This window comes from Semicossyphus pulcher, unplaced genomic scaffold (genome assembly GCF_022749685.1).
Source record: "Semicossyphus pulcher isolate SPU_LCO1_2020_fin unplaced genomic scaffold, fSemPul1.0.p SCAF_20, whole genome shotgun sequence".
NCBI classification, from domain to species: Eukaryota; Metazoa; Chordata; class Actinopteri; order Labriformes; family Labridae; genus Semicossyphus; species Semicossyphus pulcher.
The window spans coordinates 6,680,349-6,911,571 of NW_027211694.1; the positions used below are offsets into that span (position 1 = coordinate 6,680,349).

The 231,223-nt window shown below is 40.3% G+C and overlaps 23 protein-coding genes and 3 non-coding genes across 38 annotated transcripts; 19 read left to right on the forward strand and 7 right to left on the reverse strand.

Moving 5' to 3' along the window:
- The first annotated feature begins 11,575 nt into the window (after positions 1–11,575).
- Positions 11,576–15,480, forward strand: rad51ap1 (RAD51 associated protein 1). 2 transcript variants are annotated; one of them, XM_069670887.1, is made up of 9 exons: positions 11,576–11,819; positions 11,925–11,971; positions 12,570–12,705; positions 13,277–13,383; positions 13,471–13,554; positions 14,246–14,371; positions 14,448–14,636; positions 14,722–14,862; positions 14,946–15,480. In XM_069670887.1, the coding sequence occupies exons 1-9, from the start codon at positions 11,803–11,805 to the stop codon at positions 15,071–15,073; spliced, it is 975 nt and encodes a 324-aa protein (XP_069526988.1). In that variant the 5' UTR covers positions 11,576–11,802; the 3' UTR covers positions 15,074–15,480. The 2 variants fall into 2 exon arrangements, with proteins under 2 accessions (XP_069526988.1, XP_069526989.1); XM_069670888.1 differs by having other exon boundaries at positions 14,725–14,862.
- A 2,356-nt stretch (positions 15,481–17,836) lies between these two features.
- Positions 17,837–25,477, forward strand: LOC138599811 (probable polypeptide N-acetylgalactosaminyltransferase 8). Its single transcript, XM_069671568.1, has 11 exons — positions 17,837–18,029; positions 18,710–18,956; positions 20,776–20,942; positions 21,221–21,404; positions 21,513–21,710; positions 23,112–23,226; positions 23,936–24,121; positions 24,296–24,433; positions 24,900–24,995; positions 25,076–25,237; positions 25,316–25,477. The coding sequence occupies exons 1-11, from the start codon at positions 17,837–17,839 to the stop codon at positions 25,475–25,477; spliced, it is 1,848 nt and encodes a 615-aa protein (XP_069527669.1).
- ada2b (adenosine deaminase 2b) lies at positions 25,271–49,338 on the reverse strand. Its single transcript, XM_069670886.1, has 9 exons — positions 49,038–49,338; positions 29,748–29,967; positions 29,430–29,640; positions 29,144–29,271; positions 27,662–27,752; positions 27,438–27,546; positions 27,202–27,359; positions 26,430–26,632; positions 25,271–26,079 (listed from the first exon to the last, which is right to left on the reverse strand). Exons 1-9 carry the CDS (start codon positions 49,336–49,338, stop codon positions 25,992–25,994), a joined length of 1,509 nt encoding a protein of 502 aa, XP_069526987.1. The 3' UTR covers positions 25,271–25,991.
- Positions 49,339–49,953: 615 nt separating this feature from the next.
- Positions 49,954–55,624, reverse strand: atp6v1e1b (ATPase H+ transporting V1 subunit E1b). Its single transcript, XM_069670937.1, has 10 exons — positions 55,549–55,624; positions 55,367–55,428; positions 54,554–54,619; positions 53,234–53,343; positions 52,946–53,012; positions 52,763–52,852; positions 52,280–52,348; positions 52,001–52,095; positions 51,825–51,912; positions 49,954–50,738 (listed from the first exon to the last, which is right to left on the reverse strand). Exons 2-10 carry the CDS (start codon positions 55,397–55,399, stop codon positions 50,676–50,678), a joined length of 681 nt encoding a protein of 226 aa, XP_069527038.1. The 5' UTR covers positions 55,400–55,428; positions 55,549–55,624; the 3' UTR covers positions 49,954–50,675.
- Positions 55,625–57,118: 1,494 nt separating this feature from the next.
- Positions 57,119–61,784, forward strand: LOC138599732 (bcl-2-like protein 13). The gene is made up of 2 exons (XM_069671487.1): positions 57,119–57,199; positions 60,519–61,784. Exon 2 carries the CDS (start codon positions 60,690–60,692, stop codon positions 61,416–61,418), a length of 729 nt encoding a protein of 242 aa, XP_069527588.1. The 5' UTR covers positions 57,119–57,199; positions 60,519–60,689; the 3' UTR covers positions 61,419–61,784.
- Positions 61,785–65,178: 3,394 nt separating this feature from the next.
- Positions 65,179–69,543, forward strand: spic (Spi-C transcription factor (Spi-1/PU.1 related)). The gene is made up of 6 exons (XM_069671569.1): positions 65,179–65,209; positions 66,017–66,225; positions 68,241–68,328; positions 68,505–68,626; positions 68,804–68,909; positions 68,989–69,543. Exons 1-6 carry the CDS (start codon positions 65,179–65,181, stop codon positions 69,477–69,479), a joined length of 1,047 nt encoding a protein of 348 aa, XP_069527670.1. The 3' UTR covers positions 69,480–69,543.
- A 1,865-nt stretch (positions 69,544–71,408) lies between these two features.
- Positions 71,409–73,006, forward strand: spi2 (Spi-2 proto-oncogene). The gene is made up of 5 exons (XM_069671570.1): positions 71,409–71,426; positions 71,678–71,762; positions 71,838–71,893; positions 72,034–72,163; positions 72,520–73,006. The coding sequence occupies exons 1-5, from the start codon at positions 71,409–71,411 to the stop codon at positions 72,825–72,827; spliced, it is 597 nt and encodes a 198-aa protein (XP_069527671.1). The 3' UTR covers positions 72,828–73,006.
- Positions 73,007–76,944: 3,938 nt separating this feature from the next.
- mybpc1 (myosin binding protein C1) lies at positions 76,945–104,784 on the forward strand. Of its 10 annotated transcripts, XM_069670870.1 has the most exons (34): positions 76,945–77,202; positions 81,522–81,548; positions 83,841–83,912; positions 84,949–85,164; positions 86,158–86,205; positions 87,808–87,849; positions 88,370–88,411; positions 88,842–88,952; positions 89,739–89,887; positions 89,997–90,114; positions 90,197–90,248; positions 90,827–90,883; positions 93,638–93,804; positions 93,907–94,039; positions 95,233–95,241; positions 95,557–95,681; positions 95,773–95,878; positions 96,134–96,300; positions 96,421–96,586; positions 96,666–96,772; positions 96,875–97,011; positions 97,213–97,372; positions 97,454–97,558; positions 97,641–97,829; positions 98,435–98,569; positions 98,689–98,856; positions 99,008–99,096; positions 99,172–99,367; positions 99,472–99,611; positions 99,705–99,864; positions 100,276–100,412; positions 100,821–101,007; positions 102,333–102,371; positions 103,932–104,019. In XM_069670870.1, exons 1-33 carry the CDS (start codon positions 77,181–77,183, stop codon positions 102,350–102,352), a joined length of 3,759 nt encoding a protein of 1,252 aa, XP_069526971.1. In that variant the 5' UTR covers positions 76,945–77,180; the 3' UTR covers positions 102,353–102,371; positions 103,932–104,019. The 10 variants fall into 10 exon arrangements, with proteins under 10 accessions (XP_069526971.1, XP_069526967.1, XP_069526968.1 ...); XM_069670866.1 differs by lacking the exon at positions 102,333–102,371 and having other exon boundaries at positions 103,932–104,784; XM_069670867.1 differs by lacking the exons at positions 95,233–95,241; positions 102,333–102,371 and having other exon boundaries at positions 103,932–104,784.
- Positions 104,785–105,668: 884 nt separating this feature from the next.
- chpt1 (choline phosphotransferase 1) lies at positions 105,669–114,585 on the forward strand. Its single transcript, XM_069670876.1, has 8 exons — positions 105,669–106,093; positions 108,061–108,208; positions 108,304–108,445; positions 108,560–108,644; positions 109,081–109,212; positions 109,305–109,463; positions 111,138–111,263; positions 112,961–114,585. The coding sequence occupies exons 1-8, from the start codon at positions 105,854–105,856 to the stop codon at positions 113,075–113,077; spliced, it is 1,149 nt and encodes a 382-aa protein (XP_069526977.1). The 5' UTR covers positions 105,669–105,853; the 3' UTR covers positions 113,078–114,585.
- Positions 114,586–115,546: 961 nt separating this feature from the next.
- gnptab (N-acetylglucosamine-1-phosphate transferase subunits alpha and beta) lies at positions 115,547–139,489 on the reverse strand. Of its 2 annotated transcripts, none has more exons than XM_069671064.1 (21): positions 139,251–139,489; positions 138,560–138,645; positions 138,116–138,235; positions 137,555–137,605; positions 135,846–136,048; positions 133,411–133,475; positions 133,083–133,217; positions 125,471–125,632; positions 124,599–124,778; positions 124,181–124,351; positions 123,900–124,023; positions 123,602–123,817; positions 122,471–123,501; positions 122,191–122,390; positions 121,893–122,112; positions 121,661–121,774; positions 121,462–121,541; positions 121,274–121,372; positions 121,017–121,184; positions 119,679–119,769; positions 115,547–117,215 (listed from the first exon to the last, which is right to left on the reverse strand). In XM_069671064.1, exons 1-21 carry the CDS (start codon positions 139,410–139,412, stop codon positions 117,150–117,152), a joined length of 3,744 nt encoding a protein of 1,247 aa, XP_069527165.1. In that variant the 5' UTR covers positions 139,413–139,489; the 3' UTR covers positions 115,547–117,149. The 2 variants fall into 2 exon arrangements, with proteins under 2 accessions (XP_069527165.1, XP_069527164.1); XM_069671063.1 differs by having other exon boundaries at positions 121,456–121,541.
- A 2,989-nt stretch (positions 139,490–142,478) lies between these two features.
- dram1 (DNA-damage regulated autophagy modulator 1) lies at positions 142,479–146,837 on the forward strand. The gene is made up of 7 exons (XM_069671304.1): positions 142,479–142,869; positions 143,273–143,340; positions 143,582–143,724; positions 143,819–143,996; positions 144,189–144,247; positions 145,334–145,426; positions 145,511–146,837. Exons 1-7 carry the CDS (start codon positions 142,739–142,741, stop codon positions 145,553–145,555), a joined length of 717 nt encoding a protein of 238 aa, XP_069527405.1. The 5' UTR covers positions 142,479–142,738; the 3' UTR covers positions 145,556–146,837.
- A 60-nt stretch (positions 146,838–146,897) lies between these two features.
- On the reverse strand, positions 146,898–152,360 carry washc3 (WASH complex subunit 3). The gene is made up of 7 exons (XM_069671258.1): positions 152,194–152,360; positions 151,207–151,305; positions 151,052–151,117; positions 150,815–150,952; positions 149,758–149,874; positions 149,085–149,149; positions 146,898–148,975 (listed from the first exon to the last, which is right to left on the reverse strand). Exons 1-7 carry the CDS (start codon positions 152,242–152,244, stop codon positions 148,876–148,878), a joined length of 636 nt encoding a protein of 211 aa, XP_069527359.1. The 5' UTR covers positions 152,245–152,360; the 3' UTR covers positions 146,898–148,875.
- Positions 152,361–152,814: 454 nt separating this feature from the next.
- Positions 152,815–157,805, forward strand: LOC138599814 (zinc finger protein 432). The gene is made up of 9 exons (XM_069671571.1): positions 152,815–152,848; positions 153,357–153,559; positions 153,640–153,741; positions 153,826–153,921; positions 154,007–154,117; positions 154,217–154,334; positions 154,461–155,241; positions 155,948–155,997; positions 156,090–157,805. Exons 1-9 carry the CDS (start codon positions 152,815–152,817, stop codon positions 157,607–157,609), a joined length of 3,015 nt encoding a protein of 1,004 aa, XP_069527672.1. The 3' UTR covers positions 157,610–157,805.
- Positions 157,806–160,163: 2,358 nt separating this feature from the next.
- LOC138599204 (tetraspanin-7-like) lies at positions 160,164–161,255 on the forward strand. The gene has a single exon (XM_069670706.1). The coding sequence runs from the start codon at positions 160,164–160,166 to the stop codon at positions 161,253–161,255; it is 1,092 nt and encodes a 363-aa protein (XP_069526807.1).
- Positions 161,256–164,732: 3,477 nt separating this feature from the next.
- Positions 164,733–171,627, forward strand: def6c (DEF6 guanine nucleotide exchange factor c). The gene is made up of 12 exons (XM_069671014.1): positions 164,733–165,218; positions 165,910–166,050; positions 166,782–166,964; positions 167,558–167,788; positions 167,865–168,011; positions 168,218–168,326; positions 169,278–169,507; positions 169,587–169,694; positions 169,935–170,101; positions 170,490–170,688; positions 170,791–170,881; positions 171,098–171,627. Exons 1-12 carry the CDS (start codon positions 165,123–165,125, stop codon positions 171,319–171,321), a joined length of 1,926 nt encoding a protein of 641 aa, XP_069527115.1. The 5' UTR covers positions 164,733–165,122; the 3' UTR covers positions 171,322–171,627.
- A 724-nt stretch (positions 171,628–172,351) lies between these two features.
- Positions 172,352–174,916, forward strand: mcat (malonyl CoA:ACP acyltransferase (mitochondrial)). The gene is made up of 5 exons (XM_069671471.1): positions 172,352–172,908; positions 173,104–173,191; positions 173,282–173,499; positions 173,669–173,806; positions 174,591–174,916. Exons 1-5 carry the CDS (start codon positions 172,483–172,485, stop codon positions 174,861–174,863), a joined length of 1,143 nt encoding a protein of 380 aa, XP_069527572.1. The 5' UTR covers positions 172,352–172,482; the 3' UTR covers positions 174,864–174,916.
- A 60-nt stretch (positions 174,917–174,976) lies between these two features.
- bik (BCL2 interacting killer) lies at positions 174,977–178,001 on the reverse strand. Its single transcript, XM_069671502.1, has 6 exons — positions 177,965–178,001; positions 177,849–177,877; positions 176,659–176,761; positions 175,985–176,137; positions 175,794–175,899; positions 174,977–175,547 (listed from the first exon to the last, which is right to left on the reverse strand). Exons 3-6 carry the CDS (start codon positions 176,751–176,753, stop codon positions 175,428–175,430), a joined length of 474 nt encoding a protein of 157 aa, XP_069527603.1. The 5' UTR covers positions 176,754–176,761; positions 177,849–177,877; positions 177,965–178,001; the 3' UTR covers positions 174,977–175,427.
- A 1,356-nt stretch (positions 178,002–179,357) lies between these two features.
- Positions 179,358–190,242, forward strand: ttll1 (tubulin tyrosine ligase-like family, member 1). Its single transcript, XM_069671093.1, has 10 exons — positions 179,358–179,444; positions 179,579–179,702; positions 180,245–180,453; positions 180,543–180,723; positions 180,840–180,977; positions 181,127–181,235; positions 181,506–181,649; positions 183,330–183,416; positions 184,139–184,302; positions 188,035–190,242. Exons 2-10 carry the CDS (start codon positions 179,590–179,592, stop codon positions 188,162–188,164), a joined length of 1,275 nt encoding a protein of 424 aa, XP_069527194.1. The 5' UTR covers positions 179,358–179,444; positions 179,579–179,589; the 3' UTR covers positions 188,165–190,242.
- trnay-gua (transfer RNA tyrosine (anticodon GUA)) lies at positions 182,171–182,257 on the forward strand. The gene is given in 2 exon segments: positions 182,171–182,207; positions 182,222–182,257. It is a non-coding gene; the product is annotated as a tRNA-Tyr (tRNA).
- On the forward strand, positions 187,337–187,438 carry trnay-gua (transfer RNA tyrosine (anticodon GUA)). Its single transcript has 2 exons — positions 187,337–187,373; positions 187,403–187,438. It is a non-coding gene; the product is annotated as a tRNA-Tyr (tRNA).
- trnay-gua (transfer RNA tyrosine (anticodon GUA)) lies at positions 187,745–187,831 on the reverse strand. The gene is given in 2 exon segments: positions 187,745–187,780; positions 187,795–187,831. It is a non-coding gene; the product is annotated as a tRNA-Tyr (tRNA).
- Positions 190,243–191,139: 897 nt separating the features above from the next.
- On the forward strand, positions 191,140–209,785 carry pacsin2 (protein kinase C and casein kinase substrate in neurons 2). 2 transcript variants are annotated; one of them, XM_069671123.1, is made up of 11 exons: positions 191,140–191,283; positions 199,398–199,489; positions 199,680–199,836; positions 200,003–200,238; positions 201,727–201,882; positions 202,098–202,273; positions 202,394–202,514; positions 204,915–205,045; positions 207,538–207,690; positions 208,801–208,982; positions 209,493–209,785. In XM_069671123.1, exons 2-11 carry the CDS (start codon positions 199,433–199,435, stop codon positions 209,603–209,605), a joined length of 1,482 nt encoding a protein of 493 aa, XP_069527224.1. In that variant the 5' UTR covers positions 191,140–191,283; positions 199,398–199,432; the 3' UTR covers positions 209,606–209,785. The 2 variants fall into 2 exon arrangements, with proteins under 2 accessions (XP_069527224.1, XP_069527225.1); XM_069671124.1 differs by lacking the exon at positions 207,538–207,690.
- Positions 209,786–211,791: 2,006 nt separating this feature from the next.
- On the forward strand, positions 211,792–220,058 carry arfgap3 (ADP-ribosylation factor GTPase activating protein 3). The gene is made up of 16 exons (XM_069671483.1): positions 211,792–211,927; positions 212,615–212,733; positions 213,798–213,870; positions 213,992–214,123; positions 214,237–214,317; positions 214,424–214,517; positions 214,618–214,677; positions 214,757–214,803; positions 214,915–215,066; positions 215,167–215,298; positions 215,408–215,533; positions 215,866–216,018; positions 216,539–216,659; positions 217,119–217,206; positions 217,348–217,472; positions 217,561–220,058. Exons 1-16 carry the CDS (start codon positions 211,859–211,861, stop codon positions 217,576–217,578), a joined length of 1,590 nt encoding a protein of 529 aa, XP_069527584.1. The 5' UTR covers positions 211,792–211,858; the 3' UTR covers positions 217,579–220,058.
- A 633-nt stretch (positions 220,059–220,691) lies between these two features.
- Positions 220,692–224,228, forward strand: LOC138599632 (inhibitor of nuclear factor kappa-B kinase-interacting protein-like). The gene is made up of 3 exons (XM_069671383.1): positions 220,692–221,136; positions 221,226–221,343; positions 222,824–224,228. Exons 1-3 carry the CDS (start codon positions 220,931–220,933, stop codon positions 223,712–223,714), a joined length of 1,215 nt encoding a protein of 404 aa, XP_069527484.1. The 5' UTR covers positions 220,692–220,930; the 3' UTR covers positions 223,715–224,228.
- A 393-nt stretch (positions 224,229–224,621) lies between these two features.
- LOC138599816 (inhibitor of nuclear factor kappa-B kinase-interacting protein-like) lies at positions 224,622–225,485 on the forward strand. The gene is made up of 2 exons (XM_069671572.1): positions 224,622–224,825; positions 224,937–225,485. Exons 1-2 carry the CDS (start codon positions 224,622–224,624, stop codon positions 225,483–225,485), a joined length of 753 nt encoding a protein of 250 aa, XP_069527673.1.
- Positions 225,486–226,445: 960 nt separating this feature from the next.
- ckap4 (cytoskeleton associated protein 4) lies at positions 226,446–230,880 on the reverse strand. The gene is made up of 2 exons (XM_069671386.1): positions 230,496–230,880; positions 226,446–228,755 (listed from the first exon to the last, which is right to left on the reverse strand). Exons 1-2 carry the CDS (start codon positions 230,817–230,819, stop codon positions 227,532–227,534), a joined length of 1,548 nt encoding a protein of 515 aa, XP_069527487.1. The 5' UTR covers positions 230,820–230,880; the 3' UTR covers positions 226,446–227,531.
- Positions 230,881–231,223: the final 343 nt, after the last annotated feature.

Sequence of the window (231,223 nt, forward strand, 5' to 3'; positions counted from 1 at the left end):
ATTTAACAAAATGAACGGGCCCTTGAATCAAATTATCTTTAAAATAATAGGTTAAGTTACGTGACGTTAGTTATGCTGGCTAGTTAGCCTGCTAGCTACTTGTTGCTAGTTGACAAGAGCGGCGTTTGGTGACGCAAGGGTAAGGGCGGGAACAGCCGGTGACGCAAACAATCGTCTCATTACAGTTCAGCTTTAGCGGTCTATGCAAGGTACAAATTACTCATCCTTCATAGACCGCGTCCTTCAAAGGCTGCAGCCTCTGAATTAAGACTCAGCGTAAGGTTGGCCGACATGCTAACAAGGACGATGCTAACATCCAAATGTTTAGCAGGGACAAAGTCTTTACCATTTAGTGTTGCCGGTTAATGTGCTTACTGGGTAAAGATGCGACCACAGCTGAGAAGAGGATGCATTAAGTTCTTTAAGGGTCATTAGGATTCATCCTCCAGAAACCATGAACATCAGTGCAAAATCTGATGCTAATCCTTTTAACTTATGAGTGAAGATTCTGACCTGCTGGTGGCGCTACAGAAAGTCAGGAGATTAGCAAAACCAGTAGTCATCCTCTGGGGACATGATTTCATGGCAATCCATCCGATTGTTTTCAAGATGTTTCAGTTAAGATAAAAGTTGCGGACCAACGAACTTTGACATCGATGTAGCCACGATGCTAGCCTTGCTAATGTGCACATCATATTTGCATTACAGGACACATCCCTGATTATTCACTGCTGATCCTCGGCTTTGTGAGACACCATTCATCTCCAAGCCTCTGCACAGTTCTAAGATCTTTTGCTGAAATCAGAAAACTTTAGATTATTGAGCCGATGGCAGTAATGTGGCAATCAATGGAAAGTGGATTTTATTCGAAGGGAGCGTGGGCTTGTAAAATAGTAACAGTGCCATCCTGAATGGAGCTTGGAGTTCAGATTTTTGCTGAGCCAGCTCATGTATAATTCAACAGCCCCAAACTGCACTGGGTTCTGCTCTTTTCCACTGCTGCCTTGTAAAATCGTGACACAGAGCGTAGCAGCGAGTCATCTGGGAGCCTGATACAAACCAACGTGCCTTGTTACTAGAACATATGCGGAAGCTGAACGATATTAGGAGATCTGCTCTACTTCTTGCGTCATTATCGTGTCGAGTTGTGAGCTGACAAAGTGCAGCCTGTCAGAAGGGAGTGTTCCCAGTAAAAATATCTTTTCAAGGGTAAAGAGTGTGCACCTTGCACAGAAAGATGTGTGTGTTGCTAAATTGGGCGTAGAGTGACTAAGGGGAAAACAGTGAGGCAGAGGTGACTTCAATGCTAGTTACATATCACAACCAGTGACACAGCAAATTTGAATTTCTTGTCTGTAAGATATACTGTTCTTACACAAAAAAGAGCCGTCCATCATTCGGAAGGCTATCAGCAAGGCATTCAGTTAACACTCAGAGTAGTTAAAGTAAGGAAATACAGCAGCTACCACAGCATCCAAACTGTTACTGCATTATTTAATCCACAACTCCATGCAGGACAGAGAGTTCCTTTCCTGCAGGACCAATAGAGTTTGATCTCGTCAGAAAGGAGCTCTGAGCTCGAACAAAACAGACAATATCACCGTCATGTTTGAAGACCCAATGGATACAGAAGTACGTACTAAAACTTGCAGCGGAAAGAGAAGAAGTCGTAAAACCAGCGTGCACTCTGGATGATGGCGAAAGCCTCACATCAGGGCCATTGATCTCCATTTAAGCCCAGTAATCACATTGCATCCCAAGAGGGCTGAAAGATGTGGAAAGAAGCGTCTGTTTAACAAGATGTGATCAAACAGCTGTCTGAGCCTCACACGGTCAGGTCTGTTGCCTTTAAATGTGCTAACTAAGCAGGGCTGTCGATTCTTACCATGAGGTCCTAAAAACTAGTCAGCAGAGCTGCAGACGAGGCCACGGAACGGAGACCAAGTCATGACCGAGAATAGAGTATACCAAGGCCGGGTCAAGACCAAGTCCAGTCCAACCTTGAGTCCTGTTTTGGTGTTCGGGACACTCTTAGAATAAAATGTGGAACATGGAAACCCTAGGCACTCCTCATATGGATTGGAAAGATCCACGGTCTCATAAAAACACTCAGAAAACAAAGATTCCCCTTCATTCACTTTTTTCAGATTGGCTTAAGAGTACTATTTTCGGTTGCATTTGACATTTTGCATCCAATCCAAGCAATGATGTTATAAATAAGACAATGAACATGCTACTTAGAGTTGTAATCTCGAAGATCCCAGCTTCGTTGTCTTTGGCGGCACGATAAACGGTAATTGCGGGAGCACACTTCCCAGATATCCAGACAGTGTCGCATGTGTCACGTCCACGGTTGGCTCCGGTTGTAACTCTTGATATTGTCCTGGTACTTCGGTTTCGACATCAACACCATCTCCTGTACTTCAACACCACTGGTCAGGGTGCGATTTGCTGAGCAGTTAACTGCTTTTATCTTGTTTATTTGTCATCTGAATCCTGAGGATCATATTTAAGGCCTGTTGCTTCTCGGTCCATTTAGACCATTAATGGAATAAAACTTGCCAACAAACCCATTATATCAATGATGTTTCTAATCCTGTAAAGAAGTAGACCGAAGATTGATTGGATATTTTATTAAATATGAGATTCATGGCTTTAAGCGTGCTACCTTCAGGAAAGATCCAATGAAGTTATTTTCTTGGAAGACTTCCAGACTTCGACAAACAAATTTGTCGTCTTTTCCCCTCCACTTAACCTCATATTAGTTATGGGAACATTGCGGCAAACGTCTTTTTCAGTGCTTTCTAGTCATCGCAAACTTCTCTTTCGAGGCAAAAACTGGCAGTCTTACTGGAGGCCACGAGGAAAGCTTTGTTTACGTGGCTGCCGTGCTGAAGAGTCAGGCAGTTTGGTTTATGGCTGCAGGAAGAGATAGAGATCAGAGGAGGTGTCAGCTGCTGAGTCGGCTGCCGATTCCCCCTGGCTCCTCTTCCCTCTCTCCCAGGAACCCAACACCGGGCCAGGCCACCAGGACCCGAGCAGGAGAATGTGAGGAATTCTCTCAACACATTTGCTCACTGCTTTGCACGTTCTCACCCCTACGGGATGTGAGGAGTGCCGCCGGCCATGAGGATGCGACCACCTTGCTCCGAAGTGTCTGAGCGCGAGGGTGGGCGTGAGGCGGCAATGAGCAGAGGATCAATGCAATTTGGCTGATGGGAAGAGGAGAGCGTCAGGAATGGCACACCGCTGAGAGAGTGAGTCATCCTGGACGGAGCTGCTGTCATTCGGCCAGCACAACAAAGATCCGATCGTTTATTTTCGTCACGGCCCCTGCTGGATGAAATCTAAACCCGCAAGGAGTTGATCAAAGGTTCTGGCATGTTGCCGGTCCTGGAGAGCAACTTATGAAACAATGATATTCAAGAATTATCCAGGAGAGGCAGAGGCAGGTTGTGGTTTATCTAGATTAGTCAGCAAATTCTGCCTAACCAGTTGAGCCACTGTAAAAGAAAAAGTACAAATACAGATTTTTTTTATCAAGGCCCTGGGAAAGCAAATATTTTCTTAATCAAATAATTGATTGATAATTCCAATAAGCAGATTGGTCAGTAGATGATTGGATTACAGTGACAAATGCCCATCATCCAATGTCTTCTTAAAAAGCACATTTTGGCTATTCTGGGCGTCCGTTTTAACGTCTGTAACACTCCGAAACCGAAAAGCAGACATTTTTAATGTTGAATATTTTGACTGTCGTAGCACAAAAAGCAGTTCCATCTCGCTGCTTCACTTTCAGGGTCCTTGTTTTGTTTGCTCACAGCGTGTTTACATCCACATTTTTTTATGCAGCTTTTCTGAGCAACATGTTGTCATCCTGGATGACAGCCTGAGCGACAAAATAAAAAATCATTCAACGCTGTATAAGTGCTTCTGCTGCACCCCTCTCACATGAGGACACCGCCCTCTGCTGTCCAACAGACGTCAAGACAACCCTTCCATGCCTGTCCGAGGGATGACAACTCACTGCATTGCAGCAGTGGGATGCTGGCATGTGGGTTCGACTAAGATTGATGTCGCTGAACTTTTTATAACTTGGAGAAGTGTATCTGTATTTTAAAAGGAATCCACTGTGTAACTTGGGAGCACAAAGCTTAACAGAACGAGTGTTTACAAAACCACATCTGAAGCTTCGTGTGCTGCCAAGATTCTCAGCTAAACATAGTAAAGAAAACTGTGTCATCCCCTGCATTGCAGCTAGTGTGTCTCTAGAGTATCAAAATAAGATACAGTAAGGTCAGAGCATTATATTATGACTAAAGGACCACTGAGCCTCGGCCATAGATTACAACAAGTCTCCTCAGTTGTTTGGCTCATGTCTTAATTTTTCAGTGAAAGTTGTGACTATTTTCTACTGACCGACACAGGCTACATGTTAATCAAGCAGCACAGCTCCTCAAGAGGAAACCAGAGTCCCTGCTGCTGTCAAGTGTGTGCACGCTTGTTGGTTATCAAACTGGGCCCTACGTTCTGTGCAGAGTACTCCCAACAGAGAATCTGATACAGCGGATCCATCAACAAATGAGGCAGCAGTGAGCGCAGTGCATCCCAGGCACGACGAGTCATGAGTCACCGAGGTCTCATGTGCCCGCGTCCTTCTGCCCGTGACCTCCCCGTTGAAAGGTCACACTAATGAGACTGCTCCCCGTGTGCCCTTCAAGTGCCACGCCGGAGCGCAGGAAACAATGCTGCGTTACAGATGCTATTTTGAATGGTGTCACGGTGTAAAACTGGCAGCCTTGAATTATTGTCGGCCCCTTTGATGCTGTTTATATCCCTGCAGTCTTGTCAACACACAAAATCATTGTGCAGATTCCTGATCCAGGGCCTGATATTGACAATAATGCTGCAAAAAACACAAGCAGCATCGCCGTGTCATGATGAGTCAGCACAAAGGAATTTGTTACAGTCTTTGCTTTACTCTTGCAAAGTGTCTTTTGCTGTAGCCAGGCAGTTGTCAAATTGGGGTCAGGTCCCTACAGGGGTCCCTAGACAAATCTGGAGGATCACCAAATGATTAAAAAAACTAATTTTGATGCAGTAGAAGCAGAGATGTCGTCATTTTTTAATCCCCTGCAGTTTCCTTTGCTTTAAAACCTGGTGCCTACATTACCCATAGTGCAACTCAGCCTCTGAAAGTTCATTTAGAGATAGCAGAATGTTATGCTAGTATCGGACGATGTAATAAGTACCACACATCTAAAAATTAAACACGACTTTTTACGACTCCTGCACATAAGACTTTATGCAACTTTTTTTCACGTATGTAATAATTCTCAGGACCTACAAAACAAACTTGATGTGTAAAAAAATAAAAAAGTTTCTAAAGTGTTTTGAAAATATTTATTTTTATCTTGAATTAATAATCTGGAAGATTTTCATGTAAATAAATGTCTGTTAAGTCTCTATCTATCGCCGAATGAGGTAACACAATGGTGACTGAGCCTGTGGCCCGCTGATGAAAGCCTTTGCATTTGCAGTATTACAGACTGGGTGTCTGTGGCCACTTTAGCAGAAAAAATCACAAGCGGCGCCCAGTTAGTGACGCGTTTTCCATCAGCCAGCAGTGGTTGGTCTGCCAGAGAGGGTAGGCGGAGCTAAGCGGCTGCCTTTCCGGTCTTTGCAAGTGTTGCGAGTAAACAGTAATCTACTATGGCTGAACAAACAAAGAAAAGATCGATGACTACAGATACAACTTCAAAAATAAGTGACAATCCAAAGAAAAAGAAACAAATTGGACGCTCAGATGAAGCAAACAGTCTAAAAAGGAAAGCGACCGTCAGCAAAGAAAATCAGGAGCCAACCGTGGACGTCACACATGCAACACTGTCTGGATATCTGGGAAGTGTGCTCCCGCAATTACTGTTAATCGCCATAGATGCCGCCAGAGAGAACGAAACTGAGATCTTCGAGATTACATCTTTAAAAACGTTGAAAATACAGGAAATTTCACCACTTTAGACCTCAAAATCATTCAAATGGACAACTTGCAATGGATGTAACTTGTAATTACGACTTCCGTATGTCCAACAAGCCAATTAATAGTACAGAAGTGCCTGAAAATCAAACAAATATGGACGCCTTATATCAGCCCCAAATCCTTGTTAAGTGTAGTAAAGCTAGAATTCGGTAAGTAATGTTAAATTGCCACTACGTAGCATTTAAAGTCTAACATGACTATGTCTTAACCATGTGAACTCTCACAACATTCAACATGACATGAACGCAGCATTAGGCCATCACCTGTGACAAGGGGTCACAAGCCAGAGACCTCGCAAACAACTGTTTGAGCATGCTCGGAATAGAACACTCCCTTTGATTGTCAGTCACCTGAAAGCTGTTAAACAATCCCCATTAATGATGCGAAAGTTAGATGTTTGACTAAATATCAATGTTTGTTCGACTGTCTTCCTCATAAGCATGTCAACAGAAGTTTGTGCAGTCACAAGCCCACACTTCCCTAAATCTCTTTGTGATTGTTCCTCTCTCCGGTCTCTCATCTCCCTTGCAATTAGCTTTGCGGCTGCCGCGTGTGTACTCCAAAAAAAAAAAAAGACAGTCAGTGAAAGCATGCACTTAAGAAGACGAGGTCTCAGAAAACAAACTCCGGAAGCCACTGATTGACAGATCTGTCTGCCCACTCTGGTTCCCTGGCTGAGGCCGCGGCTGCTGTGGCTGTGCTGTGGTTGCCACTGGTCCATGTCTGAAGACTTCTGAGGCAGGGCCATTTCTAGGTTACAATAACACCACCGCAGTGACACTGCAACGCCGGATATCCGAAACACTTAGGAACTCATCGAGACATATTTAGTTTGAGGCTGGTATATAACTGGTGCCCCCTACAGAACGACGATGCATCTTCTCACTGACAGAGCGTTTTGTCTTTGCGAGGAGCTAAAAATACTTCACAAAACTCAAAGTTTAAGAGCAGCAAATTGCAACAAATATTCTCTACTGGGCTTTATTTATAATTACAGCATTCTTGCGAATATTTTAGTCATCTTACCTAAAATATGTCAATAGTAAAAGAAGCGGTCTATTTTTTCTTTGCTCTGCGTGGAATGTAAATAACAACACTGCAGCGTCCGCCTGCGGAACAACCATACAAGGTCAACGGCGTCTGACTGAGAGAGCCCCACACAAAGTACCACTCTGAGAGGCTGTACCGTACATAATGATGGCATTCACATCAGTGGTTGAGGGGGAAAACTGCCTCCTGACCACTTCCAACTAACAAACTCAAATTAAGACCGATGATGACCTCACGGCTGCCGACTAGGCGAGTAAATCCAGCTGGATGTTTAACTCCAAAATACGGCCTGCTGGTGCGATGGTTTGACAGTTATGGGTTTGTTAATATCTTGAAATACAACAGGTGTATATACTCTATTTTTTTATCTAACAGTGCAGTAAAAATGTTTAAAAACGACTAAACCTTCGTTGTGTATTTTGTTAGGGTTGTGCAGTTAAATTAACCGAAATGTGTGACCTTTTGACCTTTTGAAGATTTGCCCTTTTTTAACATTATAATGTTTTCAGCTATTTCTTTAGAAAGAAGTGGTTTAATACTGCTAAACTACATATTTAAAAATCATACGTGTACTTAGACTAAGTCAGATTTCTATGGTATACTTCTCATTATACTACAGTTAGTTCTGACCAAGTATTCTGATTGGACAAGAGGCATTCCATGAGTTGGCCATACATACATACATACAACATCACCGAGACTTTTCACTTTGTGTATCACTCCGCATCAGCCAGGTGTTCTGAATACTGCATTTAACATTATAGCAGGACGTGTGTGTCTGCAGTGATCAGGCTGGTACCTCTGAATCACACAGCAGACTCTTCTCACTGGTATAATAAAATAAAACCTACAGATGAATGTACATGATAAAAAAAACAGCTGATGTGTAACCTGTAGACACAAGCTGTGTCCCAATCCAGGGCCTGCAGCTTTTGAAGGAGGCGGTCTACAGAGAACGCGTAATTCGTAGCCTGTGTAGACCGTAAAAGCCGAACTGAAATGAGACGGTCTGATCTATGGAGGACTTCCTGTTTGCGTCACCAGCTGTTCTTACCCTTACCCTTGCGTCACAAAACGCAGCTCCTGTCGCGTAGCAACAGGTAGCTAGTGGGCTAACTAGCTAGCAAAACTAACGTCTAGTAAGTTAACCTATTATTTTAAATATAATTTGTTTCAAGGGCCCTTTCGTTCTTTTTAACATCTGTAATGCTAGCTTTTCGATTGAGTAGAAACCAAAACCTTTCACATTTAAAGTGTATTTGTCGGCGTAGAAGAGTCCGCCATCTCGTTGAATTGGCAAGGAATGCATCTCGGGATAGGTTGGGCAGTGAAGGATGCACCCGATGGATTGTTTGAGGCGCATTTTTTCGTCCGCATCTGAAGGAGCAAATTGGGACGGCCTGTGACGCAATCGGCCTAAAAACACGTCCTTCGAAGGCTGCAGCCCCTGGACTGGGACACAGAGTGCAGGAGAATGCTTGGGTTGCTTGGCAACAAAACAAAATCTGTTGCTGCCATTATAACTGCTGTATAAAAGCAATATCACACTTGAGGTCGTGATGTACTGAATATCATCATGGCTGTGATTATCCGCACCACAAGGTCAACGACCAAATCACAGCCGGCATAGCCAGCATAACATTTGCTTGATTTGTTGTTGCTCATTGTAATTTATCACCTTTTTGTTAGTTATTCTATTTTTAAGAACATAGATTAATATTGTATGCTATGTATTTATGTTATGTTATGTTATAATGTGCTTAAAGTAAGATTGAAGACAATTCAAATCTTGTTTTATTGCTCGTTATATGACGATTTAAGTGCTACTCTATAAATTGAAGTTTATTTAAGAGTTTTGTTTTAGTTTTGTTGCAGTTTGACTAATCAGGCTGAGGACAGAAGAAGAAAATCTTTGTTCGCAATGTATATTATATGTTAGAAGTTCTGGTCTTTTGGTATTTTTGGTGTAAGCATGGGCTGTTCACCTGTGCTCGCATGATGCAGTCAGCTAACCAGCTAGTTCTTTAAGTTTAACAAAATTAAATTTAAATTAAATTCAGTTAAAGTGTAGTAAAAAAAAAAGTTCAGTATGTTTTATATGAGATTTAAAAGGAGGTAAAACATATAGAAAGTGCCTCATTATTTTCTTACTAAACTGATTTTATGCATCCAGAGTACCACAGTACAAGTTACTTGATCCAAATGTAAAATAAAATATACTTTCCTAAATAATTTTAACTCAGGATCATTTTCAGTATGTGCTACCTAATCTAGCAGGATATTTCTACTTTTAGTTAAGGGAAGCATATATATAATCCACTCTGTTCTCCACCAGCAGTCACGTGCATTTGTTTGGGAACATGCAGTGAAGTATAGGAGTGGAGGCAGCGCAATTTTCACTCCAACATAAATCTAAATCACTTCCTGTGCTGAGTTAAAATGAAATGTGTACATGGAGGAGAGCCAGATGAACTGGATTGTCATCTCATGGTAAAGTTTAGGATTCCTCAGGTGTTTCACAAGTCACCTTTGCTACCACAGCTGTTGTAATGTTGTCTGGAACACAACATAAACATCTATATGTGTGGCTGGAAGCGTGATGTTGTGACCGCAGTGTTTGCATGGCTGGATCTGATATTTTGGTCACGGCTGTAGGCAGTGCTGGAGGAGTTCAGGAATGTGTGACCACAAGGCCCCACGGCTGCACGTCTTCCTCCCTTGTCTGGGAGCGAAGACATGGACCATCACACTCCTGAACGTCTCCTCCAGGTCCACTGTGTGACAAACCGCAGCCGACTGCCACCCACTCACAAGCTGGAAAATGACAACCCTCAACTCCAGACGGCTGCTGCTGCCTTAGAAGTGCAGTAAAAACGGAGCAATTTCCCTTTTTGCTGCACTTCAGAGGGAGTCGTGATTGTTTCCGCCCCGAGTGTGGGCGACTGCGCGGCTGAGGACATGTCATGTTCATGTCAATCAACAGGTCGGACTCTGTACCTCTGTGATCGGAGGCCCTGAAGCATCAGACTCCTGCTGCCATCTGCAGGACTGCTTGGCTGAACTCACGCACTTAAGTCACTCACATGGCTTGCAGATAGAGGAACAGAAATGTCCTCATAAAGTCAGCAAAATACACTGATGTTATTTATTACTTTTCTGTTTGACTTATCTGAAATACTCATGATTAGATGATAAGTAAAATGTTAATTCAACGTTCAGTTCAATGATTAAATCTGTATAAGATTCAATCACATTTTTGAGATTTTCTTAGAAACATATTTTTAAGAACTTGATGTTTACTTTTCTACACACCTACATGTCTGGCAGCCTGTTACTGTAGGTGTAGGATGATTAGTAATTACATTAAACTCTTTGGCATGAACTGTCTCAAAATGTCTTGCAAAAGGAAATATTTACTCAGAAGAACAGGAAGCACAGGGACACCACATGGCAGGGGGCATATGTTGTCCTCAACACTAATTTCCTGAAATAAATCAGATGAATCATGTATAAAAAATATAACTTGTGTGGGCTCTCTGCTGGACAAATTGTGCAATGAAAACACATAAAATGTAAAGTAAGTTTTAATCATGCAAATTCTTCAAAATATGCTACGGAATGTCTAAGAAGACTTTCAACTGCTACGCCAACATTTTTTAACTGAGAGCTTAACTTTTTAATGATTATTCACTTCACCAACAACATTTATTTAAAAACTGAAGGTAAATAATAAAATTTTTGTTACATAATCAATGTAAAAGTGCTGTACAACGGCAGGTGAAATAATGCATACGAAAGAGGTGATAATAAATTCTTTAGAAGTAAAATATTTTATACATAATAAATATATTTCAGTAAGGTATTTTTTGTGATTGTATTGGTATATTTGATTTATGAATCACTGTTCTGTAGCTGCTGTTTTCCTATGTTGCTAATTTGTTTTAAACTGTTAGGATGTTTGAGGGCAAATTAAAGTGTTTGCTAGCTTAACAATCTGTATTCTTGCCCTGCTAGCTGTTAACAGTCAGACTCAGAACACCGGAACATTAATGATATTATTTTATATGTACTATTTGAAGTCTGTTTACCTATATATCTTGTATTTATTTGAAAAATACAAGTTACCAGATTTGAGCACAGTTTGTCACTTATTTATCCGTTAATATGACAAGACCTGGCAAGAACTTGGAGACCGGAAGCAGATTCGACACATTTTCTTTTCTGTAAAAATAAAATAGATGCCACTTGAGTAACATAATTCTCTAGAAACAAAAAGTGAAAATTGATTCTGCTTCGGTCTTTATTATTTTAATCTACTTTTTCCTGAATTACCGATAAGATGTATAAGATGTTTTTAACAAACGAATCAGCTTCCGTTGTTTGTCAAATTCGTCAACAAAACGTAACGTCCGGTTACGTTTCCTCGGTTCTGGCGGGCTGCTTGAAAGCACAGCAAGTTCTTCAGTTGTTCAGTTGTCCAACAAAAGTAACATTATTACATAGTTTTGTCGTATCAATAGGCTAAAGAAAACATTTCATTCCGCGACTGATCGGATACGATCTGTAACTATTGTTGATTTAAGCTAGGTTAGCTAAATTTTGCTTGAGTTTTTGTCCTTGTCGGTCATCTGTCTGACGCTAGCTACCTGCTAGCTACCTGAACGTTAATGCTGTTTATGTTAGCTGGCTGAATGAAAAGCGCTTCATAAGCAATGGACAGACCAGCAAGGTTTGTAAAGCGCTTTTTGAACCCCAAGTATGATTTTAAGTCCCACTTTGCCTGATTTTGTTGAAGTTTGCTGTGAAGCTAACACGTTGTCTACTGTTGACACAGGAAGTCAAAGGTTGTGAATTACTGTGAAGCGAAGGACTTTGATGATGGTAAGTTCTCACTTTCGCTCCCTAAACAGCAGTATTTCTGTAGTCTGAGACAATGTATATCTGCTGCAAAACGCAGACAAGGTAACACAGACACTGAAAACTACTATATATTTATATATAATTTAAATAATTAAAAAACACAACAACACTTATAGACAGGAGACAATTGTGCAAAGGTGCAGAGATAAATATTGTTATGAATCAGGTTGTTATATACAAGAGGTAGATGGTTGTAGTATTTTCAGTACATACAGAGAATGTGAATTGACACTAAGTTAACTGTTCATCAGAGTGACAGCCTGGGGGGATGTTTTGGCGTACAGTGTTCTGTAACGCCCGCTGGGGGGAAGAAGTTTGAATTGTTTGTGTCTGGGGTGTGATGGGTCAGCAGTGATGTTAGAAGCAGTATACTAAACTGCAATTTTAAATGATTGATCTTAGTTTAGGCAGTATTGGTTTGTGTTGTTTTGACTAGAAACCCAATCATTACAGTATTCTTGTCTTTTTATTATCTTAGCTGGACTAGTCTGAATCTATCCTGACTAGTCTAGCCCACCTTTATCAGCACTAACCATGTCCTGTCTCCATGTTGTGTCAGATGAAGATTTTTCCTGTGCGAAGGCTCCACCCAGCAAAAAGGCCAGGGAGGATGTGAGTCAAGAGCACAAGAAATCATCTAGCAAGACCTCCAGTCAAGAGTCAAACTCCCAATCCTCAGTGAGCCAGAAAAGCAGGTAATTGACAAGATGATGTGACACAGCATACCATGTACACAACAAGATGAGGATAGTGAAGATCTTTAACGTGTAAGAGAAAAGATGTACAACAAAATCAGTCTGTTTTGTGAACATGTGAGTCTGGAATTAGAGTTGGCTGATTGTCAGCTTGTCAACTTTGCTGTTCACAAAGAACAACATACCCTACAAATAATGGGAAAGAAATTCTTAGTACTTATTATATGGAACAAAGAAATACAAACAGTCAATATTTGAGATCAGTTAGGGCAGCTTAATGGATGTGTGTTGGTTTTTGGATTAAAGCCTCGCCCTTGTAGATAAACAGTATTGCATCGCCGTTCATTATCTGACTGCCTTGAATCGACTACAAACAAGGCTACATTAATCTTGTATCTTGTAATCTTGTATATATGACTTACACGATCCTTAATAAACAATCACATTTAAAAGAGTAACATGATTCATTCTTGAGACATAAAAATGTCCATAAAGTCATTAGTGTTTGGTTGTTTTTAAGGTGTCTTAATTATTGCTTGAATCTTCTCAACACTGATTCTATTCTTCACAGAAGACCATTGGATGAACGGTTGCAAGAGAGAGATCTAGAAGCAGCAATTACGCTATCCTTACTCAATAACGCCGATGGGGGAAAAGACCAGACTCCCATCAGTAGAGGTAGTCCTTTCGCTTTTGGAAATCTAAATGTATTAGTCTGTTGTTAAAGAGTTGCATACTTATTAAATTCCTGTTTAATTTCTCCAGGAGTTCACAAAGTTCTAGTAGATGAAAACACGGATCCAACTTCTCTGATCCTGTCCAACTGCAGTGTGGACGTTACAGTTTTGGGTATGTTTCCTTTCTTTCACCTTCTTTGCACACTTACTTTCAACATTTTTGTTGAAGAGCCGATTTTCAACCTCAGTCCTATCATGCTATGATGGGGAGCTAATGCCATTATGGTAGAAACATTTTTTTGCTCTGTGCGTTTGGAGGACGCTATCCACTTCTCCAATGGGCCCTGGAAAACCTCCGCCAGACTATGTAAAACGTGTCATCTGGCGGAGGCCAGGGAGCTCGCTAAACTACACTTCCTCAATCTAGGACACCCGCCTCCGATGTCATGTCTCATTCAAAATTTTCAGGTTTGAAACGTGACTGCAGACCTGAAGATTTTTTAGACGATCCACCAGTATATTCTTGTTGTATTTCGAATTCTGTCCCACTCTGAGCCATTGCCTGCAGCGAAAACGGTCATATTTCACTCCAGCGTCTCTCACTGGGCCGTTCCTTTCAGAGGGAGGGGCGCAATGCACGCTGGGTGTTGCAGGAATGTAGAATGGGCGAAACCACGAACTGTTTGTACAACTTTCTCCACAGCTATGGCGCCAGTTTCAAATATTTTTGCAACACCAGCTTTGACTGACGGTGGCTTTTTCCAGGGGCAAATTGCTCCTTTAAATAAAATGCACTGAATTAAACTGTATTGAGGATAGAAATGGTATGAAAATGTTCTGTATGTAATATGTTGTTTTTTTAGGCCTGGATGGAATAACATCAGAAAAAGCGTCACATGTAACTCCGAAACAGAGGAAGGCTCCCACTGAGGAACCGAGGAAAAAGCCAAATGATGAGGATGAAGACTATGAGCCTAAACTGACACCAGGTTGTCCCCCTGTCGTCCTTCCTTAAATATTTTGTCTGTTTTTCACCAGTAAAATAGAAAAAAAATGTTTTTTCAGATTCAGAAAGTGATGAAGACTTCAGTGAACCAGCTGAGAGTGAGGATGAGGAATTCAAAGTAAAGAAAGACAGCAAAGCAAGAAAGAAAGAGAAAGTAAGAAAGAGCGAGAAGATCAAACAGCCTCGTCCCGCCATGAAAAAAGAAAAGGAACCTTTGAAACCATCAAAGTCCAAATCACAGGCAGCAGGTACGTTCTTCAAGTTCACCTGAGCGATTCAAGCTGTAATATTATGTAATGATACCATTGTAATGAGAAGTACTTTGTCTCTCAGCAGCTTCCACACCCGTGAGAAGTCCCCCAAAAGCCAAACCTGCAATCAAAACAACGGCTTTAGCACCTGTGGTTCCCAAGTCTAAACCTTCAGTGTCTCTCAGTCCAGCAGGGGGCAGAGTTCCTAAGTGGAACCCACCAGGTGCAGTGAAAGGATAATTTTAGAGATGTTTAAAGTACAATTCACAGAATTGAATGCTCATGTTATTATGTTTTCTTCCCTAGGTCAAATTGGTAGAAGTCCCAATTCATCTCAGAGTCCAGCGGGGAGGTCTCCAGGTCAGGGTCTGCGGCTGGGACTGTCACGTCGGGTTCGAGTCAAACCGCTGCACCCAAGCGTTACGAGCCACTGACTGAGTGATCACCTGACTGTGGCTTCACCTGTATGCGTCACCGAAGGCATGTTCTTTTTGTCCTTTCAGCGTTATCTCTTTTTTTTAAAAAGGGTTATTGTGAATTCCCTTCTTCACTACTTTACACAAAAAGAGATTCCCAGGATGCATCTTCACATGCTGCTCTTTAAGCACATATCAACCTTCAGCTTTTATCTGGCCATACATGATAAAAAGGTAAAACAACAGTCAGGTGTGCTCTGCTGACCCTTGTGATTTAAATCACTTCCTTAGTCAGTATCAGTATTGTAATAGTGTCTGTGGCTTTTCTTTGCTGCTCCTCATCTGAGTTCACATCTCAGATTCATGAACACTGTTGTCTGTTGTCCCTTTTTAAAAAAACAAATCTCTTATTTTTTTTCCTTATTTTGTGCAAATCTTTATATTATGTACATATTTATATATAAAAAATAAAATTTAAAAGCAGTTTAATGTATCTTTGTTTTTCTACGAGGTTTAACTTTAATTGTCAAACTTGCAGAGAGCGGAAAAGCAGCCGCTCAGCTCCGCCTACCCTCTCTGGCAGACCAACCACTGCTGGCTGATGGAACCTTGGTTGATCTCATGGTAGGAGGAGCTTCTGGGTAATTTATTTTTAATGACAGGAATTTATTGGCCTTCTTCCAAACATGCTGTAGATACTGTGGACACATTGCATGTGACACAAATGTCACTGGTGTCGGAACATTTGAATCCTGCCCATATGTATGGTGATTACCTGTTTACATATTTGTCCCTTCTGACATGCAGACAGATGGTTGACGTAGCTTCAGATAGCAGGAGGATGCAGGTTCCTGTAAGTGCTCTCGATAAGAGAAAAACCATGAGGCCACAGCTTTAATTAAAGTTTATAATGGCAATAAACACGTCTGTGTCCATGTGCTACATTATGATGTTATAACGCAATTGAATCATCATAAAAAGGGTACGTCTTCACTAAAATATAAAGTACAATCGCATCGTTTATTCTCTTTCATGAAAGACAATGGATGTCCCAAATTCTACAAGACATATTTCCTTATATTTGGTGTTTGGATGATGTAAATGTTCATCAATAAATGTTCTTTATTTATACAGCCCTTTACAACAACCCTTTCGGTGGACCAAAGTGCTTTACAATAGATAGTAAATAAAAAGGAATAAATAAAAACACAATAAAAACAATAAAATAGAATAAAATACAATACGATACAATAAAATAAAAATAACAGTAAAAGTGTCACCACACTACTGGGTATTAAAAGCCATCCTAAATAAATAGGTTTTCAGTCTAGATTTGAAGAGGCCCAGGTCAGAAATAAGACGCATTTCGGCGGGGAGCTTATTCCAGAGCCTGGGAGCAGCAACAGAAAAGGCTTGTTCACCCCAGTGTTTCTATTTTGACCTGGGCACTTCCAACAAGTTGGTTAGACGACCTCAAAGCTCTACCAGGCTCACGAACAGTTAAAAGCTCAGATAAATAAGATGGAGCAAGGCCATTAAGAGCCTTAAAGACAAACATTAAAAGTTTAAAATAAATTCTATAATGGACAGGAAGGGAGTTAAGAACAGGAGTGATGTGCTCTCGTCTGTTAGTGTTGGTTAAGAGACGAGCAGCAGCGTTTTGCACAAGTTGAAGGTGACTAAGAGAAGACTGATTAGAGCATGGATGGCTTTCTCAAGGTCGTGACGGCTTAAAAACATTTTTACTTTGGCTAGGAGACGTAGCTGGAAAAACTAGTCCTGACAACATTGTCGATTTTTTTGTTAAGCTTCAGATGTCTGTCGAAAACCACTCCCAGATTTCTGATGGTTGGACTGAGCTTGGAAACCAAGGTGCCAAAGCCAGCTGTCACAGTATCCCCAAACATAATACATTCCGTCTTATCATCGTTTAAACGAAGACAATTTTGGTGGTGATGATGGTTTTTGAATTACGGTCATGCTCAAATCGTTCATTGACTCATAATTGTGTTATTTTTTCCCACCTTAGTGGGAAATTAATGTGCATGATTATTCAGCCGACGTTCCAGATATTTCTATTAGTGAGTATCTGCCATGCAGAGTTTTACGATTGATTTTGGTGCAAATATTTGGAAATTATGATTGTGATACGATCAATATTTATCTCTTGATTAACTGTTTGCTTAGACTAAGAACAGTAGTAATAGGGACGATACCAGAGCTGCATACATTTAAGATGATAAAAATGTAATATACTTAAGTTTTATATATTATCTAAAAGCAACAATCTGCATGTGCCTTATTCAGATGTAGAATGAGAAACTCCATGTTATTTTCTTTCTCTTGTCCTTTTTTACTTCTATCTCAGAATGAGGTAACACAATGGTGACTGAGCATATGGCCCACTGATGAAAGCCTTTGCATTTGCAGTATTACAGACTGGGTGTCTGTGGTGACTTTCACGGAAAAAACCGTTAAATTACCGTTCAACCCCATAGGTGGCGCCAAAGAGAACAAACTGAGGTCTTTGAGATTATTCTTATTCTTTAATAATGGTGCACACCTTCCCGCCCCAGGTGGAATACAATGAAACTGGAAAATATGTGTCAAACAAATCTGAACTGAACGTCAGGATATCAGATAACACCGATAGAGTGCATCAGTGTGTGGGTGGGTGGAGTGGGTTGGGAGAGAGAGAGAGAGAGAGAGAGGGAGGGAGAGCACCTGAATCAGGAGGATGCTTCCTCCTCTTGCTTTCAAGGCATGCACCGGAGCAGCAGGATGAGATCTGGCTGGGTTAAAGGATCACTTCTCGTCTTAGCCGGGATCGCTGGTCTGTCATACCTCAGCTCCATCAAGAGAGAGGTCCACACCCACTCCGAGAGACTCCAGAGGGCCCACCACAATGACTCCATCAGGGGTCAGGGGATGCTCAAGAGGATGGAGAAGATGGAAGAAGACATCAACAGGCTGCGTGAGTGCAACAGATGATTCTTTTCGCTTTTATTTTGAAATCACAAAATAGGTTTGAATTGGATTTTAAGTTACTGACAAGCCAGAGAGCCCTCATCTGTTGATTCAAATGTCAAAGTACCCAGATGGTGGAAAGCAGCTACATCAACTCAAGTATCGCACTTCAGTGCAATTTTGATGTACTTGCAAGTACTTTACCTGATTATTTCCATTTTGTGCTGATAAATACCTCTACTCTACTACATTAGGGGGGTAAATATATATGTATATATGTTTTCTTTTATTCTGCCAGCTTTATTTTGTTTATTCACACTTTAAAGTAAAAAATATAGTCGACTAATTATTAGCTGGCTATAGGAATAAGAACATTTGCACCACCTGTCCTAGCTGTAATCCAATGATATGATATATTCTAAAATAAACACTTTCACATATTACAGTAACTAAAATGCTGGCTAGTCTTTTGATTGCTTGTTTATAAAAATCAGATTCAAGCAACAGTTCAAAACCCCAGTTAACCAGCTGGTGTCGTGGCTTTCAATAATGACCACACCAAAAACAACACTTAATAAGATGCGCTTCAAACATCAGGGAGGAGTCAATGTTTGCTCAGGCATCTGTCGTTCCCCGGCTTAAGAAAACCAAGTAACTACAAACACTAAAACTCTCCTGTGTCAACAGTGTCTCTGATGAATAAGATTGAAAAGAAGGAACTGGTTGCAGAAAAGGACACAGAGGTGAAGGAGGAGGAGAAGAAGGTGGTGAGGAAGCTGTACCCCAACTCGCCTCTGTTCAGAAAGTGGGGTGACGGGCTGTCGGAGGAGGAGCAGAAGGAGGCTGAGAAGTTGTTTCAGAGCTACGGCTACAACGCCTTCCTCAGCGACAGGCTGCCCCTCAACAGACAGATCCCCGACACCAGGCCAAAAAGGTGATTCTAGCTTCCGGTAATAACTGGAAAGACAGATCTCCACCTCCACGATGTTACTCATACAAACTGCAAGGCATAGTTTGGTGGGGGTTCACTGAACCTCCTAGTTGCTGTAGACCCAATCTCTATTTACAGATTCTAAATAGAAATGTAGAATCTGTAGGTAGGGACGTGGATTTTCACGAAGGCAAGTGTTCTGTTTGAACTACGCTTGTAGTCCGAGTAATATTGACCAATCAGGTATCAGCAGGCTGCTGCGTATGCAGGAAAAAAAGTGCGTGTGGAGAGAGAAAGCAGGCGGAAGGTAATCGGCCATAACGACATCCTGGCTCCCATCAGCGTGATCTGACGACAATTTAGCTTCTTATTAATCTCGATAAACAGACATCTGCGTGCTAACGGCTAACAATCTGTTCTAGATATAAAATGGGGCTCAGTTGCTAATTTGAACCACTCCCACACTCACCTGTACGCTGTGATTGGCTCAGGGAACCACAACAGCGCCCCTCCTGAAAACGTTCTGTGCAAAGCAAAACAACAGAACAGATGCAGAGGGAAGGGTCTCACAAGGGTCTGCACACACACTCACCAACACACACGTATAGAGGCCCGTAAGTGATGATTTATATTAGATTATATTTGTAAAAGTGTATATTTTATTTAGCTAGTTAGCCCGCTAGCCACCTGTTGCTAGGCGACTGGAGCAATGTTTGGTGACCCAAGAGTAAGCCAGACCGTCTCACTTCAGTTCGGCTTTAACTGTGAATGAATGTGTGTAATATATGTTTTATATATATGTCATTTTTTACAATATGTTTAACGATAAAAAAAGATGTTAAATGTTAATTCTAAATATTAAATCTAAACGTAGCTCCTGTAAGGAACTTTCATTTTGGTTCAGTTTTCAGTTCAGTTTGCCCCCTGTGGACAAAGCCGTACGTCTTATCTCTTTGTTGATTTTGTCCTGTACATGCTTAAGTGGTGGTTTTCATCAGTCATATGTACCACACACTGAAAATGTTTCCCCTTGAAAGTGTAAACAAAGGCAGCGTGCAGTTTAGCGCTTCATCTGACACCTCCCCCCCGCCAGTGGTTTCAGGCATTAAAAATAACTATACTGAAATAATCAATCTTGTCGCTGATGGTCTGGTTTGCTTTTGTAGCTCATATAGAGAATTAATTTGAGTCTGTTTCATAACCAGCTAAAAACTCCTCACAGGAGCTTTAAGTGTATGTGTTAAGTCGAAATCTAAATGTTAAAGGTTAAAGGTTAAAGCTAAATCTAAAGGTAAATGTCGAACAGTTGTGCATGGGCGCGGCTTATGAGTCAATTGTACACAGACGTTATGCTGGTCTTTATTATTGAGACTGCTGTTCCAGCATGAACGCTGTTCTTTATTTTTCCTTCTTATCATTCTTCTTTTTGGACCGCTACTACTTCTGCATACTTTCAGCTACAGAAACCGTTAAACTATTAAACTGTTCATCATCTTCAGCACATGATGGCTTATGATTTTAACATTTCTACTCTTTATACTTTCTAAAATATTAAAGAAAACAGGTCAGGACAATCTTCAACTTCAACTCCTTCAACTTGGAAAAGCTACTGCTTCACTCACAGACACATTTTTAACATAAGTGTGTATAGCGCAGAATGTTTTCGGGGCTAGAGTGGATGATTAAAAATACGTTTTAAAAATTTTCAGAGAAACATCTGCAACCTAAGTTTCCCTCTGAAAATTGATTTCCTCTTTTGATGTAGAAAAAATGCCACAACTCTTTTAAAATCACTCAAGTACTTTGTTTTTCCTCCTGACAGGTGTGCCGAGAAAAAGTACCCAGAGGATCTGCCCAGCATCAGCGTTGTCTTAATCTACCTGAACGAGGCTCTGTCAATTATCAAAAGAGCGATCCGCAGTATCATAGACAAGACACCAGCGCGGCTGCTGAAAGAAATCATACTGGTGGATGATCACAGCAGTGATGGTGGGTCCATTCATGAGAGTTCAATGAGATAATAACACTTATATTTCATTACGTTAAAGGAGACAGTTAGCCTAGCCTAGCATAACGACCAGTGACAGAAAGACAGATCTATAATGGCGCTTATGAGCACATATAAAGCTCTCTAAGTAATACGTTCAAAAACTAAAGTCTTCCATTTATGCTAGGCTACGCTAAAATTCTCCTACAACATTCATACGAGGAGAGTCTTGTTTTAATACTTTTAAAACTGACTTCAGTTCATAAAATCTTCCCTCCAGAGGATTTAAAGGACAAACTAGATGAATACATAAACTCCATCCACGAGGAGCATCCAGGCCTGGTGAAGAGGGTCCGACACCAGGAGCAGCTCGGCCTAACCCAGGCCAGACTGTCCGGATGGAAGGTTGCTGTCGGGGACGTGGTGGCTATCCTGGATGCTCACATAGAAGTCCATGAGCAATGGTTGGTTTAAGTTGTCTGAGTTGCCACAGCTCCGTTTTCTTTGATGGTTGCTGTGTGACAGCGGCGATACACCTGCGATTACCCTTTTTGTTTTGTTTGTGTTTCCAGGGCAGAGCCATTGTTAGCTCGCATTAAGGAGGATCGCACTGTAATACTGACACCAGTGTTTGACAAGGTCAGCTATGATGACCTGACACTGACGCCATACAAGACATATGCTCATGCCTTCGATTGGGGTCTGTGGTGCATGTACGAGTCCTTCAAACCCGAGTGGTATGCTTTGAAAGACGAGTCACAACCTGGCAAGTAAGTTCCTGCACAACCTGTGAATTTTAGAGGTGCTGGTAGGCAGGTTTGGTTTCAACCTTCTGAGAAAGCTTGGCCAGCTGTTTCCCTGTTGCAGCCTTGCTAATGCTAATTTGGGCTATGGGACTCTTGTACATACATTTTTAACTGACATATAAGAATTGGATTGATTTTTTTTTTACCTAAGTAAGCTAGAAAGCAAATCAGCACATTATTATCTATTCATCAAATATTTTTTTGAAATAATGTTTTGGTTTACATCATTTAAGCCACAGAAGTCCAGTTTCATTGTGAATAATATGTGACTGAAGGTAAAAAATCTCCAAAATATTTCTCTTTAGTAGAGTTTGTTTTAGCTTTCAGCCTCCACTTAGGGACTTTAGTATTTACAGATGTCGCAATGGTGGATGTTTGCATAATATAGCGGTGTAATAGGATAATTTATGACTTGGGAGTTGGCAGCTTGTGGTGCGGTAAAAAGAACAAACAAAGTGCTTGATATAATAATATATTGTCACAGTCAAATTCTCTTTAATAGGGATGCACGAAATTATTGGCACGTTATCGGTCTCGGCCAATATTGGCTTAAAAATGATATCGGCCAACACGCTGATATCCGCCGATATAATTAACCGATTAAAATAATGGGTTGCTGCATACTTGATTAAATGCCCGACCTCGGTGCAATGTCCCCGGCGCGAAGACGAGCATGAGAGAGTTAGGAGCCAAAATGTCCGTGGTGTGGAAGTTTTTCAAAGTGTCCGAAATAGATAGCAAAACTGCTATTTGCAATGACTGCTCAGCTTCGGTGATGAGAGGAGGAGCCGAGGCAAAGTCTTTCAACACTACAAACTTGATTAACCATCTCAAGACCCGTCACCCCGACCGTTGTAACAAATGTGATAAGAGTATCACCATTATACTGTACGCTAATTCCAATACAGAAGAGAGTTGATGATCTCTGCAATGAGGTGTGCGGGAACAAAATATCGGTATCGGTATGAGTTGTAAAATATCGGCATATCGGATATCGGCAAAAAATCCAATATCGTGCATCCCTACTCTTTAAGTGTTTGGTTTTTACAACACCACTGATCGGCATAAAACAATATTGTAAGTGTGTACCACTTTGTTTATCCATAATCGTAGCTCTTATTTTGAAAGTCTGTTATTACCAGCATGTAAGGGATCTCTTTTATGCTTTAAAAAAAGAATTCCTAACCCCTTACTTTCAGTATTTATAAGGCCATAAAATCAGGAAATTCAGGCTTTTCATGTCCTCTGCAACTGAAAACACATCTATACAGTATGTAAGATTTTTTTAGGCTTTTGTGATTAATTATTCTCTCAAAAGTTTTTCATTCATTGTAAATTCTCTGACGAGTCCTACCCTGTCCTCAGGAGCCCCTCCGTCATGGGGATTCTTGTAGCTGATCGCAAGTTCTTCGGAGAGATCGGAAGTCTTGATGGTGGAATGAAAATATATGGTGGGGAAAATGTGGAGCTGGGCATACGGGTAAGGTTAAATATTTCATAGTGACTAAAACATAGTTCTTAAAGTCTAAAAACAACACTCTGAAATGAGCTGTAGATGTGGAAGTTCAGAAGTAACCTGTTTCTATCCAGTATATACACGTACTGTATAAACATAGCATGTAATAGTTGTGTGTGTTCTCCATGTGTTTAAACTGGTTTCTTTACAGAGTATGTTGCTGCAGGATCTTAAATAGCAGTGTACTCACCTGTTTTTGATGTAGATTTGTTTAGGATGTTTATCTGCCCTTTTTTTATTAGGCACCTCCTGTTTCTCTGGTAATCCACAACAGGCTCTTTGATCTCGCTAATATTGAACTTACGCTGATGATGATTGCATCATGTGTCAAAGCTCTGTATCAGTACTCCCTCCTCCTCTGGAAAAATAGTCTCTGAGTGAGGGCAGCATATTTCTCACTGGAATCAAACATGTCGCGATAGTATTAACTTCCATTTCGCCAAAACATACACTTAACACCTTTTGTTTAATAACTCCAACATCTAGAGTCTACACAGACAGAAATGTAACTTCACCTTGACTAGTTGGCAGAGACATACAACGGCAAGACGGCAATTCTAGTTCCTTTTAAATACCTGTGCTAGAAATAGTCTAATTGCATAAATCATGTGTATGTGTGTGTGTCCCTTAAAAAATGCTCTTTATATATTTCCAACCGTTTGTGTTTTGGCAGGTGTGGCTATGTGGCGGAAGCATAGAAGTTATACCTTGCTCTAAAATTGCACACATTGAACGTGCAAGGAAGCCTTACCTCCCTAACTTTAGTTCAATGGTAAGACGCAATGCACTGAGGGTGGCAGAGGTTTGGCTGGATGAATATAAACATAATGTGAACCTTTACTGGGGCATTCCCCTAGAGGTAAGGAAGACACTTTATTACTCATATAAATTAAAACTTCTTCCATCCAGTTACACACCTATGGCCTTGTAAAAGAGTGTTCTGAAGGTTGTGACTGACAGTTCGAACACTCTAGTTCCTCCTCCTGATCAAAATCTTTTCTTTATTACCTTTTTACCCTGCGGTTTCCCACAGAATCATGGGATAGACATCGGGGATGTGTCCGAGAGGAAAAAGCTGAGAGAGAAGCTGAACTGCAAACCCTTTAAGTGGTATATGGATAATGTCTACCCTGCGCTGGAGCCTCTGCAGGACCTCCTAGCTTATGGAGTGGTGAGTAGAAGTAATACCAGACATGACTGCATTTAAAATCTGAATCTACAGTTGTCTTTGGGACACTTTTCTCTAGAAACATAGCCTTTATGAAGTCAAAGAAAAGCAAGTCAGTTGGTTCAGGATAATCAGTAAAAGCTACAGTGCCACGCTTTTTGGGGAAATACCTTAACCATTATTTTATAACAAGACTTTGTATGTTAGAGCTGAAAGATTTACGTGTTCATAAGAAACAAATAACCTAAATTTATGAAGAACATTTTGTCACCTGTCTGTGTCTGCAAAGATCAACAATGAACCCTTGTTGACTTTGGCTTTATAAAGACATTTCATGACAACAACAACAAAAATCGTGTTGGAGCCGCTCAAGTTACATCATTAGATTTCTTTGTATGTTATGTATGTAGTGCCATAATTTACAATGGATGCTTTTAATGCATGCCTTTTCTTCTGCTTCCCTTTGCAGCTGATAAATGGACTGACACCGAATTACTGTGTTGACCAAGGCCCAGTGCCCGGGAACACGCCCGTTTTATACCAATGCCATACATACACCCCTCAGGTTTGTTCAGAGATTCAAGAGCATGCAAAGAGTGGCTTTTTCTTTTCTTTTTTTATTATAAATACTGTGCTTCTGTGCAGCATTGTTTCTATCGCACTGATGGACAACTCTTCATTGGTGGAATCAAATCTCACAAGTACAACACTAACCGCTGTCTGGTGGATCTCGACACTGGAGTCGACCCGGGACTGTACGAGTGCATACTGCAGAAGAAGCTACACCTGCTGTGGGATTTTAAACAGGTACGTAAAACAGTTTTAAATTAAAGCGGACAGACAGGAGGAGAAGGAATGTTTTAGTGTTGTGTTTTTTATTCCCAGGGTGGACAAATCCAGAACAAAGAAACAAAGAGATGTCTTGAAGTCGCGAAGGGTGATGATGGCTATTACAAACTAGTTGTTCAGCAGTGCACGGGTCAAAGCTGGAAGATTCAACATGTCATTAAAAAATCCTGGGAGACTGGCGGGGAAAAGATGAGATAGTAAATGAGCCACAGATGTAGAATGACTGCTTGCCTTTGGGGCGAGTTCACTTTCTGCTCTGGACAACTTGGAGCCACAAGACTCGAAATGTGAAAGAGCAAAGTTGTGAACCGGATCACTGTGACGGAAAGTAATTACGTTGGAAAACAAACGTGTCCTTCAGAACATTTTCTCTTACAGTTTTTTGTGTGAAACTTCTGTTTTTATGATGACGAAAGATTGAAAAATTGACAACTTTGAATACTCCGCAGAGGCAACTAAAAGAAAAGTTAATTGCTTTTCTCAATGGCAGCCTTATTTATTGTTCTTGTGTTTATTTTACAGTAGTTGATCAGAAAGTCAAATGTCTGACCAGGAGATCGTCTGAAAAGTACCTGACAGCTTGTTAAGCTGTTTTCTCCCATGTTTTCCAAAGAGGAGTTCAAATAAAGACTGCTAACCACCTCTAGATGTTTGCTTTAGATTAAACCTTTAAACACGTGTCAAGGTCAACAGGATCCAAAGGATTTGCTCATCAAGGATGATCAGTGATGAAGGCGTCCCATTTTTTCTGCCACATGGTGAGACCTGTGTCCTTCAGATGAGCTGGCAGGGAGCTGAACCTGCAATTAGAATAATCATTAATAATTAATGCAAATAATTTAAAAGCTTAATTGCCATTTTAACACTGACTACCCATGTTTTACACGTTTTTTGTTGTTTGCTCAAAACTGTCTGTCTCTCCTCTCTCTGTAACCAAATGATTTAATTTTTATTAAATGATATCGATCAGTAAATTGTCTCCTGAATCTCCTGGGGACTATTTTCAGCTTTGAATGATTACACAAGTGGCTATAGTTATTTACAGCACCAGTGACTGTGCCCATGCTTATCATAAATAATGAATCAACATCAGAGAACCAATCCAAGAACAAACTCTTAGTAAATATGGAAAAGAAAAAAGCTGACTCACCTGATGGAGTTCGCAGCCAGCTCTTTCAGAGTGCCCAGGTTTGCTTTTAACCCTCCAATGCCAACAAAGGCTTCATAAAAGTCGTAGGAGAGGCCTGTGGTGCCAAACATTGACGGGTCGTCAGAGCTGATCACCAGTGGGTGGCCCTCTGACATCAGCACAGCTGCAGGGTGGTTCCTGAGGTCTGACACCAGCTTCAACACCTGGAGGTAAAACACAGCAAGGTAATTGATATATGAAGACAATCAGACAGGGTAAATGCAAATTTCCAGGCTTTAAAACTTCTTAAATGCTTAAGTCCATCCAAATCAACTAGAGACCTCAAGCATTGACTTCACTAGACCTAATGCAACAGAATATGAAAAGGCTATTTGCAGGATTTGATTGTGTTTATTCTGATGAGCTTTAAATGCAAACGTTTTGTCCCTCTAAGGTCGGAGGGTCCTCGTTTGGCGCTTGCACCTTCTGACCATGTGACTGCAATTCAACAGATGCCTGCAGGTAAAAGTTGTCAATAACAAAAAGTAAATATACTTTGCAATAACTTGGGTTGGGAATTTCAATTTATCTCACATCAGCTCAAGAGATTCATCTCATCGCACATCTATACCCGTCGTCTTCCAGCACCCTTGCAGCCTCGATGCGGTGACGGTTAACACGGAACAAAACGTATGAAAAATGTCTATGAGAGTTCAATCTGCAAGTCCAGATGATTGGCAATTGGATGCAGCCATATAGCTTTTATTGTTTGAATCCTAATAGGTTATCTGACCTGGTTTGAGATGGGGCACAGCTCCACAGCCACGTTTCTTTTCCTAGAAAGTTCTTTGGCGAGTGGATGGTGCGCCAAAGAATAGCCGTGCCCGATGCGTGTGGTGTTGAAGAGTAGGGCGTCAAGAATGTTTTGATCTACGTCAGTGCCTTCATCATCTACAAACAGACAAAGAAGTAGGAGTTAAAGTATTTCTTTAAAAGTTATAACGTATTTTGCAGTTTTCATCCACCCACCAGTCTCCCCTGCGTGAAAGAAGTACGGCAGCGTGACACCCAGTTCAGCCGGCAGAGAAAGAGCCTCCCTGAAGTACCAAAGAGTCCTCCCACTGTCCTCCCTACCAACCTGCAAACCATAACGACATCAAACTCTCATAAGGGACTAGACAAAACATTACCACTTAACAAGAGCTTATTGTTATCATCAAATAAGAGCTTCAACAAGACTGATCACTTCCGACCATGTCAAATCCTGCCACAAGATCCGGGAATTCCTTTTGGAGCTGAATGGCCTCTTTCACTGCTGCTTTGACCTCAGATACACCCAGAGCCCTAAAGAAAAAAGCAGTGATGACACAAAGTTAAACGAGCAAACAAGGCACAGCAAGACTCGCAAACAAGGCATCTAATGTGCAGTTTTACATGTCACATTTACAGAATGAGATGCTTAGCTTATGTGAAAGTCCTTCAGATAATACAATGACAACTTTGGTGTTTTTTTTCATTTATAGCTGTTGGCCTTTGTTTAAGTGTAGCTGTTGTATCAATTGCAAACACATTAAAAGCAACATACAGTATGCTACGCTCTTCTAAAGTACAATTTTTAATACTTTCAACATAAGTATTTCAGTTTTCTTCTACTTTTACGGCCTTTCTTTAGAGCGCCGACAAATTTGGAGCGATGTTCGAGCGTGCTTGGACGGAGAAGGGCAGAATTTGTAGCTGAGATGACATGAGTCGCAGAAGTTACTGACGGAGCATAGCATCGCGCCGGAAAGGGGGTGGAGATTAGTGTGTCGACATGGGTTTTGTTTTCCCATCATTGCCGATCGGAGCCGATGCGATAATTACCCGGGTCTACTGCAGAGCCATTTGACCAGGGTCTGAATGCTGATTGTAATCTTTCCCACGAAGCAAAAGCAAAGCCGAGTGTCAGCAGTTGTTAGCGGGTTTTTTGACCAGTGGGAAAGAGGCTATACTGACTAAAGTATGCCTCAATACATCGATTTGATACCTTAAATTTTTTGGCGGTTAAAAAACAGTAACAAAAATATATAATGAGGCTGCCAGTGGCACCTACTGATTTAGAGCAGCAAGAGGAACAGGGCTGTGCTAGTGGCGAGTGTAACGTTAAAGCTAATGTCAAAGCTAGCACATTGTAGGCAATCACTGTTTTCACACACTTAGTTTTTTTTTATTTTGAGTTTCTTTAAATCTAAAGTGAAGATCAAGAATTAAAATTAATGAAAAAAATTTAACAGTTTTATGTTAAAATCAGGGTTTCTCCAACAATCTTTAGCTGACACGGGATGTTAGAACATAGCCACTAGCCAAGGGGCTGCTAGCTTGTCTCTAGGTGTTTAGCTTGTTTTTAGCATAGTCTATACAGAGTTAGTAGGGTTACTAGTGTGACCTATGACTTAAATAATAATAATGTATTTAGTTATAGAAGTGGTATTTGAAGGGTACTTGGTAATGGCCAAGCTTAAGTATGAGAATCACTTTCTGGAAGTAAACAAGGCTATTGGAACATCTCGTACAAGTACATTTAGCTGTTTTTGAATTCAGGACCTCAACTTGAAATTAATAATTATTCAATTGTGTTAATGATAATTTCTCTCAAATTTAACAAATAATAAGGAATTAAGCATTCATATAAGAGGGAACATGTCTTATTGAAGTGTCTTTCCTGTGGAATTTTTTTGAACCAATAGATACAGTACCTGTGTACAGAGATTATGATACGCGCCCCAAAAAAGTCTGGATGATCTGCTCTAAATTTCTTTGTGACTTCTTGAAACATTTTGACAGTCCAGACTTTGTCGTGAATTGTTCCATCAAGCTCATAGGTCTGAAACAAATACAAAGGTTTGGTTGGGTTACACAAATCTAACATTTGCACTACGCTATCACAGTCAACAAATGCTGAAATATCAGATCTACCACTATTACTGATGCTGCTGCTATGACTCTTACAGTGCTGGGAATCAGGTGTGAACAACCGCATACCCTTGAGAGGCCGCTCCTAAGTTCCAGATACATGATGTTGTCATGCTGAAGCTCTCCTAGGCCCTTGTAGAGGTAGTCCCTCAGCACAGGGGAATGTGTGATTAGCCCAGCAGCTGCAATAAAGGCTTTCTCAAACTTCTCCCAAACAACATCCTGGTTTGGATACTCCCCATCTGGATCCTCGGTAAACAGTGTAAGGTGTTGCATTAAACTGAAAAGCACCCAAAAAAATATTGTGGGTCATTTTTCCCCATTATATATATATATATATATATATTCTTGATTTAAAATGTGAAACAAGAAGGTGGCTTACTCCACCTGTTATCAAAGCCTGTAGGGTCTCCTATTTTAGTTCTCAAGGTCTCTAGAAGCTGCCAAAAGAAGCAGTCCCATCGTGGGAAGGGCTGGCGGTCAGAGAACAAGAAGCGTACGGAGTTGTCCCATGTGAAGCAAATGTAGCAGTTTGGCCTGTAAGTGACATTTTTTACCAGCCATTCAACACCGACCAGAGTAGAGCTGTGGATGTGGAGGGCTGCACCTGACAGTAAAACAGCAGGATATAAACTCAAATTCAGGCTGATGTATGAACCTAAACAGTAACATTAAGATAAAGATTTTGTTTGATAATGTATGCTAAAGTACATAGTGAAGTAACATTTATACTGACTTTTTTATGACATGCTAAACTGACGTTTCTTTTAACATGCTTTACTATGATTTTTTTAAGACATCCTATACTATGACTTTTTTATGATATGCTATACTATGACTTTTTTTGACATGCTATACTATGACTTTTTTTATGACATCCTATACTATGACTTTATGACATACTAAACTGACATTTTTCATGACATGCTACACTGTGACTTTTGTTGACATGCTATACTATTACTGTTTAATGACATGCTATACTACAACTTTTGTATGACATGCTATACTATGACTTTTTTTATGACATGCTGTACTATGACTTCTTCATGATATGCTATACTGTGACGTTTCTTTCGACATGCTATACTATGACTTTTTTTATGACATGCTATACTATGACTTCTTCATGATATGCTATACTGTGACGTTTTTTATTACATGCTATACTATGACTTTTTTTATGACATACTATACTATGACTGTTTTATGACATGCTATACTATGACTTTTTCATGACATGCTTTACTATGATTTTTTTTTACATGCTATACTATGACTTTTTTTATGACATGCTATACTATGACTTTTTTATGACATGCTATACTATGACTTTTTATGATATGCTATACTATGAGTTTTTAATGACATGCTATACCATGACTTTTTTTGACATGCTATACTATGACTTTTTTGACATGCTATACTATGACTTTTTTATGGCATGCAATATTATGACTTTTTTATGACATACTAAACTGACATTTTTTATGATATGCTATACTATGATTTTTTTATGATATCCTATACTATGACTTTATGACATACTAAACTGACATTTTTTATGATATGCTATACTATGATTTTTTTATGACATCCTATACTATGACTTTATTACATACTAAAATGACATTTTTCATGACATCCTATACTATGACTTTATGACATACTAAACTGACATTTTCCATGATATACTATGATTTTTTTTATGACAAGCTATACTATGACTTTTTATGACATTCTATACTATGACTTCTTCATGATATGCTATACTGTGACGTTTTTTATTACATGCTATACTATGACTTTTTTTATGACATACTATACTATGACTGTTTTATGACATGCTATACTATGACTTTTTCATGACATGCTTTACTATGATTTTTTTTTTACATGCTATACTATGACTTTTTTTATGACATGCTATACTATGACTTTTTTTGACATGCTATACTATGACTTTTTTATGACATGCTATACTATGACTTTTTATGATATGCTATACTATGAGTTTTTAATGACATGCTATACCATGACTTTTTTTGACATGCTATACTATGACTTTTTTGACATGCTATACTATGACTTTTTTATGGCATGCAATATTATGACTTTTTTATGACATACTAAACTGACATTTTTTATGATATGCTATACTATGATTTTTTTATGATATCCTATACTATGACTTTATGACACACTAAACTGACATTTCTTATGATATGCTATACTATGATTTTTTTATGACATCCTATACTATGACTTTATTACATACTAAAATGACATTTTTCATGACATCCTATACTATGACTTTATGACATACTAAACTGACATTTTCCATGATATACTATGATTTTTTTTATGACAAGCTATACTATGACTTTTTATGACATTCTATACCATGACTTTTTTATAACATGCTATACTATGACTTTTTATGATATGCTATACTATGAGTTTTTAATGACATGCTATACCATGACTTTTTTTGACATGCTATACTATGACTTTTTTGACATGCTATACTATGACTTTTTTATGGCATGCAATATTATGACTTTTTTATGACATACTAAACTGACATTTTTTATGATATGCTATACTATGATTTTTTTATGATATCCTATACTATGACTTTATGACATACTAAACTGACATTTTTTATGATATGCTATGCTATGATTTTTTTATGACATCCTATACTATGACTTTATTACATACTAAAATGACATTTTTCATGACATCCTATACTATGACATTATGACATACTGAACTGACATTTTCCATGATATACTATGATTTTTTTTATGACAAGCTACACTATGACTTTTTATGACATTCTATGACATGACTTTTTTATAACATGCTATACTATGACTTTTTATGATATGCTATACTATGAGTTTTTAATGACATGCTATACCATGACTTTTTTTGACATGCTATACTATGACTTTTTTGACATGCTATACTATGACTTTTTTATGGCATGCAATATTATGACTTTTTTATGACATACTAAACTGACATTTTTTATGATATGCTATACTATGATTTTTTTATGATATCCTATACTATGACTTTATGACATACTAAACTGACATTTTTCATGACATGCTATACTATGACTTTTTATGACATACTATACTATGACTTTTTATGACATACTATACTATGCCTTTTTAATTACATGCTTTACTATGACTTTTTTATGACATGCTATACTATGAATTTTTATGATATGCTATACTATGACTTTTTCATGACATGCTATACTATGACTTTTTATGACATGCTATACTGTGACCTTTTTTATGACATGCTATTCTATGACTTTTTTATGAAATGCCATATTATGACATGCTATACTATGACTTTTTATGACATGCTATACTATGACTTTTTTATGACATGTTGTACTATGTCTTTTTATGACATGTTATACTATGACTTTTTTATGACATACTAAACTGATATTTTTTATGATATGCTATGATTTTTTTATGACATCCTATACTATGACTTTATGACATACTAAACTGACATTTTTCATGAAATGCTATACTATGACTTTTTTATGACATGCTATACTATTACTTTTTCATGACATGCTATGCCATTACTTTTTTTTGAAATGCTGTACCATGATTTTTTTGACATGCTATACTATTACTTTTTTATGACATGCTATATTATGATTTTTTTATGAAATGCCATATTGTGACATGCTATAGTATGACTTTTTATGACATTCTATACCATGACTTTTTTATGACATGCTATACTATGACTTTTTTTGACATGCTATACAATGACTTTTTTATGACATGCTATAGTATGACTTTTTTATGACATGCTAAAACTATTTAAGTAAATACATAGGTAAGCACATACACAGTTACGTAGATCTATTGTATGTAAGTATGTATGACAGTAAGTATATAACGAAATATGCACCTGTGTATGTACTTAACTAAGTGTGTACCTGAGAATGTATGCTCATAAAATACTTAACTATGTGTGTACAAACATGTTTTTTGTATAACGTACCGATGTATGACCTATATGTACTTATCTATGTTTGTATAAAATGTCTATGAACATAACTATATATTTACTTAACCATGTATTAAGTATGAACTTAATTATGTACCTATGTATGTACTTCAAGATGTACCTATGTGACTATGCATGTACCTAACTATGTATGTACCTAACTTTGTATGAACTATGTATTGGTTAACTATGTAACTCAGTATGTACCTGGTATGTATGTATTAAAATATCTATGTCCTTAACTATGTTTCATAGAATATGTACCCTAGTATGTACTATATGCACTTAACTACTGATATATTTGGACTCAACGTTGTATGTATTTAACTACGTATTATGTATGTATGCATGTCCAGAACTATATTTGTACTCAACCATAAATGTACTTAACCATGAATTAAGTGTGTACTAAATTATGTCTGTACTGTCTGTCATGAAAAAAAAGCATTAGGATAGCATGTCAAAAAATATGCCATAGTACAGCATGTCGAAAAATATGCCATAAAAAGTCATACTATAGCATGTTGAAAAATATGCCCTAAAATACGCCATGTATAGCATGTCGAAAAATATGCCCTAAAAAGTCATACTATAGCATGTCGAAAAATATGTCCTAAAATATGTCATAGTATAGCATGTCGAAAAATATGCCATAAAATATGCCATAAAAAGTCATACTATAGCATGTCGAAAAATATGCCCTAAAATATGCCATAAAAAGTCATACTATAGCATGTCGAAAAAAGTGCCCTAAAACATGTCATAGTATATAGCATGTCGAAAAATATGCCTTAAAATATGCCATAAAAACTCTTACTGTAGCACGTCGAAAAAGTGCCCTAAAATATACCATAGTATAGCATCTCGAAAAATATGCCATAAAAAGTCATACTATAGCATGTCGAAAAATATGCCCTAAAATATGTCATAGTATAGCATGTCGAAAAATATGCCCCAAAATATGTCATAGTATAGGATGTCGAAAAATATGCCCTAAAAAGTCATACTATAGCATGTCGAATAATATGGCCTAAAATATGTCATAGCATAGCATGTCGAAAAATATGCCATAAAAAGTCATACTATAGCATGTCGAAAAATATGCCCTAAAATATGTCATAGTATAGGATGTTGAAAAATATGCCATAAAATATGCCATAAAAAGTCATACTATAGCATGTCGAAAAATATGCCCTAAAATATGTCATAGTATAGGATGTCGAAAAATATGCCCTAAAATATGTCATAGTATAGCATGTCGAAAAATATGCCAATAAAAGTTATACTATAGCATGTCGAAAAATATGCCCTTAAATATGTCATAGTATAGCATGTTGAAAAATATGCCCCAAAATATGTCATAGTATAGCATGTCGAAAAATATGCCATAAAATATGGCATAAAAAGTCATAGTATAGCATGTCGAAAAAAATGCCCTAAAATATTTCATAGTATAGCATGTTGAAAAATATGCCATAAAAAGTCATACTATAGCATGTCGAAAAATATGCCCTTAAATATGTCATAGTATAGCATGTCGAAAAATATGCCCGAAAATATGTCATAGTATAGCATGTCGAAAAATATGCCATAAAATATGGCATAAAAAGTCATACTATAGCATGTCGAAAAATATGCCCTAAAATATTTCATAGTATAGCATGTCGAAAAATATACCCGAAAATATGTCATAGTATAGCATGTCGCAAAAATATGCCATAAAAAGTCATACTTTAGCATGTCGAAAAATATGCCCTAAAATATGTCATAGTATAGCATGTCGAAAAATATGCCATAAAAAGTCATACTATAGCATGTCGAAAAATATGCCCCAAAATATGTCATAGTATAGCATGTCGAAAAATATGCCATAAAAAGTCATACTATAGCATGTCGAAAAATATGCCCCAAAATATGTCATAGTATAGCATGTCGAAAAATATGCCCCAAAATATGTCATAGTATAGCATGTCGAAAAATATGCCATAAACTATGGCATAAAAAGTCATACTATAGCATGTCGAAAAATATGCCCCAAAATATGTCATAGTATAGCATGTTGAAAAATATGCACTAAAATATGTCATAGTATAGCATGTCGAAAAATATGCCATAAAAAGTCATACTATAGCATGTCAAATAATATGCACTAAAATAGGTTATAGTATAGCATGTCGAAAAATATGCCATAAAAAGTCATACTATAGCATGTTGAAAAATATGCCCTAAAATATGTCATAGTATAGCATGTCGAAAAATATGCCCTAAAATATGTCAAAGTATAGCATGTCGAAAAATATGCCATAAATTATGTCATAGTGTAGCATGTCGAAAAATATGCCATAAAAAGTCATACTATAGCATGTCGAAAAATATGCCCTAAAATATGTCATAGTATAGCATGTTGAAAAATATGCCCTTAAATATGTCATAGTATAGCATGTCGAAAAATATGCCCGAAAATATGTCATAATATAGCATGTCGAAAAATATGCCATAAAATATGGCATAAAAAGTCATACTATAGCATGTCGAAAAATATGCCCTAAAATATGTCATAGTATAGCATGTCGAAAAATATGCCATAAAAAGTCATACTATAGCATGTCGAAAAATATGCCCCAAAATATGTCATAGTATAGCATGTCGAAAAATATGCCATAAAAAGTCATACTATAGCATGTCGAAAAATATGCCCCAAAATATGTCATAGTATAGCATGTCGAAAAATATGCCCCAAAATATGTCATAGTATAGCATGTCGAAAAATATGCCATAAACTATGGCATAAAAAGTCATACTATAGCATGTCGAAAAATATGCCCCAAAATATGTCATAGTATAGCATGTTGAAAAATATGCACTAAAATATGTCATAGTATAGCATGTCGAAAAATATGCCATAAAAAGTCATACTATAGCATGTCAAATAATATGCACTAAAATAGGTTATAGTATAGCATGTCGAAAAATATGCCATAAAAAGTCATACTATAGCATGTTGAAAAATATGCCCTAAAATATGTCATAGTATAGCATGTCGAAAAATATGCCCTAAAATATGTCAAAGTATAGCATGTCGAAAAATATGCCATAAATTATGTCATAGTGTAGCATGTCGAAAAATATGCCATAAAAAGTCATACTATAGCATGTCGAAAAATATGCCCTAAAATATGTCATAGTATAGCATGTTGAAAAATATGCCCTTAAATATGTCATAGTATAGCATGTCGAAAAATATGCCCGAAAATATGTCATAATATAGCATGTCGAAAAATATGCCATAAAATATGGCATAAAAAGTCATATTATAGCATGTCGAAAAATATGCTAAAATATTTCATAGTATAGCATGTCGAAAAATATACCCGAAAATATGTCATAGTATAGCATGTCGAAAAAAATGCCCTAAAATATTTCTTAGTATAGCATGTCGAAAAATATACCCGAAAATATGTCATAGTATAGCATGTCGAAAAATATACCCGAAAATATGTCATAGTATAGCATGTCGAAAAATATGCCATAAAATATGGCATAAAAAGTCATAGTATAGCATGTCGAAAAAAATGCCCTAAAATATTTCATAGTATAGCATGTTGAAAAATATACCCGAAAATATGTCATAGTATATCATGTCGAAAAATATGCCATAAAAAGTCATACTATAGCATGTCGAAAAATATGCCCTAAAATATGTCATAGTATAGCATGTCGCAAAAATTTACCATAAAAAGTCATACTTTAGCATGTCGAAAAATATGCCCTAAAATATGTCATAGTATAGCATGTCGAAAAATATGCCATAAAAAGTCATACTATAGCATGTCGAAAAATATGCCCTAAAATATGTCATAGTATAGCATGTCGAAAAATATGCCCTAAAATATGCCATAAAAAGTCATACTATAGCATGTCGAAAAATATGCCCTAAAATATGTCATAGTATAGCATGTTGAAAAATATGCCATAAAAAGTCATACTATAGCATGTCGAAAAATATGCCCTTAAATATGTCATAGTATAGCATGTCGAAAAATATGCCCGAAAATATGTCATAGTATAGCATGTCGAAAAATATGCCATAAAATATGGCATAAAAAGTCATACTATAGCATGTCGAAAAATATGCCCTAAAATATTTCATAGTATAGCATGTCGAAAAATATACCCGAAAATATGTCATGGTATAGCATGTCGAAAAAAATGCACTAAAATATTTCATAGTATAGCATGTCGAAAAATATACCCGAAAATATGTCATAGTATAGCATGTCGCAAAAATATGCCATAAAAAGTCATACTTTAGCATGTCGAAAAATATGCCCTAAAATATGTCATAGTATAGCATGTCGAAAAATATGCCATAAAAAGTCATACTATAGCATGTCGAAAAATATGCCCCAAAATATGTCATAGTATAGCATGTCGAAAAATATGCACTTAAATATGTCATAGTATAGCATGTTGAAAAATATGCCATAAATTATGTCATAGTGTAGCATGTCGAAAAATACGCCATAAAAAGTCATACTATAGCATGTCGAAAAATATGCCCTAAAATATGTCATAGTATAGCATGTCGTAAAATATGCCATAAAAAGTCATACTATAGCATGTCGAAAAATATGCCCTAAAATATGTCATAGTATAGCATGTCGAAAAATATGCCCTAAAATATGTCAAAGTATAGCATGTCGAAAAATATGCCATAAATTATGTCATAGTGTAGCATGTCGAAAAATACGCCATAAAAAGTCATACTATAGCATGTCGAAAAATATGCTAAAATATTTCATAGTATAGCATGTCGAAAAATATACCCGAAAATATGTCATAGTATAGCATGTCGAAAAAAATGCCCTAAAATATTTCTTAGTATAGCATGTCGAAAAATATACCCGAAAATATGTCATAGTATAGCATGTCGAAAAATATGCCATAAAAAGTCATACTGTAGCATGTCGAATAATATGCCCTAAAATATGTCATAGTATACCATGTCGCAAAAATATGCCATAAAAAGTCATACTTTAGCATGTCGAAAAATATGCCCTAAAATATGTCATAGTATAGCATGTCGAAAAATATGCCCGAAAATATGTCATAGTATAGCATGTCGAAAAATATGCCATAAACTATGGCATAAAAAGTCATACTATAGCATGTCGAAAAATATGCCCCAAAATATGTCATAGTATAGGATGTCGAAAAATATGCCCTAAAATATGTCATAGTATAGCATGTCGAAAAATATGCCCCAAAATATGTCATAGTATAGGATGTCGAAAAATATGCCCTAAAATATGTCATAGTATAGCATGTCGAAAAATATGCCCCAAAATATGTCATAGTATAGGATGTCGAAAAATATGCCCCAAAATATGTCATAGTATAGGATGTCGAAAAATATGCCATAAAGTATGTCATACTATAGCATGTCGAAAAATATGCCCTAAAATATGTCATAGTATAGCATGTCGAAAATATGCCATAAAAAGTCATACTATAGCATGTCGAAAAATATGCACTAAAATATGTCATAGTATAGCATGTCGAAAAATATGCCATAAAAAGTCATACTATAGCATGTTGAAAAATATGCCCTAAAATATGTCATAGCATAGCATGTCGAAAAATATGCCGAAAATATGTCATAGTATAGCATGTCGAAAAATATGCCCTAAAATATGTCATAGTGTAGCATGTCGAAAAATATGCCATAAAAAGTCATACTATAGCATGTCGAAAAATATGCCCTAAAATATGTCATAGTATAGCATGTCGAAAAATATGCCATAAAAAGTCATACCATAGCATGTCAAATAATATGCACTAAAATAGGTTATAGTATAGCATGTCGAAAAATATGCCATAAAAAGTCATACTATAGCATGTCGAAAAACATGCCCCAAAATATGTCATAGTATAGCATGTCGAAAAATATGCCCGAAAATATGTCATAGTATAGCATGTCGAAAAATATGCCCTAAAATATGTCAAAGTATAGCATGTCGAAAAATATGCCCTTAAATATGTCAAAGTATAGCATGTCGAAAAATATGCCCTAAAATATGTCATAGTATAGCATGTCGAAAAATATGCCATAAAGTATGTCATACTATAGCATGTCGAATAATATGCCCTCAAATATGTCATAGTATAGCATGTTGAAAAATATGCCCTTAAATATGTCATAGTATAGCATGTCGAAAAATATGCCTGAAAATATGTCATAATATAGCATGTCGAAAAATATGCCATAAAATATGGCATAAAAAGTCATACTATAGCATGTCGAAAAATATGCCCTAAAATATTTCATAGTATAGCATGTCGAAAAATATACCCGAAAATATGTCATAGTATAGCATGTCGAAAAAAATGCCCTAAAATATTTCTTAGTATAGAATGTCGAAAAATATACCCGAAAATATGTCATAGTATAGCATGTCGAAAAATATGCCCTAAAATATGTCATAGTATAGGATGTCGAAAAATATGCCATAAAGTATGTCATACTATAGCATGTCGAATAATATGCCCTAAAATATGTCATAGTATAGCATGTCGAAAAATATGCCCTAAAATATGTCATAGTATAGCATGTCGAAAAATATGCCATAAAAAGTCATACTATAGCATGTCGAAAAATATGCCCTAAAATATGTCATAGTGTAGCATGTTGAAAAATATGCCCTAAAATATGTCATAGCATAGCATGTCGAAAAATATGCCCGAAAATATGTCATAGTATAGCATGTCGAAAAATATGCCCTAAAATATGTCATAGTGTAGCATGTCGAAAAATATGCCATAAAAAGTCATACCATAGCATGTCAAATAATATGCACTAAAATAGGTTATAGTATAGCATGTCGAAAAATATGCCCAAAAATATGTCATAGTATAGCATGTCGAAAAATATGCCATAAAAAGTCATACTATAGCATGTCAAAAAACATGCCCCAAAATATGTCATAGTATAGCATGTCGAAAAATATGCCCCAAAATATGTCATAGTATAGCATGTCGAAAAATATGCCATAAACTATGGCATAAAAAGTCATACTATAGCATGTCGAAAAATATGCCCTAAAATATGTCATAGTATAGCATGTTGAAAAATATGCCCTAAAATATGTCATAGTATAGCATGTCGAAAAATATGCCATAAAAAGTCATACTATAGCATGTCGAAAAATATGCCCTAAAATATGTCATAGTATAGCATGTCGAAAAATATGCCCTAAAATATGTCATAGTGTAGCATGTCGAAAAATATGCCATAAAATATGCCATAAAAAGTCATACTATAGTATGTCGAAAAATATGCCCTAAAATATGTCATAGTATAGCATGTCGAAAAATATACCCGAAAATATGTCATAGTATAGCATGTCGAAAAATATGCCATAAAAAGTCATACTATAGCATGTTGAAAAATATGCCCTAAAATATGTCATAGTATAGCATGTTGAAAAATATGCCCTAAAATATGTCATAGTATAGCATGTCGAAAAATATGCCTTAAAATATGTCATAGTATAGCATGTCGAAAAATATGCCATAAAAAGTCATACTATAGCATGTCAAATAATATGCACTAAAATAGGTTATAGTATAGCATGTCGAAAAATATGCTCTAAAATATGTCCTAGTATAGCATGTCGAAAATATGCCATAAAAAGTCATACCATAGCATGTCGAAAAATATGCCATAAAAAAAGTCATAGTGAAGCAAGTCGAAAAATATGCCATAAAAAGTCATACTATAGTATGTCGAAAAATATGTCCTAAAATATGTCATAGTATAGCATGTCGAAAAATATGCCCGAAAGTATGTCATAGTATAGCATGTTGAATAATATGCCATAAAAAGTCATAGTATAGCATGTCGAAAAACATGCCGAAAAATATGTCATAGTATAGCATGTTGAAAAATATGCCCTAAAATATGTCATACTATAGCATGTCGAAATATATGCCCTAAAATATGTCAAAGTATAGCATGTCGAAAAATATGCCATAAATTATGTCATAGTATAGCATGTCGAAAAATATGCCCTAAAATATGTCATAGTATAGCATGTCGAAAATATGCCATAAAAAGTCATACTATAGCATGTCGAAAAATATGCACTAAAATATGTCATAGTATAGCATGTTGAAAAATATGCCCTAAAATATGTCATAGCATAGCATGTCGAAAAATATGCCCGAAAATATGTCATAGTATAGCATGTCGAAAAATATGCCCTAAAATATGTCATAGTGTAGCATGTCGAAAAATATGCCATAAAAAGTCATACTATAGCATGTCGAAATATATGCCCTAAAATATGTCAAAGTATAGCATGTCGAAAAATATGCCATAAAGTATGTCATAGTATAGCATGTCGAAAAATATGCCCTAAAATATGTCATAGTATAGCATGTCGAAAATATGCCATAAAAAGTCATACTATAGCATGTCGAAAAATATGCACTAAAATATGTCATAGTATAGCATGTCGAAAAATATGCCCGAAAATATGTCATAGCATAGCATGTCGAAAAATATGCCCGAAAATATGTCATAGTATAGCATGTCGAAAAATATGCCCGAAAATATGTCATAGTATAGCATGTCGAAAAATATGCCCTAAAATATGTCATAGTATAGCATGTCAAATAATATGCACTAAAATAGGTTATAGTATAGCATGTCGAAAAATATGCCCAAAAATATGTCATAGTATAGCATGTCGAAAAATATGCCATAAAAAGTCATACTATAGCATGTCAAAAAACATGCCCCAAAATATGTCATAGTATAGCATGTCGAAAAATATGCCCCAAAATATGTCATAGTATAGCATGTCGAAAAATATGCCATAAACTATGGCATAAAAAGTCATACTATAGCATGTCGAAAAATATGCCCTAAAATATGTCATAGTATAGCATGTTGAAAAATATGCCCTAAAATATGTCATAGTATAGCATGTCGAAAAATATGCCATAAAAAGTCATACTATAGCATGTCGAAAAATATGCCCTAAAATATGTCATAGTATAGCATGTCGAAAAATATGCCCTAAAATATGTCATAGTGTAGCATGTCGAAAAATATGCCATAAAATATGCCATAAAAAGTCATACTATAGTATGTCGAAAAATATGCCCTAAAATATGTCATAGTATAGCATGTCGAAAAATATACCCGAAAATATGTCATAGTATAGCATGTCGAAAAATATGCCATAAAAAGTCATACTATAGCATGTTGAAAAATATGCCCTAAAATATGTCATAGTATAGCATGTTGAAAAATATGCCCTAAAATATGTCATAGTATAGCATGTCGAAAAATATGCCTTAAAATATGTCATAGTATAGCATGTCGAAAAATATGCCATAAAAAGTCATACTATAGCATGTCAAATAATATGCACTAAAATAGGTTATAGTATAGCATGTCGAAAAATATGCTCTAAAATATGTCCTAGTATAGCATGTCGAAAATATGCCATAAAAAGTCATACCATAGCATGTCGAAAAATATGCCATAAAAAAAGTCATAGTATAGCATGTCAAAAAATATGTCCTAAAATATGTCATACTATAGCATGTCGAAAAATATGCCATAAAGTATGTCATAGTGAAGCAAGTCGAAAAATATGCCATAAAAAGTCATACTATAGTATGTCGAAAAATATGTCCTAAAATATGTCGTAGTATAGCATGTCGAAAAATATGCCCGAAAGTATGTCATAGTATAGCATGTTGAATAATATGCCATAAAAAGTCATAGTATAGCATGTCGAAAAACATGCCGAAAAATATGTCATAGTATAGCATGTTGAAAAATATGCCCTAAAATATGTCATACTATAGCATGTTGAAATATATGCCCTAAAATATGTCAAAGTATAGCATGTCGAAAAATATGCCATAAATTATGTCATAGTATAGCATGTCGAAAAATATACCCGAAAATATGTCATAGTATAGCATGTCGAAAAATATGCCATAAAAAGTCATACTATAGCATGTTGAAAAATATGCCCTAAAATATGTCATAGTATAGCATGTTGAAAAATATGCCCTAAAATATGTCATAGTATAGCATGTCGAAAAATATGCCTTAAAATATGTCATAGTATAGCATGTCGAAAAATATGCCATAAAAAGTCATACTATAGCATGTCAAATAATATGCACTAAAATAGGTTATAGTATAGCATGTCGAAAAATATGCTCTAAAATATGTCCTAGTATAGCATGTCGAAAATATGCCATAAAAAGTCATACTATAGCATGTCGAAAAATATGCACTAAAATATGTCATAGTATAGCATGTTGAAAAATATGCCCTAAAATATGTCATAGCATAGCATGTCGAAAAATATGCCCGAAAATATGTCATAGTATAGCATGTCGAAAAATATGCCCTAAAATATGTCATAGTGTAGCATGTCGAAAAATATGCCATAAAAAGTCATACCATAGCATGTCAAATAATATGCACTAAAATAGGTTATAGTATAGCATGTCGAAAAATATGCCCAAAAATATGTCATAGTATAGCATGTCGAAAAATATGCCATAAAAAGTCATACTATAGCATGTCAAAAAACATGCCCCAAAATATGTCATAGTATAGCATGTCGAAAAATATGCCCCAAAATATGTCATAGTATAGCATGTCGAAAAATATGCCATAAACTATGGCATAAAAAGTCATACTATAGCATGTCGAAAAATATGCCCTAAAATATGTCATAGTATAGCATGTTGAAAAATATGCCCTAAAATATGTCATAGTATAGCATGTCGAAAAATATGCCATAAAAAGTCATACTATAGCATGTCGAAAAATATGCCCTAAAATATGTCATAGTATAGCATGTCGAAAAATATGCCCTAAAATATGTCATAGTGTAGCATGTCGAAAAATATGCCATAAAATATGCCATAAAAAGTCATACTATAGTATGTCGAAAAATATGCCCTAAAATATGTCATAGTATAGCATGTCGAAAAATATACCCGAAAATATGTCATAGTATAGCATGTCGAAAAATATGCCATAAAAAGTCATACTATAGCATGTTGAAAAATATGCCCTAAAATATGTCATAGTATAGCATGTTGAAAAATATGCCCTAAAATATGTCATAGTATAGCATGTCGAAAAATATGCCTTAAAATATGTCATAGTATAGCATGTCGAAAAATATGCCATAAAAAGTCATACTATAGCATGTCAAATAATATGCACTAAAATAGGTTATAGTATAGCATGTCGAAAAATATGCTCTAAAATATGTCCTAGTATAGCATGTCGAAAATATGCCATAAAAAGTCATACCATAGCATGTCGAAAAATATGCCATAAAAAAAGTCATAGTATAGCATGTCAAAAAATATGTCCTAAAATATGTCATACTATAGCATGTCGAAAAATATGCCATAAAGTATGTCATAGTGAAGCAAGTCGAAAAATATGCCATAAAAAGTCATACTATAGTATGTCGAAAAATATGTCCTAAAATATGTCATAGTATAGCATGTCGAAAAATATGCCCGAAAGTATGTCATAGTATAGCATGTTGAATAATATGCCATAAAAAGTCATAGTATAGCATGTTGAAAAATATGCCCTAAAATATGTCATACTATAGCATGTCGAAATATATGCCCTAAAATATGTCAAAGTATAGCATGTCGAAAAATATGCCATAAATTATGTCATAGTATAGCATGTCGAAAAATATACCCGAAAATATGTCATAGTATAGCATGTCGAAAAATATGCCATAAAAAGTCATACTATAGCATGTTGAAAAATATGCCCTAAAATATGTCATAGTATAGCATGTTGAAAAATATGCCCTAAAATATGTCATAGTATAGCATGTCGAAAAATATGCCTTAAAATATGTCATAGTATAGCATGTCGAAAAATATGCCATAAAAAGTCATACTATAGCATGTCAAATAATATGCACTAAAATAGGTTATAGTATAGCATGTCGAAAAATATGCTCTAAAATATGTCCTAGTATAGCATGTCGAAAATATGCCATAAAAAGTCATACCATAGCATGTCGAAAAATATGCCATAAAAAAAGTCATAGTATAGCATGTCAAAAAATATGTCCTAAAATATGTCATACTATAGCATGTCGAAAAATATGCCATAAAGTATGTCATAGTGAAGCAAGTCGAAAAATATGCCATAAAAAGTCATACTATAGTATGTCGAAAAATATGTCCTAAAATATGTCATAGTATAGCATGTCGAAAAATATGCCCGAAAGTATGTCATAGTATAGCATGTTGAATAATATGCCATAAAAAGTCATAGTATAGCATGTCGAAAAACATGCCGAAAAATATGTCATAGTATAGCATGTTGAAAAATATGCCCTAAAATATGTCATACTATAGCATGTCGAAATATATGCCCTAAAATATGTCATAGTATACCATGTCGAAATATATGCCCTAAAATATGTCATAGAATAGCATGTCGAAAAATATGCCCGAAAGTATGTCATAGTATAGCATGTCGAAAAATATGCACTAAAATATGCCATAGTATAGCATGTCGAAAAATATGCCATAAAAAGTCATACTATAGCATGTCAAAAAATATGCTCTAAAATATGTCCTAGTATAGCATGTCGAAAATATGCCATAAAATATGTCATAGTATAGCATGTCGAATAATATGCCCTAAAATATGTCATTGTATAGCATGTCGAAAAATATGCCATAAAAAGTCATACTATAGCATGTCGAAAAATATGCACTAAAATATGTCATAGTATAGCATGTCGAAAAATATGCACTAAAATATGTCATAGTATAGCAGGTCGAAAAATATGCAATAAAGTATGCCATAGTATAGCATGTCGAAAAATATGCCATAAAAAGTCATACTATAGCATGTCGAAAAATATACCCTCAAATATGTCATAGTATAGTATGTTGAAAAATATGCCATAAAAAGTCATACTATAGCATGTCGAAAAATATGCCCTAAAATATGTCATAGTATAGCATGTTGAAAAATATGCCGTGAAATATGTCATAGTATATAGCATGTCGAATAATATGCCCTAAAATATGTCATAGTTTAGCATGTCGAAAATATGCCATAAAAAGTCATACTATAGAAGGTCGAATAATATGCCCAAAAATATGTCATACTATAGCATGTCGAAAAATATGCCATAAAAAGTCATACTATAGCATGTCGAAAAATATGCCAAAAAATATGTCACGGTATAGCATGTCGAAAAATATGCCCCAGAATATGCCACTGTATAGCATGTCGAAAAATATGCCATAAAAAGTCATACTATAGCATGTCGAAAAATATGCCCTAAGATATGTCATAGTATAGCATGTCGAAAAATATGCCATAAAATATGCCATAGTATAGCATGTTGAAAAATATGCCATAAAGAGTCATACTATAGCATGTCGATTAATATTTACTAAAATATGTCATAGTATATTATAGCATGTCGAAAAATATGCCCGATAATATGTCATACTATAGCATGTCGAAAAATATGCACTAAAATATGTCATAGTATAGCAGGTCGAAAAATATGCAATAAAGTATGCCATAGTATAGCATGTCGAAAAATATGCCATAAAAAGTCATACTATAGCATGTCGAAAAATATGCCCTAAAATATGTCATAGTATAGCATGTTGAAAAATATGCCATAAAAAGTCATACTACAGCAGTCGAAAAATATGCCCTAAAATATGTCATAGTATAGCATGTTGAAAAATATGCCGTGAAATATGTCATAGTATATAGCATGTCGAATAATATGCCCTAAAATATGTCATAGTATAGCATGTCGAAAATATGCCATAAAATATGCCATAGTATAGCATGTTGAATAATATGCCCTAAAATATGTCATAGTATAGCATGTCGAAAAATATGCCATAAAAAGTCATAGTATAGCATGTCGAAAAATATGGCATTAAATATGCCATAGTATAGCATGTCGAAAAATATGCCATAAAAAGTCATAGTATAGCATGTCGAAAAATATGCACTAAAATATGTCATAGTATAGCATGTCGAAAAATATGCCCGAAAATATGTCATACTATAGCATGTCGAAAAATATGCCCTAAAATATGTCATAGTATAGCATGTCGAAAAATATGCCATAAAAAGTCATACTATAGCATGTCGAAAAATATGTCCTAAAATATGTCATTGTAAAGCATGTCGAAAAATATGCCGTGAAATATGTCATAGTATATAGCATGTTGAATAATATGCCCTAAAATATGTCATAGTATAGCATGTCGAAAATATGCCATAAAAAGTCATACTATAGCATGTCGAAAAATATGCACTAAAATATGTCATAGTATAGCATGTTGAAAAATATGCCATAAAATATGCCATAGTATAGCATGTCGAAAAATATGCCATAAAAAGTCATACTATAGCATGTCGAAAAATATGCTCTCAAATATGTCATAGTATAGCATGTCGAAAATATGCCATAAAAAGTCATACTATAGCATGTCGAAAAATATGCCATAAAAAGTCATAGTATAGCATGTCGAAAAATATGGCATTAAATATGCCATAGTATAGCATGTCGAAAAATATGCCATAAAAAGTCATAGTATAGCATGTCGAAAAATATGCACTAAAATATGTCATAGTATAGCATGTCGAAAAATATGCCCGAAAATATGTCATACTATAGCATGTCGAAAAATATGCCATAAAAAGTCATACTATAGCATGTCAAAAATATGCCATAAAAAGTCATACTATAGCATGTCGAAAAATATGCACTAAAATATGTCATAGTATAGCATGTCGAAAAATATGCCATAAAATATGCCATAGTATAGCATGTCGAAAAATATGCCATAAAAAGTCATACTATAGCATGTCGAAAAATATGCTCTCAAATATGTCCTAGTATAGCATGTTGAAAAATATGCCCTAAAATATGTCATAGTATAGCATGTCGAAAAATATGCCATAAAAAAAGTCATAGTATAGCATGTCGAAAAAAGACAGTATCGCATGTCAAAAAAGTCATGGTATAGCATGTCCAAAATAATCAGTATATGTAAAAAAAGAGTTCATAGTATAGCCTGACAGAAAATGTCATAGTATAGCATGGCAAAAAAGACATAGTTTAGCATGGCAAAAAGTGATAGTATAGCATGTTAAAAAAAGTGATAGTATAGCATGTCATAAAAAGTCATAGTGTCTGACGCTGTTCACAGAAAAAAGTTTGTAAATATTCACAAATACTAACATCCTTAAATACCGTATGTATAAACATTTATACATACATACATACTAAGATACATACTGTACATGAGTACAAACTTACTTATATACTTCAGTCATACTAACATACGTACATACCATTGTACAAACTTTCATACTAACACAATAGCATGCATCCTTAAGTACAGAACAACATTCATACATGCGAACACACTTACTTACATGGATACATCCATCACACATACATTGTTAGTATTTTATCAAATCTTAATGTGTAGCTGTTATGCGAGACAAAAATAAAGAGGAACTTTGGATTTGATTTCTACCTTTAGGCATCTTCTGCAGCAGTTTGAATATGGAGCTCTTCTCAATGAGAGGCTTTGCTTTGAAGAAATGGATAGCAGGTGGGAACTGTGCAGCAGACATCTCCTGCTCCTTTAATCGATGGAGGTAAGCATCCAGTTTCTGTTCCGCCGGCGTCAGGGTCACTTGTCCTCCTGTCTGTCTGGACGCCTCCTGACGTATAAGCAGGTCCCTCTGAGTGGGGTCAGGCATCCCATCAGTCACTCTAACAAACCACAGGAGGGGCACATAAGTGACCACAGCCTGGGGGAGTGAGAGCACCATGTCCCTATGCGCCACAGGAGGGTGCTAGAACATGATCAGACAGCCTCCACAAGAGCAGACTTACTGTATATGAATCTGCAAAGAATAAATTCCATGTGTTAGACATAAAGTCTTTCTGCCTCAGAGTAAATGTTGCTTTAGTTTTTTGGTGGGTGAATACATTTAACAAACTTGTTTCAAGGTCATCAACATGATAACTTGCTTCTCAGCTTGCATTCCGGTTTTTACAGAGCCCATTCAGACGTTTAACCATGACTGCTTTGCTTTCTTGGTCAAAATTAGCCACGAGATAAGTGAATAAAGTGATAAACAACCCTAAAGTCTTTACGGAAACTGAACAAGGACAGGAAATCTCAAAGCTAAATCTAAGTACTTTAAATCCAAAAATACTTACAAGAAGAAGGAGCTCCGGGTGCCCTGTCTCACAGTCTCCAAAGACTCTGCTTGTTTTCCTCAAAAACTTCCACTTTCAGTCTGGCATGTCAGCAAAATACTCAGAGGAACTGGATAATTGGGGCATTTTTGTCTGACAAATACCATGTGATAAACTAATGAATAAAGCATGAATGGCCAGTGTAAACCGGACATGTCTTGGCAAAAGAAAAGGGCGGAAAATGATACTAATGATTTATATTTTATTAGGTTTTACATTTCCACAATATTACATTTTCAGTTTGAAACACAATCAACAAAAGAAAAGAACAGAAAACAAACAACAACCACACATACGTATAATTTAATCTGGAAACCTCATATACATACAGTGCACCCTTTGGAATGATATCGCCCACTTGTTTAATACATGACAGAACGATGTAACATCAATAAATTAACTCTGTGAGGTCACGTTCGGTCTGCAGTTTTCTAGGATGCCGGGTTTTTTTCTCTGTGATTGGTTGGAGCAGACACCCATTAGCAACACAATGCCCCATACAACTTATAATGCGGGGTAGAGGTTATTGAAACTGGGAAAACCGTGACAAAGACGCTGTGCTTGTAATAAAAACTGATCCAATTAGAGGACAACGTGTTAAACATCCAGCCAATCACGTTGCTCCTGAGTAATCGATGTAAACCGAGACCCTCAAAATGGGAAGCAGCAGAGTAAACCATTATAACAACAGTGCAGAACGCATGACGCACATCTGCAGTGTTGAGTTGCAACCTCTTTGATGTCCCTTGATGCACAGAAAAATACAGCAAATACATCACACAACAACAATGCGGCTCTTTCGCATCGGGAATTCATTTCACAGACAGAGGAATGACGCCTTTCATATGACAAAATAAAAAAGAAAAAGGTGGAGTTTTTTTTTTCTCTAATACAGCGGAGATACTCAGTCCATAAACTTGCGGTTCGGGTTGGCACCGAAGAGAGCCACTCGGATTTCAGGCATCATCTGCAAACACAGAAATACGTGGCTTAGAAGTGGGGCTGTATCTAATGATTTATCTGATCAGCTTATAATTTTCTCCATTAATCAATTGGTCTATAAATGTTAAAAAAAATGTGAAACTGTAGCAGTATTTTTGTGGACAAAAGAGAAGCAAAGACGTTAAAAAAATAGGACAATTACTAAAATCAATTATCAAAAAAGTGGCTTATTTTTCTGTCAATTAATTTATAAAACCATCGTTCAGCTGTATTTATTTTTACAATTCTGCGGAAATACAAAGAAAGCCTAGATATAGACACATTTAGAATATGGCCTACGGTCAGAATTTCACTGAAGTTAATTGTAAAGTAATAATGTAAATGAATGCGACACGTTAAATATCAAACATTTAAGAGTTCAGGTAACATGAGAGCAAATGTATCTTTTATTATACATATATGTCATTATACATATTTAAAAAGACCAACAGTTGTTTGTTCTTAAAGCAATTCTTGTATTTGTACGACCTTAATAAATGAGGAAAGACAAAATTTTGTACGAACGGCCTTTTCAATACGTATCTATCATATGCTTCAATATGTTGGACAAAAGCAAGACATATGTATTGGTCAGTTGCATCCCTGGAATACGAAGGAGCACATGAGCTTCAACAATCTTATTACCGTCATGTATAGTTTATTAAATTGAAAGAAGACTGCACTGCTCATTAAACAGGGAATTCTGTTATGGAGAGCATTGACATCAAACAATGACCGTACAACTTTCTGTGCAGAAAAATAACCCCTGTGAATCTTTCAACAAGGAGAAATGTGTACATAGTGTGAATGGTTTTAATTATTTTGTTTCATCTTTACTTGAGTACTTTATTTCATTTGCCTGTTTTGTGAGCTGCTGTAACGAGTACATTTCAATAAAGCTTATCTTATTATATTTTATCTGATCAAAACCTTTTTAAAAAGCATTGAGATAAAAAAGGGAGATTAAAAATAGATAAAGACAATATACAAAAGGCTAAAAAGTACACTATGAGGATTGTTTATGAAACATATTTCAAATAATCTGATAACATGACATGTTTCTGTCTCCTACCTGCTGAGCCATCAGGTCCAGTCTGCTCTCCAGGGTGTTGGCCACCTTGATCTTCCCGTCAGCGTTGTAGATCTCAACACCTCCAGACCTAACGGGAGACAAAACACCAAAACATGAGGACTCAAATTCAAGTCATTGTGGAGTTTGATTCATGTTACAAATGTGAAGCTGCTTACACATCCGCGGGGATGAAGTTGTCCTGGTCGATGCGGACCTCCAGGTTAGTCTTTACAGCTGCTTTATAGATGGGAATATTCCTCTGGATGGATGCCTGAAAGTCAGAAGTAGATTTTAACAAGGGTTCTAGCCCGCAGAATCCACCTTCTTTCTCTTAAAACACTAAATAAGTAGTGGTTCGGATAAGAAAAATAGCTTTGAAGCTTGATTTTTCCTCATTTGTACATCTCTTTGGACCAAAGAACCTGCCATGAGCATGCTCTTGCGAATTTACTCACCTGTACCACTTGCATGTCCTGTTTACGGCAGCGAATGGTCACTTTTTGCTCCAGAAGCTGATAGAATCCCTGTTAGAATAAGAGATATGGAAAGATTATGGTTATCAAACCTATTACAATACAGCCCTTCTCGTACACAACCTGTTTCCAGTTTATTAAATACACTAAGCTAATACTAACACAGTCTAATACAAAATGTAATTAATCTTCATACTGTTGGAATAATGCTTCCCTAAAACAACAAATATTTTACATTATAACCTTCTTGAAGGTAGGATTCATTTCAGTGCTGCTGTATTAGAAGTATGAAATTGTTGTATTAGTACAGGCGAGAGACTTATTGAAGACCTCATTAAGAAAAGCGCCTGGTTTAACAGTGACAAATGGTCTCTTTTTTATTAAAAGCAAATCAGAATACATTAAGACAGCATTATTTTATTCTTGGTTTACCTGATGAATCAGCAACTGAGGTCACAAACTAACCTGTAAGATCAATCCGTCCAGCAGAGCTGGATACCTGGCTGGATCTTTTGAGACGTTAGCGAGCCGCTGGCGGGCCTCGTTCAGCATTTCCTGGGGGCGCAAACACACACAGGCTTTCTGTAACAATCCAGCTTTCATATGAACATCCAGGATAATATGACAAAAGGGTTCATTGCTGCTCACCGAGATCATGTCATCACGAGCCTTCAGCACCTTCAGTCGAGCCTGGTTCATCAGGTTTGACATTTGACTGTTAAGCAGATAAATCACAAACACATTGGTTCAATTACGAGTTTGTTTGTGCGGAAACACTGGAGACTGTTTGGCACCAGGTTACAATAAGAGTCATTGTGAGACGAATCAACTAAATAAAATTAGGGAAACTGTGTCACACACACAGATTTGTTTGTTCTTAAAGGGGCACAATTCAGGAAAGGAAGGACTGTCCTGTGATTTCTCGCCATGACTCACATTTTCTTCTGCTGCTCGATCTGCTTCTCTTTCTTCTCGTAGTACTCCATTATCTTCAGCCTCTGAGTCTGCACCAGACGGCCCTTCTCGATGTTGAACTCTTCCTCAGCCTGCAGGAGGAGACACAGTTCACTCAAGAGACAAATCCTCAGCCCCCAATGTGTCAGAAAGTTTAAAGGTCACTTCAAAGGTTCAATTCAAGATATTAAATACTTTTTTTTTTTATGTGAAAAGAGAAGAGATTTTGTAACAGTGTTATGTGTTGTTCAACGATTACACTGCTTGGTCTTATTGTAGTGATGTGCGTGAAAGTAAACATTTGAAAGGCCTTAAACTTACTACAACACTACACCAATACTGCTACATAGCATATAACTAGGGCTGCAAAAGAGGACTCTTTTTCTATTGATGTGGGAATACAGAAAAATGCTCACACTTCCCAACCACAGGGGTGATGACATAGGCATTTTAATCCAACAGTCATAAGAGATTCAATTTCAAAAGTCCCATATTAAAAAAGAGGGGTTATAATTTGACATTTCATGGAGAGGCTAGTTATTACTTTCTCTCAAATTACTAATCACTTGATAAACTCATCATTTCAGCCTCATAAGTATCGTATACTGATGTAGTGGGACCGCTTGAATCGAGATTCTCATCAAAACCTTCCCTGGTAATCTCCTTTGGCTCAGCTTTTAGCGACTAATAATGAAAAGTTTGTACTACTAATACATTTAACTGATAGTGAACACTCATTGAGATTTTAAATATCTTATTTATGGATCCGTTTAAAGTTAAAAAGAACTTCAATCATTTGGAATGTGTATAAAACTTTTACATTTCATAATCAAATAAATAAAACCTATTCTAGTAGAGAAGGTTGAATAAAAAAATATATAACCTTAAATACCATATGATGTAGTCTACTATGACGCTATAGTCCTCTTTTTGTTTCATCAAAATAAGGCCAATCAGCCATGTTCATATTTTTATTTATTGATGTTTTAGTGCCCCCAAGTGGTTAGCCTCACACAGAAAACTCTCAGAAATCTCATGAACACGTCTCTTTTGTGTGGAATCAGTGTCTGTAATGTATGTAAATTGTGTTTATAATTTGATGTTTATTGTTTTGCACAGGCCTCAGGGATTGTAGTATAAATGAATCCTGTTAAAATAAAGGATTACATAAATACATACATATAAGTCTCTTCATGTCCTAAGGAATGATCCTGATTGAATCTTGAGCAAAGACATGAGATTATTTTTTCACCCATACTTGAAACTCTTTCAAACACTACTGAATTCACAACATGTTTATACCTTTGCATCAATTTCTTCTGCTTTCTCATTGGCCTCCTGTTCAATGAAGGCCATCATGTGCTTGATCTGCAAACAGGAAGAAGAAACATCAAACACAAGTGTAAGATTTAAATTCCCTCATAGCATTTTAAGGGCTTAGTGTGCGCAGAACTTCCTCCTCCTGGAACCTTATTCCTTCTTAAGTGTGAGCTTGTCATCTCTGTCATAACGAAACCCTGAAATGTTTCCTCACCCTGCTGTGAACTCATTCTCTCACCATGGTGAGGAATGTTTATGACTATTTAGCCTAAGAACACGAGCCACAAACTTATAACATACACATCTTTCACTTCTGCAGCTTTAATGAGCCCTTTTTTTGGGAAGTTATTTCCAGTGTTTGCTAAGATGATCCTTTAACTGAAGTGTCCAGACAGTGGCTCACACTAGTTCCTCATCTGGCCCTGGCATGTGTTCATCATGTGATCATTTGGAAATATGACCCTATCCATCACAGCCATAAGTCCCACACAGCACTAGCTCCAAAATGGCTGCTTATATTGCTAAAAGTAGCATTCTTACGTACAAAATCCCCAATCAAAAACGCCCTGAATTAGGTATTTTAGCTTGTGTTTGTGTCACATTTCATGCTAACCTACTGCAGCTCTTTCAATGTCATTCTCCTCGACACACACACACTTCAAGGAGATATTACAGCCACTGGAGGCGTTTCCAAAAAATTTAATAAGACAATCAGCCACGTTAAAAGTCCTTCTACAATTATATATGAAAAACAGATGAATGGTTTCATTTTTGAAGGTTAAAGCGGTTCATTACCTGCTTCTGAACATCGGCATCGCTGAGCGCCATGGTTGCAGCTGTCAAAGATCCGCTCGGGCCTTCGAGGAACAAATAACGAAAAACACAATTATTTAAAATTCAGAAGAAAAAACATACTGTCGTTAACAACATGGAGGTTTGAGTTATGCAATTAGAGCTTAAAGTGGATGATTATTTACCCGAAAATCAAAGACGAAGAGGTATGAATTAATCGCCGCAGTCGTGACTCGTAAAGATGTCTACGGAGGATCAGCTGATTTGCAACGTCACATGATGTTTACTTCCGGTCGAGCAGCCAGTCAGGTGCGAGAATGAGAGACGAGCTTATCCTGCTGTAGAAAAGAGGAAAATAGGGAAATTGTGGTTTATTTAGTGTACTAGTTATTATTTTTATGGCTCGTTAACATGTATACATAATATATGTATGAATACCACTTCCGTATTAATATAAAATTTAGATTAAAAAAACAACTATAACTATAAACCGAACTTCCGTATTTATAATCGTGTTCCTCTTTTTGCGTTTGCAAGTTTTTATGTTTTCTGTCGTTTCCCAGTTGATCATTTTGCAACTATGATCGGAAAAGTGCTATACAATAAAAAAAATAATGTTTGTTTGTTTTTTACTATTCATACATTCACAACTGTTATATATAATTCAGTAAAATATTGGTTTTTATAGAGGAGTATGAAAAAAAAAAAAAAGTTATATTTTATATACTGAACAAACTAGGTTTCATTTAAAGTGTAGTTTTTACAATCAAAACAACAAATAAAATACATTATCAATAAAAACGCTATAACATTTTATTTGGTGTAAAATGTTCCTGTAGGGATGTAGCAATGGTTCATTAGGATTTTCAACAATCAGCTTACAGCAACCATTTTTCTTTATTTATATTTAACAACTTCTCATTTATTAAAATTATATTCTTTGTTTAGCAATAATAGGAGTATAAGTATAACATTGCACACACTATTATCAGTCACCTGAAAATACTTTGAGATTTGATAACTAGCTCCAGAAAATGGCAGAGTGAACCGTAGAATAATTGATCAGAGACTTGGCATGAACTTTTGCATCTTATATGTAATATGTTTTTTTATTTGCTTGCATAGATATAATTAATTTTACTGTTGTATCCGCACACTTTAAATCCAATGGTATCACTCAGCAGATGGCAGCAGGTCAGGTTAAAGGTTTTAAGCTGGCTGGTGGTTGGTGCTGTGTCAGTGTGCCTCATTAAACCCTCCTGGCATAGTTTCCAGTCTGGTAACGTGTCTCTCCAGCAGAGGGAAGTAGAACTTGGAAAGTTCAGCTTTAGAAATAGCTCTTCACCCAATCTGACGTGCGTTTCCACTCGGTGTCACCGACTCACAGCACACCGGGGACTGACTGATAATCTGCTGTTTGGAGGGAGAACATAAAACTCCACAGATTGTTTGCACGATGAAATACAAACTCACTGACCCCTGTTGACCCTGAACACACAGAGTAAAGTCTGATCAAGAAACTAGATAATTTCTTCTTTTTTATTTACATTATTCAAAGCCTTTCTCACTGTGAACAGACAGCAAAGTCACCACTGACTGCTCCCCAGCCAAGTGTTATGTCATGGATTTGGGAAGTGGGGTGGGTGAGAGCGAGGGAGAGAGGGAGAGGGAGGGAGGGAGAGATTTTTTGCACAGCTTGTCCACCTTGTTACTCCTGTGCCAGCTCCAGCATGCTTGTCTGCCTTCCTGTTGTTTCGTGGCTTCGTGTCTGAACGCAAATCTCACTTTGATCTTCTCATCTAGCAGCTCCTTCAGCCCCGCGCCAGGAGGACACAGGTATGCTAGGACGTTTTATTTCTCTTTATTTACGTGGCAGAAGGTTGGAAAGGAAAGGAAGGTAGAATGAAGAATGTAGACTTTTTTAGATCAAGAATGTGATCTAATTTTGTGGCCTCTGTGTGCCATGCTTTGTTAAAAGGGTAATCTGTGAACATGTCAGTGCTACAGGGGTCATTGAGGGTCAGTCTGATGTCGTCAAGGGCAAAATCTCACCTTGCACAAGCACAAGAAACTTCTACAAATGGCTGCTTTTGTCTTATCAACCAATCCCCTCGCACTTTGACATTGAAGTCTGACCTTTTCTAAAAATCTGGCCTCTGATATCAGATTTTTCCTCCTCACACATTAGCACAGAAACAGTGCCCTAAATCTCCCTGATCATTCACCTCAGCAGGAGTCTGTTATGACTGGGATCGGATCAATGGAAATCCAATTACTCAAGTAGGCCAGTAAGTACAGGAGGATCACACACAGTGTGGAAAAGATTGATTTATTTCTTCGAGGGTGCAAACACAGATCAGTGTCTGGGTATGACAGGTTTAAACGTTAATGTGTTCACCGTCAATGTTTCACTGAGTCAGTGTGGGAGAGAGGGCGGCACAGGTCACAGGACGCACAGCAGGGGGCAGACAATATGGCAGCTACTGTCATTAAATTAGTGACGTCTGGGAGGCGGCTGTTTCATTCTGCTCACGCTGGAGGAGCTGGAATGACATGACCTTAAGGATTTTAGAAGTAAAACATGTGAAATGTTTTAATTATTAGGAATAAAAAGCAGAGCTGATTATGTAAAAACAAAATAATGAGGCTGTTTGGCTCTTTAAAGGCAACACTGTGTTCTGCAAATGTTCATTCAAGGCCTCATAAGCCTTTTTATTGATTTTGTCCAGCTGCGGGTTTTATTGCACAAATAGTTGTTGCATAACAGAGAGGTGTGGGGTTTGCTTTCCCTTGTGAGGCAGCACAAAATAAATACTGTTTTAGACATCAAGAATAAACACTAATAATTTTTAACTTCCATTATTCTTAGAGGCCGGGACAAAGGGACATTTTATGGAGCAGAAATATGTCTCTGTTGCAGCTTTGATTCCACCTTTTGACCCTTTGATGGGTCCCAACCCAAACATCTGCAGGTGATGCTGTACTCCAGTGATGGGTGTAAATGTAAACAACACTGCAATGCAAAATCCAAACCTTAGCCAATATGTACAGTACATTTGTATAATTGTAATTCTCAAATGATATTTTCAGTCATTTCATCTTGTATAGGTTAATAATGATAGAGAGCAAGACAGGGAATGTGGTAAAAGAAAGAGAAGATCAGGTACTGGCCAGAAACAGACAGGGGTCACTGCCGGCACCTCAGGCCCCAGACCACCAGAAGGCCTCGGTGTTTTTTAAACTGTTTCACTTAAAAAAAAAAAATCAAACACACATTTAGATGTCCATGTTATTTATTTTTTGCAAAATCCAACTTACAGTAAAACCAAACATTTGACCTAATGCTGCAGCTACAGTAAAAAGCAACATCTCAGATGTTAAAGCTCTGGAAAGGCTGCTAAATGATTTGTCCTCTCCAATTAATTTGATACAGAACATGCATTGCAACAAAAGATGCTGGAGCAAACTGGATTAAATGGGAGATTACTTAAGTACACAAGATGTACTTTGAACCAAACAAAACTCCCAGCATGCATTGTGCTACAGGAATGCATCCATCCACTAGGCTTTACAAGTTACGGTTGGGGTTCAAAACCTTGTTAGGAAACACTTGTCTGAAACCGGAGGAAACACAGACAGGCCCCGTGTCTGACTGTGATACAACATTACAGATAGTGACGAGCGAGTGTCGAGAGTATCTATTCTGGGCCTGGCGTGGGGGTGAATACTTTCTGCAATCAATGCTGAGACATGGCACAAGGGGTGAAGAGGGTCACCTTGAGAGTCACCAATAATATGGAAAGTGGGTTTTGATTCAGATTTCTAACTCTGGTGGTCAAATTATGATTTGTCAGTATTTGCGAGACTGAGTTTAACTGTTGGGATTAGGTGCCTCAGACAATACTAATAATATGTCACTTCCATTTCATGTTCCTGCTCCCACGTCATGTGAAATCACTGGAATAGCTTCCACTCCTGGGTGACAGATGGAGATGTATATGGTGCCTAAACATAGTAAGATATGCAGGTCGAGGCTATAGATAGTCACAGCCGCTGCAATACAGAGCAGCCAGTGAGCAACTTTTTCCAACCACAGCCCCTCTGATGTCACTGAGATCACAGACATGTTGACAAAATAAGCATGTCGCTTATTGTTACTAAGCCACTGTTTGTGTCCAAATTATTCTGATATTCTGAAGTTATTGTTTGCAGAAAATTGTAATAATTCTTGATGTGTTGCCGGATGGTATTTTCTTTTGGTACCACAAAGGAATGCAAAAGTCACAGCCGAGGAAATTGGTTTAAACTGAAGTCCCGCCCCTGACTTGGCAGATAGCCAATCAAAGTTTCTGATTATAGGGTGGCACCTGGGGTGGTCAATCAGTTTTCAAGAGGGGCCCTTGCCACCCCTAGGCCACCCTGCGGACACGCCCCTGAGAAGATTTAAATTTATACTTGTTTTTGTGACTAACTTAAACATTAAAAATCGAATCAAAGTTATTCTGAAAATTTTAATCAGGTTGCATCAGATGATGAAAAAAACTTAAAAGTAAGCGTGTTACAAAATGTTTGATAAATACGATTATTAGCTTTCTTGTCAAGTGTACAATGAGGAATCGATTCCCCTCCCATGTCTGTCTGCTAAATCTAAAGCTGGTTAGCTTAGCTTAGCATAAAGACTGGGGTCACAACTAACCAGTCTATTTATTAGCTTACCAGGCAAGTTAATGAGCTTTACATATGATGGTAGCTGGATTTTGCTACCTTTTTGACAGTGCCATGCTAGCTGTTCCCCATTGTTCTTGCCATTGTGCTAAGCAAAGCTAACCAACCAGCTATAGCTAACACCCATATCATTCTTCTTATCTTTGCAAGCTCAAATATGTGTAAGCATTCGTTTAACATCAATGATTGGTGACTTTGCACCAACTTCAGCTCTTGTTTTAGTTTTTACAAATATACTTTGAATCAGTCCACAGTAGCTATTTAAACTGTGTATGTTTGAAGCAATAGCAGGTTAGACAGTGCAGATATTTCAGATACAGAAACAAAAAGTTTAGACACAACTTTGTCCTCAGTAAAAGATGCAAAAGCGTACTCTACAAATAGCACATAGTTGAGCTCTTTTTGACTGCTTTATACTTCGTCTCTGCAGGTCCCAGCCTTCACTCTGGAGGGTAAGGACCCAGCCGAGTCCAGGAGGGGGGAGGGAGGCGGCAGGGAGGCCAGCTCCCTCAGCCCCAGCCCTGCTGCTCTTCCTCTGACCCATACAGAGAGCCCCGGACCCTGGCAGAGTGAGAGCCTGCTGGCAGAGTCCTGGTCGACGATGGGAGACATGGACCCCGAGGACACTAAGAGCCTGGACAGCAGTGACGGGGCGGTTCAGGCCGGAGAGGAGAACCACTCCTCCAACTCTGACATGGTCCACCTGGAGCGAGAGGAGGCCGAGATGCTCGAGGAGGCCGAGGAGGAGGAGGAGAGGGAAGAGGGGGAAGAAGATGATGAGCTGCAGTCGAGCGTGTTGAGTGTTTTGGGTGGGGAGAGGGAGCTGGTTGAGCTGAGGGAGGAGGAGCAGGAGCTCCAAGCCCCAGAAACTGAAGGGCTCCTGGTGTCAGCAGAGGAGCCTCGACTGGAAAGGGGGCGTGCAGGGTTCATGCAGGTGGTTCCGCCGATGGCCCTGCCTCCTCTGCCTATCGTCAGGCTCCATCCGCCATCCACTACGTCTACACCGATCCCCTCAACCACAGCCTCTGAAGCTGAGGAGCCTTATATTACTGAAGGGCTCCACCCTCCGTTCATCTTTGCACCGATGGAAGTGGAGCCTCCTATAGAGAGCCTTGAGCAACTAAAATTCTCACCGATTCCCCTCTCGGATGTGGAGGAACATTCAGTTGAAACCTCTCAAGAGGGGCCGGAAAAGCCGGAGCCAAAGCCCACCACTCTACCAAAGACTACCAAAAAACGGAGCTCCACTGAGCTGCTGTTTGGAGGCGCTGCTTTAGTAGCTGTTGTAGGAGTAGTAGCATATGGTGCTGTTGCCTACTGCAAAAAGTAGAACGTCTCCCCTCTAACCCCGCATTACACATTCAACACAGGTCTTTTGTAAATCTATTCCAAATGAAATATTCCACTTCAATCTTGAATTCTGGATTTTAATCTCTGACAACCTTTGTATCATAGTTAAAATGAGACACATTCATTAGATTTTTGGGATTTTGTGCTACCTCAGCTCACAGCAGAGCTCATGGCCTTTGTTTGTTCTGTATGCAGTAGATCTCTGAGGAAACTTAGCCATGTAATGTAAATCTGGAATGTTAACTCAATCATGTAAGTTACAATGTTAAAGGATCCTGAAACTTGATGATGTGTGTTTAATGTTTCTTTGTGTGATTGTGTCTCTTGTTACTTCACCAGACAGTACAGAATGAGACAGATAGTTCCTCTTGGTGCAACTCTACGCTTGACGAAAGAACTGCGGCTCGGATGTTCAGCCAACTAGGGCAGCTTTCTGTATCGTGAGGATGACATTAAATAAATTGTCTTGGCTGTCCAAATCGTGGTTTAAAGATTTGAAAGGGAATATTTGTGCGTTTCAGCTCTCGAGATAATGAAAAGCGTTTCATTAACAAAACTGATACACTATTTGACTGTAGCATTGGTTCAATTTCGTTATAAACATGTTTTTTAAGGAGGTTTAATGATAGCTGTGAAGGAGAGTGGCAGCTTGAATAGAATAACGAGAATGAAGTAAACAGTGGTCCAAGAATAGAACCTTGAGGAACTCCCTTTGTTATGGGAACTAAAAAGGACTTTACATCACCTATTTTTAGACACCTTTAGTAACCTATACGAAATCACATACATCTATTGTTATCAAAAGCTACATTAGAAAGTCAGTGTTTAAGCAGTGGTCATCCAATTAAATATCAGGGGACCTGCTGCACCTGAATTCTAATGAACTGCTGTTTTATGGTGTTATGAACATCTGTTCTGTATTTTCTGCTATCTGAAAGGCATTTAAAGTCAAACATATGCACCTGATATGAACCTAAACAGAGACTTAACCCTTCTATCTGGACTGACCTTTGACCCCACTGTGTTAGGAGAGCAAGAGATTCGAATACAAACGCACAGAGTGATCAAACAAACCTGAAAGCAGCAAAGCAGGTTACTTCCTTTTTAGACTTTTTACATAGAAGTTTTGGCCTTTCTAAGTTCTGCTTAAGTTTCACCACGTAATCCCTTTATCAACATTGCTAACTTCCCCTGTGGACATTATATCATGGGACAGGGGACAGGGGTCAAAAATGCCAGGTAACTTCTGCTCTCCTCCTGAGGGAAGGAATTTAGAAGATATGTGCCATGTGTTTGGTTTGCTGCTCCATCCTGCCATCTGCTGGTCAGGCAGCAACATTTCAGTCATTTAGCCATTTAGGACAAAAGGAGCAAGAACACAGTGATTAAATATTCGGCATCTTTTCTGTGTGATGGGATTCTTCAAAACTTTAATTTTCCTTTGGATATGGAAGCAACCTGCTGCAAAATAGATTTTTTTTAAAAGCAATGTTTGCATCCTTTTTCACTGCATACAACGCTTAAATATAAAATGCAGCTAAAACACAATGAAGCAGCCGGCAGCAGCCATGTTTATCTCTTTTCTTCTGATGCTCTATCCCAGCACACGAACATGATCTCATATAAAGATTATAACTCTGCGGTCACACCAGCATGCAGCCTGATATAGACCAATTATGTGCCAGAAGCTTTGACACTTCTTGATTTTCATCGAGTACCAGTAAATAAAGAAGAACAATAGTGTTGACTGTGCTGCGGTCAGCCTGCCGTTCCCACATTGGAGCCGGCAAACACGCAGCTATTGAATCGAGAAGGGGAAGGAAAGTGCTTCTTTGTTTGGAGAGATAAAGCTGCAGCATGTCTGCTCTGCCTGAAAGTATACTGCTACTCTTTCATAGACAAACATGAGTCTCTTTAGCTCCACGGCTTTCTTCCCTCTCCACACACACACACACACACACACACACTCCTAACCACATAATAAACATGGCTTTACTGACACACTCAACATTATAATACTCAGATAATAGCAGTAAAGGTACTGCAGTGAAACAAATGATAATGTGAGGTTGGCAACATAGTGTCAGAACTTGAAAATTGAAAACGTGAAAATTATTCTTTAAAGAGGTTAAATATATATAAAAATATATAATATGGATAATATTATAGATAATTAAAACACAATAGAACACAACAAGAACAACAGAATGTCACAGAACTGAATAGTAGAGAACTCAACCGAATACAATTAAATAGACCCTAAAAGAAAAGAATGGTTTACTTAAAAAAACACAACAGAAAAGTAAGTAAAATAATTTAACTGTGTCGAGTCATGTGAAATGATTCTGTGTTTACAGTGAATGAGAGTAAGCTGTACGTTTTTATAGATGTGAGGGCTTAATGTCTCCAAGTGAACTGTAAAACCTGATGAGTTTAACTCAAACCATTTGAGGAAACCAACTCTTTTATTTATTGTAAAGGTCCATCCATCCATCCATTATCTATACCACTTATCCCGTTCAGGGTCGCGGGGGGGCTGGAGCCTATCCCGGCTGTCATTGGGAAACGGCGGGGTACACCCTGGACTGGTCGCCAGTCAATCACAGGGCCGACACATAGAGACAGACAAACTTTCGCACTCACACCCACACCTATGGGCAATTTAGAGTCACCAATTAACCTTACAAGCATGTCTTTGGACTGTGGGAGGAAGCCGGAGACCCCGGAGGGAACCAACGCATGCACGAGGAGAACATGCAAACTCCACACAGAAAGGCCCACCTTGCCCAAACCAGGGTTTGAACCGGGGACCTTCTAGCTGTGAGCGCTAACCACTGCACCACCGTGCAGCCCCTTATTGTAAAGGTAACTTAAATAAATGAAGTACACAGTACCCATTACATTCAGTGTATTGAACTTAAAATGAGTGAGTATTTTGAACTTATCAATGAAGTAAGATGAACTTAGTGAAGTAGTTTATCTCGACTTTAAACTCTCCTGTGTCGACTCATTCCAATTGAGGAAACTGATTACCTTAAACCTTTCAAGTTGCATTAACACAAAATAAATACTTTAAAATTCAATGTATAAGACGCATTTTTGATGCATTTTTTTCTATCTAAAAAATGCCACAGGGGCGGCTGTGGAAGGTTGGGGGTTCGATCCCTGACTGCTACAGGCTACATGTCGAAGTGTCCTTGGGCGAGACACTGAACCCTGAATTGCTCCCGGCATAGCCATCGGATATGAATGCATAGATCATTAACTTATAGATGTATGTTGTTTTGGGCAAAAGCGTCTGCTAAATGAAATTGTAACATTGTAACCAGTCATGTGACCCAGTGTCTCGAGTCAAACACTCACTTGGACAAATGAGACACACCTCATTACATTGGATTTAATTGCTGCTAATATTTTATATTAATATTATTACTATTATATATAATAGTTTTATTTCAATTTTTTTCAGCAGACATGCACCATCATGATGCAGCTGCCACCCTTACAGCAATCAGTGTTACCGTAGGCTGCCAGCTACCGCTTTGCGTCAAATTTTACATCTGAACCGGGAAAAACTGGATCAGAGCCGCCGGTGGCGGCGGGCCAATAGAGGGCGCTAGGGCGCTAATATTAACAAAATTACTTATTTAAATATGTAATATATATAAATCGCTCTTCGGGTAAATTTAGTTAGTCTCTGTGGTTGAAGTCTGATCAGTCTATGAGTGATGGAAATGACAATGATGGACGCTGACAACCGCAAACAAATCTGTACACTCTCGACTTCAAAATCCGTTCGAGAGAAGAAGTTTTTTTTTTTTTTTTAAAGATTATTTTTTTGGCTTTTTTTGCCTTTATTCATAGGATAGCTGAAGACAGACAGGAAATGTGGGGAGCAGAGAGTAGGGGATGACATGCACCAAATGGATCGGCAGACCGGGAGTCGAACCTGCGATCAGTGCGACGAGGACTGTAGCCTCTATACATGGGGCGCCTGCTCTACCAACCGAGCCAAACCAGCGCCCCGGAGAGAAGAAGTTTAAGTGAAAAATTACGGATTAAAGAAACTGGACCGGATCAGCCAGATCAACCAACAAGCGAGTGAAAAAGGTAAAACCTACACCAGAGGATTTTCTCACAACTGGTACACCAGAAAGGCTTGGCTAGCTGGATGTAGCCGTGTAAATGCACTATTTTGCTTCCAGTGTTTACTTTTTAAAACTGTTGGCCTTGCATGGACTTGTTAAAAACTGAGTATGGCACAGCACAGCCCCACCTAGAATATTTTTTTACCAGCCGCCACTGAGAGCAGCCCTGTTTAAAAATGCTATGACCTCAATTAAGACTAAATAAGTTAATGTAACTTAACTGTAATCAACTGTAATCCCAACTTAAAGTGTTCCAAAAATTACCACAATAATCATTTTTAAGTTACTGCTAATTCATTAGGATGAGTTACGTCAAATTTCCTTGAAGACTGAGGTTAGTTACTTCTTTTATTAACGAAAGAAGTAACTTTAGTTTTACAGTGTAGAATAGGACAGAAGAACTATGACTGGTGATTATATCACTCTACAGTACACAGTCAACTGTTGAAAGCAACTTTCCTGAGACCCCCACAGACCACCCTGCTGAGGGAGCCAACTCTTCGTCCCACACAGCCCAAACAGCAGCACACATCTGTCAGGCCACCGCTGCAGGCCGACAGGCTGCGGTCTGAAATTTACGGTGTTGATTTGTTTCACCAAAAGTTTCACCCGGAATGGAACGAAGGAGAGACGGAGAGGGTGAGAGGACGAGGTTTGTGGTTCTTTGTTTTTTATCAGCGTGCTGCACAGGGAGGAAACACACACACACACACATGCACACATGCATATTTGCATGCATGCACCCACAGACACTCCTTCCTCCCCTATACACGCACATTCACACTAAAACACACACACACACAATGGTGATTTACTGTGACAAGGTGTTTTTCTTTGGGAAAAACACTGTTGGTGAGTAAAAACAAAATCATCATGACACTAATCTGGTCACATGACATCAAATAAAGTCATCAGACTGCTCCTGTGATCTAATAGTGTCACTTTTGTCCTCGCTATAATCTGTGCGTCTCCATTTCTTTGTTTCCATAGTGGTTCCAGCTCAGGGCTCAGGCCTGACTGCCGCCGCACTACAAGCGGGCTGAAAGGGGAACTTCAGGCGCGAGTCGGTTGATATTTAAAACTGCACGCCTGAGATAAATGGACTTCTCAAAAAAAGCTTGTGTTTATTTGAACAGGGAGGGGGGGGGTCGGCGTCAACGCGAGACAAAACAAGCGGCGGCTGAGTTTAACAGTAATGACCACATTATTAACCATTAACCTTTATTGTCACGTTTATCTGAACCAGTGTTTATGGGGTTCTGGTCAATTGCAAATTCAAATTGTCACAGTTATTGTTTTGATTTCGCTTCAGCTTCACACCAGTGGAACTTGTTTTCAGTGCACTCTGTTATAACAGGATTTAATAAATGGACAAAAAAACAGTTAAAACTATGTTTTAAAACTGTAGCAGATCATTGTAATTTTTACAGCAACTTTTAAAGACGGTACAATAAACATCTCTTAAAAACAAAGCAAGCGGAAGTAAGAAAAAGAAAGCAAAAACTTTATTATGTAAAAAAAAAGTTTGCTATGTCTCTTTATTGATGGAGAGGAGGATTTAGTTTGCAGGGTCTCAGATGATTTACAAATGCAAATGTTTTAAACTTTTAAAATTGCATGGAAAATGTAACTTTTTATTTCTTTTTTTGCAAAGTAATGCCAGATTTTCAAAATAAAAGCTTTTTTAAAAAGTGCAATTATTACTTTTTAATTGAAGGTTTAATCCAAAAGGCGACTGGACTTCTGAAATTCTTGAATACGAAAAAGCTTCTTCAGTTCTGAACAGACGGATTAAACAATGAGCTGGACGACTGAGAACCTTCACAGACATTACTTTTTAAACATTCACAGTAAAGATTTTGATATTAAAGAGATGACATGACTTGCTAATTTATAATGTAAACATTTATTCATTGTCTCTACCAGCAACAATGTATAAATGTCCTGAGGTGTATTGGAAGTTAGTGGTTTTCCATTGTTTGCCCAGCCCCGGTCTCACTGGCAGCTTCACTCATTTAATGCAAATATTCACTCATTTACTTTTTTTATTTGCCAGAAAACAAAGGACCACAGTGAAACACTTCCTGCATTTCTATAAGCTCAAATTTCAACTTACAGAAAAATGTATTACTGAACAGCACAGATAATAAGCGCGCATGTTTGATGCGTATCTCGCCCTGTATGCAAATTCTCAGGTCAGCCAGAGAATCGGTGGTATTCCAGGGTCGAGCGCGCAATAAAAGAGTTTTTTTGTTGTCCGCAGATTGTGATCTGCTCCATGAGACGAGAGAGTGATCCTCAGATGTGTATCTGATCCGCGCTTCCAAAAAAGAAGAAGTGAACGGGACATTTAAATTGACCGGCCTCTCTTGCCTGTGAGCAGGTGGGGGGGGGGGGGGGTCTGCAGAATATAAATACCTGTCCTGTGTGAATCCTGCACACCTGCACTAATTTAGACAGACAGTCCTTAGACAGGCCGCAATAGGAGGAACAATCAGAGTTCAAAGATGGTGAGTTGTAAGGATGCTAAGAATTCAGTTTTATAATCTCAGGTGCTTCATTTTATATCTATTAAAAGGAAAAAAGTGCATTATGTTAGAGATTTTTCAAGAGTGAAATTTAGTTGATTTCTTACTGTATCTTTTCGATTCTAGACCTCCTTGGACAGCGACATGAACCAACACTTCCAGGATGCGATTGATGTGATTCAACAGCATTCAAATCACTCATATTACGACTCAGGTACAGACAAAATATCTGCATAATTTGCTGCAAAAATATGTGATTTTAAATGTATATTTTTGTTTTCATTTTTTGTGCTCAAAAATTTGCCTTTTTTTTCTTATTTGAAAGCTGTTCTGATTGATTGTATCTCTCAAATTAACTTTATATTTGATGTTTTCCTTTTATCTCTTCAGAGTACACGTATTATGAGTCTCTGGCCTTGCAGCAGACATCGCTGCAGTGTCAGATCTCCTGCTGCCTCGTCACACACCCGTCTGATGTAGCCGCTCCTGGGTATGACTGGAATGACATGGCTGTAAGTAGTGGAAATAAATACTGATGATAAAGCAATGTGTATTTTAATATCTGTAAAAACAGACACAAATTCATGGAACATCCTGCATTAAAGCAACATAAGTAATTAATCTTATACCCTTATTGTAAAGTATTACAAAGGAAAACTTTTTATTATATTTATATGTTTCTCTCTCAGCAGCAGTCTTGGCCTCAGGTCATGCCTGATGTCTCGTTGGGTCACTCTGTGCAAAATGAAGTACCTCAATTCTACTCAGTTTTACCTCCACCGAGGAGCAGCAAAGGTAAACACATTTAAGTGTTCTTTATTTCACCAGTTCATGTTTTTTCTTTCATCTCTAAAACAAGATTTATCGTCCTCAGGCCGTAAGAAGCTCAGACTCTACGAGTACCTCCACGAGGCTCTGAACGACCCCAACATGGGCGACTCCATCCAGTGGACGGACAGCGGCAGCGGCACCTTCCACTTCATCTCCAAGAACAAGGAGAAGCTGGCCGAGTGCTGGGGCCAACGCAAGGGCAACCGCAAGACCATGACCTATCAGAAGATGGCCCGAGCTCTGAGGAACTACAGCCGCACTGGGGAGATCATGAAGGTGCGACGCAAACTCACGTACCAGTTCAACGCGGACATCCTGCACAGGCTGGGCTCGGGCGCACAGGTGAGCATGCACCTGCCGGGACACCACGCACAGGAGGACGTCAGCAGCTGGCAGCAGACGCCGGCCGAGCAGGGCTACTGCAGCCCTGCACTTGTGGAGCGGCACAGGCACAGCTGTTTCAGACACTACCAGCTGCAGGAAGACTACGACCTGGCCTCCAGCCTCACTTCACACAGCATCACACAACTCTGAAGGATCACAGACGGGAACATCCAGCAGCAAGACTTTTACTGCTCTGAAACCTTCAGGGTTCAGTCCCTGCACGTTAACATGCGTTAGAGTGGGCCTAGTCCCTTTAAATTAGCATTTTATATTCCATTTAGCGGAGTATTAGAGAAAATTAGATTTTTAAAGAAGATTTTGAAAATTAAAAGAAAACAACCTGAAACTAAAATCTATGATCCTTTAAATTTGATTTGATTTTATGAATAACATACTTATATTTGTCTGGCAGCTAATGCCAGGGCATTTTAAACATAAAGCGTCGACTTAACAGGTTGACCATTCCAGTTAGCACACCTGTATTAAAAATAAGCACTTATACAGAGTCCAGTTACGATCAGAGAGCCAGTTAACAGATGTGTCATAAATCACTATTTTGGACATTAAATGTAACAGTCATTGTGGATTTATACACTGCCAGCTGTTTGAATACACTATGCTATCACTGTAAATAAGTTGTAAATACTTGTAAACTACAACATACGAACAAGAATACTTCAGTTTGGTTCTCTTTGGCGGCACCTTTGGCGATAAACAGTATCCAGACAGTGTCGCATGTGTGACGTCCACGGTTGGCTCCGGTTGTAACTCTTGATTTTCCTGGCTGACGGTCGCTTTCCTTTTCAGACTGTTTGCCTTCATCTGAGCGTCGAGTTTGTTTCTTTTTCTTTGGATTTTCACTTATTTTTGAAATTGTATCTGTAGTCATCCATCTTTTCTTTGTGTGTTCAGCCATAGTAGATTACTGTTTTCTCGCACTTGCAGAGAAAAGCAGCCGCTTAGCTCCGCCTACCCTCTCTGGCAGATCAACCACTGCTGGCTGATGGAAAACGCGTCACTTACTGGGCGCTGCTTGGGATTTATTCTGCGAAAGCCGCACCAGACAGCCAGTCTGTAATACTGCAAATGCAAAGGCTTTCATCAGTGGGCCATAGACTCAATCACCATTGTGTTATCTCATTTGGAGACATTTATTTAAATGAAAATCTAAGAGATTATCACTTTAAAAGTGATCTAACTAACAGTACAAACTGACAAGATTTTGATCCCTTGGAAATCTTTAAGCAACAAGATACAGTCATATTTGACATTTGGCATTTTGATCTCTCTGAAAGAGTTTAAAATTCATTACCTTTCAGTTTTGCAGCTTACACTATGACACTACCGTATATTACTTACTGAAAAGGGTTGAACAACATTAGTTAAACATTGCTTTCTGCTAAAGGTGTCAATTTGAAAGAATTCAGCCATTGCTGTGAAATAGCGCGTCACTATCTCTTCCTACATTTTCTAATGTCGAGGATTAAAAATCAAAAAACATCTACATTATGTGAGATTTATCCCCAAATGTAACTAGGGAAACGAGGATGTAAAGACGTCTCATCAAGGATAAAGATGATACATTTTTTTAACAACAAGCAACCAGTAATAAGCATTCTATTTAATGATGATTTTCTATATAAATGTAATAAAAATGGGTGTTTGTGTTCTTCTTAAATTTATATTGTATAACTTAATGTCTGTCATAATTCAAGTCTTCATTTTCTGTCTGTAATTTATCAAAAGAAACCAATAAATGTATCCGTGCACTCTTTTCCTGACTTGAGAACAACAAACTGCAGCCTTTGTGCGGAAAAATAAAGCAACATTATTCTGCAGGATTTATCAAGACTGTGTCGAAAGATTTGGCACCGTCTCCATTGTAGTGAAATATTACATCCAGCGCACTACAAAATGTGAAATTAAGACACATCCTGTGAGGAAAAATGTGGCAGCAAGTGTGTTTTTCCTGAAAAGAGCACCAGGCCGGGTCTTATCTGCTGCAGCGGGGAGGATGTGGTCAGTGCTTGGAGGCTTTGTTGATGGGTTGACTGGTGCTGGTGTCGGGGGTTTTGTGGGATGGAGGTCATTGTTCCTGTGAGTCCGGGGAGTAGAAAACGTCTGGTGTGATGCAGAAAGCACGCTCCTGTTGGGGGGGTATAATAAGAGTCGGGGCGCTTGAGCGTGTCAAAGTCAGTTTGGTGAAATTCTCCCAAACTGAAAGGACTCGACTGCACTGGATTCAGCCTCTTCAGTGATGGTAAACAGCAGACTCGTTGAGACTTTCTTTAAGGTTGAACACTGAAAAATGTGCAGAATTTAAAGCTGATTTTGTTGTTTTTTATCAGAATTCTTTCCAGGAGACTCAAACTGACTTGGAGGTGATCTTAGAGTTTCTAGAGGAGTACTACAGACAGAGCACAGGAGAAAATGGTAAGAGGAAATAAAACTTAAACACTTATTATTTTGAATTTTTGAGCAACTTTTTCCCTTCTTTTTTTTTTACAGTGGACAAATTGAGCGAGGGGACATGCGAGCAGTGCTGGACGTACAACGAGCCACCTGTAAGCTTCAACGTGTTTCTATTAGTCCTTGTTTTCCCGTTGTATACCGCTGATTTAAAAGTGCATGTGCGACCTATAGCGTTCAAATCTGTTCAGGATTATGCAACCTGTTTATTTACTTCTTTTTTTCCATTTTTAAGATCATTAAACCTGCGCTGCAGCCTCTGCTGGCACACGACGTCCCACCATCTCTCAGCCAAAACACAACAGCATCATTGTCTGAGCCAAACTTTGTATCAACAAGACAACAGAGCAAAGCAGCGGGGAGTGGTGAGTTCTCCTTTTTCTGGTCACTAAATACTGTTATTGCTCTGGTTGCTAGTAGCCTGAGGGAAACAATACCAAGAGTGCAAATAAGAGACCTTCCCTTTACTGTAAAACACAATGGAGCCGTGCATGGCGTAGCTAAATAGCAGTTTTTACATATCTATCAGATAACCACAGTGTTTACAGCTCTACCCTCTCCGCTAAATGGCATCCCATCAGTGAAGAGATTTTCTGGGAATTGCTGCATTTGAGGAAATGATCAACTGTAACAAGCGCTGACTGTTTTAAACTGGCACAGCTGCTTAAAGTTTCCTGGTTAAATCCCTGTAAAGTGTTCAGCGTTCCACTTTCCGTCACAGGTAAAAAGGTGCGACTCTTTCACTTTCTCTTTGAGATGTTGGAGGATCCAAACATGGCCCATTGTGTTTCCTGGGTGCCAGCAGCTGCGGGCGTCTTCCGCTTTTCCTCCACAAATAAGGACCAGGTGGCGGCGCTGTGGGGGCAGAGGAAGGGCAACAAGAGGCCCATGACGTACCAGAAGATGTCCCGCGCCCTCAGGAACTACGCACGCTCCGGAGAGATCTTCAAGGTGAAGAGGAAGCTCACCTACAGGTTCAGCCATAACACGCTGACGCTACTGCAGAAGTGTCACAGAGGAGTAATGTAATCAGGATTATGTTATGTGTAGACTTTGTGTCAGATCACCTCATATAAAACTCTAATCTGATCTTTTCTAATCTACAAGCTTTTATTCAAACTTGTTCTCATTATTAGTGTGACAGAGTGTGTTCAGAAGAAGAAGAAGAGGTTTGTACATACGTTGAGTTTACAGTGTAAATAATTAAAAAGAAGTAAAGAAAAAATATTCTCACTGCTGTCATCATTTTGTTATATTTCTATTCTACTTATTGTTTTTTTGTACTGACACAATTCATTGTACATTTATAGCACTGGTACCTCTACCTAACTTGAGTTTTTTTTTTTGTACTTCTTTTGGTCACTTTTTTTTCAAATAGCTATAGTTTTTACGGTTACATTCAAATTGTAATCTGGAAGATCTCAGTTGCGTTCTCTTTGGCAGCACCTATGGCGATAAACTGTAACTGCGGGAGCACGTCCCAGATATCCAGACAGTGTTGCATGTGTGACGTCCACGGTTGGCTCCGGTTGTAACTCTTGATTTTCCTCGCTGATGGTCGCTTTCCTTCTTAGACTGTTTGCTTCATCTGAGCGTCGAATTTGTTTCCTTTTTCTTTGGATTTTCACTTATTTTTCGAAGTTGTATCTGTAGTCATCCATCTTTTCTTTGTTTGTTCAGCCATAGTAGATTACTGTTTACTCCCAACACTTGCAGAGAGCGCTTAGCTCCGCCTACCCTCTCTGGCAGACCAACCTCTTCTGGCTGATGGAAAACGTGTCACTAACTGGGCGCCGCTTGTGATTTGTTCTGTGAAAGTCGCCACAGACACCCAGTCTGTAATACTGCAAATGCAAAGGCTTTCATCAGTGGGCCATCGGCTCAATCACCATTGTGTTACCTCATTCGGTGACAGACAGTGACTTAACAGACATTTATTTAAATGAAAATCTAAGAGATTTTTACTTTAATCTATAATACAAAACATCTGATCAGCTTAATGTATTATAATTATGCTTGAGGCATAGCTGTATAGTAATAGCCACAGCTCACACAAACACACAGGAGGAAGGTTGGATGGCTGTGGGTCAGGAAATAGAGCAGGTCGTCTACTAATTGGAGGATCGGGGATACCATCCCCGGCTTCTCCAACCGCATGTCAAAGTGGCCTTGGGCAAGATACTGAACATTAACTTGCTCCTTAATGCGGAACCATCCGTTGGAACTTTGCATAGATGCCTTTGCAATAACACTAACAGCAGAAAGAGCCAGCTTCATGTAGATGCACACACAGTCCTCAAAAACATTGGGCCTCATGTTTTCTTATTTTTGCTCTTCTCTTAGGTAAGAGAAAAATGTACGATGGGTGGAGAGCACTCTTACCAAGTTTTCACAGTCCACAAATTGTTTGTCCAATGCACAATAATGTAAGTTTTATTAAAATGAGAAACAAAAAAGTGCATCATATAAACAAATTTAGATTATTATATGTTTTTAGTGGAATTATAATGATTGGACTGAGTCCCTGATGTGCCCGGCGTTGGATCTTCATCTGTCGGGCGCTTCAGAAAATGACTCACTGTCACTGCATCTGACTGCACACCTTAGGACCATGTTGGAAATAAGTGTTTTTCACTTTAACATGATATCCCTTGGACTTTTATTTGTCTTGATAATCAATAAATAAAATAAAAAATCAATTTCCTGTCACTGCCACCTCTCCAATTATTTCCTGGATTCTTTGGTCTGTTGGCGGGGTCACCACCTCCTCCTGTCCTCCTCCAGTGGTCATGGAGCTCTCGGCTTGAGCAATACGCTTTTTTGCTTCCATCTTCAAACCACTTTTTAAAATTTTAGTTCAGTAACCGTGCGTCCCTCGGCTGACACGGCGTTCACAGCATCACAGATCTTTTGCCATTGCTGCATTTTTGATGTACCTGTAACGCCACTACTCACAAGATCACATGTTCACTTTGCTTACATGGATTTAAAAGTTCTTTTGAGAGATTTTGGTGGCATTTCTTCTTCTCTTTGTGCCTGATTTGCACACGGCACAACATGCACCTGCCCTTATATAGTGTTTAAGGGGCGTTACCTATGCTAATTACAAAAAATGAACCATGAGCCTCCAATTTGAGATCAAGTGGGATTCATCATTCATAACCCTAACCCTAGAAACACTTAAGCCTTACTCTGAATACTTCTCCTAAAACTATAAGTATTGTATCTTTCTCCTGAGAGTCTCATTAAGCAGCCTAATGTGCCTCTTCCCCTGTTGACAAGCGTGTCTGTGCATGTGTTCTTTGTTTTTGATGGCTGTGAGGAACCAGAGGGTGTCACTGTAGTCCATCGCAAAGCCTCAGGCTGCTCCTTCCTTTCTTTTCCTGTGTGGCGTGACCTCATGGCTAAATCACCTCTGTGATGTGCACTCACGGCCGTCCAGGGTAATACCAAATGGTTTTGTGCTCTTTGTAGCGGACCCATGTGATACCCCCCCTAAGCCTAGTATTTACTGCTGGAGCCCACTCCAGGTTATAAATGGGCTAACTGATCTATGGGTGTCTGTTACCAAGAAAGGCCACATACTTTGAACAGAAGTAACAAAACAGTCATTTAAGGAAAGAGTTTGTCTTCATTAAAAGCATCAACATTGAATGATACGCTCAGGCTTGCAGTATAGATCCTATAGTGTAGTGATAGTCATTCATTTTGAGGATATCTGCATTCCTGTGCACTGACAGCATCCATCGCCCAAAAATAGGCCTTATGCTTTGTCTTGACTGACTTGTCTGCGTGTATGATGTAATAATTGTGCGTGTTCTAAGTGTATTTCCATGTTGAGATCTTTGCTCAAGTGGTTGTGAGTTTGTTGGGTTTTCTGCAGAGGCTTGGTCCTGGAAACGTTTAGAAGCTTCAACGTTCAAAGCAGCTTTAAGCTCAACAACCTTATCCCACCACAAATGATTTATCACTTCAGTTTGACATGCTAAAAAGATTGATTAGGATTCATTAAGACAAAAGCACATACGTCAATGACAGAATTCACAATGAAACCCTCTTTTCATGTCAGATACACATGTCAAATGTCAAGGTTTACAACAGCTTTCTAAGTATAGGCCACAGAACCACCGCCCAGGCATCTCCCCAGTATTTATTTGCCAGGTTGGAAAGCCGGCTGTCCATGGACAGCATTCCCCCTGGATTAAATTGATATCTGGCAACTGGCATAAAGTCCCTGCTTGTCATCTCAAACCTTTCATTTATGATAAATCGCCATTTTCTCTGAACATGTTGCATGTCATTTGTGATTGTCTGGGAGTATTACATCAGCCATAGACCTGAGAAAATGAGGACACATCTTCCTTTTATAGCTCACCTCCTGATATCCCAGCCTCCTCCTTCTTCACCTACTTCTGCAGTGCATTAAGGATACTCACCTCTGATGCCCCTCTGATAATCCTAATGCCGATACTGAGGGGGGAAATCTTGAAGGCAAATGCAGTGTTAAATAATTCGGCATTTTTCTTCTTGCCACAAGTTAGATGAGAAGATTGAAACCATTATCATGTTTGTACATTAAATATGAAGCTACGACAAGCCTACAATTAGCTTAGTTTAGCTAGACTAGAAGAATGGATACAGCAAGCTCTCTAGAACCTCTGAAGCTCACAGATTTAATACCTTTTTTTAAGGGGTGTTAAATGGCGGACTATTTCTTGGCCTGGAGCAGTGGCCATGATTTGTTACCTTTGGCGAGAGTTTGGCTTGCTGTTCCTCTTGCTTATCATCATTGAGCTAAGCTAAGCTAAGCAGCTGCTAGCTAGAGTTTTAGATTGATCTTCTAGCCACATTGTCAAGCATGTAAAAAGCTTAGTTTAATCAGAACATGACTTTGAATAAATACCCAGCCATTAAGAGCCAGCCTTTATCCAAAGTCTAGAAAGTCATATGTGCAATAAAGCATAAACTTCCAATCTATTTAATGTTTCCTATCTAAAAAGCTGGCACAATAGCCAATGTGTTGGTTGCAGTGATGCAACCGTAGGTCTAGGACCAGACTGCACTATCCACTACAGAGAGGAGGGGCATACCACCTGTCTATATAAGGCCTGAAAGCCTCTCCCTCCTGGATCTGTCACTGGTCCTCCTCTCTTCCCCCACTGAGATTTCCAACCGTATCCCTGTGCCCTCCTCATCTCCCATCACTCTGGTCCGAGGGGTCCGAGAGGTTCTTTGCTCTTCTGCTCTCCCATCATCATATCTCTCCCTCCTGGACCTCCTGGTCTCCTTACCTGGCCTCCTGTAGAGTCACAATACTCTGAAGGCACCTACCCACCTCAACCTTTTTGACTCCTTGACGCTTTCCTTGGGACACGGCTCAAGATGCCAGAGCCCACAAAGAAAGGTAGGAGTGTTGAAAGTGAGGATGGGATTAACATGTTGCCTCTTGCAGTAACAACAAAGCATGATATAACCACACAAAACATCCAAGATAAACTTGCTGAACTGCGTGATTTCATTAACTTGATAAATTGAAAAATTCCTAACTTTACAATGTTTAATGTCGATGAGCCATATTTGAGCTTTTTACAATCAAACATGTTCAAACCAATTCTGTTTTTATTCCATGTATGATAGTTTGCTGTCTTTGTTTGAGGGAAGCAAAGTCAGGCGATACTTGGTGCAGAGAGCTCCATCACTTTAGAGCTCATCTGCCAGCTTGTTCATAGGAATCCTCAAAGTGACTTTGACAGTGGTATTGTATTACTGATGCATGCGTTTCTACCATCCCGGAGGGGCAAGAGAAGATTTGAGGTTTATGAGCAGATACTATTGTTGCCAGGAGGGTTGGCATACTGGACTGTTCCCTGTGATCCGGCTGGAGAGAAGACACGATGATGAATCATTGTGGAGGAATGTTGATGAGTGCCCTGTCGGACACAAGTAAAGAGCTGTGAAGGATGATTTCATGTTGATGAACTGAGCATGAGGCGGGCTGTATGAGGATAAATAATAACCAGATTTTGTTTGTCTTCCCAATGATTGATGGGAACCATGAAGGAATAAACCCCTTAGACCTGCCCTTGCCCATAATTCAACTCCATATTCAACCACTCAGAGCAACCTAACCCATCCCCTGTCCCACCCTCATGTTGGATCTCTACTCTACACCAAAGCGTCAGTCATCTGTACCGCCACGTCCATCAACATTCCCTTTTAATCCCCTCTTGTCTGTCATTACGATATGGTATTACTCCCACCCTTCCCATTAGCTCAGCTCATTGGGGGTCTGCTTTCAACCCAGACATGACCATGTAGAGAAAATGGAACATTTTGTTTAGATCTTGGAAGCCTTCCTGATGAGAGCTGATACAAGTTGTTAATATACTCATTATCCTCTGGTGGGCCATTGATCCATCTTGGCAGTTCCGACAGGCCAGACATGACTTGCACACGGACACAATTATCTGTACACAAGACATCTATTTCTTGTCTGTCATTCCTGGAAGAGGAATCTTTCTGCTGTTGAACTAAAATGGGTTTCTTTCTTAGCTTTTTGTTGCATTTTTGAGTTTTTCCTTGTCCAACCAGAAAGGTACCAGACAAAATTCAAAAGTTCTTTGAGATGGGATTGTAAATTTGGGCATTATAATTATAAATGTTATGACTTGAAAAGGTTGAATAACCCGCGCCTTTCAGAAAGTAGACGCTTCCAAGAATTAATTTATGGTAGCTCTTTTACTGGCAATGGTATGGTTAGGGAGACAAACCTTGGAAACTTTACCAAGCCAGCTGCAGGTTCCAAAATCCTGTTCCTCGCATAAAATGTTGGGTCTTGTGTGGTCAAGAAAGAGTAAGAGTTCACAACTATCAGAGTTCCTTAAATAATATGAAGCTCTGCGTGGTCTTTATTGTTATGCCCCTTTGTACTGTTGATTGTGTACATCACAGTTGCCCCCAAAGTGTTCATCCAGTGCCATAAACGTCCCTGATCCCTTCAGAGACAAAGCTGAGAGGAAATAGAGGCAGCAGATTCCAGTCTGCTACAAACACTACCCATAAATAGCTCCATAGCCCAGAGCAGCAGATAAATGGGGGTAGAAAAGTATTGTTCTTAAAATGAGTCTGAACAGCTGAAGAGAATGAGGCCAACACTGTTGTTTTAGATACCCCACTCTCAAGCCTTTAAAAAGTCCGAACCAGAGATGACGGTCTGGCTGAGTTGCCCACAGATCTCTTGGGACCAGGATTCTTGTCCCTGGAATAGTTCAGAATGAGCGCACTTTTAATCCCCATCCCTTGTTCCCTGCCATCTCCCTCTAAAGCCACCCAACCCCTCCTCCTCCACTTGTGCCACACTCCAGAACAGACATCTCCCTGCCACCCTAACAGCAGGATGGATCACTCAGAGGTCAGGCACCTCATCATTAAACCTCTAACCCTGTGCCCAAAGGCCTTACGGTACTGTCCTCGCTGCTACCCAGTTTGGGGTTTCAGTCATGGACAAGCACATGTCTTCACCTCATGATATTTATTGTCACTAAGGCCCATCACTCTCCCTGGGCTCTGTCCTCTGTGGCTTTGTGTTACACAATACCACCTCATAAATCGGACCCATGGTCAGACACAGGGGGAAAGCCTGTCATCAGGTAATTGGCACCCAAGTGCAGCTCTCACCTCTCATCAGACACTTAAAGTCTTATGGAAGTTCCTTGTTAGAGTCCTTGTCTGACCAGGACAACCACAAACAAGGTATCAGGTTAAAATTAGGGACCACAACAACAGTATCATTAATGTAGGCTCGTGTTTGTTAAAGCAATAAAATCTCTATATTAGGAAAAATAAAGCTGCCGGCAGATTGTCTTAAATGGGACTCTGTATGAGCCCTTCTGTCTGCACGCCAGCAGGGGCAACAGCTGAAAATACCTGCAGCCCTGTCAGCTGCACTGGGAGTCCTCAGAGGTAAAACAAAACCTTTCTCCACTCTCATTATCTCTATGTTGATGAGACAGAGATGCAATTCTTGGGTGCATGATGTGACCCTACAGGATTGTGGCAGAGTGGCCGAGTGGCCAACGGCGCATTGTTTTGAAGTGAGGTGAGGAGTGTGGCTAATTTTGACAGGGAATGCTCAGTGGGAATCATTACAAATGGAGGGATATCAGAAGGGAAGAGACGATGGGAGAAAATTGCTGTCAAAAATGGTCGATGGACATATGTGGGATTAGGGTTGCAGTATTCATAGACTGGCTGCAAACAGCTGGCAGTGAGAAACAGAGGCTCTCTAAGAAGGGAACCAAGGTTTCTTTAAATCTAAAGGTACTGAATGAAAAGCTTCAAGTCTCAGAGCATAGGCTGAGTTTTGAAATTCCAAAAGCACATTAGGCAAGTTATGTCCTTATATATTTATTCCTTTTGGGATAAAATCTGAAACTTGCAATCAGCAATACTGAGTATTGACATTTAACTATGGTATTCATTTTGGAGAGACGCATCCTCCTTGTACAGACCTTTGTACTGACTCCAATAACAAACTGAAATATGAAAATGAAATATGAAAATGAAATATGAGCTTTCAAGTGTGGTCACTTTTATTTGGTACTCATACTTCCCATTGCCTTTCTTCTAACAAATGTTAATACCCCAAATTAGTAGTTGACTGAACATATGCCACTCATGCAGGCCTTGCCTAAAAATCAGTAACCTTGACTAGTTTTTCAACATCTCTAGACTTGTTTCCCTGTATTGTTTTCTACTTGACTGTTTGGGTAGGGCAGAACCAATTTCTGTTAATTACGTTTAACAAGTAGGTTTGTCAGTTAGTTGATTTCTAACTGCTGCAAATGTGATCAGACAATGGGGCAGTTGGCCTTGTTCATGTTCACCATTCACTGTACAGATATAGAGTAATGATCAAGGTGAGCAAAGGGTTTGCAGCGGAGATATTTCTCTTGGGTTCTAAGCTTACTCCAAAAGGCAACTGGACTTGGTTGAAGTTCTTGAAGATGTTACATCTCTCATCCGAAAGGCTTCTTCAATTCTCTTGGATGTGCATTGGCCTTTCCTCAGCTGGCTCAGTCTTGTCTTCATCATCAACAATTTTCACCAGACTTGGAAACTTAAGCTTAGTATTCAAGTTCTTGCATTTCGCACATGGTATTTTAATAGCCCCCGTTACTTGTAGTTTCATTTTTGTATGTTGTAATGTACTTTTTACTCTTCTGAACAAGGACAGTAAAAGATAAGGTCGCTCCAGATGTTACATGACTGAATTCCCATGAGTACTAGACAACCTGTCATGGCTCTGTGCTCCACTAACCCACTGATAATACATCAGGTTAATTTTTTAACCCCATCATGGCATGCCAAATGTTGTATGGATGCTTTGATCTGTTGAGGCCCTGCATTACGCCCTGTTGCAGGTCTTGAATGTCGTATCCAGACGTGTATCTGTCACCACCCCCCTTACATTAGCTTAAGTCTAGACGAGGCAGAGGGCAAACAAATGGTGTGTCATGGGGGCCTTCATCATAATCAGTTAAGACTTCATGTTGTCTAAGAATGAGGAGCCGGTCATCCAACGCAAAGATGATACGGCTTAGCAGTAAATGGACATCAATGAAGGGGTCGATGGGTACGAATGGAAAGAAAGGTTTGTGTGATGGCACTAAAGAAAGATCTCGTCATGTGTGACATTGATGTGTTTTGTTTTTCTTTCTTCAGATGAGACGCCAAATGGCCAGCCAGAAGGTGAGTGGACGGCAGTAGACATCTAATCTCCTCCTGTCACCTCAGAGTCTAGCAGATTAGAGCTGCTCAAAGGATGCACAAGAGCATACATACATTTGTCTACATTTTCTTTCGAAACAAGGGTAGTATAGTACTTGAGAAAAAACAAACATGCTCACTTTTGGAAAAGAATCTCTCAGTGCAAGTGTACCCATCAAACATCAAGCCATGTTTGCACTTAGGTGCACAGGGCAACACCATGCATGTCTACACATGTAACATGATGATAGCAACTCTTAACTCCGCGTGAATGCGCAAACAAAGCCGCATAGGAGTGTAAATGTGGAGCCAATAGTCGGCAGTATGGACATGCTGCTGTGGTCCGAAGTGATCTGCGGCGACAACCAAGCTGTCAGCATCTCTGACATTCCTCTCGCCAGCCAGCTGATCCCTCCGTGTTGATTCAGCTGACGCCCAGGCCGCCCCATGTGAGCACGTTGCTGGCATGCAATTGGCTTTTTGCCGGCACTGGGGTTTGACCTTGGAGCCACAGCATCTTGAGGCTCCAACATGGCCAAGGGGAGAGCTCGGCTTTTTTAGGGTCTTACTGAAAATATTCCTGTTGAAACTTGCTCTTAGTTATTAAAGAAGCCAGTAAGACCTTAGTGGTAGTGGCTCATGATTTCTAGTATCATCACAAGGGTTTGGCAGGTAAGTGTAAAACATGTAATCCATGCACATTACCTACTGAGTTATTTGATTATTCAATAACATCAAAAGCCTTGAGTTACATAACTTGTTACAACTTACTTGGCCAAAATCAGTCAATGGTACTTAATATACTTCAGAGCCATGACACAAAACATCATATATTCTTTGTTAAGCACGTTACCATGCAAATAATAGAAATTATTTGCTTACAATCAATACCTAGTTCTTCCCCACTCTTTCCTCTGCATACTGATTCAATCAAAATTCCTTTAGCACAGCAAACAACCCGGCCTTAGAAAAGTCAAAGCAACAGCATTATCCAACACTGGTCATAAGGTGTGTAACAACACATGGACATATGTGTGTTGTAGGGATGCACGATATTATCGGCACGTTACTGGTATCGGCCGATATTGGCTTAAAAATGAACTATTGGATATCGGCCAACACGCCGATATCCGCCGATATAATTAACCGATAAAATAATGGGCTGCTGGATAATTGATTAAATGCCCGACCTCGGCGCAATGTCCCCGGCGCGAATAAGACCTGCACGGCGTAGCGTGATGATGTCACGTGTGTCTACCTGCAGCATGAGAGAGTTAGAAGCCAAAATGTCCGTGGTGTGGAAGTTTTTCAAAGTGTCCAAAATAGATAGCAAAACTGCTATTTGCAATGACTGCGCAGCTTCGTGATGCGAGGAGGAGCCAAGGCAAAGTCTTTCAACACTACAAACTTGATTAACCATCTCAAGACCCGTCACCCCGACCGTTGTAACAAATGTGATAAGAGTATCACCATTATACTGTATGCTAATTCCAATACAGAAGAGAGTTGATGATCTCTGAAATTAGGTGTGGGGGAAAAAAATATCGGTATCGGTAATCGGCTAAATGAGTTGTAAAATATCGGCATATCGGATATCGGCAAAAAATCCAATATCGTGCATCCCTAGTGTGTTGGGAACTTGCATTACACGATCTGTTAAAGCCATTTTCAGTGCAAGTCCTCTTGTTGCCGATGCAAGCAGAAGTCATTTATAATACTTTAGACTGCACAACAATGACTGACAATGCACGACACTTTCAGCAAGTGTTGCGGTGGTGCTGCAACAATCAGCAGGTACATTTTTACCCGTTGATGCCTGCACCATTGACACCTACAGCAACCTGATGGAAGTTTAAAGTATGATTCAACCTTCAGCCTTGGTACTTTTTTTTAGCTTGGTGTGTTTATTAATGTGGATTTAATGACATTTGCATTATCCTAATCTTGACATATTAACAGCACATTTTATACATTTTATTAGCAGGAACAATGAGTTTATTCCTGTGTTTGTCAGTGTTGTATCAAATGTGAAAATGGTTTAAAAAATTGATTTTTGTGATAAAGTGTGAATGCCAACATCGTAGCCTTAATATAGAGTCAATGGCTTTCATGCAGGAAGGTGGGTGAATGCTGATATGTAAGTCAGAACATGCTTTTGTGTGTTTTATGTATGTCTGTTTGAGTGTGGGACTGAGAGAGGCATTGCAGATGCTGAAGCTTTGTGCTTTTGAAAAGCAGCTGTTCCATCGACAACTATATTTGTCACATGCTCAGAAAGTGTTGCCCCAGACAGTAACGCTGCCCTGCCCCTACCTGAGATTTCCCTGGAGGTATCTCCACCCCCAGGTGGGTAACCCTGATGCCCCCCTTTACTTGCGCTAGAATGTTTCATTCTTTTGCACATCACACTCACATCACGTGTTCGTTTGGTGTGTGTCATCACAATTTTTTTCTCACTTAATTCACACTGAGAGGCCTGAAACTGCACTTTTCTTGCGTAGGTATGACTGCTCAACACACCGTTTGTACACGAAAAAAAGCCAATGAGGTCAGCTGTTAGACAACCACCCCACTATAGTGCACATATCCACATGCCTGTATTGTTTAACCTGCATTTGCCTTAGCGCTAGGCTAGCTGTCACTAACCTGTGCTGTGGCTATCTTTTTATTTGTGAAACTGTATGACATATTGAGTCATCATACAGGAGGCTAGAGAGGGATGAGGGAAGTTGGGTTTCACTGACTCTGTTGGCTCTAGTGAAAGGCCGGGTGTCTAAATTTAATGGCACGAACAATCAGATCATTTCATTCATCCTAGTTGAGTCAGTACATCCCTGCATCCCTGATCACTTTACAGTATAGATATGCAATGACCAGATAGATGCTCCATTGGTGCAAGCGATCAAAAAATGAGACCATACCTTTGGTCCAGACTGAAATAACTCAAATATTAAATGGATTTCCATGAAATTTAAGAGCTAAGTGCTAAGAGAATGAAACTTGACTTGATTTTGGTGACAATCCAAGTGCCACATGGGAAAAAACTCACGGTCAAATACAGTTTAAACTAATTGGGTTCCCATGAGCCTCAAAAACATTACGACGGTGAAAATGGTAAACATCATTCTGCTAAACAAAAGCATGTTAGAAGGCACTTTTGCTTACTTGCGTTAGCATTTAGCTTAAAGAGTTGCTCTATCTGGGCCTCACAAAGATGATAAGGAAGTGAAAAGTCTTAATCTTTTTACTTTACTCATTTAAATATCATTGGGGCTCTCTGGTCATTAGCTATTGATACTTGCCTCGTTTGGGCAAGCATTGCTTGCAGGGCTGTTATGCTCGATGCTTGCTGCTCCAGCCTGGCGCTTTGTCTGCTGTACAGAAGCTGTAGCAGAGGGGCAAGAGCCAGTAGAGACTGATGGGAAGAAACCAGAGCCCACAGAGCCTGAGCCAGTTCAGGCTGTGGTGGCTCAGGAGCCGAGCCCCGCTGAGAACGGCTCAAACGAACCACAGCCTGTCGAGGTTGGGGTAAAAGAGCAAGCAGAGTCCGCTAACACTACTGAAAAGGAAGAGGGCCCTTGCTCTCCCCCACCTCCTGGTAAGTATACTTCCTAAACCTTAGTCTGTCCCATGTCTCTCTGAAAAAAAAGCATGCTTACCCCTACAGTTCTTAAAATGCCAGTGGAACAAGCCCTGACTGCCTTTCTACTCATTACAGCCACTACATGGCTCAGCAGCATGGCAAGACACTTTCTTTTACTTCCCTGCTAAAAATGCTATGGACTCCACTCTTGCCGTTTGAAGCCATGCATTGAAATATGTATTGCTTTTATGGCTTTGATTGCATGCAGACTTCAAAGAAATAAAAAAGTATACTTGCACCTGAGGACTTAATGGTGCAGTGTCTGAGTTTTCAGATGTCTAATATAGACTAATAAATAAGGACTAATAGATGAAGTACTGATTCAATCCTGAAATGGCAAACTGAAGGTGATGCAATTTGTTTGCAAGGTGAGTCATCAAACTCAATTCTTAATTAAATAATCCAGAAACATGAATGTAAAAGGCAATAGGAACAAACATACGTGCACTAATTACACATTAATTTCCTGGTTTCCTTGTATCAGTCCTGTTAATATAATATCTTCAGCTATAACAGCTGAGATTCTTTGAAGTTTCTTGGGATTTTTTAGCTTTCGTTGGCGTGCTTTTGAGCATCTTCTGCAAATATGTGTTGCAGCTACTGCTTCAAGGTTATCTTTTACGCTACGTCAGTGTGTGTGTGCGCTCTAGAGAGCTGGTGCTTTTCTTTTTGCAGCTTGAGAAGCTTGCGGCAATGAGCACAAAACCTTCATGACCCCACACTGTTTTAGCTCATACACACAGTATTTAGGGTCAACAGGGCACAAATCATCTTGAGATTCTGGTCTCACTCTTCCTTTCCGAGAGCTGCATGCCATGTCCCATTCTTTCAAGTCTTGTCTCGCATGTGATCGATGGCCTTGTTGGCCTGCCAGTCTTGTGTCTTGTTGGCTTGCCAGTGGAACTTGTTGATAGGTGGGTGTACTTGTCAATGACACCTTTATTGCAGATGATGATGAGGCTGCAGCCACTACCCCATCCCCAACACCCCAAGCAGGTTGGTATCCATAACAACCCTCACTAGTTCCTAATTTATTCCTTTCACCTCACCCTTCAAGGATGCTTCATCTTAAGTCGGACACAAATCTACCCCCATGGCCTCATTAGTCTTATGGAAGATTGCTAATGTACTCTTGAGCTACCAGTACGGCAAGTTGACAGCTGGTCAGTTACATTGTGGTATTAGTTAGGGATCTAAAAATAGCAGAATTAAATGTTTTATTCATTCGTCAATTTAGTTCTGGTTTGTAATGTGGAATTGAGGTTCACAGATTATGTCTTGTAATCTAGGTTTTTAATCTAGTAACACAAATACACTGGCTCAAAACTACTCCACAGCTTAAACGGTATTTTAATGTGAAATCTGTGCACGGACATACATGCTGTAAATGTGTGATATCTACATGCAAAATTACAAGCACATCAACCTTTATTAACTCATCTCAAATAAAGGTATGGATGTGAAATGTTATTTCACATCTATATATTATACACACAAAATAGATACATGGTTGCTTTCCGTGTATATGCATACAAACAGCACCATATTGTTTAAATCTTGTCTCTCTACTAAAAGGGAATGCTGCAAAATTTTGAATATGTTGTTTTTAAGTCCGAGGACAGTAAGTCATACATGTTGCTATAAATTATGGTAATGCTCCAAACTTAACAAGAGTAATTTGTTAATGAATTACACCTTATTATAACATTGAGCTCTGGTTTCAAACGTTAGCTATTGTTGCTGTATCGTTAGCTAATGCTGCGTTCCAAACTTTTCTGGGAATTGGCATTACCTTTTATGTTGATACACTTACTTTCTCTTTATATATATATTCATATGCTTTTTATAAAAAAAAAAAATACTCAAACATTTGGGAAATTCACTTATTTGCTGTCTTATTAATAATGCCATCTCTGTGCGCAAGCTAGCTACTTCAGTATTTAGCCTAGCTTAATGACTGGAAGCCATAGCTAGGAAAAAGCTAGCCTCTGTGTTTAATAAAAGACTTCCAACAACTTTTAAGCAGCACATACCACACGCTTTACCTTATTAACTTCCAAACTAGCCCCAAATACACCCAAGACTCAGCTAAGTTTTGTATAGCACTGGTATTGGTGTATTGTCCCCATTAGGACATCTGCTGGTCTACTTGCTGGTCAAAATTTCCTTAGTTTGTGAGGCAACTGCCAGTTAAACAACAATATTACACAATGTTATCAACCAAAAATATGTATTATATCAAGGTCTACATGCATGATAAACACAAAATTGCTTAAAGAAGACAGCTAAGAATTGGGAAGCGGCACCATTGTCAGAGCTAAGCTAACTTTCCCTCTGCCTTTAGTCCTCATGCTAAGCTAGGCTAGATGTTGTGTACTGTTTTGGAAGATACATTTGTTCTTCTAATCTAAATCTGGATAAGGCAGCTAATTAGTGAATTAACCAAAATGTCAGAGCATAAGAGTAGTACTGATTGCTTATATTTCTATTTCCCTTAAAGTTATCTGTGACCATTTCTGACTCTATTGAGACCAAACTATCGAAAGTAGTTCATCATTATCCTGATTAATTTCAATGATAACTGTGCTTTTTTCACAGAAGAGGCCAATACACTCAAGAAACTCTCAATTGAGCTGCCTAGTAAGATCTCTCTGTTAAATTCTACCACCATTTTAGTACCAGACCAGTAGCTTACTTAAAATTAGAATAAAAGACCGTCTGAATGTAGGAAACATGTTGAAGACATGTTTATTCCTAGATATGTTTTTGTGTGTTTAGAAGTTAGCTTTCAATAGGAGACAAATAAGATCAAATTAGCCATGCTAACATATTACCATACATTACACATCTTTATGTTTGTTAGGCTTTTGTCATGCTTTTTGTTTTGCGTACACATAAATAGCAATTTATGTGATTACATTTGGAATTCTGATCATCTGTTCATCTTAACAGTCATATCAAAGTTTAACACTCACAGAGGAACGAACAAAGCATTGTTTTTTTTTCAAATCAGACCTTTGATTCAGAATTCCTCGCGTAAACGCTTGCATATCTGTTATTGCTTTTAGCTTTCACTTTCTATGAGTGTGTGCTTGCTTCAGTGGACTTTACAGTACTATTTTTTACAATATGCTGTAAATTTCTCTCTGTCTTTGTTTAGATGATAGCGTCCCTTTGCCAGAAATGGGGAGAAAAGACTCAGGTAATAAAGTGGCAGTCTAAAAAAAGACTCGTGTGGTAACTTTGTACATATTTTTTCCACAGTCCAAGAGGAATTTCGACTGGTGTCCTGAAAATCAGAATGTGGCTCAACCAGTCAAACTGAGCCTTGGTAGCAGTTAAAAAGTATAATGTGGGATAACTTGTTCCAAGATTTCCTTTCTGTGCTTCATGTTGTCTCTGTCATGCTTTCAATGTTGCCCAAAGCTTAAATTGTGCTGCTGTATGAGTTGTGATTGCTGAAAGTGAGAAAACGTGTCTGTCTGTCTCTATAACTCTACTCGGGTACAATAAGACTAAAACTTTCAGATCTAAAGTGAAAGGTGGGTGTATGAATTCCTCACTGTTTTTTTCTCTTAATAAATGACGATGGAGAGCACTGTGTCATGTATGTGTTTCTCGTAACTAACCAGTGTGGTCTCTGGGAGAGGGCCAGGCGCCCGAGGACCTGGACAAGCCTATCGACACCCCGCCGCGGTCCACCCTGCTGATAGAGAGCCCCCAGAGTGCTTCGGTCCCTGTGGGTGAGTGACAGCACAACAAAAAAGGGTTACAGAAGAAATTCTGGACATTAATGTAATTTAAAGGATAAAATATTATCCCCTTGACGCACAGGAACTACAAGCTAGCTACCAATTATGGGTCATGACTGTGTTTGTGTTTGAGTGTCCTTGCATTTAGCACTCTTAGCTGCTTTTCACACCAACAAGTCCCTACCTAGCTTCTATTACTCTGCTAGCAAATTCATGGGGAATTAAAGGAAAGTGTTTGACATTTTGGGAAATACGCTTATTTGCTTTCCTGTCGGAAGTTAGATGAGAAAATTTACACCACTCTTATCTGTACAGTAAGTATGTAGCTGGAGCCAGGGGTCTGTTCGATTAGCTTAGTTTAGCTACCATTAGCTTAGTTTAAAGACTCACAACAGGGGACAACAGCTAGCCTCTAAATCTCACGTGAACACATTTGAACTCATTACTGCCTGTGAAACCCCAAACTGATCATTTTCGACTTTAGTCTTTGTATTTTATTTTGAAGGATGTGTATCTACAAAGCTATGTATTCCCCTAGTTCTGGTCTTTATGCTAAAGTTAGCTTACTGGCTGCTGGCTCTAGCCTCACTCATTATGATCCTTAAAGGCCAGATATGAGAGTGGTATTGATCTACTCATCTAATTATCCAATAAAGCTAATAAACAAATTAGCTTGAATGTTGAATCAACAAAGACATAGACATAGTGCCTCCATAATTGTAGGTTTTATTGCATCAATGGTGTATTGATTGTTCTTTTGGACTGTTTGATTACAAGGTGGAGATATAACCTTTGTTGCCAAAGTGGAGGCCAAAGATCTCCTCCGCAAACCCACTGTCAAGTGGTTTAAAGGAAAATGGATGGATCTGGCCAGCAAGACAGGAAAGCACTTACAGCTGAAGGAGACCTTTGAACGCCTCACAAAGGTACTGCACATCCAGGCACCAGCCTGTCTCAGCCCCGACGTGAGCACCACTTTACAGTCACAAGCCAATGGTGGTGTTATAACAATGCATATATATCACTCCCTGGCAGATCCACACATTTGAGATGCACATCATCAAAGCCAAAGATAACTATGCTGGAAACTACAGGTGTGAAGTCACCTACAAGGACAAGTTTGACAGCTGTTCCTTTGACTTGGAAGTTAAAGGTTTGTTAAAGCATCAAAGTGCATTATATTGATTCTAATATGTCAACAGAATACAGACAAATGTGTTTTTACTGTCTTACAGAAGTTGAACAGGGCTCACAGAATATTGATATTCGATCAGCTTTCAAAAGAAGGTAAAGAAAGGAGTGTGTGATGACATGTTGATATTGACAGGAAGTCAACAGTTTACTTTTTTACTTAGTAAGTTATTGATACTAATAAAAGATGCAGTAGAGAAATAAAAAGTGGGATGAATCTTCATCTACATGAACTAGTAAAGTGTGATGCGATGGTTGTAATAATGTCATTAACCTTTTCTTAAAGGTAATTACAAATCAACCAGCAAACTCAAAATGTAATCAAAGGCCAACTCTTGCCTTTTGAATCTCCCTTCAAACAATGTATTTGGAAAGCAATGCAAAGCATCCCAGTTTCACAATATTGCTACTCAGAAATGTTGCTTCAACATTTCTATGGCAATATTGCCTGGGAACGCTCCTGAAGTGTCTTACACAAAACACTTTGTTTCAAACTTTTATCTGGAAAAGACCAAAAAAGAGGTTTGTGTAAGCATCAATCGTGGGTTAGCTTAAAGCTAACGGATCGATTGACTTCAGAGACTTTGCTTTGTGTTGCTCTTTTAGCATTGTTTTGTAGTGTTACTGTTTCAGGTCTGATTAAATCTTTATTAATCTCTCCTTGTTAACAACAGCAGTGAAGGACAAGAAGATGCAGGGGAGCTTGACTTTAGTGGTCTCCTAAAACATAGGTGAGAATCACATCCCGACCCCGAATGGATTTTGTCCTTTCCAAGAGTTTTTTTTTTGGATGTGCTTCTTTTCTATTCTTTCAAAATTCTCCATCTGATTTGTAGCAGGCTTCTGTAAGAGTGGCAAGCACATATCTACAGATGATACATTATACTATACCAGGGGTTTTCAAAGTTTGGTAAAACAACTCCCATAGGTCTTTGGGGGATAAATACAGGATGTATAATTTTGCCAACTTTTGGTAAATTGACACCATTAGCAGTTCCTGTTTGCAATGTAGCCTCAAATTAACTAAAGTAAGACTAATTCTGTAGTCAAAAGACACATAATTGGTTCTTTCTTGTATTTATGGATGTTTGTTTGAGATAGACATTGGCTATAATGGTTCCCTCAGCATAATGTCCATGTAGACAGATTTGGGTTATGACTCTAAGAAAGAACTTGGGCAAAAATAGTACCTTCATTTTTTACATACACCTTGGTCAGTTTGAAAACCTCTGGGCTATACCGAAGCTACTAAGGCGGCCATGATGCTTTTTTTAGATGATACAGTGCAGCGTTTATTCGTCAGTGCAAATAGTCCTAGGCAGTGACACTGTTCCCCGGCTAAATTACACATTTATTTTGGGCTTGTCTCTTCTTCTCCCCTACATATTCAGAAATCAAAGGTTAGTAGAGAGAAACCAATAGGTTTTTAAACGATTAGACCTTACTGCGGGTGAGTACCGTAATCCTGTAGAGTTCCCAGCATGACATGTAGCTCTAGGAATTGGACGAGCAAGAGTGTTGGCCTACTGTAGTACGGTAACACTTCATTTGAAGGCAGCATTCCTAACTGCTCTGTCGGCAAACATTAATGATGGAAATGGGCCCTGCGTCATAAACACACAGGGGGCAGCTCTTCATCAAGCCGGTGAAGGCTAACGCCACCTTCATGAGGCAGAGTGCACAATTTTGAATCATTAATGACGTGCTCGTGGGCCATGGAGAAATGATGCTGTAAAATAGTGTTATCGCTACATTGTCGTTTTATTTCAGCTTAGAAATATGAGGCAAATACAACGTTTATTTCGTAATTGCCTGAAAATAAACACGAGAAATAAAATAGATTGAAATAATATTTACGCTATTCACCTCAAAACCTTTCGGACATTTGGGAAAATGTCTCTGAAAGAAAGGGCTGACTGAATGTTCTTCATATACGCTAATGGACACATTCATGTCAAGGGCGACGTGTTTATTAACTTGTTCCTCACAAATCTAACATCTCCTAAGGACAATGTCATTACCTAACAGTGTCGGAGCATCTCTGAAGTGATCACTCAAACCAACTACAAACAAAGGGATGGGCTAGTACAGACCGGGAATATGGAGGACGTTGTAATCCTTATTAAGTCTTTGTTGCAGGTTACCCTTGCATCCCTGCATGCTGCATAGCGACATGTTACTACACAAAAAATGTTAAGCATTGCATTGTGTTGACAGCAACTCCTTTATTGATCTGTGTATGCTCTTGTGTGCTATGTTAGCCCTACAACATGAATCAAACCCCCTTGTGTCATTTATACCTTAAGTTCTGGTTTAAGTGTCTTAACAGAAAGAAGTCAACCAATATAGTTTCCTTAATTCAGCTCCCCTTCCTTTCCTTTCATCGATCTATGCATGCTAGAATCCTTGAAAAGCCAATTGACAACCATCTTGTTTCCCCAGAATAACACTTGATCAATCAATCAATCAATCAAATTTTATTTGTATAGCGCCAAATCATAACCAGGGTTATCTCGAGACACTTTACAAAAAGAGCAGGTCTAGACCGACTCTTTGTTAAGTTATTTAAAGAGAGGCCCAACATCAATCCACCATGAGTAGCACTAAGCAATTCGGCACATTGGCAAGGAAAAACTTCCTTTTAACAGGCAGAAACCTCGAGCAGAACCAGACTCATGTTGAACAGCCATCTGCCTCGACTGGATGGGCCGAAAATGGGATAGAAGGAGATGCAGGATAGAGACAGGCAAAGAGAGCAACAACAACATATGTTCTTGTTACCACAACAACATATGTCCTTGTTACATGAACAACAACAGACACATACTTATGGTTGCAATGCCAATAATAGTGGTAGACTAGGGTGAAGATTAGCAAAATAAATAAATAAATTAGCGAGAGAAGCAGAGTAATGATAAAGGCTGAGGTAATCGTAATTGTAACAGTTGAAGTCAACAGGTCTACTATTAGCATTAGCAGCAACAATAATGATACTATGGGGAAGGCTGATGTTGATTATTGTTAGAAATACTCCAGCCATCGCTATTTCACTAAGTTGCTGACATCAGAACCGTAACTGGTACCTATAGTTGTGAAAAGCACGGCGCGTCCATCATGAACCCCTCCAAATAAACCACGATGAAGTGACAATTAACCATCTAAGCAAATTAGAGAACACCTCTGTGTTTTGTGTTAATTGTACTTCTACTCCTTTACAGCTAACGTTTGACGCCAGAGCTGACGCCAACACACAGGTGTACAGCTCAATACGCCCATCCCTTTGTGTGACATGTCTTGAGGAACGCTGTCCATGGAAATATGATATGCAAACACAAAATGGCCCAAACCAATGAAACATTAAGCACAATAAACAGCTTCTATAGTTCCCTTTTAGAGAGATTTATGAGTAGTTCCTCAAGACACGTTGCAAGCACCCGTCTATGAATCCTACGCTCACATCGCTCCCTTGTATCCGGCGCCAATAGGGAGCCTAAACAGCAGGACGATGCCCCAGATGTCGACGTTTGGGAGATTCTGAAGAACGCAAGACCAGATCAGTACGAGAAGATTGCCTTCATGTACGGCATCACAGATCTGAGGGGTCTGCTGAGGAGGATGAAGAAGATCCCCAAAGAGGAGAAGAAAAGCGAAGGTAAGTCAGTGTTTACCAAAGTTTGAAAGTGCTCCCTGGCTGCAGGTGAATATCTGGCCAGAAGGGAAATTCCAAACCGGTTTTGATCTTTTCTTTTTAAAGCTTTTGCAAAGAAGCTGGAACCAGCATATCAGGTGGATAAAGGTGGGAAGATCCGCTTGGTGGTCGATCTGGCCGACCCCACGGTTGACCTGAAGTGGTACAAGAATGGGCAGGAAATCAGACCCTCTCCAAAGTATGTAACGACATTTTCTTCAGTCGTCCTTCTGTGTCGTTTCCCCTTCAACAATACACAAATGAAATGTTTCATTTGTGGTATGTTCCTTCGTTACCAGTAGTCTGGTATGTGTTTTCATTTTGTCAATGAGAAACACAATGGTTCACATGTTCAAGCTAGAAAACATATCCATCATAGACCTATATTTTCAAATGTCCACATAGAGAGTGGCTTAGTAAGTATTTCATCACCTATTCCGTCTTGTGAACCATTGCCAGTAAACAAATAACATCCTCTCGACTCTAATGTGGCTCTATTCAGATACAACACAGACTCATGCACTCACACAGAGCTACATTTGGGTGTAAAAACGGTGTATAATGTCGATTACTGTCTTTAATTGTCATTGTCTACTCTATATGTCCTCCTCCATACAGGAAAAAGGTGGTACCTCCTTCACAGGTCTTTAACCTAAGTCTGGCTTTGGAGTAAATTAAAAAGATCTGTGTGATCTATAAAGCTGTTAAGTTATATTGACAATGAACAGAATAACGATGTGTAACATGAATGGAGGCGTCCTCCAGCTCCCTCTTTTGGTTTTACAGTCCACAACTTACGGCTATGGTTAGGTCTAACCACTCTGATCAGCTACATTTTAGAGATAAAGCTTAGATATACCTACTGTGTCTGCCTTCCCTGTGACAAACAGCCGACAGATAAAGTTAGCAGGTTGAGCATAATGGAGCATTAAGCAGCTAAAGAGACAGGTATTTCCAATCGTGGTTGGTGGAAACCAAAACGGAGTTTAAAAAAAGGGATAATTAAAACATTTATGAGGTGTGAAGAAACATTGTAAGTGTTGTAAACTAGATATAACTGTAAAGAAATAACTAACCTTACATACAGAACTTAAAACTTCAAAGCCATTCAAAGTTAAAGCCATCTGGGAGGTTATTGCTGTTTTCTGGTTTTGGTCTCCTGTCGCATTTTCTCCAGGGCTCCCTGTTCAGAAGACTTCACTATAAAACACTCTGTCTCTCTCTCTTGACATTACTGCTGACTGCTTAAACCCATCCAGGCATGATGTCTCTCTTTGTCTCGTCTTTGTCTACCTGTCTGTTGTATCACGGTGCTCCTTCCTGTCTACCATAACCCCTTCCTGTACACTCCCTGTGCTCCGGCCAAACTCTGGATCCACTGCTGACCTTAAGTCAAAGGAAGTAAGTTTGTTCGTCCAGACGATTCTCCCGTCTCCATGAGTTTCGGTGTGATCCCTCCCCACTGTCAAGCCTGACTCTTGAGTTTTTGAAGTGCACTTGATGCATGCTGAGTATAATAATGATGTCGCAATCCTGTACTTTGAAAACAGTGCTTTACATTTTGATATCTATAATAATACTCAGTGATTTTTGTTCTATCGTCTTTCTTTCACTTAATATCTTGGAATGATATCCATCCTTATGTAAAGATGACAGCAAATTGACTCAAACGTAGTGTGCTTGACCAGTTACATGACTAATGAACTTCCTGTTTAGGTATATTTTTGAGCACAAGGGCACACAGAGGATTATGGTCATCAACAACTGCTCCATGAATGACGATGCAGCTTATTCTGTGGCTGCTGGGGACGAGAAATGCGCCACAGAGCTGTTTGTCAAAGGTATCTGGATTAACCTTTATTTAACCTATAAAGAACTAATCAGATATGCTGCGTGAAGTGCTCAGTTTCTTCTTCCTCTCTTGTCTTATAGAGTTGCCAGTGAAGATAGTTAAAGGTATTGAGGCTGTGAAGACTACAGTGAATGAGAGGATTGAGCTGGAGTGCGAGGTGACAGAGGAAGGTGCTCAAGTCAAATGGTAAGGCTTTCTCAATGTGTCGCAAAATTACATATTTTTTAATAGCTTGGTGAGAGGCTTTGAGGCTTCTTTTGGCCTTCATAATTGAGTGGTTATTATATGTCACAAAGCATAAAATAAAAGTGGTAAGATACGATCGGATAAGATAGAACAGGATACGATCGATGATCCTTTATTAGCCCCAAAATAATTTGTACATTTCTGCCGCCCGCTTATCTACAGCTTGTGTTCTTTAATTGCTTCCCCTTCCTTTAGGATGAAGAATGGCGTTGAGGTACCAACGGGAGTTCGCTCCAGATACCGAGTTAAATCTGAAGGAACAAAACACTTCTTGGTTATAGATGACGCCTCCAGGGAGGACACTGGGACATACTCCATCATGGCTTCCGGTGGCACATCTGAGGCTCACGTACAGGTTGACTGTATGTACCAGTTTGACCTTTTTTCATCAGTTCTGTTTCTTTGAATGATTTCCAAAGGAATCAATATTAATAGTTTGCTCTGTTCTGTTCTGTACCCATTTCATTTAATCCCTTCATTAGTGAAACCATTGAAAGTGTACCAGGACCTGCAGGATGCGACGGTGATGCTTGGGCAACCCCTCAAGCTCCACTGTGAGATTTACCCAGGCAACGTCCCAGGCCGTTGGTATAGGAATGGACAGCTGATTCAGCCCAATGACCGCATCACCATCATACACAGAAACAAGTGTGTATTATGTGTCAGGCTCTGTTTAATGAAAACTGATTTCTTACTAGTGCTAGCTAACACTGTCTTGGTGTTTAAGGGTCCATCGTCTTGAAATTGAGGCCAGCTCCCTTCATGATGCCGGAGATTACACTTTTGTACCTGAGGGATATTCACAGAGTCTCTCTGCCAAAATTCACATCATTGGTACACAACCCATGCTTTATTTAACAGGACAATTTTGACATCTAATATAACATTTTCTTTTATAACATCATTTTTAAAATGACGTGCTTTGACTTTCTGCAGACCCACCAAGAGTGCACTTGGAGAGCTTGAACTTCCCAGACAACATGGTGACAATTGTGGCAGGAAACAAACTTCGCTTGGAGATTCCTATTAGTGGAGAACCAGCACCCAGGGTGGTGTGGATGAAGGGAGAAAGGGTGAGCTATAGTTAGTCTTAAAATTTTCTATAGGATAAGGCTAAAAATACCTCCTCCCTTTAATATCCTGTCTCTGGAGCTCTTTGGAAGAGAGGAATAAGATTTATCAGGCTTTGCATGCGCAGTAAAAAAAGTTGTTGGTTTATTGTTGGTTTTGGTCTTTGGACTTAGATCTAATTTTTCCAGCTTTTTTTGTCTCAGGTTATTCTTGAGTCGGGCCATCGTGTCCGAGCTGAAACGTACGGTGACCAGACCAGCCTTACAATTGACATCACAGAGCGGGAGGACTCGGGCAACTACAAGATAGTCCTGCAGAATGAGGCTGGTGAAGCCACGGCCAGTGTCAAAATCAAGGTTGTCGGTAGGTGATCATCATCAATCAGAAAACCAGATGGGGACTTGCATAAGTGATTCTTGAACCCTAAATCTGTGTCTTTGGCAGACATCCCTGACCCTCCAGAGGCTCCCTTGGTCCCCGTGGTGGGCGGAGATTGGTGCTCTATGACATGGGAACCTCCAAAATATGATGGCGGTTCACCAATACTAGGTAAACATTGCATCAGACTTATTGCCATAGGTTAAATGTTTGAGTTAGTGTTAAATTACAAAGTTCTGACTATGCTCTAAAGGCTACTTCATTGAGAGAAAGAAGAAACAGAGCTCCAGATGGATGAGACTGAACTTTGACCTGATCAAGGAAACAACATTCGAACCCAAGAAGATGATTGAAGGAGTTCCATATGAAGTGCGGATCTTTGCTGTCAATGCCATTGGTGTGTCCAAGCCCAGTGAACCATCCAAAGCCTTTACTCCCTTGGGTGAGTAGCTCGCAGAGTAGCCCTGAAATCTCCATGAGTAGCCATTTACCAGTCCAAACACTGGCCTTTAAGATGTTCCTGTCAATAATCTGTCCAGGAAAGCATTACACCAGGGTACACTTTATCTAACAATCGTTTCATAATAATGGAGGAAATTTTAAAGAGTTGGCCTCTGACTGTGCTTGTATGATCTGCCCTTGATACCCCCGTTCACACAGCTGTTCCTAACCCTACCTCACCATCCCAAGCATTCTGACTGTGACCTCCACCAGACACGCAAGAGCTTTAGACGATATTAAATATGTCTTTATAATGGCTGCCAAATCATCTGAGGATTAGAGGTTTAGGAGATCAGGTCTGTCACAGGGTTCAATAGGAGTTAGATATGATTCAGAATACAAGAATAGAAGGCAAGAGCTGGGACTAATGAGATCTGAAATGGAGATTGATAGCATACCAGCCAAAGAGAGAGAGGCGCCTTACCCCCGCGTTTGTGACTTGCCAAAATAGATGTTTTCCGATCTTACTCATATACATTGTTGGGAAATAACTGAGGAATGGTGGCGATGACCCTTCTGATCTCTAAAACCTTTATCTCCTCTCAGCTGTGACCAGTGAGCCCACCATGCTGGTTGTGGACGACGTCACTGACACCACAGTGACCGTTAAGTGGCGTCCTCCAGAAACTATCGGAGCTGCTGGTCTGGACGGATACTTGGTGGAGTACTGCATAGAAGGAGGTAAGACAACCTCGAACAGACTCTTCTGTTCCTGCGCTAGAAAGTTGTAAAATCAAACCCCTCATTCATGCTATCCTCGGATTTCCCCATTTTCAAAGTTAGGCTGTTTGTCCCTACAGGTAATGATTGGATAGTATCCAACACGGAGCTGACAGAGAAGACCAAGTACACCATCACTGGGCTGACTCCAGGGTCTAAAATCACAGTTCGAGTCAAAGCCATCAATGCTGCTGGAGCAAGTGCCCCACGGACTCTGCAACACTCCATCCTGGTCAAAGAAGTTATTGGTGAGCTCTGAAAACGCCTGTTGGGTCTGCTGTAACTTCTCCAACAAGTCGATTGTCGTGAAGGCAAAAATTGAAACAAACATTGATACTAACCAAATGATATCTAGAATCGTTCCTCACTCACAAACCTTATGGTCTATATTCTCTTCAGAACCACCCAAGATCCGCGTCCCCCGACACTTGAAGCAGACATACACTCGGAGAGTTGGTGAAGCAGTCAACCTTGTAGTGCCTTTCATGGTAAATACATCTCTGAATAGATCATCACTCTCTGCATTTGTGAGCTGAATAATGAACTTAGTTGGATGTCTGCAGGGTAAACCCAGGCCGAAGGTCACTTGGCTGAAGGAGGGCAAACCCATTGAGCCTACACATGTCAGCATCCGCAACACAGACTGTGACAGCATCATCTTTATCCGCAAAGCAGAACGCAGCCACTCTGGAAAGTATGAGATGACTGTGCAGGTTGAAAACCACATGGACACAGCGATTATTGACATCCAAATCGTAGGTGAGTGAATGGATTCTCTCACATCACAGTGTTTGGAAGTCTTGGAAACAGCATTGAATGAAAAGAAAAAAACCTTACATGGTATGAAATTTTTTGATTATTAGACCTACCTGGGCCTCCTCAGTGCATCACGATTGAAGATGTTTGGGGAGGAAATGTGGCTCTGGTCTGGACTCCACCAAAAGACAATGGCAACGCTCCAATTACAGGATACACTATTCAAAAAGCAGACAAGAAGACAATGGTAGATGATCAGTCGTACAAAATATACTAAACGGAAATTTGCAGATTAATTATATCCAATATTTACTGTAACATTCCTTGATCTGCTTTCTAGGAATGGTACACATGCATTGAGCACTACCATCGTACCTGCATCACCATCACAGAGCTGGTGGTGGGGAACGAGTACTTTTTCAGGATCTACGCAGAGAACATGTGTGGCTTAAGTGAATCTGCCACCCAAACCAAAAAAAGTGCCCTAATCGTCAAAGAAGGTAAAACTGACTGGTCTACTGGCGAGTGAATGTTTGTGTGGAAGAGTGAGAAAACATTGTTCTTGACTGTTAATGGTTACTAATAAATTCTGATGAGGGAAAATGTTTCCAAAGTGAAAACTTTGGAACAAATCACATAGGAGTCACATTGAAAATGTCCGTAATGTTTCATTTTCTGACCATTTCTCCACAGGTGTTACCTGAAAGGTACTGTCAGTGATCTTTACCACCCTTGAAATCTAACTGGGGTCGGGCAATGACTGACAGGCCCTTAAACCGTGGTGTCGTATACTCAGCCATTTATAAACCAAAACACGTTGTCTTTCCCTCATCACATAGGGATTTCCCCACATGATACCGCTCAGCACCAGTATCATGCAAAACCCCATTCCTTTACCCTTCCCCCCGCAGGCATGCAGGTGAAAACGCACGACTTCAACGACCACGACTTCAAGGAAGCGCCAAAGTTCACGCAGCCGCTGATCAACACTTTTGCTGTCGCCGGCTACAATGCTACGCTCAACTGTAGCGTCCGTGCCAACCCAAGGGTAGGTGGGAGGACCAGGTAAAAGTATAGATTATGCAAGACACAAAACAGGTAAATATACAAGCTGATCATGTTGGATTATGGCACTGATTCTCTTACTAGTGTACCAAAAAACAGTGTAAAACAGTATTGTATCAGCCACTAAAGGATGGATCGAATAGAGTGCAACTTTGTTTTCATTATTATATTTTCTGCCAACATTTATATTGGTCATTTTGATCATGTACTTCCAAATCCACCACAGATCAGGAAACATCCTTAAAAATGTAGAGCAGTTTAGACAACTGGATTATTTGCTATATCATAATTAACCTTTGTGAAGGACTCTATTCCAACATTATAACTGAGGGATGTCTGCCTGCTGGAACAACATTATCATGCTGCTGACATTTCTGTTGTCCGACTGCAGCCCAAAGTGATCTGGATGAAGAATAAGATAACCATCCTCGACGATCCACGCTACCGTATGTTTAGCAACCAGGGAGTATGTACTCTGGAGATCAGGAAGCCAAGTCCCTACGATGGCGGCATGTACACCTGCAAGGCCATAAATGACCTGGGAGAGGCCCAAGTGGACTGCAAGCTGGAGGTTAAAGGTCAGTGTGGACCCAGAAGCAAGCTCGATAACTGAATCTGGTTTCCCAAAGCCTTTGGGGGGTTTTGGGGGGGTAATTTCTTTGGCACTGCTTGTTTCCAGTGTCTCTACTGAAAATGTATCTCCTCCATTTTGAAGATCATTGCTTTTTCACCAAAAAAGACAAAAAGTTAGAGGCTAAAGTTACTTTGGGAAACCAGCTTCACTTGGGTACCATAGTGTTTGATCTGTACAGTCTACTGAAGGGCTCACGACATGGGCGGTGGACATGTAAGTATGTGGATTGGGTTGCACCAGCTATTCGTAAGTGGACTATAAGCTAATTTCTGGTGATTTACCAAATTGGGTGGCACCATTACGAGGTAAATAACGTCTTAGCTAGTGGAAACATTAGCAATGTAAAAATTGGTTGCTAGGAAATGTTTGAAGCTTCGCCTAATCACAAGCAATAAGCTATGAAAACAGGAAGTCACGGTAGCATCATGAGCTGTAACAAATATTAAAATGAAATTCAACAGCTTAAGCGGTACAAAGGATTGATAGGACTTATTCTATGTGTTTCAGAATAAGTAGTACTCATTTTTTGACATATGTGTGAATCTAGCTAACATTTATCAGTTGGGCTAACGCTGGGCAAATTTGAGCTACTTTGTGTTGTTTGTTGTTAAATGTAATTGTAAAGCATTTTAATCAATTGTCGTCCTTTTTCTCTTTTTTTCCCTTATTGAGTTAAAATTGGTAATTTAGCAAGCTAACGCTAACTCTGACAGTTAGCTTGATTTGCTATCCAACAATTAGACTTGGGAGTTATTTGGTACAAAGTTAGTAACTCATAATTTCTAGGTGGAAACATGACATGACATGTTTAGATTATTTAGGCGATGGGTCTATTTCCTTATGAGAAAACTTGGCAATGTTGGAACTTATGAACAGCTGGTGCAACTGGCTCCTGGACACCATTTTCGAAAAAGATAAAATAATGACATAATAATAATCTGTTCATTTGTGTGCGGTGCACATAATATCTGGTGACACTTTCCATCGCCACCACATGTACAGGTTTATCCCCCCATGTTCCAGCCATCTTGTTCATCATCACAACGCACCACATCAACACAGTCTGTCACTAGTCACATGTCAGTAGGCATAACATACAGACGTGTAATGTTTTTGTGTTGTCTTAAACTATTCTCCACAGATTCCAGTGCCACACAGTTAACTCCTCATATTAAAGAGATCAGTAATAACTCAACTGTATTCCCTGGTATACACATATAACTCCATGTAAACATTTTGTTAACCCCTCTTCTCTTCTCTCTCCCCCAGTCCAAACTCAAGAATTGTGAATGTATGTTCTCATATAAGGTAAGCTTTCATATGGTTTTGGCATATGAAGCTTATGTCATTCATTATGCATCATTCAGCCAGCTTGTGACATCGCTTTTCTCAGTCGGAAGTCAGCTTTTCTTCCTCAGACCCAGAGAACAAACGCGTGAAATCTGGCATTAATGAAACAAGGCTGGCATGACAGCTTCTCCCCAAATTATTCCACAGTTTTGCTCAGCTGGCTGAATTTAACAACCCTGTTTTGAATATTTTCTTTGACTGCCATATTTCTTTGTAATGGTGTGAATTCAAAGACTACCTCTCATGTATTTTGTGCCACTGATAAGGTGAGTAAAGCATTTTGCCAATTTGCTAACCTTTGCTGAGAAATACAGAGTAGCGTCTGTGAATTTAGTGCTATGTTGATATCTAGAAAGCCATTTTATGCTGTTATGAAAAAATATATAGGATCCAAGCAAAGCACACTAACACTGAATATTATCTATATTCTGTTTGATGCTGAGCGATGAGGTGTGAATGCACAATAGTAGAAAGTACAGTTCCTGTTGTATCCTTTAGCAAAACAGTGGTGGAAAAAAAGTACATTTACTGGACTATGTCTATTTCAAGAAAATTTGGATACTGTGGAAAGTACGCAGAGAGTCAGAAGAGATCATCGTGGCAACTCTGTTATCGGCCTATTAAATATGAAGCTTCAGCACGCAGACAGTTAGCCTAGCTTAGCACAAAGACTAGAGCCCTTTTTCCCACTGGTCAAAAAACCCACTAACACCCGGCTTTTTTGCTTAATGGGAAAGGTTACAATCGGCATTCAGACTTGAGTCAAATAACTCTGCAGTAGACCTGGGTAAAAATCGCCTCGGCTCCAATCGGCATTGATGGGAACACAAAACAAGGGGCGACAAGCTAATCTCCGCCCCCTTTCCGGCGCGATGCTATGCTCCATCGGAAACTTCTGCGACTCCTTGTCATCTCAGCTACAAATTCCACCCGTCTTCGTCCGAGCAGCGCTCGAACATCGTTCCAAATTTGTCGCCACTGAGTTTGACAAATAGACTGAATGAGATCCAACCACCGTAACATCTTCATTGTTTACTAACCCTGTCTCCGGCGCATTTGTGACGTCAGACGGTGACGCAGCACAAAAGAGACCGAAAGGAGTATACTCCACTGGCATTTATAAGCGGGTCTTCCCCTGACCAGGACCTCTTTTTTGTTTCTTTTTCTTAGCTAAAATGTAGAATGCATATCACTAGAGATTTACTTAAAAAAGTACCTGAATGCTTATTCCACCACTTGTGTATGCTTCATTAATCTGGAATTTGTCAAAGATTTCTGCCCTGCATTGTATTTTGGTGGAATCAACTTTGCTTCTGCAAGCCTGAGCAAATATAGATTTACAAACTGAATGTGCATTAGGTACATGAGCTACTCTCACAACCTGTCTTCTTTCCTCTCAGCCTCTCTTCTTTGCATCCTGTTTGCTCTGCTTGATCTCTTCTTCTCTTCTTCCTCTTTCCACATCTGCCTCTGTTTCCCCAACAATGCTGTAAAACATTTTTTCCTTTTGCCCCCCAGGAGGCTTCACCTTCTACGAACTCATGCAACGCGGAGTGCCCCTACACCTGATTGACAAGTACATGAACGAGCACAAGATTGTCGACCAGGAGAAGTAAAATTGGACAGAGTGCAATGAGACACTTTAGCTTTGCAGACAGCTGCCGCCACTACTGACGCTCTACTCTCACCTACTGAGGTCAGCGGCCTGAGGACGGATGATGGAGGGACGGCGGGACAGGCGGATGGGTGTTGGGGAGGGTGTACTGTCTGTGGTGTGGCATGCTGTGTGCAGATTTAAAGCTAGTTATCCAAAAAAAAATCAACTTTTTTGTCACCCTCTTGTGTTTAAAAGACTGTTTCAGCTCACAAGCATGTCAGCAGTGTTTTGGTTCAAACTTTGATGAGTACATGTAGCATGTAAAACACATATATAGCACAGTTATGCAAACCTACAGCATTTTCATGTTAATTCTTGTTGGGAGTGTCTGTTGAAGGTGATAAATCATTTCTGGGATCTGAAAGAAGGAGCAAAGTGAATGTATAAAAAAGGTTTAGTGTTTGATTGTTATGTCACAACTTCTATATGGCAGAAAAAATGAAACAAGGCCAGAGAAATGTTGGATAAATGTATGTGTAGACTCTTCTAACAAAATTCACATTAATATTTGTTTATTTCACTTATTATCTGTGAAATTTATTCATGTCTAATAAGTGATACATGATGAGGTTACATACAGTCCTTATGTTGCATGATGCATTATGCTTTTGGGATTCATGTTGGACTTGTGGATTGATTGATGCTCAGTCGTGTGCATGCCTTTACCTTTGTAATTATGACCCATGGATTACAATAAAAAAGTAATATAAAAAACTTTTGGACTGTTTTGTTTTTTTGTTTTAGATAAATAAAAGGTGTAAAATCTTGACTAAAACATGATAACAGTAGAACCTACATTTTAAAATGTTGCTTCCATAAATTCACAAATTATCTTCTTTATTTATTGTGGGTTTTTGCTAAAAGTCATAATTTATTCTGGGAATAAGGCGATAGCTCACATAAAACAGATAAATACATATACTAGGTATTTTGTTGGCTTATTTCAGTATAATTTGGCAAATTTTAGGTTAATAAATCAATAAACTAAGATACAATACGCCTTCACCAAGAAGTGAAGATGAGGCTTTGAAACAGCACTCTGACTTATATTTCAGGATATTCAATTTACAGAAAATATATCCATACAAAAAATAAAATAAAGCTAGTCAAATAATATAAAACTAAAAAATCCAAAATTAGAGGTGACTGGTGACAATTTTTAGAGGGGGTTTCAGGAGGGACTCACCACGCCCTTCATATCACACTACGTCCCTGAACAAACTTTACTACATGAGCGAAATTCAGATATAAATAATTGAATTTTTTTTGTACTTTAATTAAAAACTTACGGCCATTAAAATTTGTATGGAATTAGCTTGAATTTCTCGTGTTTGCTAACTTGTTTTATTTTCGTATTTTTTATGTACTAACTGACGAAATTAACTTTAAATGCCGGGAAATTACCGTGTTTCCGCTGCTATATTTGGCTCTAAGTGACCACACTACACTTTAAATACTGTAATACAGCATTTTATGGTTTATATTACCTGGAGTTGTTGCCATATGTGTACATTTTTCGTTTAAACTTCCCGGTGCACCGCTTTATCATTCCCTTCCGGGCCGTCGCTTCCTGCCGAGACGCGACTCGATCAGAAACGTACAGACTATCGACAACTCATGGTTCCGCTGTGAAAATGGCCTCGTCTAGTCGCCTAGCTATAAATGCCAAATGAGCTGCTATTTTTTGGAGTTGTCGGAGAGAAGATAGCCCCGTTTGAACCACTACCTGGGAGTATTGGGAAGTTTGTGACGGGAATTTGAGGAGTGACTAGGCAGAAACACAATGCCACATTTCCTGTGGCCAGAGCCGCTGTCACCCGCTCAACTCAAGCGGCTGGAGGAGCATAAATACAGCGCCTCTGGTCGATCCCTGTTTGAGCCACCGTGTCAAATCTACTGGAACTGGCTCATCCAACAAATCCCGACATGGATCGCACCAAACACCCTGACTATTGTTGGACTGATGGTCAATATTATCTCCACGATGGTGCTTGTGTATTATTGTCCTACGGCAACAGAGGAGGTGAGTAAAGCGACCTTGGCCAAAGTTTCTACACACAGGCTAGCCCCTATTACGTGCCCCTTTGCTGGTATGGAAAGAATGCGAAACCTCCATTCATAAATTGCGTAAGTTAAGTTGTGTAGCCACCTGTGTCAACTTTCCATTCCTCAACATCCACAATATTATACATTTCTTGAATCAGCAGAGTCTTCTTGTTAATTCGGCACATTTTTACATCAGAGCTACTCCTATTTTATTAATATTTGCTCTTCATTAATGGGGTCATGTTCAAGCTCCAGAACGCCCACGGTGGTTTATTTTGGGAGAAGGAGGTTCAGGCAATATCCTGCGAATGATGTCTGAAAGATGACGTTTTATTGAAGTATTTGTTTAGTAATACATAACATTACATGCCGAATTAAATACTGTGTCCTACGGATCCTGGAAAGATAATATACCACTAAGTGTTTTGCTGACATCCCCTCATACAAGCGAGGACGCTCTAAATTGTCAGAATTTTTAATCGGATTACGCGTGGCATCTTTCCCTCTGTCCGTCATGTGGTCTTTCGTGTGTGTTTTTGGAAAGTTGACAGCTTTGACAAGTTTTTGTGCGCCAAAGCTCACGTGATGCATTGTTGTTGACTGTAAAATAGAGCAATTTGATGGGAAATGATGCTGCTTTTGTTTAATTTACTATTAGAGAGTAAGTTAATGCTACTGAATTAATATAATTTACAAGGCTTTAACTTTTACTGTCTTAAAAATAACAAATTAAGCTTCATAACTGGCTGAAGATCGTCCTCTAATATAGTCTATGGTACATACGCGGGAAAACTCTCTATCTCAAATACACTAATAGGTCCTGAAACCAACAGTTGACCTTTGCTCCGGTTAATTCATGCCACCAGGTTCACTGTGATCCTGCAGGATATGCATAGGTGTGTGCGTTTATCATATTGCACCTTTGTTCAACCCAGCTATCAGAGCCTTGCAACGAAGTCCACAGTCCATGCACCATGCTGTTACTGTCAAATTCCACGAGTGCAAAGGCATTTCACTTTCCCTGATTAATTATTTAGCAGCGAATAAGGCAAAACTGGCCTGTGTCCACACTTCTTTATGCACTGTAGGCATGACAGTCTTATGCTTATGCAAACAAACACTTCCTGGAGGAATTCCTGCAAGTTCTGCCTAAAGTGACCTCTGAGATAACCCCAAACAGGCGAACTCTGTCCCCACCAGTCCATGAGGCATTTAGGCCTCAGACTTTGGAAGAAAACACAACAGGGTCACTGAACATTTAGGACAGCATGGGATTCTTGATCTTTTTGGAAACACAAGACCATCTTTGTCTCACAAGGACACCCCACACACACACATTGTAGTGGTAAACACACAGTGTTGGCCGGCTGGAGCGTCCAGATGGTCTCTAACCTCCACCCTAGTAAGAGGAACTGAGTCACTGCAGTCAGCAGGAATCCCTTCTTCTCTTTACTTAGAGTGCACACATATAGACGGTGTAAGTGGTTTCCAATTACAACATAGAAACATTTTTAACATCCACCAACCGCTATATCTTCATATATAAATATTTAAATTATGCAACAAAAACAAACAAACATGGTCAAATAAGGGAGTGAGCAAACAAACAAAGGAGCAAGGATCTGCAGGGATCTGGTTCGTAGTAAAATAACAATGTGTATACACTCTTTAATACACATCTTGAATCTTGAATCTAACCTAACCTGCCAACGCAACCCAAGCAGCATTGCCAACTTCAACAGACCAGGGCTCTGTTCATGCAAGCTCCAAGTATTGACAAAGCCGATACTACCTACCCTACCGCATGGCTTCTACTGGCCCCCACAGTGGCTGATTATTTTCTTTGATTTGAGATTATTGATTCAGGTTTTGGTTAAACAAAGTAGACTTACTGTTAAACCGAGTCTCTAAATGAAGTCTCTCTCTTCCTCCCCGGCCCTGCAGGCTCCATCATGGGCCTTCATCATGAGCGCTCTGGGCCTCTTCATGTACCAGTCTCTTGACGCCATCGATGGGAAGCAGGCGAGGAGGACCAACAGCAGCTCTCCGCTCGGGGAGCTCTTCGACCACGGCTGTGATGCCGTCTCAACAGGTGACTTTACCCCCCAATAAAAAAACCTAACCCGTGTTCTCTTCTGTTTTTAATATTTGCACTTATTCACTGTTTGTTTGTCTTTCTTCCTGCAGTCTTTGTTGCCATTGGAACATGCATTTCATGTGGAATAGGAAGATACCCAGACTGGATGTTCTTCTGCGGTTTCATTGGGATGTTTTTGTTCTTCTGCGCACACTGGCAGACCTACGTGTCCGGGACGCTCCGCTTCGGCCTGTAAGTCACGTGTTCAGAAGCCAATAATAATACAGTGTTGTTCTATCCCTGTCAAGTGTCATATAGTTTCATATTAATTAATTTTCTCACTGTTACTTGTTATTTTCCTTGCAGGATTGACGTGACAGAGGTGCAGTTCGCCATCATGATCATGTATGTGATGTCGGCTTTTGGAGGCGTCACCTTGTGGCAAACCAGGGTAACTAAGAATAATAAATTATGTTCAGATACTGAACACACAGGAAACACTTTCATTTCACCCTGAGTGTTTACTCCACTAGTTTTTCTTTTACACACAACGATTTATCTAATCAGTTCCTAGTTTTAGTCGTCCTTCTAGTCTTTCATAGACTTTGTGTTTTACTTTTACTCTGTGCTGCCTTTGGAGGCTTCACTTAACATCACATGAGAGAAGTGAGAAGGTAAATATGGGTAGCTAACGCCACGGCAACAGGTCATCTATTGGACATGATCTGGCTCAAAAAGCTGATGATGTCACGCTCATTGTTTTATTTTATTTTTTTGCTTCGCCCTCCCATCTCGCTCGGCATGCCTGCAGCTTTATTATAAGCACCTCTTTATGAGGAGAATGCGTTGTGTCTTCACCATATTTTGACCTTCATGTGTTTCCGTAGTTGCCCATCATTGGAGTGACGCTGTACATCTTCCCAATCATTGGCATCATCGGAGGGGCTCTCTTCTCCTGCTACAACTACTTCCATGTCATTTTAAATGGAGGGGTCGGAAAAAACGGCTCCACTGTCGCTGTAAGTCAACGCACACATTCACACTATAGAAAGAGATTTTCATAGCTGATTATATATCATGTAGCATGCTTATCACCTTTCTCTCTGTGCAGGACACCAGTGTGTTGAGTCCTGGTTTGCACGTCGGCCTCTTTCTCACGCTGGCCTTCATCATTTTCAAGAAGTCGTCCAGCCTCCTGTTTGAGAACCACCCCTGCCTGTACCTGCTCGCCTTCGGCATGGTCATCTCCAAGATCTCCAACAAGCTGGTGGTACGTTTATTAAGTCTTAAATCATCATGGTTTCTAACACCTGTGGTTATCCAATAGCAGGAAGTGAAGTTTTTTAGTACTGCAAAGACCTGTTGAGCAGCGACTTTGTGGTGTAACCGTTTACAATGCTGCCAAACTTTTGATGACAGATTGCTGCACTGGATGCCAACTTCTGAGAAAAACACGTTGAAGTTCCAGTAACTGCTTTGCACTTAATGCCAAACATTACAAACCACATACCGCATTGTTTTCTTGGAATCCCTTCTGCACGTTAAAGGAATTTTTGGGGCGTTTTCACATTAGATACGACTGCTTGGGGCCGTGCCTGAGTATAGTTGCCCCCCCCCCCTCTCCCCCGCCAGTCAGCTTTCACATTAATAATTTTGTTCTGTACCCGAGTACACTTGCAGTAGGACTCCGAAGCAGAAGGTGGCGGTAATGCAAAAACAAGGAGAAGAAGAAGAGTATCATCAACTACGTAACATTGTTTATGTTGTTGTTGTTCCAGTGTAGAAAAGCGTGCTAATCGCATGATCTTAAGCACATACAATGGAGCCAACCTTCTCACTATGCCTACTATTATTCATATTTTGGAGAAAATCTCAAGAACGACCCTCTCGTCTACATTCATCCGGTATCAGCCATGGCTGTGCAGTTCAGAGGAAGAGATTGCCGATGTTGTGTGCATACGCAGATTTCGGAGGAGATGTTCCATGTTAGCAGTCCACTTCCGTAGTTTGATACAGTAGCTTTCACACCTGATCATGAACCGTACTGGAGACCACATTTTCAAGTGGACTCGGGTACGGATCAACGAACTGTGCCCGAGTACGGTACACAGTGTTCAAACTAATCAAACGAACTGGACTGAGGGGTGAAGTGTACTCGGATCCAGACCCGGGTCACTAATGTGAAAGACCCCTTGATCTAGCAGGGATTGGCAGACTCAACTTGATACACAGATAATTTCAGAATAAAAGACATTACTCATACAAACAAATACATTCTGACAATAAATAGTATGAAAAACAGGGTTTGATTTCATGCTTTTTGTTTAAAGTGAAAATCTCGAAGATCTCAGTTTTGTTCTCTTTGGCGACACCTATGGTGATAAACAGTAATTGCGGGAGCACACTTCCCAGATATCCAGACAGTGCTGCATGTGTGACGTCCACGGTTGGCTCTGGTTGTAACTCTTGATTTTCCTCGCTGACGGTCGCTTTCCTTTTCAGACTGTTTGCCTTCATCTGAGCGTCGAGTTTGTTTCTTTTTCTTTGGATTTTCACTTACTTTTGAAGTTGTATCTGTAGTCATCCATCTTTTCTTTGTTTGTTCAGCCATTGTAGATTACTGTTTACTCGCAACACTTGCAGAGAGCGGAAAAGCAGCCACTTAGCTTTTGCCTACCCTCTCTGGCAGACCAACCACTGCTGGCTGATGGAAAACGCGTCACTAACTGGTAGCAGACGCCGAGTCTGTAATACTGCAAATGCAAAGGCTTTCATCAGTGGGCCATAGGCTCAATCACCATTGTGTTATCTCATTCGGCGATAGATAGAGACTTAACTGTCATTTATTTGCATGAAAATCTTCGAGATTGTTCCTTTAAATCAAGTAATTTACTGCATAATGTAATAATTAAGTGATGTATTTTCCCTGTGTGTATTTCTGTAGGTCGCACACATGACAAAGAGTGAGCTGCACCTCGCCGACACAGCCTTCGTGGGCCCCGGCCTCCTCTTCCTCAACCAGTACTTCAACAGCTTCATCGATGAGTACATAGTCCTCTGGATCGCCATGGTGAGAGTTTGACACAGTTACAGCAGCATTAACAATTCCTTCTTTTTGAAAGGGATACTCTAAAAATACAATATTATATTTCTATGAATTTGAAGGCCTTTAAATGGAGAGAAGTGTATTGGGGTCAAAATATAGTGGAAGATAGTGGAATATAAGCCAGGATATTTTAGCCTTGCATGCGTATCTGTTTGGTTACTGCAGTGTTATATAAACTTTACATCAATGCTCCAGGGGGCTGCACCCATGACTCAGCCTACTAACAGCAGCTAAAGTTTTTTTTAAGGCTGCTGAAAAATAATACAGAAAAAACTAGGGTTCAACCAAAAATAATAATAAACTCCATCTATTCTTTTCTTTGCACACTTGATTCTCATATGAGCTAGAAAAGGTGTGTGGGAAACTTGTAAAAACCTGCAGGACAGGGGAGTTTTGAGGACTAACAGGATGAACAGGTTGAGTCTCTGCACATTTACACAGATGGTTTCAGTTCTGTGCGTGGGACTCTGAGCTCTGACACCTGCAGTGCAAGGTTCAGTTCACTTTTCCTTTGAGACTTGAGATGACTTCAAGTAAACCCTCCTTTGACATCTGTGACACGCGTTATCTTCCCTTCTCATCAGGATTCAATGAGTCTCAGCTTTGATATGTAGCGACAAACGAGGGTTTATCTGCAGCAATAAAACGAATAGACCTGCTGTCGAGACGCGTGGGAAAAGGTGTAATAAGGACACAAGGGGAAGTTCTCAATATCTGATAATTGTAACTTTACTTTTTGAGTAAAATACCCTAAAATTGAATTGGTTATAAAGTGGTTAGTTAGATGGTTGGTCACAATAAAATTGCTGCAGGGGGGTATTATGCTAATTTCAAGCTTCATATTTCACTCTGTGATACCTGTGGAGTAGCTTAGTATAGTTTACAGTTAAAAAACTCTTACACTGCTGCTCTGTGCAGGCCCTCTGCCTCAAACGGCTCTGTCCCTTTAAGAAACCCCGCCCCTACAAGCCCGCTTTCTTCTTTGTGACGTCTCAAAGTGCAGCGTGTAGAAAAACTGTCTGAAACCTGAAGGGCATTGATGCGTCGCAAAAACAACAGGGCTGAGTTAACAGCTGGAACACAGTAAAGTTATGTGTGAGCAGGAAAGGATCTTGTCACTCATTGCTGGCGGTCTCGTAGGGCGCCGCTTTCTGGGGAGCGCTAGCTTGAGCCTCAAGCGTTTTGAATGAATGAAGTTTAACTTTGTCTCTGCTCCGCTCGTATTTACTGTCACTCTGTCGCTCTCTCTATCATACTTGCTCACTCAATATGCGCTTCACACAAGTTACAATGAGAGACGAGGAGAGGATGCGTTCAGGTCCACTTGGGAAAAACTCAAACTTGATCTTTCAATAGAGGGGGGGTTGCTATGATATAGAGAGATTAAATTCATCTATGTTTATGTAAAAAAAAAAACCTTCAATGAGATGTTAAATTAATCGAATAATCTTCAAATTAATCAATAAAAAAAGAATCGTTAGGTGCAGCCCTAGAAACCTGGCATTCACAGCAGCCTGCACACTGAGCTGAACTTTCTTTATACCAGCACAGTTTCAGATTACTCCATGTTCTTACTGCTGCTTTCCATCGCTCACATTCATTAATTAAACATCACCATTTATGGACTTGATGTTTGATCCACTCTCCCTCTCTCTCTTTAGGTCTTCTCTCTCGTGGACCTCGTACGCTACTGTACAGGCGTGTGCCTGCAGATCGCCTCCCACCTGCGCATACAAGTCTTCAGCATCACGCCGCCGAGCAGCGTCCACCGAGACTGACGGATTGCCCGGCGGGAGGAGGCGGGGGGAGACGCTGATCTCTCCCCGCTCCTGAAAGCAGACGACGGCGAGGGGAGACCCTCGAGCCCGAGCCACTGCAGCCTTGACAAAGTGACCACTTCTGAGTAAAACTGCCTCTCCCATCAGATGGAAAACAAAAACCAACTCGACACTACAAACCAAAAAAAAGGACATCAAAAAGTTTTGAAAAGCATGGATCTGTTGAATGGGGAAAAAGATGTAATTAAAACTAAAAAATAAAGGTTAGGGTTTAACGTTATCCTGCTTATTCAACTCAAATACCAAAATACTTCTTTTAACAGGTTTTTTTATAGCTTGGGCAAATATCAAAGCATTTTCATCTGCTTTAATCTCACCTGTAGGATTGTCATATATTTAAGAAACATAAATATACGACAATTAAAGCTGCAAAGTCTTTGATAAATGCCCAAACTATAAGGTGAACCTGTTAATATTTTTCTTAATCTTTTGTTTTTATTTATTAAATGAATGTGACTCAATCTGACACGAATCAGGGCCTCGAAAATCCAGATTTTAAAATGACCTTTAAAACCTCATAATTTCCAATGAAGTTTGCAATGTGGATTGGCAGGGTGTCAACGCGCTACGTGGAGGGTTAACAGTCTGTGTTAGTGCTGAAAACGACGACAGGTTTTCTATACGGCTTCTCCTATAAACGTTTTCTATTAATATTTTTATTCTCTGTCACTCATCTCATCCTGCAGTCCTGGAAAATAAAAATAAAGAACGCCACACCTCCGGCCTTTAGAGCGCCGTCGACTGATGAAGCATTAACACAAGACTTGTTCTGCTTTCTCTGTTCTTCTCCCTGAAGGGCTAATTGTTAATTTTTTTGTGATTGTACAGAATTCAACTGAAGACGCCTTAAATATTTCTGTTGTAATTACTGTTAAAACTTGTGAATATTTAAAACAGCTTTGTATGTTTTTTTGTTTTTCCACTGAAATCTCACACCACTTGCATCAACAGTAATAATACACTACTGGATTGTTTCTTTTTACTGTTCACGCATCAAGTTTCTTCACCCAAACAACACATGTTTTCTGTATCGGTGAGTGGTTCATTTTGTTCTTTAAGATTTGTTGCATTAGTAATTTTCTAATGATTTATTATGACTGAGAAGTTATCTGATGGACTCATTATTCAGGTTCAGTGGGATCAAAAGGGAAATAACTATAGTGCCGGTGAACAATTTAAGGGTAAAAAAAATATGTATTCTTAAAATGTTGTTTTGAAAAATTAAGTGATCTTCCTCTCATATTCTGCTCGTGCAGGATTGTGGACACTCTAGAGGGGCATGCCCTGAAAAGATGATTTTGCATAATTGACGATGGACTTTGGAAACTATGCATTGAAATGTTCAACTTTGATTTCAACACCATGTTGCACTGTATAATAACACAGAAACACACCTTTCTACTAACAGGTATGAGTGGAAAAGATTGTAATAAAGAAAATATTTTTCATGCGATGCATTGTCTGTTGAAAGAATATGCAGATGCTTAAAGTGTAACTCCACCTACTGCACAATTTTGTAAAATGCTCAAAGTGGGAGGGGGGCGGGTGACACATATGCCACAGAGGGCTCTTTAGAGGTGGAGGACTTGTCCCCTCCAGAGTTCCCTGTAGAGCATCTTAGTGTAGTGGACGACAGTGGTGGTGCCGAGCCCTATCAGTTCAAGCCGTTGGCTCCAGCCCCACTATTGCCTCAAGCCTGAGCGTTCGGAGCCGAGGCAATGCAAGTGCGCATGCGCTGACCGCGCGTTGATTGACGGGCGTTAACTTTTTTTTTTTTTTTTAAATAAATTTCATGATGTAATTTTGTCCCAAATGGTTGTCTCTACGTCACCATCGGCTTTATCTGTTCAATAAAGTTTATTAAAAATATATAAATAAATAATACGTCGCAATCGGCTGGCAAGGTCCAGGGCTGATTTAAAACAGTGGGAGCCGTGTTTGAGCCATTTCCAACCCATGAAATGCCGTTTTTTTATAAATTTGGTAAGAATTGTCAATACACCAGTATTGATGTGTGTCATCACAGTACAGCAATATAATTTAGATTACAGCTCAAAAAACATGTTAAAGTGTGCAGTTACTCTTTAATATGAGCGTGTTAGCATAGCCTCTTAGCCTGCTGGTGTAAGCTTATAGCTCAAAGTACCTCTGTGCAAGGTCGCATAATATCCCATATATATGATACATGACAAGATATAAACCGCTCATGCACAGACACCATAAAAGCGGAGTGGGTAAAAGAATTGGGTACTCGCATACAAAATTATATATGGGATGAAAGTCTAGGCTACATCCACACCTGTTCTATAAATGCACGATACTGCTGAGTCATACACAGTTTACACCATTTACAGTGGTTAAATTGGCGGCCCATGCAGAGGCTACAGTCCTCCATGTGGCAGCCCCGGGTTCAACTCCCACTCTCACTCCCTTGCCTTCTGCCATTGCCCATTCTCTCCTCCCCTGTTTCCAGCACTGTCCTCTCTCTCTCTCTGAAGACAAAAAATAATCTTTAAAAGAACTTCACAAAAATGACTGAACCAAATCCCATTTTATTTCAGTCTGACGAGCCATTCAACTGATGCAATCTTTCCAGAAGTGTTACTCATCGTCACGCCTGCGGACATCATCCTGTACATCACGTGATGTTTATGGCAGCCAAAGAATGCTCACAGTCTTTATTAGTCACTTCAATTTTTGTTGTTATCTTAAAGAACTTTGTAAAAGTGACACAGAGAGAGGAAACAGTTGACAAGGTGTCCGAGGCTGTGTTTACATTCTACATGAAATCAAATGCACCAGTCATCAAGCTGACCGACACAATAACAATCAAAATAAGTTACAGAACATGCTGAGGGGTCTGAATTTCAGACAGTAGCGAGCCTGTTGAGTCCCACAGGGACACACATACAGGTATATATGAAAGCTGTAGCATCACTTACATGTAGCTCCAACGATCAATTACATGTGTACCATTTTAAGAATGATAATCATATTATCCCTTATCCCAGTCATTCTCATTGTACCAGATTAGGGCGTGATGTGGCGGACGAAGAGGAGGTTAACAGAAATGTTCAAACAGGCAGGAATGAACAACGAAGGCACTTCAAGTTTTCATGTTTTCAGAGAGAAAGATATAAAAGCAAACACTTAGATTACTTATTCGATTCATCCTATATTTACTTTTCCTTCCTTTTCTTTAAAATAAAGTCATAGCAGTGAAAGCCAAAAACAAGCAGCGCTGCAAGAACGCACCACTTTTTCAATTAATGAAATAATCCTTATGTCTATAAACTCTTTCCCATCACCCACGGCGATGTCTTCAAGTGTTTTTGTCAGTTTTTTCCTTTCAACAAACAGTCAGAAACCCAAATATAATCAACCAACGATCACATAAAGAACAAAAAGTAGAAAATAATCACAATTAAGAAACTGGTACCAGCTAATGTTTGGCATTTTATCCTTGAAAAGTATCCCAAATAATAAAGCAGTTATGGAAATCATTGCAGATTGTTTTCTTTCTGTGGATGTTATGACAGAACGTGCTTGAGGCTTGATAAACACACACACACTTTGAGTCCTGACCTGCTGCTATCAAATGTTTAACACTTTAACAGCACATCAATCAGTGACACGGTGAGAGCAGGACATGAGGCGGGCGGTGCATTGTGAGGGAGTGTTTGTTTTTCTGTTACGAGTGTCGGTTGAACAAAAGTCTCACATGCCCCCAGCGGAGGCAAACAAGATTTACAGGCTTCTTCTCACTGGCTGCCATTCCTCTCAGCGGCCAGCCCCCATCCATCATCCTCTGGAAAAATGTTTCATCGCCATCTCTCATGAGTCACTATCCTCCTGTCCGTGCTGATGCAACACAAGCACCGGGAGGACTTCAGATCCGTGGTTCCACCCAGTCCCCCTGGTCTGAATCCTCTCTCGGTGTCTCAGCTGAGCAGGAGAGAGAGGGTGGAGAGGTGGAAGTGCAGAAAGGAGAGGAGAGGGAGATCTTCCTCTTTCACACCCGCTCGGGGTTGCTGTTCGTTCTGCGTCTGGGGAACAGCTTTCGCTTGAGCAGAATCAGCTGCAGAGGGAGGAGATGGCAGAATTAGAAACAGCACACAGAAAAGGGAAGTCAGATAAAAGTGATGCATGTTAGTGAGAGGATGACTGAAATATTGATGTCTGATGGAGAGTCGGACCTCCTGCTGCAACGATACATTTATTAATAAATCGAAAGAAAATCAATTGACAATTATCTTCATAATTGATTCATAGTTTTCGTCAAACATTTCCTGGTTGTAAAATATGCGGATTTGTTCCTTTTTCTTTGTCATTTATGACATAATAGTCTTTGGGTTTGGATGGGTGGGTAGGACATAAAAGAAGCAATTTGATGATGGCACTTTGGCTTCTTGGACATTAAGATGAGCTTCATTAAACATTTTTTATGGCTTTATTTGACAGGATAGCTGAAGAGAGACAGGAAGCATGGGGAGTAGTATAGAGAGGAGGATGACCTCCACTACATGTATACAGACGAGCCTGCGATCAGCACGTGTTGTGTATATGGGGCACCTGCTCTGCCAACAGAGCTAAACCAGCGGCCCTTAACCAATTTTTTGACGTTCTACAGACCAATATATTATTAATTGTGAAAATAGTTGGCAGATAAATCAATTACAAATGTAATTGTTAGTTTAAGCCCTAATTAGATCTGAATCAGGATCAGCTTTAAGGGTGTATCCGCACACAAGGAATTTAGCTTCGGTTTCTCAGTGCTCTCAGTGTACTCAACGTTTGTAGACAACAAGATTATAATCTGAGCCGAAATAATTATGGTACTTAAAATGATGTAACAGATTGCTTAATATAGATTAGGTCGGAGGAAAAGTATATACAGCGTGCACAGATTTGTAAAAAGAGGTCACTCTCATAGCTTGCAATCGTTGCGTTCTGTCTGCGCAGGTTTTCATTCTTAAAGATTGTTGGAAATCAAGGGATGCATCTTTCCAAAAGCGGTTACTCAAGCAGAGTCTTTTGACTGTGTCATGGCCAGTTTCAAAGTGTTTTAACTTTAACAGGGCTCCACTTCTTGACTCACACATTAGACGATCCGCAGAACTGCAGCCGCTTATTGTGTCGTCCTCATTTGCCAGATTCCTTCTCCATTTCAATACATTAACTTTTAATGTGAGGTCAAACACGAGGTCAAAAGACTGTGCTGATGCCGCATCTGCTTCCAAAGCGCCTACATGTTTGCTTAAACAAAAGAAACCGAGACTCAGTCCCACCATTTCCTTCTATCGCAGCAGCTGACTGTCAGCTGATTTCTGACCCACCGACAAATTCTTGTCCTCAGTGTCATGAAAATGTGACTTTGTGATATTCTGTGTAGGTTACCCTCTTTTATACAGGCTCTATGTGAAAAATGCAGATGATGGAGGGATGAAAAAAGGAGCGATGGCACATAGAACGCTACCATTGCTGCAATGCTATCATACATTTTCCAACACTAGGGACCTTTGAAAAAAAATCACTATGACACATGGTTGCTCCAAACTGGCATGACGTCCAAATTCTGGGCTCATGGATCATTTAACATAGCTGCCAAAATGAACACTGATCTATGATTCTATTAAACTCACCACAAGAAAACACATTTTCACAAAATATTGAATTTTTCCTTTCAGGTAATCAAAACTGTGTCACTAAAAAAAGAACTTTGACACCTCGGACCTTTCGTAACCCAAGAAAGCAAAGATAATCTTAGAAGCAGGGCAGCGGATCAGAATCGGCTCCCTCAGGAGTGAAAGCACTTTTGATCTCTCTAATCTAAACTGTACAAAGCTCCCTCAGATGTCTCTATCTTAAATAACTTGGGCAGCAGGACAGTGAGACTCTCGAGGTGCCAGGAGGACATCAAAAGTCTGTTTCTCTGTGGCAACGGAGACACTGGACCAGAGTGACACATGCCTAACTGGTAACACTGGTCCCACGGGTTTTTGAGGGGGGAATTCTCCGAAGGTCACTCCAACTATTAACCTTTCTTTAGATTCGCTGAAGAGAAACTGGAAACACATACACACACACACTTTGGATTAGGGATGTGCCTCACCACCACTCAATGTCAAACCAAGGGAGGAGGATTTGTTAATCGATTCCTGACATTTGTTTCTCTTTCCAGCACCAAATTTGACACTACTGACAGGAACATGTCCAAGAACACTATCCTGCTTTTTAAATCTGTGGCTTTAATCATGTTCGGACATTCCTTCAGCTGGAAATGTCGCTTTTCTGGCGACATTAAAAGAGCAACAAAGACAGACAAGTCTTGGGTTTCTGTAAAGTCAAATCCTGGCTCAGCAGGTTACACTAGCATGATACCTAATACAGCTGCACCTCGAGTGGAATATCAGAAGCGAAGGCCTGAATCATAGCTCAAGTGTGAATCATGGAAACGGAGAGGTGTGTGAGCGACATACTGAGTGTCTTTATCTGAATGTGTAAACAAAGCGTGCGTGGCCTGTGAGGTGGAAACACTGACCTGTTCGGCAAAGAACGACAGGACGGTGAAGATGACGAGCGTCACGAGGACGCAGTGCGTCCAAAACTTCAGCTTGTCCCGGTACACCCGCCTGTGGAAAGACATTTACATTATCACTCCGTCAAACACCAACCGGTACAGATGCTTCTTGATTGGGTGACAAATGTCAGAGGTCGCATGTCTGAAAGGGAGCTAGTTGTGCATTTATGTAACAAGAAGGAAACGTGCAGTATGCAGAGGGCAGCAGGGCAACAGGGTGACAAGGTGACACCATGTGCCTACCAACTATGAGACAGACGGGGGAGGTGGAGATGCTGGAGGCGCAGCTATGTGAGGGTCTTAAAAGCATCTTAAAGCTAGCGACTGATCTCAATCGGCTCGGTCTAATTTTAAAGTCTCTATGTGAGTCAGGCGTTCTCCAGCTGAAGCCCCCTTGAATTCAGGAGCAGGGTCCCTGACAAAAGCCCTCTTAAGCCCCCCGAGGGATTCCCACCGCTCCAACCTGGCAACACACAATCCTATGTGGTGAGAGAAACACATTCTTAAGGTAGGCTGCTGGAGGAGGGAAAAATGGATGAATTACCTGCTCACATGCAAATAGGACTGTGTGCAGTAGTGGTATGAGTGCATTTTCAACCTTTTTTAAAAATCACAATTGATTAGTTGACGGGAAATTAAGGGGTGAAAATTTTGCTAATTGTTTAAGTTACTTAATCTACAGCTATTTTTTCAGTTTTTGATCGTTGAAAAATGAATCTTTTGGGGTTTTGGGCTGTTATTGAGACAAAACAAGCATGTTGAAAACATCAACATGCTATCAGGGAAATTGTGACGAGCCTTATTTTGCTATTTTATCTACTTCTGATGAGTGTTTTTGGATTAATAAAAGAAAAAAAAACATCAGAAAAAGCAAGAATAAGTCAACTCTGTGGGGCTATACTTGGGCACAGCTGGGCTTTAAGCTAAATGCTAACATAAGGCTGCTAAAATGCTTTCAATGCACTATGAGGATGGCATGCTATTGAGCAGCAAAATGAAGTACAACTGAGGCTGACAGGTTATTTATCTTGCAGGTATTTATTCATAAAGCAAAGTATTGGATAAATCAGAATCACTGAATCCAGTGGGGCTTGGCCTCTGACTGTCTGTTCAAGATTTCAGGCCTATTCACCCAGTAACTGTTGATGGACAGTATATAAGCCTGGAGTCGTAGACCAGCCGACCAATATCCCTCGAGCCAAGCTAATAATAGTTTCAGCTTCAGCAGCAACTTTGCTAAAACAAATACAAAGACATGTGTTCAACTGATCCACATTATTTCTAAACTTCATATCCTACCATTCCTGGAGCTCCTCCATGTGCAGGAACCTGTTGCGATATTCCCTGGGGAGTTCAAACTGGGACGCCAGAGGGAACATGGACTCGTAGAAGTCTCTCAGCACGGCTTTCACCGTAGCGGCGTCCTTATGGCTGTGGTCGATGTTGTCATTCAGACAGATGAACTTCCTGTCAGGGATCAGTGATAATACAGATGTCACAACCACTATGGTAAACTTTGGTTGTTCAAGATAAATGAAATCGAACATCCTTCCCACCTCGGATTCTTCCTGATGTCATCTAACTGGCCGACCACATGAGACACGTTGGTGCGAACCATCTTGAAAGCTATCTCTTCCTCCCCCATGATCTCAAACCTGTCCAACAGAGGACATGTTAGCAGCAGTAACTCAGCAGAAAGACTGAACAAAATGTAAATAACCGGCATGTAAGATCATACTTGTACTTATTCTGGTCTCTGAAGGCTTTGTGGATGCGTTCTGTGATGGGCTTGCAGTGGAGGATGAGGCCTTTTGTGACAGGGGGCTGTGGATTAAAAACAGATCACTCAAATAATTAATAATATTCCTTCCGAGAAGTCTTATATTAAACATCAATTTAGTTTTTTCCCCTTTTCCAGGCTGTTTTTGTAAAGTGTGGCTCACCATGCTGGGGTCGTAGTAGGCCTCCTGAGTTGGGTTCACCAGGTGGAGCTGGGTCAGGTTAGTCGGGAGAGACTTGGAGCAGTTTATCAACATCTGCTCCAGGCCTGTCAGGTCCTAGAAAGTGCAATCAAAAGAAGACATGTTACACACATGTTCTTCAAAACAACAAGATTTATAGTAAAACTATTAATCTCATGTTTAGGAGAGAAGATATATCTAAGCCAGGACGGACCTGGAGGCTGAGTGGCAGCTCGTGTATCCTCGTAGCGAGAGTTCGGATCTCCCGGTCTGACAGGACGCCCGAGTGGTCCGTGTCGATCTCATCGAACACCTCGGACACGTTGAGCTGCTGCTGAGCGCTCATGAGGAAGTAGAAGTATGAGAAGGCGAACTGCATGTCCTCTGAGTGACGAACACGGTGGAATGATGTCTTGTCAAACTCGTCAGGGAATCTGACAAAAAAGGAAATTAGGATGTTGCCTCTTCTGTTAAACCTAAAGGTTTGTAAGAAGAATCAGTAACAAGCTTACGTGTCCTGCAGCTCCTGCATGATGAGCCGGTCGATCATGTGAGGCATGTGCGCCGGGACTTTGCGGGACGTGAATCCAAACTGGCTGTTGAGCAGCTTGTTGACGTAGCGCAGCGAGTCGGCAAAAGTGTCCTGCAGCCTTCGACCTGTGGCGGCGCCGTCACTCTCATAGGACAACTCTCTCTGCAGACGCTCCTCCTCCTGTAGCGGCATCGCAAACAAATCAATACCTACAAAAATCTCACTTGTCTAGAAGATTGGAAGTTGTTGCACCTTCTTACCTCAAGCAGCTCTTGGAAGTATTTCCTCCTCTCCCACGGCAGGAAGCCTCTGTCCGAGGAGATGAAGTGTTGGAGTCTCCTCCCAACTGGACCTCCTCCAGCAGCGTCGGCCAGGTCTGGCTGATTCTCGCCGCTCTTGGCTTTGGAGAGGCTGCTGAGCAGTTTGGACATAATAGGCCTCTCGATCGCAGCTTTCAGATTATGATGTTTGGGTATCACACGGTCCTTCACATGCTCATCATTGATGTGGACGGGAATAGGAGGAGTGACGGGCATTTTCTGCTCATTCACATCTTTCTCGGACATTTCTTTTTTTGCGTTTGGATTTTTCTGATTTAATTTTTCTTGCTCCAGCTCCTTCTTCGGCTTTCCCTGGACTTTGGCTCCACCTTCATTACCTGGATGTGAATCAATGGCCTGGTTCTGTGTCTCGTACGGTTTAAGAATCTCAGCCTTTGTGAGGTTGAAACCCTTTAAGGTAATGTCACCAATCAGAAGCTTCTCCTCCAGCTTTTGCAGCTCACTGCGCACAGCCGCTGGTAGAAGTGACACGTTCAGGGACGGGACCTCTATGACAACTTCAGGGTCATCGGGCTGCTTCTTCTGGATCTTAGGACCCAGTTTGTTCTCAGGAATGTCAGAGAACGGGAACACCGGCTCCGGAGTCGGGGTGGGCGTCGGCTCATTGCCGGCGTCTTTGCTCGCAGTTTGGGACACGTTAGCATGAGGTAGAACGCGGGTGTCGATGGCTACATTGAAGCTCATTGTGAACTCTGTGTCGTCTTCCCTCTGGAGCGTGAGGTTGTACTGGATCTGGGTGGCGTTGTGGCCGGGATGGAGCAGCAGGTGAATAGTCTTCCACTTGTTGGCGATGGAGGTGTGGCGAACCACCTGGTTGTCGCTCACGTGGGCCTGAGAGACTCTGCGAGCAAGTCTGTCGAAGGTGAAATACGGCCTGGTTTCACCTACAGGGAGGGTGTACAGGCTCTGATTCTTCAGCAGGGTCACACGGAGCAGCTCGCCAAAGTGCTCTGCAACAGAAATCAGAGAATTTTAAAGGATATGGCTGGAAACATTATAGAGGTTTGATAGAAGCAACTGTTCCCATGTGTAAAAATCTATATAACTCACCTGTGCCACAGTCTCCCACATCAAACCCACAGGTAAGCACATTGCAGGCTTGGTCACAGAACTTGTCTGCCAGCCAGGAGTTGGCACATCCCTGATTACAGTACGACGTCCCTCCAAGACCTCCGAGACCGCCTGCAAACTGCCACACCTGTGCGCCAGCTCTACCTGGTCCGCTGCCACCGACCCCGGCTGCAAATCGACTGCTCCCCGCCGCACCTGTTGGAGAAAAGGCATAACATAGTTAATGTTTGTTAAGCCTATTTATACAGAAGAGATGATGATTTGTTGATGTCTTTACCAAGGCAGTCTCCTCCGTCCCAATCACAGGCAGAGTTGTTGCAGGCTTTGTCACAGTACCCATCTTTGATCCAGGATCCAGGGCAGCCCTCCGCACAGTTTGGGACAGGCCAGGTGAGATACACCTGCAAAGAGACAAAGAAAATTAAAGCTTGAAGGCCAGTTTGTATTAAGAGACAATCTGACAATTTAATGTGTAATTATTTTAAAATACATTCATATAACAGCTGCACAAATGTTAACATGAACTCCTGGTGAGCTCTCAGGATGTAGCATTCACACCTTCTGTCCTTTCGAGTGGCTGTAGAAGTCGTCCGGCCAGACTTCTTTGCCAAACATCACATCATCGTTAAGGTAAATGAACTTTTGGGAGAGCCCTGGGATGCGGTGGATGTGAGTCTCTATGGCAGGGGAGCTGAAAGTGGGAAGGTGGCTGCTGTTCTGGAAGATATCCTAGGAGGTAAAAGAAAAACAAATGTGCGCCTTAAATGATGAATTAGATCACCGATTTGATAGAATGAGATATGGAAATTGTGCTTGAAAAAAACAGAATATTAGGTGCAAAATTAAGTCATAAAAGCTCATCAATATTTCACACTTTAGGATAAAGTTTGGTGTTTGTCATAACAGTTAAGACTCAAAAATAGGCTGACCACGGATCCCTGCAGTAACATGTGTGAGGTCGAGGCTTAAATATTACCTGATGTGTTATGACTGTAACTCTGGGGTTATCCAGGTTGAGCCAGGACGGAATCTGCCCGTTAGTGACAATGAAGATGTGCCGCACCCACGGGGCGTGTTTCTCCACAGAGCGCAGGGAGTAACGGAGCTCCTCGTTGTCCTCGAATCGGCTTGCTGACACATCTTCATCCTGTTTGGACTAGTAAGAAAATAAGAGTGAACAACATGAATTAGACTATAGCTCAAGGACACATGCATTCTGGTTTACCTGTCATTGTGGGGACTTAGACTAATACATACTCTCTGGGGACATTTCATGACACACACTTTCTTGTTTACCCATCATTGTTGAGAGGTGACATTTTGTGATTAACCTATTATTGCCGGGATTTTTTTTTCACCCACACTTTCTGGTTTACATGATGTTGTGGGGACTTTAAGAGACACACACTTTCTGGTGTACCTATAGTTGTGGGGACTTCTACAGACACACACGTTCTGGTTTACCTATCATTGTTGAGACCTTTACAGACACACACTTTCTGGTTTACCTATCATTGTTGGGACCTTTACAGACACACACTTTCTGATTTACCCATCATTGTATGAATGTTAACTCAAACACTTTGTGGTTTACCTATCGTTGTGGGGACTGTACCTCAAATACTTCCTGGTTTACCTATCATTGTCGGGACTTTTACAGACACACACATTCTAGTTTACCTATCATTATGGGGACTGTAACTCCAACACTTTCTGGTTTACAACAACAGGCAAACCAGAAAGCTAAAAATGTCATCAATAGTCCCCACAACTCTCAGCTGCTCTAAAACTTATTTTTAAAGTATGATTATGTTAACAAAGATAAGAGATAAAGAATACCAGTCATACCTGTGAGATGGCAGTGAGGTCCCAGAACAAATAGCCAGGGCTGATGGTTAACTCTTTTCCATCCAGGGTTAGGTTCTTTTTAGCCTGCTGGGTCAGGTCAGTGAAATCCTGTGGGGTTTTCAGGTGGAGCAGGGCGATGCTGGCCTCAGAGTACAACTCAAACTGAAAGAAAACAGAAAATTAAATTGTTAATTGTTTGGAAAAAGTACCTCAGAGTTTTGGACATTTTTATAAAGGTGTGTGGTTTAAATAAGAAAATGAAAACTGATGCAGTAGAAGTTGAGTCATCATGAATTCTAGTCCTTAAAATAGGTCTCCTGACAGACTGTCGTTCCTGTGTGTAGTAATCTCCATATCAATTGCAAAATCAGTGAAGTTCCCCTTTAAATGACAAAACTTAAATCACCACATACACTCTGGGAACTACCTAAAAAGCAATTTCTCAGATTTGAAGTCACATGTTCAGGGATGTGGTCTAACCACAGTGCCAAGCTTGTGACAGAGATCCTCAGTCTATCACTGCAACGAGAAGATATCTGATAAATACTTAAGAACGATATCACCTTTGACCCTTAAGCTGAAGAGGTAAAATAAAAGCAGCTATGATGTTTGTGTGGAGGCATCTGCTGGCTGCTTTAACCTCAGATAAACAGGAGTGTGTGTGCAGAAGTTCAAGTTTGGAAAATTCTGTGATGTCATTTTCTCCATGGAGGTCACTTGGAAGTGGCTCCCCCTCTGATCTCAGTACAGCTATGCGAGGCATTGTAGGACTCTCTGTGTGTGTGTGTGTGTGTTTGTTTATGATGAATGCGAGAGAGAGAATCCCCCGGCCTTGCCCATTTCAAACCATCTGCCCTCCAACCTCTCTCGTCTCTCAAACCGTAAGCATCCCAGGAAAAGACTCACCCCGCCTCACCCCCACCCATCGTCTGAAAATGAACCCAAACATCCCGCATGAACTCGTGCTGTGCCTCTTTTTTTTCTCTGCTCCTGTTTATAGGTGAGGAGGATTAGCTGTGTCTTAAAACCCAGCAGGGAGCAGCCAGGAGGGCAGCGAGCCTCGGATCACATTGCTCATCTTTGTTATAGCTCTCTTTATAGTCCTGATAATACTCTAACACATGCACACAAAGCAGAGGTGTGTGGTGGCCTCACACAAGCACGTGCCTGCCTGCAAGTAAGCGTAAACAACCATGCATATATATTACATAAGAATAATTAGTCACTAGGTCACAATGAAGCAATTTAATCTGTATTTGACTGATTGTAAAGTGAATATCTTTGGGTTTTAGGCTGATAAAATGGTCACTTACAGCCCCTGTTTAGCAGTCGTTAAATGGTCTTGCTTTAACATTGAACTGCTTGTAAACAAAAGTCGTGGATAACTTATATTTTTAGAGATTAAGATGTTCATAATCTCACCTATCATTAAAAATATGGAGCAGTATGTGAAGCACGAGGGCCAGAAGAGAGAGAGAGATCACCAGGCAGCAGCTGAAGTTGTTCCTCACCACATAGACATGTCCCACTGCGATCTCTGGTCACTGTGGCTTGCATTTAAATGCAGTGGCAGCAGGAAGTGTAATCAGTGTAGAAATAATTGAGTTGATCCTCTGGGTAAACCATTAAACTGTGTGGCGAGTGATGTTTTTCAGCAGATGGGTGGCGATTTTGCAGTGGGGTGTGGTGCAACAGAGGTCAAGAGGTCAGTCTGACAATCAGAAACTGGCTAGTGACCTACAGAGGAATCCGAAGCAAACTATCCATGGCTTCACTAAACTGACAAGATCATCCATACTCGAGGAAAAACAGAATGAGTTGCTTGAATTGCTATTTTTGCAAAGCAGAGAATTCTATGCGGAGCAAATTTAAGGCTGCTTTTATATTATGAGTTCACAATAAGGTAAAAGACAGAGAAGGAGCCGTTTTCCCATCCTACCTGCCGGAGAACAAACAAGGTGAACACCAGCCTTTCCTTCAAAGCCTCAAGTAGTAGTTCACCACTGCACATATTACGTGAGACACCAATCGGCAGTCATTACGATGGATTACATTCAGGAAAATGCTGAATCTACAGGGCCGTCAATTAGGTTTAGTAATTTTACAACCTGAATTTAAATGACGACCCTGTAGATTAAGTATTTCCTGTTCACGTCCAGTAGCTATTTATGTTTTTTTTAATGTTGGTTTTGCATCCTCTTGTCACTTATGTATTCTTAATTAATTCTATGTGTTTTAATGTTTTTTGTTGTGTCTACATGTCTGTGTTTTCTAAATGTTTTATTGTCTTACTTGGTGCAAAACAAACTTCCCCAAGGATTCAATAAAGCTGAAGTTGAAGTTAAAGAATCCTGCTTTTGCTCTCCACACAAACTGTTTTCCTGCATACTAGAGGTCTTCCCGGGTCTACTGGAACCCGAGGACCCGGGACCCGACTTGAGACCCCGGCCAAGTATTATGTGGTCATACGGGTCCGGGTCGGGACTCGTTCTCTAATCCTCAGTTCTGGGTCTGTTCAACATTGTGTGTAAAACCCGAATGGATCCGTGATTAGAAAGGGTTCATGATTAAAGTGCTGCGTGTATTTTAACTTGCAACAATGTATCATTCACATGAGAATGTGTGGTAAATAAAGTCAGGAAAGAAAGAAAGAGCAACAACGAGTTGAGTGACAGCAGATTCAGAGAAAAGCCAAAGCCGGTGATGATGGATACCTTCCTCGCTGATGTGGACAAAAAAGCTAAAATGAATATAAAGAGGTAAAACCTCGTTTATGCAAAGACGGACAAAGACGAGAAGAAAGCAAGCGGAGTTACGTCTAACACGTGTGTGTGGCTTCTAAAGGAGCCGCAGGTTTGAAAACTTGGATGTGTTTATGAACTTTCTTGGCAGAGGATGGATCATATGCACGGCCAGACACAGGGGAGAAGGCTGCGTCACACAGGTAGGATAAAAAGGTTTGTTTGACTGCTGACTAGCGGTAACTTGTTATAGTAATCAGCTGTGAAGTCGGTGCTGATCGGGTCTGTTTCGCCCACTTTTATGTAGAATCTGTAAACAGAGATTATATGAGACACTAAAACCTTTGCATCTTGCTTCATAGAGGAGAAGAGACACCATGTGGACGACCGCACATAACAATACAAGCTAACACATCAGCAGGACTCGACAGGCCACATCACGGGCAGATGATCGAGGTTGTGGGGCAGCTTTCATCACCATGGCGCTCGCTCTAACACCAGCTATAAATACTGAGCGTCTCTCACTGCTGAAGCTCTCCCTCCACACTATGCACATCATCCCTCTTTCACAGAATCGGCCTGACGACACCAGGAAACACCTTGAAATCCAAACTGTGCATTGTGTGGTGGCCTGTGTACCTAGAATCCCTCCAGCCAAACACTCACACACACACTTTCCATCCACTTTCCTGGACACACAAGTCCCAGTATCGCCACTTCTCCCACTACACACTCCATTTTGAGTCTCTCCTCCAGCTTGTTCCACCTATAAAACAATATAGGGACTCCAAACAGGTAATTAAAAGCGTAAATAAACATGTATGGGAAGGCAGGGGCGTGTCCAAGAGTGCAGGGAAGGTCAGTCAAATCCTTGTGCCCTTTAGCTTGCTGGCTGGCGCCGCGCCACTCCAAACAGTTGTTCTTATGTTAACCCCCTCACCGCCGGCTAAGGTTACAGGCCGAATGCCGCCGGTTATTATCACATGACCTGCCAGGCTGCACAGACCTGGAGACAGACGCAGGGATGGATGGGACAACTGGGTGCTATGATGATATGTAGGTTAAACAGAGTTAACCTACATCTCAACACTTACGGAGCTGCAGTGAGTCACCTGTTTCTGCTCACACATAAACAGTGGTATTATGAACAGACTATAATTGTGACATTTCAGATTATTCCAATTTTAGATCTATTAAAACTTTAAAAATGATAAGGAACCATTGCTAAAAAAATAAAAAGTCTAAACTTAAAGTTTATCAAAGTTATCAAGTTACCTCTTTGTGCCTAATGTGATCGAAAACTTCTTGGGATCATTCCTCTCAAAGGATTATTCCTTTGAACTGCTTTCTGAGAGTTGGTAATTCACATTTAAGAAAATCTAAATATACCACCTGTCTTATATCAAAAAAAGGATTCTTGGCCCTATTAAAATATATGGAATATTTTTAGGTAAAATGAAACTAAATGAAATGAAATCAATACTTTATTTACAATAATAGTCACTAAGTTACTAACTTTATTTAAGTTGTCTCAACATGATATAAAACCATTGCATTTAAGGTGACATTTTACCTTGAACTAATGTAATAAAATTACATGGAAAATTTACACGTAATTGAAATACTTAAAGTCCATGTTTTTGGTATAATTATTTTTTGAGTGCTTTCTTTCCAGAAAAAATGGCAACAGAAGGAAATCTTTATGAACTCAACGGAGGTTTACCCACATGAACTTTACCTGCTATAAAATACAAATAAATATTTAAGATATAAATAAACTATTTAAATAAGCATCTGTTTCAATAATTATTTTATTCACTTCTATTTTTACACATTTCCCTGCTTTTTTTCTATATTGTGTTTTTTTCCCCACTTAACTTTATTGATTCAAAATTCTTTAAAACTTCTTTTTGTATGATTATTATTGTAACACAACCCTTTTCTATGTAAAGGTAGGAACAGAGGCACTACAACTGCAATCATTGTTTTTATAAGATCATACTAGAAAACACTGTAATGAAGTGTATAAAGCAGGGCTGCAATTTTTTTAAGTTGACTGTTTGGTTTTTAAAATGTCACAAAAAAAGTGTCAATAAAGTTTCATAATTTTCCAAAACACAAGTTTGCTGTTTTTGTCGCAACTGAAGACCAAAACGAAAACATGTTCAGATTTCTCTTCTAGGAAACAGTAAAACAAATATTCACACTGGAGCTTGAACAAGTTATTTTGGATAATTTTTGCACAAACATTAACTTAAATTGATTTCGTCAACAAATTGATTGAACAAAGAGAAGAAGTTTTAAAGACCTTGGCTTCAGAACATTGTATTTCCAGGCTCCTGAAGAGCTCACCGAGACTGTAAAGCTTTTGTATTAAACTTCTGTTTTGTCTTTAAATATACAAAGGCTGTTACAAAAGATGTTATCTAATCAGTCACTCATTAATTCTATCAGCCATGTGAGTATATTATCGGAAGAAGGGCCGAACAGTTGACTCATGCCGTCCTGCCCGTCTGCCGGTGAGACGGGGTCACTCCGCTCCCTTTTGTTTTCTTTGATTATTTCAGAGTAATCCACGCTCGTTAGTGGCATTCCTCCCACTCAAAATATAAAGCAGAGTTCTGATTAGAGAAAATTATTAGATACACAAGTCGCCCGCCGCCAAGCTAAACAGAGGCCCTTTATCCACATCACAGCATAACTGTTTAAAATAGAAAAAGGCCGTGTTTAGCAGGACAGTGCAACCTCTTCAAGGAGGAGTTGACATTTGGATGTGACGCTAATGTGATGTATAAAAAGATCAAAAACCTCATTTGTGCAGACACGAATACACAGTATAGGTCTATTGTAATTATGATGTAGCAACATCCTTCAGCACTGTGATAGGACGCGGTGAGAGCGACATCTGGTGGCAGAGTTATGTTAAAGTCTTTCTTTAACCTTATCACTGACACCACTTATTTAGATAATAAATGCTGGTTTTGCTAAATCAACTGGGTAATACAATTAAGAAAAGAAAGCTAAGAGTCAGGAGTGTCTTCTGTATTTATCAAGTGTGCAACTCTGCCTCCTGCTGGTCTGAAAAGGAAATATCTTCCTCATTAGACACATTTAAAAATGTTTCCCAAACTAACAGGAAAGTAGAAGAAGGGTTTGAGGTCTCTAACAATGTCTTAGTATCTTTTTGGGGTATTTTCCCAGTATGCAATAGATGTAATACTTTAGAACAAAAGAATGATTTCAAAATAAAAGTCCCAAAGATGCAATATATGAATCTTGAAAATGTAAAAAGAAAGTCAATCAGACAAGCAGCTTTTTTCTATTTTGGATCTTTCTTTCCTTTTCCTCTTATTAACAACAATTACAGCACCATTAGGAGCTACTTAATATAGTAAAACTAATTCTCCAATTGCTGAGTAACAAATAATTCTTATAGTAAAATTTAACTCTTACAAAATCAGTCATTTGGGCTTATCAATCTTACAGTTTGGTACCTGGATGTCCACTATTTGGACCAATTAGCCAGTTTAAACGGAGGTGTGTCGCATTGAGAAGGATACAGCTGATATAATACTTTGCAAGATACATATTTAATCAACATTCAGGCAATCTCAGATCTAGGGATGCACGATATTATCGGCACGTTATCGGTATCGGCCGATATTGGCTTAAAAAGGAACTATCGGATATCGGCCAACACGCCGACATCCGCCGATATAATTAACCGATAAAATAATGGGCTGCTGCATACTTCATTAAATGCCCGACCTCGGCGCAATGTCCCCGGCGCGAAGAAGACCTGCACAGCGCAGCGTGATGACGTTAGGTGTGTCTACCTGCAGCATGACAGTTAGAAGCCAAAATGTCCGTGGTGTAGAAGTTTTTCAAAGTGTCCGAAATAGAAAGCAAAACTGCTATTTGCAATGACTGCTCAGCTTCGGTGATGAGAGGAGGAGCCAAGGCAAAGTCTTTCAACCCTACAAACTTGATTAACCATCTGAAGACCCGTCACCCCGACCGTTGTAACAAATGTGATAAGAGTATCACCATTATACTGTACGCTAATTCCAGTACAGAAGAGAGTTGATGATCTCTGCAATTAGGTGTGCGGGAAAAAAATATCGGTATCGGTATCAGTAATCGGCTAAATGAGTTAAAAAAATCCAATATCGTGCATCCCTACTCAGATCCCATCGGCTGTAGTCTGATGACTGCCGTGCGGTTGGCGATAAACGACTTCCAGTCACGACTTCCTTTTGCGCTTGCCGCTTTGTTCACAGAAATAGAAACCGTTTTTCTAACTTGTAATTAACGGGTCTTACCTTTGCCGAAATGTCAACATCATGATGCAGATTAGTAAAACAGAACAAATGAAGCTTTGTCAGGTCTGTCCTCAAGAGGAGAAGAAAACTACTTTTAAAATGCTCGTTTGTTGAACGGAGGTCAGATGATCATTTCTGATGCATTTGAGGAAGTTGGGAAATCTGAACGCTTTCGTGATACCGCGTCAAGGGAATTTATATCAGGTTGAATTTTAGATCTAGAACGGATTGTTAGTGGTTAGCATGCAGATGTCTGTTTATATAGATTAATAAGAAGCTAACTCATTGCTCTCCACACGGAGTGTTTTTCCGGTATACGCCGCAGCCTGCTGATACGTGATTGGTCAATATTACTCGGACTACAAGCGCACTACAAACGGAAACCAGAACACTTGCCATCCCTAAAATCCACGTCCCTGCCTGCAGATTCTACATTTCTGTGCATCTTCTGAGAGGTTAATATCCTGGTGAAAACACATATCGGAGCAGCCTCAGCAGACACCCAAAGACCACAAAAATATTCAATCGGGATGGTTGCTCCTGTTTTACCTGTTTGATTTTGTCAGTTATGACAGACGGCAGTTTGACTCTCAGCTGCTCCGTCTCCTTAAAGGTTGCTGGGAAGCCGCTAAGGTAGGCCAGAGACTGCATCCGGATCAGGCCCGGAGCCTCTTTATCTGTGGTCTGCAGGAAACACAACACACAGGTACAAATTAAAAAACACAGTCTGATGTTTGGTTAACACAGCCTGTCGTTCTGTGATCACAAAACGTTTGAGGGCTGTGTTATAACATTTAGAAATAGTCCAGTGGGTTATGTTGAGAATGGCATGTCTGATTAGGTTATGCATGTACAACAAAATATGCTATATACTCACCAGGTAACATCTGGAAACAGAGAACTTCTGGTCTTCTTTAGATACATCTGAATAGGCTTTATCAGCTGTAAAGAACAATGAAAAAGAAAGATATAACTTAGCTCCATAAGATCCAGTGTGTAAGATGTAGGGTCATCTGTGTGCAGAAATAAGATTCCTAATTATGTTTTCTTTAGTGTCTAATCACCTGAGAGTGTCTTTGTCTTAGAATGCGCCTTTATATACTTACAGATCTTATAAACACAGACCGCCTGAGCTGTGCCTCACTTGTTACTACAGTAGCCCAGAACAGACAAACTACACACTTGCCTTAGAGCGGGCTTTTGCATTTTTTCGCAGCCACTGTAGGCAAGTGGAGCAGTATCTGTTGGTTTTACTTTTGTTGTCTGCATTACACAGAGCAGAGTGATTATGGTTTTGAATGGTGCTTTATAAATAGATATAATTAACTCCTCATTAGATATCACTAAATCCTACTTGCTGCTCCTTAGACTAGACAACCAGAACGACTAAAGAAACAGCAGACTAATGAAACAAATGTCAACAACTAACAGCTAAGTGCCCTTGAAGGAGACACTGAACACAGGCACCACTTAGTGTACGCATGTACGTACTGTTTTTATCATGTGCCATGCTTCAATTTTAAGGATTACTCCAAGTTTGTGTTATTTTAATGGGGTTTTGCTGCATTGAATCTGTCTTTTATTTTGGTATTTGAATATTTGTCTGCAGACCTGCCAGACTCCACCTCTGTTGACATATCTAAAGACGTGTCTGTTTAGCCTCTCTTTAACTCAAGCTGCCCTGACATTTACTGCCTTTGTTATGAAGCCTTAATTATTTGTTTTGTACTCTTTTTATCTTTTCTGTTTTTATTTTTTGGGCTTTTTACAGTTTACATCTTATTATTGTTGTTTATTTAAAGACCCCCTCCAGTGACAATCAAGTGTAAACATCTCCACGTGGTGTTCTTCATGTGCTGCAAGACATATCTACTATGCTACAATTGCTACTTAATTCAGACAAAACTGAAGTTATTGTGCTCGGCCCAAAACACCTTAGAGATTCTTTCTCTAATGCTATAACTGCCCTAGATGGCATCAGCCTGGCATCCAGCACTACTGTTAGGAATCTGGGAGTTCTATTTGATCAGGATATGTCCTTCATCTCCCACATAAAACAAATATCAAGGACAGCCTTCTTTCATCTTCGCAACATAGCAAAAATCAGACACATCTTGTCTCAAAACGATGCAGAAAAACTAGTCGATGCATTCGTTACTTCCAGGTTGGATTATTGTAACTCGTTACTATCAGGCTGCCCTAATAAGTCACTAAAAACTCTGCAGCTGGTACAAAATGCTGCAGCACGTGTGCTGGCAAGAACTAGGAAGAGAGATCACATCTCTCCTGTATTAGCCTCTCTGCACTGGCTTCCTGTAAAATCTAGAATAGAATTTAAAATCCTTCTTCTTACTTACAAATCTCTTAATGGTCAGGCACCATCATATCTTAAAGAGCTCATAGTGCCATACATTAATATCAGGGACAACATCAGCAGTCATCTCCGTGGCTGGGCCTGTCTGCTTTTAAACTGCAGTGTACCAAGGACAGGCTGAACAACACGTTTTCACATTGGCAGGTTTGAGACGTCACAAACCTAAGGAGCCAATCCCGTTAATGGACGGGGTGACGCTATGCATATCATTATGATGTGCAACCTATGGCAACCACTTCGGCGATGCGCGAGCCAGCTGTAACCGCCACTGTAATGTTTGCAAACTCACTACTGACGACTAACATTAGCATTGCTACTACTAATCACTACATTTCAAGCTAGCTAAGTTTCAGCAAGTTGCCGCTAAACGATGGCAGGGACGAGTTTTGTTTTCGCAAAAGAGGGGGCGGTTGGAAATGTGCATAGTGGGTGGGGACTATGCAGATTCAGGAATTTTTAATGAGGCAGAAGGAGGAGATGCCTTGGGAGGATTTTTACAGGTAATTAAACATATTTTGCAGAATAAACATATCAGACAATTTATTATTTCATGCAGAGCATTTTAAATGTCTGAAAACATGACTGGAGCTGCTCTTTAATATCTATTTGGGCCAAACTGTTTGGCTGTGCTGTGACATCTTGTTCTGTGGGCTGCATTTTTGTACAAAAGGTGGTCTATAAATAAAGTTGTTGCTGAAAATCATCCAACCTTACCTTACTAACTGTTGCCCAAAAACGGCTAAATTCTCATGCCCTGGTTACTCATTAATCAAACTTCAAATAACATTTTTAACATTGTAAATAATGTTTCCTATCTCAGTGATAACCAGACTGCCGTGTTCAGCTCTGGGTGGTTATTAAGGCTCACATGATGCTTGGAAGTATTAACAAGCTTTTCTGCCAAATTTTAGGGGGGGGATTAATTTGTGTGTTTTTACCGTCAGCCTGCGAATGGAAGACGACCACGGAGGCGGTGGTAGACGGGTGGAAAGGTTTGTTCATCAGCAGCAGCTCTTTGGCAGCGGAGAAGGAGGGAGAGAGCGTCGGCAGCTCTTTGAGCGTAACGTTGGCTGGCAGAGCTGGGTCCAGAGCCAGCATGGGCGCCATGATGCAGTGAGACAGCAGGCATTCTGGTTTCACACTAAAAAAAACACACACACACAGAAACAGAGATAAAAATACTCAATTCAATGCATCGTGTGTCCTCCCTTTGGTGACCCCTTCCTCTTACTTTGTGGTTTTGCTGAGCAAATACTCATAGGCGAGAGATGAGAGAAGTTCACACCTTTAGCAAACAGTTTCCTTTGTGGAAATGTTGCATCGAGATCTTTGTGTCTGCGGTTAAAGTGCACAGATGGGTGTTTAAAGTCGACAGATATAGAGGAGGGATAAGACAAAAGAGGGGGGGATGCCTGTGAGGAAGTCTTATCTTCAGTGTGGTTCAGCGTTCTATGTGAGCTGTAAGATTCTCATGGCCCATCAAAGTTGACTGATTGATAGCCACTAGTTCTCTCATTTTACTAACAAATTTTGATTTTCTTGTATCCTCATATCTCAATTTTACTTCCTGGATCTCATTTAGCCTCCATCAAAAAGCCTCCTTTCTCTCCCTAACTGATTTGTCTGCTAGTTTGCCCTTGAAATATATTTCCTTGTGGTGTAATGTCACTCGACTTCCTGTTTCAACATCAAATTCAGTGGTCTCACAATGCTGTTACAGTGTGCCTTTCTTTGCAACTCCAACAGTTTGATTTGAAGGGCCAATCTTTCTGAGAGTGACATAATAATAAAGTTAGATGCTTTACTTAAGTACAGGTTTGGGAAATATGACAACATTAAAGCAGTGGCCAATTTATTATATACACATATTAATCCAATAAAACAGCTTAGCCATAACTTCTACCTTTAAAAAGATCATATTTTCCAGCTTTGATTCGCACTTATATTAGTATAACTATATGTTGATTTTTTGTCTATTATACAGTAACGTGTTTCAGTTATTTAGCCTAACTTAAAGGGCCAGTTCAACAATTTTCAACCTCAGTCCTAAATGCTATTTCGCTCTGTGCCTTTGGAAGACGCTATCTGCTAAAGTTGCTAAAGGCCAGGGAGCTCGCTAAATTACACTTTCTCAATCTAGGACGCCCGCCTCTGATGTCATGTCTCATTCAAGATTGTCAGGTTTGAAATGTAGACTGCAGACCTGAAGATTTTTTAGACGATCCTCCGGTATATTCTCGTCGTATTTCGGATTCTGTCCCGCTCTGAGCCGTTGCCTGCAGCGAAAACTGTAGTATTTCACTCCAGCGTCTCTCGCTGGCCCGTTCCTTTTAGAGGGAGGGACGCAATGCACACTGGGTGTTGTAGGAATGTAAAATGGGCGAAAACACGAGCTGTTTATACAACTTTCTCCACAGCTATGGCGCCAATTTCAAATATAATTGCTTCTATTGATTACAGAGAACACCAGCTTTGACTGACTGAAATGAGGGGGTCAACTACTGAGTCTGTTCTTTTTTTAAATGTGTTACAAAATGAAATGCACAATTGTTCAGGATTTTTTCCATTTTGCACACCACTTTTCAAGCTTATATTCTAACTCTGTGTTCAACACGACCCTTTAAACCCGCCACATCTTCCGCCTCACCTGTCTTTTGGCGCCTCAGTTGTCTCACTTGCATTTTTCCCCAGACGTTCCCTATAAGAAGAGGAAGAACAAAACATTAAATTCATGTTATTTTTTATTATAAACCTTCTACAGTTAATACTCTGAACAGCACGGCATGCTAGTAAAAAAATAACTACATAGTTTTAACCATCGTTTGCCGAGATAAGATAAGATGAGATAAGATAACTTTATTTTTCCCACACTGGGGAGAGAAGAGAGGAGCACTGATGAAACAGAGGAACGTTCTCAACCTTTGGTCTAAGATTCCCTCTTCCTCTGGGGCAATGTCTGAACAAGTTAATCAGAGTGAAAATGATAATGCTAACGTTCAAACTTGTATGCTAATTTTTACTGTATTCAGGTAAAAAAAACAGAAGGCACTTGAGGGTGTTTGCACTCCATGAACAAATATTGCAGGAGAACACTTTGTGCAGAAAAACAAATGTTTGTATTTAGTTAGTTACATCCTCTATTATTTCTCTCTAACCATCAAGCTTCACTGTTCCATTTCATTTGAACAAACATGGGAGCCACAGCTACCTCAGAGCTCTTTGTTCCTCCTCCAGTTGCTCTTTGACCGCCTTCAGTTCCTTCAGCAGTGCCGTGTCTGTGCCGTTCACCCATGTGTACACCACATCAATAGGCATGGGCAGGCAGAGCCTACGAAAATAAAACACTCATATCACTCAAGACAGTGCTCAAACTTAAAAGCTGTGACCCCATTTCCATCCCCGGTGCAAACTTTTCCTGTAGTCTGAATAGGATTTTGCTCATGCATGGTTGCACCCCGTCTAGTTCTTTCAGATTTCTCTCAAGGGAAGCATAGAAACGGTCTAAAGTGGTATGAAGAGAGGCTTTTGCAGAAAGTGGGCTCATTTTTTACTTCTGAACCCCACCAAAGAGAGGTGATATGAGTGTGTTTCTTTTGGTGCGATAGGTTAAAGACGCCCTTTACTTGGAGCACAAATGCTGTCTTTTGCTCACCTGCTTTGGAATGATTTCCCACCAACATTGTCCCTGTAGGAATCAAACAGTACATGATACTGGTCCCGACTCCACTCCACCACAACCTGTAGAAGAGGAGGGGGCATTAAATGATACAACCTTCTTGGATATGTTGTACAGCCTAAATATCACAGACAGCTAGGACAAGAACCCAACCAAACCACACTCAAAAATAAGACAGTATCTTTGTTTGCAAATTTTCTGCACAGGTCGACAGCCTGGGTCAGGAACAAATATTCCCACACAAGCAAATCATTGTAATACCAACCTACTTAAAGCCTGGCAAGATATTCACCCAACTTCCTCTACGGACGAAAATAAACTTGTGAAGTTGAGGGCGGTCAGTTTGCAAGCAATGGGACTCTAGTCTAAATAAAGGTTTTCTTTTAAATACGTAAGAATACGTGATTTATTGTTATGCCGAACTCTAATGAACACAGTAAAGATTCATAAACTGTTTCAACCAAAGCTCTTAAGATACGTAGGTTAACCAACAAGCTGGTTCACTTTTATCTGCTCAGTTTTTGAGAGGAATCTGGTTAGACGTTGCCTCAATTCATTTGGACAACACTATACTGGAAAAAGCTGCCGATTAACTATCGTTAGCTGATTCAGCAACAAAGCTAGTTGCCAGTAAGTGACTGGAGTGAAGTAAATAGAAGAACCTCACCTCTCCAAACTGAAAGGCGGAAACTATCATGAGGACGAGCCCCCCAAAGCAGAGGTAGAGCCCATATCGGTGGGACAGACAGGTGTACGTCTGCCGCTGTAACAGCTTCAACACTGAGTTGACGACTACCATGGTTCTCCTCGGCGACGCATACCGCTGCATTCATTCAAAAAAACGCGAGTTAGCGCACTACACAAAGAAAGTAAACATCACTGGCGACCCGAATATGTCAGCTGACCACCAGCCCGACTGCATGACACATGACAACCATACATTTCACGCTTCTTCGGCGTTGATGACGCTGCTTCATCGCAGCTGCTTCGAGCTTCGAGCTCGTTTGTCGCCCTCTGGTGAGCGGAGGGGTATTGGCCGTGATGCATTCAAGGTCTCTCCGCTTGGACCACGACTGCCCTGTTTACGGACTATAGTGGGCACTTGTGGGCCCTTTGGGTCGGGATGGCGGGATAGAGTTTGCTCTAGAAGCGAAAGTAACACTATTTCGCTGAAAAAGCAAACGAAACACCCACATAGTATGCCTTTGTGAAGTTGATATGGCCAGTGAATGAAGTTTTCTTTTCACCAGCACACATTTTAGGCCTGCTTTAAGTTGTGCAGCAACTCTTTAATTGCCAAGATACATGTCAGTTATTTATTTTGCTGCCAGGCAGGTTATCACCACCTTTTTAATGAAAATAAATGCAAATACAGTTGATTACAATGGCTTTAATCAAAATGGTAGGGTTTCGGCCCTAAAACTAAAACACTTAGACTCTGAAAAGACTCTGTAAAGAGCGCTGTACATCTTAGATGAACTGCATTATTGGTTAAGGGTCCGTTATTATGAGCCATGATTTCATACTCATAGTCATTTGATCCACTGTTTTTAGGATATTAAGTTGTATTTTTTGATATCATCATTGTCTTTTAAACCATAGCTTTAAGATTTCTCATTGCACAGTTAAAGAATATTGTGAGTTCTTTGGCAAAAAACGTTTATTTTTTACTTTATTTATTTCTGCATTCAACATCTCCAGCTATAAAAATAATACCGCATGTGCTCTGTCACTAAAGCTTTTTCCTGCAGCAGAAAAGCAGATATGATTTTTAAAAAGTGGAACTTGCTCAGATGCCATCACATGTTGTATTTGGTGGTCGTGGGATCATAACCTCTGACTCAGGTCAAGAATCGTTTCTGGTGCTGTGTGTCAAAATAAAATGTCAAAATGCTAGTATATATTGGGAAGAAAGTACAAGTGATAAAGCACTCAGAAAAAAGACCACCTGTCTTCTTGTAAACTCTGAGGTCAACAATCAGTCCAGCCCTGCTAAACAGCCTATTGTGTTTATGTTTTTGACTGTTTGTCTGCAGTTTTTCTGGCCTTCCAGTTGCTCTGCTGAGTCAAGAGCCCTCTGTGCTAACCAAGCCAGAGAGAAGGCCTTTTAAACCAACAATTTCTTATTGTCGCTGCCAAGTCAGACACTGGCAAGCCTCAGTACCCACATCAACAATTGAGGCTCTAAACTGGCTCCACTTGGACTCTGTGTCCCTTCACTTTCCTTATAATCTAAGAAAAGCTCCACAGAGGTAAGACTTCTGGGCATGAGCATACACCAGATGTTCCAGGTTCTTCCTGAATACCTCTGGCTTTGTCCCATTGGTTTCCGGCCCTTTAATCCAATCAAATCAAGACATCTTTCCCCCATATAAATATCCAACACATGCATCCACACTTATAAAGCTTGATCACCAAACAGGGAAAATGGGTTACTTCTTCAGGGCCTTAAATCATTAAAGAACCCCGTATTCTATTTGGTCATCTAAATGCACATTTGGTGTAAAGTTGCCCACAGGGTTTTTTAATCTGGAGAAAGGGGTAGCAAATTAAAAAATACATACATAGTACAAAACAGATACAACAAAGGAAACATGCTGCAAGTGAAAAAAAGTGCTGCGTAAAGGCTAATTAAATGTATTAACACTAAACACTCAGTAAATACATGCATGATGCAAAGTCAAAACACACAGTGGAAGTGTTCCAGGCCTGCAGGTAACCTAATCAGAGCAGTGTCAGATCATGGTTCATCATGAACAATGTAAAATAAATGGCTTAGCATACTAATTAGCATACTAGCATAACCCAGGAAGTAACAAAAGCCAGATGTATGTGAAAATGAACCTGGTGTATTTCACACAATTGTGTCTATTTTTGCACTTTGATCTTCAGAATCCCACGCAGAGCCAGCTAGAGTCTATCAATCTGAGACGAGCCTTTACAAAGCATGGCCTACATGTGGGCCTGTAAGTAGCCACCATATCCTGCTGATGTTGACTCATCGGCAACCTATGTATGTGAAACTGGTAGCGCACAAGCCCTGTCTGATAGGCCTACATTTTGTACTCTTGGATTGTTCATGCTGTAAATTTATAGAGGCGAAAAAGGCCTCATAAAGAAGGAGAGCAGTTTATGTTTTGTATTTAAAATCTGCAAACTAACCTTGCTGTAAGTTACTGGTAAATGTTTGGTTATGAATATGATGTATAAAATTGATATTGGCGTTTTCAAACTCGCTGAGCATACGTTTTTACAGAGAAATAGAAAGTTAACGTACCTCGCAACCTCGGTTATTAATTCCATAGACGTAATGACAGTTTTGTTCAAACAACATCGTCAAAATAACATTTATTTTCAAAACAGAAATACTTTACACATAAAAAAAAGATATTCAATCTTAAGGCCAAGGGCCCCCCATTGGCTCAGGGCCCTGGGCATGTGCCCACTTTGCCCATGCGATAATCCGTCTAACTCATAGGTATCAGAGATTTAAAAGAAAATGTGATTTCATATTGTCACAACTAAAATACCCAGCATAAAATAAAGCTGTTGATAAAACCTCCACCTAAACTATCCACAAAATGCAGACTGCATTATATATTAAAATTAAATAAAACAATAATAATCAAAGAACATGATCAAATCTGACTCTGAAAGGAGCCACTCTGCACTGTGATTACTTAAACGTTTGATGTGCCGAGTTAACGTGCAATTTTTTATATTGTTCACTGCTTTTAGGCTGCTTACTTCCTCTACTGTTATTACTGGCACAGACTTACTCAATGGGAATTCGTTATTTAGCGAGAAACGTAACACGAAAAAGAAAGCGTGTTAAAGTGAGTGAGGAAGCGGTGGATGATCATAACGGCTGGATTTGTTTGCGTGGGCCGGACTTTTCCGTAGGGAGTAGTTTTTAGGGAAGAGGTTACAGTATAGCCTACAGTAGATTGTCTTATTGGCAGAAGTTCTTTTTAGTTCACACCATCATGTGACTGTCAGTAACACACTTCTTTTCACTTGACAGCGACCGCAGCAGACTCAACCCTGTTCCTGGACATGCATTTAAACGTAGCTGTCATGTTATTCGGCACTATTTTACTGCGCACAGACGTCTGACAGCGTTTTCTGCCAGCTCCGCGTAACATACCACCAAAGATGTTTTGGTTCATGCAAGGACTCTGCTCTCTGCCAGCGTTTTTAGTCATCTGGTCCTCGAGCACTTTCATTGTTTCCTACCTTATCGCGCTTCTCAGGGGTGATGTCGACATAATCTTTCCATATATAAGGTAAGTTTTATTTCTGTATTTTACACGTTTTTTTTAGAAAAATAACAGAGAAACCACTTGTGCTGTAATCTTTAAGACGTAAAATCTGAGTGATAAAAGCGCATATCGATAGTTTACTTTCAGTGATTTCAGTGACGAACTATTTCAGCTGTGACAAACTTTAGTTTCGTTTTCCTCCACATTAACTTGGCTGGTACCCAAACTCCAGCTGCTCGTTCACATCTGCAGCCTTAGACCTCAACTTTTCACTTCCTCTTTTAAAATTAGACTTTCATATCAAGAAGAGAAGACTAATATATTAAATTTAACAAAATAAAACCTACATTTAATCCCAAATTAAGAAAAGTTCTGATACTATCATAACACTTGGGCTAAAATCTGTATCGTCCTTTTTCCTTTTCAGCGACACAGGCGCAAACCCCCCTGAGAGCTGCATTTTTGGCCTGATGACATTCATTTCAGCATGTGCAGGTATTTTTTAACCCCTTTTAGTATGACATTTTGCAATAACCCCTCTGTAAACTGCCTCTTTTAGGCAACCGTGGCCTTTCCCAAGGGAGGAAGCAAACTTTCCAAAGATATCACTCACATTTCCCCTTTTTTCTTGATAATGAAAGTAGACTTTATTTGAATGGATTCAAGAGGAATTTCGTTTTTTATACTAAACGTTTACACAAACTTGTGATAAGTTAACAATTTGACCTCTGCGCAGGAACAGCCACCATATATGCCAGGTACAAGTATGTGGAGAAGCTGAGTGAGGAAACGAGGGTGGTGAGCCCATGCCTCAATAAAAGTGCTCTTTACATTGGGATGTTGTCCTGCTTGGGCATGTGTATTGTTGCAACCTTTCAGGTATGTCTTCACATGTACCTACATAAGTGCACATTTTATTTGTATGTAAAAAATATAGCGTTTGATTGGATATTTTTCTACTTATTGGTTGCAGGAAACAACAGTGACGATAGCTCATGATTTTGGAGCTCTGCTTTTCTTTGTGTCTGGCGTCTCCTACATATGTCTACAGACCGCGATATCATATAAGGCCTATCCGTTTGGGTCCTCCATGACTGTGATCGGTGTACGTTTGTTTATCGCCACCCTTGCTACCGTGGCGTTTTTCCCCAGTATCCTTTTACAGAAATCAAATATGTTAACATCTAAAAATAGAGGCCTACTTGCTCTTGTTCCTTGATGTTCTTTCTACTTTGTAACACATTCATTTAATGCATGTCATCATCATTATACCCTAACAGTAAATGCACGTTTCCACTTTCAAGTGTTAACCATTATTAAATGTAATTTCCTTAATAATTCAGCTGTCATCTGTGCGTTCTTTGTGAAACAAACTAAACTTCACAGAGACCCTGAAGACAAGGTAGGCTTCTTTATCGCAATGTCATATTTATCAGAAAAACTGAAATTATTTGATTTAAGGAGATCAACACAAATGAAAATGAGGATGAGAAATGATGAGACTAAAAGCAGAACCAGATATGCTGACTACACAGTTGTACACAGGTCCCACCAACCTGAGTCAAGTGTTGCAGTTGAAAGGATGTGAAAAATAAGCAAGTCAAAAAGCTTGCTAACAGAAAATGGAAGTATGGTTTTACTTTGTACAGATAATAAAAAACAAACAAAGATATCTTGAATAATTAAAGGGATAAAATAGTATAAATAACGCATTACGTTCTATGTATAGTGTAGTATAAATTGTTGAAATAGTTAGCTAAAAGTATAAAAAATGTCAATAGTTTAAGTATAAACATTTTCAAAAAAGTGTGAGCAGAATTGTTAACTTAAAAGTATAAACATTTAAAATTGCTAGCTAAAAGTATAATAATTGGAAATTGTTAGCTTAAAGTGTCAACAGTTGGAATCGTTAGCTATAAGTATAAACATAGTTCAAACTGTAAACATTTGAAATTGATAGATTGGCAGATATGTTATTTTTCTGAACATAAAGTATATCATATCAAAATCGCCAAAAAGGGTTGGAAAATATCTGCAAAAAATCCAATATTGTGCGTCCCTAGCGTAAACAATTAAAGTTGTTAGCTTAAAGTGTCAACAGCTGGATTTGTTAGATTAAAGTGTCAACAGCTGGATTTGTTAGCTAAAATTACAAACCTTTAAATAGTTAAAACCAAACATTTGAAATAGTTGACGTTAGCCTAAAGGATACTCAGTTAAAATCGTGTGTTATATTGAATGATTTTACGTTTGTGGAGCGTTTGTTGAAACCAAAAAAGGAATTTGTAGTCGCCACCTTGGACCTCCTAAAATTTTAATGCTCTTTTTTTTCTGTTTGCAATTTTCACACTTTATATGCCAAACTTAAAGAAACTTATTTAGAAGATAAGAGCTTAATCAAAAAATTCTGTTTTTGTTGTCTTCATTATTTTGCATCAACACTCACATATTAAATTTAAACTAATTGCAGCATGTTTCCCTCTTTCAGGACTATCCCTACCATGTAGCCAGCGCTGTATGTGAGTGGACTGTTGCCTTCAGCTTCATTTGCTTCTTCCTCACGTATATCGACGATTTCAAAGTGAGTATCAAACCATTAAACTGAAACTTTTTTCCAAGAATCGTTGGGAGATGATCTCATTTCTCTTCCTAATTTCCCCCACAGCTGTTCACCTTAAAGGTGAAAACAGAGTACGAGGGTCATTCTTGATCAATCTGCAGCTGCCAGGAAGACTTTGTACAAATATCAGTATTTTCATGTGTAAAACATGTGCTGCATTTATTTTTGTAAAGCTGTTATGCTCGTGCATTTTGTATGATTTAGTGTTTTGTATCACCTGACTGAATTTTTTGGTAGAATATGGAAGGGACTTTTGACAGTTATTTTTACATACATACTGGCTGTGAGGTGTAAGGGAAAAAATAAACTGAGCACACCCTGTAACTTTATACTTTTTATACAATCACTTTGTAAGTGTCTTTATTGCTGCCTGTGTTCAGTCAGTCGTTACTTTGCACTTTGCTCCTGACTGTCAAACCAGCGTGACGTCCTGTCAGACCTGTGACCACTAATAAGAAAAGTTCATCACACAGTTAACCCATGACCCCTACGTGTTTTTATCAGACGCTGTATTTTAAATGGGAAAAATGGGATTATAATTCAAATGCTGCCACTTTCTTACGTACAAACTGGTTATATTTGTATAGCTGAATATTGTGACAAATTAAGAAGAGAGCGTCTTGTATTTTGCACTGTTTTATGTTCATTTGAAACTGCTGTTTTTCTGCAGTGCAGCTGTTGATATCTCTACAGCCTGGAGGCAGCTCATGTAACGGGAATTAGGCTATTAAGTAGATCCGTCTGCTCGGGCCAAATTGAATTGCTATAATATAATGAACAGGAATTAAAGTGATTAGCCTTAAAGACACATTTTCCCTATGCTTTCATGCCTTTATTCTTTGCTTTAGAGCAGCAAAGCTCACGTCTAGTTGTACTCACAAGTCAGTCTTTAGCAAATGTATCTATCGTTATCGCATTAAAGAATACTGCCAGTGCTTTGCTCTAATCTTGGAATGGTACGACTAACATGTGGTTAATAACCTAAATTGTTTCTATGTAGAAATTATGTACTCTGACATACTGACAGGTTGCTTGAGATATATTTATTTACAGTCATTCTCGCAAGGCTGTGGCAGCTGAGATTTTTGTTGCCAAAATGAACGATGATTCTGTAGATGTCACCCGCTCTCTTATCTTTAATCTTCTTGTTAAGAAGTTGAGACGAACGTATTGTAATCCAAAGAGACAATCCAGTGCTGTAATGTTCAAGTGGACATAATGGAGATCACGTGAACACAGATCATTAACTTGTTCACTACAGATTCTGTCTCAACGAGGGAATGTGTTTTTAATTTCATTAAAGTGTATTGGAAGCGTTTTCCTTATGATTATCATGTACTGTACAGACCGTGGTGCACTTCTGAGCTGAAGAATAAAGATACACTTTTTTAAGCACTCTGTTGAGAGTTTATTACAGAAGCAATTTCCAGAATTCTCCACTCTTTTTCACAATCATTATAGTGTAAAATCCATTCATAGAAAACTTCTACATGAATTTCACCATTTCTCAGGAGCTACAGTGTTCTTTAATTTCTCAACATTTAGATATTTTACATGTTTACAAGTAGCCACAAGTGATGAATGTAACGATAAGTTGGCACAAATAACAGAGTCGACACACACAAAAAACGCTGCTGATTTACATCTTAGTGCAAGTTTGTTTTTTACTCTTCATTCCAGCAGAGGTTAGTACATTGTTTTTTCTTGAAAAACATTAGAACTCTATAAATCTCAATGAAGATTAAGAGATGATCAGGAGTCAATCCAGAACCAGGTAACTGTGATTATGATCATAACCTTTAAACTTTCATTGGTGCCACATGAGGGAGTTTTTTCCTGTACATGCAGCAGCTTTGGAAAACCATTCAGATTTCATTCATTAGATTTGCACTGTCATCATTCTTAAATCTCTGACTCATTTAAAGGAGAGATTCTTCCCAGGAAAAAGCCACTGTCAGTCAAAGCTGATGCAATTTGTAATCGATAGATGCAATAATATTTGAAGTTGGCACCATAGCTGTGAGAAAGTTGTACAAGCAGTTTGTGGTTTCGCCCCATTCTAAAGTCCTACAACACCAAGTGTGCATTGCGCCTCTCCCTCTGAAAGGAACCGGGCAGCGAGAGACGCTGGAGTTAAATACTACTGTTTCTCTGCAGGCAACGGCACAGAGCGGTAAAGAATCTGGAATATGACGAGAATATACCGGTGGATCGTCTAAAAAATCTTCAGGTCTGCAGTCTACATTTTAAACCTGACGATTCTGAACGAGGCATGACATCGGAGGCGGGCGTCCTACATTGAGGAAGTGTAGTTTAGCGAGCTCCCTGGCCTCTGCCGTTTAACATAGTCTGATGGAGATTTTCCAGGGCCCATTGGAGAAGCGGATAGCGTCCTCCAAAGGCACAGAGCCAAATTGCTTCTTTTTTTTGTTCTACCATAACGGCATTAGCTCCCCATAATAGCATGATAGCACTGATGTTGAAAATCGGCGAACTGGCCCTTTAAGAGTGCAAAAAGGTCCCGGTGGTCTTAATGCTTTCCAAATTAACTTTATTTTGTTTAAAATTAGAAGTACAGATCCTTAGTAGCCTTATAATAAATTTGCTATAGTTTTTTCTCCCTCCAACATAACCACTCTGAACTTTTATAGTCACTTTTATAAGAAAATATCCACTTTTTGTCTTGTGACAAGATAGTCAAGTCTTGAACTTGTTTATAATATTCTGTGATTAGACATAAATTTGTTGCTTTTTTATGTTAACATTTGAAAACAAATCACAGTTTTTGATGCTCCAATGTACAAAAAAAACAGGCAGCATTAAGCCTTCAGTTAAAGGACAAATCGTCAAAATATTCCAGTAAATTCATTTAAATGACATTCTCCAGAAAAACAGAAGCTTTTTGGGAAGTGAAGTCATCACATGATGGAAGACGTGATCATACTGGTATTGTGACACACAGTATTTTGACACCGGCCTTAAAACAGAATTAGAAAGTACGTGTTCAACATTCAAAGTCCAACACAGATTTTGTGTCTGTTTTATCTTGACCCTGTACTTCTGTAGTATTTTAAAAAATTACTTGCTACTGCCATGTTCTAAGGACTACAGCTTACATAATTAACATTGCAAATGATTCCCTCTTGTTGGAAAGAATAACCGCATGTTAAAAATGCTGAATGTATCAAAATGAATGAGGTCACTGATGGACCATAATAAAACTATCTCAGCTCTTTGAAACTGAAATTACAATCACTCTGGTTTGATTCTCCTTTTTCAGGCACTTACATTTGCACCCTTGCAGTCTTTACAGGCACACTACTTCTTCTTCTCTTCATGAGTACAGGCCTACAGAGGCTCAGATGGGCTTTACAGGAAGCTTTTGAGGTGATGGGGACGGATGAGTGGCCTCAGTCGCTGAAAGATGATTCGCTGTCCGAGCTGGTGGCAGCAACATCTTGATCCTCTGTGCTGCCTGCTGCTCCGTTGGGCATGGGGGCATCGGGGGTGCTGGAATCAGGAGTGAAGGAAACGTTAGAGATTAGTTTGATTAAAAGTTGGACAACAAATCCACATGAATGTAGAGGGTTAAATATATTAACTCCTGAAAAACACTCACTCAAGCAAGTTAGGATCCAAACCCTCCAAGACCATTTTATTCCTTATAGCCATAACTGGAACTCCCTGTGATAGAAAAAACACTGGTCAAAAAACCCACTAACACACAGCTTTTTTGCTTAGTGGGTAACAATCGGCATTCAGAGTCAGGTGAAATGACTCTGCAGTAGACCCGGGTCATTATCGCCTCGGCTCCGATCGGCATTGATGGGAACACAAAACCCATGTCGACACGCTAATCTCCGCCCCCTTTCCGGCGCGATGCTATGCTCCATCGGTAACTTCTGAGACTCCTTGTCATCTCAGTTACAAATTGCGCCCGTCTCCGTCCAAGCAGCGCTCGAACATCGTTCCAAATGTCTCTGTCCCCGAGTTTGACACACAGACTGAATGTATCTGAATAGATACGATAAAGACCTAACCACCGTAACATCTTCACTGTTTACTAACCCTGTCTCTGGCGCGTTTGTGACGTCAGCTGGTGACGCAGCAGAAAAGAGACCGACAGGAGTATACTTCACTGGCAATGGGAAAAGAGACAATCAGCATCTATAAGCGGGTCTTCCCGGGTCTGAAAAACCTGCGTCAGCGCACTAATTTCGGTGGGAAAGGGACATTTTTGAGACACATAACCTATCCTATAAAAAAATTAGCAAATAATAGGTAGAACTTACCACTTGAACCATTTTCAGGTATCGGGCATATCGTGGATCCTTGGACACTGTCATGACATTCTCTGCAGCAACTTCTTCTATTTGTGTGGTTGTAGGCTCCGGTACAGTCTGAACAGGCTGCAACATGAAAAATACAACTGTATAAAACAGCGACAACAATTTAGACAGCCCAGGGTATGAAATGTGGTGCTCTGTAGATGGTACGTGTTTTAGGTTTAAGTCTTAAAGCTCCTGTGAGGAACTTTCAGTGTGTGTTGATTTTGGCGCCCCCTGTGTGTGACAAAGCAGTACCTCTTATCTCTTTGCTGATTTTGTTCTGTACATGCTTAAGTGGTGGCTTTTAACAAACAATCTCATGTGAGTGTGTCACTCACTTTAAACATTTTGCCCTCGAAAATGTAGCTGTTTCAGACATTAAAAATAACTATACAGAAATAATCAATGTTGTCGCTGATGGTCTGGTTTGCTTTTGAAGGTCATATAGTGTAATCAAAATTAATTTCAGTCCGATTCATAACCAGCTAAATAATCCTCACAGGAGCTTTAATACTAAGCATTGTCTGTAGCACTGGCTAGCTTAGCTTAGCATAGGAAATGGAGGCAACTATTCAGGCAAACTCTAAAGCTAAAAAAAACACCAAGCAGCACCTCCAAAGCTCACTTGCTAAATGTGTTTAACTGTACACAAACAGAAGTATTAAATTACCACTTGCAGTTTTACTTCTCTCTGAGCATGTTTGCTTCCTCGACACTTGTGGTCACAGTAAGTAAGCGCAGTAGAGACCTAATAAAAATATGTAAATAAGCGAGCTTTAGAGGTGCTGGTGGGTGGATCTTGTCACCTTTGGACAGAATTACCTTGTTTCTAGTCTTTATGCTAAGCTAAGCTAACCATTTACAGCATTTAGCTTTACAAAATACACATTTAGCAGACTTTTAATAAGTCTGTATTCGTAACAGGGCATCTACTGTGTATATAATTCATACACACGGCATGGTACAGTAGGGTACAATGTGGCTGAAAAACAGTTGTTTAATTGCATGTCTGTGTATTTACCTCCGGGGGAGGCAGGGTCGCTGCTGGTGGAACATTTGCCTGGCTCTGACAGACAGTAGTGGGTCCATTAGACTGAGCAGGTTGCTGCTGACTGGGTCCATCTATTGTGACGTCCTCCAGCCCAGGAATAGAGGATAGCTGCTCCAAGCATCACAATATTTGATACATGGTCAGTGAATGGACATGACATGCCTGTGGAGTGTCATAAACTGCAGGAGGAATGACTGAAAGACTCACCTTTGCCTCCAAAATGCACAGGGTTGTTTCAATCTGCTGTATGCGAAGGGATATGTTTGAAAGTTTCTGTGGGAAAGAAGTTTGAGAGTTCATGAAACATTAAGGAGGTTGTGTGTTAAAAGATAGTGGTCAGGAGTAAAAGTAGACATACAAACCTCTTCACAAACTGTAGAGAAACGATTGAGGAAGCGGACTGTGTGCACGACAAACTGATTGAGATAGGCAACCACTCTTCTCTGCTGAATGGCAGGGACCTGAAGGCAACACAGAAGAATATATTTAAGGAAGGAACTCAGTGCGTAATGTACCAAGGAAATTAAGTAATGAACAAAATAATGATATTTCTAGCCAATAGACTACAACAAACTATTGCATTGGTTCCATTTTAACACACTGAAAAAGAGAACAATTTAGCAAGTGTCAAAGTGTAGCTATGGTATAAGTATCTATGCTAAATGCAACATTTTTTAACCACATCTCAGCAACCTATAAAGTATTTTACTGGAGGAGGACTTTTATTATGAGGTAACAACAACGTGTTGTTTTATTATATAGTTATATTAAAGTTATATTTCTTTTGGTCTACAATGCTTTGTGCATTAAAGAGACTGTCGTATACAGGAACGTACCAGATCTGTATTTTAGCTTGATCATCTTACAAATAACAACATGACAAATGTAAGTGGCATCTGTGTATTTCTACAATTAACACGGTGAAAATGCCTAAGTGAAAATGTAGTATCTGTGCATTTACTATGTGGCTGATAAAGGGGAAATATGTGACACAGAGGGATATACTACAGGGGAAAATAGGCAACTGTTTATAGTTAAGGATGTAGTGCTTTATGGAGAGACATATATCCATACTACTGACTATGCAACTAACCCTTTGAAAATTGCAGAAATTCAATGGAAAACTTGAACAATTGCGCCCTGTTCGCTACGTAATATCTGCTAATGCTAAACAAATAATGGGGGATTTTTTTTCAGTACGGTAACCGTCACTGTCTGACTTGTTAAACAGCCTAACAACCTTCAGCTGTCAGTTTTGCTTTGCTCTGTTTCGTCTCATTTCATCAATACGTAGCAGAACGTAAGACAGCTAGCTTACGGTTTGTGTCAGCTAGCCACTAAATACAAACCTTTGTAAGATCAACGCCAGAACCCACAATCGGCAGCCCGTCCTCGTCCATGTTGGATTTTTAAACTTCCAGCAGATAACAGATGGGTTTCAGTTCTAATATCGATAATTTTCCCTGCAAAAAGACAAAAAGCGGTTCATAAAAATATTTGCTGTGAAATGTTTCATGTGACTCTGGACTGTGTGATCGGGTTGGAACGTCACACACGGCAGGCAGATACTTCCGGTAGAATCAGCCAATGGGATTTCTGATGTTAGCTTTTATTTTGAAGTCTACTTTCCCGTCTGCGGAAAACGTCAACATCCGGTTCGATTTTGAGAGCCAAGACAAAAGTTGGTCTGAAATTAAAATACCAATCACCACTGTTAAGTTTATAATCATATCAGCAATTTATTTGTAATGTGCTTTTCATAAAACACAAGAATTGTTTAAGCATAACACTCTTTATTCAGTGTAGTTTACAATTAGATTGGAGGACAGACTTTTGTTTTGAAAAGAGGAAACGCAGGGGACGAGTTGAGGAAACGGGCGCTTGCGTGCTAACAGCGCATGCTAGCTCAAATAAATCGAACCACATTATTTTACACTTATTCTGAATGCTGCTGGAAACACATTGCAGTAATGGAGGTCATTGGATCAATAGAGAAAATAAATGGTATGTATATTAATAATCTGCTCAGGCTGTAATCTAAAGCCGGCTGTGTTTATATTAGTCAGACAGCTAGCGGGACCCGTCTAATTAAAGGAAACATTAGCTGTCCAAAGCTGTCAGGCTGTTGCATTAGAGACTTATTTGATATATTCAGATTATTTTTATTATAATATTAAGTACTACATTTAATCGTTATTTGATATAGAAGACAGCAGAACATTACTTGGTTGCACATTTAAAAGTCCCAATAAAGAGATTTGTCCAGCAATTATACTGGTTCATATTCATATGGCAGTTTTTCCTGGGGTAGATTTAACAGTAATTTATTAATTTAGCAAATTAATTTTTATATTATTTTATTATTATTTATTTCCACTGTGAAAGAACATATAAAGACAATATTTAAATTTAAATTTGTGCTACTTAGTTTGTTTACAAGTGCTCTCTTTTTGTTAAAAGCTCATTGATGCCCTCAATGGACCATTTTTCATACTACACTCGTATGTTTCAGACCAGAGCCTGCCACTTCCATCTCTTCGCCTCCTGGTGCCTCCATTGCAGCTCCTGTCTGCTGCTATGTGGCAGTTGGCGAAGCAGAAAGATGTGATGAATTACGAGAAGCTCCAGGAGTTTGTCTTCATGGTGACTGAGGCGGTCCCTGGACTGCTCAACCTCAGACAGAGAGCCCAGCTAATCCTTGGTCTAAGAGCGAGGGTGAGCAGGAGTTTTGTATAGTATCATATTGACTATGATACATTTAATGATTTTGCAGTAACAATTTGTTGATATTTCAGTTGATTCTGGAGCTTTGCAAAGGTTCAGCGCGGGGTTCTGTTGACTCTCAAGCGATCCAGAGCTACTTGGAGAAACTCCCAATCACGTCTGCACACACAGATGTAAGTACAGTGAAGGAATACCATTTTAAAAGCAAATGATTGAATTCTGGATGAATGATTCATAAGTTATCCTACTTCTTGCAGTACAGGGATGCAGAGGTGAAGACAACAGAGTCAACTTTCATTGCACTTGTTCAGAGCCTGCTAAAAGATCCAGTCGAGAGAGCATATTTCTACCAGGTAAGACAGATTTTAATAATTTCTTAGCTTTAGATTCCTTAAAATTAGCTTAATAATAAGATACAATGGAATGATCTTTTAACAGGAGGTGTTCCCAGTGGAATATGGGTCACAATACGATGCTGCTCTTCATGTGTTATTGTGGGAGCTGCTGTCAAAGCTGGAAAAACTGCTTCCAGTACCAGACTTAAAACAGGTATTCTCTCAGTCAATCCAGATGTCTCAGGTTGGACTAAACCTGCAGAGAAATGTGTGATTTACCGGGAGCTTAAACACATCTGCTCTGTGATTACAGACTGCAGCCTGGCTTGGCTCGGCTCCGTCTGTTTTGGAGGAATGTGTTCAGTCGTCGCCTGAAGAGCTGAACTCAATCTTCTGTCACTATAAGAGTTCAGGACTACTGAAAATGCCATGTGAGTAGAGCTAGAGTAGGGGCAGAAAATTGCTGTTTTAATTAACCATTAAATTATTATCAAACAAAATGCCAAGCGTGCTCTTTTTCCAGCCTCTTACTCCTTATTTTCTTTTCTTTTATCCAGACGGCCCGTCATCCACCATCGGCAGCTGCATCATGTCTGCTTTATCCATTCCTCCTTCGCAGAAGACAAACATCTCCGTCGGACTTGAAGCAATCCACAATTACGCTAATGTACTACACCCCGTCACTTTTGTCGGAACAGACCAGTACAGCGTCGTGGCCGTCTACACCGAAGTGGAAGTCAGAGCGTCTGAAGCTGATGAAGAAATGGTCGAGTCGGCCGAAGTGCAAGTTCAAACCGATTTCTATGAAGAAGAGATTGTGGCTATGAGCGCAGAGAACGCTGGCGGTGAGGAGGCTGGCAGCTTGAGGGCAGACGAGACGAGTGAAACTGCGGACGTTGCTAAAGCTCTTCAGACTCTGACGAAAACCTTTGCGTTGAGGAAGGAGAGCCTCAGTCAAGATCTACAGACAGGAAAGAGTAACGAGTCATCGATTAATGATGAGCTTGGATCAGGAGATGCAGCAAATGAAGGAAAAACACATGAGGAATGTGAAGCACATGACCAAAATGATGAGAGTAGAGAAAACACTGTTGAAGAAGTGAAGGAGGATTTACAAGCTGGAGAAACAGAGAGCAATGTGAACTCTTGTATAGACCTGGAGGATAATCATGAACCCTTTTCTGTCCATGAAGACATGACAGAAGAAGCTCCGGTTTCTGAAACACAGCAGTCTAATGTGCGCCGATCCACTCGTCTACACATGAAGAGCTCGCCCAGCTGGCAGGAGACGTGTAAAAGCAAGAAATCATCCAAAGAAATTACTGAAGAAACAAAATGGTACAAAAAACATTTACACTGTAATCACTAATCGTGATATTATTATTTCCAGCTAACTTAAATTTTGCACTATTCCTTTACTAGTGTTTTACTTTCTAATAGTGGCATTTTAAAGTGATAATCTCAGATTTGTTCTCTTTGGCGGCACCTATGGTGATAAACAGTAATTGCGGGAGCACACTTCCCAGATATCCAGACAGTGCTGCATGTGTGACGTCCACGGTTGGCTCCGGTTGTAACTCTTGATTTTCCTCGCTGACGGTCGCTTTCCTTTTTAGACTGTTTGCTTCATCTGAGCGTCGAGTTTGTTTCTTTTTCTTTGGATTTTCACTGATTTTTGAAGTTGTATCTGTAGTCATCTACCTTTTTTTTGTTTGTTCAGCCATAGTCGATTACTGTTTACCCGCAACACTTGCAGAGAAAAGCAGCCGCTTAGCTCCGCCTACCCTCTCTGGCAGACCAACCACTGCTGGGTGATGGAAAACGCGTCACTAACTGGGCCCCACTTGTGATTCTTTTCCGTGAAATCACCACAGACACCCAGTTTGTAATACTGCAAATGCAAAGGCTTTCATCAGCGGGCCATAGGCTCAATCACCATTGTGTTACCTCATTCGGCAACAGATAGTGACTTAACAGAGATTTATTTATTGTCCAAAAAAATCTGTGTTCCACATTTATTGATTCTCCATCTTTATTTCACCAGGAGCAGAGCTGATGTATCACTCGCCCCCTCCCTCAAAGAAGTTGACAAAGGTATTATTTAAACATAAAGAAGAGAAACATCTCTGACATTTAAAAAAAGTCCACATCATTTTTTCACACCTATTTATTTTTTTTATTTGCAGGTGATTCAGACGAGATGACATCGATCATCTGCACCTGCTCGCAGTGTCCCTTCCACAGCTCTGATGAAAACCCTCCTCACTTCCACATGCCGAGCGTTCGCACTGACGAGTACAGGAAGCTTTCAGGAGCCAAATTTACACCTTCCCCCTCCAGCACAGATGAAATCTTTACATCAATGAAACCTTTCCCCAAAGGAAACGCAGAGCAGAACAAAGCAGAGCAGCCTGACGGTCAAAGCAAAGAAAATGTGTCTCAGTCCCAAAGCAGACAGAAGGCCCTCACGTGTGAAACATGCGGTAAGACGTTCACCCGAACGTCAGACGTCAGGAGACACCAGCTCACTCACACTGGAGAGAGACCGTTTCACTGCTCGCAGTGTGACCGAACTTTCCAGCACTCCTGGGATCTGGCCAAACACGAGAGCAAACATCACGGCGTGGCTATTTCTTTCTCTTGTCAGGTGTGCGGGAACTCCTTCGCGAACCTCCGCTCGCTCACCGTCCACCACAGGAAGTCTCACTCACAGGAGAGCCAGCTTCCTCAGATCTGCTCCATCTGCAGCCAGAGCTTCCCCACGTCCTCCGAGCTGCTCGAGCACAGGAAGTCCCACGTCACCAGTAAGCGCTACATCTGCCAGCAGTGTGGCAGGGGCTTCGACACCCTGCTTGCGCGCTCCCAACACAGACAGATACATCAAGTGAAGCGTCAGTTCAAGTGTCCGCACTGCGAGAAGACGTACACGCGGAGGTCTGATGTAAAGAGGCATCTATCCACACACACAGGAGAGCGACCGTACCAGTGTGACCAGTGCAGCAAACGCTTCTCGCTCCGCTTTATGCTCATGAAACACCTCCGCGTTCACACAGGAGAGCGTCCCTTTCAGTGCTCTCACTGCCCAAAGAGGTTCACACTGGTGTCCGTGCTGGCCAGACACGAGAGGATGCACACAGGGGAGAAACCTTTCCTCTGCTCGCAGTGTGGGAAGGGCTTTTTGTCGCAGGGTGAGCTTTCGAAACATCACAGGTCCCACGTGGACGACAGGCCTTACTCCTGCAATCAGTGTGACAAACGCTTCAAGAGCAAGAAAACCCAGCAGGAGCACATCGTCTCCCACACCGGCGCCCGCCCGTACCCCTGCACCTACTGCGGGAAAGGCTTCACCAAACCATACGCACTCACCAGACACAACCTCATCCACACGGGGGAGAGGCCGTTCCCCTGCGGACACTGCGAGAAGACTTTTCTCACGCTCAGCGAGGCGCAGCTGCATCAGCGTATTCACACGGGGGAGCGGCCGTATCCCTGCAGCGTCTGCGAGCTCAAGTTCAAGAGCTCGTCGGAGCTGGCGAGACACAAGCGCAGCCACTCGGGGATGCGGCCACTGAAGCCGTACTGCGAGCAGTGCATGAAAACATTCGCATCCAAGGCTAAGCTTAAGAAACACATGGAGACGCACAGGGAGGAGGGGGGAGCAGCAGAGTCTGTGGACACGATACAGCCTGAGGAATCAAATAATTGAAGCAATAATAAAGACTATTTAAGAGGTTGAATTAGTTTAAGGAGCTACATGTGTTGACTTTGCTATAAAGTGTGGACAAGGACTCTTTGATACTGTTGCATTATTTACATTCTGAGAAAATGAATTACACAAATCATTGTTTTGTAAAAACAGCTTTACTCTCATTTCTACTTTTTTATGACGTTTGTTACAAGAAAACTACGATTATGTTTTATTCACCAAAGATGGTTGGTTTGAAATGAAAATCAGTTTAAAAAAAAGCTTTAATTAAATAGATTTTTCACACCATGAACTCTGTATTTGTCTTTTTTTGTACTATAATTTTGTGCATGAGTGGGACAAAACACACAAACATAAAAACAAAACATGATATAAAAATCAGAGATAAGTTACGATGTGAAAAGTTGGAAAATCTGTATTCTTATTATCATTAAGCTCAAGTTACAGTTTGGCATTCAGCTAACTAATTTAGACAATCCTTAAGTTTCCTAAATAAAAGGAGAAAAAATAAAGAAGATCAACACTTGTGGTGAGAAAGAAGTTCAAGGCCAACAATCTTAAACCTGTAATATATAATCCAAGCTATGCTTTACAATAACTGCCTCCTTTATGATGTGTGTTAAATTCAGCTTTTGCTGAGGCTGAGTCATGAGGTGTCACTCATAGAAAAACACTTATGCTGCACAAAATGAGGTTTCTACTCTTTGCTTTACTTCCTGTAGCGCCACCATGAGATTGACATTGCTGGTTTCAGTGACATCTCTCAACTGGGTTGATTGTCACTCATGTGTTTGGCTTGAGATAGTTGTTACCTCAACTGTTACTCCAGCACTATCATCGGGTAAAACTTTAAAACTTTCGTTTACTGCATTTCATTCACGTCAACCTCAGCTGTGCTTCATGTTTGGTGCTGATATGCAAATGCTAGCATGCTAATATGCTAAACCAAGATGGAGCACATGGTGAACAATATACCTATTTAAAACTAGCGCTTTAGCATGTTTATGTAAGCATTTAGCTCTTCTCAAACTGAAGCTTCCTAGAGAAGGTAGCATGACATGCCAGTCTTTTTTCATATATAACAATTTAAGAGAAAAAGATTCTCTTGTGACATGTGACCAGTTACAAGCATGTAGACCTAGCTTGTTTTAGAGGTCCTAAGACAAAGAGCTAAAAGAAACGCTGCTTTATTGAGTTTCCTAAATGTTGCTTTAATGGTGTTTTCCAAAAGGGCGATTCTGCAGCCACAAAAATGTAAGAATGGCTTCCCCAGAGCTGTATTTTCATGAGGCTGTATCAGAGGTGTCTTTGGTATCTCACCCTGCAAGTGTCAGGTGATGTATGTCCTTCATTTTTGTCCAGAGTGCACATAAAACCCGGTCAGCTGGTGGTTATAGAGCAAAGATTAATTATAAACACCATAAACACAACCTCATTTCCTCTACGGACCTTAAGCTGTCTGCAGTTAAAGCCCTCTTTTTTTCAGCCTGCTTGCTGTTGAAATCCCATACACTGATGCTTTAGTAAGTCTTGGATAAGTCTGTATAAACCACACATGAGCTTTTGTGGTTGTTTTTTTCAGTTTAAAAGCTATTCTCACATAAGCTAAATGTGAGATCTAAGGCTTTAGTGTTAAATCACATTACCCGTCCTCTTCCCCTGCCGGTCTATCTGGCTATTCCCCTCTCTGTCGTCATGTCACCATTATGTCCTTATAAAAGAAGATCAATTTGAATGTGTTTAATTAACTGAGAGGCTTTAATTAGCTCTGATTGGGCCGAGGGTTGACTGGAGGGAAGTCAATGCTGAGCAGGAATCATTTAACAGGGGGCCAACAAAGTGCAGCTACAGTGAGGGATGAAGTGGGGTGGGGGGAGATCAGCAGGTGGCAATTGGTTTGCTATTTTTAGCATTGCACATGTTACTAAATGCATTTTAGATTTATAAAGAAAATTAACATGAGACAATGATACTTTAAATAATATTTTTTTATATCAGTAGTATAGTCACTATATCTTAAAAGTAAACATGGGGAGGGTTTTTACATTTTACAAAGACATCACACACTCACAGTTTTCTCCAGTTCTTCTATTCCACATATAGCTGATAGTAAAATTCAAAAAGGGGATGCTCCTCCACACCGAGAGAGGGTGTTCACGGATGGATTTCAAGTCTTTCCCACTGCAATCACCTCTCACTTTGACCAGCACGAGGGGCACCAGCGAGCGAGCAGATGTCTGGATGTGACCATCGGTGGAGGAATTTGATGAGCTGTTGATCATGCAGGTGGAAAGAACGCCCAAAATAAACTAATAAATCGGATGCAACAAGGAGGCTGTGGATGCAGATAACGGCGCGACGAAACAGCCATCAGCGTGATTTACAGTCCGGTCGGCGTTGGTGGTCTCAGTGGCGGATTAATAACCAGTCATAAAGAAGTGGAGGGGGGTTGTGTGTAGCAGGAGGAAGAGAGTGAAGGCACTGATAGAGGAAGGAAGAGAGAGGAGGAGTGTGTGGAAGAGAGAGAGAGGAGTACTTAAAGCCGAACGGGATCATGAGCTTTGCATTGCCTTACGGATCGCTGTCAGCTCGTCCGAGTCCCAGCAGACGGTCGTTGGACTGGGAACACGAGCAGCTGGCCGTGCGACGACTTTCCTCACCGCGAGGTCTCGATCTGCTCACTCCGCCTCCACTTCCCCGTCGACCCTCTGCGATTCCCGGCTACCTGCTGCCGCCCTACCAGGAGGAGCAGGAGGAGCAGCTCCACCACCAGCAGCAGCGACTGTCCTTGTCCGTGGGTTCAGAGGCCTCCCTGGCTCCACCGGCACCTCCACCTGTGGGCGCTGTCCCACCTTGCTGCCGCCCAGTGGGAGTCATGCACCTCCTGCGCCTGGGTCTCCTAGCTTTCAGCTGCCTCTTCTGGGCAGCCGGCTTGGCCATCTTCACCCTTGGTGTTTGGGCACAGATCTCACTTGCGGACTTCATGCTGCTGTCCGCCAATCGCTACCCCAATGCTCCACTCATCCTACTGTCCACTGGGGCGGCCGTCACCGCCTGGGGCTTCCTAGGTTGTCTTGGGGTGGCTGCAAACCTGCCCTGCGTTCTTAGGGCTTACGGGTTCTTCCAACTTGCTGCGCTTGTAGCCGGTCTGGCAGCTGGACTCTCAGGTCTCTTCTATCGTGAAGACATTGCCGGAGGATTTCGCAGTGGCTTACAGCGAGCAGTTGCGGGATACACAGAGGATGAAGGCCGTGCCGATGCATTAGACAGCCTGCAGAGGGCCCTAGAGTGTTGTGGAGCTGAGGGTTGGCGTGACTGGCTCACTTCAGACTGGGCTATCCAGCATATGACATTCTTGCCAAACGAAAACGGCTCCTCGGTGTCATTGCCGGACAGCTGCTGCGCAAGGCGCAAGGGCTGCAAGAATCGACCTCTTCTGTCAGATTATGTTGAAGAAGTAGAAGCGGCTGGAATCCATCCACACGGCTGCTTCCGCAAAGTCTTCAGTTTGGTCAACGACAACGTCTTCCACATTGCCGCCACTGTGTTAGGATTGGCCTTCACCCAGATCGGAGGCATTGCCCTGGCTTGTCTGCTGGCCAACAAAATGGCACCAAGACAACATCGCCGTGTGGTGGCACATTAACGTCAACTTTTAAATTGGCAACCCTACTAAGGATTGACAAATTTGTAGATACTTATGATTGGGAATGAGCTATGCCTTTAAGAGTCAAAGAGTTGCAAACTTGGGGCCAGTAATATTTCCAGCATCCAAGTGCTGTTCATTTCTGCAATGTCAGGTTACAGGTATTTACAGGCCTTCCGAAGCTTGAAAAACAGCGATATCTTATTAAATGTGTTGTGCTTTGACAAAAAAAAGTACGAGCCTTTGCACACAAAAACTCAATTACAACTGCTGTACGAGCAGAAGTTATAGCTAGAAACCTAATTCAGATAATATATTCAGAAGTTAAAATAAATTTCAGTTCCTTGGTCAATATGGAGGAATTGATCTACTATAGCATGTTGCTTTTCTAGAGTAGTGTAAGATCATTCAAAAGACTTATTTTTTTCTATGTTGATGAACATTAATGATATAACGAAGAGAAAAACTTTAAGAACCAGCAACTCCTCACATGTTGCAACTCTTATATCTGCCTCAAGCACTATTTTAAAGTTTGGTGAAAGAAATGTGGTGGGTTGGAGGTGGGAGGTAATCGTCTGTTATTTTACTGCAAAGTGGAAGTCTGGCATCACATTTTGGGTTGGGAGTAGATTGGGCAGCAAAACTGTAAATATCAAAAACTTCTTTAAAAATTGTGTAAATATTTGCATGGATAAAGATGCTTCGGTAAATAGAATGTATGAAAACACATTACAAAAATGATCATTCAGGCCCATTTTTTGGGTACATACTTTGGTACATCTTCCCACTGAATGCACAGGAATGTTCACCAGCAGTTTTCCACTTCACATGATTCAGTCTGGCAGTGTTCAACAGCTGCTCGAACTACACCGTTGAGTTTTCCAATCACAATGACTACACTATGCTGCTACAATGGTGCTTTTGAAAAAGAGCTGAACAAATCTACTGCTGTCTGTGCTATTTTGTGCTCATACATCTAAAAGGCTGTTCATTATTAATTTCTACTCTGTTAACGTGCTGTAAGATAATGAATGCTTTAAAATCCTTTCCTCTTGATATCTCTGCGTTGCTAGAGTTTGTATATTCTGAAGCACAAATTGTTTTAAATCAGTAAATGTGAAGAAAACACCACTCGAACACCACTTCTAAGATGTTAACGGCCTACACCCACATGTTGTGCAACTCATTGCTAGCATGAGACAATGCGTCTGGATCAGATTTGATCTTCTTCAACATCAAAATCAAGTTTACTTCATTAATTCGTTTTGTGAGTATCATTATTTGCTTTACTGCCCAGAGTAACACAAAATGACTGATACCATTCTCATGCCTGTACGCTAAATATGAAGCTAACGCCAGAAGCCAGTTAGCTAACCCTAGCCTAAAGACTGAGAACAGGGAGGAAACCTGTTGATAGACAGGAAATAATGGACTTTTAACATTTAATTTTAGAGTTTTATAGGTGTTTGTAGGAGATTCTTTAAGCTGTTAGACTAGCTTAATTGCTGCTAGCTGCTTTCTACCGTTAACAGTCTCTTTGCTGCGCTAAGCTAGCATGCATTTCCAAGTGGGCTACTAAAGTTACCCTGTGTAATAGTTAAAGTTGGTTTAAAGTGTATTATATATTCCAGTGTTGCTTAGGTTTTATCATTCATACAGCTAATAAAAAGAGAACATCAGCACATGTAAGATATTTAAATGATTAATAGTTGGGTGTATTAGGCTATTATTGGGACTCAAAGAGAACGCTAACGCTTTACTTCCTCAAATACACAATAAGAATTAGTTCACTTGAGTTTGAATGTATTCAACAAAATCTTAATGTCACTCCAGATGGTTGACACAAGTTGGTAACCCTCTTTTATTTCCCTTTGTTTCCACACCTTATATCTAGCTAAGCTAACTGGCTGCTAGCTTAAAATTTTGTATACAGACATTAGAGTGGTATTGATCCTCTCCTCTTACCCTTGGTTAAAAAACTCCAAACTTTCCAAGTCAAGATAGGCCTTTGTTTTGCTCTTGTAATTGTAATGTATATTATATATCCCACATTATGTATTATGTATTCTGATAATCACAACGAGCGGAAACAAGCATGATTGAAACTGTAAATCAATGGCATATCTGTCTACAATAAACAAAAAATCTTTGCCTCATTACTGGATATGATATTGATTAAACCATTGGTAACGGGAATGTCAAGGTCTGTTGCCCTTGAATGTATTAAATATATAAATGGTGTAATTGAAACCGTGGATTTTGGATTCAATGTGAGCTTTTCCTCTTCAAGGCAAAACTAAGTGATGAATATATCCCTGAACCTGACAGATGGCAGGATTGAACCTCGTGCTGCATTTTAAACACTTTCAGGAGCAGCTCCAGGTCTTTGTTTTATGAGGAAGGCTGCGCTGGATGTCTGCCAAAGTGGTAAATTTTTAGCGCTGGGAGTGGTCGATCCTCACTGGGACCTCTGGCCGGGCCATTCTGAGTTATGGCTAACTGAATGACATCTCATTTCTACCACCTGAGACAACGGTGATTAGATCTGCCCTTGAAGGGGAGACAACAGACACAGATATCACTGCTGAGCTTGATAAAACACAACAGCCCGATCCAGTATTGATTCGAAATGGAGCAGAAAAAAATGTCCTCTGCTCAAATGATATGATATGAAGTAAATTTCCATCATGTTTAACAATTATAAGACCTACATGTATCAATGATTACGGATTGGCTTCAGCGCTCTGGCCTCCAAACAGCTGCTACCATTTTCATGACCTTATTATGGTATTGATTAGCCTACATTATGCTCCAATAAGGCATGCGGATGCAGTCTGATTACACTGTCCTTGTTTAACCCATTTGGCCCGAGGTTGCTACATCACCACTAGCTGTTTCATCACACAAAAGATGTGATCCGAGGGACGTTCAAGTTACACCTTAAGTCAGGGAAACCACAAGGGAAATTCTGCCCGTAATAGCCGTCAAAATTATTTTTCGTCTGGTGCTTAAATGCTCATCATTGACACAAAATGGATGTGGAGTAGTGCAAATAAGTGGCACTATCAGATCCCCATAGCTTCAAATATACTCTGTACAGATGAAGATCAGCGAAAAAGAATATGTCATCTTGATAATGGTTATTAAGAATCACAACATTATTCATTTTTGGTTTTTAAATGTACACTTTACGTTGAGGTTACAAATTATTTGATCCATTTATATCATGGAATTAGTTCTCCAAAAGGTGTCTTAATCTGAAATTAAGTACTTCAAAATAAAAGCTAACTCCGCACAGTTGGCAATATAATTTCAGAGACGTGTCCCTTTAATTTTTCAGATTTGCAGCTGCTAATACAAACATAGCTCTGGGGTCTTTACTCAAATGGGTGTGTCTTCAAAGCCCGCGGTATGCCTCCTGAATCTGATAACACGGATCCCTGTTATTTGGATTTTGGCTTGCTTTCAGGAATTCAGACATCCACGTTGGACTCACTGGATAAATGTAGCCTATTATGCCTTGGAAATATAGCTGTGTAATTCTGTTCTGTAAATTTCAAGTGTAAGTTTTATTCAAGGAATAATTATCTAACAGACTAAGGGGGAAATTGTTAACCAGACTTTTCAAACTGTCGTTTTAGGAAACTTATCGCGTAGGAAAATATAGGCCTTTACCTCTACTCCGCCTCTTTAGGTCTGCCCTACATCTGTCTCCTTTTGGTCCTTTGCAGTCTGCACAGCAGCCTGTACTCTGCCCCACATTTTTATTTGGCGATCCTCACCACTACCCGCTTGCCGGTTGCTGCGTAAAAACGGTCGTGCTGCGCTTGGAAATGTAGCAGTTTTACGCACGACGAGATCTCCAAAATGGACTTAAGATCCGAACTACTCAAGTCCATCTGGTACGCTTTCACATCGCTGGACGTGGAGAAGTGTGGGAAGGTGTCCAAGTCGCAGTTAAAGGTAAGCAGGAAAAGAAGCCTATATTTTAAGGAAACTGAGTGGCTGACTGTGAATACGGTACTTTCCCCTTTAATTTGCTTTTTATGGTTGAAAACAAACCTAATATCATGCTCTTTATTGTCGTTATATTTTGTACCAATACTAAATTGTACCGTGTGAATCAACATTGTAATCTGGGGAACTGCTCACACACAAAAGTTCTACATGCTGAGTCCAGATAATGACTTCTTCTGTCAGACACGTAGCCTGCTCACATTGTAGGTGAGGTTTGGACCCACTTTCAGCTTCAATCTCAAAGTCCAAACCTTTTGTTTGTGGCCCAGAAAAACACACTTTGTGACATAATACCACCACTGCCAGGGTTTGAAATAAAAGGCAAAGCAGAAAACAACAATAAGATCTTATTCAGCCATCTTTCCCCTTTGTGAGTGTTGGATTTTAAAGCTACAATTCATGTTGCTTTCTGTCCAGTTCATACATGCCCGACTGAGCTCCCACAGGAGAGAAGAATCCAGGGAAATAGCAGCAATCTGTCCTGACATGCTCAATCACTGAGGACTGTCTGCCTGTGCTTTCGCTTGTGTGTGTTTATAGATGTATGAAGAAATATGGAGTGCACTGAAGAAGCCTTAAGACTATGTTCTTATGTCGATATAGATCATATAGGGTTTGTGTCTGTGTTATTCTTTAGGTGCTTTCCCACAACCTGTACACGGTGCTGAACATCCCACATGACCCAGTGGCTCTGGAGGAGCACTTCCAGGATGATGACGATGGGCCGGTGTCTAATCATGGCTACATGCCCTACCTCAACAAATATATACTGGACAAGGTACTGTGACTGTCCACGTCACCTCCTCTTTAAATCAGTCATATGAATACAGAAATACAGTATGTAGTTTATAGATTTCTGTGTTTATCTTATCCAATACAAACAGTAATTATTAAGTCTTCCATTGTGTATATAATAACTTTTTGACGTAAACTTTGCTGTAAATTAGATATTACACAAACCATAATCATAACAGCAGCTCATAAATAAAGTACTCAAATTGGGGATCTTATTCGCTTCTGCTATAGAGCTGTATTATTGTCAGAAAAACGTATAATAACACACCAAAGGTCCACATAATGACATGTTACTTCAATATGAACACAAACACAGTAGGTTCTTTTAACTCAATCCCACATATACCGTACTGCTGCTGTAAACATCAACTAGAGAGCCAAATGTATTTTAATCCACCGCAGAAAATAGTCCCCCAAAAATACAGTGTTTATTCTAGTTTAAAGAGCATTTGCTAAAAACTACATTACCCAGCTGTTTTAGCAAATTATAGAGACTTAGAATTAGAATTAGAAAAAAAATATTTTTTAATATTTGTGACTTGTTTTTGAAGAGTTACAACTCAAGTGGGAATGAAAAGACAAGCCACAACCAGGAAGAAAAGGCATATAAGAGACAGAAATCTTATTGGTTTAGTGCCTGTTTTTTTCATGCCTGTTGACATGAATTTTTGATCCAGTTTCATAGTTTTTAAAGTCTTTTTTCTGTCTTTTCAGGTCAAAGAGGGGATGTTCGACAAGGAGAAGTTCGACGACCTGTGCTGGATGATGACCAGGAAGAAGAACTTCAAGGGGGTACCACAGGGGGCGCTGCTATCTGAAAGAGACTGTTTCAAGCTCTTCTGCTTATTCAACCTCCTGTCTGAGGACCGCTACCCGCTGGTGATGATACCAGAGGAGGTAAGACATGTTGCAGAGCAAAGGAGGAGAGTTTATTGGGGTCTGGAGTTTTTACGCTGTAAGGTCTAAAATATAAACATTTTGACCTTTAACAGGAAAAACAAAGGGTCTTGCATTGATATAAGATCTGGAATAAGTGCAAAAATTTGATCATTAGCATATACAGGCAAAATAAATATGAATAGAGTAACAAACCCCAAAGAAAACAAGACTACAAAAAGGGTTTTGAGGCAGTAACATGATGCACTGTCAATTAATTGCGAGGAAGAAATATAGCATATGTCCCACAAAAGTCTAAATGTCTTACATTTTTTCTCAGCAGAAAAAAAGCAAGTGCAAGTAAGAGTTAATGAGTGTCTTCCTTCCTGCACTTCCTCCATAATTCTTTTGGTTTCCTGTCGACAAAAGAGAGACAAAAATAAACTGCTTAGTACTATCAGCACAGTAGCTTTCCTCTGTTAACGTACATGTTATATACACTGATACAAGTCGTCAAACCCAGTAATAACAACAATTATTTTACATGTCATTATCTGATTTTTGTGAACTTTTCTGAAAACACTTAGAGTTTTCTGATATCTAAATGCTTTTAGCTGGAGTATCTCCTCAAGAAAATCTCCACAGCGATGAGCCAGGAGTGGGATGAGAAGCCCTTGGAGGATGTAATATCCCAGGATGCCACCGTGCGTGATGAGGGCACGTCTGTATGGAGCTTCCTGGAGCATATGATTGCCGGCCGGCTGCTGAGGGTCACCAGTGCCGAGGCCTTCAGTCTGGCTTTGGACGAGGTCTTTCTGGAGATGTATCACAACGTCCTGAAGAGGGTGAGTCCCTATTTTGTCGTCTTTTTTCTCTTGGTTTTGTCTTTCTTTTTTATTCAATTCTATCCCTTGTTTCCAGGGTTATATGTGGAAAAAGGGCCACGTGAGAAGGAACTGGACCGAGCGTTGGTTTGTGCTGAAGCCCTCCTCCATGGCTTACTACGTCAACGAGGAACTAAAAGACAAGAGAGGGGAGATCATGCTGGATAAGCACTGTGTGGTAGAGGTCGGTGAGGAAGTGTTATGTAAACACTGTATGTTCAATTTTACGGTAAAATGGGGATGCTGTGCTTTTGATGTGTTCAGACACCATCCTCTGGACCTATTATCCTTGTGTTTTTGTACCTTTAAAGCTAAACAGTTTTTATAATCCTAACAGACCTAAGCTAAATTTGTTATATATTTTATATGTGCCTCCTCTTTTTGTTTCAGACTATTCCAGACAGGGAGGGGAAGCGCTGTATGTTCTGTGTGAAAACACACAATAAAACCTTTGAGATGAGCTCGTCGGACCAGAGACAGAAGGTGGAGTGGACTCAAGGTGTGTTGGTGTGTATAAGTGTTAGAATACATGTTGACTGCAACAGTTTAGCATACATGTTGCTTCTTATTTAATTCACTGGTTGCATTAATAATCATAGTTGTGGGAAATATACTTACATGCTTTTTTGTCCAGAGTAAGATGAGAAGATTGATACCACTCTTATGTCTGTACAGTGTAAACAAAGCTACAGTTAGCCTAGCTTAGCGCAAATACTTTAAACAGGGGAAACAGCTAGCTTAAATCTGTTGAGTCATTTCAGCAGTGTGACCAGCAGGAACTTCCTGGTTCTGCATATTAACTTTGTGTAGCAAGTTACCATGTACTTAATTTAAATTACAGGTAAATAACAAGCTATTTTGTGAGATATAGACATGCTAGTAGGTGGATTTTGTTACTCTTGGACAGAGCTTAGCTAGCTGTTTTACCCTGTTTCCAGAATGTACGCTAAGCTAAACCTACCGGCTGGTGTTTGTAGCTTCATGTTAACTATAGAGACAAGAGATGGTGAAAACAGTTTGACAATTTATCAAAGAGGAGAGCAGCAAGTAATTATTATTTTTAGTAAAATGAATTTATAGAACTTGTATTTATTTTTTAAATAAGCTTTGAGTCTATAAAATGTAAAAATGTAGCGTAAAAATGGCCTTTTTTTCCCCGACTACTCCAAAACCCAAAGATATTAATTAATAAAGATACAAAACACAGGAAGGCAGCAAATCTAACATTTATTCTAAAATAAACTAGAGACTGAATGTCCTTTTTGTGAGAAAAGCGCTAGCTAGTTAGCACTAGATCAAATATAATCTGAATGTTAACAGAATAGAGTTGGGGTTTTTTTTATCCAGTTAACTGTTAAATTTAAGTGGTTATTCAGCATTTACACCTGGATCATTTAGTTATTTCTGTGATGAAAAGATATTACATTAAGATGTGTATTGACCTCTCCAGCTATTCAGACTGCCCTCCGTCTCCAGAGCGAGGGCAAGACCTCCCTTCACCAAGAACTCAAACTGAAGAGACGGGTCCACCGGGAACACAGCCAGCGGGAGCGCTTCCGGAGCTCCCGGAGCAGCTGCAGCAGCCGGAGCAGCCAATCAGACGACTCGAATTTCCAGGAGCTTGAGAAGATCGAGAAAGATAAAGACAGACAGGATTTAGAGATAGAGAGCATCATACAGGTATGAGGACTTGGTAATAGGATAACAGGTTAAAGTAATGTGAGCTTTGCTTGAATGTTGCTTTATTTGTGTCCTGCAGCATGCACGAGAACTGGAAACCAGAAGGAGGGAAGCAGAGGAAAGAGAGAGGAGGAAACAGAAGGAGGTGCAGATGGAGTTGGAGAGACAGCTGAAAGAGGCCGAGACTGTAAGAAGGAGTTAAAGTTTATTTACAATTCCCTGAAATTAAGATTTATAGTCGATTTCATTGAATTTGACTTCTGGAAACAGCATGAAAACATTGGCATTATAAAATTAAGAATGAACCTTCAGTGATTTATCACAGTGGAGAAGCTGTAATGCCATTCCTGGAAAAGGTGATTCATGAATAGGTCACTTCTTTCCACCCAACTGGTGTGTGAAAATGTGTGTGTGTGTGTTCATCCAGCTGAGAGACAGCATGCAGGCCGAGATGCAGGAGAAGGAGAGAGAGGCTGAGCAGCAGAAGAAGAGGATCCACGACTTGGAGCTGACGCAGCGGAAACTGGAAGCTGCCCTCCACATGGAGATCCAGGCGCGGCTGGAGGAGGAGAGGGCCAGACAGGAGCTGGAGAGGTAGCAAACATACACACCTGCTCTGTACTCCAAACCAGATGTTTTTAAGTCTCACTGTTTGGGATTATCACCCTCAAAGTTTTGGAACTACATTTCCCATCGTGATTTTTAGATATAACGTTGGCAAGGAGTGGGCTATAACTTTAGCTCTGTTGTCTTAAAGCAACGTCCATGATTTCTAAGCAGATTTATGTATGTCTTTTTGCACTGGGTATTAGCATGAAAGTGTAGGTGGAGCTGCATCTAAATATATGTGCATCATGTCTCTGTGTTCAGATTTGACTGAGTTATGACTCTAATAAAGAGTGCGATTTTTGGTGAAGGTCACTGCAATTGCGTTTATGGTGTTGATTGCCTTTTTGCTTCTCTTCTTCCTTCTCTTCTCCAGGGTGCTGCAGGTGGAAGAGGAGAAGAAGAAGCAGTTCCAGATCCTCAAGGAGCAGCAGAGGTCCATGAAGAGCCTCAGCACCATACAGGAGGCCCCGGACGGCTGCACGGACGAGGAAACTCCCTCTGCTCTTCACTCGGCCTCTCAGGAGCTGCAGGATCTGCGGGCGTCTCGCCAGAGGAGCCACCAGCGCCTGGAGGTAAGAATGAGGCAGTGTCTTTACAATGGCTCAGTTTGCAGCAGGCTTAATTATTAAAAGAATAATCATAATGAGAAAGTAATGTTTGACTTTTTTTTCCAGGAAGTTCAAGAGAGGCTGAGGAATGCCAGTCAACACGTCCGGCACTGGAACGTCCAGCTGAACCGCCTGATGACACCAGTAACTCCTGGAGGTGGAGTATGCTCTTCATCCAGCCTGTTTGTTCTGATGCTTTTACCTGTAAAACATCTTTTAATTTGCATGTTTTGCAGGCAAATTTGCACCCAAAAATATTGGTTTGTTTTTAGGATATTCAGCTAACAAACCAACATATATAAGGCATCTAAAGCACAACCTACTTTAACCTATAGTGATCATCACAAAGTTCTGATTGTGTTGTCATTTGCAGAACGTTTGGAACATCGCCTATTAACAAATCGTAAGTGTCCCAAAAAGGAAGGAGCGCTGGCGAGTAACGAGTTCATCTCTAAGTTTAAAATAAGAGCCAATCAGAACATGCAGATACCGGAGGACGACGAGCGGCTGGAGGAGCAGCTGGAGGCGCAGCTGGAGGCGGCCAACCTGTCCGATGAATCGGACGAACTGCAGGGCAAATCCAACGGACGGATGTGATCAACACGGTGACATGCAGGGGAAACATTTTTCAAATCTAAAAGTTCAGACACGAGAAAAGTGATTATTTTAAGGAAGAGTGGAAAGTCGAAGGAGAAACAAAAAGGGTTGTATTATATTTATATGTTGAAATGCACACTAAGATGGTGAGTGAAGGTGATGAGCACAGTGTGATGCAGAATTTGCTGAAAACACATCTAAATAAGATCAATGAATTTACAGTTTTGTACAATAAAGTTTGTTGATGAATAATTAAACATGGTGTTGTGATAATTGCCATTTTTCTTGCCAAATTAAATTTTTACTGTACTACAGTTCAGAGGGAAATGTTGTTCTTTTTACTTTACAGCATAAATGTAAGAGCTTCGTTACCTTAGCTACAAATTAAAAGTGTTGATAACACAAAATATGAAATATGTTTTTTGTCATTTAAAGCTCCATTGAGGAACTTTTAGTTTGCATTTGATTTTGGCGACCCCGCTGGACAAAGTGGTACCTCTTATCTCTTTACTGATCTAGTCCTGTACATGTACAAAAAGTGTTTTTAAACAAAAAGTTACTCGCCTTGTCTGACACCTACCCCCCGGCAGTGGTTACAGGAATTAAAAATAATTCAATAAGTCATGTTGCTGATGGCCTTGTTTGCTTTTGTAGCTCATATAGAGGCATCAGTGTTAATTTCAGTCCTTTTAATAACCAGCTAAAAACTCCTCATAGGAGCTTTAACTACCCAGCAGTATGTTAGAGAACAGCTTAACTTCAAATTAGCCATAACAAACAGCATATGCTAGATTTCAGTAATTGTATCAACTATTGCACATGTATTTATCTAAAGCTTTGGTACATAAAAAGTATTTTCCTTTATAAAGGTACCAATTAAGGGAGTTATATAGTGTATTATGTGGATTAAGTATCATTTTATAAATAAATACATAAGATATTGTGGCCTGCAGACGGCGCCGTAGCACAGAACCAAATCTGACCCGGAAACAGAAGTGGTCGGTGCAACCAATATGGCGGCTCCCGGGACTGTGTCATGCAAGTTGTAGAAACGCTGTCTGACAGGGACATATTTATTTTTTCCGTTTGTAAATTAAAGTTGTCCAGCGGGCAATGGGTCTATTTTAACTCGTGAGGACATAATTAGGAAAGGAGTCCACTATGTTGGCATCAGCAGCCTCCAGAGGGAAGGTCAGGTCGCTGGTCTCTCTGGGCAGGAGACTGTCCACCAACCAGCCTGGCTCACCGGACCGACCTCCGCCCGAGACCTTCGCTCCTCTCCCGGACAACGAGCTGGAGCCTCCGGTGGAGCAGCAGAGGTGGAGACCCAGAAAGGACCCCAGCGGCAGCTCCGTGCTGCTCTTCCCCGGCCAGGGCAGCCAGTTTGTAGGCATGGGTAGAGGGCTTTTAAAGTACCCCAACGTTAAAGAAATGTTCACGGTAGCTCAGAAAATCCTCGGGTACGACCTGCTGTCTCTGTGCCTGGAGGGGCCCGAGAAGGAGCTGATGAAGACGGTTCACTGTCAGCCGGCAGTGTTCGTCACCTCGCTGGCTGCGGTGGAGAGGCTCAACCACGTAAACCCCAAGGTAGCTGTTAACTCATCTGGTGGCACCTGGTGACATCAAATGATATTTAACATCAGGTGTTATGCTGTGAAGTGGAGGAAGTGGAGCTAATCTAATATTTATAAGATGATGTTTTGACACGTGACTCATAATTACAGCTGTCAAATATATAAAGTAGCACAACATATTCTAATGTGTCCACTCTTCTGTCCTCAGGCTATTGAGACCTGTGTCGCTGCTGCAGGTTTCAGTGTTGGAGAATTTGCCGCCCTGGTTTTTTCTGGTGCCGTGAACTATGCAGAAGGTAAATAACACACGTTTATTAGCTTTTACATGACAGTGTTGGTCTGCTATAAGTGAAAATGTCATATTTACATCGCTCTGTGTTTCCTAGCTCTGTATGCGGTGAAGGTGCGTGCTGAGGCCATGCAGAAAGCATCAGAGCTGGTCCCTAGTGGCATGCTGTCAGTCATCGGTAGACCACAGGCCCAATATAAATATGCCTGTCTGCAGGCTAAGGAGCACTGCAAGAGCTTGGGGGTGGAGGAGCCAGTCTGCTCTGTGGCTAACTATCTGTTCCCTGATGGCAGGGTCATCGCAGGGCATCAAAAGGTATGACTTGTATCAGTGAAAATATTTATTAAATTCAGCCATGAACAACTTTTACTACAACTAATAGGTGGGAAAAAACCTTCATATCCATGTTGCTTTATTTACACTACAGTGATCACTGCTCAGGCTGCTCTGGACTCATTATCTCTTTACTCTGTTGTTCTTCCAGGCTCTAGATTTCCTCCAGCAAAACTCGAGACGTCTCCAGTTTATTAGGACTAAACCTCTCCCAGTGAGCGGGGCTTTCCACACTGAGCTGATGCAGTCGGCTACTGAACCCCTTAGAGAGGTGCTCAGACAGGTGGAGGTAAGTCAAACATTATTTTTTTCTCCTACCCAAACCTCACACACAACATGCATTCTTGCAGACATTATGGATTAATGTCATTAAAATCTATTCTTATAAGGATTATTTTCTTGTTTGTTGCTCATTTCTTCCATTTTTATATATTTGGAAATTAAATATAAACATGCAGCTTATGTAAACATTGTTTTGTTTTTTTAATAAGGTGAGAAATAGTGAAATGGAAACACCCACTTTTTAAGCAGGTCCCCCTTTTACATTTTAAAATGACTATTTGCTTATAAATCAACAAAGTAATGTCCAAAGTAGAGGAAATGGCAACATAAAGTTTGTTTAAACTGCAACTTCCGTGTGTAAGAACCCCACAAAAAATGGTTGGAAAACACAAGAAGAAATTTAAAGATTTAAAAATGTATCTCAGAATATTTAATTGTGAAAAGTGGCAACTATTTTGAAAATCAAATAATCTTTTTTGTTATTTTTTAACCACAACGTTGCCAAACCTTGCTGAATTCAGCTTTTCTTTGTCATCGATGGAAAACTAAACATACAGTATAATTAGGCTTTGGACTGGTGGGCATTTTTCCACTATTTTCTGACAGAACAATCAATTTACAAATTGATAAGATAAAAAAAATTTGCAGCCCTAAAACAAACCCTTTAATATCAACAAATTTCTCTCATAATCAATCATTTCTAGCCTCATCATTAGCATTTTTTCCAGCTGCCACTCTTGAAAAAGTTGCACACCTTGACTGATTTAGAACTTGTCATCTCTCCCGTTCAGATCCGTCACCCCGAGATCAACGTGTACTCCAACGTGGACGGCAAGCGCTACATGAACGAGAGCCACGTGCGCAAGCAGCTGGTGAAGCAGCTGGTGTCGCCGGTGAAGTGGGAGCAAACTCTGCACGAGATCTACGAGAGGACGCAGGGGGAGAAGTTTCCTCACACCTACGAGGTCGGCCCGGGAAAACAGCTCGGTGCCACGCTTCAGAAGTGCAACAGGAAGGCGTTCACAAACTATGCTCATGTGGAAGTCACCACATATGAAGACTGAGGTGTGGACTCTGGACATGACCTGTTAGCTCCTGTGGTAGCTTATGATGGTCTTTTCTGTGTAAATAAATGATTTTTAATTAATGAGACTAGAAAATTTCATCATTTCAAAGTTTATTTGCATCACATGAAAAAGCACATGAAAGACCAGCTCCCTTAATTTTATATTAAGCCCTGCTACATATAATTTGTTAAAAATTTGCCTCTTAAACCAGTAAGAAAGTCATCTGCGTACAAAAGACTGCAAACCAGCAACAGTCCAGTCATTGGAAACAAGCTTTTTAACATTAATACAACTGTGAGCCAACATGTCACTGCTACAATATGCTGGCCAACTCCTTAAGCAACACTGTAAAACCGATTTAAACCATTTCAGCATATTACAGTATTTTTTTTTTACTCCTGTTTCCAGTCATTTAGCATTAAATCCAATACCGCTCATGAAAAAAGCAAAATAAAAAGAAGAGTCAGAGTAAACAGAAGGAACAAATCAGTAAGAAACAATCGTCACTCAGTTGCAAACATTTTTTTTTTTTTTTGTAAAACATGGCCGACAAATTCCTGCTCATGGCCTTTTCCATTCCACCCATAGTGCTCCGAAAAGGGTCACTGCGGCAACCAGTGCCACTGTTACCCATGCTCCTCTGGTCCAGCCAGTGCAGGTCACTGGTTTCAAACTGGACACCTGAAAGATAAGAGGTGTCAAATTAGACTTTTTTTTTTCTCTTTTATTAATTTATAATTAAAAAAATAGACATTTTTATGCCAATAATAATTTAATCCAATCCAATTTGCATCATAAATATATCTGTGTGTTTGCTATTACTCGCCTCAATTCACAATTGCAACATCTACCACTCAGTTTTGCTCATTCCCTAAGTAAAAGCTCAACATATACACATATAAAACACCATAGAAGAAGAAGTGTTACCCAGGCGTCCGCTCTGAGGATCCCCTGCCCAGGCACAGTGCTCGCTATCCAGGCCTTCACTGCTGCAGACAGACCCTGGAAGCCCCATAACTGACTGTGGATATCCCTGGAAGAGAACGACACCAGCTCAACAAAAAGTCATATGCATACTGTAGAGGTTAAGTGTAATATGTTGTGTGATTCTGTTTTACCGATAGATGGTCCTGGTCAGTGCCTGAGCTGGTCCCAGCATGTGGAGAGGAGCTGGTAGCCAGTTTGGGCGTCTGCTCGCCCACTCCCGGTCCAGCTGGTCTCCAATCACAGCCAACTGTCTCCCCACGGCCCTCACAGCCCTGTCATTGATCCTGAAGGAGACACAGAAAGGACTATAGTTGATATCTTTGTAGCCTGTAGTTTCAGGCTTTCAGGTTTCAGGAGGCGCCTTCAATGTACATTATTTTTAATGGCCAGCAGGGGGAGACTCTACTGGTTGCAAAAAGAAGTCGGAGTGCATGTAAGCAGATGAGAAAATGACTCTTTTTATACAAGTAAACACTTCTAATGAGTTTATGGTGTCAGTCGCAAGTTCCTAGTCTTCTTCAATGCGGCATGGTTACTTTGGGTTCCATTTGAAGTAAATTATACAATAAAACAGGGTTAACTTTAGGGTGCAGCTCCCTGTGATTGACAAGTCGCTCCAACAGCAACCTGTCAACCAGGATATGGACGTCCACTTCTTTTATACTCCACTTCCTATAGCCAAATGATACTCCAAGCAAAATGCCTCTTTTATATATTGTTTGTTTTGGGTACAGATGATCCCACACTGTCTTAGGGTTCAGTCTATTTCTGCTGTATGTTGTTGCTAAAATGTTCTGTCCTTTACCTGAGGTTTACATCAAACAGGGTGCCAGTCCCCACCTCGCCAGGTCCAGCCTGGAGGGAGACCACGCGGCTCGGCTGTCTTGTTTGTTCCACCATCTTGTTTTCTGAAGAGAGAGCAGTTATTATGCAAATTATTCATATTCGAACACGTGAGAGAAAGCAGCTAGGACATCATTAGGGATGCAGGACATATTTGATAAAGGCTCCATGGTTTGTGTTTCTGTGTTATCTTTGCTGGCCTCCTAACGTCCATAAATGTTCTGTGTAAATACTGGGTCATGTGACCAGGATAGGTGGTGGCTGTGTTACCGAGGAGAAAATCCAGGTAGATAAAACAGGCTCTACTAGGTTTGAAGAGATGACATCATCTGTTGGATTAAGGCCAACGGTTGTAGCACACTGACTGCTCTATATTGCACTAAAAGTGCGAATAACATCCTCCTTAGACATGACTTTGTTTACGAACAGTTTGTGCACGAAACTGTACATGTTATCAACCTGTATGACCGGATTTACGACTGTTATTTTCAGTTTCTCCCTCACAAACAGGTTTGTTCCCTCCTTGTGTACGTGCACCTGTCCTCGGACCAGTTCCTGTTGTACCTGTGCTCATGTGCCTTGATGCAAATTCACCATTTCCATAACTCAAATCAACCAAACTGCCTCAACAAGAAGAAATAAAACATCACTGATTCCAAAGAATATACTTGTAAGCTTTCAAGTTTTGTTTGCTTACAAATCCTCAATTAGTTTACCATCAATAAAGTTTAATTATATGAATTTATCTTTGCAGTATTTATGCCAATTCTATGTAAATAATACAATCAGAATACAGCCCTAAATGTGGGAACCTTGATAATGTAAACAAAGGCTTCATAATAATACCCAGGAAAAAGGTTTATAAGTATTAGTCATACCCTGTACTCCTCTGCTATATTGCCACAACAAAGAGATGAAGTCATCCTTCTCACTCAAAGCAAACAAAGGTCGTTTTGAAGATCACACATATAAGATTAAACATTAAGCCCTTAGAGATTAAATAGTTTCAAATTAACTAAATAAATTTCCAGGTTATCTAGTTTATTGTTTCAGTTTAGGGAAGTATCATATTAGATTTTCAACGGATGTAAAGGCTTCAGTCCAGACAAATGAAACAGGTGCATGCACAATAAAAAGAGAAAGTTAACTTACCTTGTTTGTAGATTAAATCGGACGCCGCCCTGTGATAAATATAAAGACATTATAATTTAAATGTTTTCGAAATGATAAAATAAAGAAATATTTGAAAGTTGTTTTCCTGTACTTACAGCAGCGTCCTTTAATCCTGGTGTTCTCAGGTAACTGCCACAAATGTGATTGGCCACGCCTTTACCGGCTGATATCGAGAGTGACCACCAGAGGGCGACAACATCATCACATGTTTTTTCATTATTTACATGTTATTGTATATATTTCTATCTGCTCATACTAAAAAAACAGTTAATGACTGCTATAAGGTATGTTGTAGATTTGTTTTCAATAAAATGGTTACAACTCTTGCTATGTTTAAGGAATGTTTTTTTGCATCTACAAACAATAATATTTTTTATTATAATAACAATAACAGAGATCTTTCTCTGATATTCACCTATTTTATATATCATTTTTAAATTGGAATATTATGTCTTAACTTATGTTAAATAAAATGCTAGGTCATTTATTACTTAACTGTATATATTATAGTAATAAAGCAATGGTCTTGCCCTGTCACCTATACCATATTCCACTTAAACAAATTAAAATAAAAAACGTAAGACGCAGAACAACATCCAATATTTATCTAACCTCTATTGTTTTAAATAATAATGCTAAAGCCTTAATGTTTTATTTTTATTTCGTTTAATTTTGAACTTTTTAAAAATATTAACAAATTATCTATTTTATTAACAATATTATTAAAGAACGTTATATCATTGACCCAATATTGTTACACCTGAGATTTTTTGGGGAATTACATGGATAACCACCAGAATTAGCTATCTTTTTGTTATGTTACGTTTGTCTATTTGATTGGTTTTCATTAAAAATTAAGAATATCTGACAAAGCTAACATTTTATGGTTCCTACACTTCCTGTCTTCAAGTGCAACACATTTTAAAAGTGTATCTTACCGTCATTTCGAGCAGTAAAATATACTGTACTTAGTAATATTAGAAATCAACAGGAAGGTTCAGTTTTTATTCAATATTTTGTCTAACACTGACCCCTGCTGGTACGCCGTGGTAATGACATCCTGCAATGACATCACTGCGTCCTCCGTTGCTAGGCAATTCTCCCGGAAGGACCCAGCCCAGAACGACGTCGTTAAAGGTCTCTTGGATATTTCTTGTTAAAATTTCAATATACTTTAATTAAGTCGCATAGTATTGTTCTCGAATATTTATGTTATTACATTTTAATAATTTAGACTTTTATTGTGAAGAGCAGTTTGACCGTTGTGGGCGTTGTCACTGGGTTCAGCTTCACGACGCCTGGATCAATAAATGTAGCTGTTAGCAATAAAACTGCTAACATGGAAGCAGTTCTTTGTTGTTAGTTTGAGCTATGGGCGCTGCAGACACGCTGTCTTGCTACTGTGTTTCATGATGACTTTAGCTAGCTAGAGACTGTTTGGTGAGATTGCATCACTCTCGGGGTGATGTCCGCCCAGCCTCTGCAGCAGGACAGGGAGGATTCAGCAGCCTGCTAACTGAGCCAGCCCGGCTAGCTGATGCTGATGACTGGCTGTTTCCTGACATTGATTTGCAGGTAGGTGACCTGTCTTGGTGCATGGCAGCTGCATGTATTTCTTCCTTTTTCGTGTGCATTGTTCTGCCATTAGTGTTATGTGTTTATTTATCTGCTTTTTATCTGTTTACCTGTTGTTTTGTGCTCCACCCTAGTGGGAGGCACAATGGCCGGTAAGGTGAAGTGGGTGACAGATATTGAGAAATCTGTGCTCATCAACAACTTTGAGAAGAGGGAATGGATTCAAGTCACAGAAAACGACGACTGGAATTTCTACTGGTAGGTTTTCTATCTTTATTGCACCTGCATCTTTGATACTTATCATGCAAGCACCATATTGAAGGAGTGGAAAAATACTCATATTCGTTGCTAATGTTGAAGTTCCAACAGATGTCTGGAATGAAAACTCTACAGAGAGGTATTATCAGCAAATGCACTACAAATATCCACAGTAAAATCACTCATTTTGCAGGAAATGGGTGATTACATTGTTATTACAGCTGCATGCATGCATACATAGCATATTATCCCTGTAGTTTGGAAAGGTGGAGCTAGTTTTAGCCATGTAATGCAGTATGCAGCTATGTAGTTTAGTCCAGGAGTTCCCAGCATGAAGATTGGGCCCCTCCAAAGGGCCGTCAAATAAATCTGAGGAGTCATGAGATGATATTTAGGTTGGAAACAGGAAGAAACTATTTATCTCTGCACAAATCTTTTTTACGTTTAGCTAAACTTTTTTTTAAATCAATTATTAAATGATAATTCAAAGCTCAAGACTTTCTACATCACCATAATGCATTTTAATTTGTACTCCCATGCAGGATGAGCATCCAGACCATCAGAAATGTGTTCAGCGTGGACACTGGGTACCGCCTGTCAGATGAACAGATGGTTAACCACTTCCCCAACCACTACGAGCTGACCCGGAAGGACCTGATGATCAAGAACATCAAACGCTATCGCAAGGACCTGGAAAAGGAAAGCAGCCCGCTGGCAGAGAAAGACGAGAACGGGAAATACATTTATTTAGGTATATAACATAAATGTGTTCACCTCACGAACCATCCAGAGGCGTACTGTTCTGAATGTCTTTATTAACTGTCTCTATTTGCTCTGCAGATTTTGTCCCTGTGACATTTATGCTCCCGGCTGATTATAATCTCTTTGTGGAGGAGTTCCGCAAGAACCCGTCGAGCACGTGGATCATGAAGCCCTGCGGGAAGGCTCAGGGCAAAGGCATCTTCCTCATCAACAAACTGTCCCAGATTAAGAAGTGGTCCAGAGACAGCCGCACCTCCACGTGAGTTACCGAAGACCTCATCATAGGCCAGATGAAACCAGGCCAGTCAGTGAAAAAGTCCTATTTGACTAAATTACCTGAATACTGTTTGGCCTCTCCTTGCTTTTTGCCTCCAGCTTTGTAGCAGCGTCCAGTGGCAAGGAGGCCTACGTTATCTCCCTGTACATCGACAACCCCCTGCTGATCGGAGGGAAGAAGTTTGACCTGCGTCTCTACGTTCTGGTGACAACTTATCGGCCCCTGAAATGCTACATGTAGGTTAATAGACACTGAACACAATCTAGGAGTATTTAATTAATATATAGATGTGATGGGAGACAGCTTGCTTGTTATAGTGTTTGCCTTTAATTGAAAAAGGTTTGTTGCAGCCCTGATTAATCTCTCCCTGTGGTTTGGTCTTCAGGTACAAGCTCGGCTTCTGCAGGTTCTGCACAGTGAAGTACACACCCAGCACCAGTGAACTGGACAACATGTTTGTTCACCTCACTAATGTGGCCATCCAAAAACACGGGGTATGTAGAACATACTGTCTGAGTCATAAGTTGTTCTGAATATTAAAGGGCTATTTCACCAGTTCAATATTGCACTTGTGTAACATATGGGGTCTAATGACCCTTAGTCCCAGTATGTGTCAAGCTCAAAAAACACATGACCCTACATTTCCCATAATGCATCGTAATACAAAATAGACCCTAGCTAATCTGCATGTCTCTTTGCAATGGAACTCAATGCAAAAAACCATCAACCTCAATATCTAGTTAGACTGTGTACCTCTAACGCAGGATGACTACAACCACGTCCATGGAGGCAAGTGGACGGTCAGTAACCTCCGTTTGTACCTAGAGAGCACCAGAGGGAAGGAGGTGACCAGCCGACTGTTTGACCAGATCCACTGGATCGTGGTGCAGTCGCTGAAGGCCGTGGCTGTAAGTGGACATGAATACTTTCCTGCATGGTATTTAAAATCACAAAATGTATCTTAGACTGTCTTCTACAGTAAGAGTGATTTCTTTATGTTATTTCCATAGAGTCTGAGATGTCCACCTTCGATGTAGTGGTTAGTAGACGTCCTTAGGTCGCTGGTTCAAATCCGGCTCGAAGGAGAGACTTTTAAACCCATAGTCCACAGTTAAAACACAATGTACTATAGCAGTGAAATCCTCAGATATAAACACTCTTACTCTATACTCAATGTGCACACTTACGGCTCAGCACACAATAGATAAAAGGCAGAATGACTTCTGTTTGCTCTCCTACTATTTTACTCACTACTAAACTTGTTAATGAGTTACACATTGTTCCCTGACTTCACTACACTAGGAGTGCTCAGTTAAGTTAATACATTTGTTATACATTTGTTACAACTTTGTCTGATGAACAGCTGGTAAGTACTGTGGATAAACAGCATTTTAGCACTCTGTATGCACTCTGTATTCACTCTAGGCACCCTTCGATAGCTCAGTTGGTAGAGCGGAGGACTGTAGTGGTTACCCTAGACATCCTTAGGTCGCTGGTTCAAATCCGGCTCGAAGGAGTGACTTTTAAGCGAGGGGGTGCTGGTCTGCCGTATTGTACAGCACATATAAACTGCTTGTGCAAGTAAGAAAATAGTATAGATTGCAAATGGTTCAACATGCAGCCGATAAGAACAGCAAACACTCTTACTGTACACTTCTAAAACTCGCTGTAACTCATTAACTAGAACTAAATGTTGGTCTCTGACTTCTACTACTCTTAGTGACGATGCATTTTGTAAATAATCCAATGTTGTTTTCATAGTTTATCATCATAATATTTGTTTGTTTTTTTTTAAAAACAATTAATAGTATTTTGAAGACAGCAACAGAACAGCTGTGCTAAGTTTTGTAGTTTTCCACCGACTCATTCCCTAGCCCTTTTTACACTGCGTTTCCACCTCAGCGCCGTAATGAAGCTCCGCCATCATGCAGCCGTTGCCATTTTACATTGGACCAAGAAACACTGGTGTTAAGCCGCCCCAGTGTGTGTTTTTACACTGCGTTGCGGAAGCAAAACGTGCACGAGGTGTAAACAAACAGCATTTGCTTCACATACACACACACTGTTCCGCCCTTTCGGCTCAGCTGTTTACACAGATGCCGTTTCGCCTCTGTTACTACCTCCGATGTTGACGATGAGGGGGAACGGCTTTGCCCCACCATCTTGCCAACGTGCGTTTTACATAGAAGACGGAACATAATAAGTAATAATCATGCCTTGAACTGGCAGGGTAAAAGGGGCTGCTCACTAATTCAAGTTTTTGTTTACGTCTAACTATAGTGGAGTTAAAAGCACCTGTGTTTTTGTTCCTTTTGTGGTACTGTTTTTAGTATTGGGCGTTCTGCGTTCTGTTCACAAACACACAGCTGTAGAAACACCACAACGCGAACGGTGCGCTCCACTTAGTGCTCACTTCCCTTTTCTACCAACTGATCTGACTCACATCCCCTCTCAGGCCTCCACACACTTCTTTGTTTCTGAATAGCTTCGTCCACAGGTCCATTTTTACTCTTCTCACACCTTTCCCTTCGGCTCATTATCACCTATAAAGTATTCCCTCTTCTAACCCAGTCTTTTCTCCCTCACAGCCTGTAATGAACAACGACAAGCACTGTTTTGAATGCTACGGGTATGACATCATTATTGATGACAAGCTGAAGCCGTGGCTTATTGAGGTGAGTCATTTAAAAGGAGGAGTTATGACAAGCACACACACCGACACACGCACATTACAGAGTATAATTGACTGTAAATGAGCGTGTGTGGTGTAATCTTTGTCTCATCCCTGAAGATTTATATTATGCCAAGGCAGTAGATACTTAACATGCTTACACAGTGACTCCTCGAGTGTTAAGCAACTTTAAATGCCCTGGAGGTTGATGTTTGCGTGCGTCTCTCTGTGCTGAAGGTGTGTCATGCAAAGTGGTGTCAAACTGAGCATGCACAAAGTAATACAGGCTGATACAGGCTGTTTGCTGGCTAGTTTTTAAGGTAAAGTAGGATGCATCTGTCATCGATTTACTGTCTTAAATATTTCGTCTTGTTCTGAGACTGCCAGATTTAACTGCACCCATTTAGACAGCTGGGTTTCCAGGCTAGGTCTGAACTATTTCTGCTAACAGACACCAATCCCGTCCCTATTCTGGGCGACATAGAATTGGTTGTAGGGCATAGACGGTCCTCAGCGAGAGACATGTGCCACAAGCCTATTGAGGAACTCTTCCTTTGTTAGTTACTCCTGCAAGTATACAAGTGTTTTCAAGTAGTCAGCTGTCATTAACAGGTAATGAAGAACAAAATAGGAGGAAGTTAAACAATGCCTTCTCAGATCCCACCCTACTGATCACCAGGTTCTTTAAATGCAAATGTGCTCTTTCTTTGTCTGTGTCTGTCTCAGGTCAACGCCTCTCCCTCGCTGACCTCCAGCACGGCCAACGACCGCATCCTTAAGTACAACCTCATCAACGACACTCTCAACATCGTCACGCCCAACGGGGAAATCCCAGACTGCCGCTGGAATCGCAGCCCGCCCCGAGAGGCCATGGGCAACTATCACGTCCTGTGAGTGGAATAAAAATCTAATTCGGCAATGTCGAAAGTCAAAAAGTGAAAGTTTGCTTTCTCCTGTTACTGAGATCAAAGCGGTTTCTGTTTTTTGTTTGTGTCGCACCCTTCGATAGCGGCACCGCACCCCCGTCCGACTGTTTCCCAGCCTCCAATCGCGTCCTCCCGATTTCAGCTTTCAAAGCCAATCGCGTCGCGGGGATTTCAGAATTTTCATCTTTCCCAACCAATGGCGCTCGGGGGATTTCAGCTTTCTAGCTCCCGCCCCCCTCCCTGCTCTCAGCCAATCTTAGCCACGCAAGTCCAACTTTCTGCGGGGAACCGGATGCGGCGGCAAACTCAAACTCGAAGCGGAATTTCAGCTCTCAATCTCAAGGTAAATGGCATCAATACAACTATTGTCATCCATATATTATTATATTGATCGTTCGCGCCATTGTGGTTAGCGTCTTTGTGTCAAATCCAGTTGTCGGTATAAAAAAAAAAAAGACCGACAGTCGTCTTGGTTAACACGGTCAATGTCTTCATTCACTACAATGATTATTGTTGTCAGCGTTAGAGACGCGTAAGTTATGTTTGTATTGTATTTTGTCGTGTTACATCGTCATGCATCCTGTATCTCCGCACGTCGTTGTCGTATCACCTCGATACTAACGTTGTTGAGGCCATTTCGGCTAAGTTTTTTATATATAGAATATAACATTGCCCTATTTCATGAGCTTATTGATTATTTATTAACATCTCGTGGAGGGAGGGGTCAGTTACTAAAAAAGAATGGGGAGTTTTGCTGTGTGGTAGGCTAAATAACAATTTCACAGTAACAGTGTTTTGTTTACAGTATGACCTTATAACTTATATATACTTCTAATGAAACTTGAATTATTACACACAACATGACCCTTACTGACCCTTACTTTTACCTGTTGTACCCTTCGTTTATGTATTTTTGCCCTATATTCCATGCTTAATCGCTATGTTTTATTAGTAGTTGTGAATAAGTTAATTCCACATATCTATACTATATTAACATTGACTTTGTTCTGTCTTATCTTACCTTATGATGGTAGCATTATGTGTTAAGATGGTGGGATTTGATAGTGTACATTTTTTCTCCTCTTTGGCCACAGATGGCTTCAACACAACAAAAACACAGGACTATGGGTGATGATGAATGGATGTGACGCCTGCGGAGGTTTGCTGCCGCAGGTGTTTGGCCGTCCGATGCAAGAAACAGGCCTGCTCCCCGCCAGAAGAAGTGGCATGACCTCTATCAGAAGGTAGAGTTGTATAAAGCAATTAGCATACAGTTATAAATGATGAAGCTAAATGTTTTTAAAAAGACACTTGCTTATTTGTTGTCATGAAATATTACAGATTGAGGAATGCCCAATGCAGCTGAGGGGGCAGGCAACTCTGTTCAGGGGCCCACAGACATGTGACTGTGGTTTCAATACTAAGAAGGTATTTGTAAACTAATATCAAATTGTCATGTGCAGATTGTTGATGTTGTATTCTTTATACTAATGTTTCTGCTTCTCTTTAGCCTCCCAAGAAAGTGTAGCCACCGAAGAAAGCGGCCACAGACCATCTACTGTCAGACCCACGCAGGGATGCCACTGGAGCAGTGGCTGGAAGACATTTAGTGGAAAAGGGCAGACATTTGTATTTTATTCTTTTTTTTTGGTATTGTATTTATTCACTATTGTGTTCTTTGCACTACTGGAGTCATTTGATTAATAATTTTTGGCATAATTTTTCTTATTTATTTTGTTGTGTTCAATTAATTGTCGTTCTATAATGTTGTGTGCGTGTGTGTGGAGATGGGGTGCGTGAAAGAGAGGGTTTGGGGGGTGGGACGTCTTTGTTTTCACTGTGTTTTCTATTTATAATAAATATGTGGTTTGTTTCTACAACAATTCTTTCATTTGACTTATTTAAATCTCAGTGTAAAACCAGGAGTCAAACAAGGTTTTGCTTTTTGCCCCACCATGCAGATGATAACACAATATTGTGACTATAAAATTACTTAGATGGAAAAGAGACAATAAAAGCTAATATTTTCAATTCATTAGTTCGGAATAATGTCTTATAACTTATACAGTTCTTTGAATTAATGTCAATAAAACTATAAAACAATAAAACTAAAAACTGAGGTGAAATGAAAATCACACTATCACTTTCCTGCACATCATGAATGCATAATAAAATACAGAATGACAAATAGTATTGATTTCACTAAATCTGAATACTAATAAGTGTTTTCTTATGTCATATAACTCATATAACTCATTTAACTTATTTCACTTTTTTAATCTAAACAATCCAAAGCACTTTGGGTGAAATTTGTGTTGATCCAGGCAGGGATTGAACCTGCGACCTTTGGATCCATAATTCCTATTTACAGAAACCACAAATATTCAACATTTGGGTGATTTCTGGAATTATTATAAAAAATTATGAGCTGGAGGGGCTTTTCACATGCAGAAGAGCCATTAAGAGTCCTCATTTTCTCTCCTTTTCTCTCTTTTTCTCTCTTTTTCCTCTCTTTTCCCTCTTTTTCTTCCTTCCCCCTTCTTCCCCTTCTTTCCTCTTTCTTCCCCCCGCCATACAGACTATTGTTCCCCAGCTTTAGCTCAGTTGGTAGAGCGGAGGACTGTAGTGGATGTACCCGCTGAAAGTGGTGATCACAGGTATCCTTAGGTCGCTGGTTCAAATCCGGCTCGAAGGAGTGACTTTTAGCTGTGGTAGTTTAGGGTGAATATGCTTCAACTTACAGTTGAGAAAAACAGAGAGGATCAATAACACTATACACGTGTAAACTATAGTTGAATGATTTATCTAGCACTACGTCAGTTTTACCTTTAGAGCAGGTCTTTACTCTTTTATTGTCAACAGAGACCAACTCAAATATGTTCTGTGTGCTAAACTGTGCCTGCATGCTGTGAGTCCAATGATTTAGATGACTATAACAGACCTCTGAGCTCTTTAGGATGTGACATTTCCTGACCATTATCTCCTCAGTGTGTGTCTCCCTTCGATAGCTCAGTTGGTAGAGCGGAGGACTGTAGTGGATGTACCCGCTGAAAGCGGTGCAGGAATCCTTAGGTCGCTGGTTCAAATCCGGCTCGAAGGAGTGACTTTTGACTGTGTTGTGATGTAGTAGTTTAAGGTGGATATTTCTCAACGTACAGTTGAAAAAACCTGCCATGATCAATACTGTACTATACAATGTCACTGAGTTGGCGATGGTTGATTCTTGTGAAGAGCACAAAAAGAAATGATACTGATAATGACTGAAAACATGTCAGTTATGTTTGAGTGACTTACAAAGACCTTGTTTTGTTGTTGTTCTGTCGGGTTATTCGTCCAAAGTTAGAAAAAAACACTTCCCACCACTCGTCACTCATGCATGGTTGCCGCTGCATGGCTAAAATGTCTCTCCTTCGAGCCGGATTTGAACCAGCGACCTAAGGATGCCTGGGAATTCCACTACAGTCCTCCGCTCTACCAACTCCGCTATCGAAGGGAGGGCTATTGAAAGCAGAGAAAGCCCACTCTCAGTTGTGTCCACACAATAGTGAGGGTAAGGGGGATTAAGTGCCGAGCAGGGGGCTATTGTCTGAGTAAAGCCTCTTGTTTACATACTCATGTCGAGGCAAAGAGTGGGGGCAGCAGGAATCCCCTAACACGTATGTCTTCCCCTGATTCCTCTGTCTGTGACTCCTGCAGGTACGACGAGGAGCAGGCGCAGAGCGAGAATGCAGAGCGTGAGCTGCGGAGCCGCTCGGGTCAATCCCTGGGGTCAAAGGGCACCAAGGGGAGTGCAGGCGTTCGTCCCGCTGCCGCAACCTGGAAGTGAGGTGATACTGCTGACTCTTAAAGACTTCCTGTACATCTTTACAGGGTCCAAACTGTGGGGCGCAGTGGATAAAAAAAGAACCACACAGACTTTTTTTAGCCGGACTATTTGGAGGACTGCTCCCTGTCTCTATGTGTCACTAACTGAGGGGACAAGGGGGCGACGACTCGACTGATGAAGGGGAGGAAAATCAACATTGTGTGAGTTTAAAGGCCGGAGTTTGTGCCTGTTCATATGAATGAGTAACTGAAAAGGTAGAGATGATGAATGCGGGGCTAAAGGTCAACTTCCCAAAGCTCTCTGTGAAGATAAGGACAAAACTTCACTCAACAAAAATCTCCCAACATGAACGAGGAGGATTTCAAGAACCTGAACTATGCATGAGTCCTGATACTTTACCTTGACACACAGGTGCTAGAAAGGAGGAACTGTGAGATAAAATGGTATAAAAGATAAAAATAGAGATTTAGGTGAACTAACTAAGCAAAGGGTATGAAGATATAGTTTAATGATAGGAAGTAAATGAGCTACTAAATGTATATAGACCCCCAAATAAGACTTTAATAATGTTTTTATAAGTGCATTATCAGTATGTATGCAGGGGGGTTCATTTACATGATTGTAATCGGTGCTGAACGCACTTTATTACTTTATTTTTGCTTATGTATTAAATCTATATCACATGTTTGAGTTGGACCATATCTGCTGCACAATCTTAAAGGCAAATATTTTGTTGGGAATGTACGCACTCTTAGCTTCCAGCTGTTTATTTCCTGCAACTGCTGAATTGTTGGAACGTTGGTACTACTTTTTTGATACACTGAAGTAGTTGCTGGACGGTGTTTGAAAATCATTGCAGTATTTTTCTTTTGCAGTAAACATTGTGGTATTTTAAAATGGTAATCTCGAAGGTCTCAGTTTTGTACTCTTTGGCGGCACCTGTGGCGATAAACGGTAATTGCGGGAGCACACTTCCCGTGACGTCCACGGTTTGCTCCGGTTGTAACTCTTGATTTTCCTCGCTGACGGTTTTCTTTTTAGACTGTTTGCCTTCATCTGACGATAGATAGTGATTTAACAGACATTTATTTACATGAAAATCTTCGAGATTATCACTTTAAACCATGTAAAAGTTATTTTACTACTAAGGTAACGATAAGGGTGATTTTTAGAGAAAAAAGGGGGGTTGTTTGATTCAGTTTTCTGAGCATGCTCATCCCTAAATCCAGTAGAAAGTTGATGATCAAGATTTTTCATTATTATCACCTTATTTGTCTGTGTGTCTTTTGTCAGTGGATAAAAGTAAGGTGGCGAAAAGGTTCAAGACAAAACATCTGAAATCAAATCGTGAAGAACTCAACTGTGGTAAAGAAATACGTTTGTGAAATTAAATGGTTAATTCTTGATGTGAAAGAGCAAACTGATCGACTAATATCAACTGAACATGAAATAATCAATTTATTTGTTTTCTTTATGTCATAAAATTTCAATTTGCACAATTTAAATAATGGAATTATATTGTTTGTATTTAGGTTTCCTGTCACTTCTCTGTGGTGAGGGCCCCGACAGCCTTTGATGAATCTAATCTGTCTGGAGTTTAGATTAATCACAAGTCAATCCTTCAAAAGGCAAATGACCTTTATGTTCGTGCTCCTAACCTTGAAGGTTTGACACCATCCCCACCTTGTTGTTCCCTCCTGAACCTGGAGCTACGTGCAGAATAGCAGCTTATCAAGGTGTGCAAGCCATAGACGTGTTGGTCTGAGATCTGTAACCAAATGCCCTTTACAATCTGATCTGTTTATGTTGTTATTTGACTGTAATCAAAAACATCCTCCAGTGCTCGAGACCAGTTTACTGAAAGATGAATTGAGGTCTGAGATGTTCCGGTAGTCAAATACACCAGTGGGTTGGCGTTAGCCGCTAGTTTCCTTTATTGTGGATATAAGGTGTGCAGCTTGTGTAGGGTACATGACATAAAGCTTTTCTGTTTGAGTTTTAAGGTTCTGAAATTTTCTGTATGAGAAATGCATCTTTTCCATTTAATGGCTTCTTTTCAATAAAATGCCTTGCCAGTACATTGAAGTGAAAGTTTTTTTCGAATGAAGCAGAAATAGCACTTTAGACATGCTACATCTGTCTAAATATATCACTGTTCAGAGTCCAGAATTAATGTATGACTTCTTTAAAGAAAGACTATACGTGTGGGTAAAGAGGTTAATTGCAAGCAACAGTTTAAGCCTCCTATTTCTGATCTATTTCTTTTATCTGTACCTTTCAATCTTTCAGATGCTGAATTCGTGTTTATACACTCATAACCTCTCGCTTGATGTATTTTTGCACCAGCACACAAGCTATTTTACAATACCACTTAAGTTTTATATGATCTGTGACATGAGTTTATGAACTCAGTTGTCTTTGATTATAATTAAGTAGTTAATGGATAATTAACAGTGTTAATTGCTAGAGTGTGTGCTGTTTTTAAGCACAACCTCTTAAGTCTTGAGTCATAGAACACTTTAAGCACTTTGAGGGAGTTTAAGAGAAATCACACTACTTCTCATTTTACTGCCGACCCCTAGTTGCCTCTGCAGGGCCCCCACAGTGGGAACCAGTGCCTCAGGATAAAGAAACCAGAGAAACTTTGCAAGGGACGTGACGTCAGACAGCCGCGCCTCTCCACAGTTTGCGTAAAGCTCGCCGGTTTTGTAGTTTGCAAGATCGGAAGTTAAGGGATTTCACAATACAGGCACATACACTTGCCTTAACTTCATTATGAAAGGCTTTACATTTCGAAGTTGCATACCGGTAATGCTTAAATAACACTTTATAAATATTCCATTAAAACCTAACATTTAACTAGCGTAAATGTACTTGTTTGTACCTGTGCCTTTCACCCTTGGTACTGTGTCATATAAAAAGGCATTCCGTTTTATTTTGAAAATCTTTACCGGATGTGCTGCGCCCAACTGTGGGTAACTGACGGTTGTGTCAGTCAGTCAATCGATGGTGCCGCTGCTGAGCAGAAAAACGGGCGAAAAGATTTGTAAATTGGCACCACCGAGAGAATTAACTCTCCAGTAAAACATAAACTCTCAAGAGGAATTAAACTGTGCCAGGTAAGTTTAAAAAAACACTTTTACATTGTACCTTTTAACTTTTTTAACGGGGCTGTGGCTACTTCGCTAACATCAGAGCTACGGGCTAACGTTAAAGTTAACTTACTTCCCGATGGTAGGACGTTGGTGGTTTTAAGAAATTTAAATGACTTTATTAGGTAAAATGTTAAATAATGTCAGTGCTTGAATGATCTCAGATATGTAATAAGTTACAAGTCGACGTTTCACAAGTTCGCTATTGACTCTATCTTCAACTCGGTTGCAGTAACTGCAGTGGTATCTCAGGGTACTGAAAGTCCAAACACTCAAGCTAGCGCCGTTATTTCTTAGCTACTTTACACAATGCTACTCTGATTTATGTCGCACTTGTGTTTGTTGTGAACCAGGTTCATTCGTGTAGTTGCTCAAGACGTTTTTCTCCGGCAGGGAGAGACTAGTCTTTCATTACACGGAGATAAAGGGCGGGGCAGGTTTCGCAAGTAAAGATAACCCCTGGTCCCTGTCATATCATCCTGCATAGTGTGCTTTAACATATTACATAATATTGTCTTTTACCAAGGAGAGAGGTGAATGAGTCCCTGCTGCTGTGTTTCAGGGCTCAGTCCAGTCAGGGTTTCAATTTGCGCAGTGCCAGCCAGCTGCCAAGTTCAGTCCTGACTGCTGTTAAGGTACATTTAAAGACAGTTACACGAACAGAAAGAAATGTCAGCTTCCCCTCAGACGCAGGGAGTTTGTGGCTTTAATGTAGGGATGCACGATACTGGGTTTTTATTCTCCGATATCCAGTATGCCAATATTTTCAACCCTTTTTGCTGATTGCCGATTTCAAAACCGATATATGAGGCACATGTTTTACCTAATTGCAGAGAACATCAAGTCTCCCCTGTAGAGGAATTGATATCATGCCTACTCTTATTGTAGTGGCCCACTGGCAGACGCAGAAATAACATAATACAGTGCTTTTTAAAATGTACACATTCACTGGGCAAATTAAGAAAACTACTTAAACTGGCGTATTTATTTATATGTAACATTTTCTTTCAAATACAACTATAATATTCATCAAGCTTTTTTAGGGAATCATCGAACATTTAGGCAGAAAATGACATATTGACCATAAGCAAGCCATAATCGGCAGATACTGATAACGTGCCGATGATATCGTGCATCCCTTCTTTAATATATCGATCGTTTACAGTTGCATACTTGTTAACACGAGGTAATTAGTCACATGAAACAGGGAACCTCCTGAGCATGACAAACAGCCCACAGTCGTGACCATGTAATGAATCATTGGAAGTTATCAGTCATCACAGTCGTGCAGCTGTGATGACTGGTAACACTATATCTGTATCTATATGCTCTGTTTGGGGGAGTGTTGTTGTCAGGGTAAAGCAGTAGTGAAAGCGTTGCTGGTTCCTCTTTTGAAGGGGGGCATGTGAACTGATTGCACCGTCACAGAACCGAGCTAAACTTAGAATGGGTATTCCAGTTTCGGCTGAATGCACTGCTCTCCATTTAGAGTGATCTTTATTGGTGTATTCTCCAAGAGCACATCTGAATCCAAGGATGTGACACAGCAGAAAGACCTGATCTGACTCCCCAGAATTACTAAATATATTACTTTAGTTGATTTTTTACTTTTCAGTTTGATTCACATAAACTGCAATTATTTTGATAACTTCTGAAGTAATTCTTAAAAGTAAAAAAGGCAAAAATAGCTCTTAGTCGCAGCCCTTCTTCACAGAGCTTCTGGTTATTTTAAACACAGTACAGCGGCTCCGGAACGCTTTAGATGCTGAAAGCGTGTTTTAGTTTCCTCTGTGACCTCTGCCTTTGAGAGAGATTTTGCTCATGTTTACTACACACAGCTGGTGAATTGGTTTCTGGTCCTTTCCTGAAATTTCTGCAGCTTTAAATGCATCACATGAGACACGACTGTGCGTGCAGGAGAGGGGGCTTCCACAGGAAAAAGCTCCTGTCGGTTACGTCAGGATCTCCCCTTCCCCGTCATGTAATACTCAATTTCCCTCCATTATGTTCCTCTTCATGCTGCTGGCCTGTCCGGTGGAAAATGCCTGAAAGTGCGGAACAAAAACCATTGTTTCTCTCCGACCGTGGAGCAAGGCGGAGTGCTCGGTTATGTTGAAGCTACAGTTGAACTCGTGTTGATGGACCGACAGTTTCATTGTCTGATGTTTTGGAGCCTCTTAACCTCAATATAAAGCTCTGTCAGTGATCTCTAGAAGGGTTGGAAATGCTGCAGTGGAGAGAATCCACATTGGAAAGGCTGCCTCCTGTGAGAGCAGCAGTCCCTTGCAGCTGTTGAGCTCACATGAGGAAGGAGGGCAGAGGTGATTGACTGACAGGGAAAGAAAATCAAGGTCACGACCTGCGATTGCCATGGAAACTTTTGACCTTCAAGTTTGTGTGCAATAGCGCAACACAAGAGAAAAGAAGCAAAGGAATGAGTGAATTTTTCTCTCTCATAGCCCAGTCGGGATTTAACATAGTCCTGCTGTGAAACCGCAATATTAAAGGGATAGATCAGCTCAGCTGCGCTCCCGGCCTGAGAGATATTGCAGGCGTTTTATGCAACAAAGGAAGGAAGTGGAAAATGACGAAAAAAAGCAATTTTCATGTGATTAGGACATTAAGACATTGGCAAAGTAGAGTTTTTACTCCAAGCTTCCTTGTTATGTAATCACTCTCTTACTTAAATCCCCATGATTAGTGTTCGTGCAGTTGACTGTGCTTTCTTTTATTTGAAGTAATGGTCAGAAGAGTCGCAAATAACAAGTGTTATTTATCCTATGAGTAATACAGAACACAGGAAGAAGGAAATGTTCAATATTTCTGAATGAAAAAAATATCTTAGATATTAATTTATTGTGATAAAAGTTTCATCACTTTTATTGCCAGTAGAAACGCCAGAATAGTTCTGACCAATATTCTTTCCTGAACCAAAACAAAAGCTCTTGCTCTCTTGTAGTACACAAACCCTGGTAGTAGTTTGGGCTCTTGCTAACGTGATAATCATGCAGACAAGAAGTCTGGGAGGTCTCCGTGTTTTGCAGGAAACTAAATATGACAAAGCAAGCCTAAGGTAAACTCCAATTACTGTGCACACATTTCTGCACTCAGGCAGTTACTTATTAGTTTGACCAGCCAGATTGAGGCAGAACAAAATGTTGTGATTGTGCGACATTAACCTTGCAGTGTTCCTGCTATACCTGACATGAGTTTATACTGAAGTGACCTGCCTAAATCGCCACATCAGCTCCTATACATTTGTTAAAAAAGTTGACCTGTGAACCCGGGTTGGCTTCCTGGTCCTTTCATTATATTCTCCAGCCACTAACATAACCACACACAGCTCCAGGACAGGTATGCACGTGCCTGTCAGTCGCTTATTAGCTCATCTCCGCCGTCTTTCTTTGTGACAACCCTCGGAGAAACATAAACACTGGGTGAACTGACCTTGCTGGAAAGAATTTCCTCTTGTACATTTTTGCCTTGCTGTTTTTACAACATTTTACAAAGCATGTCTCCTCATGTAGTCACATCCCTCTTCGATTTTCTTCTTCTTGCATGGGCTGTAAAGGTCACTGGCCTCTCATGTGTCTCTTACGAAGACATGACTCAGGTGTTCTTGTTTCCAGCCGCAAAGTACAGTTCATATGCTTTTAATAACACACATAGTCATCTCTCGCTTGAACTGCCCCTCCTCGCCTGTTGAAGGCAGCTGCTGCTATATATCCACGATTCAACATACAACTACTGATAACACTACTCCCACTTTAATACAGCAAAGTCAGCCTCATGTTTGCTATTTTGGGTAAAAATCAGTGTGTTTAAATTTGAGTTAGAGGAGTGGTGACATTGTGGGAACTTGCTGAACATGCCAAGGTTCAGTTTTGGGCATGGTAGCACCGAGGAATGCGTTTGTTCACTTCTATCTTGAGGCTGTTTTCAGCAACCAAATTCCAGCATGCTCAGAACATTTACTTATCAGTCTTCAGTGGAAACCAGTGTTGTGTTTGATGACGTAATCACTAAGCCTGTAGTTTAAGAGCCCTAAGTTTCTGCAGCCTTGATGAAATCATGCTTTTCTTGGCAGGAAAGATGGTTGCATGTGTTTCTTTGTCACTTCAAATTTTATAAAACAAAACCACAACTGTCCCGTCTTGTTTTCTCTGCAAAGTCTGATTTGTGTTTCTGGTGGTGCATAGCAGAACACCCTGTTGGATTTTCCAGCGTTCCTCTATAGAGTGACAGATTGAGTGGACTTCAGACCTCGACTTAGTCAACAGCATTGTTTACAGTTCTGGGTCAAGCCGCGTTCAATTGTTCGACACAGCCTCCATGTCCTGGAGTGCCAAGGGTGTGCAGACGGTTGTTCCTGTTTGCTGTTGATTACATCAGGCCTGCCAAAGAGCTTTTGTGGTGAAGGAATTTCCAAATGCATTGTTGTGGTGATTGCTTGGTCGTCTTCCATACATCTGCATCCTTATGTTTGCATTGTAAATCAGAAATTAGGAAACATTTTTACAATTTAGGGCGGCAAATCATACACAGACATGAAGAGCTGGTTCATAAGTAGTCAATTTGTGAGTTGTGTTACGCTACCCAGCTGATCCACCGCGAAATTTACACTGCGACATTTGTTTGCGAGTATGTGCTCAGCGGCGTTTGATATGCGAGGACTTGTTGCCATGTTTAGAGTGGATATTTGCGGCTCGTCCCATGTGTCCCTCATGTGTCCTCTCTTATGCTGCAGCAGGGATTTGGTGAACGAGGAAAATGAACAGCTGGTAGGGACATAAAAGACGGGACAAGAGGACAACACCGGGCTTAATAACGTGATGAGAAATAGGCTTAATTTTTGTAACACGCACTATTTATCTCTGACTCATTAGCGATCACAGTGCTTGTGCCTTTGAGAATTAGGCTGTCAACACGGCACATTAATATTCATGCTCATGAGGGTTTGAGGCAACAAAAAACTCTTAAAATAATAAAACTTCTCAGTCTTATATGTCATATTTCTTGATGATATTTTAACAATCTGATTTTTTTAACTTAATTATTAAAAAATGTAATTTTAATGGCTAAAAATATTAGAAATAATGTCCAGGGAGGTCGTTTTAAACACTTGAGAAACACTAACAGACGTGGAAATTTGCAGCTTTAAACTACAGAGTCAAAAAAGTTCTGTAATATTGCTCGATTTGATTCATACAGTATGCTACAAGCAGTTGTGATTAGTATCAAGGCTGTCATTCATGAGGAAGTGGAGTAAAATTAAACATGTGGTTTTCTCTAGAAAATGTGACAAGCGACATCTGTTTGTGTGTGTGCGTGTGTGGCTGTGTGTGTTTAAATGGCCTGATTGTAAACTACAAACACAGTTAAAGGGAGAATTGTTCCCCAGCTAGCACTGACCACAATACCACCCTCTGTCAAAGTCCTGCCCTGGAGGGCACGGGCCACTGACCAATGACCAACACACATACACCGAATTCACACACTCTGACACACACTAAGCATAAGCCCTCATCCTCTCGCTCATCTGACAGAGGCCCTGTGTGTTCACACTTGGCTCTAAAATGCATCTTATGTGATCTGATCAGCAGTTAAGTGCTCCAAATTAGAGATGGGTATTCAGGCAGATTTAATTGATGTTTTAATGAGTCTAATTAACCATCAGACTTGTTTAAAAAATGACACTGAGTGATGGAGATAGACACGTTTGTATCTTCATTAGGACCCTTATTGTTTATGGGTATCAGCGAAAGGACCAGCCAAACTGCTGTGCAGAAATGCCATAGTAGATCGATATTTAATGTGCATTATATGTTTAATGACTTTTTTATGAAAGCGAATCTTATAACTATCTACTTTTATGTGTTGTTTTTTATTTTTGTGCAAGTTTAACTGATTAGAATTGACATGTTTGCTATTAGATTTATGATTAATTTTAACGACAGTTCTTCAAATGTCAATTTATTTATTTTCTCCATAATAGGTAAAAAAAATAGTCAAATATAACTCTGATATTTAGCCTAGCACAAAGACATGGTTGTCAGATTTTTGTTCTAGGGATGCACGATATTATTGGCACGTTATCGGTAAAGGCCGATATTGGCTTAAAGATGAACTGCCGATATCCGCCGATATAACTAACCAATAAAATAATGGGCTGCTGCATACTTGATTAAATGCCCGACTTCGGCGCAATGTTCCCAGCGCGAAGAAGACCTGCGCGGCGCAGCATGATGTTGCACGTGTTTCTACCTGCAGCATGAGAGAGTTAGAAGCCAAAATGTCCGTGGTGTGGAAGTTTTTCAAAGTGTCCGAAATAGATAGCAAAACTATTTGCAATGACTGCTCAGCTTCGGTGATGCGAGGAGGAGCCGAGGCAAAGTCTTTCAACACTACAAACTTGATTAAGCATCTCAAGACCCGTCACCCCGACCGTTGTAACAAATGTGATAAGAGTATCACCATTATACTGTATGCTAATTCCAATACAGAAGAGAGTTGATGATCTCTGCAATTAGGTGTGCGGGAAAAAAACATCGGTATCGGTAATCGGCTAAATGAGTTGTAAAATATCGGCATATCGGATATCGGCAAAAAATCCAATATCGTGCATCCCTACTTTTTTCATAAACAAAATAAGGGATACCATTAAACACCTTGCTTTCTGTAATGTGTTACAGTGTTGCAGCATTTTCTCATCCGCTGTGTTGACACAGCAGTAACGTATGTTAACTTTATGTTAAAAAAGAGGAGCATCTGCGACTATATTGATATCATGTCAACTTTAAATATCTGTATTGCCTCAGAAATCCTGTAGCAAATGACTCTCTTAACTACTAGAAGAATAACCCACTGTTGATTTATTTTTTTCATACGACTTGCTGCATGACTTAGCACTGGGACTGCAATCAGAGATAACCTTCAACTCTTCATTTATCAATCATTGACTAATAATAGTAATAATAATAATTCTCTAGCCACTGATTAATCTTCTCCTAAACAAATAAAGAGTTGCTTCCTCAAGCTCTATTGCGGACAGTCAAATTCAATCCCCAGTTGTCACTTAACATGCATAGATGTGTTCTGATACCTGCGGTCCGTCTCAGCCCATCAGTCTGAATATAAATGGCTTCTTAAAAGATACCCGATCTAAACAGGGGGCCAGACAGAGCTGCAGAGAGAGGAGACACTCCAGACTGATGGAGAAAGGAGGAGAGGAGTGAGAGAGAGAGGAAGAGGATGGAGGAATAAAGAGAGACTGTTGAGTTTGAAATGATGGACGTGAGGAGAGACGAGGGGGAACAGAGGACCGACTGTCGTGGCCAACTGAAGGAAGCGGAAGCAGCCCGCTGTGTGCTTCTTGACAGTTTCTTTTTCTCTTTCTCAGAATAACACACACGCGCGCACGCACACACATTATATATCCTACTTAAGCTGAGACTCTGTGTGCCGCCAGCAGCCACAGTGGTTTCAGTTCGCCTGTGTTGAGGGTTCCGAGGTTAGGAATAGATGAAAAAAACAACCACCTGCTGCTTAGATTATCAAACCAGATCACACACTTCAACCCTCCCTCCTCTTTCATTTCTCTCGGCGCCGCTCCTCTGAACTCTTTCTGCTCTCACTCGCAGTATTCACCCTCTTATCAGTGTCTTATCCACCACTGTAATATCTGAGGAATGTTCTTGTGACAGGGTGATGAAGTTGGCTCCTTGTTGTTGTCTTCAGCTGTTGGTTTCATAGCAGAAAGAAACAGTGTGTAACGAGCAGATTAATAGATGTGTTTCCCTTCCTGTTTGCTGTATATATTTAAGAACTTTTGCTTGGCTTATTTAATGCTGTGTTTAAGGAACGTTGATAATCATTGTTTTACATTAACCTGACTACCTATTCTTTTGTGTCGCAAAACTGTATTTTCATTTTCTACCTTAATTTATTGCTGGTTTGTTATTTTAAAGTTGACGTTATCTTATTTTAGCTTCACTTCCGACAGAAATTCCCGCTTTAGGCATTTTTGGCGAGTGAGCTAAGAGGGAGTTGTATTAATTAAAGCTTTATTTGTGTTTTTCTAGGCCCTACACACCGAGTGTAACTCAGGGCAGCAGCCATGTCGGGCTCCTACGATGACTCCATGATCGATGTCTCCAGCGATAGCTTCTGGGAGGTGAGACGCATGAATTCTTTCCTTAAAAAGAAAACTAAATCCAGATCACGGCTCTTCCATTGTGAGCTTTTTGTAGCTGAAAACAATCTCAGCTGTAACTCAAGAAACAAGTCGAATAAATTCAGTGAACTAACTTTTCAAAATTTCCATGATTTTTTTTCTTCTTTTCAACTTTTGCTTCTGTCCCCAGGTTGGTAACTACAAGCGAACAGTGAAACGGGTAGACGATGGCAACCGACTCTGTAATGACCTGATGAATTGTATTCATGAGCGGGCTCGTATCGAGAAGTCCTACGCACAGCAGCTCACAGAATGGGGGAAGCGATGGCGACAACTCATCGAAAAAGGTAAGAATAAGTACTTGTGTATTATTTAATGTTGAATAAGCCCCAGTGATTGTGCTCACACTGTACTCTTGCAAAATAAGATTTTTATGCATCAGTAAAACAGATTCTTCCCTACAACCCAGAGCATGTATTTTTAAGACAGTGACTAGTAAATAACTTTCCTCAGGCCCTCAGTATGGTACGTTGGAGCGAGCGTGGTCAGCGTTGTGCACAGAGGCGGAGAAGGTGAGCGAGCTCCACATGGAGGTGAAAGCAGCACTGATGGGAGAGGACTACGAGAAGCTGAAGAACTGGCAGAGAGACGCCTACCACAAACAGATGATCGGCGGCTTCAAAGAGACTAAAGAGGCTGACGACGGCTTCCGAAAGGCGCAGAAACCCTGGGCTAAAAAAATGAAAGAGGTGCGGATGTCAACATAGTTAAAAACTCACATGATTTGCTAGCTTAAAAGTAACATAGTCTAGTAGTTTCCACAAGCAACTCATTTGTTGCTATCAATTTTACCCTTCAGTTCACATGATTACATATTACTCACTCGCCATTGTTTTCCCTCCATGACTACCTGCTTACTAAACAACAACAGAGCAGAACCACAATTGCAACTGCCAAACATAGGCCACAGTGTGCCAAGGTGGCAGCCAGTCCCTATATCCTGTAGTTCTTTGACTGTCAGTAGAAGGGAAGGAAGCACTGGGGGGGCTTGCAGGGAGAACGGCATCTCTTAGTTCAAATCCAGGTCAATGCATTTCCTTCTGCTGCTTTCGTTTAAGCAGCCTGTCTAACAAGATGTTTTACTTTCTGTGTCTGTGCATGTTGTGATTCTGACTCAGGGGTGAGTCTTTGAGCCGTTTATCCTGACCATCAGCATCATAGATAACCAAGTGCTTACCTCTCCTTCAAAATAAAAGTCTTTCCAAATGTCATAATCATGTTAAGAATATATTGCAAAAAAATTGTGTGAGTGTGCACATGCAACTACTTGCACCGCTGAACCTTGTGCAACCTCCAGGCTCCTTGTCCCCATTTCCTGTACATGTGAGCGTGTGCGCCTGTGTGTGGGTTGTTACCAGGAGGGCGGTGACACCCTGGCCTTGTCATTGAGCAGCAGGGACAGTTTTGTAGCCATAGTGATTTATTGATTGACCAGACAGACAATGAGATGTAGTAGAGGGCAGAGAGGAAATGAGGCTAATTAACTGGTCTAGAAAATGAGTCGCTGACACGTTTGACGTGGGCTGTGTGTCAATAATAGACTCATACAAGCTAAAGCAGATACAGTGTGACTCATTGTCCTGTGCCCTTTTGTGTTTAAGGCTGGAAAAGAGCTGCACTCAGCTGCCTGTTCTATCAAATTATGGTGGAGTACAGGCTGCTGGAGTTTGATTGCTGTCTACTTAATGACCTCATGGCCTGCTCTGGTCTTGCCCCAAGTTGCAGAAGGCCCTGCCAGAGACACTCTTTAAATAGAACCACCATACATGAGTGTGCTTCCTCAATTCTCATTTCTTAAATATAAACAGAGAAAGAGGAGTGGTTATTTCCTGTTGTCATAAATGCATCACTACAAAACAAGTGTTTCCATGTTGCCTCCCTCACACGAGTGGGAACATTCATGTGTCTGGAGTCCCAAATTGGCTTCCCTTCGTAGGAAATTGAATGTTATGATTCAATAAATGACTAATGAGACAGATTTAGTCAGGCTTTTAGGAACAGAAGCAGACGTGTGTTCTCATCCTGACTAATGGAGAGAAAATTAAATCAAATGCCCGCAATATGCGCGCACGTTTCAGGAGAACATGCCTGTGTTTGGGGTTCTTTAAAAGGATTTACTTAACACAGTTACTGACTAGACTGCCGCTATTGCTTATATTGTATTCTATCTGTTAAAGGTGGAGACGATGAAGAAGTCTTACCACTCTGCATGCAAAGAGGAGAAGCTGGCAGCCAGCAGGGAGACCAACAGCAAGCTGGAGAGCAACAACAACCCTGAGGCCCAAAAGAAGCTCCAGGAAAAGGTGGAGAAGTGTCAGCAGGAGGTGCAGAAGGTAGGGCTTCCTTTGGAAAAGGACAGTGGGTTATCAAGATTGCGTTACACCTTGGCTTTTGGATAAACACCAACATATTAATGACCTTAGTTGAGCCTTCTTATAGTAGTCTTTCAGAACTGAAAGAGCTTAACTCCTTGGGGCTGTTTAGTTGTCTCAAATTCATGTTTTTAAGCGTGTTTTAATTGAGACGTTCTTTCTCTTTTTTCTCTCAGACTAAAGAACGCTATGAGAAATCCCTGGAAGAACTCGACAAGGTGACCCCTCAGTACATGGAGAACATGGAGCAGGTGTTCGAGCAGTGGCAGCAGTTTGAAGACAAACGAATCCGCTTCTTCAGAGAGCTGCTGCTGGAGGTCAAACAGCACCTGGATCTCTCGACCAATCACAGGTCAGACACAGGACATTATCAAGTCACAGTGTTTCCTCTTTCAAAACGTCGGTCAGACCGGCCATTCATGTTTGATTTCAGGTATCACCCAGTTAATAATGCACAATGTTGTCTCTGTAGATTCCAGACAATCTACCACACGCTGGATGACACAATCTCTGCTACTGATGCTGAAGACGACCTGAAATGGTTCCGGTCTAATCAAGGCCCTGGCATGCCGATGAACTGGCCACAATTTGAGGTACTACTGAAATGGTAGAAATACATAGAAGAAAGGCTAAGGGCCCGATCAGACAGAGCACGTTTTAGCAGTTGGGGGCGTCTTTTTTGTAGTTGTTTTCAATGAGAGGGAAGCCGTGAGGGCTTTCTGAGGGTCTCATGTACCCGCACGGATCTCTGTTTCCCTGTGATTAATGTATTTGGGAACAGCCTCTCACCCTCCTTCAAAGCCAGAGCAAGTGCCCTCTGCCTGTCCATTTTTTACCGAGATATAACTTATCTTTTGAACACAAAGTTAAGTATTTTAGCTAGCCAAAATAAATGGGAACAGTAACGGTTAGATTGACAGCTAATGATTCGGTGGTTGCCTTAACAACAGAAAAAAAAGCCGCCCTCAGCTGCTAAAACGCACTCTGATCGGGACCTAAATGTTTGGTAGACATTTAGTACACATAATGTCACGGCCTCTCGCTTTATTTAACATGGGAAGTCTAAAGGAGGTTTCTTTCCGTTGTTGCTGACTTGAAGGCACGGACTAAAAGTCCTTATATTTACTTAGTGTTGTAAATCATAAGAGTCCTTACCCTCTGGTGCTCTCCAAGGCTCAACTGTGAGAACCACCAGTCAGGAGGAATGAGGAAGTTGTGTAATAAGTTGTGCTGAAGAAGAGGAGCGTTGGCATAGTTCTATTTCATGTTGCATGTAGCCCAAGCAGGATTTATAACCCAGTGTCACTCTTTGTCATTGAAGTATACCGTTTGGCAGCAGGGGTGGAAGTAAATCTATCCTCAGCAGTCAAAGTGCCGATGAGAGGGGAGTAGTTTATGTCATCTTCCCTACAAGGGGTGGAATAAGGAAAAAATGGGAGGAGGGTGCAGAAAAGATGCATGTGCTTGCAGCGGTACAATGTGTTGTTTTTGGTGCTCTTGAAGGCGTAGCTTTTCCAAAAGGGCTGCCTATTCCACTTTAATCATTACATCATTACCAGGCTGTTTTTCTTTCTGAGTAGGGCTTTGTTTTTAGGGAAAAAGGAACAAATCTTTCCTGTGACAAGATGAAAAAAACACTTCAGATAAAGGAAACTTAATCAAACCACGCTCCTGTCGTAATTGTTCTTCAATCTACTGGCTGTTTATGTAGCTCTTTGCCACACTCACAAACTAACAGTGTTAGGATTAGACTGTGTTGTCCGCATTAACCCTGTTCCACACCTGCTTCCCTTTCCCCGTGTCTGACAGAATTTGGACTGGTCCCATCCTCGCTCCTATAAGAGAAGGTCCATTGTAGTGAGTTCTGCATGGGAGGGCTGTTCTTTTCACTACAGCCGTGGGGAGAGATCCTTCTTTTTTCCAATAACACTCTCACTCCTTACTGCTTCTATTTGCGTGTGTTTGAGGTGGTTCTCTTTGTACCTTGTATTCCTGTTCGAAAGAATATTAATAAGACAAAGCTGCACGCGGTTCTTCAGACATCACCGGGCTGTACACAGCACATAGTCTGTCCCTGTTACCTGATAGCTACAGGATGTTTACCTACCGTTTCCTGCATATCAGAATTTGTAGAATCACTCTGTAAACACATCTCTGTCTCTCTTCTTCCTAACCTTTGACCTCTGACCCCTCAGTGGCCCCTCCACTCATGGCGAGAGCCCTGCAGAGCGTCACATGATGCCACAAGGGCCGAGCAGCAATGTCACAGAGTCTCAGGGGTCGTGAGCCATGACCAACCAGACAGCAAACCTTTTGATCCCTAAAAATTAGAGAGGCCTGATAAATCAGAGGGGTCAGACAAGCTTTCAGGAAAGCTCTGGGGTCACATTTAGTCGTGTAATATATCATTTATATAAAAGAGGAACAGCATGGCTGCTGAATAAATTATACGAGACTTCTAGCTCCAAGAAAAGATTGATGTCATGCTATCATGTTGTGATGGATACTGGAAATTTAAGGTAGTTAATCATTGTGAATGTAGGTCTGGTTCACCAAAATAAAAGTCGAGTAATAAATCGTGCCAGGAAAAATAAGAAACATTTTTAGTGTATTTGGATACAAAAAAGTAGTTCCTCTCTATAAATGTGCTGCTGTTACGGCTTTCGGCCATCCCTCTCGTTCCACTCTCGCCTCTGGTGGAGGGGAGACTCCCTGGTGCTGTGTTTCTTCCCACAGGTGATGGATACTGTACACGGCTGTGTCTTCAATCTTATCAGACACACTGGACTGTATAAACACACTTGCATGTACAGTTTCAATATCCAGCGTCTGTCTCAGAGCCTGAGGAATGTTTGACCGACTGTGTTGAAGTGTGTGTATGTTGCTGTGCACAAGCCTGTACCTTCTTCTCCCACTATGAAGGCATGCTTTGACCCAAGCACTCAGTTGTAACTTGTCCTTGACTGTAATGTGTGTGTGTGTGTGTCTGCTAGGACTGGTCTATAGACCTGAACCGAACGCTCAGCCGACGAGAAAAGAAGAAGCCATCGGAGGGCGTCACTCTGACAGGCATCAGTCAAACTGGGTCAGATCAGCCTGTTCAGCCCGCAAAGACCAGCAGCAGGTAGATACCTCATTACTCCCTGACTCACTTTTTCTGTCTCTAACAAACAGACGGAAAACAGAGCATCTCTTCATAGCACACACACTCACTCACTCTCCTTTCACCAAACTCCCCACATCAGAGATTATCCGCACATGGTCGTAAAAACGCTGGGAGCTACGGGAGTGACGTCTAGTTGTACGGCTGTCTCCAGGGGTAACGGTAAACATTTTGTCACAGTTTGTTGGGAAAGAATTCATCCCTGAGAGTCTGGAGTCGGCTGGTACATAGTTGAAGGGGAGCCAAAAAGTAGTGTGGAAATATTACTCATACTCGCAGAGACGTTTAAAAGCAGGAAATATTGTGACTGTAAAGTTCAAAGAAGGCCGGATAAGAGTCAAACACCAGCGGCTAGATTCAGCAGAATCCTTAGAAGTGAGCTAAATGTTAGCAGCTGCGCTCTGGTTGTTTCCCAGTTAATGATTAATTTATTCAACCTCCGTACGATCTAAAGACATATAATGAAATTAGAGCGCTCTGCCAAGGTTAAAAGCCACTTAATGTTTGACTGGCAGCTTTTAATAACATGATGTAGTCTTTCTAAGCCGAGATAAGATAAGAGCTCCCTGCAGAGAAACTGTGTTGTGGCAACAGCACCGAGGACAAAACAGTAGTTCATGGAAATGACAGCAAACAGCTGATTAAGATTAGAACTTCTCATGCGGCCAACATCACGGAGAACAGCACACAGACAGAGTCAGATACGTTACAAATATGTGTGTGAAATTTTACTAGAGAGAGAATGGGAGTTTTTCAGCTCCTGCATTGTTGAGCTACATGCTAAAGATGCTACGTTTGTTATATTTATTGTTCATGAGTGTTGTTAAAATTACTCGGCTTTCACATTCCTTTAGTGCTTCGTAATGAGGTTCCTTTATTTAAACGTGCAAACACCTGCCGTCTGCCGTTATCCAGACATCAGCAGGAAGTGGTTCGTATGCAGAAATGATGAGGAGGAGTGTGAAGAGGAGTCAACAAAGGGAATGTCAGGCATGGGAGGCATTTGACCTCCGAACTTTGTAAATTGTCTGCCATGGGACTCTCTCTCCCCCCGACCAGCATTTACAGCGCATTGTTGTCATGTTGTTTCCTACATCTGTGGGCGTGACTGGGGGATTTTGTATATGTGCACGGCTTGGATAGCGTAGCAATTACCCTTCTGCTGACTTGAGGAGTCTTGGCGACTTATCTTGATTGTAGTTTAAGTTGTTTCTATAAGCATCAGCAAAGCCCTCATTCATCTGCATTTGTCTTTGCTTCTTTTTGCCTTTTCATTGTCTTGAGCTTTAATTAACATGGTTTAATGACCCACAGGATATCAATATAATACAAGTCCTTGAATAGCTACAAGGTTAGACTCGTTTGTTGACTGAAATCATCCAAAGTAACATTGTCCCAGACTCCCAGTGGAGCAGTGTTTGCTGTAATAACTCCTCAGGCTTAACTCAGAGGAGCATGGCATGACTACACAAACAAAGGCGTTCACATTTCTCCGCTTCACACTCCTTAAGGGCCGACTCGTAGCTGCTCCTGTTCAGGCTCCGATACTTCGGTAAACAGGGAGTAGAAATCCTTTGTTTCCTCTAATACAGGTGCAAGATTTTGTCCTTTGATGTGGAAAGCGACAATGAGAGGAAGTAAACCGGCGTCATGTGACTTCCAAAAAAAGATTTTGCACCTACACAGGACTAAGTGTTTGATGTTTCATGCAGGAACTGCATTGTTGATGTTTTTAGAGCTTTGTATAAATTATGATGTACATCGCCTTTGGGTTTCAGTGGAAGCAGTCAAGTCTTAACAACTTAAAGTGTTGTTATTGTGTCTGTGTGTAGTCTCAGCACAGTTGTTTTGTTAGTTGGCTGTCCTACATTATGCACTCGTGCTTCCCTCGTCCCAACCCTCTTAGTTACTGTTGTCTGTAAAGGTTCCCTTTGAACAGTATGATTGTTAACTGCATATGTGCAGTGTTACAATTATTATTATTATTCATTTTTATAATAATAATAATCCAAAAGCAAAATTCTTATTTCTTGCCAGCATTCATCAAATTTGCAGGCTGAAATGGCTTTTGTCAAAACCTGCCAGTGTTAGCAAGCTAGCTAATTGAGCTAATGCTGGCTTCATGAGTGGGTTAAAAACCGCTTTTACCCAGAACCTTGTAAAATTTTCTTACATTTTTATGCATATTTAAGATGCTATGCGTCATAGTTTGTATTTCAAAACACTGTTTAGATTTTGATCGTTACATGCAAGACAAATTGCTTTTTGGGTGCTGACTAACCGATGTGTTTGGGGAGTGTTACGCTATACTGTGTCATGGAATATTTCTGTTTTGAGAGGTCCATTTGTAGTTAAAAAAAACATACCGTCAGCTTAATGTTTGTCACAGGTGTGTCTTTATGTGTGTGTTTGCCTGTCAACAACCCATCTCTAATTGTGTCCCATGTTGTCAGCCTGACTGTGCCCACTAAAACAACGCCAGTGGGCTCAAACCCCTTTGAGGATGACGAAGATGAGGAGGAGGAGGAGGAGGAGGAGGAGGAGATGGCAGTGGAGCAGCAGACAACAGTCAACCACAACAGTGTGAATAAAGAGGAAATTAAAACGTTGGTGAACAGGAGAAAATCACTCCGCCCACCTTCAACCCTCCCCGCCTTTTCTGTTTCCATCTTTATTTCGCGGAGCACCGTTCGTGCTGCGTCTCTTTTTCCCTATTTACTCGGTTTCCTTCGTCATTGTAACCCTTCCTTCCTCCCTCAGGTGGCAGGTTGTTGTGTTGCTCTGCATGGTCGCTGGAAATGCCTTGCACACACAGTCTTGTGTGTTTGTCCGTCACTCCTAACAGTGCCATGTCTTGCAGAACATTAAATGTCATGCGCTTGGGAGCACATGTCACTGCTAGTGGAAAATCCAATATGTTTCTGCTTTACAGTCTGACCTGAATATGGACACAATAATAAACATTAATTGGCCCTTTTTAATTCCCTTAAGTGATTTAGTTTTAATTAATATAGATAAAGCAGCAATTAAGAATCAATTATGTGAATCTAAACTATGATGTTGGCAAAATTCAGTTTAAATATTTACTTAATTGCAGACAAACTGCAGGTTCATGAGTGTCTAAAGTAGATTTGCAGTAAACAGGTCTGACTGTAAATCCTCGTTTATGTGCTGGTGTTTGTTTACTGTTTTTCACCTTTTTAACTGTCAGAGCCAAAGTTCTCTCTGGTGTTTAGGTGGCTCCCTCTGCTGGCCGACTCAAATCCAATCATGCATCACAACGATGATTTGTCTTGCTCGGTCTCATGTTGCTGTTTTTTTCATGTGCCTTTTTACATGTGGTTATGTTGTTTTGCTGCATTGCCTTCTCTCAGCATTGTGTGCACTTTCACTTGAAGCTCAGAGCGACTTTTAAATCATTTGTCATGCTGCCTGAACTGAATGCTTGCTTTGTAGCATCGATGCCATGAGTCAGCATGTTCTCCACTTACTTGGAACTGTGAGATGTTTTCAGGATGAAGCACAAAGCTTTCCTCGGATTTGGAGATGCATTTTGGCCTTTTTGTGTGTTATATTTATTTTTCTCGCTCTTCTAACTTTGATCTTTTGTCCCTGCTTACGCCCGGCATGCTGGATTGTCCCGTCATTGCAAAAAAAGGCCCTGAAAGCAACATCAAATGACATTTTCTAAGCGGTTCTTTTGTCTGTCCATCCAGTGCGAGCAGTATGGAGAAGACTCCCGACTGGTCAGATGAAGACACAGGCGGTAACCCTTTCTCCACTAACGGTGATGGGAATCCATTTGAAGAGGAGCCGGCTTCTCCGGTCGTATCTGTGCCTGTCAAGGCGCTCTATGACTATGAAGGACAGGAGCAGGACGAGCTGAGCTTCAAAGCAGGTACATCATGTTAAAGGAGCAAATCTCCCCTGGAAAAAGCCACTGTCAGTAAAGGTGATGTTCTCTGTAATCGATAGAAGCAATAATATTTGAAATTGGCGCCATAGCTGTGGAGAAAGTTGTACAAACAGCTCATGATTTCGCCCATTCTACATTCCTACAACACCCAGAGTGCATTGCGCCCCTCCCTCTGAAAGGAACGGCCCAGCAAGAGTCCTAGATTGAGGAAGTGTAGTTTAGCAAGCTCCCTGGCCTCCACCAGGTGACGCGTTTTACATAGTCTGGTGGAGGTCTTCCAGGGCCCATTGGAGAAGTGGATAGCGTCCTCCAAAGGCACAGAGCGAAATTGCATTTTTCTCACTTACCATAATGGCATTAGCTCTTCATAATAGCATGAGAGGCCTGAGGTTGAAAATCGGTGAACTGGCCCTTTTACATTAGATTATTCTGAGGCTACAAAAACAACTCTGGAATACAAATGTTCACGTCTTTCTTTCTTTCTCTCCTCAGGGGATGAATTCATCAAAATTGGTGAAGAAGACGATCAGGGTTGGTGCAAAGGCCGACTCAAGGACGGACAAACAGGCCTCTATCCTGCTAACTATGTTGAAGACATCCAGTAATGAATCATCACGTAAATGGAAAAAATGTGAAGGAAGAAGAAAGCGGTGTGTCGGGAAATGACAGTACGGCTGGAAACAAGAAAGCTCTGCCTCATTTTTAACCCTTTTCTCCCTGTTCGTAAAGACTGGACTGCTGCGGGAGTCGGACAAGAAGAAGTTTCAGATTATAAAAGGACCACTTGAGATTCCAGGTGAGGAAGATCGCAGAAAAAACATGCTGTCAGTGTAAGATATGTTACTTAGAATCCCTTTTATGCTGTTACAAAAATAAAAGCTTTTCAAGTATATATTAGATAAGACTCAATGAAATTTATGTGTGAATTTATATATTGTTTAAAAGAAACACTGGGATGACAGTCTGACAAATCGTCTAGCGATGTTATATACAGCCTTAATATGCAAGCCACTATGGATTCATTAAGGGAGATGACCCTCTTTCTAATTATCTGTTCTCTGCCTGTTAGAATCCAGTCCATTCATGTAAATTGATTCTTTTGGACAACGTAGGCCTTTTTGTTGAGTTAATTGTGTCCGATTTAACTTGATTTTTAAACTAGTGCTTGCATTAATCTGCCGCCTGTTCAGGGTTTTGTTTATCCGCTCAGTTCAGTCACTGTTCTGGTTATTTTATGATGAAGATCCGTTAGAGCCACATCTTGGCGTAGTCTTCATTTAGCTCACAGTGGGTAGCTTCCTCTAGTCACTGCCATTGAATGTATAATCACTGATTGTATTTTCACACTTATTGATTGTTCACTTTTGCTTATGTGGGGTTTTTTGCAGCCTTTGTTCAACCCCACAAACAACAAATCTCTCTGCTTTCTGTTGATTGTAATTCTACATAGGCTATTTTTTCATGCAACACTGAATATTTTTCACAAAAGTTTATCTCACTTGAATCGCCATGTTTTAATTCTTCCACTTCTTGTTAGATGTCAGGTATGGGAGAGTATTTTCGCATATGTTATAGCAATAAAACCACAGCCAACCACATGCCTGTAAATAGCCTGAATGAGACGTATTGGAACAAATGAAGCATCGAGATCAGATGATATGTAGTTGGAAATTGATGATTGTTAATTTATGATGCCACAAGTGCTTTTGTTCTACTCTTGTTAGAATGCTGTGACTGAAAATCAGTTTGTATAGTAATTGAATATTTTATGGCAAATATCCCTCGAATCTCTTATTTTGTTACATTTGTAAATATGATTATTTTTCTCCCTTCATAGAGGGCCATACTCATTGAGTTAATCAACAAATACCATGTGAATAATTCTTAATTATTAGGAGCTATGACATCAATAGATAAACCTGATGTAATGAACTGAATACTTAATGTTTTGATCAAGTATTTTGTCGGCTTGCATGCTTTGCAGAGAAGAACTGCTGGCGTTTCGTATGTGCAAGCTCCAAATTCATTAATTGCCCAGTGTAACAATGAAATCATTGAAAATGCTATTTGATGCCTTCAACTGCAGCACGAGAGGAAGATGAGTTTTTTTGCATTTAGTAATAGTGAGAAAGGAGGTGTCTTGCCATGTTTTCAGGGCATGCTGTCGTTGACACGCAGCAACAGCTGTACTTGCACAGTAAGGTTTGTAAATGTTGTCTTGCAACATAATAAATGAGTTTATTGGAAAACATATTTTGTCTCTGTCTTGAGAAATGATGTTTACTGAGACCCTAGAGTCCCCTAAAGTTAATTATCTAGTGGGGACATGTTGATCATTTTGTGGTAATGTATTTTTAAGTTAATGTCTTTTTTCTAACAATTAATCTTGTGTGAACAAGTTATTATCTTGTGCTAACAGGTTATCTTTTACACACAAGTTTTAATCCTCTGGGAACACTTATTATCTCAGGGGAACTCTTTATTAACTTTTTCAAACAAGTAATTATCTTGTGGGAACAAGGTTTAATGTTGTAGGAATAAGTTATTATCTTTTCTGCTGTTGACAAGTAAATTATCTTATTAGAACAAGATGTTGTTGGTTAATTAAACTACTTAATGATAACTGAAAATTTGGTCCACCACTCTGAAAACACGTCTCCAGTTTCAAATATGAATATAAACTTCATTACCCAGACGCCCTTGCTTCAATAACATAACCACGGGTCGCTTCTATCCAATCAGAGCCTGACCATGACGTTCCGCAACTGACGTGTCGCATTCGGTTATCATTGAGGAAAAACACAGGTCTGTTTTTCTGTCACTTCTTTAACCGCGAGGTATTACCGACGAACTGAACAATGTCAGAGCCCAGCAAGCAAGAAATTTCAACTATTTTTAAGCGGCTTCGCTCCATTGCTACGAACAAGGTGAGAGTCTCAAACCTACAGACGGTGTGTACTCTTTTAAACAAGGAAGTTAGCTGAACTAAATATTTGACACGTCGCACTGAGAAACGCCAAGGCTAGTTTTAAGTTACTAGCTTAATTTTTTAATTAGCTGAAACGGGTCATTTCTAAAAATTAATTCTTTAATAAAAATAACAACCCGATTTGTTTAACAACCCCAAATTGTGACATTTATAGTAAAGCTGTCTCACAGAAAAATGACCTGACGTAACTTTAGCAAAGTGGTTGACAGCCCAGCTAGCTAGCTACATTTGACAGTTGACATTAGCCATATTTGTTTAGAGCTTCATTTTTGTTTGCTCTAAGCTTCAACGCCTTTAGTTCACTTATAAAACTGTAAGACAGTAGGGCCTGAATAATTGCAATACCAGAAAATCTTATTTCATTGCGAAATTCAACCAACTTCACCAACAGCTGTTTGAATCAGCAGCTGGTTTCACAAGGACCATGCTATTCACACCTTCATGTGGTTTTATTGTGACCAACACCCTTCACAGTATTTACCTTAACGTCTCTTTTTATGGATTTTTTTTAAATCTTATTATGATTAGTGAAGAGGGTGTTTGAGAACTTCAGTCTTAATTGTTTTATTAAAATGTATCTGTTTTTATTGTAAACTAAAGCTTTATCTTTCTGCATTCACCGTAGGTTTGCTTTGACTGCTCGACTAAAAACCCGAGTTGGGCCAGCATCACCTATGGTGTATTCCTATGTATAGATTGCTCCGGGACACACAGGTCTCTTGGGGTGCACCTGTCCTTCATCCGGTAAGTCGATGATAGATAGATAGATAGATAGATAGATATCTAGATAGATAGATGGATACGTTATTGTCAGATCAAGAATGATATTCCTTTTGCATCACAGCAGCTCCATTAGCAACATAAAAGTTAAGGACAGGATAAAAAAACAGAAGACGGTGCTCAGGGCCCTTTAATGTACTTTTGATCTGGGATTTAGCTCAATGTTTCATTTCAGGATAGACTGATGAACAAAAGAGTGCTTCAGTCTAACCTTATTAAAACGTGGGACCCTGTATCTCTGGTTTAGAGGTTATAGTTCATACTGACTATTCAGAGCGAGGTTTGGGTTTGATACAATGTTATTTGCCAGTTTTAACATGTTTTTGTTATAGGCTGATTCATAAAGTTTCTCAAGTGATTGACCTACAATCTTGGAGCAGATTTTCAGTTTAGACTTCAACACAGTGGATAGACACTTGTACCATGTAGTGTAACAGCACTGTAAGACACTCAGAATCACAGAAATAAAAAACAAAAGAAGAATCTGTTTACTCCTGTCGGTGAAAGAAATAAATTCTTTGTTTTGTATTTTTGCAAACAAATTCAATGCGGCCTTTCCAGGATAACACACGGTCAATTGTTACACCCAAGTGTTTATGAGAAGAAACCTGCCTGATTTTTTTCGTTATGATTAATAATAATAGGAGCATCATGAGAGGCAGATGGTGAATCAAATCCAAGCCTCTGTCTAGGATTTTTCAAAACAAAAGGTTCTTCTCAGTTAAAGCATAAGCAGGAGTAATATGATGTCTGTGCTTGGCTGAGGCACTTTGAAACATCTGCAAACAGGCTTCAGCACTTGGCTAAAGCAATGAACTACTATGTATAGATATAGAATCCAGTTTTGCAAACGTTCTTATATAGTTTTAAGTATTGAATATTTCTGACCTTTTTTTGTAAATAAGCAAAAAGCTTCTTAATATAAATATAAAAATCCAGACATGAGTCAAACTTTAGAGAAAGAGGCACTGTATCCCTGTCAAACCTGCAAAGTGACGTAGACATTCAACTTTTGTTGTGTTTCATAGGTCCACAGAGCTGGATTTTAATTGGTCCTGGTTTCAGCTGAGATGTATGCAAGTGGGAGGCAATGCCAGCGCGGTGAGTACATGAAAGCAGAATCATCAGTCGCACAATATGAACAGATTTAAATCCCAAAAGCCTCGTATCACACACCTAACTCTAATAAATTGTTCCTTTCTGCTTCGTTGCATCTGTTCAGATTTCATTTTTCAATCAACATGGGTGCACAGCCAGCGCTGCCAATGCCAAGTACAACACCCGAGCTGCTCAGCTGTACAGAGAGAAGATAAAGACTTTAGGCACACAAGCCACCAGGCGCTACGGCACTGAGGTACAGCAGACATCTCTCTTTACTTTGGCTATTGTGTAGGAGCTATTTGCTTATCTTACTATGCGTAGAGTACATCATTAAGTTGTATCAAGTTTTCCTGCTCTCCTGTGCAGTTGTGGCTCGACAGTCAGGCTCCTATCTCCCCAACATCACCAGGAGACAAGCAGGTGGATTTCTTCAGTCTGCATACACAGGTAAAGAAGTGGGCTTCCTTAGCTTGTCGCTTGTGCTTGTTGGATGCCTACAAGGTGACAGGGGTTCGTAAATTCACCATGTGTGTAATTTTTAATGTTGTTTCAGGCTGTTCCTGAAAATTTGAACATGGCTAGAATGAGCCTGAGCTCCTCCCTATCAGAGAGGCCGTTAACCCCGGATAAAGAGGAAGACAATAATGGTATTCAGTGTGGAAAGACGTCAAAATACTAACGTGCAATGGTTGTATTCATTTCAATATGGTTTATGTGGCTCATCATACATAAATGTAACATTTACAGGTAATTTAGAGGAGGGCCCTAGTGTGGAGATGCTGAGTGTTTCTCCAAAAGCAAATCCAGGTTGGTTTATATCCTGCATGTTCAGAAAATGTGTCAAAACTGTAGGAGATTAAACTGTACTGTCCTTTGATCTTTCCAGACATTCATTCTCTTCTTAAGAAGAAGCCAGCTGCTGCCAGGAAGACGGTACGTGCTCATTGTATCTTTGGAAACTTCTGGCGGCATCATCCTTAATACATGCGTGTTCACAGACTTTGCATTCACAGTGTGTTTTATATAAACTGTGTGTGCTTCTAGTTGGCCTCTAAGAAGGGCGGGCTGGGCGCTCAGAAGGTCAGCAGCAAGAGTTTCTCAGAGCTGGAGAAGAAAGCTCAAGCTGCCGACAAGCTCAGAGAGAAAGAGGACGGCACGCCTTCTGCCAAGAGGAATGTTCAATATGAGGATTCCATGTGCGTCTCTTTTTTTTATTTGTCTTTTTTTATGTTCATGTTGGTTGTCATACTCACCCTCTGTCTGTCATTTTAAAAACTGTTCCTTGTTCCTCCTCAGCGCTTCGTCCCTGCGACTGTCCTATAAGGATCTTGAGCAGCAGAGGAAAATGGAGGAGAAGAAGCTGAAGGGATTAGAGGGGAAAAAGAAGGAGCAGGCTGAGAGACTCGGCATGGGATTAGGCATCAGGGGGTACGATGATGATGATGATGATGATGATGATGTCGTTTTAAGAATAACTTCTCTTATCTCCGTTTGTTGTTCTCTTAATCGTGCTGTTTTCTGCTCCTCCTCTCTGTAGTGGAGTGTCTCACTCTGTGACGTCAGACATGCACATCATCAAGCAGGAGACTCCTGTGGGGACCAAGAGCAACAAGGCCCGGCGTTTCACCGAGGATGACGATGACGAAGGGTCCTTCAGCTCCAGGTTAGATAAAGAAATTCTACTGTACAACATTTTTTTGCTTTGCAGCACTTGTTTATATTTGTATGCTTAATTTTGTGTGTGCATGTACTGTATGTGTTCATTGGTCTCTTGCACACACAAAGAGAATAAGAAATTAAATACTGTTTCTTGCCACTGGGAAGTTTCAGTAATGTTTTTAAAGATGGCGTTGTAGGTTTTAAAAGCATGCTATTGAATATTCTGACTTTGTAAGTACCACGAACATGTATTAACACACTCTTTGCTGAGCACACATTACAATCCATGCACATTCATGTTTTTCTTTACGTTCTTAACGTCTTGTCTTTCTTCAGGGTCATGTCTCGCTTTGAGGATCAAACAGAAACTTCTGATAATTCCTCCTCACGCTGGGATGCTAAAAGCGACGGAGGAGGCTGGATGAAGGAGAGCAAGAAACCAGAGCCGGACTTCTATTTGACCTCCTCTATGTCATCGCTGGATGACAGGTACATCCTGTTTGCTCTGGTGTCACATGATGCATTAGGATTCTTTGCTTCCCTTATTTATTGAATTGAAGAGAGTCATTTAATCTGACCTTTTTTCAAATCCTTGTTTTTTCTATACTGTGATTTAAGGCAAATTATTATTCAGTTTTAACAGACAACCCACAACAGAAAGTCACAATAACAACTTAACAGCAAGAAATGTAAATAATAATCTAAATGTCCTTAAGGGCTGTTAATAAACAGAAGAAATCTATCCTACCCAGCAGAGAGTAGGAGACCCCCCGTTCATATGTGCCCACCCTGGCAGGTTATACAAATCAGTGACTGATGGGGTGTGAGCTGACTTCCATTGTTGGACAAGCAGCCTTCTACCTAGGCAAATTGTTTTTTGCATTTAAGGCAAAATGTTAATGAAATTTTTAAATTTACAGTTTTGTTTTACACAATAATAAAGTTCATCTTCTGTGTTTAGGTGTTCTATTGTATAAAGAAAGAATGTTTTTCCTTTGTTTGTCATCAGGCCCACGTCCAGAAGAAAACCAGAGCCAGTTTCAGACTCAGGAGAAGCTCAGAAAAAGTTTGGAAGCGATGTGAAATCCATCTCCTCCGACATGTACTTTGGAAAACAAGATACTTCTGAGGTACATACTGACAACATGCTTCTTACATCTAGTGTATGTTGTGCATCATTACACACTATCTCAATCTAGGACGCCCGCCTCTGATGTCAGGTGTCGTTCAAAATCGTCAGGTTTGAAATGTAGACTGCAGACCTTTTTTAGACGATCCACCGGTATATTCTTGTCGCATTTCGGATTCTGTACCACTCTGAGCCATCACCTGCAGCGAAACGGTAGTATGTCACTCTAGCGTCTCTCGCTGGGCTGTTCCTTTCAGACCGAGGGGCGCAATGCATGCTGGGTGTTGTAGGAATGTAGAATGGGCGAAACCACAAGCTGTTTGTACAACTTTCTCCACAGCTATGGCGCCAATTTAAAATATTATTGCTTCTATCGATTACAGAGAACACCAGCTTTGACTGACTGGCTTTTTGCGGGGCGAACTACTCCTTTAATTGCGTCTGTATTTCTGTCATTTAGTACGAGGCCAAAGCACGACTGGAAAGATTTTCTGGGAGTGCTTCTATAAGCTCAGCTGACCTGTTTGATGATCAGAAGAAACAGACTGGTAAGAGCACCAATTTAATGTGTGATTTACTTACAATTTAGATCTGTTCCATTGATTCATATATATAAATAAGGCTCCTGCATGAAGCGTGTTGTTCTCTGTCCGTCTGCTTTACTCTCTTTGTTCGTCTTGTGTTCACAGCGAGTTCGTACCGCCTGTCCAACGTGCTGCCCAGCGCTCCCGACATGTCGCAGCTCAAACTGGGAGTGCGCTCCGTCGCTGGAAAACTCTCCGTCATGGCCAGTGGCGTAGTAAGCACAATTCAGGTAGGTCCTAAAATAAAACAATCATATCAAAATAATGTAAAACCTGTATTCAGACTCTATAATATATTCTTCTCATTGTTTATTCCAGGATCACTACAGTTCCTGAGTCACGGTGCGTCTGGTCTTGGATTCAGCGCCCTCAAAGTCGTCCTCTGTTTTACAGAGTTTGATGTTTCCCAGTGAGCAGTGGTCGCTCATGTTGTAGGGAAATAGAAGAAAGATCAATCAGTGCTGTGGGCAAATCTGCTCTATAATATCCCCCCCAAATAACCCTGTATACATCTCTATATAGTTTTGTATTGGATAATGTACAGACAAAAGTTGTTAGAATCAAGATGGCCGAAGCACAATACTTTCAGTGGAGTTATATTCCCCTGCAGGCGTCTTAAAGGGAGATTTATGTGTATAATTTCGTATGAATATTTAGTTTGCAGTTTACTTTGCTTTGACGTCTTTAAAGGGGTTTAAATAAATTTAGAAATACTATATGTAGCAGTCAGAAGAGGTGTTTTGAAGGAGGGGTTTCTTTTTTGTGATGAGGTCAGAATTCCTAGAGACGATAGAGGTGTAAATTTATAATTGGTTACTTCTGCTCATCACATGCACTCTGTGGTGTGGTTTTGTGCTCTTTCTTGTCTGTCTCGCACATTCCTGAAGATTTGAAAGTGTCCTTTCTGTCCTTAAAGTGCACTTATGTTTGCGTTTCTACAGACAGGACCAAAGTCTGATAAAGAGGCCTTAGGGGACCAGATGCATGTTTTTCTTTATTCTGTGTATCAGTTGATTAAATTGGAATTGGCCTCATTAGCACATGCGCTTTATTATCTCGCGAGAAATTGTTTTTCTTTGCTTTCTTTGGCCGTGCATCTGTGGTCACAAAAGGCGAGTTCACGCAGCTACAGAGACAATATGTTTGACATTAGGGGAAATATACTGATTTGCTTTCTTGCTCAGTTTGAGCTGATTAGATTTATACCACTGATTATATCTGTCGATTTAATATGAAGCAGTTACCAGCAGCTGATTAGCTTAGCATGACAACTGGAAACAGAGGAAAACGGCTAACCAGGTTCTGTCTAAAGCAGCAACCTCCAACCTTAAGCTTGTTGTATAGATTACATCGATAAGATTTCCCTTGTTATTATTGAAATTTAGATGTGTCTGTACAGTATGTGATTTTGTTCTCTTTGTACAGAGCCATGCTAGCTGTTTCCCCCTGTTTCCAGTCTTAATGCTAAGCTAAGCTAACCTTCTACTGGCTGTATCCTTATGGACTGACCTGAGAGTGGCGTAAATCTTCTCATCAAGGTCTGTTCCTTTAAAAAAGCTGATAGGAAATCTATTTAATGGCACTAAAACGGCCCTTGTTGTAGGCTAGTTGCACTATGTTATGTGTTATCTCATTTTCTAAATCCACATGCTTGGAATCGGACACTTTAAGAAGTTGCATTGAATACATTGTTACCTGCAGATTAGTAAAATTTAACAGGGTCCTTTTTGATTAAGTTTTGGGTTGAATTTGTAGATGTTGACACGTCTGTGTTGATCCCCTTGGTTGCTCCCTTTGTGACTTAATTTAATGGCAGATTCTTGATGCGGTGGGACCTCTTTGTAGCTTTCAGGCCCCACATGTCCACTTTACATATGAATGTAAACAATCCATTTACGCCTTTAAAGTTCTTTTTTGGTTTTGCTGTGACATACTGCCAAGTCTTTAATTCTCTCACGTATAACAGAGCTTGTAATTTGGTACATGTAGCCCTTCAGGTGGTGCTAAACTGTAATGTTGGATTAGAAAGCGATGGAGAAGCAGCTTGATATTTAGTATAGAATAGCTACAGCTTGTGCTTTAGCTTTAGGATAAGGTTTGCCATGATGCTTAAAATGCTACTTCAGATATCTTATTGTGCAGACTTTTTAAAGCCCTGATGAAAAACAGGTTGATTATATGAGTGGGCAATCTCTACTGTTTGTGCTTCTCAGGAGTTTAAACACGAAACACTAAAAGAGGGTAAAGTGAGAGTTTTAGATCCTTCAGTGACCAAATATTTGTTTACTCCATCACTCAATGCCTTAGTCCAAAGATCTCTAATTTACACGTCCTCATATCGCAATATTGTGGAGTCATCTAGTTACTGTTTTGCACATAATTTCTACGAAATTGCACATGGCAGCTTTTGCTTGAATGTACTTTAATGCAGTTAAACCTTTTGCCTTTATGTTGAAGTTGTGTCCATGTTATTTTTTTTTTCTCCATATTTTATTGATTTTTGTATAAAAATTGTTAATGTCTTCTGCTGTTGAATATTGTTAAATGTTAGATAAAAGAAAAGCAGCTCATGTAATTTGCATGGCCCTTGTAAATTGCCGACACATCCCGAAAAGATGATAGCACCTTGCTGTTAAAAATGGAGTAACAGATGTTTAATAAATACTGAACAGTAGGCTGAGAAAACACAATGCTGTAGAGGGGTGTGAATAACCATTTAAGGAAAGCTACTGATAATCGAATTTTGACATATTTTGACACTCAAAATATAAGTATGATTTTTTTGGAAATATGCCAAATAAATGGCTTGTGCTTAAGCTCTTTTGCCTTGTCATTTTGTGCCAACACTGGAAAGACATGTGATTTTATGTGTGATTAATCAATATTTTTTGTTATGTTAGGGGAAAAAATCAGTTGAAATGTTACAGACTCTAAATTTATGTCTTTAAATGTTTTGTTTTGTCGAAACAACAGTCCAAAACAGAAACATATTTAATTTACAGTTACATTCATCCGCTGAAATTAAGGGACGTGTAATATATTTTCTAGATAAACAGCTTTAACGATGCATCAATTGTTGCTGAGTAATTTTCTGTCCATCAAATAATCGTTGTCTCAGTTTTACATGAAAGGCATCTTTACACATTCGGGACAAATGCTGGCAGCCGCTTACGTGGCTGGCTGAGACGTTCACTGTACTTCTTAGGCTGTCGGAACTGATTCCGTTTAAGATTTGACAGCTCTTTTTGACAATCAAATAAATTGACCTGAACAGGACGGAAACTTGCAGTTTAATTTTAAATTACTGTGAGGCTTGAGATTAAAGTTGCACCACACCTCCTGGGTATATTTTTTGTACCACTTGCATTTTGGTGTTTTCTAACGTGCAATTTGGCTGATAGTTATTGTTCTTACGAGCCTAAGAGGAGTACGTGAAGGCGGCATTTTCCCAAGGAGCAGGGTAAAACAGTAAAGGGCTGTTAGCGGTAAATACGACAAACCAAGCCGTTCATCATATTTTTTTATGTTTCTACTACTTATAATGTATCCACTATGTACTTATCCGTGAAAGGGTTGTTTAATTTTACTCTGAAACGTAACGACTAGCTCGCTGGACAGTTTATTTAATTGTTTGGCCTGTTAAATTCCTTCACAGTCACAGTTGCCAACAGTGTGCCAGTGTGCTAAAATGCCTACTGAAGTAAAGCAGAGGAAGAAGTCACAAAAACAAAGTGATGAAGTGTCCGAAACGACGGCTGCAAACGGTAAAGATGAAGAGCAAAAAGGGAAGACGGAAGCTGGAAACAACGCAGCAGTAAATAAAACATCTTCGAGTTTGGATATCAGAAGTGTAATGTGCGTATTGTCGCTGGCAGCATGCGGGGCTCTGAGTTGGTGAGTCAAAATAACCTAATTACGGTCTTAATTTCAAATTGTTTTTGTGTAGTGGTCTTCTAAAGTCTCTGTTTGTTTCTTGGTTTCAGGATGGTACTACAACAAAACGAGAGGTTCTCCGAAATTGAAGAAAAGTACAAGTTCTTACATGGAAAGACTTCGAGTCTGTTCGACATGGAGGAAGAAGTGCTGAAAGTTTCTAAAAAGGTGCGTTTGAATTAACAGGAATTGAGCTGCATTAAAGGATGGAGCCAATTTACCCAAACACACCAAACAACAACATACTCTAAGTTTAACTCTTAATAGGATCTAGCCATGCAGACAGATTTTGGTTTCATGTGTCCAGGTTTTGGTGTCTGGGACCCCAATACAATGGAGGTGAATGGAATTTATGTTTCCCACAGCATTGATGGAACTACTTTCCACTAAGGAAATAGTCCCAATATAAATAGCTGAAAGTGTCTTCTTTGGAATAATAATTCATTGGCATGCATTTTTTAAATGTTAGTGTTCAGTAGTTTGTGCCCCAGAAATTGTATCCCATACTTATTTCAAAGCCAAAATTCTTTGTTTACCTGAACACTGATAGATGTAATCTGTCAAATATGTTTTTATTGTATTATTTGGCTCAAATAATGCTTCAAGTTTGGATGAAATCAAAAGAATCCTTTTACTATATTAACAATTACCCTATGATTTGGGTATACATTTAAATTTGATGGGTAAATGACAGGTTCCCAGTCCTGCCTTGGTTACTGTAGCCAACTTTATATATGTTTTTTTAATTCTTAGATTAGACTTGTATCTTTGCTTCGAACTGAACTGCTTTACGGCAATTTTTATGTCATTTTTTTTTCAAACTTCTTTTTATTTAGAAGCAATACTTGTTATATAGTACAGTTAAGACTTTAAATCCCCCCTCACACTCCCGCCACACGTCTTCCCCATCATTATCCCCAATGGCCAAATAAGAAAATAAATAAATAAACAAATAAATAAAGTAAAGTAAATAAAAATAAATATATATACAAAATTATAAAATATAAAATTGTTCATGTGTATATATTGCAATTACATAAACATGAATTTTTACGTCATTTTGACAATGCTTTACGTTCTTATCCTTGCACGTGGGAGTGAACCTGGAGCGAACCATAGAGGGGGGCGCTGTTTATTAACATGGACATTAACGTGCAGGCTCAGGCTCAGCCCAAGTGAAAACAGAATCTCAGTACTTTTTATTTGTCAAGTATTTAATTCACACGGGATTATCCAAAAATAGGCTTTACAATGTGGTTATTTTATATAGACTAATTATTTGTTAAATTACCACAAAACATGATATATTGTGATATATATAGTCATCGAGATATGAAAAATCCTGTATTGTTGTAACTGTTTTAAGGAGTCACAGGTTAAAAGTGTTCGAAACCACTGCCTAGCTCAAAGAAAACCTTCTGCATGCTAAATTCTTTTTGTTTGTTTGCAGAGTACAAACTGTCTTGCATCCCTTCTCATCTCTCTTATTCACATAGTGTGCTCTTTCAACACTTCACAGCTTCATTCGTATATGATGCCTTTGCGTGTGCATGCCCCTTTATTCTCCTGCTGTATCTATCATGTATGAATGCTGAGGACCATAGAGCTCCCACAGAAACAGCCCTCCTGTTTTGTGTTGCGGCTGCAGCTTGCCGCCTCTGAGGACGACCTACAGGAGGCGCTCTCTGCCGTCTCCCTGGCATCTCGACTCCAGCAGGACATCTCCACCCTCCACGCAGCGGTCATGGCGATGCAGGCCGACGAGAACTCCGCCTCCCGTGACCTGCAGACGGTTAACGCACACTTCCTCAATGTGACGGAGACGTGGCAGGAGCGTCTGGCTGCCATCTCGTCCGACCTCACTGCCCTCAAGGCCGAGTCCAGAGAAGCCCACGCCGGAGCTACGGAGCGGGTGAACGAGGCCGAGCAGAGAGCCCGGTCGCTGGCGGAGAAGATGGAGGAGCTCGAGGACAGCACCAAGAGGAACGCCCGAGCCATGGAGCGCACAGAGGAAGACGACACCAAGCGAACGCAGGATCAGCTGGACTGGAACACCAAGCAGATCCACAACCTGGAGGCGCAGATCAGCAGCCTGAGCAAGAGGGAGGCGGAGCTTAGCGTTCAGCTCCAGGAGCACATCCCCCGCGCGCAGGAGTGTGAGCAGCACCTGCCACAGGTAGAAGAGGCGGTGCGCTCCATCCTGCGACTGGGGGGTGACCTGAGCGGGGCGGAGAAACGTCTGGAGGAGGTGACGTTACAGGTGTTTGGGACTGAAGACAGCATGCTGAAAGCGCTGAATGAAATCCTGGAGATCAGGCAGGAGCTGGACACGCTGCACGCTCAAAACAGCATCCTGAAGATGAAGAATGAGCTGTCCGTGGTCAAAGAGGCGGTCCGTGAACTCACCATGGTGCTGAAGGAAAATGCAATCGACACCCAAAAGGAGGCTCAGGAGGAACTAAAGTGGAATGACATGGAGGAGGATGAGGAGTGGGAGGAGTGGGAAAATGATGATGGAACAACTCCACCTCTTTTTTGATGACATCACTGGATGATGTCATTGTTATGAGTTGTCTAGGGAAAAGGAGTGTCTTGTTATTTTTTGCCAAAGGCTAATAGAGCTCAGTGTGAATGTCTTTCGATATGTGCACTCCAGTTTCATGTCAGAAAATCTGTGACTGTCATTGCTTTAAACAAGAACTCTGGCACACATGCACGTGTTATGTGTTTTTATTGTTTGTATTTAACATGCACCATTACTCTGAAGCCGGTCATTTGCACTGAAACAGCTGTATAGTTATATGTTGGCAACTCTCTCCAGCTACGTCTGCTTTGAGCTCCAAACCTTAGTCAATTCATTAATTAGTTGAGCCACAAAAAAACTGGTAACTATTCTGTCAATTGATTGAAATCTTTAAACAAGCTATGAATTTGTCTCGTGTCTCTTTCTTTGTCTCTTCAGTAGTTAATTTAGATATTTTTAGGTTTTTGGACTGTTGTTTGAAGGAAACAAGCAAATTTAATGGGTGTCTTTTTACATTTTCATACCCAACAACTATTTTATAAAAACAGAAAATGATGAATAATGAAGATAATCAGCCCTTGTATTTCTAAATTACACCTCTGACAGTGTTACTTTAGTTTATGTACAGGAAAAGCATTTGTAGATGTATATTAAATCTTAATATTTGTTGGATGACTGTTACATTTTGTCTTTTAGAAACCTGGCAAACATTTCTTTAATGAACTTATTTAATAAAATTATTCCTCATAATTTGTTTTGTCGTATTTCAGACTTTTTTTCACTGAAAAACTAAAAAGAACTAACCTGAAATGTCTTGCCAATTATGATTGCTTTAAATACCTTCTGAACACTCTATAGCTGCTGTGTCCGTCGTTCCGTGTTCTTACTCTATGTCCTGTTTCAGTGTGAGAGAGTCCAGCCGATGCTGGAGGGTCTCGGGGCACAGCGGGGGGCTCTGAAGCCTCGGCTGGAGGGTTTGGAGCAGGACGTGAGCCAGCTGAAGGAGTGGGCCTCCGGGATAAGTGAGAAACGAGCTCAGCTTCATAACAGCCTGACCGCACTGAGAGGCGCTGTGGGACAGATAGAGGAACGCACCTCGGCCATCACTAAGGACTTCACCAACAAGGTGTGTCTGATTGTTTCGTTGTTGTTAGAGAATATTTAAATGTTTGCGGTGATGGTGGTGTGTATTTTGAGATGTGTTCTCAGCCTCTGTTCCTCTGTTTTCCTCCTGTAGGTGGCGTCAGTGAGGACCGACGTGCGCAGGATGGACGGCCTGCAGTCAGAGCTGGAGACCCTGCTCACTCAGGTGGGGGAGCTGGAGGACAAGGCCAATCAGGTGGAGCACAGCATGGTCAAACGCATCGGGGACGTGCTCGCCAACAGCATTGACCGAGTCTCAAATCTCCGCGCCACCTCCGAACGCAACAGTCAGGCCATTGAACAGCTCCGCCGACGCATCCCTGAACTCACCGCGGCTGACAAACAGATCTCTGAGCGCCTGAGGGAGCTGGAGGGCGGCAGAGCTCGTCTCATAAGAACATTGACCTTCGCCGGTGACCTGAAACCGAAAGTTGCTGCTATCAAGAGAGACTTTGGGGCGTTTGAGCCCCAGCTGTCAGACCTGACTCTGCGGATAGGAAGACTAGCAGAGGATCTGACTAAGAGAGAGCAGGAGATCACTGAGCTTAGGCAGACTCTAGCTAACCTCACTGCAGTAGAGGATGATTTAAATGTAACATCCAAACAAGTTAGTGAAATAGATATATCTGATATACAGACATGAGGAACAAAAGCTTCTGGTGAACTGTCATACTGCTGTTTTGAGTTTTACTGCAATAAATCTGTTTTTAATAAATTAAATATTAAACTTTTGTTTACAAAAATCTGATTGTTTGGGCGTCCTTCAAGCAAAAACTGGAATCCTGCCATGGCTCGTTTCCTATCTCTGTGGGAAATTATGCTGCAAGGTCTTAGATATTTGATAATAGTCGAGTAAGCATCAGATGAATAATGAGACCTCTTCTAGAAAATTCCACCTCTCTAATCTCAATGTTTGGGTACATTTAAAGCAGCTTCCTGCTGTTTAATCACTTAACTTCATTGTTTACACACATGCAACCTGAGCTTTTCTCTAAGGGTATGTTGCAACCTGGACAAAACCTCCTCACCTTCACCAATAAGACCTGAAATTCCAGTTTATGTTGTCAGAGTTGTTTCTTGCCCCCCCTGTGTTACCTAAATGGTTTGTTAGCGTCCAAATGGCCTCAAGCAAAACAGATCACTTTGAAGCGTTCTGGTGAAGTGGCCATGCAACTGCAACGTCATGCATTAAGCAAGGACGCACATTTCTGCACAACATCTGGAAGAGAGATAAAAGTAGACATCCAAAGAGGAAAATGACATGCTGTCTGTTACAGCAGATGACAGGGCTCGGCATGTGGTGGAGGATCATCTCGACTCCACAGCAGAGTTTTGACAGATTATAAATAATGTATGTCTATGTGATGAATTTACCTTTATATGAGAGTTTCGTTGAGGGTTTTGTTGTCTTTAAAACTTGTAGAAAACTATAAATTATCCAGTTGAGAAAGAATTCCGTAACATGACTTGAGCAGCCCTTGCGTAAATCACAAGTGCAAATTTCAATCCCCACCCATACAATCAATTATCACCCATGATGCAACAGTTCAAGCAGTTAACAAAAAGCAACAAGTCACAATTTCACACTAAGAAATACCAGAACTTTGGGTCAACAAGAGTTTTTATTCTTGTAAAAAAAAACAGTTACTCAAACAACATAGTGAGTAAAAAAAGGAGTGCTCCAAACGAGCTTATTATTGCATTTAGTTTGGTTTCAAAAAAACAGCATTTGCTTGTAACATTTTAACAAAATGTAACATTAGAAAAAGAAAAACTACAGTGCAGAATGAGTTTGGTTTTGAATTCACAGATCAGCAGTCCAGCTCTGCCTCGCTCTCCTGACCGAACTTTATTTTTTAGCTACTAAAATGTGCAACATCAACCGTCAAGTTTGAGACAAAATTCTTCATGAAAACAGGAAAAGTGAGCTAGTTAGCGTATTCACACGGCGGCCATTTTGCTCTGATGTTAAGCTCAGCATTTAAGCTTCCCACCCTGTTTTAAATGTCGTACTTCTCATTACACCGCTTCCAGATTGACCAGCAACTCAGAAGACAATGAACAATGAAAATCTGGAGGAACATAGGAGCGAGTTAAACAACACGTCTGATAACGCATTAGCTACTTTCAGACAACAGCTAATGTTAGCATTCAACAACTTCCTAATTAACATTAGCGTTAGCTAGGAATTTATAGCCCATTAGCTACTTTCCGACAACAGCTAAAGTTAGCACTTCCTAGCTTACATTGCTGTTAGCTAGGAATTTATGCCTTTCCTACCATATTGTGTAACATTCTCAAATGGTAATGTTAGCATTAAAGCTTCTTTAAAGTTAAAATTAGCTACAAAGTGCCTGAATGCTAAGGTTAGCTGCTATCTTTTGGTAGCCAACGTGTTATCAAAGATGGTGTTTAAACTTGAAATTTGGTCCTTTCATTGTTCACTACCTGTTGTCTTTTCAGTAACTGGTCAATCTGCATGCGGTGAAATGATCATGAATTGTCGGATACACTACATTTTTATTACCTATAACCTGGAACACAGTGGTACGACATTGTTAACGCATTTGAGCTTCCCACCCTTAGCAAGACGCTGGAGGAAAATGGCCGTCATGTGAATACTATCAATTGGCACCGTTTGGTAATCATTATTGTCTGTGTTTTGGTTTCCTGACGTTACATCGCTAACTCAAACTCCCTTCTTTCCCTTCTTGCCTGGGGCTTTAGATAAACCTGCCAGTGTCTTAGTGGTGTCCTGCAGAGCTTTCTGTAGCGCAGCGATCGCCTGATCGTGCCCTTCTAGCTTCGCTGCTTTAGCTTCCAAACCGGCCACCATGCTTTTTAAGCTCTGCAGCTGCTCTGGCTTCACTTTGCCGCCGTCCTCCTGAGCGGCCAGCCTCTTCTTCAAGTCGTTCACCTGCTCACCCAGACTGGAGTCCTTTGAGGTAAGCTCGCTCTGGGTGCCACTCAAGGTGGCCATGTTGGACTGGAGCGCCTCCAAACTGCTCCCCAGTGCCTCAATCTCCTGCTCCAGGCCAGCTTTGACTTTCTCCACTGCCTTTACCTGCGAAGCTAGAGTGCTTTCATGGGTGTCTAATTTGCTGAATAGTGATTCCACTCTTGTGGTGATGTCTGATACAGATGCAGACAGTGAATCTCCGCTCTCCTCTGCTGTTTTCACTCTGGTTTCCAGGTCGTCCCATGTTTTCTTGCCCTGAGCAGCTGCTTCAACCGCCTGCTTCTCTGAGTTGCGAGCAGCATCAGAGGCCTGCTCCACGCCACCCGCCAGTGTTTCACTTTTGTCCTTCAGGGCCTGGACTTCCGCCTCGGTTTCAGTCAGCGACAGCCTCAGACTCCCGATGTGCTCTTGAGCGACAGACCTCACTGTTTCTACTTCCTCAGCCAGCGAGGCGACTTCCTTGTTACGAATCTGGAGCTCTTCCCTCACTGAACCGATCTGCTGCCTGAGTGAATCTGCTGCGACGTCAGAAGCCTGTGAGGCGGTTTTGATTTCAGCTACAGCATCAACAATGTCGGACAGTTCCTGTTTGATGAGCGTGGGGTCCTCCATGTCACCCAGACGGGCCTTGAGATCCGCCAGTTGGCTCTGCGCTACGCCCTGAGCTTCGGTGAACTCCGACACGCTTGCTTTGATGGACTGACTCACCTCAGCCAGACGCTCCTCTACAGTCTTCTCCAGAGAGGAGAAGTCTCGCTCTCGGGCCTCCTTCACCTCATTGATGCCCTCTGAGAGTTCCCTGAGTAGATTGTTTTGTAGCTTCTGAAGGGCCTCCTCCACCCTCCTTGTCTCCACCTCGCCCCTCTTCATGCGAGTGACGGCGCCCTCCAGCTCCACCCGTGTGATGCCCAGTGATGACTCCAGCCCGTCCACGACACTCCTGAGAGACTCCACCTGTACAACAAGACGGCAAGACATACAGCTTTAGTGCACATTTTCTCCTACCAATGCAGACCAATACAACAATGGGTTAGCTAACTTTTTCCTGAGCTTTCAATGGCACCTTTTGGTCTCCTTCAGTGGATTGAAACGGATTGAAAAGCCTTTGTATTTGCAGTATTACTGACTGGGTGTCTGGTGAGGAAAAAAATCACAAGCTGCAGGGGCAGGCGGAGCTAAGCGGCAGTTTTTCTGGTCTATGGCTGAACAAACAAAGATAAGATCAATGACTACAGGTAAGACTTCAAAAGTAAGTGAAAATCCAAAGAAAAAGAAACAAATTCGACTCTCAGATGAAGGCAAACAGTCTAAAAAGGAAAGCGACCGTCAGCGAGGAAAATCAACATCTTTCCAAGGTGGAGCGCACTGAAGGAAGAAAAGCGACTGAGGGCGGATACAAATGTGGCTCTCATTCTCTTGGACTAGTAGGGGCCACTAACATTTATAAATACAAATTGTCTACCTAAATTGTGGGGCCAACCGTGGAAGTCACACTGCTTGGATTTCTAGGAAGTGTGGTCCCGCAGTTACCGTTTATCGCCACAGGTGCCGCCAAAGAGAACAAAGCTGAGATCTTCAAGATTATAACTTTAAGTTTATATTTTATCTGTGCTACAAATTCTATTCCTAAAGTCGTTTGAACTTTCAAATATAACACACCATTTCATTGCCCATTCAGCAAGAGGAATAAGCCTACTTGAAATTTAAGGACATAATGTTCAATTTTGACCCTAGAAATGTGTGTAGAAATAACCGTAACTTGTGGTCATCCTACAATCGTTTTTCTTAATTTTGGAAAGACTATTTAAAAAGAGAACCACTGTACTATTGAGGTAAAAAAAAAAACTTGAGTTCTCCTTGGACAGAACTACTGAATGGAAATTAATATGTAACCACAATAAGGTTGCAAATTCTCTCTGAATTATGGAACACATGTACCGGGAATTGAACACTATTACAAACACTACTCCCTGTTACTACTATCTCATGCCCAAAGTAAACACCTATACATGTACCTATACATTTGCATACGTAGAGGTGAGTCATCACATAGCTTGAGTCACTAGTAGTATACGTGTTGTACTACATCCTGAGTGCAGTTTAGACCAGTGATACACAGTAGACCACTTTATATGCAGGAAGTGTAAAAAAACGAAATGAAAAGTGATGCTTTCGTTGGATGCTGTGACTGATGGAGTGACTTCACATTCAAGTAATGTTCATCTTTAGCATTTCTAATACCTGCAAAAGCAATTGTTTTTCCAGTTTATGTACTTAAATAAATGAATAAACTAGGTCCCTTTCTCTTTTACAGTCTGTATCAGAGACACATATAAATGTCTCAAACTAAAGAAAACATATAAGTAGAAAGGTAATGCAGAAATGTGTTATTCTCACAAGTTAAAGAGCTTTTATAATTTACCTAGTAGAAGTTTGCTCAATGAAAAAGTATAGAAAGTTCACCAAATCATCACAGTGGTCCACCTAAGCAACCCAACCCCCACAGGAGGCAACGTACAGTACAACAACTGTATGGAAGGTTATGTAATGTCTACAATAACATTGCATTGAAATGCACTGCTTTTACACTACTCGTAGACCCATATATCATTGAGACTTCTGTAAAAGTGTGGTTATCACATTCAACACTTATTCAATGCATCTCTCCATTGATCACCATCTTTTTCCACCTACCTGTTGAACCACACTGTCCATTTTGCTGCTCAGCTCTGCGTTTTTCTGCGCGCTCTCCTCATGCCTCGCGCTGGTTTCACGGATCTCCTCCACTACTTGTTGTAAATAAAAAGCAGCAAACCCTGCAGCTCCTACTAACGCTAAATAAAACACAGTGGTAGCAACGAGCCCGACGCAGCTCCCTGAGCGTGGCCCCTGAGGTGCGGGGCCACTCACCCCGTTACTGCTGCTGCTCTTTGGGCTTTTCTTCGACGCATCCTCCGGGATGGATGCGGCGCTCTTCTCGGCGCTCGAGCTGTGCTTGTGTCGGTTTTTGGCAGTCATCTTCAAAGGGAGCGAGCTGATATGTGTGTGAGGAGAGGGAGTGAGTGCTTCTGGTGTGTTCTTTGCATTCGTGGATGGAGATGGTTTCCAGTCCAAGCCCCCTAACCGGACCAGCAGCGTATCAGGGAGCGCGTCGTGTCTTTCCACGGGGGCTTTTTGCGCTGAGGTATGCGGATGGGGGTTGTCCCATGTTAAACTCCCTTCTCCGTATGGGTTCAGTTTAATGACACAAAACACCAGGAAATGATGAATGATTTCTACTGAGCGTGCAATTTTGTGTTTATGCTCTAATTTTACACCAGAAACTAAAATCCACAATATTATTTTTACAATAAAATACAGGAGTTAAGTTTCTGGAGGACCATCTTCTTGGTGGAGCTGCAATGAAATTGCCCCAAAAAGGG

What these genes read in the sequence shown, in the direction of transcription:
- rad51ap1 (XM_069670887.1), top strand. An exon ending in AGCGAAGGACTTTGATGATG is followed by an intron (nt 11,972 to 12,569) that starts GTAAGTTCTCAC and finishes ATGTTGTGTCAG; the next exon opens with ATGAAGATTTTTCCTGTGCG. An exon ending in TGTGGACGTTACAGTTTTGG is followed by an intron (nt 13,555 to 14,245) that starts GTATGTTTCCTT and finishes TTGTTTTTTTAG; the next exon opens with GCCTGGATGGAATAACATCA.
- LOC138599811 (XM_069671568.1), top strand. Translation starts at nt 17,837, where the DNA reads ATGAGATCTGGCTGGGTTAAAGGATCACTTCTCGTCTTAGCCGGGATC. An exon ending in AGAAGACATCAACAGGCTGC is followed by an intron (nt 18,030 to 18,709) that starts GTGAGTGCAACA and finishes CTGTGTCAACAG; the next exon opens with TGTCTCTGATGAATAAGATT. An exon ending in TGCTGTGGGATTTTAAACAG is followed by an intron (nt 25,238 to 25,315) that starts GTACGTAAAACA and finishes TTTTATTCCCAG; the next exon opens with GGTGGACAAATCCAGAACAA.
- ada2b (XM_069670886.1), bottom strand. Translation starts at nt 49,338, where the DNA reads ATGGTGCTCTCACTCCCCCAGGCTGTGGTCACTTATGTGCCCCTCCTG. An exon ending in TTAGGAGCGGCCTCTCAAGG is followed by an intron (nt 29,272 to 29,429) that starts GTATGCGGTTGT and finishes TATTTGTTTCAG; the next exon opens with ACCTATGAGCTTGATGGAAC. An exon ending in ATCATAATCTCTGTACACAG is followed by an intron (nt 27,753 to 29,143) that starts GTACTGTATCTA and finishes TTTTTTCTTTAG; the next exon opens with GGCTCTGGGTGTATCTGAGG.
- atp6v1e1b (XM_069670937.1), bottom strand. Translation starts at nt 55,399, where the DNA reads ATGGCGCTCAGCGATGCCGATGTTCAGAAGCAG. An exon ending in AGGACATGCAAGTGGTACAG is followed by an intron (nt 52,096 to 52,279) that starts GTGAGTAAATTC and finishes TCTGACTTTCAG; the next exon opens with GCATCCATCCAGAGGAATAT. An exon ending in AACTTCATCCCCGCGGATGT is followed by an intron (nt 51,913 to 52,000) that starts GTAAGCAGCTTC and finishes GTCTCCCGTTAG; the next exon opens with GTCTGGAGGTGTTGAGATCT.
- LOC138599732 (XM_069671487.1), top strand. Translation starts at nt 60,690, where the DNA reads ATGGGAGACATGGACCCCGAGGACACTAAGAGCCTGGACAGCAGTGAC.
- spic (XM_069671569.1), top strand. Translation starts at nt 65,179, where the DNA reads ATGATGGACGCTGACAACCGCAAACAAATCT. An exon ending in TGACAACCGCAAACAAATCT is followed by an intron (nt 65,210 to 66,016) that starts GTACACTCTCGA and finishes ATCACTCTACAG; the next exon opens with TACACAGTCAACTGTTGAAA. An exon ending in TCACTCATATTACGACTCAG is followed by an intron (nt 68,329 to 68,504) that starts GTACAGACAAAA and finishes TTATCTCTTCAG; the next exon opens with AGTACACGTATTATGAGTCT.
- spi2 (XM_069671570.1), top strand. An exon ending in ACAGAGCACAGGAGAAAATG is followed by an intron (nt 71,763 to 71,837) that starts GTAAGAGGAAAT and finishes TTTTTTTTACAG; the next exon opens with TGGACAAATTGAGCGAGGGG. An exon ending in GGACGTACAACGAGCCACCT is followed by an intron (nt 71,894 to 72,033) that starts GTAAGCTTCAAC and finishes TCCATTTTTAAG; the next exon opens with ATCATTAAACCTGCGCTGCA.
- mybpc1 (XM_069670866.1), top strand. Translation starts at nt 77,181, where the DNA reads ATGCCAGAGCCCACAAAGAAAG. An exon ending in CCTTTGAACGCCTCACAAAG is followed by an intron (nt 89,888 to 89,996) that starts GTACTGCACATC and finishes ACTCCCTGGCAG; the next exon opens with ATCCACACATTTGAGATGCA. An exon ending in ACCATCATACACAGAAACAA is followed by an intron (nt 96,587 to 96,665) that starts GTGTGTATTATG and finishes TTGGTGTTTAAG; the next exon opens with GGTCCATCGTCTTGAAATTG.
- chpt1 (XM_069670876.1), top strand. Translation starts at nt 105,854, where the DNA reads ATGCCACATTTCCTGTGGCCAGAGCCGCTGTCACCCGCTCAACTCAAG. An exon ending in GGGACGCTCCGCTTCGGCCT is followed by an intron (nt 108,446 to 108,559) that starts GTAAGTCACGTG and finishes TTTTCCTTGCAG; the next exon opens with GATTGACGTGACAGAGGTGC. An exon ending in AGATCTCCAACAAGCTGGTG is followed by an intron (nt 109,464 to 111,137) that starts GTACGTTTATTA and finishes GTATTTCTGTAG; the next exon opens with GTCGCACACATGACAAAGAG.
- gnptab (XM_069671063.1), bottom strand. Translation starts at nt 139,412, where the DNA reads ATGCAGCGGTATGCGTCGCCGAGGAGAACCATGGTAGTCGTCAACTCA. An exon ending in ACCTCACTGCCATCTCACAG is followed by an intron (nt 124,779 to 125,470) that starts GTATGACTGGTA and finishes TTTTCTTACTAG; the next exon opens with TCCAAACAGGATGAAGATGT. An exon ending in ATGGAGGAGCTCCAGGAATG is followed by an intron (nt 119,770 to 121,016) that starts GTAGGATATGAA and finishes GTCTTTCCACAG; the next exon opens with GCGGGTGTACCGGGACAAGC.
- dram1 (XM_069671304.1), top strand. Translation starts at nt 142,739, where the DNA reads ATGTTTTGGTTCATGCAAGGACTCTGCTCTCTGCCAGCGTTTTTAGTC. An exon ending in GTATTGTTGCAACCTTTCAG is followed by an intron (nt 143,725 to 143,818) that starts GTATGTCTTCAC and finishes TATTGGTTGCAG; the next exon opens with GAAACAACAGTGACGATAGC. An exon ending in TACCGTGGCGTTTTTCCCCA is followed by an intron (nt 143,997 to 144,188) that starts GTATCCTTTTAC and finishes TTAATAATTCAG; the next exon opens with CTGTCATCTGTGCGTTCTTT.
- washc3 (XM_069671258.1), bottom strand. Translation starts at nt 152,244, where the DNA reads ATGGACGAGGACGGGCTGCCGATTGTGGGTTCTGGCGTTGATCTTACA. An exon ending in TGTGCATTTTGGAGGCAAAG is followed by an intron (nt 150,953 to 151,051) that starts GTGAGTCTTTCA and finishes TGCTTGGAGCAG; the next exon opens with CTATCCTCTATTCCTGGGCT. An exon ending in TTGGATCCTAACTTGCTTGA is followed by an intron (nt 148,976 to 149,084) that starts GTGAGTGTTTTT and finishes TCCTGATTCCAG; the next exon opens with CACCCCCGATGCCCCCATGC.
- LOC138599814 (XM_069671571.1), top strand. Translation starts at nt 152,815, where the DNA reads ATGGAGGTCATTGGATCAATAGAGAAAATAAATG. An exon ending in TCACGTCTGCACACACAGAT is followed by an intron (nt 153,742 to 153,825) that starts GTAAGTACAGTG and finishes TACTTCTTGCAG; the next exon opens with TACAGGGATGCAGAGGTGAA. An exon ending in AGAGAGCATATTTCTACCAG is followed by an intron (nt 153,922 to 154,006) that starts GTAAGACAGATT and finishes ATCTTTTAACAG; the next exon opens with GAGGTGTTCCCAGTGGAATA.
- LOC138599204 (XM_069670706.1), top strand. Translation starts at nt 160,164, where the DNA reads ATGAGCTTTGCATTGCCTTACGGATCGCTGTCAGCTCGTCCGAGTCCC.
- def6c (XM_069671014.1), top strand. Translation starts at nt 165,123, where the DNA reads ATGGACTTAAGATCCGAACTACTCAAGTCCATCTGGTACGCTTTCACA. An exon ending in AGATAGAGAGCATCATACAG is followed by an intron (nt 169,508 to 169,586) that starts GTATGAGGACTT and finishes TGTGTCCTGCAG; the next exon opens with CATGCACGAGAACTGGAAAC. An exon ending in GACACCAGTAACTCCTGGAG is followed by an intron (nt 170,882 to 171,097) that starts GTGGAGTATGCT and finishes TGTCATTTGCAG; the next exon opens with AACGTTTGGAACATCGCCTA.
- mcat (XM_069671471.1), top strand. Translation starts at nt 172,483, where the DNA reads ATGTTGGCATCAGCAGCCTCCAGAGGGAAGGTCAGGTCGCTGGTCTCT. An exon ending in TCAACCACGTAAACCCCAAG is followed by an intron (nt 172,909 to 173,103) that starts GTAGCTGTTAAC and finishes TTCTGTCCTCAG; the next exon opens with GCTATTGAGACCTGTGTCGC. An exon ending in AGGTGCTCAGACAGGTGGAG is followed by an intron (nt 173,807 to 174,590) that starts GTAAGTCAAACA and finishes TCTCCCGTTCAG; the next exon opens with ATCCGTCACCCCGAGATCAA.
- bik (XM_069671502.1), bottom strand. Translation starts at nt 176,753, where the DNA reads ATGGTGGAACAAACAAGACAGCCGAGCCGCGTGGTCTCCCTCCAGGCT. An exon ending in CTGTTTGATGTAAACCTCAG is followed by an intron (nt 176,138 to 176,658) that starts GTAAAGGACAGA and finishes TGTCTCCTTCAG; the next exon opens with GATCAATGACAGGGCTGTGA. An exon ending in TCCTCAGAGCGGACGCCTGG is followed by an intron (nt 175,548 to 175,793) that starts GTAACACTTCTT and finishes CTTATCTTTCAG; the next exon opens with GTGTCCAGTTTGAAACCAGT.
- ttll1 (XM_069671093.1), top strand. Translation starts at nt 179,590, where the DNA reads ATGGCCGGTAAGGTGAAGTGGGTGACAGATATTGAGAAATCTGTGCTC. An exon ending in GACGACTGGAATTTCTACTG is followed by an intron (nt 179,703 to 180,244) that starts GTAGGTTTTCTA and finishes ACTCCCATGCAG; the next exon opens with GATGAGCATCCAGACCATCA. An exon ending in AGTCGCTGAAGGCCGTGGCT is followed by an intron (nt 181,650 to 183,329) that starts GTAAGTGGACAT and finishes TCTCCCTCACAG; the next exon opens with CCTGTAATGAACAACGACAA.
- pacsin2 (XM_069671123.1), top strand. Translation starts at nt 199,433, where the DNA reads ATGTCGGGCTCCTACGATGACTCCATGATCGATGTCTCCAGCGATAGC. An exon ending in GGGCTAAAAAAATGAAAGAG is followed by an intron (nt 200,239 to 201,726) that starts GTGCGGATGTCA and finishes TATCTGTTAAAG; the next exon opens with GTGGAGACGATGAAGAAGTC. An exon ending in CCCGCAAAGACCAGCAGCAG is followed by an intron (nt 205,046 to 207,537) that starts GTAGATACCTCA and finishes CCATGTTGTCAG; the next exon opens with CCTGACTGTGCCCACTAAAA.
- arfgap3 (XM_069671483.1), top strand. Translation starts at nt 211,859, where the DNA reads ATGTCAGAGCCCAGCAAGCAAGAAATTTCAACTATTTTTAAGCGGCTT. An exon ending in GTGCACCTGTCCTTCATCCG is followed by an intron (nt 212,734 to 213,797) that starts GTAAGTCGATGA and finishes TGTGTTTCATAG; the next exon opens with GTCCACAGAGCTGGATTTTA. An exon ending in ATGTCATCGCTGGATGACAG is followed by an intron (nt 216,019 to 216,538) that starts GTACATCCTGTT and finishes GTTTGTCATCAG; the next exon opens with GCCCACGTCCAGAAGAAAAC.
- LOC138599632 (XM_069671383.1), top strand. Translation starts at nt 220,931, where the DNA reads ATGCCTACTGAAGTAAAGCAGAGGAAGAAGTCACAAAAACAAAGTGAT. An exon ending in GCATGCGGGGCTCTGAGTTG is followed by an intron (nt 221,137 to 221,225) that starts GTGAGTCAAAAT and finishes TCTTGGTTTCAG; the next exon opens with GATGGTACTACAACAAAACG. An exon ending in TGCTGAAAGTTTCTAAAAAG is followed by an intron (nt 221,344 to 222,823) that starts GTGCGTTTGAAT and finishes TTGCGGCTGCAG; the next exon opens with CTTGCCGCCTCTGAGGACGA.
- LOC138599816 (XM_069671572.1), top strand. Translation starts at nt 224,622, where the DNA reads ATGCTGGAGGGTCTCGGGGCACAGCGGGGGGCTCTGAAGCCTCGGCTG. An exon ending in CTAAGGACTTCACCAACAAG is followed by an intron (nt 224,826 to 224,936) that starts GTGTGTCTGATT and finishes TTCCTCCTGTAG; the next exon opens with GTGGCGTCAGTGAGGACCGA.
- ckap4 (XM_069671386.1), bottom strand. Translation starts at nt 230,819, where the DNA reads ATGACTGCCAAAAACCGACACAAGCACAGCTCGAGCGCCGAGAAGAGC. An exon ending in TGGACAGTGTGGTTCAACAG is followed by an intron (nt 228,756 to 230,495) that starts GTAGGTGGAAAA and finishes CTTGTTGTACAG; the next exon opens with GTGGAGTCTCTCAGGAGTGT.